Consider the following 242,456-nt stretch of genomic DNA (forward strand, 5'->3'; position numbering starts at 1 on the left):
TCAAACTAAGAAAATGGTTCTTTTAACTGCTCGCTTAAAGGTTCTTTATTGAATCCAAAATGGTGCTTCTACACTCTTAAAAATTAAGGTACCAAAACAAGATTTTTGTAGTGATCCCATAGAAGAAAGAACCTGCACTTCTTAAAAGGATGATATTTTCTTATAGCGTGAAGAACATTTTAATAATCTAAAGAACTTTTTTCCACTTTAAGGAATCTTTTGTGTGATGGAACAGTTCCACGGATGTTAAAGGCAGAACCCAAGAACTCAAAATGGTTCTTCTGTGGCATCACTGCGAAAACACCCTTTTGAAATCTTTATTTTTTCCATCTGCCTGGATAAAAATCATAAGTTTGGTTGCTTTGAAAAGTAGTAATCTTTTCCTTCACAAGCTGCATTATTTTATTCACTTTCACAGCACAAAGCAATGCACCAAAGTTTAAAACTTAAGAGTTTGTCCAAATCGAGAACCAGATTTATGATAGTACGCTCTTAAAAATAAAGGTTCTTTATTGGTATCGATAGTTCCATGAAGAACTTTTAACTCTCGTGGAACCTTTCCATTGCTTCTTTATAGTGGAAAACGGTTATACAAATTATTAAAATGCTCCTGACACAAAGAAAAAATGGTTCTTTTTGGAACTGATGACTAAAAGGTTTTTTGTGGAACCAAAAATGGCTCTTCTATGGCATCACTGCAAAAACCTGCTTTTGGAATTATTATTTTTGTTCACCTGTATAATAATTGTATAATAATAATAATCCACTTTTCCTCAACAATTCACATAACTTTATTAACTTTCACAGCACAAAGCTGAATAAAATCTTAAAACTTAGAGTTCATCCAAATCTAGAACCCTAAGCATGACAGCACTCTTAAAAATGAAGGTTCTTTATTGACATCTATGGATCCATGAAGTACCTTGAAACCTTTCCATTCCACAAAAGGTTCTTTATAGTGGAAAAGGGTTCTTTAGATTAAAATGCTCTGCACGCTAAGACAAAATGGTTCTTTTAATAACTGATCACTGAAAGGTTCTTTGGGAAATCCAAAATGGTTCTTTTTATGGAAACCCTCCTTTGGAACCTTTATTCCTAAGAATGTAATCCCTTAGTCTTAAAAAACACTAATTAACCACAGACTTTCTATATTCATCTGGTGAGCCTTTTCTTGTCTAGTATTGGACATGCATTTTTGCAGATATACAAGTTTAAAGAAACATTTAAACGATTAATGAGACAATTTAGTTCCGTAATAGCATCTAATGTCAAAAGGATCGGCTGGTAATTCGTCTCGGCAGTGGAAGTTGAAATAATCCAATGCAAATCGTTTTTTGTACACAATCCCTTTGGCCTTAATTGTGGTGGCGGTTTGAACATGGTGTGTGACGAAAGTTGTCATCGCTTGCATCCGCGTCTCTCTGAGCAGAACAGAAACAGCAAGAAGTTCTAACAAGAAACAGTGTGCCAGGTGGCGAACTGGCTGTACCAACACAACGCACAATCTGTCCGCTTCTACATCCAAAGCACTAGCAGCTGCCATCAACAGCCCCACACTCACACTCTCTCGCACTCACACACACACACACACACCCCTAAAACATGTTTGCTTCCTCCACTGCTCTCATGTGACTGATAAAGCCACAGGTCGGCCTTCACCACTTTTTAAGGGTTTGTCATATTCAAGTTACATTTTAAAAAACTACATTTAAGTTATATTTTGTGTTTAGGCCTCACTAGTGAACAACAATGTGCTTTCACGCTGGAAAGATCTGCTAATCCAAAATTGAGTAGTTAGAGATTTTTATGCCCAAATTTGTTGAAAATATAATACGAAAACGGTAAATTAGAGATTACACATAAAATCCAAAATTGGCTTTTTTGCTTCCTTAATACACAATTATGCTCTTATTGTGATCGATTTATATGTTTTATTTGAAAAATGCAATTACTAAATGCAAAATGCTTTTTGTGTTGATTTGAAACACTTTTTGGGTTACATTGTTTGAAAAATGTAATTCAAAATTGTGATTATGACTTGCGTTTATGCATATAAAATCCACATGAACACATTTTGTCCCACAGTTTACCTTATTGTGAACTATTCATTGAGGGGGTGGGGGGGAATCAAACCATTTATCAAAATGTAGCAACTTGCTCCGCCTCAGAAACACCTTTTCCTATCAGGTGATGTCACCAAGCCCTCTTATTTTTAACTCCTCCCACAACCACATTTTCACAATTCAATTCATTCTCAGTGGTTAAGATAAAATCCTGCCCTACATTTTTTTTATTGAATGTAAAAGTATCATTTAACAAAAATAAAAATCACTTGTGGGTGCTATTTCATACTTTTAAAAATAATTTTTTTAATGTAATCCAAAATTGTGGTTGTGATTTTGTGCTTGTGCATATAAAATCCACAAAAGCAAACTTTCTTCCAATTCTCCTAATTTACCGTATTTTCTTTATTAACAAACTCTCCCGGTCTTATTATGAACAATTAATTGGGGGGCACAAATTGCTCATTAAAATGTAACAACTTGCCCCGCCTCAGAAACGACTATCTTTTCGGATGATGTCACCAAGCACTCTTAGTTTTAACTCCTCCCCCAACCACATTTTCATGATCCAATTCACTCCAAGTAAATACAATCAAATCCTGTCCTACATTTTCAGTTTTAGTGTAAATGTATCAGATTAGAAAACAAAATTGCTTGTGGGTGCTATTTTATATTTCATATAAAATCCACAAAAGCACATTTTGTCCAAGTCCCCAAAATTACTTTAATTACTACAGCCCTGGTCGTATTGGGAACAATTTATCAGAAAAAAAAAAAACAACTGTTCATCAAAATGTAACTTTCCATTTTGGATGATGTCAGCAAGCCCTCTTATTTTAAACTCCTCCCCCAACCGCATGTTCACGATCCTATTCATTCCAATTGGCTAAAATCCAGACTTGTTTTTTTATCACTGAAATTTCCAGTTACACTTTAAATGTCACATTACAAAATAAAACTGGTTGTGGGCCCGTTCCATGTTTTTTGGGGTACTCAAAAACATAATCCAAAATAGTGGCAACTTTGTGCACTTAAAATCCTCGTGAGCGCATTTAATCCACGACTACTGGATTCTGTTTCCTGCCAAGGGTGATACACTGCATGTTACCGAGGACAAAACATGTCACGTAGGACTGTGCTTTGAAATCATCCCGGCCTCGGCAATTTTTATTAAAACACAACCGAGAACAACGATTGCTAGTATGCGTTTTAATCACATTTGCAATTTTTCCACGTTTTCAATTAGAAAACTGAAAAGCCTGAAAATCTGTCGACATGTACAGATTAAACGACCGTAAAACGAGGGCGACTGGAGGTACGCATCCACCTCAGCGCTCATAAGCTTCCGCTGCAACCCAGCGGCTAAAAATAAAAACTTGGCAAAGTTGTGCACATCTCTTATTGGTCCTATAGTTTGATTTCACATTTAGCATGTGCGGCCCCCCCTCGCGTAAACACGGCATTCTTCTCTTCCCGCCATACAATGAGACTTGAGTGACTCTGGCAGCGAGCTCTGGATCGCTGCTCCTCAATCCACCAGTGTATGTTATCAGCAGGTAAACAAGCTTTCCAACAAAGCCATAATGGAACTGCAAGCGGCATAAAGAGGCTCATCTCAAAAAAGCTATACAGTCCATCAAAGCTGGTGTCATTCCTTCTGCACAGGCGCTGCGGCTGCAAACACGCGGGAAGCTAGCGTCCATTTTCCTTCGCCAGATATCTGCTGATACCGCCGGGAAGGTTCAGACCAGTTATCTGTAACTTGTTAAAGAGCAGGAGCGATTAGGACAGATGAAACATGAGATCTTTTTGCCAAGTTCTCTCTAATCTCTTTTTAGTTTGAAAATATTTATTTTCTTCATGGCTAAAAACATCTGCAATTCCCATATTTAAGTTTACACATTACATTCTTGGCCATAACATGTATATACACAAGCATATCACTATAAATGTACAGACTGTACTAAAATGAAACTCTCTTTGGCTGCCAATCAAAACGAGGAGCTTTTTTTCCAGAGTTTGATCAAATGAATCATCTGGTGTGGTGTGAATACATATTCTATTCTCTTCCATGGCACCAAATATCACGCTATATCCTACGGTCTGTCAATCTGGCTGACACACACACACACACACACACAAACACGCACAATGATCTTTGTCTGCGACATGAAAAGTATCTTAATATAAACTCTATTAATGCCGCATTTGAAATAGAACGTTTAACTTGCAAATGTATAAATATTTGCGGCACATATTGCAGCGTTTGACGAGCACGCTGTAATGATATGTTATTACAAGCTGAGGCATTACACCTTCTGTCATCATGTGGCCACAAGCCACGTTCACACAAGACGCAAAAGGTGAGAATCATGCGGCGTTTCTGTGACCAGCAGCGGTTCATCCTGTTGCGGTGAACATATAGCCTAACGACGCACTCGATGACTTTTAAATTCATTAGACTTTAAATTAGTCTATAAAGACGCTTATATGAATACACTAATGTGCAAAATAAACCACAGCAGGGTGATAAACGTCCAGAAGCGGAGCGAATTTGTCTTGTAACATCCTAAAGGAGTTTATTTTGCGACATCAAGTATTGATTTGAGTTCATGTCGCATTTTATAATCTTACATTTATAATATCTTCAAACTCCATTACACTGTACAAAATAATCGCCCAAGTAACGTTAAGAGGAATGCTGCCACAATATTACAGGCATTAATACCGAAATCCTTTGAGGTTATTTTTTAATACTATCCATAACTGAAACGCAATATTGCCAGTTGAGTAAAATACGAGGGAAATGAAAGCAGCACCGGTTTCAGTTACCCAGATGAGCTTGTTTTGAAGGAAGTGGCTGATCGCTAAATGTTGCGATATAGTGTCAAAATTACTTTTCTCAAATTATTCTTAATTTTATTTATTTATTTTTTAGCAAATAGACTAGTAACATTTCCATGAGCAGTCATGATTATTTATTTTATGTAATATAAAACAAAAGTGGTCTGGGTCATTTTTCCATGTTAGAACTTACTTTTAGAAGTTACTTTTTATTTTATTTATTTATTTTTTTAAATCGCAGGTTAATATACAAAAACAGCTATAGACCTTAGTTGGGTTAGACCCCATTTTCAATTTAGCATGGATGAAATCGAGGCTGTAAGGATAGACTTAGGCTGATGATAAGTTGGGGCAACTTTTTTGAGCAATGGTTCTTTGTGCACTTTCCCACTGAGAATGGGTAACAAATTTCTATCTGGATACTTTAGATCAGTCGTGGGCCCTGCGTCTCACATGGTCGCCCGTTGACGGCAACATTGCTCAAAAAGTTGCCCTGTGTATCATCACCCTTAGGCCTGCAGTCTTTACAATGGCATGCATTGTATAAAGGTCCTAGATGTCATAATTTTTGCAATTTGCAACTTTCAAAAGTATTTTATGGAGTTTTTGGCTATCCGTTACGAAAATTAACCATGGTTTTATTGTATTAAAAGTGTAGTAACCAGGGTTTTTTGGCGTATTACCATTTGTATAACCACGGTTTTATTACAAATACCATGGTTAAACAATGGTTAGTTTAGCAAAAACATGGTTAATTTGTGGTTATCATGGCATAACTAGCTATAGTAACTATGTTTTTGTTTTTGTGTGGTAAAAACACACAATTAATTTTACAAAATTAATTTTAGTCAGGGACTCAAAGTTAGTTTTTTCCAGAAATGTAACAATTGGTATGTTGTTAAAAAACAATATCCATTGAATGTACTGTACCTTCTGTCCCTCACAGCCTAATTTTTTTTTTTTTTTCTGTGCTTCTCTGACTAAGACCTATAAACCATTTGTATCAGTTTACTGGTTGGTCTAGTCAGCATGGCAAAACTAAATCAACCAATGACAGGAGTCTAGGGACGGGGCTATCTGTAGACTGACCAATGGCAGACGTGGAGAGTGTTCAGGAAACTTGTTTGATAACAGTTCTATGATTTATTTTAGTAATACAAAGCTAGTAGTACAGAAATCATACATCATTTTGAGTGAGATTTATTTGAAGTTTATAATAATTGTAATAAACATCTAAGGGGATTAGGTCCAAGTTTATTTAGATCTGAATTCCTGTGAGAGGTTGGATTAATCAGACCCTTGCATGGCAATAAAAGAAATCATTTAAAGATGAAAATAGGTGTTTGTATGGCTCTGATACATAATTTAAAAGAACTGAATATCACATACTGTATGATCAAACAAACACAGCTTCCTTTCTCAATAACCCATGACACTTGCTCTTTAATGTTTATCTCTTACTGGGAATGTACAATCCTCCATCTTGAGTGGAGGCACTCAAGGCGAATGAAACATGTCTGTTTAATGATCGTTTTGAATGTGCGCAGCAATAAAAGAATCTTTTGAGAGGCTGTATATTACAGAGCCAAAATCTGTTGCTCAATTTCCACACACAAAGAAGGAAATTTGATGGAATTATAGCTATTTCCAGGTCTCATCTCTTATGTAAAGAATAAATGTTGTTTAATTTCTTCGTTTTGATGTGTTGACACACTGAGCCCAGATCATTTTCCACTCAAACCTCTAAAAGCTCCATCTCTATTATCGACTAGCAATGGCGGGATATTAGTTGACAGCTGTTGTATGTAGTTTTGCGATAGGCGTTATTAAAGGCCTTAAACAGGGCAAGATTGCAGAAGTCAAACATCTCCTTAAATCTACTCTGACAGCAGAGTTGCCAATTGACATTTATAAAATGCTAAATATTAATGATGATAATGTGTTTATACTTGGTTCATTACTAAGACAGTCACACACATCAAATATAACCTAATCTGCTTTAAAGACAATCAAAACTGACCCTATTTAACACACATACTGGTATTGAAAAATCATGAAAGGCTAAAAACAATCTGTTTCACACAGACACTTTTCACCATTCAATCATTTCCTGATGGGTGCAGACTTAGTTATTTCATCTGTTGTAAAATTGCAAAGATGCATCAATTTACGCAATTGTAAAAAGTGGAAAAATGTCAATGCCGTGCAAATTCAAAACACCGCAAATACACATTTAGTTGAAAATTAAGTTATGACTGAATTTATGTCTCATAGACTATGATCTGTCCTGTGACAAATGTGTTTGACTCAGCTATGCTCAGATTTCAAGAAAACAGTGCGATACTGATATCAAATCAATCGTGCCATAGTTACTACGTTATTTTAGATGATAACTGCATGAAGCATCATATTATGTCTTTATAAATCATATAATAAGTCATTGCATCAGTGTAACAAAGTACTTGCCTTGGCTTAGAGGTTCATGTTGTGGTGCTCCATCATAAGTTTGAGTTCTTCTCATCTGATGTCCTGTTTCTGGATCTTTCATTTTAATTTCTCCATAATATATCTTAATATACTGGATTAAAAAAAAAAAAACATTAGCTCACAATATTAAAGGATTAAATGTTACATTGTAATAAATATTACAATATTATAATAAAGTGAGCAAAGGGGGTAAATTTCAAATAATTTATTTTAGAAGTTACCTTTGCTTTGATGGGGTGTTGTCATTTTGCCCCCCAGGTGCTGCATTTCTAACATTAAAAACTGCAATTCATTGAAAAAAATTGAAATAAGTTATTTTTACAGTCACATTTTTTTAAATCTAAACTTTTTTTTTTCCAAGCAAAACATCTTAAATATTGATTTAATTAAGAATAAATGCATAATAAATTTGACATGTCTCCCATATAACTTTCCATCCTATTTGCATTTTGTAAAATCCCTGTAATTTACAAAAGTCAGTCTTATACAAGAGGAAGTGACATCATTTTGGAGGGAAAACAAGAGCACTAACAAAAATATTTTTAGCAATGGATTGGATAAATTGTGTTTTGTAATAGTACTTCTAAAACAAAACTCACTTAGTTTTGATAGTGTTTGATGAAAATGATAGGAATCGGTTTTACAACCGATTGTCAAAACATGGTTTAGAAATATCAAAATTATATTTTAGTCTTAATGTAAACTAACAAAGTATTCTTTTTTCCCGTTGTGTATTAATAATAATAATAATAATAATAATAATAATCAGGTTATAATTAATAAAGTGCCTGAGCCAAAGCATATTTCAGAAAGACCAATGTATAATTTAACAGAAATAGTGCATTCTAGTTCCAAAAGGGTTTCGTTTTTGCAGAAATGCCATAAAAGAACCAGTTTTGGAACCTTTTTAGTGAATAGCCCTAAAATACCCATTAGTGAGAAGAACATTTTAATAACCGTTTTCCATTATAAAGAACCTTTTGTGGAATGGAAAGATTCCATGAATGTTAAAGATGCTTCATGGAACCAAAATTCCAATAAAGAACCTTTATTTTTAAGAGTGCAGTTTAAAAATGACTACCTCTGCTCACGATCTGTCCAAAAAAAAAAAAAAAAGTGCATGAAAATAAAATATTACAAGCCACGTGCATTGTCATCAGACAGTTCATTCAGCATATTATCAGCTTTTTGGTGAAGCAAACACCGTTTGGAACGATGTCACACCAGCGCCGAGCTCCGTGGTGTCTAGCACGGGTAAGTCCCGGCTCCACAGTAGGGGGCTGTAAACATTTACACTGAGAGGCTGTCCATTCCACATGGTTCTCCTTCACCAGCAACCTCAGCATCTCGCGTTTAGTCATTCAGGCCTGTCCCGAGATACTACGAATCACACCATCAATTTATGAAAACGCCATCCAAATGTGACAGCCGACTTATGCTAAACGAAGCAAATAAAGCAAAACATTGCCGAAACACCCCTAGGCCCACATGGTACCGAAGGCTCGGCGGAGAGCTGCTATGCTCCCCGCTGTGAACTGGGAAAGTGATGTTGGTGCGCCGTGCTCCTCCAAGAGGGTAATACCGTTCCCGGGCCCCGATCGAAGCCCTTTTGAAGTCTGTTGCGTGCGAGAGCGTGCCAACGTTAGCACACGACACTAGCTAATGCCCCCACAAAAGCCAACATTCGACAAGGACCGAGCTGAAAGAGAAAAACGTCTAAGTTGGGAATAATTCCCTCAACCGCCGTACCTCGGCACTGCTTTAATTTTAGACAGAACATGTTACGTAAGTGATAGACAATAGCAATAAAATGGATCCCATTAATTCCTGACATGTATGGGCTTGTTTGCTATTCATTAGTTTAGTTGACACAATAGAGGCGTAATTCTTTTAAAATCTTCCGTTCTGCTCGGTTGGAAGTGTTGCCAATGACTCAAGAGCATCAATAGGCAATGATTGCAAAACTTATGTAAACAAGTACTTACAATCATAGCGGTGCGCGCATTTGCATAGGAGGAGAGACTGAATGGGGGGGCATATTTTTGGGTCTAAAATCTTTGAATGAGAAAAACCCTTTTAAAGTATATTTTCCACTCAAAAAGCTCTTTAAAATGACACGCAACTGGAAGCGAACACAACTGGAAAGCGGATGTTAATGGGAAACATCTTCAAGCATCAAGGCCAAAGCTTTATTGTACTTGGATTCAACAACAACAAAAAAAAGCCTTTAAATGTATTGAAGATGCATCTGTTTCCCAAAGGTATGGCAAATAAAAAAAATAAATAATACAAAGAAAACTATTGCAATACATTCGCAATATTCTCACCACGACGCATGAAATAAAGTTCTCGGAACGGATGCTGTGGGTAATGCAATCCACCGTGAGGAGTTTGGGATCAAACCTTTATTGTTTTGAAAACTCTAAATTCTTTTACAATACAGTCATTTTTTGTTACTGCGTGATCTGATGAATAATATACAATGTCGTCGTTAAATTCAATAAAGACACACATTCACAAACATGAAATATTACTTTCTATATTTCAACATCCTACAACAGAGGGAAGATATGTGCTGCTTTTTCTTCTGACGCTTGTTTTCAACAGCACAAACCTCCCTTTTGAATCGACGAAAGCGTCGTCTTTTTTTTCCGAAAGTGCATCTGAAAGATTGCGAAGCCTTTGCGGCGGCCATCCAAATGTATGTCATAATAAACAGGCGGGTCGTACTGTGCTGCGAGTAACAATCAGCAGGTTTTTACTGATACCTCCGACTACAACGCATATCCAGACAAGTAAATTAAAGAAAATATTATCTATACGCATGCCATGACCATTCCTCTGTTAACATTTACAATAAATTTATATTTTCATAACCTTCTGAAATAAGTAAGCTGATCATGATAGTGCCCCCCCACCCCCCAACCCGACCATAATATTAATGATGAACTAATATGTAACATCCAAATACATTTTGTTCATTTTACAGACTTCTTGTGATGGCTTCAGAGCCATCGCACATGGAGGCAATGCCCCGATAAAGTTAGAATCATTTGGTCCACATTTACAAATCCTCTGTGTATAAAAAAATGAGATAAAATGGTTTGCAACAGAGGCACAAAAAAAAAAAAAAGGGAAAAAATGATTTTGTCTTCTGATGTCGACAAAACAACCAAGGATGAGCGAGTTTGCTTAAAAAAAGCAATAAAAACATACTGAGCTCATTACAATATGATCAATTTGTACACGATTACACTTTCTTGTTCCACGGCACGGCCTTTACTCTGTAGAACTTGGTGCCGAGAGGAACTTTGAACCGGTTTTGGGCCTGGAGACAGATAATAACAAAAGAAACACAATCAAAATATGTAATATAATATCACATAAAAATAATTAAATAAAATAGATAATTTAATATAAGTGCCTGCAGTAATGATTAGCAGCTAATTATGAAAAAAAACACTTTTCTGCTCAAATTAACTTTAAGATGCAAAACAGATTGTAATTCAATGTTATCTTCCTGATGAGCTTAATTAGAAAGTTTTGCAAGGGAACTGAGTATATATTTTAATATTTGCATCTCAAATATAACCAATGTTAACTAAATAAATAGATCAGACAATGTCAGGAAAAATGGGCTAGTGAGCGTGCAATAATACAGTCAAAATTATTTACGAAATTATAATTACACAAAAACACTCCATTTAGAGCATTCGCATAAATAACAGAATAATAACGGTTACCTTTTTGGCTTGGCAATATTCCTTCTCCATGACTTTTCCTAGAACCCACGGCCGTCTTGTTGCTCCTGTCGCTAAAAAAAATAAATAAATGTATTATTGATATACAATAAAATTAAATAAGTAAAAGCCAATAAAAACGTGCTTTATGTCAAATAAAACAACAAAACACTTTATGAGGAGTAAAACACATTCTCTGTACCATTTTTTTTTTTTTTTTACCTAGAACATTAAAAAAAAAACATTTCAATTTACAAATGCATTGATGCATTAATATATACAATTAATAAATAAGAATAATTAAAATAAGTAAACATGTACTTGGGAAAGATCAACGAAAAAAATATGCAAAACCACCTTGTTGGAACAAAATTGTTTCAAATATGCAAAACTAATATAAAAAAATATATATTTAATTAATCTGTCCCTTTATTAAGGATTCGTGTCATGTGTGTGACTGACCTGGTTTGAGGTCCAGTGCAGTGAGGGACTCTGAGTGCAGGAAATAAAGGGTGGGACCAACAGTGAAGAGAACGTAATTATCGTGCCTCTCGTCCAGGATTATGAGAACCAAGTCGCCCACCTGAAAGCTACAAAAGAAGGGGTTTTCAAATGAGGTGGAGGGCTGAAACGGCAGCTCAAATCATTAACGCTAATATCCAAGAATACTTACTCTCGAATGGCGATTTTCTCCGAGTGCCGTGACGAGACGGACGACATACTCTGAGACATCTGTAAAACAAATTGTTAGATGATTCTAGTGATATTTACACTAGTGAATGTTTATGTTGCTTGCGTACGCTCTCTGCAACCGTTATAAAATAAAACCGCATACATTGTAGTGCAACACATCAGTTTTGATTAAATGCAACATTGATGAATCTCAAAAATGCCATTTCAGTGCTTGTAGGACGGAGTTTGTACCTAAAACAAATGTATGTGTGCCATCTAGTGGTAAGGAGTAGAACAGTCTCTTAAATAGCATCCATTGGTAGTAAATTCATAAAACACACAATAGGGACAAAGAAGAATGAGTATCTACAATACATTGTAACATAAATAGATGATAAATAAGAAATGTGGGATTTAAACGTGTCTGTAGTCGTTTCACGTCTGTGGCTCGTTTGCGAATGAGCTGAAATTCAGTCCTAGCTTAATTACTCAGGCACATTTCAGAGCTGTTTTTCAGACTATATTCATCTTGTGAATCTGCCCCGAGCTGTCAGGACTCTAAAGTGTGGGTTACGTGTCTCATAAGATGCGTCTCGCGGCCAATAAGACGGCGATTGTAATTTTGCTAAAGAGATTAAACCTATTTGCAGAAATAGTCCCAGGGGAAATGTAATTAAATTATATCAAAGAGCCTCGTGTTTTAATTAACTGCTGATAATGTGCAAGTTGTTACTGTCGTAACAACAGCAATGTAATGTATATGAACTGTACAGTGAATATCTACAGTATTTTGCTTATAGATATAAAAAATATAATATAAAAAAAATATATTGCAAGTATTTCTTTCCAAAATGACATGAATGCCTTTAACATTCCTGTGTCAATCGCTGACCTGCATTAATTGAGTGTATTGTTCTATTTACCATCACTAATTACTGCTTTTAATTGACCGTTCAAGTGGTCAATTATCAACCGAGATCAAGCACAAATGACACTAATACAGATGATCAATTTAAACGATGTTAAATGACGTTCTCATACAATTAGCACATTTTGATGAAATATAAGAGCCAAAACTGTAACCACATGCATATTCATGTATAAATGAATTAAAATATATTTACCAATCTTTGACTAAGTCTTTTGTTCTCTTCCTCCTTCATATGTAAAGTCTGAAACACAATAACAAATAATTGCATATGAAAATATTTCTAAGAAATGCAACGATTGTCAATAAAATTATTAACTATGTGTGTGTGAAAGTGAATTACCCTTTCCAAAATCAGTATGCGCTGTTTCTCTTCAGACAGCATAGGGTTGTCACTGCACCAAAATACACAAAATAAATGTCACAAACTACACACTTCACTAACTCAGCAAAGCATTAAAAGGAACAATTTCCTAAAAGCCAATAATAATACAGAGCAGGGAACTTCATTAATGTGACAAGTCTCCTCACCTACAGTATGGGCTCGACTCACATCTTTCTTCTTCTACCTGATCTACTCTGCTTTCCTCTCTCAAATACATTCGTTCAGCTCCTTTAAAGAAACAAGGTCTACAAAATATCGTCTTACCTCTACACAAATTGATCTTCCTTACATACTTTTAAACGACAAGTATAAAAGATTTTTTTTCTAACAACTGCTGACATTCTGCAAGACATTATTATATAATTTATACAATTATAAATGTATATACGTGTGTGTGTGTGTGTGTGTGTGTGTGTGTGTGTTAATAATAAATTTGTAGACTTTGACTACAAGAATTATATATAAATTACTAATTCTATTAAAAACTACAAACTAGAAAAATTAACACCACCACTCTGTAATTATTATTTAAAAATATTTTAAAACAATAATTATATATCATTTTTCAAATAAGTTTGTCTTTAGATACACATCTATAAATCTAGAATAAATTTGTAGATGAGATTTTTGCCTACAAAAAGCATATAAATCACTAATTCGGTTAAAAAAATACATACTATATAACCTATTAACTCCACTGTTACTATTATTAAAATATTTTAATATTTAATAATTATATATATTTTTAAAATAAGTCTGTCTGTAGATATACATCTATAAATCTATAATAACTCTGTAGAATTTTGACTAAAAATATATTTAAGCATTAATTCTTTTCAAAAACTACAAACTATAAAACTTATGAAATTATTAAATCTAGCGCAATTATGTTCTGATCTAACAAAATGATGTTTTATTTCTCTCATAAGATATTTCAGAAAAAAAATTTAAATAAAAAAAAAATTTGAAAAATAAACAGACGTTTTTGACATGTAAATGTGTGTATTTTGGGAATTAAAAAAAAAAATCAACTTCTTTGTAACTATTCCAAAACTTTTTAACTAAGACAAACCTCATCCTTCCAAAACTTGTAAAATGTGAAATCAAGTGTATTCTTAAAGCTCATTTAGCTATAGTTGTGCAGTGTTTTTAGCACTGAAGCTGGCTGTGCAGGTTTATTATTTTACAGTAATGAATGCTGGTGAGTGAGAACATAGGCCAACAACAGGCTGTTGTACTGCTAGAATAAAATGAATAATTTCAAACCATCGTGTGGATAATGTCAAAGACATTCCCTCAGCGTGCTTTTGACTAAACTGAGCCAGTTCAGTTTTTCAGGGTTTATTCATTCTCTATTCATGCTCTAGTATGACTGTGTCGCATGTGAACTTCAGCCCAGATGCTTACTGCACTGTCATCATGCTGGCCTCCACGGCCGACTCCACCCTATCCTCATCCTTGAACGGAGCCACAGACGCCAATCTCTCTGGATCAGGGGTGGACGGCAAGAGGACTTCCACATAGGCGGGGCCACAGGCACCGTGAGCTTCCGTGACGGGATTGGGCGGAAAGAAGGACGATGAGACGAGGACGGTGCTTCGTAGACGGTTGAGTTCCTCCTCCATCTGCTTCTTCTCCTGAAGGATGGAGGCACGGTCCTCAGAGAGCGTTTCGATCAGGCCTTCAGGAAAACAACAAAACACAGAGGAGAAAGATCATCAGTGGTCCTTTTTTAACGTTTATTGATCGCACTGACAGTTTCTGTGCAGTTTGGTAACAAATGTTTGAAAAACAAATGAAAATGTATTAAAACTATAAGATAAAAACTGTTTTTATACCTTTATCCTTCTCTTGTTGCTGTGCCAAATTTCTGAGCTTCTCAGTGAGATCACTGATGATTTGCTCTTTCTTTAGTTTCTCCCGGGTTAGAACAGTGTTGAAGTTTGTCTAGAAGTAAACAGTACATCAAGCAATTTTAGGGTACATTTATAATACATTAAAGACATTTTAATAGGTTTTTAGATTTAAAAAAATGTTACAATATCTACAATTTTTGCGAGTTCAGAATTTTTATTTATTTTAAATTATAATATTTTTCATTAATTTTCATTGCAACCAAATGACTAGGTTCTTGAATTTTAATAACAGCTGAAAAATATACAGCAGCTATGCAAATTCAATTCAATTCATTTAAATTATGCAAGCCCATGACAGCTATATTAAATACACACTTACGCTGGAAAATAATGGCACACAATGCAAATTACTGTTTAATTTTAACTCCTCATCCAGTGTTGTATTACTATTAATGTCAGCCATTTAATTTAATGTCAGCTTGTTAGATATCTTACTTTGGTGACATTTAAATCAGCAACAACTTGCAACAACTACATTTAATTAAATTTGTAATATTAATAAGTATAAAAAGACATGTATTGAATGTAAGATGTAGTGACCCAATGGTTTTGCCAACTTTTGAATTGCAGTGGCAAAAAAACATCAGCTTGATTCACTTCTTGTAGTCCAGATTCTTTATATTGCTAACCTGCTGCTCAGCAATGAGCGAGGTCTTCAGGTTCTGCATCTCCTCGTTCTTTGAGCGCTCCAGGAGCTCTAGTTTGGCCAGGAGCGATGCCCTTTCCTCGGTCCACTGGCCACTGTCCAGTGACAATGCAGCACTGGTTTCCATACCAGTCTCTGTCTTTTCTACAGTAGGTCCCACTCTGAAACACAGAAGCAGGTGTTACACCGTACTAGAGATCAACCTGACTTTCCATTAATTACTTCTGAGCAGTCATTTAGCTGATGCTTCCTTCTAAAATGCAATGCTAATTCATAAGCTGAGCAAGTTGTTATATTCTGAAGAACTTCTTTGCATGTTGTGTAATGATTAATAAGACAGGAACATGTGTTAATGAAGTAAACAACAACAATTTAGTCTCTTTCTAGAGCTCTATAGGTGTTCATTGTTTGCTTCTTGCAGGTTTTGAACCTGCAACCTTTTATTACTAGCTTAGAATTTTAACCACTTGGCAAAACACAGTTTTTCTGAAGTGTTAAAACAGTCACCAGAATAAATAAATAAATATTCAAAAACCTCCAATTTACTGGGATTGGTGTAAGACTTGAACACAAATCTGTTTTCTGTTTTTAATTAATCCCTATTTTACAGGCACGTGTAACAGGGTTATCACATTTCTTGCTAATTTATACTTAAGAAATGTTTTAATGAAACTGTTCACAGTTTTTGTTGGTTCTTTTTGATGTGCTAATTATTCACAAGAGTGAATGAAATCAGAAAGAGTAAGTGAATGCATGTAGCTTGTGTGTGTTTTCTGTTTTTAATTAACAGTAAAGTTAGAGGTAGAAGCTTTCATTTTAATGGACTAGAGCAGCATTGTTTCGGTGTCATTTCATTTGTGTCCTCGGCAGATGCTTCCCTCACACAAAAGTGCAAAATTTATTAAGTTTTACATGACTAAATCATCAAGAAACTGGGGTTATCATCAAACAAACCAACAGAAATAACAAGACCACATTAAAAACGTTATTTTTTTTAAAGAAAATGCTAAGATGTTGTGGGTGTTTGCTATGGGATTGTGAATGTTCTGGGTGCTTGCCCAAGTCAAAAGAGCTCATCCAAAAATTCACCAGTTTGGTGTCAAAAAGATTTTATTTTTCAAAGAAATTCATATTTTTCAGTAAGGAAGGCATTAAATAGCAGTAAAGCAGTAACAGTAAAGACCGTTACAAAATAATTATTTCACATAAATGCTGGGTTTTTTTTTTTACTTTCTATTCATCAAAGAATCCAAAAAAAAAAAAAGGTATTACGGTTATCAACTGTTTTCAACATTGATAATAAGAAATATTTCTTGAGCATCAAATCAGCATATTAGAATGATTTCTGAACGATCATGTGATACTGAAGACTGCAGTAATGATGCTGAAAATTCTACTTTACCATAACAGTTATAAATATCGAAAATATCTTTATGTATGCATTTCTTTCTTTACTGTTAAATTATTCTTAATATGTCTGTTACTCCTCCTTCCCAGATTGTTTGTTTAAATATTTTCAAATAAAGATAACTGCATATTTTTTTCATCCACCAGCCAAAATTTGCAACTTTGGATGGAAATATAGCTACTGTCTGAGGCCTAAAAGGGGCAAGGGGGGTTGAACACCTAGGCTAATACTTAAAAGGAAAGTTTAAACCTTACACAGGTTTGGAATGACGCGAGTAAATAACTTTTTACCATGGAACACACATTTTTCAAAATATCTTCTGTGTTCCACAAAAGAGTTAGTCATATGCTTGGAACGACACAAAGGTTTTCATTTTCTGCTGAAATATCCCTTTAACGTTAAAGGTTACTGAAATCCATAAATAATGCAATTATATAAGTATAAGCAATTACTAGCAAACAAGCACCATTTCTAATTTAACAGCTATGTGCTTTAAATCTGAATCCTAGAATGATTTTTGTGGAATCGTCTGATTAGAAAACTTGCATTTACTTACAAGTCAGTGGATTGTCTGTCTTTGAGCTGATTTTCAAGGAGTTCAATTTGTCCTAACAGTCTTGTCTCAGTCTCCTCTTTTTGGAGTTGAAAGTCTCTTAAGGCCTCTTGTAATGCAGCTTTGACTGCCTCCTCTTTCTCCTCCTCTGTCCTCTGCAGGGCCTCCACCCTCTCCTGTTCCAGTCTTCCGGACAGTAGTGAGTTTTCTGACTGCAGGTCTCCGATAACAGTCATTAGCTCTCGCTCTTTCTCCTGGAAAGCTCTCTGCTCATCCTCCTTTTTCCTCTGTAAGGCATCAAACTGGTCCTGGTGATCATGCTGGATCTTCTGGACTCGCTCCTCACAGTCTTTCTCCGCATCCTGCGACTTCTGCTTGAGTGCTGAAAACTCTTGACGGAGCAGGGTGCTCTCCTCTTCGTGCCGATCCACGAGTTCAGAGATGCAGTGGTCTTTCTCTAACCTCATGAGCGCTCGGAGCTCGGCCAGGCCCACCTCGTACTCTTCGTTCTTCTGCTGAAGCTGCTGGTTCAACATGTCGATTTGCGCCTGCAAGGTGGTTGTTTGAGTAGTAAGCTCCGCTTTCAACACCTCCTCTTGGGTGCTTTTAGCCTCCTCGTACTGGAGTCTCATGTCCTCCATTTCGGCCTCTTTAAGAGCCATCTCCACTTCCAGTTTGCAGCGGGCGTCCGCAAGTTCTGTAATGCGAGCCTCCAAGTCTTTCAAGCGTCCCTCGCGTTCCTTGAGTTCAGCAGAATGGCAATCCACCAGATCTCTTAGCTTCACCAGGTTCTCCTGGACAAGTTTGTCAAGTGCACTTTCTTTGTCCAATCTGAGAGATTCCAGCTCTGCTTCATGTTGTTGTTTCAACCGTGCCTCCAGTTCCTGAAGGTGCACTTTCTCTGCCTTCTCCATCTCCTGACTGATTTTCTGTTGGCTGTGCTCGATCTCAAAGTGCAGGTTATCCAGCTGCCCAGCGAGTTCGTCCTTGGACAGCAATGTAGCTTTCAGTTCTTCACTTTGCTTCAAGATCTTCACCTCAAGGTCCTGCACAGTTTGCTTGTGAAGATCTTGAAGTTCTTGCATAGAACGTTCCCTCTCACTCTCCAGCTGGGATATTTCCTTCTCCTTGCGCTCCACGAGCCCCTCCAATTCTAGCATTGCTCTCTGGACGTCTCGAACAATCTTCCGATTGCCTTCAAGCTCTTTCGTGAGAGTTTGTATCTGCTTTTCATGATCGTCCTTCAAACTCTGGAGATTGGTTTGTTGCGTTTCTCTCAGCTCCTGCTCGTGACAGTATCTGACACTGTTGAGAGCGTTTCGGACCTCAACGGTCATTGTTTTCAGGGCGAATCCAAAGTCTTGTTGCTCCTTCAGAACAAGCCCTCGAAAGTGATAAAGGTCTTCTTTAACTTTTCTCAAATTGTTCTGGGACTCTTCCGCAGCAGAGCGGTACCTGTCCGCTGAGAGCTTGAGCGCTGCAATTTTTGAATTTTCCTTCTCAAGCGTAGTAGTGTCCTGTATACGCTTGCTATCGATTGCATTAATGACGGAGGAGTAAAGAGACTCCACCATCATCTCTGGGCTTGTGGGATCACTTATGGGATTAGGTGACATCAAGTTCTCCTCAATAACAAACTCATTAACTGCTGACATGAAATCCGACTCGGGACTTTCTGCCAACGAGTCTAAGTCCAAGGAGCCTTGCTGTAATACAGGATCCATATTGGGGTGTCCAATGGTTTCAAAGTCAAAAGTCTGGGCATCTATGCTGTCAGGTGATAGGTCCTCCAAGGGACCAGGAAGCGCCAGGGGTTGGCAGTTCGGTGCTTTTAAACTGAGAGTGGACAAAGTTTTGGTGGAGGTAGAGGTGATTTCAGTTGTGCTTTCAGATCTGGGTGTTAATGCGGTGGATCTTTGAGCACTCTGGCTACAGGAAAACTATAAGGCCAATGCAACAAGTTAAAATCGTGTGGGAAATGACATTGCTATAAAAGTCAAATTAGACTGTGTACAAGTTTCAATGTAATGGAAGACGTGACAGACCTTGCATACATCACTGCCATTTCAGGTTATGACATTTTAATTAAAAATAATGAGCTCAAAAAGAAACAAATCACATAGTGATTCACCCAAAAATGAAAATTATCCCATGATTTACTCACCCTCAAGCCATCCTAGGTGTATATGACTTTCTTCTTTCAGATGAATAAAATTGTAGTTATATTAAAAAACATCTTGGCTCTTCCAAGCTTTATCATGGCAGTGAATGGGTGATGAGATTTTGAAGTCCAATAAAGTGCACCCATCCATCATAAAAATGACTCCACACGGCTCTGGTGTTAATAAAGGCCATCTGAAGCGAAGCGATGCGTTTGTGTCTTTATAACTTTAAAACTTTATAAACCATATCTCTAGCTTGGAAGAGCACCGATTGTATTTGTCTGAAAGAAAGTCATATACACCTAGGACAGCTTGAGGGTGAGTAAATCATGGGGTAATTTTTTTAAATTCATTTCTGGGTGAACCATCCCTTTAAGATCAACAAAACGCATTTAGAAAACAGATAAGGGGATTTCTATTTCATGTCACCATGACAGATTTATAACATCCAATATTTCAATCACTTAGCAACAAGTACTACAAATTAAATAACTGAACACAAAGTACCTTTTGTTCATTTAGTAGGTCAGTGATCGTTTGTGACATCTCATCCACACTCTGTGCAGCCTGAACCAGCTGATGGAGAACCTCAACATGCTGGTTAAGAGGCTCAAAGTCACACAGTGTGGGGACCCTGATGAAGAAAACAGGCAACAGACCATCATCTAGGAGTATTTAGCCATGATATAAAGATTAATGGCTCAAAAAACTCAAGAAAGAAAAACAGTTCTGCATTGAGAAGTTACAGTAGAAATGTGCGTATTGTGTATGAGGCATTTACCTGAGGTAAGGCTGAACCTCGGAAGGACAACAGGACTTGAGATACTGCAGGTCATTCAGGGAAATATCTGGAAGCTCAAAGTCAAACTTTCGAGGCTTTCGGGTCTAAACACAAAAAAAAAATATATATATATATATTAATTAATGCTGAAACATCCTCAAATTTCATGTAGGAATCCTGAGAGATAAAAACACGTTCAAAGACTCACGCAAAATGAAGAGGGTGGCCATGAGTCCAGTCCTCGAAACAACCGGTTTCTGAGAAACGATTTCCCTGAGACAAACAAAAGCAGTGTTTTCAAAGCAATCGGACACTCAGGTGTCCATGTTCATTCCCAAACTAAAAGAAACCACATAAAATATGAGAATAAACTTACTAAAGAGCTTCCCAAAGGATTCCCTTTTTACTTTTTCTGCCTCATAGAGGTTTTTCCCATCTTTGACAAGGGCATTGGCCCACTGGAAGAAAAAATAAATAAAACATTAAAATATATTAAAACACAAATAAAACAGCCAGCCAAGATATTATTTGACAAACAATAATTAAATTTGCAGAAATGTTATAAAAACAAAATAAATATCATATGTGACCCCGGACCACAAAACCAGTCTTAAGTAGCATGGGTATATTTGTAGCAATAGCAATAGATACGTTGTATGGGTCAAAATGATCAATTTTTCTTTTATGCCAAAAATCATTAGGATATTAAGTAAAGATCATGTTCCATGAAGATAGTTTGTAAATTTCTTACAGTAAATACATCAAAACGTAATTTTTGATTAGTAATATGCATTGCTAAGAACTTAATTTGGACAACTTTAAAGGTGATTTTCTCAATATTTTGATTTTTTTTGCACCCTCAGATTCCAGATTTTCAAATATTGTCCTATCCTACCAAACCATACATCAATGGAAAGCTTATTTATTTAGCTTTCAGATGATGTATAAATCTCAATGTCAAAGAAATTGACCCTTATGACTGGTTTTGTGGTCCAGGGTCACATATTATTCACTCTCTCTCTGGTCAAATCACTTCTGGTCACATCTGCATCTCTATAGAATATGAATTAATGTAGCTGGTTCTTACTTGTCTGTAGTGTCCTATGAACATTTTGCGTCTGACCACCTCCACTACGGCAAGACAGTACATCTGTGGCACAGTGCTGAGCGCCTCCACCACCCGCACGCGCTCCAGCAGCTCCGTCAGCAGCCTCAGGAGAGCCTGCAGCTTCTCTCCATCCTGATCAGCGTGAAGCATCACGTAGCAGCACCATCTGATGGAGGAGACACCACAGTGCAGTTAGGAAACGCTTACAATTCACCTTGAATATGTATCATAGCCCTATGGATTCAAAATAGCCAAAATCAAAGCCCAAACTACTTTATGTTCAAGCCAAGTTTTAGTGTTGTCCACGAAGAAGAAAAACACTGCTCTTACTTGAGACGAACTTGAAGGTTGTTGGCTAGCTCCTGTTTGGCAGTGGTACATTTCTGCTTGATGTCTAGTAGCTTCCTGTGATTGGTCAGCATGATCATCAGCTGGTTGGCGTGACTCAGACACAGGTCAGGCAGCACCGAGGTGTCCTTCAGGTTTTCAGCCCTCTTCTGATTGGCAAGAAATCCCTAGTAGAAGGCAAAGGGGAACACAGCTTTGTGATATATTCAAACATTGGAAACGTGTGGAAGAAGTTTATTGTTTGGTTGATCTGCCTCAATGTAATACAGGTTTATAAAGAGGCTGTTATTGAAGGATGGGGTAGTGCCAATTATTAGATCTCACAGTAAACCCACAATCCACAAAACCTACATTTGAAGAGGTTAACCAATCACATATACATCTTAAAGTCACAGTAGCGAAAAACAAAGGTTGGAAAATGGCCATAAACTTCAGGGAAAAGATTTTAATACACTAATGAGTAGAATATGTCCCCTCTAGACTATAAAAATGAGAGTTGCTTACCTGAGCAAGTTCCTGCTGTTCATTGACCAACCGTTTACAGCTTGCTATCATTTGGTCAAGAGCATACAATCTGTCTTCAAGTCCTTTTATGGCCTTCATGTTCTGATTATCCAATTTGGTAATCGTCTCACGGCATTCAGTTAGAAAGGGTTGGATAATCCGAGGGTCGAGCTGGAAGCATAAAGAATGAAAGAAACAAATTAGAGTGATCATGGACAGTAAAACAGTTCATTGGGAGTGTCCTGTGAATGAGAAGATGATGTACACTATTGTATTTGTACACTATTGTATTTTCCATTTAAAAATATTACAAAATGGAATTATTTCTGTGATGCAAAGCTGAATTTTCAGCATCATTACTCCAGTCTTCAGTGTTAACGTTACATGATCCTTCAGAATTCATTCTAATACGCCGATTTGCTGCTCAAGAAAGATTTATTATTATTATTATTATTATATATGTTGAAAATACTTATTTGAGACATATTATAACTATAAATGTATTTCTAATGTGTTTACTGTTATTTTGATCAATTTAATGCACATTTACTTTTAAAAAATCCTATTGACCACAAACTTTTAAACATTAGCTTATGTGACGTCTACGTAACATGTAGCTGGATGTTTCAGGTACAGTATATGGTTATTTTTGATGGAAATGAAACAGATCATGGTTTATATATTAATACCCATTAGGTAATGCTTATATTTGGATAATACAGTGAATTAAATAGGTTAACTTTTTTTTTTTTTTTTACTTTCTATTAGGAACTTGATGGAAACAAAGCAAAGATAAGAAGATTATTCATAATGAATGATAAGTCTGACTTGAGCCCAAAAACAGTGTCACATTACATAATCATGCTTGAGCTGGGAAAAAAAAGTCTTAAAACACTAAATCTGATTGGATATTGTAAAATATGACATCACATCCTATATTTTTCTTATAGTATGTTATTATGCCATATTGCTTCTCACACAACTGAATTCTGCATCACATTACACTCTTAAGGTTTTTATCATCTTACTGATCTCAGACTCTGTATTTTAGCATTACTCTATGTTTCTTTGTCATAGAAGCAATTAATAGCTGCATAAATATATGTAATCTGATATAAACAGCACAGCAAAATCTCTACTGTGTGACACACTTCTACAGTCGCATCATCATAATGACCGTTACTGTCCAGCTCAAAACAATATAAAGGTCGCCACAGGTTTACAGAATGATTCATATTTTTAACCAAAACATTTCCTTCCCAAAGACTCGCCTATTACTCACCCTGTTGATTGAGTCAAAACACTTCCTCACTACTGACTCCACATCGTTAGGTCTGTCCTGAACGTTGATCCAATCCAAGAGCGTGACATTGAAATAGGGTGCGGCTCCCCTCTCCGGAGACTCCTCCTCTTCCTCTAGAGCTGCTTTTAGACTACAGCTGCTCTTCAGTCTGTCCTGAGGAGAGGAGGATGCCTGGGACGATGCTTCCCCTGAAGCAGAGACTGGCGAGGGCGACTTCCGATTCTTCTGGCTGTCAGCAGGACCGAGGATAGCGGACTGGGTGGATGTTTCTCCTACTTCATCCTCATTCTCATCTTCACCTGTGGTTCTCGGGTGAGGGGAGCTGGACTTCTCCAAGCTTTCTCTGTAGCTCTGCCGAGTCAAACACTCGAGCAGTGGAATCTTCGCCATGACTGAGACAGCAGTGCCAAGCCTGATGAATTAACATTAATATTAGTAATCTATTCATCTCTATTCACACAATACACCGCAGTTCAAAAGATTAGGGTCAGCTTATTCATTTATTATTCAGCAAAGACACATTAAATTGATCAAATGTGTCAGTAAAACATTTAAAATGTTAAAAAAGACTTTTTCAAATAAATGCTGTTCTTTTGAACTTCCCTGAATCTTGACAGAAAATGTATCACGGTTTCCACAAAAATATTGAGCAATATTTAAGCATTTTTAACACTGATAATGAGAAGAAAAGTTTCTTGAGCAGCAAATTGGCATATTAAATTGATTTCTGAAGGATCATGTGACTCTGAAGACTGGAGTAATGATGCTGAAAATTCAGCTTTGATCACAGGAATAAATTACATTTTAAAATAAATTTGAATAGAAAATAGTTATTTTAAATTGTAATAATATTTTATAATATTACTGTTTTTACTGTATTTTTGATCGAATAAATGCAGCCTTGGTGAGCACAAGAGACTTCTTTCATTTTTAAAAATCTTACCGACCTCAAACTATTGAATGGCAGTGTATCTGCTACAAACTCCATTTACAATTACTACAAATTTAAGACAACTTAAAAAGAAAAACATACATTTGATGTTTTAACAAAATAACTTTTTATTGAAAGAAAGAAAGTCATACTTTGTGAGTTTTAATTTGATGTCTTCAAAATCCTGTTGGTAATTTGTATAAGCAGTGTCGAATTTCATGAGGAGTTTTTGATAGGATAGGGTGCAGTCGTCCAGGTTGGCCATGATGGCCGCCCATCCCTGGTGCTGAAGGTGTTCATCATGGACCAGACGCTCACAGAACAAGCAAAGCTTCTTGGCAACTTCAAACATTTCCTAAAAAAGGGCACACCTCATGGGAGTCATTTGCATACAAATGTAAAAAACCCTTCCATCTAAGCCTCTGTCACTTACAAGAGGGCTTTGACTATATTTGCATTGATGCTCTCAAATATACATGACACTCAAACCTTACATAAAAATCATTGCTATAACACAGTGTGGATGAGCATAGATGTGTAAAACTGAGTAAATCTAAGAGGACAGAGGTTGGTCATTAGGTCAGAACAGAAGTTGGCCTGTACCACAGCCAGTTGAGTGCGGGAAGCGACGGTGTGAAAGACAGCAGGCATCATGAGTGACTCCTCCACCTTCAGCTCCATCTCATTCTCTATGGAGAAGGTCGTTTTGGGGATGGTTGGAGCTCGGTCAGACAGGATCATCTCTTTGTTGAATAGGAAGATCGGGTTGGTATCCTGAGGCAGCCAGAGACAAAAATCAATTGCCATTTAGTAATCATGTTACTCAAGATCCTCAATATTTCAGGGTCATTTTAAATGCACAGAAAGCTATTCAAATAACACAATTATTACACGCACTGCTTTTATGGTGCTTCTTTGCCATTTTCATGTCAAACATTTTAGCAGTGCTAAAGTACTTTGCAGCAATGATTACATATTTGGCTATATAATTCATATATAATAACTATTATTACCCTCTAAACAAATGTTGAAAAGCAAAAATGCTGTTTGGATGTTTTATTTTGCTTGTTACTCACCGTTCCGGCGCTGTAGCTGCACACGCGCCTCTCTGCCACCATACACTCCCCTCCATTGACCACCAGCACCTGGTGCTGGACTGCAATTTTATATTTGGCCTGAATGGCATGTTTAAGGTCCAAAACACTATAAAGGGCACAAAGCACAACACATTTTAGTAACCCAGTAAAACAAATCAGGACTCAATTTAGAACCAAATCTGCAGACAAACAGAATACAGTAACTACTGATGGAATTTGGACTTTTCAGGAATTGATAAGATTTATATAATATAATAATAATAATTTACATTTGCACCTTAACCATCATAGAATTATACAGGTATTTACACTGGAATAATGCAATGAATAAATTAGTACGTTGCATCTCTACATATCACCACCTGTGTTATATATTTCTCAATATAATGCGGTTTCTCATGAATATGTAAATATATGTATGTATGTAAACTCATGTAAATTCAGACCAATTTAAAGTCAAACTCATTGAGCTAATTTCAGGATGTTTGAAGACAAAAAATAAACATTACTGTAGTGTCAATAGTTATTTAGCCGACTTTGTTCATTTCTATCAATTAAAGGTTGCAAATGATTTCATTGGTTATTATTGCATTATGAAACTACAAAGTAACATTAACAAATACTAATAAACGCTAGACAAAAGTTATAGTTCCATGTCAGTTCATGATATCTCATACATTAACTATGTTAAACAATGTCAAGACGTTATGCACACAATACAGTATGTTCTGTAAAACAGCAGAACCTAATGTCTTCACATAATAAGGTGGAAACAAATTAGGCCTTAAACATTCACTTTTTCTTAAAAACAGTAAATTCTCTTACGTTTGGACAGCAAGTTCAGTGTCAAATGTCAATGTACTTCCATTGTTGACTTGAAACACATACAACTTCATGTTGAATTCTCCGCTGAGCCTGCCTCCAGCTTGATTTGTTCATCTAGTCAATTATGGCTATCTGATCGAAAATAAATGAAATGCACATAATTCAAGTTAACAACAAAACTTATTACTGATGATGAAGATTTCTGCTTTGATTAACATTTTAAGGCAAGACACATTTTTTACATATATTAATATGCTTTCCCCAGTTGATTATTTGAAGCATGTTAAAAATAATTTTGCACTACAAGTTTCTGTAATGTTATGTTTAAATATGCAAGTGATGCATTGTGTAATTATAAATACACTAATTTGCATACATTTCCAGAACAAAAATCTAATTATGCCAGGTTCAAATTTTTTACAGAGGGCATTTTTGATAGTTATCATCACTCCATAAATCAGAAATTACTGTCATCAGTCAGAAAAAATTAATTGTGTCATGCTTTTAGGAAATAAATCAGGTGAATAATATATTAAACCTCTCAGTAAAAACCTTCAGAATATAAATAGGAATAAAACAGTAAAGTTCAGTTATGTAAGTGGAGATTTCTGACTCACTACATGAGAAGAAAAAAACAGCCTTTAAGAATGTGTATTGTAATTTAAATCTAAAGACACAAATAGATAAAGTGTAACAAAATAAAACACCTAAATGTGTATTTTGGATGTTTTCTTTCCACTAATCTGAAAGAAGGTATGGAAGCAAAATAGCCCAAAATCACAAATCTGACCAGTGCATGAAAAAAACAAAAAACAATGGTTTTGCCTGTAGTTTCTTGCCTTACTTAACTTAAAATGATAATACATAGAACAAAATGGGGTTAATAAATGGTTACACTTTAAAAGGCCTTTAGAGACATCTATACAAGCACACATAACCTAGAAACCACAACAGCCCTACATGACTGTTTCAGTAGATAACAAGCTAGAAAACCCCCAGATAACCGGCTAATCACAGTGATGAGGGACTTCATTCTTGGCCTTGACAAAACAGAAACTTTTTCAGATTATGACAAGAGCATTGTATAAATCTCTGTGGTTGTTTGTACTCTATGATTGGTTAGTTCTGTAAAACCGCACACAGACCAGCATGGCCATGTGTCCCAACTCTGGGAATATTAAGGCTGAGTCATGTTGCTCCCTGAGGGTAAACACCATCAATACACGCTAAAAGACCCTTTGTACTCTAATTTCCCATAAACGGGTGTAAAACTTTGACAGGATGCATTGTAGCAACTGTTATGGATTCAAGGAATAAGGTGTGGATACCAGGAATAGCACATGGTTTCTGTGGCCCACAGGGGTAACCAATATTGTTTTAATCGAATATAACGTAGACCACAATTTATATTAGTCTGTTTGTCACAACTTATAATATGTGTAAAAATTGATTGACAGCTTTCCCCTTGGCTAAATAGTTGAAACTTGATCTTCTAGGTCAAAATATGATCTTAAACAGCTTGTTTTCTAAAACAATTCTGCAAAATAGGAGACTCCTGAAGGCTACAAGTCTTTGTTTAGTTGTTTGAAAGGCCCTGATCATTATTTAGGCAGGGTGACAGTACGTCCAAATTTCCCTCAAACCATCACCAGGACGCTAAACCCTCATCAGTATCAGATTACATGAGATCTAACCCATTAAACCACCACTTAATCCTCGTTCAACAACCTTAACCTGTTTTTGTTTACATTATCTAATTATAGTTTGTGGCAGAATTCCGTATTAGTGACCCAAACAGCCTCAAATTATCCGGTACTTGATTTGAAACTTCAACATCTGCAATATAAAAAACCTTCAAATGTATCAGATAGTCTTACCTGAGCTGTCTTCAGTCCATTCTCTGCATGCAAGCAGATTAATAGGTTGTTTTTGGCTGAGATGTGGAGGTTTCTGTCAGCTAGAGGTTGAAGCTGTCGGGCTAACAGGCTAAAGCTCATCACTCCAAACACGGGCCTTTGTTTTTAATTCCCATAAATCGCACAAAGTCATCCAGAACGAGCTGGTATAAATTCGCTAGTGTTTCATCTTTCAAGATATGTAGGTTAGGAGGAGCGGTAATAAGATCGGAGTTTTGTCATCGAGTTTTTTTCTCGCAGGGTTGTGCAAGGCTCCGCTAATGCTGCTGCTTCTCCTGCTGCTGTGTTTTGTTATTGTCGTCACTGCGCAGCGAGGTGCATTCTGGGAAGGGCAACGGCCAGCAGTAAAGCGCTGGTCTGGGATCAGTTTTTACAAGGCTGGCTTTGAATCGGAGTGCTGCTGGAGTTATGAGGGAGGTGATCTGAGATCAGACACTTCAGGGCAACTGTCTGCTGTAATGACAAGGTGTGGGAACAGTTTGAACAAATGTTGGGAAAAAACTGTTTTAGACTTTATTTGTTGTGTTGTTTACGTCTAAAGTACGATAAATACTTTTATCGAGTTTATTTGTGTCGTTTGATTGTAGTGTTTATTATTAAATTCTTTATTATTCTCCATAACCTACAATTGAGTCATTTTACAATAGTCATTTTTGCTATTGTGATATCCCAACTATATCCCAATTTTCAAATAAACTGTAATATAAGCATTACTTTTAGATACAATCTTAGATGTATTTCTTTGACTTTGACTGTGAATTTTTATTTTTATTTATTTTTAACATTTTAGTTAATTTTGAGTAAACTAAATTAAGACATAACCTACAGATTTAAATGTTATTTATTATTTTATTTGAATGTTGTTGTTGTTTGTTATTATTTAAATAGTTGATTTAGTATTTTACATAAATTACACTTTTATATTTTATTTTTTTAATAACGTGCGTTATGAAAAAATCAGCTGCCCCTCGTCTTACCCCAAGAGTAGGCCTAACTAAATTGATCATTTTCATTTATGCATTTGGCAGATGCTTTATCCAAAGTGATTTACATGGTTTCCACTGCTGTCAAGTATAGACTGGAATTATGTTGTACAAATGTTATTCTTTGGCTTAGTGTACAGTTATAGGTTTAGGTGTACATGAACTTATCCAGGGACACTATTGACATTGGTTGAACATTTACATAACACCTATATATAATACCAATATTAATGTGCATCGTCCAAATAAACAAACAATAATAAATAAATAAATAAATAGTTTACTTAGGTATAGTTAAACAAAAGTATATTTATTTATTTGAATTCTCTCGATTCCTTCATCATATTTCATAAACATCATAACGTGTTTCCATTTATTTTCCCTAAATAATACATGCTATCAACCTGTAAATGCTAAACTCATCTAGTTGCCAATTAGCTGTCAATTGATCTATTTTTAAATATATTTAAATCTTTACAACAGAAACACAACGAAATAGAAAAAAAAAGATTTTTTAAAAAATGTTAGGAATTTAGTAAGCATATGGGGTAAATAAATTAAAATGAAAAACAGAAACACATAGAATAACTTAGTTTTAAAAAATCACTTATTTCATTTTAGACTGACTGTTTAACTTGTCAGAAAGACATGAGGTTGAATATTATTAAATCTAGAAATATTTAATAAGCATTTGGTCTTTTTTGGCCTTTAGGTCTTTTACTCAAAGTTGAAACCCATGGGATTATATTATATTATATTCATGGCAAATCTGTCTGCCTTGTGCTTTAGGGGGCTTCTCGGTTAAAATAGGACGGAAGTCATTTTGAGAATGATGAGGACCCATGAACCATTGCTTTGTATTCTACACACCGAGAATGTGAACATTCACATTAATGTCAAAGCTGGAATATGTTTCCTGATATGCTTACTACTCCAATAGTCCAAACGCCTTTATGTCTTGTGATGCAATTGAATGTGTTATCAGCAACAGTGTCAGTACAAATGCCATCCGTACAGCACTGTAACACTGTTTGCGGTTAACAACTGTTACTTTTCTAGAGACTTTTGCACTTGAAATATTGGCAACAAATGCCTTGAAGGTGTGAGGGGTTGAAACTCAGTTATTTCAAGTCAAGTCACGTCAAGCTCTTCATCGGCAGGTGCACAGACAAACAGACTGAACAGACTGCGAAATTCCTACTTATATATCCTCAAGATACTGTTGGATAAAAAACAAGCAATTAACAAATATACAAATTGATGAATGAATGGTAGATACAAATGAAAATATGATTAATATGTAAAACAATATGCATGAATCTTTCTGTACATTTATAATAACAAGAAAAAAAAGAAAGGGGAAAATTATAATTATGTCAAAACAACACAGAAACTGACTATCATTGTACAAACAGACAAAAAAAAAAGATATTTTATATTACACAAAAGTATTAAATACATACTTGTTTGGACTGACATGATGGTGAGTAATATATATATAAAATTTTCATTTATTTGGTGAACTATCCATTAAACAGAAAGACAGATATATAGATGGATGGATGGACAGTTTGATAAATAGACAGAGACAAACAGACGAATAGATGGATAGACGGATGGATGGATGGATGGATGGATGGACAGATAAATAGACAAACAGACGGATGGATGGATGGATGGATGGACAGGTAGATAAATGGACAGACAGACAGACGGATGGATGGATGGATGGATGGACAGGTAGATAAATAGACAGAGACAAACAGACGAATAGACGGATGGACGGATGGATGGATGGACAGATAAATAGACAGACAGACAAACAGACGGATGGATGGATGGACAGGTAGATAAATAGACAGACAAACAGACAGATAGACGAATGGATGGATGGATGGAAAGGTAGATAAATGGACAGACAGACAGACAGACAGACAGATAGACGGATGGATGGATGGATGGATGGACAGGTAGATAAATAGACAGACAGACAGACGGATGGATGGATGGACAGGTAGATAAATAGACAGACAGACGGATGGATGGATGGATGGACGGATGGACAGGTAGATAAATGGACAGACAGACAGACACAGACGGATGGATGGATGGATGGATGGACAGTTAAATAAATAGACAGAGGCAAACAGACGGATAGATGGATGGATGGATGGATGGATGGATGGATGGATGGATGGATGGATGTATGGACAGGTAGGTAAATAGACAGAGACAAACAGATGGATATATGGATGGATGGATGGATGGATGGATAGACAGATAGATAGATAGATAGATAGATAGATAGATAGATAGATAGATAGATAGATAGATAGATAGATAGTGTCTAAAGTTACACATAGAGCTTCGAAGTATAAATAATGCATGAAAAATGTCAGCCATCAATTCCTTTAAATTCTTGTGCAGTACAAATATGAGAGTTTTTAGATTTAATATTTGCACAGAACCTCTATATTATGTTATCAAGATCTAAATGCTATTTGGAGGTTGATATTTCATTGCAAAATAAATATAGCGCACCGTAATAAACTGGCACACAGTGCAGAGCTGATTTCAGAAGCAATACTGTTGCATTAAGATGCTAGATTTGTTTTCACTAAAGTTTTTATATAGACAAATAATACAAGCCTGATAAATAATACCGAACACACATATATACCTTAAAAACAAAAGATAGAGGACATTTTCTAGTAATGTATCTGAAAACGAAAGTAATAAAAATCTGACGAGATGCTTGGAATTAGTCAGTCAGTTATTTCAAGACAAACATACTATAATTTTATCTATGAGGAGTAGAGAGCATCAATAACGTTCTGGGTCATGTGCATATCTTTGGTAGGCCTAGTGTTTCCTTATGACAGCTGGGTGATAAAAATGTCTTACTGTGATAAAAAAACAAAAAAAAAACATGTCTTACAGTTTCACATGTGACCAAGAGATGGAGACACACTACTCTGAATCGCACTGAACTGGGTTACTTGCTCTCAGTGAAGTTTGCCAATCAATCTCTGGACAGATGTCTCCACTGGATTGCACCATTCTAGCTTGACAAATCTCATGTCCCCTGTCTCAGTTGCATCTAAATTAATCCCAAATATATTTCACAAACGGTACATTTGAATACAGAATCGTTTGAAAATTACCATAATCTTCCCCTCTGGATTAACCCAGTAACTATTAATAAGGGCTACTGGCTATAACTTATTTCCTGGGTGACCCTTTAATGACAGTCAGCGGGGAGTTTAGGTCTTTTGATGAATTGCTTCATTTCAATATCTTCATTCTGGAGCTTATGAAGCTCAGAGATGATGTAAAAAAAAAAATGACTCTGAGATTTGAGTTTAAATAATGCTGAAAAATGCTGAGTGCTTTATTGCCTGAATCTCATAAGTGTTGCGTAACTTCTTGCATGATCAGTGCAATATCAGCATTTTTTTAGTGGATGTTAAAACGCTGAAAGCCATAAGTTTATCTAAGGAAAAGTGGGTCTCCTCTTAGATTCATCTGCACTGAATCTCCATTATCTTAATTAATAAAGTTCGGTGAATTTTATTCTCACTAGTTTCAAGTGGGAAATAATCTAATGCCGCAAGATTTCTCTCAAGATCAAAGTAAGTGTTCGTGATAAAATGGAATATGAATAAAGCCCACAGCATTTCTTTTATCTCAGACAACATAGCCTACATGCACATATACACACTGAGATGTTTGTAAATGTTGCAGATTAGACACAAAATAATAAAATGGTCTCAGATGTCGAAATAACAACAAATTCTGAAAAAATGTCATGTAATTTGAGTCCTAAATTTTAATGTTCATTAAAATGAACTATCCAGTCTATATGACATATGTATTTATTAAACCAATGTGTATAAACATATGAATCTTATGTTCTCTGTTATGTTGCAATGTACTCTCTGACTGAAGTATATTAATAAATAAGGCAATAGGAATTTTGAGGAACTTTATACCACAAACAGTGTGAGAAAACATTGCATCAGTTACAAAAAAAAACCTTAATCTTATTTTAAGATTAAGGTTCTTCTATTTTATCTTATCTTAATCGTATCTGTGTGAATTGTTATTCAGATGTGTTAATAAAAAATGCTATTGTGATTTTCTGCCTAACTTTAACTTTTAGGTATCGGTTTTGAGGTAAATATTTATTGCCATCATTTTTTGTCACATGTGTGCAGACTTCAGCTGTAGCATATAAGTCACAGAGCAAGTCATTTGTGGTATAAAAAGTGGAAGAAAATGTCAACATGAAGCAGATTACAGCACAAACCCTGTGGAAGTGAGATGCAGAGATTGTGTCAATTCTAATCACGTTACAAAATGATACCTAACAAGTGACTCAATGGGACCATTCAACAAAACAGTGTGAGAAGCGATCTTCCCAAAGCCCGGGAATAAATAATCGATACTGACAGTATTAGTTGGTTAAACTGCAACATCTTGGTTATTTACCCATTCAAATGTTTACTTAATGCTTCAAAAGTTTAAAAATCACTTTATCCTTGGGATTTTCCTGTTTAAAAACCATGAATATGGCATCATAGGCCTACACTACACCAGATGTTATTTGAACACATATGGCAGAACCATATATTGTGTCATTAACATAAAATGAAAATACCATGATAAATGAATAGCTATAATAATCATTCAGAACCATGGTATTTATCTGATAACATTACAGTACTTTAAAGCAAGGATGAATCTTGTCAGAAGAAATCCTAGAGATTGCCCTGATACTACATTTACAGTGGACAGACAATCACATCTTTATTTGAAGTAAACCCAACAATAACTCTGTCAAGCCTGAGATGTAATATGTATTATAGCTACTGTAAATTATGGTCTTTTGATATTGCCAAGGCTGTAACCCTCGATCAGAAACGGCAGTCACTGAATCTACTTGTTGTGTGTGTCAGTGAAGGACTGAACAATTATAAGCATTAAACTGTCAAGAAAAAGATCTGGTTACATAATACTGAAGCATCAATTGCTCTATACCAACACCACCTAAACATCCAATCGAATTTCACTCCCCCCATTTCAAGCACAGTTACGTGATGTGTGACGTCGCAATGGATGGTAGTGATGTCCGAATCGTTCTTATGAGCCGAATCTTTGAAATGATTTGGTTCAAATGACTCGCGAAGCGTTTGTAAATCACTGAACATGACTTTAATAGGACTGGAAGATAGGAACATAATATATTTAATAATTAAAGCTAATTAAAATAGGGAACAATAATTCTAATAATATTGTTATTCTAATAGGCTAACATTTGAAATGAAAGCTGTGAGAATCAAAACAACGGTGGGAATCTGATTTGGAAATAACAATAGACTTGAACAGGCTTGTTTTTATTTCTAAAAATAATGTGCTTAGATTTACTGTAGCCTATAATTAGAATCAAACTAGATATCACCGTTTATATAGACTAGCCTAAATGCAGTCACTACCGTTAATCGGTTAAATCTGGCGTCGAAATTCAGTCATTTCAAAGAATCCGCGCGAGGGCGAAAAAGTCCACGCAGATTTCGCTCATGTTCACGAAAAACAGAAATCTGCTTGGTTTAAAAGGGAATTCTGTGTGAGCTGTGCTTCATACATTGCTACACTCCTGAAAAAATACAATAGCCTAGACATTTTTGAGTGCGAAACATCTCTAACGTGACAGTAGCCTACCTTGAGGTGTATAATTAGCTATTTTATTATACAAATTAAATGTAAAATGCAGCGAAGGGGGTTCTGGAAACACTTCTGCGCGCTAACTAAAAAGAATCAGTCATTCGACTCTTCGAACAGGTTCACTAAGCGAACCGATTCGCTAAAAGATTCGGACTTTCCACATCTAGCTGATGGAGGTGGGGGCCGGGGAGGGACTTCTTGGACCAAAAGAGGATTCAAACGTGTTTATGACTTTAGAGTAGAACCGTCGCATTCAGTCAGTCAATGGACTCGGGCGCATTGCGATAACCGGCCTCATTGTGTTCGCTTCAGGCTGGGAAGCAAAACAGAGAGAGATTCGGTCCAGAAGATCGCCCAAAAACAAAGGTGTGTCCATCTGAAAGACATTCATTGTCAAAAAAAGGACAGGACACGCGCAAAAGAGCGAGCTCGTCGCTGGGAACAATGATGCTGATTGAAGTTTTGGTATTATGAGCAAGGCGCGCGGATTGTTGGAAACCCATTTGATGCGTCACTTATAGTTGTGATCGTTCTTCATCAGATTAGAGTGTGCAGTGCGGATTCCTCGCGCGCTCTCCAAATCATTCCAAACGCGGCGTTTCTATTATTCCCGTGAGCGGTTCCTAGATCCACAACAATGAATTACCAATCGAGCGTCCCGGTCTCGGTGTCGGTGTCCGGGATCTCTCAGCAGTCCCAGCCCGCCATGCCCACCCCGGGTACGGTACCGGCACCGGTGCCAGTTCCCCCGCCTCAGTTCGGATCCGGATCGTCCGGGAGCTCCGGGGCGGGTCAGTTTGGCTCGGGAACCGTATCGGGCCCTGCAGCGCAGTCCGGCCCGTCGGGCTCCCAGTTCGTTTTGTCCAACTCAGCAGCCATCAGAGCCGAGATCCATCGGTTCGAGTCCGTCCACCCGAACATTTATGCAATATACGACCTGATCGAGCGCATCGATGACCTGGCCCTCCAGAACCAGATCCGCGAGCATGTGATCTCTATTGAAGGTAAGCGCGAGGCCAGATTAAAAGATGCCACAATGAAACATTGTATTGTCTGTCAGTGTAAAGACAAAAGCAGATGGTGCATGAAAACTAGGCGACATAAATGAGTGCACATCTCTAATCATCCTAATCAAGGGCTACTGATAGACCACCAAGATGACTTGTGATCACTAAATATGCAATACAATGTTTCAGTGTAGCATGCTGTTCAATTTAGTTGTGATACCAGTTTCACAAAATAGGTTTGATTTTGCTTTTGCTTTGAAATGCATAAATAATACAGCTGATGTTTACACTTTCTTTAGTTGGATTGTTTGGGAACGAAGAGCCCAGATCTTACATAACCACGAGCTTCCAAAACGTATCATTGTAAATTAAATTGTATATCAAAGATTTGTGGCTCTTTGCATTAATATTGACATGCCAGTCAGATGTGATTTTCACAGTGGATCTTAATGCAGATTTGATTGTTTCATTAGAAGCTCCTCGGGAAAATGTTTTCCGAGGTTCCTCTCACCCACTATTTGTGCATCAGTTGTTCATTAGAGTAAAGTGAGTTTTTCAATCGATTATGTCTGGATCTCAAGTTCAACCATTTTTTACAACATATCTGACCTATTGGATACCATATTAATGGTTTTGAAGATAAAAGCTGATGGTGCATGCAAACAAGGCAACCTATCTATGACAAGCATCACAACTGAGTGTAATGAGAGGACTGGCTGTCATTTATATACAGTTTTACAAATTATTGATAGCCATGAACCACCATGAAGACTTCTGATCACTAAATATGCAATAAAAATCTTAACGTGCAATGCTTTCTGTAGTTTAATGATAAACTGGCTGTTAAAATGAGTTGGGAATTGGTTTCATGTAAATGTTCTTTATGTTGTCTGATTTGCTTTGAAATAGTCTTGGATTACAGACAGCGTTTAGTTGGATTATTTGAAGAGCTGAGATCTTACATAACCAAGAGCTTCCAGAACGACTGCTCAATTTGAGTATGTGTATGCGCATCAAAGATTTGTATTAATATTGACACGCCAGTCAGATGTGATTTTCACAGCAGCTCTTAATTCAGATGTGATTGTTTCATGACGAACATATTTGTCAGCACCAGTTGCTCCTCTACTATACAGTGAGCTTTTAGCTTTATGAACCTCATCATTATGTCAGATACATTGACTCTGACTCCCAATTTTTACTACAGACCCGACCTCTTGACTCTCGTATTAACGGTCAGGGCGAGAGTTCAGATTAGATGAGCTTTAGTCACAGGTTATTTAAATGCAAATCGAGCCCCTTGCTGTTATATAGTCACAGCACTTCTAGAATTGCAGGATATTACAGAATCCTCTCAGACAGTCTTATCATAGGTTTTGCAGCACATGTTAATGTATTTCTGAAGCAGCTACACAATACCTATACTAGTATTTCTCAGTTAAATGACCATGATTCAATGCTGAAATGCTATAAATGTGAAAAGAACATTTATGTTTAAAGTTTATTGTGCACTTGATTGATTTATTGTGTTATAAATAGTGGTTTCACGTAAGATGAGATGATTGTGAGTCAGTGAACTGGTGAGATTTTCTGTAACTCTGTGTTCATTTTACCGTTGAGAAATGGAGATGGAGAAATTTCTGGATGAGCGGACACCCTTTCGAGGGGGCGACTAGGTCGACAGGAGTGGTAGAGTTTGCCTTTTCGTTATGTGGGTGCGAGTGAGAGCCTGGGTTGTAAAAGCTGATGATATATTGATATGAAATAGTTGCACAGAGCAAATCGATGGATGCTTTTCTGAAATAATGTCGCTATGTATTACATATAGAGGAGCCAGGTTGGAGATTACATTTCAGTGAAGGGTTGACAATATTATGAGCTGTATTGTAGGCCAGCAGCATTCTAATTCAGCCTGGACCTCTGTGCATAATGTTTATTGCAGGACGTTAGTGTAGATCTTTATCTTGTACTATTGAGGGTGTAAATAATCTGTGTTAATAGTATTATCCAGCTAATCCTCTTTAATGGCGGTAGGGTTAAGGAGTGGCACTGGCTCTTGACCAGCAAACCGGAGATTTTTAAGTAAATATGATTGAGTCATTTGCACTTTAAAAATGGCCTTTTTTTCAACATCAAATCTTAGCCCTCCTGTCGTTTGGCCACGAGGATCTTCTTTTTGCTTAAAGTAATAGTTCATCCAAAAATGAAAATTCTGTCATTAATTACTCAGCCTCATGTTGTTCCAAACCCGTAAGACCTTCGTTCATCTTCAGAACACATATTAAGATTTCTTTGTTTTAGGTTATTTCACCGATGGCCTTGCCACATTTCTGGGCCTGGGAACATTTCAGTTCCGTTGCTGTCCCTGCAGGGTCAGAAATCTCTCGGATTTCTTCAAAAATATCTTTGTGTTGCAAAGATGAACAAAGGTCTTGGGGTTTGAAACAAGATAAAGTTTAATAACTAATGAATGAATTTTCATTTTTGGGTGAACTCTCTTTAAAATGCTAGTTAATATTATCACATTGGAGTTAAAACCTACTGACTTAGTTCACACAGGTTATAACTAGCCCAAAAAACTAGTTATTGTTTTATAGTTATTCCCTACACTGGTATAATTGGTTATAAATTTCTTGTTGCATTATTACCAAATATTGGGTTTATTCTTCATGTCAACTTGTTTCTTGAAATTAGCATAGATTTGTGTTTCTTTTTGGAACTGATTGGCCGTATAGGTCTCATCAGTTTTTGAGTGAACATTGCAAAAATGATCCACAAATAATGCTTTTTCACTCAAAAACTGACGTGCATAAGCTCAGATCAATGAGACCTATGATCAGTCAATTCCTGTCAATAACCTGTGCTGATTGAAAGAAAACAAGCTGACCAAAAGAATGAATCCAAGATTTAGTGATGATGTAGCATAATGAGGGATTTATAAGAAATTTTTAAAAGGTCGGTCATTTTTTGACCAGGAACATCAAATCAGGTAAAGGATTTTCAGAACTGCACAATAATTTTTAAGTAGGCCTATAATAAAATTGGCTGTACAAGTCATTTCATTGAGTTAAAGTAATGGAAAAACTTATGTTGCCATTTTCCAGAAACTTCTAGCTTGAATTTATATTGAAAATCATAGACTTCAGTTTTTTTGTGTTCTTTTGTTCCCAGACCTGAAATAACCTTGCCCTCTCAGACAAACACTAGTTACCCTTTTTTATCGCAAATGTCAGTAACGACCAGTGTCAATCACCTCTGTTCGATGCGGACTCATCCGGCCTGTAAAGAAATCCTCAGAAAGCCTGTAACACCTTTAAAGGCTTGCTGTTGCCATGGAAAACCATGATTGTGATGTAGCTATCAGTTGATGTTTCTCAGAATGTCTAGCCTGTACGTCAGCGATGGCTATTGATCTTCAGCTTGTTGACCAGTAGTCGTGGGGTAAGTGTTGAGAATAGCTCCTGCATGACGGTAACTGATTTGGATCAGTTTGAATCTGAAAGCAGATGGAATGTATTTATTAGTTTACATTAGCATTAGTTGTGTGACATCAGCTGTGCCCTTGACTACTGGATGCTTTATTGACCGTTATAAATCATATTATGGCAATCAACAGCTGATGACAGGAGAAATATTGAGTCGGTCCTTTTGCCATTAGTTCATTCATCCAGTGCAATGCAAATCCTCTCTTGTATGTAAGTGAATGGAATACTACTTTTACTATTTCAGCAGTATACTAGTATGCAAATTTCTTTGTATGCATTTACATACTACAGATTCCAAAAAGTGCATTATGCAACAAAACACACTGTATGGAATACTACTCAACTCTACTTTCCATTTCTAGCACAATGAATGAGCCAGAATTAGTATCATCTTCAATGCAATTCCGCTTTATTTGATTAGCTTTAATAAGTGTTAAAGTGTAAACATTTTATTTCCGAGATAAATTAAGCATGCACATAATTAGGTGATGTTTCTGAGTTTACACTTATTTAGAAACCTGCTTTATGTCGAAATGTATATGAAAATGAATAAATAAATAAAAAGTGGTTAAACAATTATTGCAATGCAGAAGGAAAAATAATTGCTGTGTAAATTGATTTGTTTCTTGCATAATGCATTTTGTTTCACATGCACACAACTTTTCATTCCAAACACAGTCATCCACTAGAATAGTGAGTGACAGTCCATTATCATTACTGGTTCAGGTCTATGCTAAATGGTTTAGAAACTAGTCAACAATCTGATGAAACTTTGACTAGAGGAACTACAACCCTGCCCTTAAGTCCAGTTCAGCTCGAAGTGCATTGTGTTTTGGGAATTAAAAATCCGCCTCCATCTGTCATGTCCTCTTGTATGTTTTATTTATGCTTTTTCAGTTATTAGAGAACACGGAAAGTTAATGTGATATAACAGGTTTTGTAAGAGAGCACAAATCTGTCTAATTTTGTATTTCTTTTTAGCAGTGATAAAGCTTATCAGCAATTCATCAAAGCAATTACACACTTGAGCACAAGAGGCCTCCAGGCAGAAAGCTATTTGTTTTCTTTGCTTCTCTTTCACCCCTGTCATGCCCCTTTTGGCTGTAATATTTACATGGTATTTACATAATCCTCCTCCATTTTATGCCAATACCCTGGAAAGTTAAAGCATGTCATACCACACACATTATAACAAACAGGATGAATTGCAATTATTGGCCATCTATGACACAGTGCTGAGCAACTGCTTGGTGACTATTTTTTTTTTAGCTTATAATTCTTTGGATGGTGCAATGTTGTTGTAATTGATTCATATCTGAGTGCTTTGGAATTTGTGAACATTTGGTGTATTTTGTCCAAAGTGCTTTCTAGCCATCAACGTCCTTTGGGACAGCTTCAGATAACAGCGAAAATATAATTGCTGTTGTTTTTATGCTGCCATCGCTGTTGTAACTGATGCCTTATCAGCAAATTTGTGACTTTAACTCTGCCGCAGCCATGCCGTGGCCATTCTTTCACTTTAATTCTTTTTGTCAGCGTTATCTGAACGACCTTCAGCAGATGTTCACTGGTGTTTACAGAATTTTGAATTCAATGTCGCCAGGGTCTAAATGAAACCACGGTGAAATGGAGCTCAAGTTAAAGGGGTAGTTCACCCAGAAATGAAAATTTTGTCATTTACTTGCCTTCAAGTTGTTCTAAACCTGTATGAGTTGACATAAAGAAATATTATTGGTATCCAAACAGTTGCTGGTAGCCATTGATTTCCACAGTAGGATAAAAACTGTGGAAGTCAATGGCTATCAGCAACTGTATGGTTAACAGCATTCTTCAAAATATCTTCTTTTGTGTTAACAGATGAAAGAAATTCATACAGGTTTGGAACAACATTAGAGTGAGTAAATCACAACAAAAAGTTTTTTTTTTGATTTGCTATCTCTTTAAAATTCAGACTGTGTGAATGTTGTATCATGAAAACAAAACGTATTTTCTGATAGATGTGGGGATATCAAGCGTTTTATTACTGACTGATTTCAATAACGTTTACTTGCTGATAAATATTTGAAGGCTACATGCCATTGTTTTAATCTATTTTATTAATATTTAACATGTAGCATATTGGTTTTGCTGTGGTGTTTATATTAATGAAATTCTACTGATATTGACTACTGAAATGTTGGTATCATGGCACAATATTAGTTCAGTAAGATATATTTCGTTTTCACAGGCTTTATGACTATTTGCTGCTAAAACTATTATGCAAATTTATATTATATCCCAACAGTTTGTAGTTCCACTCCATATGATTAAGACGTTTTTGTTTGTAATACTGAAGATTATTTGTGCTTTTATGTAAAAAATGGTTTCTTCCTCTCTAACTGAAGGCATGGTTTTTCAAAATAGGGTGGCAGAAAAGAAATTGGTGCCTGAGAAATTTGCATATGCTTTGTTTTGTCATAAGCAGCACAAATCTCTATGCGCAACATTCTTGTTCCTTAATGTCGTGCTGTCTGTTTTCCTAGAACCTTCTGAAATTCTTGGAGCGGAATCAAATTAAGATGTTTGACATTTACATACGCAGCTTGACATTTTATTATTGACACCCTGCTGATGGTCATTATGGAATAAATGAACGTATTGCCAAAAATATCATGTTGTGAGTCATGCAATGCAAGCTCATGCATTTAAGTTAAGCTGAAGCATGCACACTGCTAAGAAATCCATGTCCAAAAATACATGCACCGACTCCCTTGTGATGCATTGCATGCTACACATTGCATGTTGCACTGAAGCTATCGCTTCTTTGCATGTGCTGCATCACAAGGGAGTTTCCACAGGTATTTTGACTGCAGCAAGGCTTGTGACGCTCTTGCAGAAGAAGCTGTCGTATGAATATGCACCTGTGTGTCTGGACTGCAGATACTACTGCGATCATCCTACGTTATTGCAGCGCGCCTGTTGCTTAGAAACCGGAGCCTTATAGCTTTGTTGAAGATTAGAACAGAACAGGAGTTTAAAAAAACACCTCAGATATTCGCTCTGCTTCTCAGAGCTTGAGGAACAGTGTTTTATGAGTTCGCTCGCAACTGATTGTTCCCATTTTCGTAAGTGAAAGCATAATCAATAATTCTGAAAGACAGAAATGCCTGCAGACGGCTTATTCAGTTTCTTGTTTTTTTTTTTTTTTCAAATTTGTTATGTTGATGCTTGTGCTTAAGACGTTAAAGATGGATTATTTGCCTCCTGGAAAATAAAAGAGGTGCACTCTGGGACTAAAAGCAAGGTTTTGCTGCTGAAACATGTGGTTTCTCTGTAGAAGTGGAGTGTAAGGAAGGGTTGGTATTGTTTGGAGCGTTTGCTGTTAGATTAGTATTGATGCTTTGCCGGTGTAGACCAATTGTTCTTTAAAACTCAAGAGCAGCCTGCATGCATTGCTCTATAGTGGTCTTTAGAGTGGCATAAAACAGAATGGATAGACTAAGAGGAATTAGGTTTGTATTCAAAAACGTAAGCGATTATCAACCAAGGTCACTTTTGTATCATTTTTCTCAAGGAGTTTGACTTGAATGAGAATTTGCAGGAAGTGGTTTAGTCACAAGTATGACTTAAAGAATAAGGTGTAAATGAGCTTATTAAGGACAATTTAAAGTTCTCCATCCAATGTACAAATTCATCCATGAGAAATATACCTCTGCTCTGTATTACGGATATCTCTGTCATCGGTTTTTCATCTTTGGCTGTTGTTAAATGCGATTGATCACTATTCAGTCTGTGCATCTGTTTCAGCTTTTCACCAAAGAGATTGTTTTGGAACAGGACACAGTGGCGACATCAAATGAAAACCCAAAACAACAGAGTAATGCGTCAGAGTAATGAAGATGCCATCTTCGGACGTTTTTGTCGGAATCCAATGGATTTTTCAGATCCACGAGTGAAGGAAGATTCTCCACGTGCTTTAATCTCAAAAGCTCTTTGTCAGAAAGCCTCTGATGCTGCATCAAGTTCCGGAGTCTCGCAAACCCATCCCGAACTTAGTGCGCTCTGGAAGCTCCGAGGTCGTAAGTCCGAGAGGTCACGGGTCAAAAAGCTACTCATGAAGAGGCTCTTTTCATAGCAGGGAAACTCTGAAGCCACGGCCTATCTCTGGAACATAATGTAGTCCTTTGTTCCCACTACACAAAGGTGCTCTCTCCGCTTTTTTGCAGGCCTTTTTTTGCTTTTCCTAAGTGAACACACATGTTCTGGTCCACAGGAGCAGCCAGGGGACTCCGTTTTGGTTGTGGTCATCTGCGGAAGAAGCATTCTCTATAGTCCAACTACTGAGTATACTCTATATTTTTCTGAATATCACTATTGCACCCTTGAGCAAGACTGTTAACTCTATTTCTAACTTTTAGTCGCTCTATGAGGACTATCCTTGTAGGAAATATACTACACTGTCAGAAGAATGCATAAAAATTTTAACTTTAGGGGTGTAATAGCTTGTCACTGGGATGGTACTCAAAAATATGTCTTTCATACTTCTAATGAGTGCATATTAGTGCCTTAATATATTGAAATTAGGTATTACTGTAACTAAATGTGCTTAGATAAAGTTGTATGATAAATTACTACTTATATTTCATGTTCAATACAAGGGATAGTTCACCCAAAAAATGAAAATTTTGTCATTAATTACTCGCCCTCATGTCGTTCCAAACCCGTTAGACCTTTGTTCATCTTTGGAACACAAATTAAGATATTTTGGATGAAATCCGAGAGCCTCCATAGACAGCAACGCAACTGAAAGGTAGTAAGGACATAGTTAAACTAGTCCATGTGTCATCAGTGGTTCAGCCTTAATTTTATGAAGCTACGAGAATACTTTTTGTGTGCAAAGAAAACTGAAATATTCAACTTTATTCAACCCGGATGCGCTGCAACTTGTTTTCCACCAGAGGAATGCACACGATTACGTCGTGGTCGTAAACGCGTTGCATAGATTGACACACAAGAGAAGAAATTCTTGAATAAACTCGTTATTTTTGTTATTTTTTCTCCTTAAATACCTTCCTGGCCCTTGAATGTTTCAGTTATGTGGCTGTCTATGCAGGGTCAGAAAGCTTTTGATTTGATCAAAAATATCTTAAATTGTGTTCTGGAGATGAACAAAGGTCTTGCATGTTTGGAACGACATGACGGTGAGTAATGACAGAATTTTCATTTTTGGGTGAATTATCCCTTCAAAATGCTGAGCTTTTAAGCTCAATCAACAGCATTTGTGGTGTAGATTATACCTTCTGGAGATGAACATTGACTGAAAAATTGAGGTTACGGTAAGGCACTTATAATTGAAGTGAGGACTTTTTGGAGGACTTAAAAGCAGAAATGTGTACTGTTGTATAAAAGCATTTACATCAATTATTCTGTTCAAACTTGAGGATCATTTGAGCTGTAAAGCTGTTTAAATCAGTACTTTTACAGTTGTTTTAGGGTTTAAGGTGTGGCGTGTCATGGTGACTAAGTTGTAAACTCATCACAAAAAAAGATTAGTAAGCAATTTTCACACTAAAATCACGTTATCAAGTCTTGTGACTTTTTAACATTTACCGATCAGTCACATTCACTTGTAAACCAGAAGGGACAGTTGGAAATGAATTTTTGTGGTAATCAAAAATGCTGTCGATTCAGCTTGAACCTGGAATATACACCCTGAAACATGATGTTAGATTTGATTGCAACTGTTGTAGTTTTTTCAGGAATTCTGCAAAGCTGTTTTGAGCGTAGGATATGACGCTGATCCGCGATCTTCTCACCAAGTTACGGAGGTGATGGATCTGACTTTCTGTAAGTACAGCCGAATAGGCATCTGGACCAGAACGGTACGCCTCATCTCCGGCGCCAGCGTGGCTGCTGAGTAGCAGATGGTCTGTGACATGAGAGGAGGGTTTGGAGAGCAGGGACTGAAGCCTGCCAAAGACCCCGGTTCTTCTCGCTGTTATGACCGATGCGTTCAAACAAACACACACATCACAGTGGAGACCATCTTATTTGTATCTACACATGCTTACAGTGACAAAGGCTTTTCATTCCTTTGGGATAATCCAGGCGTACACCAACAGGACCCCCGGTTTGCCCCGCGGTGGGCGCCACCTGGTTGGATGCGGATCCCCGTGACGCGGGCTGAACCACAAGGGCACGACTGCCGTACAGTCCGGAAGGGATATTCACACAGTTCTGGCTCCTCTTCGCGGATACACCCCCGTCCCCCAGCGTTAGTACGGTCTTGGAGAAATGGAGCGCGCCATATGTGGGAGCAGGATGTAGAGTAGTTCCACAGCATGTGCTGTAGAGCATATATCGTCACTGCCTACAGCTCCCACACCGAACGGCTAATTGGAGTCACACGTCCTGTTTGGGGACTGCAGACCTGCACAAGTTAAATTGAATTTATTAATGGCAATTCTAGAACAAGGCCGTGTCACAGTTTTTCACTAATACGTCACTCAACTTTCAAGGACATCCTTTTTTGGCTCGGGAAGCAGCTCTTTACCTACTTGTCTCTGCTTGAGGCAGGAAGTGTGTGTTGAGTCGAGGTTGTGTTAGTAAACTCAGCTCAGCTTGTTTTCCTCATGGTTTGATGGATCTGTTTGGAGTACCGAGCGCTCGGCTGTCGCTTTTGGCTCTTGCCACACATACACACACACACGTTTTTCCCATGTGCACTTGGGTTTTGAAGCAAAGGCTCCTAGACCATTAGAAGCACTAGTGTAAAGTGATACTCTTGTGTACAGAAGAATCAACTGTTTAGGGTGATTCATTCATAACTACCTGTAATGACGCATAGTCCATAGGGTTTTCTGTTGAAAAGCGTTTTTGCAAAATCCCTTTTACAAGCTTCACTTTCCAGCAGGTTAACTGTTAAGTGAGCTGAGGTAATTGAACACACTCAGATCTCTCTCTTGTACATAGTGCTAGAGAGTCTGATTCATTTGAGTGAATCGGTTTATCCTAAACGGTTCTCTTTTTATATAGTGATTTGGTTGATTCCAAATGGTTCTGTCTATCATAGCGTTGGAAAGTTTCATTCACTTTAGTGAATCGGTTCATCCTAAATGGTTTTATCTCTCATATGGAGCATTGAAAAGTCTGATTCATTATAGTGAATCGTTTCATCCTGAACGGTTCTCTCTCATGTAAAGCATTGGGAAGTCTGATTCATTTTAGTGATTTGGTTCATCCTAAATGGTTCTCTCTCATATGAAGCATTGGAAAGACTAATTTATTATAGTGAATCAGTTCATTCTAAATAGTTCTCTCTCTCATATGAAGCATTGGAAAGTTTGATTCATTTTAGTGCATTTGTTCATTCTGAACTGTTCTCTCTCTCGTATGAAGTATTAGAAAATCTGATTCATTATAGCTTCAATGCAGTTAGCTACACTACATGCTACTAATAAAAAGTTGCTAACTAATTATGATTAGTTTGTAGCTTGATGAACTACAGTTTAGAAGTAGCTTCTTTGAAATTGATATGTTACTTATAGTAGCTTTCTGTTTCTGTTTAGTGTTTCATGTTAGTGTAGCCTATATTTCATTCATACCGACTGTGGGAGGTCACTGTTTACGTAAGGCCTGGTATTGTAAGTTTATCTTATGTGCACACTATCTCTGATTGGGTTATCATGTTAAACACAAGCCTGGTTCCTGCATTACTACATCTGTCAGTGTCCGAACCTTGAAAAGACCAAGGTTATACAGAGGTCGAGCGTTCGACACAAAAAGAAAGCTTGCATTTGAACTATTTTATAGGTTTGAGATCAAAAGAAGCGGGACCTTTAACTAATCCATTTAACCTCTTTGCAAATCTGGATGATTCTTTCATATAGTTAAAAGAAAATCCATTTAACCCACCTCAGCTAAAATACTTCCCCTCAAAATTCTGGGGCAGGATGAGTGAGAATAATCCATCTTTGCTTAATGCGATTTAGCGGCCGGTTTCGCCGGGTTGTAAAGATTGTAAAATCTAACAGCAACTTTCCAAGAGCTGTTTTGTGGGAGTCACATGGGGGTGGAGCGGAGGCCTCAGGAGTGGAGTGTTGGCTCAGTTAGTTTACAGCTTTTGCTGATGACTGTGGGTGTCCGCCTTCAGCACTAAACACAAATGTGCTTCAAAACCGATCGTTTTGTAAGATATTGCATTAAAGAGGATTCATGCGTTTATCACGCAACTGAGCCTACATGAATGGATCCTCTTCACAAACGCCAAAATCTGCCCCGGACAGCAATTCGCTATCAGATTTTTATAATCGTAAGCCTGGGTTTGGAAAGCCGCCATGGTGCAACAGGCCGCGTGTTATTGTGTAAGCCCCCCATATTGCACTAAGCTATCTTTTTTCAACCACTCGGCCTTCTTTGGTCAGAGGCCATGTTTGTGAAGTGATTTGGAGGTGCTTCTCCCCTTGATTCCCGCAGACGGCAGCAGGAGAATGGGTGTCCTTTGGCAGAACCAGCTGGAGCTGAAGGAACAACGCTTGGCACCTCACTGTGAATTCACTCATTGTCCTTCTTCTCTTTGTTTGTCTGTGATTGTGTGAATTTTAAGGCCACAGTTTTTTTTTTTTCTTCTCTTTTGTCTTGGTTTCAAAGAGGTGTTCAGTTCGGTTTTGTTTCTTTGGCTCCCCCCAGTAGTTTTCTGAATGTGACCTTGGGTAGTTGTGGGCTTTTTTGTTCAATTTTTGCAAATTTTATCATGGCAAACAGTATTTTTCTTACTCTTTAGATGGTTATTCAGGTTATTTACATACAGAAGTTTTAAAGGTACAGTTGCAAAAAACATCCTGTTTTATTGAATAATAGGGTTGCTGAGTGGGTGGAAAATGGTCACATAACCAATTACAATGGTTCTGTATGTAAGAAAGCTTGACAAACATTTGTAATGGTGGGATTTGCTTTTTACCTTTTACAGGCTTACATTTTATGTCTTTTTTTTTTTGTAACAATTTTTTTATTGTTTATTTAAAAAAATAATGCATTTTAATTCTTTATTAAAAAGTATACAATTTTATTAATTTGTCCATGTTTTTTAAAAAATAACTAAGTAAAACATTAAAAAGCTAAATTCAGTAGTTTTAATCAGTGTCAAATAAATAAATTTTATAAACTACATTATAATGTACTGTATGAAATATGTATCTTTGTCCCATTTTTTTAGATAAATAGAAATCCACACTTATCTAATGTTGAATGTTATGATACAGAATCATAACGTTCGTTGACATAATGCCTGATGACCTATCTAGTCCCAATTAATTGTGCATTCAGAGATGTTTTTGGTTAAATTGTTAATTATGCACTAGCATCCATGTGTTGCTCTTTACAACTGGTGCAGATATCTCAGTAATCCCATGATTCCACACATCTGCTCTTCCCTGTGAATATGGAAATCCTGACATTCCCATGCAATGTCACAGTTTACTGGGGTCTTTCTCTTGTCCCACAGCTGATGTGTATTTTTAGGTTTCCTACAATCCTTTTTTCCAGGAAAGCGGCTCTGCTTGGCACTTTGGGTGACCGCTCTGTTGGGAGTAGAAGATGCTGATCTGAGGTCATTCTGGGGCTAGTTTTTTCAGAATTGAGCTTTGGGAGGCTGGACTGAGATCAGGGGACCAAATCTGCTCTTGAGGGAATTGCTGTATGGTCTTGTTTACCTCTCTGTTTCCTGTGTTCCCCCAACTCTTAATGTTGGGTGAGTTCCAGTTGCCTGATAGAGGGGCCAGTGTGTGTATGTATATGCAAATCTACAGTATACGTTTAAAAATATATATATTTATATGAAGAATTCCCCTAGATAGTTTTTATTCAATTAAATTTCAATTAAGCTATGTATGTTTGTTTATTTATTTACATAAAATTAAATTATAATTATATTTGCAATAATTATATTTGATTTATTTTGGCTTAATACACATATTATATATTTTATATATAATTGAGAATATGTATTTAGGTGTCTGCATCAATTTGAATAAACAAAAGTGCTTTTATATACTTAAAAAGCATAAACAACCTTAATGTTTCAAATAACGTTTGTGAAAATAAAATGTCAAAATATGGGTGAAATGATGTTCCATCATCATTCAGTGTAACAGATCTATTTATGTAATAAAAATGAAACGGCATACTTATTCTGACGTAGTGATCGTACTAAGTTTTATTATATTTTACATGTTAAAAATGTGTAAAACCTAGTGGATTAAAGGATGGTGACAAATATTTTTTTAGTCTTTTAATGTCATTTAATGCCTTACAAGATTTTTTGGTATATTCACTATTGTTATACTGAATGACATTTTATACATTAATGACATTCTTTTCTAAGTCATGGTAAAAATGTATGATAGTCATTATTTTTGCTCAGAAAACAAAATTAAATTTAAATGGGACACATTCTAATGTACTGCAAAAAAAAAAAAGTATTATGTATATATATATATATATATATATATATATATATATATATATATATATATATATATATATTAAAGCTGTATTAAACATTATTTTGATCCTTGGAAAATAGAAATAATAATTATATATATATATATATATATATATATATATATATATATATATATATATATATATATATATATATATATATATATATATATATATACAATAATTATTTATTTATTATATAAATTAAAAATATTATAAAATATATATTTATATTATTATTTATTATGTTATTATTTCTGTGCTTTCTTCATTTTGTGACACTGCAAAGTGTTCCAAATGAACAAATGCTGTCAAGTGAAGAGAAGTCCCCTGTTGAGTGTGTAGGGAGCAAACAGTGAACACTGCAGTAGGGACCCTGTGAATCGAAACACAGCCTCTCCATCACTTTTATTCTCTTCAGTTTGTCAGGAAGCTCAGTCCCTGTGGTATCCACATCTGTAATGTTCCCTTTTGCTCCGAGTTCCCAGCTAAATCCTATTTAATGCTTGCTGAGAGAGGTGTCATTAAGAACATACTGCTGCTCAGAACATTGCTTCTCATTGTGGATCAGCAGTTTTCTTCATACAGACGCAAAAAGAGCATAGATAGAAGAAAAAAAAGAAAGAAAAAAAACTGGTCTTTTGTCAGCATTCAGTACACTGACAGGTGGACTAAAGATGTTTGGGTCAGGATGTGTCATTTTAATAAGTGCGTTGATGAATGTTGTCATTCTGTTGAAAATTAGTTTTAAAATGCATTACTGAAAGATTCGCTTACTAATCCAGAACAGCCTCATTATATAAAAAAAGCAGAGTTTTAATTAGTTTTTTTGTTCGTTCTTCGATGTTTCACATTGACAAAAAGCCAAGAGAAATAATGTTGTCTTGAAAACCTGTTACAAATTGGCTTTGAAAATATCATTATGAAAAAGCGAGAGGTTGTTGGTTGCTTTCGGTCTTTCTCTAGCACTGATCACCAGTGTGTCGAGTTTAGAAAATGCAGAATAACACGTTGCATAAGAATACCTGCTGGCAAAAAAACATCATCAGCAAACACAAAAAAACACGCTGAGAGGCAAACACAAATCAACAACTCCTAGACAAGGGGGGGATTTTTCAAACTCGCAAAATTGTATCCCGGAGGTTACGTGCGAATGAGCCAAGTGACATGTTTGCCGTCATAAATATGAATGAAGTTTCTGATGGTACCCTGTTTAAGGAAGCTGTTACTATGGAGACGTTGTTACAAGAAGGTCATTAGAGAGCTGCATTGCTGATGTGTGCGGCGTTTGGAGGCAGAGTGAGGCACACCGCTGTCATCCGTCTCCATTTTTCTGTCATTTATGGCTTTAGAGCACTTTATCAATCAACATTTGATCTAGTTGAGTGTGGACTAATTAGATGAGTTGGTTTTCTCAGCCGGCTGATATAAATCATTAGCCAGTCAGACGGATTTTTTTCCTCCGTAAGGAATGTTTGCAATTAGCAGTGTTTGCAGAAGCAGGCATTTCTAGTATTATTGCTCATGTTTTGTGTTCGGCCAAATATTAAAACTCATCCTGGGTTGTTTGTGCAACAGACATGAATGATGGTGCAAATGATGTGACTTATGTTGAATGAGCAACCCATGCCATATATAGAGACCATGATATCATAGAGACATAGGGACTCTTTTCACTTTGCTTGTTTTGTTTTGTTTTATTTTAATGAATCTTTATTTTATCTTTTTTAATCTTAATTTATTTTTTCTTTACCTTAGCAACCATTTAGTAATACTTTTGCAACCTCCAGAACCACCTATTTTGTTTTATAGCATTTTATTTCATACATTAGCAACATTTAGCTCTTGAACAACCAAACAGAGCAACCCACTTTATTTATTATTTATTTATTATATATTATTTTTTTTTTTTTTTTTTTGTTTTGTTTTAAGAATTTTGTTTTATTTAATATTTTTTCCCCCATACTTTAGCAACATTTAGCCACTTTATTTATATATTTATTAATTTTAATTAATAAAATAATTAATTAATTATTTTATTTTAAGGATTTAAAAAAAATAAAAATTCTATACCTTTGCAACATTTAGCTCTTATTTTTTAGCTTTTATTTTTTTATTGCATTTTATTGATTTTTTTGTATTGTTTTTTTTTTCATTTATCCTTTTTTCATCTTACTATATTTTTTTTCTTTTACTTTAGCAACCACCAAAACTACATTTTTTATTTTATTTTATTTTATTTTTATTTTTATTTTTTTTATTTTTTTACCCAATAGCACCCAAAAAACTTTAATGGCGGCAATAATTTTGAACACAAGCATCTTCAGAAATTATAATCTAGTTGCATAGAATATTTCAGTCTAAATAAAATAAATTCTGTTTGAGGGACTGTAAATATTGGCAGCTATTGAAATGACATTATAATGGACTTTATAATCACTATTGTATAATTTGTCTCTTATACTAGGCAGTTAAATATATTCCATTAATCGGTGCTTAATTAAAGATGTTAATCTGTGAATGTGAAAGAATACATTAAAAGAGTTCAGTGTGGTGCTGGGAAAAAAAGCGCTCGCCTTAAGCTAAAAACACAGACAATTATCCGTGGAAAGGCAGATTGTAAAGGGTCAAGAGTATCTCAGTGGGTCAAGTGTTCTGTTAAATATCCAGAGGCTCGCTGGTTTGGACTCTTTGTAGGGCACCATGGATTGTTGACTTAGTAGTGGAAGATTGGATGGTCTCATGTGCCTCAAAGTACATGAAGTTGATGCCACAAATCTCAAAAATTGATTTTATGGACTTTTTAAACTCTGACAAATGAAACAATGACATAAAATCAAAAATCATCATCAGGTATCCTTGCTAAAAGACAAAGACGACCCACAATCAGTAGATCGAATTCATTCAAAGCTATTAAACTCTAACCTTATCGTTGAGTGTGTTTCATATTCCCAAACATGCGGACTAGAATGTCCGTCTTGTCATCTTTCACAGAACAGAGGAACAAATAAAATGCAGCTTCTCTTGTCAGCATTCTGCGCCTCTCTCTCTCTCTTTTTCTGATGAGTCTTCCTGTGTCTGCGGTGATGTTTTTCACTAGTAGCAGTTGGAATGAATGGACGCTGCTTCAGCGATGCGGGAAGCTGGCAGGAGAAACACTACATTCAGCAACGCCAGCCTTGAGCTTTTGCAAATGCATTATGCACTTCCTTTCCTCATCCGCTCACTGTAAAAAAAAAAAAAAAAGCGCTTACCTGTTAGAAAAGGAAGAATGTGAAAATGGAGTGTATTGCCTTCACCTCTAAAGCTCCAGTTAATGACTGATGATTGCTAATAATGATTTGAACAGACATTTAGCAGAACAGACAGTATAACACTTCGAAACATATCACTATTTTCACCTGCTCGACGATAAAACTAGTGAAATCCAGGCTGAAACTCGAAAGTGGCCCTTTTTTGACTCCGTAACTAGTAAGCAACCATGGCAATGCATTTTATTTTATTTTTCTGTTCTTTTCTTTTTAGCATAATCTTTTATTTTATTGTGTATAAACAACCACCACTTAAAGGGATGGTTCACCCAAAAATGAAAATTCTGTCAGTAATTACTCACCCTCATGTCATTACAAATTTTCATTGTTGGGTGAACTATCCCTGTAATTTTTTTTCCAGAAAATGTAAAAATGTAATTGATATCAACTACAGATTTGCAGTTTTATTTTATTTTATTTTATTTTATTTTATTTTATTTTATTTATTTTTTATGTTATTTTATGTTATTTTTAGCATAATATTTTTTGTTGTTGTGTATAAACAACCACCACCCACTTTTCCCCCCCCAGAAAAGGTAAAAATGCAATTGATATCAACTACAGATTTGCAGTCTTTTGGTCATATTTTATTTGTATTTTTTTTATTTTTTTGTTGTATTTTTACTTTTTTATTTTTTAAAAGGATTTGGATTATTTTACTCTTTTTATTCTTTAATTATTTTTATTTATTTATTTATTTATTGCTATTATTATTATTTTTATTCAGCATAATCTTTTTATTTTATGTTGTGTAAGAAGAGTATTATTTTATTTTGTGTAAGAAGAGTATTACAGATGAAATATTCTTGAATCACAACATTTTTAAAGTAGTTGATTAAAATGGAACTGAAAACAAGGGAAATGGCAGAGTTCAGCCTAAGACTGCAGATTTGATGCATTCATAAGAGCTCCAGATGTTTGCTTTAATGGAGGTTATATAAAATAGTCACATTTTAAGAATTCATATTCTATTACTTAATGCATTAACATTTCTTCCATTGCATGTTTGTGGCTTTAACTTACATCTGCTCATGAGGCATAAAAAGCGAAACAATTATTGTTTTACCAGCCTCCAGGATTCCTTTGAGTCTTTTAATGCAACCATCAAATGAGTGGAATATCTGAAGTTGGGCTATTTTTGCACACTGGAAAATGTTCCATAACACTGTTGGGATCACACTTATCTTGTATAGCTGAAGGCCCAGAGCCCTCATTTGGGTGTCAGGGTGAAGCAGTGATATCTATAGCTTGTCCCACAGAGCACGGATGCTGCTCGTACCATCTTTATCACAATGCTGTGATGTGGAAATGGGCCCATCCGTTGTGAATGGGGGTGAGCGTGTTCGTGCTGGCACAATAGAGTGAGAGCGAGCGTGTGTTAGTGCGCGCGTGGGTGGATGTGGGCGGGTGGAAAAGAGAAGAATCGTCGGTGCTAACGTTGGCGTTGTCTCTTCAGACACTCCTCCGGAGAGCTTGTGTGGGAGAGAGTGTGTTTCACAGCAACAGAGGGTCAGATTGACCTCAGAAGAGCGTCCAGTGAGCTTACAGTACAGCCAGTGGACCGTCCCAAAGCTTTTCCTGTCATACGTCACCAAAGGGGTATATGTATGTATATATTATATTAATATGTCATAATATAAAAATATTATATAAAGTATATAAATGTTATATACACGAATCTCACAAAACCTGTCTAGGTCCTGTTTTGCCTCAAAATCAAAAGAAAGGAATAATTTATTATATATATATATATATATATATATATATATATATATATATATATATATATATATATATATATATATATATATAATTATTATATTTTAGAAAATAAAACTAGGACTATTTAAATTTTTCATATTTTTTATTAACATAAATCTAAAAACAAATCTCATAACATTAATGTAAGAAAAGGCATGATTCATTTCATGAGTCATTTTATCACTATAATATATTTTTATGAAAATAATGACAATAGATTCTAAAAATATTTATTTTCTTTGAATAAAGAAAAAATGCATTAAATATTTGCTTAAGGAAAATAAAGCCAGTTTTTAGGACTTTAAAATTTTCACATTTTTGTTATGTTAATGTAATGCACAAATCTTATTTTATTACTTTTAATAAAAAAAGAGAGATATTGTTTAAATTGTACATCGTGGCACTGTTTGTTGTCTTGTTTTTATGCTGATTTTAAAAATCATTGTGTCATTTTTGTGCTGTAATACATTAAAAAGACTGTTAAAATAATTAGGATTTAGAAAAATGTGCTTGTTAAATTTTTTTAACATAATGCACAAATCTCATATTACTTTAGTGTAAAAAGAGATATATCTAGGAATATATATCACTATATATAATATATTTAGAAAAATGAAAATAATGACAGTTTCTAAAAAATATTTTTTGGTTGATGGGAAAAATATGTGAAAAAATATATATACATGAAATTTGAAAATAACACTAATATTATATATTCATATAATTGTAATATAATAATGTATTAATATTAATATATACTAAAATACATTAATATTATATTAAAATTGTACATTATAAATTTAAATAAAATAATAACATTTATTTATAATATAAAATTATATTTTAGTATTATTGTTGTTGTTATATCTAATACAAATCATAATATAAATAAATCTTTTGAAAAGGTAAATATATATCTGTCAGCAATTTTATCTTTCTCCACTATGCTGGTATTTGGAGGTTGCCAAAAAAGGTCTTTAACATGTAGAAATGATAAAAGTGCGTTAGCAAACAACACATTTAGCTCTAAAGGTCAGAGAGATGGTAAAAATGTTAAAAAGTGAAAACATATTTGGCTGTTTATGTTGCAAGTAACCTTTCCTAACAATATAAATGTAGTGGCAAATGTTAGTACAAAAGGTTCAATGTGTTTCTTTTCATAATAAACTCTTATTTAGAGGTGTCCGTGTTTCGCACCTGGTCGTCTGTTTGTTCCTGCACTGCAATAATTCATTTTTGATGTATCATGTTTTATTGTCCTGCTCCCCTGTGCAACACCTCAGCTGAAAGGTCAAAGATCTGATTGAAAAGATGAAGGATAGACGGAGGAAGAGGAAGGACACCTCCGAGAGAGAAGGGAAGTGCAGATTTTTGGTTGTGTGTGGTGTTTAGTGTGCCATGTGGATGTTTCCATAAATTCCAGCACGTTATAATGTGAATCCGCTCGTGGCTCTGTGTTGGTGTGCCTTCCATTGAGAGCTGCAGCGGAGAGGTGGGCGGAAGAGGTGGCGTTACGTAACAGAGAAAAAGCACTGATGGGATAAACTTGAGTTGGAGAGAATGAGGAAGATCAGAATAGTGCCTTTCTCAAAGCGTGACACCTCATCCTTCACTGAAGACCGCTGTGTGGGAGCGTTTGTGTGTTTCTTGACCTCGTACGTGTTGGGTTTCTTGTGTAAATGTGTTGCGAGGCACGTGAGCCGCTCCGATCAAAAGCTGCGGTTCGTACTCCATGAGAAATATTTCTGACTCTCCTTAATGAGCTGTTTATCATATCCTGTCATGAAAGCAGACGAGGCGAGTCTAGTTAGTCAGTTTTCTCTGAGGTCATGATGTTTGAAACACATTTAGCTGAGGACGCCAGATGTTATGAACATGTTTATTGGCTAGCTACCTGAATACCCAAACACATCTGGTTTAATACCGCGTTTGAACTCTATCGCCCCCTTGAGGTTACTGAGATTTGCTCTCAACACAGGAATGCAAGAAATATAATAAATAAATATTTTTATGTTTATGTGAGGAAAAATATGGCAGATGGCATTATAACTTGTTTTTTCCCCAAATTAAATCATTTGGTTTATATTCTCATTGAAATAAAGTCAAAGAAATTATTATCTATTATTAAATATAAAACTGGAGAAAATGTTTATATAAAATGTGTAAAACTGTATAATGTTTATATAATATATCATTTAAAATATTATTATTATTATTATTATTAATAATAATAATAATAAAATCCTCATTGTAATAAACTATAGCTGTCATTAATATAATATAATATAATATAATTATATAATATAATATAATATATTATATTATATTATATAATATAATATATTATATTATATTATATTATATTATATTATATTATATTATATTATATTATATTATATACTGTATATAATATACAAATAATGGAGCATCTTTCAAAAACCTAAAAGAAAATTATTATTATTTATATAAAAGTGTATTAATATATATTTGGAATAATTTGAAAAAGTGTCTTATGCTCACCAAGACTGCATTTATTTAAGCAAAAATACAGTAAAAACAGTAATATTGTGAAATATTATTACAATTTAAAATAACTGTTTTCTGTGTGAATATATTGTAAAATGTAATTTATTCATGTGATGCAAAGCTGAATTTTTAGCATCATTACTCCAGTCTTCAGTGTCACATGATCCTTCAGAAATCATTCTGATATGATGAGTTGACTTATACTATATTTAAATGAGGTAGGGTTGGGTGTTAAATCTGTAATTTTCTATATTTGTATTAAAGCCATTTATGGTCCACATGTTTTCAGCCAGATGTCTTTTTCCATTCTTTGTTAGTATTGTAGTGTTTAGCTCAGTGACCTTTACTTCAGAGCACTGAGCCACTTATTAATGTTTTCCAGTGTCTTGTTTTGTTACAGAGACTTGTTTCGACAATCTGTTTTGACAGATGTTTTTTATGGTATGATTAACTCTGAAGAATTAAGTCCGAGGCTAGAAAGGTTGTTTTCTGGTGAAAAATGTGGATGAAACTGGAATAAACCACATTAGAGGTGGACGTCAGAGGTTGATCCAGCTATACAGCCTGCTGTGACTCAAACTCTGAAGGTGCATTGAGGTTTAAGATATCGAGGAAATTAGCTGGGCAATTATCATCAATTTACCACTCCATAATATATGAAAATCTACATTAATATGATCTGTCCAGTGCAGAACTCAAGGCTGGTTGGCTTTGTTGCATTTGCAGCAACGCGTGTCACTGTATGTCAGTGTTGTGCTTCCTGCTAATTGAAGTACAATGTGTTCAGATACACAGCTGTCTCTCTCTACGTGATTGATCGCTCAATTGTTTAGACAGCAGTACAGAAGATGATGTTCCTTGTGTTATATACTTTTTTCATGTCAAACTTCTAAAGACCAACGATATTAGACAGCAAATGAGATTGCTAGGAAATTGCTAGGAAAAATAAAATAAATAAAATAAAAATAAAATTTCAAATATCCAATACATTTGTTTTATTTTATTTCATTCATTTGCTGTCTCTTATTATTGCTCTTTAGAAGTCTGACAGATTATTTTAAAGAAAATGAATGCCATATTTTGACTAATGCTCTTTTTCCTTTTTCTATGTCCTGTGCTTCCATTGTTGAAATGACTCCTGACGACTGATTTCCAGGTAAGACATTACTCTTCAATAAACAGGCACACTGTTTACTTCCACTGGGGTTGTAAATACAGTATGAATCATTAACCACCATTTTTCAAAATTCTTTATATTGCTGGTTCAGGATGGCATCATTTAGCTGTGAGAGACTGTAATGATTGCATTTTAGCCAAAAAGATATGCAACGTGCACTTAGTACCACTCCATGCATTTTAAAGGTATAAAAAGGCATTTTGATTTATTGAAAGCTCTTGAGTGTAATTTTGTGACTAGTGTATATAGCTGCTACCACCTAACAGCCTTATTTAAATGCAGTTTCACCATCCAAATGGTGTGACAAATCAGATTTTAAACATACTCCAGAAATGTTTTCCTTTCTGAAATGGTTTTCTGTTTTTTTTTTTTTTTTTTTTTTTAAGTATGTTGTTACAGCTCTTTGCTATCTGTATATTTGCATACGATGAATCTCTTGTCTGAAGTGCAACTGAAGAATGGATCAAGTATATGGGACTTACTTTATATATGTTCATATTGGCTTTACTTATGGTAAATAGCATAGAAAATAGTCAACGCTCATATTAAATTGCAGTGCTCATCTTAAATCACAGAGCAGTTTAAACATTTAAACATGAAACAGAGCCAGCAGATGAATCATATTTAATTTATGAAGTGGATTATTTATGTTAGTGGTTCTCCGAATGGAAAATGGTTTGATGTTTGCTGCGGAGTGCTTCAGGTGTATGTACTGGGCAACATTCATTTGCAGATACATGGATATTTTCATTTTCATAATCATGAAAACATGCCCAGGTCACATTTCACCCCACTATCAAAAGACAAAAATAAGCCGTATTGCTTTCACATTTCGGCATTTGGCAGATGTTTTTTATCTGAAGCACCTTGCATTGCATTCAAGTTATACATTGAATCTCTTCATACATTCCCTGGGAATCAAACCTATATGACCTTGGAGTTGCTTTACTCTGTGCAGTTACATAAAGCATTCATGTAGCTCAAACAGTAAAGAAATATACATCTTATTTTGAACCTTTTTTTGGCTTTGTGATTGCATTATTTTCTCAACAAATAAGTGCATTTTCCCCCAAATTATGATTACTATAATGCATTCAGATGTTGTACATTTCTGGTTTTATTTTGTGTATTTCTCATTATTTTCAATGTCAGTTTTCTTCTTATGACAAGTTCATTCAAACAGTATTACAATAAAATTCCATGCATTTTTTAAATTAAAATCTCTATTAAAAACAAAACCAATACTTGCATGATTAAATACCTTTTATTTGCATTACAATAATGAGAATTTAGGGGTAAATGTTCTTAATGGTCAAAAAATAATTTTACATAATGCAAAATGCGAAAGAAAGAAGAAGATAATAATAATAATTACATTTTATATAATATAATAATTACATTTTATAATAATAATTCCCAAATACAAAATTTAATTTCTCATTTCTTTGATTTTGGGGAGTAATATGACCTGGACAAGATCCCGATTTTAATGCATTATATTAATTTTTGCATTCATTAATGCATTATATTAAATTTTGTAGCAAAAGTTTCTTAATTGTCATAAGATATATATCACAAAATAAGATTTTTTTTTCTTAATACAAAATATAATTTCTCATATATTTCTTCTGATTTTGGAGAGTAATATGACCTGGACAAGATCCTAATGAGTTCCGTGAGAATCCATTGTAGTATGCAAATATACAATGATACACTAAGCTGTGTGAACATGCAAGTGTCATATATAATAGCACTATTTAATGAAGCATCAGAATGAGTATACAATAAGTGAGATCTGAAGGCCAAAGGGGTCGTTTGTGTATGATTCTGATTGGTGTTTCTTGATTGCTCGAGCTTTGCTGGCCAGATGTTTTCATTTCTCCATTTCCCATTCTCCCCTCCCTCTTTCACAGCAATCAGTCGCATCCCTCTCTCCCCTATCTTTAGGAGTCAGGCATGTAATTATGTTGGCTTGTTAGTGTGTGTGTGTGTGTGTGTGTGTGTGTATGCTTCTGGAAGGAGGAGGGTGGCGCAGGGGGTGTCGTCGAACCTGCCACTTCGAGCTGGTGCATCAATTACCCGCTGGGTGTCTCTGTCACGCTCACGCACGCACACACACACACACACACACGCACATACGTGTACACAAACACAGTCATGGCTGTTTACAGACACTAGGACTGAGATATACACACATAGTGACTATAAATAACATTCTTTCACATGCAATTATGCGTTTTATGCATACAATGAAGGGGGATTACAATGCCTGAGATTTAGACGCTGTGATTTTCCACCTATATGGGTGTGTGAGGTCTCTCGCACCGAGTGTCACCTGCAGACTTTACAGCTGTGGGTTTGGTGTGTTTGTGAATTCTCTTGGGTGAGCGTGACGCAATCTGTGACAGATCAGGCTCATGTGTGTTCAACACCTGCTCAGATATGATCGTTTTCAGGAAGAATTGCACACAAGCCCATTAATGAGGCTGTTGTGATGAGATTCTTATTGTGGAAATGAAATAATGGAAGTGTGACATTGATGTTTGGTGAACTCGTGCTGCTTTTTGATGGGTGCAGATGCTTAAAGCTGTTTGTCTGAAAAAGTGTCTGCACAAAGTAGTTATGATTTAAAAACAATAAATTCTGACTAAAATGTAGAATCAAAATGTGAGTTTTATGGTGTTTAGTTCTTGTTTGTTAGCTTTGAGGTCATCTATATGCTGGCGATATACACATTTACTGTAAAATTCACAGTCCAGGAAAATAGACAAAATATTTATTACTTCTTGGTTAGTTTAATTTAATTTTATTTTTAATTAATGACATTTTTATTTATTTTTTAATTTTTTTGCAATGTTTGGCCAAAGCCGGGAAAATAGACCAAATTTTCACGACTACTTTGTTTTTTGATTTTAATTTTTTTTTTGCAATGTTTGGCCAAAGCCAGAAAAATAGACCAAATGTTCATGACTTCTTGTTTTTTTTGGTTTTATTTTCTTTTATTTTGTTATTTTATTTTACAATGTTTGGCCAAAGTCCAGGAAAATAGACAAAATATTCATGGCTTCTTGTTAATTTATTTTTGATTTGATTTTGGCCAAAAGTTTCGCTTTAATATGCAAATACAACAACACCATACAGTGTGTATGTATGTATGTATGTATATATATTATATTATATTAAAATGACACTGGATTTTAAATGAATGATCCTTTTAATATAAATTGGCACTTGAATCAGTTTTTATATGTGCTATTAAATGTCTAAAATTGTCATTTTTTGCAGTTAGAATACGTTTCTAGATCGCTGAACCGCTAGTTGTGTTACCGACGTTATTCCTGTGACTAAAGGTTGCCTTCAAAGTCCATATCAAATTGACTGGGTTTCCCGGCTTTACTGGAGTTATGCGGTCATGACATTGAAATTGATTAGATAGCCTAACATTAAATATTAAAAATATCAGAAAGTGATTCTGTCGCACTGGTTTCATACCAACATGTACAATGAAAGTTTATTAGATAAAGATAAACGTAAATGCTTTTACTGTTGTCCTTTAATAGATTTAAAAATTCCATTACAAATGATTTGTTGGCCAGCCTCTCCATCCAGAGTGCTGTCAGTTAATATGATTGATATTACAGGTATGAATATTTCATAGCGTTTATAATGGCACGCTGAATCTTCTAGAAGCCAGATTCTGCTGTGTCACTCAGAGCCAGACTGTCGGTTTCACCTGAAGATGTAAACTTTTCTGAAACGGCCTTTCATCTTCCTTTCAAGTACTTTCTGAAATGTTCAGGTCCTGTTTTCTATTCAGTTCAGGTAGAAAAAAATGTCTCTCTTTCTACTCATCAAAGTATTGTAATGGTTAAAAGTGTAATTTCAGTCGTAGGTGCTGTCTTTAATCCAGTTTTCTTTTCAGTTCTCTCTGTGTGCACATCATTTCACATAGTTAGCCATTTCGGCTCTAACGGCTCTGGTTTCTGACTTTCATCCCTTTTTCAGTGTTTGCATCTGTCTGCAGATTGAGCCATTTCGGCTTGTTAGTTTGTAGCAGGCTTATGTGTGAATAAATGAAGTTATCTACTATACCCAGGCAGAATCCATTTTTCATCTCTTTGTAAAGCGGCTCGTACTCTCTTCACTGCGGTTGTAAGGTGTTATGTAAGACTGAAGGGTGTAAATCACTTCTGACCTGCATATATTACCACAGCAGCCAATCATGCAAGTCACGTTTGCATATATTACCATAGACGCTGAAGAGAATATATCAAACTGTCTGTTACTTTATGGCTCTGCCTTAGGGCTTTGTGTGTGTGTTCTTGTCTTTCCTCATCTTTTATTTTCCCTGCCTCAGCTTTTTTTCCCCCCCTCAGCAGTTCGTGTTCTGTATCTTTTACATTAACAAAAAGGTGTTGCTTTGGCCTTTAAACATGGTTATCATGGTAATGTCATGTTTTTATGCTAATACTAGGTTTTTTGAACAATCTTTTAAAAAAAATGTGCTATGCAAATATACCATGTATCATGATATTGCTGTCTGATGCCATTTAAGTACTTTTATTATTATTATTTTTTATATATATATATATATATATATATAATTTTTTTTTTTTAGTTTGGATGTTCATTTTTCAGGATTTTCTGAAAGGTTAATTTTGAGTAACTTCACATAATGTCACATGTTCTATTAAAGCAATTTTAAATACTTTTTTTAAAAATATTTAATGTTTATTTTATTTCACTATTTTTACCATTGTAACACCACAATATCTCTCCCTTTTAATATTTAATTTAATTTAATTTAATTTAATTTTTTTAATTTAATTTAATTTTTTTTTATTTAATTACATTTTTTTTAATAAAATACAAATTATATTTGTCCACAAATCCTGCTGATAGGGCTTAAATTGAATCTAGAATATTCCTTTAATGTTTGAGCCTGCTAGATTTTCTTTTAGATTGCAGTCTAAAAAACACAATTTTTTTTTTATTTAATTATATATTTGAATTTAATACAATTAAGGCATTTTTAAAATCAGAATGCACAGTCCAACGTAAGTCCATGTTGTCTTATTTAACTCTGGCTTTTAATGTCAGCATAATACACCCTTTTCAACTCATTTTACTTGCATAACGTTGTCATAGTTCTGACCGAAACAGAATATTCAACAAGGACTGCATTATTTTGTCCAACATTAATTTAATTGATTGGATAAAATTGAAAAGTTGGCATTCCATACCAGAATCGAGCGAGAACTGAATGAGATTTTGATTCGGTGTTGATTTTAAAAGCGAGCCGTTGTAACCAGGAGTTCTCTGCAGCCTGTTTGACTGTAACTCTGGCAGAAGGAAGCCGTTGCCTGTGGTTTCTCCCAGCTCTTGGCAGGGCTGAGCCGTGTAGCATGGGTTGGCTGGAGCATCTCTTGAAGGTCCGCCAGACCTTGGAGCTGACGCAACTCTTTCCACGCTAGTTACATTCGACATTTCAGCACCTCTGATTTTCTCCACAGAATAGAGTGAAAAGACATGTTGTGGGACACGTGTATGCAGCCTACATGTGAGCATTACTGGAAAAAACGGCCTTGAAGAGCCAGTGAAAGCAAAATAGTTGTTTTATGGCTTTCAGTACATGTCTGTTAGCTTGAAGGATATATCTCTTGTCATGCTAGTGCACTCCTAAACATTTATTAATTAACACTTTTACTGAGCAGGGATGCATTGAACTAATCAGTTAGTAAAGACATTTATAATGTTATGAAAGATTTGTATTTCAAATAAATTGTTCTTATGAACTGTCCTTCATCAAAGAAAAAAAAATTCAATTTCGAATATTCGAATTTAAAATAAAAATCCACATTTTTAGGTGTGCGTCAGGCTGCTTTATCAGTGGCACACAAAATGCGATGACAATGTTGGTGTCGTTGAACCCACTAGATGTGGTGCTGCTATGTTGTTCATTCAAAATATTGTGGAAAAAGAGAACATCAATGCGGAGAAGATGTTGTTTGTCAAAACTGAAACCGAGCCATTCACACACAACGCGCATTTATCGCATTTTCTAGAGGGACATCTATCACTTTTGCACAAGAGAGACGCATGTTTAGAAAGTCATGTAAAATTAATGTAAGTTCAACTTTTGAAACGCATGTCTCGAGACTTTATGGTGGTTTTTCCCGATCCCGCTGCATCTCATGCATTTAAATGAAAAAGTACTCTTTGTGATCGGTTTTCTTTCCTTTGTATTAAACTATACATACATGATGCTGTTTTGTTTCTAATTGTTTAAGCAAATTAATTAATTATATATGGTTTATAAACATTAATTTAAACATTATGCACTTTTTTCAAAGATAGTCGTGTTATTTTATTGCTTTGAAGAAACGTGCATTGCTAATATTTTGCTCGATGCGCCCTCTTGTGGCCTCAGAAGAGAAGCCAAAAGCTTTTTTTCCCCCTAACTGAAATTATGCCTTTTAAATTTAAATGTAATTTGAATATTGATAATATTTAAGTACAAAATTCGACTTTAGTTTTTCAGCCATTTTGACAGCCCCACAAAGCAACACTGTTTTCAAAATTGATAATAAGAAATGTTTCTTGAGCAGCAAATCAGAATTATTTCTGAAGGATCATGTGACGCTGAAGACTGGAGTAATGATGCTGAAAATTCAGCTTTGCATCACAGAAATAAATGACATTTTTAAATATATTGAAATGGAAAACGGTTCTTTTAAATTATAAAAATGTTTCACTTTTTTTTCTTTTTTTTAAACGGTACTTTTGATTAAATAAATGCAGCCTCGGTAAACATTTGTTGGTAAATATTGGCATTGGTGCTATTTTTCAACTTGACTATTAGAAACATGTCAAGCTTTTCCTAAGCCAAAATCTTCCATCAAAAATGGGCTAAATGATCAGAATAAATAACAGAACAATCTGTTAAAAAAAACGAAGCATTAAAACATCATTTTCACAAGTAGCAAGTGAGCGGGTCATTTAAAGTCTCTAATTGCTGAAATGTCCCTCAAGATAGAAGCTAAAGTGTTTTCCAGCCGCTTCGCTGCTTGTAGCCTGCTAGCGGCGTCAATGGCAGATTGCAGCTTCAGTACATTTATTCGAGTCATATTCATCCCAAATATCCTTCTCTGCTGCCTTTTCATTCAGCTTTCACACGCTAGGAGCCAAAGCCTCATGAATGTGACCCAAGGGGTCTGTAGAGCCGTGACGTGGGTCGCCCCGCACGCCCACATCCTGCTCGGGCAGCCGGCTTGCAGATCTCCTACCTGTTTACAGGGAAAGGTTGGATTGAGCTGGCCGGATGCAAAGAGGGGGCTTGTCCTGCTTCCCCTCAACAAAATCCTCTTCACACTCTCCTCCGCCATCTGGAGAGGATGCCAGTCGCTGAATTTAGACGCGTGAACCGGGAGCTGTGCCAGTTCAAGGGGATGCACTCGGAGCCCGGCTTGTCAGTATGGAGGGTCAAGCTAATTGAGAGAGATATTGTCTGTTTTGGGCATTCAGAACATTTTACAGCTTAAAAGAGTGCTGGAAAAGAAACCGGCGTGTCAAGACTCACAAAACAGAATGTTTTTAGCAAGCGGAGCTTTAACAGCATGCATTATGAATGAAATCAATTGAGTGGTTTAATCTGCTCACTCTAATGTCCGCTAATTTGAATCAATGCTGTAATTTGTAAACTAAATATAACATAGCAGGAGAACTGACCAATGAGATTCCACAGTGGGCGGAGCCAAATCCTGTTGTTAGATTGGGAAGAATTGTCTATTTTTTATTTTAATCGTTTTTATCTGGTGGAAATTTAATATGCATATACACTATCCTTCAAATGTTTTGGGGTTTTGAAAGATATCTCTTACGTTCCACAAGGCTGCATTTATTTGATCAAAAATACAGTAAAACAGTAAAAATGTGAAATATTATTACAATTTAAAAGAACTGTTTCTATTTAAATATATTTTAAAATGTAATTTATTCCTGTAATGCAAAGTAGAATTTTCAGCATCATTACTCCAGTTTTCAGTATCTCTTGATCCTTCAGAAATCAATCTAATATGCCGATTTGCTGCTCAAGAAACATTTTTTATTATTATCAGTGTTGAAAACAGTTGTGCTACTTAATTTTTTTTTGTGGAAATGTTGATACAATTTTTATTTTATTTTTTTCAGGATTCTTTGATAAATAACATTAAATTGTACATTTTAATCTTTTGAATGCGTCCTTGTTGAATAAAAGTTTTAATTAATTAATTACTTTTTAAAATACCCCAAACTTTTGAATGGTAGTTTAGATGACCTTAAAGTTAATAAAAATGGTCTAAAAGCTACAAATCATGTAAAACATGTAGGGCTTCATCATTCTCACAGTTTTTAGCATAGAAAATTTAACTAGCTTCTGTGTAAGTGTTTACAAAAACATGTTGGAAAAGAAATCTGGGGTTTGGTGTGAATTGGCTGTATTTGTGTTTTGTTTGTGTCTGGTTAGCTGGTAAATCTGGCGCATTTCCACTGTCTTGTGTGCTCAGTGAGGTATTGTGGCAGATTTAATGGGAACGTGCCATGTACCTGCAGCCTCGCTGTCTAATGAGCGTCACGAAGCCCAAAACACTCCTGGGTTTGTGTGCATTTTAATGCGTGCATGTGCTTGTTAAGAAACGGCTAAAGGTGCAGTTGCAGATCTAGTGGAGCGAAGAGGGATTGTAATGTCAGTTATACGCATATGTTTGTGTGTGTGTGTGTGTGTGTGTTTGTGAGAATATGTTTGTCTGAAAATACCTGGAGGTGCTGTTTCAAACCTCCTGGAGTGTAGAGGGAATGTTATCTTGGAGTGTATGTGTGCGTTGGATCAGATGAAGTCCCTGTGGTGAGAAATGTGTGTGTGTGTGTGTGTGTGTGTGTGTTCCTGCATTTTATTGATATTTATTATCTGTGAGTGTGTTCAAATGCTCCCCACCGACCCCCTTCACCACTGGTTTGATCATCCTCAGACGTTCAACCATCATGAAAACACTCGTAACTCTATTCCAACCACATGCTGACATGTTGAGTCTCATGATGTACAATAATCTGTGTGTTGAACCCGTTTCATTAGGATTCACAGTGTGAGAGGTTTGCTGGGATTCTGGGTAGCTTATATTTGTCTTTCTCTACTATGTAGGTGTGTGTAAAGTCCTCGTGGGAGCTGATGAACGAACGCTTGAATGCTTAAAGGAGCAGTTCACCCAAAAATATAGTGTTTTTAAAGATTTTGAATTCAGACCAGGTACAGTTTTTGTCAGGCTAAATCATTACATGACATTTTAAAAAGTTATAATGGCTTTTTAAAATGCCTGTAAATGTACTACGCCAGAGGTAAATTATTCCTTTAAAGATAACTAACAGCCAGGGGTCTTCTTTCTTTCTTTCTTTCTTTCTTTCTTTCTTTCTTTCTTTCTTTCTTTCTTTCTCTCTTTCTTTCTTTCTTTCTTTCTTTCTCTCTTTCTTTCTCTCTTTCTCTCTTTCTTTCTCTTTCTTTCTTTCTTTCTTTCTTTCTTTCTTTCTTTCTTTCTTTCTCTCTTTCTTTCTTTCTTTCTTTCTTTCTTTCTTTCTTTCTTTCTCTCTTTCTTTCTTTCTTTCTCTCTTTCTTTCTTTCTTTCTTTCTTTCTTTCTTTCTTTCTTTCTTTCTTTCTTTCTTTCTTTCTTTCTCTCTTTCTTTCTTTCTTTCTTTCTTTCTTTCTTTCTTTCTCTCTCTCTTTCTTTCTTTCTTTCTTTCTTTCTTTCTCTCTCTCTTTCTTTCTTTCTTTCTCTCTCTCTTTCTTTCTTTCTTTCTTTCTTTCTCTCTCTTTCTGTCTTTCTCTCTTTCTTTCTTTCTTTCTTTCTCTCTCTCTCTCTCTCTCTCTCTTTCTTTCTTTCTTTCTTTCTTTCTTTCTTTCTTTCTTATGTTTTGGATCTGACACATGTGATTTTGTATAGTGTAATAAAATATATAAATAAAAAGTATTATTATTATTATTATTAATAGTAGTAGTAGTATTAAACTGCTATTATATTAGATGAAATATATAAATATAATGAAAATAAAATAATAAATGTGTATGTATATATTAAAATTAACTGAGACCCCCCATGATTGTAAAGCGCTTTGGGTGTATTTGGGTGTAATACACAATAAAGCGCTATATAAATGCCTCATTCATTCATTCATTAATTAATTAATTAAAAGCAATAAAATATTTTTTTATATTTATACATTTATTAAATATATTGTTATTATTAAATACTAAGATATACATATTTTTAAAAAGTGTGTATATATACTTTTAATATAATCTATATAGTTGTGTGTGTGTGTGATCATTCCTAATTCTGCTATTACATTTACATAAGGACTTTAATTTCCTTGGAGTGGATTGATTTTCAAATATCCAATACATATGATGTTCTTCATTAATTTCCCTCTTTCCGAAGCTGATCCAGAGGTTTTATCCGTGATTTCATTCATTGGATGCATCACAGCGAGCTGTCTGTAAACTGGAATCTCATTCAGCCTTTTTTCTGAGGACGTTTCTCTTTAGTGGACGGTTTGGACCCGTAAACGCTCCACCTACACAGTGTTTGGAGGTGTTTGTGCTACACGAGGCACTTTTGCAGTGCGGTTTCCACCTTTCTCTCTCTCTCTGGCTGTATGAATGGGTCTGTGGGCGTTTCTCCCTGTTGTGCGAGCGTTACCAGTGGAACGGGACAAGGACCAAATTAACAGAAGGGAGAGAACAGCCCTCGTACGCACAATGAGCATGTGTGATGTCCGTGTGTGTGTGTTTGTTTCTGTTGCTATTGTGTGTGAGGTTGAATACTACACCGTCTGTTTTATGTAACCAGCACGCAACTTGAATGAACGACAGGGTTCCGTCTTTCCTTGCTTTTATGCTTTAAGCAAGAAATTTGTATTTTTAGAGTAAGTATTGAGTGAAAATATTACACATGGTGTTAAAGCTGTCAGAAGTAAACTCAGTGTTAAAATACTTTCTCCTGGGAACAGCAGACTTCCTTTGCAGTGCACTAGGGAGTTGATTGATTGAGTCACAACCATAGAAACCGAGAGAGTGGGCAACATCCTAGCAACCAGTGAGAACACTCTCAACTGCCTTACAACCACTAAGAACATCCTAGAGAACATATAACAATGCGCTAGCAACAAACAGCCTAGTCTCACAATGACCTAACGATCACCTAAAACACAATAGCAACCACCACAGAACTGTAGAAACCATCAAGAACACAATTAGCAACACCTTAGAGACCACCTAGAATTGTAAAACGCCCCAGAACAACTTGCCAACAGCCTAGCAACACCCTAGAGACCACATTGAACACCCAACCACAGCCCAGTAATGCCAATGCAACCATCAAGAACACATTTGTAGCAGTCTGGCAACATCTTAGAGATTACATAGAATCGCATAATGCCCCAAAACACCCTACCAACAGCCTTGAAATGACATAGCAACCATTAAGAACACATTAGCAACAGCCTAGCAACACCCTAGAGACCACCTAGAATCACATAATGCCTCAGAACAACCTACCAACAGCCTAGCAACACCCTAGAAACCATATTGATTTGTATAACACTCCATAAACCCCAACCAACAGCCTAGCAAAGCCATAGCTACCATCAGGAACACCCTAGAGACAACCTAGAATCATGTAATGCCCCAGAACATCCTACTGATGGTCTAGCAACACTCTAGAGACCACATAAAACCCCAGAACACTCTACCAACAGCCTAGCAACACCCTAGAGACCACCTAGAATTAAATAACGCCACAGAACGCCCTACCAACAGCTTAGCAACACCCTAGAGACCACCTAGAATTGCATAACACCCCATAACACCCTGCCAATAGTCTAGCAACACCCTAGAGACAATATTGAATTGTATAACACCCCAGAACACCATACCAACAGCCTAGAAATACCATAGCAACCATTAAGAACACATTAGCAACAGCCTAGCAACACCCTAGAGACCATATTGAATTGTGTAACACCCAACCAACAGCCTAGCAAAGCCATAGCTACCATCAAGAACACATTAGCAACAGCCTAGCAACGCCACCTAGAATTGCATAACGCCCCAGAACACCCTACCGATAGTCTAGCAACACCATAGAGATTACATAGAATCACATAAAACCCCAGAACACCCTAACAACAGCCTAGCAAAACTCTAGAGACCATATTGAAATGTATAACACCCCAAAATACCCTGCCAGTAGTCTAGTAATGCCATAGCAACCATCAAGAACACATTTATAGCAGTCTAGCAACATCCTAGAAACCACCTAGAATCGCATAAAACCCCAGAACACCCTAGTAACGCCATAGCAACCATTAAGAACACATTAGCAACAGTCTAGCAACACCCTCTAGGGACCACCTTTAAACAGCAGTTGCTATTATTCTTGTGTAATCCAGTTGTTTTTGCCGTTCCGGCTGGTGACAGTAGAAATTGCACACTTCAGCTTTATGGAAATGAGTTGCATGTTAATAGAAATAGCCAATTAATGTCTAGATAGATTGTGCTGTTCTGTGTGTATTTTTGGCTTTGTGGTTCTGTTATTTATTTATAGATTTTTGTTTTCATACAGTCAGCCATAATGCTGTTTAGATGGAAATGAAGTGCAGGTCTTGAATAGGAGCTTCAGTTGTTGGATTCGCAAAATGCAAAGAGAAAAAAAAATCAATAGTGTTCTAATCTTGTCACATCTGAAGTCATTTCAGTATCTCCCTCCTGATGAGAGAGGAGCGTACACTCGTCCCTCGGAAAGAAAAGAGGAAAAGAAATTAGACAAATAAATAAATAAAGCTGCATTTTTTCCCACTTTCAACAGACAGGAGGACGTTGTGTTTCCAAGGCAACAGTCTGCCTGCTGCAGAACAAGAGAAGAGGGAGTGTGTGGGCAGGAGGCAGGCACATAGACGCATGCACGCATTCAAACTCTCTCTCTCTCTCTCTCTCTCTTGCATGCACACACTCACTTGCTGCAACCACGGCTCATGACAGAGTTCAAAGGCCAGTAGGATCCCAGTGACAAGTTGTTGCATGCTTGTTCTTCAAGAAAGAGCAGGAGTCTGGCTGCACACTGGGAAAAACTGCACCTCACCAGATGAATAAAGACCTCTGCCTCTGTAACTCGTGCCAAGCCTGTTCAATTAAAACCGAATGCTTGGATCCTCGGCCATCACTTACTTTAAATGAATGCTTCAGGTTCAATTGTTAAACTCAATTGGCAGCATTTGTGGCATAATGTCGATTTTCCACTGGAATAATTACCTTAGACTCGTATTTTAGTTACATTTTTTTACTTGCAGTGAAATTGAAAAGGGTCTAAAAGCAGAAATGTGGAGCTTGTATTTTTTATTTATTTATTGTCTTGTATATATGTGTGTGTGTGTGTGTGTGTGTGTGTGTGTATATATATATGTATGTATGTACTGTATGTTATATGTATAAATGTGTGTGTGTGTGTGTGTAAATAAAGAACTCTACATATGTGTGTATGCAAATATACAATTAAAAAATCCCAAGTAAAAAACGAATTTATTTTCTAATATATAAATGTAAATAAGTCGATATTTGTACATGTTGTTAATAATAATAATAATAATAATAATAAAATACACAATTAAAAGAAAAACATGCATTTAAAAAAAATCCCCCAAAAATGTATTTTATTTATTGAATTTATTACTTAAATGTTTATTTGAGCTGTATAACACAACTGTGTGTTATTGTTTATGCATGCAAATAATAATAATAATAATAATAATAAAATATATAATAAAAATATCTTAAATAAAAAATGTATTTATTTATTTTCTAATATATAAATGTATGTATATATAAATTTAAATAAGTTGATGTATGTACGTGTATGTACACTTACATGATGTGTGTACGTGTCAATAATAATTATAATAATAAAATACACAACTTAACTTTAAAAAAAATCATACATTTTAAAACATATTTAAAAAAATTTATTTGTATTTATTTGTTGAATTTCGTACTTAAATGTGTTATTTAAGTTGTATATTTGTTTAAAAATGGCCATTTTTGAAGTTGGACTGCTTGTCTAGGTGGATGCACTTTTTGTTAAGCATAACTGATGTGATTCCTGTGAATTTTCTCCAAGTAAAAGGCCCCTTTTTGGTATTCTGCCTCATATCCTGTGAAGTTACTAGGATTATCGGCTTTACCAGCATGGTCATGACAAGGTCAAGGTCAGTAAGCATCTGCTGTCACACTAGTCTTAATGTTTCAGACTCCCTTAAAAAGCATAGGCTACTTTTTAAAATTTACCATATTTTTCAGATTTATTTATCAGTATGCATACTTTTTTTTTTTTTAATAAAGTCAAAATTATTTTCTGTAATAATTGACTTCCCACTTTATATTAGGTGGCCTTAACTAGTATGTACTTACATTTAAATTAATCATTTGGTACAATGCACTTATTGTGTACATGCATGTTTTTACATTGTACTTATATTTTTAAAAATACCTATATTTAATTACATCTGTAATTAATTTCTGTAATTACATTTATAATTACACTGTTGACCCATACCTTACACTTTAACCCACCCTTAAACCTACCCATACCACCAAACCTGTCCCTAACCTCACCCGTATCCCACCTCAATAGCAGCAAAAGTGTTTTGCAATACAATATGAACACAATAAGTACATAGTACTTATTTTTTGATGTAAGTACATAGTAGTTGAGGCCACCTAATATAAAGTGTGACCATTAACTTTATGCCACAAATGCTATTAACAACTTGTATTGGGCCTGGAAAATTAATTTAAAGGGATAGTGCACCCCAAAATTATTATTATTGTTTTCAATTTATCCTTTTCATTTTAACATTTCTACTTTATTCCAAATTTTCTAGATTTGACATTTAAAGTTCTACACAAAGTACTACATTAATGGTACTTTTTTGTTCTTTTTGAAACATGCTGATCTCTTTAGGGCTACTTTTTTAATATTTATAATATTTTTCAGATATATTTAAGTATACTTCAATCATATGTGCTTTACTGCAACCAAGGTATTTTTTTTAACTGAAGGATAAATCAGAATTATCTTCTGTAGTAATATCTTTATGCAACAAATGGTGTTAATAGAACCTGAAAATTAATTTAAATGGGAAGTGTACCCAAATTGAAAATTGTCATCAACTTGCTACTGTTTTCTATACAATGAAAGTGAATGTCATGGACAACTGTGTACCGTTAGGCAAGATTATACTGAAATATAATTGAAATTCTGGAAAAGATACGATATTATTGTTTCAGAAGATTTGGGATGTATAGTATAAAAGATTTTACATTTTATGGTTATATTTATGGTACGTTTTCTTCTTTTTGAAACTTGGCAGACCCAGTCCCCATTTACTTCCATTGTATAGGAAGGAGCAGTTTGGACATTGCGCTCAGTGTCTTTCTCTGTGTTCTATGGAGTTAAATGAGGACAGAATTTGAATGTTTGGTTGAACTCTTCTTTTAAGGTTCAGCGTTTGGAGTGGGTGGACGCAGGCCGGTATTAGGACTCAAACTGTACAAGGTGTTCTGGATTCCTCCTCCACACATCAGTAGTGATTTAGGGTGATTGAGGAGCCGGGTTGTCAGAGGTGGATTAAGCCTAGTCTCGGATTATAAAAGATATTGGACAGCAAATCAAGACAGACTGTGAAAATAAGTTTACTACTCTTCTTAATCGCAGAAACAACCCTGAGATTTAGTTGCCACGAGCTTAGCCTGAGTGACAGACCGAGATGAACTACTTCACTTTGAATTTGGCTGCTTTGGTTTCAAATATCTTGAAAATACAGGTACGCTTCTCCCTGCTGTTTTAGAAAGTATAGAGGTTCGAATAGCCATCAGAGTAATGGATCTAATCCACTTCTGAACCAAAGTTGTCCCAGCTTCCCCTTTAACAAAACCCCAGCTGAGCCTTTCAAGCCACGTTTCCCAGTGTGTTTTGAGTCCGAGGGCCGGAGTGTAATCCAGCGAGCTTTGTCAGGGCATTCGAGCTGCTGTTGTCAACAAATGTTCGCTTTGTTTTACGAGCGACTCGTAAACTCCTCCCCATCTGTCAAGCCTGAGATGTCACGCAACAAATGGAGTTGGATAAAAGTGGAGATTTTTCTCTGGTGAGGACACATTGCATGGTCTTCGTGTTTTGTTACAATGTGAATGAGCAACAAAAGCGTCTTTGAGGCTTTTAAGGGAGACCCTGCACAATCGCTGTACTATTAGTCCAAGAGCTGCATGTGTTGGATGTTTGTTTCAAGTGCAAGGAACTGTGGGCGTAGATGAGTGTGATGACCAATCACTCTGTGGAAAAGAAGAGAAATTTTACAAGAAGTTAAAACTAGATTTTTATGTTTTCTGTAGAGATCTTTTCTGCACCAATGTAATGGGTGAAAAAATGGCACATATAATATTAATGTATTGTAAATAGTAACATAACACAATAATATCAGATATTATTTGATATCTTATTATAGATATACTATTTTTCATTTTTTATTTTCAGATATTCTAATATTTCTATACTATTTTATAGTTTTTGCTTAAAATTGTGTGTGCAATACTACTACTACTACTACTACTACTACTACTACTACTACTACTACTACTACTACTAATAATAATAATAATAATAATAATAATAATAATAATAATGATGATGATGATGATGATGATGATGATGACAATAATGCTACTACTACTAATGGTAAAAATAAAATATACCATTTAAAATCCACCCCAAAAAAAAAAAATATATATATATTTATTTATTGATTTGATATTTTCATATATATATATATATATATATATATATGTCTATGTATGTGTATATGTAAATAATAATACCAACAACAACAATAATAATAATACACATAAAATGTAAAATATTCCAAATGTAAAAAATATTTACTATATAAACAAATATGTGTGCATGTAAACAACAATAAATAAATAAATAATTCCAAAGTTTAAAATGTTTATTTATTGATAGATTTTGTGTAAATATTTAAGTATATGTAAATAATAATAATAATAAAATATAAGACATATCCCAAATTTAAAAAGTTTGTTTATTGTTTTATGTATTTTCTAATATATAAACGTAAATATTTATGTCTATTTATGCATGTATGTAAACAAAAACAATAAATAAATAAAAAAAATCCCAAAGTTTAAAAATATCTATTTATTTATTGATTTTATTTAATATTCCTAATTGCATGTTTTTAAAAGAAAAGGCTAATATCAATAAGTAACCGTTATTATACCAACCTGTTTGCTAAGTGGTTTACAGTGAATTGCAACCGGTTGCTAGGGTAATTTAAGCAGTAACTAGGTTGTTGCCTTCCAGCTCATGGCACTCTAGTCTCTAGATCCCTCCGTGAATGTAAATCTATGGGATTTTTTCCCCACTATGTCATCTGCTAGACAAACATCTCCTAGTCTGATTGCTTAGAAAAGTAATAGCACACCTCCCCTAAGAATTTTTTGCGATAGCATTCACACATGTAGTAAAAAAGTTGCACTGTAAAGTTTAATACTTAGTGTTAGTGGTTCATTCAAATGCCTAATCCGAAGAATAAGCAGTAATAGTGATGCTTGCCTTCATGAAATCGCTAGTTAAACTTTCTCAAACTTTCTGCATGTGGTGTTGAATGGCAGGAGCCTGTTAGGTTGGCAGGGCATCCTCCACACTGTTGTGCTTATGTAACGTAATGCCACATACAAACACACACACAAACAAACAAAAAAACACGCCCACAGGCTAAACATAAATCTTCTGATGTTGTAGTAATACACTCCGACAAGGTGTTTGTGGTTTGTGAGGAATAAGTGACCAAAGGAATAAAGAAGGTGCTTATTTATTTTGTTTGGATTAAAATGAATTATCTTTGAGATCTTATTTTGGGGATTCAACCATTGAGTCGTGAGCAAAGCAAACCTTACAGTTTGAAGACTGCCATATGTTACTGGCTGCAAACAACAGAATCAATATCTCAAAATAAAAGTTGTTTGAAGCTAGTATTGTGATGAGGATCACAGCATTTTCTGCGGCTTGTTCACACGATCAGTCAAATGCAATCTTCTTTTGTAAACCGTGTGACGTCTGCACAGAGATTCAAGAGAAAATCAACGAATTTAATGCCAGCACCACAGAATCAGATAAAATGCTTTCATTGCGAATACTGAAATGAGAGAGCAGCGTGAACTTGCCCCTCGGTGAGCGAAAACACGCCGTGCAGAAGCAGCTTTTAGTGGATTTGAGTCAAAATATGTCAAGTCATTGTGCAATCTAATATGTAAATGCATGTCATTATAAGCCAACACATCCTTTTACAGAAATCCGCTGTAAGTGAATTAATGTGCTGTCAATACAAACCCAATTTTAGCAGAAAATGGGATGCTTGCACATGCAAAAATTTTCTGGGTTGCTAAATGGTTGGTGTAAGGTGTTTCAATTGTAAAGAGTTACACTCTGTTTGGTTAGGCGTTTGTTTAAATCAAAGTATATGCAATATCACGGTGAAGAAAATACACATGCTTCATAAAACAGTAAGCAACAGAAGATGCATGTACACAAAAGAGCACATTCATCATATCCAGCTTTAGTGTACTTTAGACAGATCTAATTTTATTAAGGACTCAATTTTCAGCTGAAGTGTTTTTCCTTCTGGAGGCTTCAAACTGAATTCCTGCAAACTCATGATTACAGATTCTATGTTCCGGAGAATTCTTCACCTTGGCTAAATTGTATTTTTGAGATATGCTATATTATATAGTCATATTGTTTAAACCTTGACTCAGAGGTAGAGTGTGTTCCAGCTCTCGACAGTAACAACGGCCCCTGCAGGAACGGAGGCAGGCTTACCGTCTTTCCTCAGGGAAATATCTGTCATTCTAAGGCTTGTCTTAATTTGTAAAGGTTCCTGGGGAAATTTGTACAGCGCTGCTGGACTCTATCAGCTCCTGTGGTTCAGAATTTCAGGAAGAATCCATTATTACTATTTACTCGTAACAATACCCAGTCAATTCTGTGAAAGTGTAGTACGTTGTATTTTTCTGACCTTCAGATCCTCAGATTTGTACCATCATTTGCATAATTATTATGCCATTGTTACGCACCATTGCTCAATTATTATGTACCATTACTCAGAGGACTTAAAATTAAAGATGGAATATTAAAATTCTAGACCGCATGTTTGACTGTCAGGAAATGTTAGCTCTTCAGTTTTTTCATGAAGCTCATAAGAGCCCCATTAAATTGATTGCAGTTATTAGTGGTGTTTGCTAAGGAAAAAAAATTATTTTTATATTATTTTTATTTTATTTTATTTTTAATCGTATTTTCCAATTTATTTGTTGAATTCTCAATTATATACTATTATATTTCTTTTCTATTTTTACTTTATTTTTACTGTTTAACATTATTTTTATTTAAAAAATTTGTTTTCTACATTTGAATCTACAGTATGTATTTATTTATTTATTTGTGTATATTCAATTTTATTTATTTTAATTATATTTTATTTTTAATCTGTATTAGCCAGTATTGAATTTATTGTTATTATTATTATTATTATTATTATTATTATTATTATTATTATTATTATTATTATTAGTTGTTGTAATAGTAGTATTGTTGTGATTTAATATTAATATTATTTAAATTTATATTAAATTTGATTTTTATTTAATGTGTATTATATTCTATTATACATCTTTATTGGCTGTATTGGATATTTATTGGTTGATATTGAGTGTTTAATTCACTTGTAGCGTAGTTCGTACCATTCCGAGCACATTAGCAAGCGTGTACAACTACCCTGTCAACCCTATAAACACCCTAACATTGTGATAGTAAGTTTTGCATGGTTAGGCACCACTGTACAATCTAGTTACAAAGTGATTTTTTTTTTTATCTCCATTAATACCTTATTTACCAGTATGACTGTTTTCACACATTAATAGTGAGTGCTTTTGTACAATACAGTTGTGTCAATCCAGATTTGCTCAGTATGTAGTTTTGTGGCATAAATAGATGATCTCTTCTGTTGAGCGGCTGATGTGTTGTACGTAGGTAGAGCTTATGTTGGGATTTAGCCCAGCATCCCCCGCATTTACTGCCAAAGTGTGGCTCAAACACAGACTAAACTTACACATGCGACGCTCATTCCTTCATGTGCTCGTTTTATCTCACGAGGCTGTTTTCCTTCTCCAATCTCTCCATCTCGACCATCAAAGGGCAATTTGTTGTGCCGGTATGTTTCTCACGTATCACCTCGGCATCTTGAACAACTCGCAGCCCCTCCGGGTTCATTTTTACTCCAAACAAATGAGTTTTGACATTGTCGGCACAAGCTGTCTCGAAAAAGACAATGTCGCTGTTCAATGAATGTCAATAACACATTACCTTTTAAACTAGCTGGCTCTAATTAGCTCTTGTGGTTTTGAAAGGAAACGGGTCCAAAACAGACTTGTATTTAATCATTTTATGTACCTTATTGGATGTACCTGTGCTGAACAATGGCCATTGACTTCTTTCACCGCAGGTTTGGTGGTGTGGAGACTCCCGGTGCGTGTGATTATTTAAATTTAGCCGGTACGCTGTGGAGGTTGGTAATGAGGAATAGTGCTTGTGCCAGACTCGTGACTTTCCACCTTCAGAGAAGTGTGCGGGTAGTCCCTGCGCCTGGTGATTGAATTAATGAGGTCTGGCTTTACCTGCCTCTATTTATAGGCCGATAAGGTATGACAGTGTGAAAATGAGGTGGGGGGCTAATCTGATTGTAGCCAATTTCGGAGAAACGTGGTGGAGGCTGAGGTTGTAATGTGATACAGAAGTGAAGGTGACGAGGTGATTTAGCCTAATAATAGGGAGGGAAGATTATATAAAGGGATTTATAGGGATCATAATTACCTCGACAGGACTGTCATAACCTTCTGGAATCATATCCCTGCTGAAAAAACATCTTAGTCCAGCTTAAAGTGGTCTTAGCTGGTTTAAACTTGGTCAAGTATGGATTTACCTGGTTCAATTGGTTTCCCTGCCTGGTCAGACTGGTGTTTACCTGGTTTAGTTGGTCTCATAACCTGTTCAAGCTGGTGTTTACCTGGTATAGTTGATTTCTCAAACTGTTCAGTCTGCTGTTTACTTGGTTTAGTTGCTCTCCCAGAATAGTTAAGGCAGTGTTTACCTGATTTAGTTGGTTTCCTAGACTGTCCTAGCTGGTGTTTACCTGGTTTAGTTGGTTTCTCAGAATAGTCAAGGTGGTGTTTACCTGGTTTAGTTGGTCTCCCAAACTGTTCAGGCTGGTGTTAACCTGGTTTAGTTGGTTTCTCAGCCTGTTCAAGCTAATGTTTAGCCTAAGTTGGTCAACCAGCTGGTGACTTAGTCAGACCAAATTAATGCCCAACACCTCTCTAAAATGTGCAAAGTAGAACAGCCTAAGTAGCTTAGTGGCTACCTAAGACCAACAAACCATCAGTGTTTTAGATTCAAGAAAACCTATTCATTTATTAAAAAAAAAAAAAAAAACTTATTCTGTACTCACAAACAACTGGAAAGGTTGTGGAAAAGTCATGGCTTTGAGACACTGTCCCATGTAAGGAATATAGCAGATGTTGTAGTTATTTTCCTGTCTCTGTTCTCAATGACCTGTTTGTCAGGACTGGGCTGTAAGAAGTATTGAATGTGCATGTTTTCCAAGATTGAAACAGGAGTGTGTAGATGTAGGTTTGTGTTTGTATGCTATCTGACTGTGAGTGTATGTGTGTGGGCATGCTCTCCAGCTCTCAGAAACTAAAGGAAAATGGATGAATAATAAGCCAAGCTTGACAAACTAACATCCTTATTATTATTTTATTCAGCACTGATAGTCTCGTGGGCAGCGCATCAACATATAACGCTGTTGCGCTTCGCCCGTCCCAAGTTCGAATGCCGGCTTGTGGACCTTTCCCGATCCCGTCCCGCCTCTCACTCTCCCACTTCGCTTCCTGTCAACTAACTGTCCTATCATAATAAAGGCAAAAAATGCAAAAAATAAATATTTAAAAAAATTATAATAATAAAGTAAAATAATTATTTATTTAAAGTTACTTAGTTTTTCCGTCTAATATCAATGTTTTGTTTTATTTTACTTCTGCTTTATTTAAATTACAGAAAATTATTTTTAATAGTTTTAGTTAATAATACAGTGGCATGCACAACTCATGGTCAGGAAATAGATTTATAAGCATATATGATCATAACACTAATATGCCTGCATCTCACTCCAGGTATCATTAGAACTGGGCTGTTCAATAAAAACATTCTATCTTTATACGCAACTTAATTTACATAATCGAATTAGCTATGGCACCAATTTGACACCAGTTTCTCCGTTACGAAATTAGTATGCAAATAAGATCCTGTGAAAACAAGCTGCCAATTTAGACCTTTCTTATTCAATATATGTCAGTGACAGTATTGTTGAATAAATTATATGCAAAGTCATTTCATCATGATGATTGAAATCATTCAGCCCTGATTTCACTTCATGCGCACTCAATAACAGATTTACAATACACCAGTTATAGATGTGCAGAGAGTGTTACATATTGAAAGTCAAATTTCATTACGGAATTTATTTAATGGTTCAAAGACACAAATGCATATGTAAATGTTGCAATATTTTTAAAACCATTAATTTGACAGAAAAATGGAGAGAAGTTTGGAAACTTTTATACAGTGCAAAAAGTGAATTAAGAACAAATACATGCCATAATGTTTCTTGCTTGACCGTAAAATTTTATTGTATTGTGTTTTATTGTATTTTATTGTATATTGCATTTTTTTTTCTTTTTTTGCACAAGACGACACCTTTTTTAAAATGTAACATTTATTGTATTTTACATTTTTATAAAAGAATACATTTTAAATATAAAATAATGCAAAAATATTGCATTAAGCATTATGTAGTAAGTATTTTGCATTATTTTACTCTATTTCTGCACTTATTAAAAGAATACATTTTAAATATAAAACATAATGCAAAATTTAAGCATAATGCACTTTTGAAGTATTTTATTATACATTTGAACATAAAATATTTTTTAGATTAAAATAATGCACAACTTTGCGTTAAGTGTAAGGCAAAAGTTTTTTGCTTGCTTTTACTGTTCTTGCATTTATTAAAAGAATACATTTAAAAAAAAAAAGATGCATTAAAGCAAAAAGTATTTTGCATAATTTTACTGTATTTTTGCATTTATTGAAAGCATTTATAAATGCGAAATAATGCAGAATGTATTTTTTAATAATACTTATGGCATTAATTAAATCTTTTTTTCTCCATCATGTTAACAGTATCATGACAAATTATCTAGTTGTTTGTTTGTTTTTTCCCCTAGCAGTTAACAGTATCGCTTTTGGCATCATATAAATTAAGATGTACAGTAATGGCATCTTCTGAATTTTCCTGATTTTAACTTACAGGAACCACCTCAGATCCCTTTATTGAGTCAGTGCTTTATTCAGTTCTTCTGAATTACCTCTGACGGTGGAGTGTGGGAGGAGAACGTCTTCCACTGACATCTATAAGCTCCATGGCCTGCCATTATCTTCTGAGCGTCTGTGGCTTTGGACAACCGGCGCATTAACTGACAAACGCCACCCCTAGCTGCCATTATACCCCCTGATAACCAGAGTTTGATTACCCCCATTCAGACTCAAGCTGCAACATGCTATTAGCTTATGATGAAGACGGTTGTGGATCCCTGATGCCGTCTGGCTCTGGATACGTGACGCATCCTGGTCACAGACAGTGCAGAGTCGGCTGGCATGAACGGAAGCTCTATTAAATTAGCTGACGCTGTGAGCTAAATTGAGTTTTTGGTTTATTTCGCGTTCTGTTGATTGCATTAGCGTGGCATTAATTGGGAAAGTGCTAATTTTGAGTCTTCATGAAATTCTCTTCAGGGCAAAAACTGGCATAGAGGTGTGGAATTAGCATGGGGCGAATGTTGAAAATTAAGGTGAGGTGCAAAATGTTTTCAGCCTAAGTTGATTTTCAAGGTGGTTTGAAGTGGCATTGAGGGAAACCTTTTTGACACGAGCATATAGGCCTGGAAATATTACATAGCAGAGTATGTGCGCTTAAATAAGCCAGTAGTAATTCAGTTTTAGTGTAGACAAAGGCCAGACACATACTTTATGCAAGTATACAAAGGTAAACACTGTGACAGTCTGATAGTAGTTGAAAACTGACCGTGGAAGACAGTTATGCTAATGTCTGCTGGAATGTTTTTCTTTCTGTTCTGTCTTATTTTCATGCTTTCGTTTTTTTTCTTGTTGTTTGCTTTTTCATTTAACAACAACAACAATAATAAATGTTATTTATTTTATATATATATATTAATTGATATTGACCTATATTGGATGATAATAATAATAACAATAATAATAATATTTATTCTATATTATTATAATTGATATTGGCCCATACTGAATAATAGTTATATATTATTTATTAGTGCTATTTCCCACAGCTCAAGGTTGCTTTACATTAGTCATTTGTTAATTAGTTTATTTGTTCTTCCTCCTTTCTAGATTTTGTTCTTTCTTGCTTGATTCTTGAAGTCATTCATTCTTTTTTTGTTTTTTCCTGTTTTCTTGTATTTTTTTATCTTTATACTATAGTAAAGAAATAGTATAGAATTTTGATGGTAAATATCATTGCATCCTTATAATGTGTCCACATTGAGCATGTCACAATCACACCCAATCAAAAGACATTTGATATACAATACTGTTACATGGAGGATGATTTTGGACCAATGATATTTCACGGTGGGCGGGGCTTGCTGCAGCAATTACTATAAATGGCATAATGTTTGTCAAGATAACTGTTTACAATGAAAACTCAGATTTACTTTGGCCGTGGATCTTTTATCATTTGTCGTTTCTCCTATAGCTGTTCAGCTTCATTTGGACCTCTTTTCCCGATGATTTCTTATAGTCAGGAATATTGCGACTCCACCCCAACCCTCTATCTCTTTGTCTCTCTCTCTCTCTCTGTCTCTCTCTCTGTCTCTCTCTCTGTCTGTCTGTCTCTCTCTCTCTCTCTCTCTCTCTCTCTCTCTCTCTCTCTCTCAGAGGGTTAGCTCTGACAGCTGCACAGAGCTTGACTCATTGGTATGTCTCACGAAGCTCCGAAAGAGAGAATGAGTGGAGAATGCAGATGGGCGAAATAAAGCACAGCGCTGGCCGGAAGATGCCCTCATCATTAAAACAACACCTGCTTCCCTCTGCAGCATCAGCGCGTCAATTAAACCCATGCAAACCCATCAGACTAGCCACTTTCTCTCCATCCTCAACAGGTGGAGGGTGCGTTTACGTCTAGTTAGCCAAAGGAACGTTTTTCCAGGATTTTGTTGATAATAAGTAGAGAGTATTTTGCTGAGTGTGTTTTTTGTGCTGGTATTGGCTGGATTAGGTCTGTTGTGGACAGCTGTCTCCCAAAGCTTTTCATATTCTTCATATTCTGTCCAGTGGTTAGTTGGCAGCAGTGACGGGCTGATATTTGCCTCCTAAAATTGATTTCCATAAGCATTTTTTATTTTAGGGCATTTTTCTTCCTTTATTTTATGTATGCATTATCTTTAATGTCAACTTCTTAAATTTAATCAATAAATTCAAATAGAGTGAGACATCAATCTAAAGAAATTAGTATCAACAAAATCCATTTTTTCACAACAGAAATAAAATACTTTAAATATAAAACAGTTTTTTAATGAAATGACAGTTTATTTATAAAATATAAATTATATAGGTGTGTGTGTGTATATGTGTGTGTGTGTGTATATATATATATATATAATGTATGTGTATATATATATGTGTATATATATATGTGTGTGTATATATGTGTGTATATATATATATATATATATATATATATATATATATATATATATATATATATATATATATATATATATATATATATAAATTTGTTTTGAGTATATAATATACATAGATATCTATGTATATTATATATATAAAAATCTAAATATGTAATTATATATAATATTATTATATTATAATATAAATTATTTATTTATACAATCCTAGTAATTATATTTAAATTATAAATTATTGATCATCACATTTTATTACTTTTATACTTCATTTTTAATTGATTTAGTTTCTTGTTCCTTGTTAGTATTTGTTTCAATTTCTTTCTTTTTTTTTGTCTTAAAATAATAAAATATTAATAAATAAGAAACTAAAACTGCCATTTAGTGACAATCTTAATGAGTGAGTCGTTTGTTCAACCGATTCGTTCAAATGTTTGATTCACTCAGGATCGAAGCAAGTGATTGAATCATTGAATCACTGATTCATTCAGTATTGTTTGTTTTTTTGCATATTGAATGACTTGATATTGTCAGCTTCCACATCATTAACGCAATAATTATGCTATTATAGTAGATGACATCACACACCCTGTCTGCGTTTTCTTGCCACTCAGGTTTTGTTTTTCCTAAAGCAGGTTCATTAGCACAGTGTCACTCCATATCGATTGTGTCTTCCGGATGATTTTGATCTCACCAGGTTTTGTTTTATTAACTCTGGCCATCGACTGTATTTCTGTCTTGCTTCCATTAGCCACAGCGGGCTGAAGACGTGCCGTGAGTCACTGTGTGTTGGCTGTCACACCTGTCTTTCTCCCACCAGCCACTGTTGGCCAAATATAGTCTGGTCCTGTGGAGGAAAGCACTATGGGATAGCTCTGGCATGAAAGAGTACGTGTTCGGGAATGCCTATAGACGTGTTTTCTCGGTGTAAAGTCGTCCTGTTGACCTCGCTCGGCGTTTGGATTCTGTCCTTGTCCTCGTTTTGGCCCGTTTAAATAGCGTAGCAGATGTTTTTTGTTTACAAGTAGTCGAGGGAGTGTTGGGAACGGAGCCACTGAAGCTAGTCGGTCCCTGAACGTGGTTCGTCCCTGGACGAGAGGGTAATTTGATCTTTTGCATTAAAAACTTTGAGACTATAAAAGGACACAAAGTACTCAAGCGTTCCCAGGAATCCTCCTGTGAAGTGCTGCGAGGAAACGAGGAGAAACGCTTATCACAAACACACACGCGATCAAGCTTTCCTTCAAAGTGTGATTTTTGTCCAGTTTGCTGTACTGTAATAAGCAAAAGAGGCTCGTTTGGATGTTTCTACATTAATACATGTGTGATGCTGCAGTATGAGGAGGACACTGTGTTCTTACTTTTATTTATTTCTTTTTTTTTAGTTTGTCCTTTCTTCCTTTCATTACTTAGTCCTTTCTTTGTTTTGTTTGATCTTGCCTTTTTTCAATCTTTTGTTGTTTCTTCAATGTTTGTTCATGCTGGTTTGCTTTATCTCTTGCTTTATTCTCACTATTTTCTTTTGTTCTTCCTTCCATCAGTTTGTTTGTTTTTGTGTTCTTGCTTGTTTGGTTTATCTCTTTTTTTTTTTTTTTTTTTTTTTATTTTTTATTCTCAGTTTTTCCATTTGGTCTTCCTTCCTTTGTTTCTCCTTTCTTTTGCATTTCCTTTCTTCCCACCCTCGCTCCTTCTATCCTTCCTTCTATCTTTCCTTCCTTTCTTTCCTCAGTTTGTTTGATGCTGCTTGTTGGCTTTCTTTCTTGGTTATTTCTTTAACCTTTCATATTTCCTTTCTTCCTTCATTTATTCATCATTCCCTCTGTTCTTTATTGCTTTAATTTATTCATTGGTTTGTTTTTCTTTTCATCCTTTTGGTTGGTTGTTATATATATATGTATGGATGTGTGTGTATATGTGTGTGTGTGTATATGTATGTGTGTGTATATATATGTGTATATGTATGTGTGTGTGTATATATGTGTGTGTATATATACACACACACACACACACACACACACACACACACATCCATACATACATATACACACAAATATAAATATATATATACACACACACACATTACATATACATAACATTTACAAGCACAGAACGTGCATTTTTATTGTTGCTAAAACGTACAATTTACACGTATTTCAATGTTTAAAACATACAAATTGATATGTATTTTTAGCTAAAAAATGTAAAAAATATTTACTTATCTTTTATATCAAGATATTCGTATCAATGCATTTTTATCATTTTATCAATAAGCGATTTAGATTTTAGACCCCATTAACCTACCCCCAAAACTAAACCTACCCATTTTACAGCGAATATGCATTTTTGTCATTTTATTAATAAGCAATTTAGATTTTTAGACCCCTTAACCTACCCCCAAACCTTAACCTACCCATTTTGGAGTGCAAAGTGCATGTTGTCATTTTGGTTTTATCATGATTAACCATGAGTCCAGTTTGTTTGTTTGTTTGTTCTTTGCGTTCATTCAATCAATATTCTGTTCTTCCTTCCTTCCGCTCTCTCTTTTGATGAACTGTGTCTCTGGTTGGATGCTGCTTAAGATTTCAGTGTAATGAAGCTGTTTTTACGGTTCCTGGTCTGGTTCTGCTTGTTTGTGCACGTGTCAGTGACAGATGTAGAGGTGAAGAGGAAATGAATTGGTAGTCATGTTCTCAGTGAGAGATGTTTGGATCAGACGGAAGGATACAGCTGAGCGATGACACATTAGAAACGCAGCGGTGTGTAGTCATCAACAGCATCCTGCAGATTACACAGATCCAGCCTGGATGATGCTTTACAACCTCAGAACACTGACTAGAAAACCGGCCTCCAATTCTTGAAATATATCTACTTATGAATGTTTGAGAACCATAGACAAAGATCTGTGGTATTGAGATGGTGTTAGATTGTAATACTTCAGTGTATACTCTATTGTTCAAAAGTTTGGAGTTAAGAAGTCTCGGCTGCATTCTTTTATCAAAAATGGAAATATTATTACAATTTAAAATAACTGTTTTCTATTTGAATGTATTTTAAAATGTTATTTATTCCTGTGATGCAAAGCTGAATTTTCAGCATTGTTAAATCTGGTTTGTTTGTTGGGCAAAATGGCAGATTCTGCGTTATGATTGGTCCGATCGCCTGCCAATCAAACTCCCAGCAAAATAAGTGAATTATCTGTTGCCATTGTATGTGACCTGTTGATCTGTACTGAATGTCTGCACTAGTCTGACTAAGCAAAGTCCTGAGAATTGAGCTCCGTTCACTGATTTAAGGTCATGCCATTTGATGGAAAGCCTTGATTAGCCGACTTTGTAGGAGATTTAAGGCTTTATAGTGTTGCAAGGGTTAGGTAAAAGGAAGGTAAGCTGCTGATAAAGGGAAAGTCACTTTTTTTCTTTTCTGTTTTTTCCATTAATTCCATCTTTTTGTGCTGTGACAGTGATAAGGTGCAAATGTTTGAATGATGCTTAGGCCTTTGTGTTGTTGTGTGTTTTGTAGTTAACTTAGAGCTTTAAGTATTATGTATGAAATATCCCTCAACAAATATTAGCTGCTCTGCTAGCAGGACGAATATAAAACGATATCTATTTGTCCTCCTGGATGTACTGTGCTTTATTAGTGGTGTTTAAGTCATTACTAAAACTTGGGGTTAGTGTGTAACTTTGGTGTGAAATGTATCACACATCTTGTATGTTACAGGCACGAATAATGCCTCTAATTATTACTTTTCTAAAGAGTATGGAAAATAAATTGGAATTATGTACTGTAAGAGATACCAGATGCCTTCCATTTTTGTATTTCTTTCAGGAAAACTTTTGTAAGAATTATGCAATTTGTTTCAAGTGTCTCAAGAAACTTTTTAATCGTGGGTAAGAGAATAGTTCTTGAGCGCAGACAGATGCAGGGTTTACTTTTTAATGTCAGTCTGATTCATAATAACATTAGCAGTCTGTGATGTGCTTGGCTCCTTTGGGAAATGTGATTCATTGCAAGCTCATCTCTGTTGTTTTTCTTCCATGGATCAGTAAGGCCTGCAGAGGTCATCTGTAAACTCAGACATGATAACTAAACATTTGTCTAGCCCTGTCAGTTCCTCTTGCCATGTTTCTCTGAAAGATCTGCAAGTTACAGCACTGTTTTTACATAATCGACCTATTTTATTTTATTATATTAGTTACCTGAACTTATTTTTAAATGTATTTGTAGTCTTTTATTTAATTTAATTTTTAGCATTTTATTTTATTTTATTATACTATAGTAACTTATTTTATTTTATTTAAATTTATATATTAGTTAACTTATTTTTTAGTGTCTTATTTTATTTCATTTTATTTTTAATACCTTGTTTTATTCTTTTAGCATTTTATTTTTCTTATTTTTTTTCTTATTTACATTTATATTACTTTACAGCAAGTTTTTGTTTTATTTTATTTCAGCAAGTTTTTATTTTATTTCATTTTATTTTATTAGTTAACTGAACTTATTTTTAAATGTATTTGTAGTCTTTTATTTAATTTTTAGCATTTTATTTTATTATACTATAGTAAGTGTTTATTTTATTTTATTTAAATTTATATATTAGTTTTATATATTAGTTAACGTTTTTTAGTCTTTTATAATTTTATTTTATTTTTAATACCTTATTTTATTCTTTGAGCATTTTATTTGTATCTAATTTTATTTGTTTTTAATTTAAATTTATATTACTTTACAGCAAGTTTTTGTTTTATTTTATTTCAGCAAGTTTTTATTTTATTTCATTTTATTTTATTTTATTAGTTAACTGAACTTATTTTTAAATGTATTTGTAGTCTTTTATTTTATTTTATTTTTAGCATTTTATTTTATTATACTATAGTAAGTGTTTATTTTATTTTATTTACATTTATATATTAGTTTTATATATTAGTTAACGTTTTTTAGTCTTTTATAATTTTATTTTATTTTTAATACCTTATTTTATTCTTTGAGCATTTTATTTGTATCTAATTTTATTTGTTTTTAATTTAAATTTATATTACTTTACAGCAAGTTTTTGTTTTATTTTATTTCAGCAAGTTTTTATTTTTTATTTTTGTTTTATTTTATTTTATTAGTTACCTGATCTTATTTTTAAATTTGTAGACTTTTATTTTATTTTATTTTTAGCATTTTATTTTATTTTATTATACTATAGTAAGTGTTTTTATTTTATTTTATTTAAATTTATATATTTTTATATATTACTTTTATATATTAGTTAACTTATTTGTTTAGTCTTTTATTTTATTTTATTTTTTAGCATTTTATTTTTAGCTTATTTTGTTTTGTTTTTTGTTTTATTTAAATTTATATTATTTTACAGCAAGTTATTATTTAATTTTTAATTTTTATGTTTCTTCCAAATGAGTCTGTAGCATGTGCATTAACTGCTGCATCACAACCTTAAAATCGCTTTGCTTCATAAAATCTGGCCTTTCTTATTTCACGTTTCAGTACTTCACCCCGAGGGGTCGATTTGTGTGGCTTATTTCTGACTGCGCACCATTCACAGTGCTAAACATACACCACGGCTACACTATAATTACATGATGTGATTATGTTTACGCAACAGGACTTTTCGATTGTCGAAAGGACATTTGGATTCAAACATGAGTATGAAGCGACATTGCGTACATTTGATTTAAATGCAGAGTAATCACCTTCACTTTATATGTAAAAGCACCAAATGACCCAAAGTGTGGCTTGCAAACCCTTTATTCAGAAACGTCCAGGCCTGCTACGCAGCTAGCGGTAAAATTAGCGTTGCTGGTTGGATCCAGCTACATTGTGGCGTATGAAAGCTGTCTTGAGGCCTACAACGAGGTTCCCATTTTCATTGTGTGTTAATGTGTGGGAGGAAGAGGATTCAGGAGAACAGGCAGAATTACGCTGTTGCTGCTTCCCGATTACAGCGCTATTTTGGGGGCTTTTCTGTAGTCGCTGCTGTGGAAAGTAAAAGGAAAGAACATATCTGATTAAAATACTCTTTTTAGATTTTAAGAAGTGTTACGTAACATTAAAAATAAACATTTCTCATATTAATACCTAGTGATAAACTTATATATTAGCTTATTTATTAGTTTCTGAGGCCCATAACCAACGCCATGGAGTGCCATCAAAGTATAGCGACCTTTCTGACATTTCCAAAAAAACTGCGCACTTGTGATTTGAAGAGGGGGCTTTTGATTGGATGCAGGGCAGCGATTTCTGGCTGTGTTTGTTTGTGAGGGCTGTTATTGGAGCAGTGGAGCGGCCTACAGCATCTTAAGAGCATTGAGGAGCCCACGCTCGCCTGCTAATGCTCCTCAGCTCACCCTCTCCTCCCTGATCCTCTGGCTGGACTCCCAGAGTTCCCTTCTCTCTCTCTCTCTCTCTCTCTCTCTCTCTGAGTATCTCTCAACCCACTTAAAGGGAAAGTTCACGCACACGAAAAAGACACTTCTGTCATTTATTCACCCTCATATAGTTTCAAAACAAGATGACCAGTTTGACTAGCTAAGGAAGGTTATCACTTAATAATTTTTTTTTTTTTACATTTCTGTTACTAAATATTACTATTTATAATAATCAAATGAATTATTAATAATTAGTAATCAAATTATTAATTATATAAGTATGTGTATATCTGTATATTAGAGTGTAATTACTGTTATTGTATATTATATTATTAATAATTAATACTATTATATAATTATAATCATATATGTATATATTATTCATAATATTAATGAATATTAATCAGTGTTATTAATATTTATGATTTAAAAAATAAGTTGTTAATATTATTTATCTATTTTGTTTATTTTTATTGTACTAAATGTTACGTATATAAGTAATGTTACTTATTATATGATTAATATTAATATTTATTATTTTACATGTATGATACTAAATATTACTATTTATAATTAAATTCATTATTAATATTTAGTTGGTAATAAATATAATACTTAATATATCTATTTTGTTTTTATTATACTAAATATTACTTAAAATAACACAATTAATTTTATAAATATTATTGATTGTAATAAATATGAATTAATAGTAATAATAACTGTAATTGTTAATATAATAATATATTATAATTATAATGAATTGTATTATTAACGATAATAATCATTTAATCAATCAATCAGTAGATAATAATAATAATAATAATCTATGATACATGAAAATAAATACATGTACAATTATTTATTTATTTATTTAGTCCTTGTAACTTTTTGGGTCTTCTTTGGGTAATATATTATACAGCATATGGATTTTAGAAGGACAAAAGAGTGTTGTATTTTTATGGGTGAATTATTCCTCCTGTGATAGTGATCTGTCAGGGAAACAGCTTTGACCCTCTTTTGGGATTTGGTTGTTCGCTTGAGTTTGCCTGGTGGTCCTCCTTTGATTGTTACGGTTTGGTGTGACACGTTATACTTACTGAAAAATTACATTTAATAATCTGTGTTCATAAGGTCTCTTGTTGTTTTACACAAACGTGAGGTGAATCCAAAAGCTTGTTTTTGGAGAGTAAATGAGCGAGCGAGAGAGAACGGCGTCTGTAATATGTCTCTCTCTCTCTACCCCGCCTCCCACAGATACGCTCAAACCTATGATTTTCTCTGCAGTAGAGGAATTGTGACGTGTGCAAGTTGGTGGAGCAGCTGCGTTTTAAAAAGCTTGACACCCACGCGTTCTCGAGCGCTTCTCTACTACTGCGACATCACAGTCTGCCTTCTTCTGTCCGTCTCTCTCAGCGCACAGCATGTATTCATATTTGTACAGAGAGTGCAGATAATACGTGTCTCTGTGTGTGTATGCAGTAAATCTTTAGTAAATTAAATGTTTTTAATGAAGTCTCTCTCTTCTGCTCACCAAGGCTGCATTTATTTGATCAAATGAAAATGAAAACTCTGTCGTCATTTACTCACCCTCAAGTAGTTCCAAACCTGTATGATTGTCTTTGTTCTGCTGAACACAAAGGAAGATATTCTGAAGAATGTGGGAAACAGATCATTTCTGGGGCACCATTGACTTCCATAGTATTTATATTTTTTTCCTACTATGGAAGTCAATGGTGCCCCAAAACAGCCTGGTTACAAACTTTCTTCAGAATATCTTCCTTTGTGTTCGGAAGAAGAAAGAAATTCATACAGGTTTCTTACAGGAACTACTCGAGGGTGAGTAAATGATGACAGAATTTTCATTTTTGGGTGAACTATCCCTTTAATAAATATTAACTTAATTTTTACATTTAAATGTTTACATTGTAATTAAAAAAAAAAAAAAAAATTAATTGAACTTCTATTTATTTATTTTCGGTTTTGTATTTATTTTCTTTGAATTGTGCTTTTGTCGTTTTTATTCTTTTTTATTCTTTACTCTAATATTGCTATTTTTATTTTTATTTTAATTTCTAGTAATTATATTATGTGATTTTTTTTAATTCATTTTTCAAAATGTCTATTTTTATTGTTATTTTAATTTGTTACATTTTATGTGCTTTTTTTGTCTTTTTTTCCCCCAAAATATTATTATTTTTATTTTAATTTGTTTAATTTCTAGTAATTATATTATGTGCCTTTTGTCATTTTTATTCTTTTCTTCAGTATATTACTATTTTTATTTTAATTTCTAGTAATTAGCTATGTGATTTTGTCGTTTGCGACCTTTTTTTTTTAACACTGGTATTATTTTATTTATTTTCACTTTAGTAATTACATTCCTATTTTATCTTTATTTTTTATCTAATATTTCTGTTTTTTTTTTTTTTTTGTAATTTTAGTTCATAATAATAACCCTGGTATATTATCTCTTGCTATAGTACACTATTTCGAGGCAACACTTTACTTATTTGATTTTGTTAGTATTTGTGCAGGTTTGTCATTTATAGCCGTTGATTCTGACAGTTATCGTTGTGATTGGCCCGTGCAGCTGTCAGTCAGTGTCTCTGCTGAAGGGGCGGGTCGTTCATCTCTCCTGTCAATTATGAGTTTGTGTTCTTTTGAGGAGCTGAGAAACATTCTTTAACTATAACTTTGGGCCAGTTGGTCTGTGGTTTAACAGTGTGACGTCATCATTCTCATCCTGAGAGTTATCGTCACTCTTGTTACCTGTAAAGATTCGGCTGGCTCGGATTCATTCAGGGAGATCAATGGAGGTCCTTAAAATTCCACCACACGCTCTTTTCGCTCCCGTGGAAATGTCCAGCCATTTTGATGCATGTTGTCATGGTGATGGAGGCAGGGAGGAGCGGTTATGGCCTGAAGGAAGAGTTCTGCTGGGATGCTTTTCTGTGTGTGTGTGTGATTTAGATTAATGCCATTTCGTAAGAGCACAAAACTATAGTCAGACTTTGCTTACAAGTAGTACTGCGATATTACCATCAAAATATACCACTGCTATGATGACATCATGATAATACTGCCATATTATTCTTTGAAGTACCATTCAAGTGCCATGATATGAATGTAATAATCATGTACCATTCATATACCACGGTACTTGAACAGCACATTGAGGTACTTCAAAAATAACAAGATATTACCATAATTGAGGAATCCACTACAGTGTTTTTTCATGATGTATGTTATGTAAATACCATGGTACTTTTTGTATAAATGTAATGTTCTTTTGTGTTTTGTGTGGACAGGTGTTGAAATCGCATTTCTTTGCATTTTTACACAATACACAATTATTATTATTTTTTTTTGAAGTATACATTATAGAAAACACCACGGTATTACCATCTGATACTATCACTGATATCATTATCAAAATCAGATTACAGATTAGTGAGTACATTCAATTATGAATATATATTAGAATATTTCACCTTTTTGTACATTTGTGACTGATGTTTTGCAAACATTATAAAATGTTATTAAAATAATATTTATGACAACATGTAACAATTACATGTATCATATTGTAATAAAATAATATACTGAATATTATTATTATTGTTGTTATATTATATAATGTGCAACAAATCACTATTGTGTTCAAATAGGTACAAAACGTATACTAACTTATACTTAATACTAATATATTTTCATAACTGAATGTAGCTGATACATATCAGCAATACATTTATCCATCGTACTTCATTGTATTTTAAAATTCAATTATGAATAGAATATATTACAATATTTGTCATGACATTTGTAACTGTAATGATTTTTGCTAATTATGTAATATAATAATATTAAAAATATTTATGATAGCATGTAAACATTACAATTATCATATTATAATAAAATAATATATTATTATTGTTATTATATCATAATGTGCAAAAAATAAATAGTGCATTCAAATAGTTATAAAACGTAATACATTTTCCTATATATTCATAAATAAATGTAGCTGACACTAACACTGAACCATCGTACTATCATAGTATTTATTTATTTATTTTTTGTTAGTGTAAGTAACAGTTTTTAATAACTCTAAGTAGTTAACAAACATTATTAAATTTTTACCTGATGAGCAGTTATTCAGTTATGAATATATATCAAAATAAATAAAATTATGATTTTTATAGCTATTTATAAATTATACAAATATTTAATGACTAAACATATTGTGAGAGCATTTGCTTGCAGTGTCAATGTATTTGTCTGTTTTTATGCATTTTATTTTTTTATTTTAATTAGTTTATTTTCTCGTAATGTGATTGTTTTTTTATAATTTTTTTCAAAATATTACCATTTTAATTTTGTCATTTATATTATGTGCTTTTGTATTTTTTGTATTAGTTTTTTCACAATATTGCTATTTTATTTTAATTTGTTCAATTTATAGTAATTATATTATGTGCTTTTGTCATTTTTATTCTTTTTTATTCAAAATATTTCTATTTTTCGGTCTTCGATATCAGACACAATCAGGATACATTTGAGGAGGCATGTGTTATGTAATTCAAGCCCACTTTAAGTTGTAATTTCTGTGGCATTAACATCACCAAATGAATTGCAAGAATAATGACTATGTTCAAACAGGATTTCCAAACAGGGCTTGAGCCGGTGTGGATGTGAACAAGTGGCTTACTTACACTCGTCTGCATATTACGAACGTGTTTTAGCACTGAAAAGATGACACACTCAGCTTTAACATCATATAGAGATGCAAGTGAAACAGGGTTTAATGTGGCCTCTCAATAGCAATGAGGAGGAAGGTTATCGTGACATGACGTCGCTGTGTTTGTGTGTTTGTGTGTGTGTGTTTGTGTGTGTGTGTGTGTGTGTGTGTGTGTGTGTGTGTGCGTGAGTTCACTCCTCCGCTGAGTCATTCCATTCCATTAACATCGTTTCCAGCGCTTTAGTCACCCGTTCAACACCTAGTCATCAGCGCGGCCCAAATAGCAGGCTGACAGTAGTGGGGCTAAATCTGGTGTCTGAACCCAGGACACCTCAGAACGATGCGTCTTGTAAGTGAAGTGACTGGGAAAGCGGGCTTTTTCAGGAAGCTGCTGTCAGAGTTGAAGTGTGTAATTCTTGTGATGCTAAAATACTTGCTTTTAGATCAGAGGAAAACTAAGCTATTTGTAAGCGGACTTCCTGAGGCTTTATTTGTGCTCTGTTTGTTTGAGGTGTCTGGCGTGTCGTTAACTTCTGGCTCAGCCAATGAGGTGGGTTTGTGGGTGGGACTTCTGTTTGTCTGGACAATGGCAGACGGAGGGCAGAACGGGCAGGAGGTTTTTGTAAATGATAGTGTCTGTTTGGCTCTGCTGGCACATAAATTACATGCATTAACCCATTTACTTGTATATTATGACATTTTCCATATTATGAAAATTATAAGTGATACAGGATGTTCAACAAGCAAAAACTTTACGACTTTTTATCCAACAGGAATTGCATGAGTGCATGAACAGTGTTATTTTAGTATAATTTATATACTGTTGTAGCGTTTATGAATATTAATGTGAATTAGCTTTTATTTGTATTTTAGTTTAATTTTGAGTCATTTTATGTGCTTGTCATTTTTATTATTTATTTATTTATTTTTCTTTATTTTTATTAGTTGCCGAGGCAGCAGTTCTAAATTCCATCTATTATGTTTTCTAACTTTTAATTTAATTTTATTTCAGTGAGTTGCTAAGGTGACATTTCTAAGTTCCAACTAATATTTAATTATTTATTCATTTATTTATTTATTTTCAGTTTTATTTTAGTTTATTTTCAGATTTAGTTTTAGTAATTTTAGTATTTCAACATCTGCATTTATTTCAATTAGTTGCATAGGTATTTCTAAGATGTAAAAGTTCCATCTATATATTTATTTTATTTTTATTTTCAGCTTTAATTTAATTTTTATTTCAGTTTTACTTTTAGTAATATTGGTATTCCAACTTAAATTTATTTTAAGTAACATTTCCAAGTTCTATCTAATATAATATATAGATAAAAATAATATAATTTTATTTTATTATTTTTAAAACTATTTTTTATTAGTTTTAGTTAACAGTATAACACTGATAATGAAAAGGAGGAAATAATTTTGATTTGATGTAATCTTTTTTTTTTTTTAATGTGTCAAGTTTTTACATTTTATTTGACATTTTTACTTTTTTTTTTTTTTAAATCATTTAAAATAATACGCTGTGATAAATAATTAACTGTAAGACCAGGAACAAGTGTTAAGAAGGTAAATGAGCAGAGGTGGGTAGTAATGAGTTACATTTACTTCGTTACATTTACCTGAGTAAATTTTTTGGGTAACTAATACTTTTAGAGTATATTTAAAAATTGGTACTTTTACTCTTACTCAAGTACATTTTTAGTGAAAAAACGGTACTTTTACTTCGTTACTGTGGGCGACGCTCCTCTCGTTACTTTATCTTTTTTCTGGGCGATCACGAATGATTCATTATTTTGAGTCAATTCTGTTCGAAGGCTTGATCAAACCAGTTGGCAGACCAGTGAATCGGTTCGTGAATCAGTTTGAATGATTCGTTCAGTTCCCTGCCGCACGCGCTGAGTCGTCTGAAGCGGTTCTCACTCAGAGTTGTAACATCAGGAGCGTTGAAGACGTGGCTCTGGATCAACAGTCAGTTGAAAGCAAATCTGCAAAGGCTATGGTTTGCTAGCTATGAAGATCTTTATTAGATGAGCGCGTGTGCTGTCGGTTCCACAGGTATAGATTCGATTACAGTACACGATACCACTATGACATTACCAGTTTGCTGTACATGTACCTTACACATTAAATACGTTGTATAATTTATTCATTAAATAAGCCAAACCCGCGTTATTTCCAGGAGGAATGCCTTTGCCTAGATACAATTAATATTGATATTTTCACAATATTTACGCTTGCAGAAATAAAGGCTACATTTGTTTACATTTTGCAGAACAGACGGAAGATCATCCGACAATGTGCATTTGTTTCGTGATGTTCAGAAGCGGTCATGTGAGGAGTTTTCACTCTTCTCCGTGTCAGAGGTTATATACATGTATACATTTATAATACATAAAATATAATTTAATTTAACTCGGTGATGCAAATCTGAATTTTTATCAGCTGTTACTCCAGGTTTTCAGAGTCATATGATCCTTCAGAAATCATTCAAATATATTGATTTATTACCAGTGTTGTTAAAAAAAAAAAACAGCATATGCTGGTTAGGAAGCTGGGATGCTGGTTTATGCCGGTCCTTAGCTGGTCATGTGCTGGTCTTGAGCAGGTCGGACCAGCACGTGACCAGCTTAAACCAGCTCAAACCAGCATCCCATGCTTCAAAACATTGAGCATATGCTGTTTTTTTCAACAGGGAACAGTTTTGCTGCTTAATATTTTTTGGAACCTGTGACATTTTGTTTAGGATTCTTTTATGAATAGAAAACTAAAAAAGAACAGCATTGATAATAAATCAGGCTGATAAAAATTCTGATTTGCATCACTGAAATGAATTACATTAAAAAAAAAAACATTAAAAGTATTTTGAACGGCTGTGTGTGTGTATATATGTATGTGTATATAAAAATGTATCCAAATATCTATATATCTAAATAAAAATAGACTATATTCAGTATATGATCCAAAGTAAATAGTAACTAACTACTTAAGTAGTTTTTTTATCCGATACTTTTTTACTCTTATTCAAGTAACTATTCAGACTATTACTTTTACTTGAGTAAATATTTCTTCAAGTACTTTTACTTTTACTTAAGTACAGTTTTTGGGTACTCTACCCACCTCTGTAAATGAGCACAGTTTTTCTTTCACATTTACTGATGCATCATGGCAAACCAAACCACAACATATGCAGCTATAGTTAGAAAGCAAATCATTTATTATGCGTTTATTTGGAAATAAAATGCTGTCGTTCTTATGAAAGCATTGCAAACCCTACATATATCTCTGGCTCTTCACTTTATTTGAGCATAAAGGCGTTCACAACTCATTACGAACCCTCATTAAACTTCATTCGGCATTAATTGTCTATCTGCATCCCTGCGGATCCTGCACTCATTCTTTGATTCGTTCTTCACTCTTGTTCCTCGGGGAGCATCTTACCTTACGTAACATGACTGTACTGCACCACAGCGCTCCACACCTCCCGTGTGTTCCTCCACATGATCACGTTCTCACAGGGACCCCCGGCTTCTGACCTGGACTGCACTGCAGCCTGGAAAATTACATAACCTTGCATAAGATAATGAGCATTAGTGGTGCGCTCAGGAGCCTCATCTGCAAATGACTTTGTGAGTTCTCACACATTTCCCTTCCTAAATTGCACACAAGCTTATTTTGTAATTCCTTATAATTAGGGAACGATTTGTTGTTGCATGTCAAGCGGCAATGTCAATATTCGATATTTGTAGCGTATAATTGGGTGAAATGTGATTGCAGCTATCTGAAAGCACACATTATAGTGTTGATGCAGACCAAATCAAGATTTAATGATGCTAGACTTGATTTATGAACTGAACTAATAGGTCCTGCAGTCCGCTGTGAGAGAAGACAGACTGCCCCCTGCTGGTGTGTATGTATATGGACAACTTGCTGTTGGATTTATGATTAGAATTTTTGTGATATAGAATCTGTTTATGATTAGACTGGTCTCATGTGTTCCTTTTTCTAGGTCTACGGACTTATGCAGAAGCTTACAGGTTACAAGAAAAGTGTTTTCGCAAATTGTCACATTATTTTTGGACTAGTAGTTGCACACTGATATGCTAATTAGAGATGCTGACAGGCCTGGGTGATATAGTTTTAAAAAAATAAAATAAAATAAATTCATAATTTGATTAATTGATTAAATTGGTGTTTCTATTTCAACCAGAGTTTAATCTTTGTCTTTTGTATGCAGCAAAATGTCAATACAAAAAATTGCACCATTAGACTGCACCATTTTATTTTATTTTGTTGTTATTGTTGAAATAAGTTAGTATTTATTATTATTGAGCAAGGATGCATTAAATTGATCAAAAGTGGCAGTAAAAACACTTATGATGTTATAAAAGATTTCTATTTCAAATACATGCTGCTCTTTTGAACTGTTCTTCTTCAAAAAAATCCAGAAAAATAATGTGCCATGGTTTCCACAAAAAGTATTAAGCAGCACAACTGAATTAGAAATGTTTCTTAAGCAACAAATCAGCATATTAGAATGATTTCTGAAGGATCGTGTGACACTGAAGACTGGAGTAATGATGCTGAAAATTCAGCTTTGCATCACAGGAATAAATTACATTTTATAATCTATTCAAATAAAAAATGGTTATTTTAAATTGTAATAATATTTCCCAACATTACTGTTTTAAAATCAGCGAGTTTTTACGGAGCATCTTAGTTAAAAAGACAAGAGAGATTCTGCTTGCGTCACTTTCTCTCGGTAATAAAAGTGTTTAAAATAAAAGACAAGAGAGGCTTAATTGTCTGACCGTAATCAGTTTTTCTATTTTAATTAGACTGGCAGGCCAATTTCCAAAGGGTTCGCTGTAATAAAGGTGCGCCCTGAGGGTGGAAAAAACATTCGGAAACGCACTTTCTGATGGTCTGCATAATTAAATCGGTATAAATGAAAGCTATATCTAATGCTCTGTGTTCAAAACACCACCTCGCAAGGGCAAAATGTGGTTTTTCTCTCATCCATCAGTATTTGTATCCATTTAGCTTCGCAGACGCTACCGCCGATGGCGCGGTGGTTTTTAATGAAAACGTAATGAGATGTCGAGTCGATATGGTCTCTCATTTCTATGGGAGCTCGTCAATTAAATGCATTTCATTAGATAGGAATAGGTTGTGTGTAGATTCGGCCGAAAATGTTTTTGTGCGTTTCTGTAATGAGTCAACTTGTTAAACATTGGTTATAGTTCATGAAGTGGGCGGTTTTGATATCTAGATATGGTCCGTGGATTGATGTTTTTGACACACTTGAGATTTTGCATTTTGTAGCATTGCTTTTTAACTATGATGTTTGCTCAATCTGACTTTTAAGACAAGTGGAATGATTCATCACCAAAAGCCTTGTGGTTGGACTTGAAATATCAGTGGGGTGTCTTGCGTCAGAGCATTGCACAGATACCACGATAAGTTAAACTAGTTTTGATAGTGGTAAGCATGCTTTACTCTGAAACGGAGTCCAACACGATATTATTTCTGTGTGTGTGTGTGTGTGTGTGTGTGTTTGCATCGGTACGGAGGGACGGATAATGCACCAATGACTTCCTATTGGTTAAGGATTAGTCTAATCCTGCTTCAGGTAAGCCAGGGAGGCTGTGGTCGCCGCCGCCTCCTCCTCACGAGGGATTACAGAGGTTGGACATGTTCCTTGTACCTGTCTGCCACCTCCTCCCTCTCACATTTTTGATATTTGACAAAGCCAAGCACTTGAACGGAGCGTGACGTTAGTCCGTCTCTGTCAAAGCAGTACTAGGATATTGTCGTCTCACTTAAAGAACATCCATGATTTGGACACTGAACTTGGTTTTTAGTTTGGTTTTGGCCTGAAAATGTCCCTGGTTAAAGGATATTCCTGTAGTTTGGGAAAGTCGTCATAATGATGTGTTTTGGAGGGAAAAGACGGCCGAGACACCACCATCTGCAGTGGGGCGAAGAGGACTGTTTGATCTCAGCGGAGGTTACGGGGGTGACCAACCCTTATGCGGTAGACACAGGTAATGAATCCTTCTTCAAAGGAGAATAATCTGTTTCATGCGTACAGGTGTTAACTCCTGTCTGATCAACACAGGTACTGACTCATGGTCAATTTATTTGGCTTTTGTAGGGCTTGTTTTATTGCTATCATTTGGTAAATAGGCCTAAATACCTGAACTCTTGAATTAAATATGACAATTTAGGTAATCTGTGGTCTGATGTATTTCAATTTGGAGTGCATTGACAAGGAAAAATTGTAAATATAAAATATCCATTTCTTTGTGTTGTTTATTCAGAAAAATGGTACACTGTAGACATTTGTACTTGTTGCTTTGTTAGATAAATTTTAAGTGCTGTGGGGGCTGTAAAAGTGAAGGCATTTCAGGTATGATCAACATGTGATTTTATTTTTGTAGCGAATGAACAGTGAGTCATCAGGGACATATGTATGATGTTTTGACTGGTGCGTAGTGTTTTAAATACTTATAGCATGGGGTATCTTTTTAGTTGAGGTTTTAACAAGAGCATATCGGAGCTAAATTTAGAAATGGATATGTTTGGCTCAGTATGGCTTTAAAGTTAAACCGTAAGCAATTATGTTCTTAAATATGTGCATGTAATTGAATTTATTAGGTAAATTGGAAATCGATCCAAGATCTTAATCTGAGTGGGTGTAAACTCAAGATGCCAATGGTTCATGGTCAAGAAATTTACAGAAATGTTTTACTTTTAGAAACGACTGGAAAAAGGAAAGACTGGTCTAGGATCAGTGCTCAGTGGCTTCTGGTGTGTTCTCAGACTTATACTTGTCAGATGTCAGACATGAGTTTATAAAGGATCGCTGGATTAAGGCGGATTGTCTGGAAGAAAAAAGAAAAGAAAGAGTGACAGGAAAGAAATAAGGAAAGAGTGAAATGATGAAGCAAGGATAGCAAAATAAATAAGGAAAGCACTTAAAAAGGGAAAGAGATGGATGAAAAGAATGAAAAAAGGAAGGAAAGAGAAATAATAAGAAGAGGGTATAGGAAAGAAGAAAACGAAGAGAACGAAAGAACAAGAGAACAAAATAATGAAAGGAAAGATGCTGACAAAAAGACAGTAAGGAAGAAAAGAAATAAAGATGCAAAGAACGAAGGAAATAAAAGTGGGAAAGAATGATGAGTGAAAGAAATAAGGAAAAGGCAAAGAGTTGCTACCATTTGTTTGATTTAAGGTTGTGGCTAATATTGAAATGAATGAAATACAATATATCCCATTCTTAGACAGAATTGCTACCTTTGATTTTTGCATTTTTGTCCATCAGATGACAGATGTAAAGTTACCATAGTCCAACTGAAATATTTCCTCTCATGAATTCCTTTGCACCGCAGGAATCTTTGTTTAAATGTTGTCAAGTGAGTCTCTGGATCAGTCTAATCGTTTCCCCTCTGTGGCGGTGTAGTATTACTGGACAGGTGGGGTAGTTTTCATTGGAACCACTTGTGGGTGCTCTTTACAAGCACAAAATCTGCTCTCTTGTTTTCCTAATCCAGATGGTTTTTAGGCCAGTCAGATTCTCCATATTAGAAACAGATATTCATGTTGTACTGAATCCAAGTAAGCCATCTTAATAGCAAAGCTAAACTATTGGTTATGGGGTAGATGCTTTGAACTCTTCTGTTTGTATTTTCATAGTAGAGACAGCTTCTTCATGCACATTTAATGGCACTGGCTCTAGGGAAATCATTTTCATTGCACATGATCTTTCTTTCTTATGATGCTTATAGACTCGGCTTATTCCCCCCCTCCTAGAGTTTGCATAGTTGGTGGTAAAAGTTTTTGAATGAACTTCTTTTAGCATAGACAAAACTTGCATGAGAAAACTGGGGAATTGTTTGGCATTTCATCCTGCCCTCATGAAATGAGCTCCCCAGTTTTGTTTGCCAATTTCTGCCTTGTTCATTTGGATGAGGAAATGCAGTTGCGAGGGAGGGCAGATTAGGAAGGGAGGGAAGGAACAACGGAGCCAGAGAGAGAATAACCGAGGCAGGCTCTGGGAAAGGGAAGCTCTACAAAATGCCCTTTAATTTGGATGCCTTTTAGGATTGTGCTAATGTTGGTAACCGTGCTGAAGATACTCGCCGCCCCAAGCATCAGGCCCCCTCCGTTTTAATCTTCAGTCACAGCAGTAACTCCCACAGGGATTTCTCTACAGGTGCCTTGGCAATGGCTCCGCTTTAAGGAGACAAAGGATTCTGCTCCTTGTTTTGCTGTTATCCTTGGGACATGTGGGAACAGCTTGAAGTTCAAACAGACCCCTCTCGCTCATGCCAAGAACCGGAACATTAAGGAATTTGCCTACACTGCTGTTTACGGGGTTGCACAGTCCTGTTTTTGACAGTAGGAGAAGACCAAAGACTTCTTAATCTGTGGCTGCATTTATCGCTCCAGTGCGCACAGGTTTGTGTTTTTGTAGAGTGCTGATTTCCCCCCCATAATCCCTTGCAAGGTAAAACTTGCAGGGAGGTCATGCTGGGGCTTGTTTGAAGTTTTTTTTTTTTTTTTTTCCAACTCTGTCTCCGTCTCTCGCAAGTCAAAGGTGAGGGATTATGCATACTTTTGGAATGTGGCCTGGAGGTGAAAGACTCCGAGAGCGACTGTGTTAGACAGAGTGCTTAAGTTGCAGAGAACTAGCTTTTGGAGGTGCGTCCATGATGTGATTTTTTTTAAAGGTAGGATCACGTCTCTTCTCTAAGATCAAGTCGGTAAAACTCTATACGAAGTTGGTGCTTTCCAGAATGGGACTCCAGGAGGAGGTACAGACTCTGACACCTTCAGGAGGGGCTGAGAGGAGAGGAGAGGCTGGGTTGAGAGTTGTAAAGAACAACGTGGGAGAGGATGACGACGAAAGACGAGAGGTGGGTCAGAGGGAGGAACGTCGAGAAAGCCCGGGGCAGAGGAGGAGTGCAGTTGGAAAGCCCAACAGGTGGCTTTACCTGAGCAGCACAGGGAATGGGGGGTGGAGGAAAGGGGAAGTACTAGGAATGAGAACCGACCGGTTACCACCTTTCCTCCAGGACAGCTGTGCGCAACAAGCGTCTGCGGAAGACTTCGACTTGGCTGGGGAAGACAAAGCATGGATCGAAGAACTCTGTGCTGATGTTTGCCACATTCCCATTAAGGAAATAATTTGTAATGCTGTTTTTGTGGAAAATGCAACAAAACCTCATGTGGTGGTCTTGCGAAGGCCTGCACATGGGCTTCGGCTCCTGGGCAGCAGAAGAGCGCTGAGCATGTTCATCTTCCCGGACGACAACAGGAGACACCAAACCACAGCGACCGGCCACCAAGACAGCTCTACAAGACCTCGCAGTGATTGTATGTTGGCAGCTACCAACTCAAACAACGATCTTCTGCCTACCGCAACCCCAAATAAGCAAGGTTGCCCGGATGTGGTCCAGCGGTGTAGGACAAGACGTGCAGAGCTTCGTGCGATAGACGGAATAAAACCTGACATGCCGCCTTCTGTTAACCTGTTTCCTCGTCCACTAGAAGAACCACCAATACGTCGGACTTTGAAAAGCAAGAACAAACCACGGCCTGTTAGCATGACTGTTCTTGAGCTCAATAAAGAGCGTAGTGGATCCCAGGATGAGCTTGCAAGCCACGCTTCCACTGGCACCGGTAGTTTGCCTCGCCCAGGCTTCCGATGGAGATGGTTTGGTCGACAGGCAACTGCAAAGGAAGTGGTGGTGAAACAAACAAGGCTAAAGGAACCCAACAAGACGGAGGAACCGAAGACAACATTCGGATCACTCCGGAGGAGCTTGAGTCTAAGGATGAAGCGGAATCGGAATCAACCCGAGCAGGAGAACCGAAATGAACGGAGACGCACTTCAAGTATCGGAGAACAATCTATGCAAACTACTCGCCCGTTCTCCTACCTCACCGGCAGGACGTTAACGCCAGCTTGTGAGCAAGATGAGGATCAAGGGGCCACGCAGTACATACAGTACCAAACTCAGGGCAAGGTAGCAGTCTTGGAGGTCCCTCTCCGTCCTGCCAAACTAACAAAGCCCACCAAACAATTGCAACCAGAGACTAGTTTTTGGCAGCTAATTGCTAGTCGTTTTAAGAGGAAAGACCCGTTGTCCAGCAACAAATCTGAGCTGTGCACTGAAAGCCAAGCAGTTGGCAGCCACCCCCTTGCGAGAAATAAAAAGCCAGATTCTGTTGCTATAGAGACTCTAGCTGGCATTGGTTTGCGCAAAGGTCAAGGTAAGTTGTGTAAAATGCATAATTTCATTCCACATCCCAGTCTGATGCAGGAAAAGGTGCTGCTTTTTGTCTGAAGAGAACAGACTCTGAGTGCCAGGATGTAGCCTTGGAGAGCAGGGCAAATTGATTAAATATTAAAACGATATTGAAGGTCTGGCTTGGGCAGCACCAACAGGCATAATAAGAGGTTAAATGCATTATTCACTCCGAGTGCTTTGGCTCTGTTGGAGTGTGTGTGTGCTTGAGCTGTTAATTGGCTCCAAGAGGAGTTTTCTTCTAGTGTAAGTCTGCACTGCAATTGAATTAGGAAGCAAAAAAGCGTCCATCAAATCTTGTTTAATCATTAACGCTTTCAAGGTAATCAAATAGACTGCAGGAATGAGTCAGGGATGGATGATGTAGACGAATAAATAGAGGGAATAATTTAATGACTCTGTTCTACTATCAGAACCTTCTACTTTGGAATTTGTGATATGTAACAATCCTGTTTTCATGGGATTGTTTTTGCATTCACCGCTCTGAAGGTTAAATCGTGACCCGGCATGCAGACAACAAGCTCATGATATTTTAAACATGTTTTCTTACCTTGTCTGTTCAATCTTTTGCCTGCAGCTTGTGCGTTGTCTCAGAGGTAGTGAAGACAAATAGTGCAGTTTTAGAGCTTTACGCTGTGATTTTTAAAAAGGGATTAAGTTACGTTGAGTGAGACAAGATGTATACAGGCCTAGGCTCTTAACCTTAAGTCACCTCAGCTCCCTTGTAATCCTTATGAAAAATTGATTCGTTTTGCCTGTGGCATTTTCATCAGATGTAAATGTTTGTAATAAGTATGTGCGCAGCATTATATAAGCTTAACACAAATTATATGGGTTGTTTTTATTATGTTTTTGGCTTTTCAGTGAAGTCTGGCTTGCAAGCGCAGTGCGAAATAGCTGTCGAAGATGCCGGGTTGCAATATATAATTTGAATGAAACGTCTGCAAACACAAGATGACTGAAATGTCAGCGGAGAGCTTCTAGCGCATCTGCTATTGAAATAGAGCTGTCCTTATGTTTGAATTAGGAGGACATGTTTCAGGATTGAAGATGATGTTATTGGCAGTACACCTTGAGATGTTTTGAGCACTTATTATGTAGTGGAGACCCACATTTCAGCACAAGTCTCACCACAATGTAAAAAAATGTTGGAATGGAAACTGCATCTGTCTATCTATCTATCCATCTATCCATCTACAAAATATGTTTGATTGCACTCTTGCATTTGTAATACGTTTTGAGAGTGTTATTCAGATTTGTTGATTCATATATTTTATTGGGCTGATTTATTAACACATTCACATTAAAGATGGATGGAGTCAGTGATGCTGAGATTATCCATAAATATCCATAAATCTAAAAACACTTATCTGTTAATATCTCAAAAACATGTTTTAATCTTTCATGACACTTTTTAAAGATTTTGTTTAGGTTGTGCATCTCTATTTCATTCTCAGAATAAAAGAAGAGCTTTCAATCTAGTGCTGTCAAATGATTAATCGCGATTAATCGCATCCAGAATAAAAGTTTTTGTTTACAAAATGTGTGTATGTGTACTGTGTATATTATGTATATGTAAATACACACATGCAGTATATATTATTTGTAAATTAATTAATCGTTTGACAGCACTAATTCAATCCTTTAATTTGCATTTAATATTAATATGCAGAGACTAATTTTATAACAAACTAGATTGTGTCGTCTTTTTGCCACATAATAGTTTGCTTTCATTTAAATGATTTGATCAGTTCAGATGCACTATTAGATATGGTTATTTTTAAGTTTTTGTTGAGTTTTATTTATTTCATGTTATGCTTTACTTTATCGGACAGTATTTGGGCAAAACCAGTGACACTGCCACTTTAAAGTGATCCAGTGAGAAGTTGGCCATCATGTCGGCGCCGATAGCCTTGTGGGCAGCGTGCCGACATACAGCGCTGTTGCGCTACGAGCGTCCCGAGTTTGAATCCGGACTCAAAGACCTTTCCGGATCCCACCCCCCACTTATTCTCCTACTTCGCTTCCTGTCAGCTATGATCTGTCCTATCATAATAAAGGCAAAAATGCACAAAAAAAAAAAAAAAAAAAAATCTTAAAAAAAAAAATCTTAAAAAAGAAGTTGGCTGTCATCCAATCAATGGACTTGCGTTAATTGTAACAATCTACTCACATTACCTTCTCTTGAAAAGCTCCATTTAGCACAACAAGCTTCCGCAAATGACTTACAGGGCTTGTTTTTAGGCAGTACCATTAGTCATTCGTCAAACGGAGATAACAAATTAAGAGCCGTTTACACCCTTGGCATCTGCTCGAGTTTATTTTCACTGGTTACTAAGGAAACTCTCCTTCCCAAACTCCCCGAACTGACCTTTCTTTGCGAAAGTTGACTGACAGACGGAATGTAGGTGTGTTTGCTGAACTTGAGAGCTTTTTGGTCCAAAGCCTATGTCTGCGGATTGTGTGTACCTGTTGCTACATGCCCTGGTAGTTTGACAAGCAGGTCTTTCCTGGATCTTGACTGTTTTCTGTAGCTGTGAGTTCTTTGTATTTTAAGCCCGGAAGACTTTACCTTCCCTCACCTGCCTACAAAGTGCCAGACTCTCCTTATAGGTCTGCTCAGAAGGAATTCGGATGACTTTTCGGCCTTGGGGTTGTGACGGCTGGGTTTCAACAGCAAAATGGTGTGAGGTCACTTCAAAGGGTACGGAGCTAAAAAATTGGGAATCACGGAAAGCTCGAAAGAATCCATTACTGTGTGTTATAAAGGCACAGAGGATTTCCATTCTGATTTAACAGTGTGAAAGAACTAGAAACACATGATATGCATTCTGTCCATTAATTCAACCAAAATGCTCTGCATTTTTCAAAAGAGGCTTTAAAATGCCTATTGATTTCCATGCAACTCTGTATGTCTCCAACTGGGCCTGAAATTGCACTATTTCTAAACCTTCTCCCTTGTGATTTGCAACGGCCTTGCCCTCTTTTAAAGCTCTGAGTAATTTTTTTCTTCAGCTTGATGATGATGATAAAGTTCGCCTCGGCTCCCATATGACACAACAAGGGCTTTGTTTGCAATTCAAATTGAAGCGCAACATCAGTTTGATGCTTTTTTACAGCAATAGGGTTTAATTTTAGTGACAAATTCACATCTGTCGCTCTCAAATACCGCAGTATTTACTTGATACCTGCCTCATTGAGTTTAGATCACATGTAGCCAATTTTTACTTGACATCTGAAGTCTAATTACTTTGATTTGTTTTGACTCGAAACATCTTTGGGAAAAAATGGTAATATGCCGTCCTGTGGGATTGCGAGGTGTGGTTGTCATGTTCGGATGTGTTTGCCTGTTGGCGTACGTCCACTTTTCCATGGATCTGTGTGTGAGAGTGTGGATGGAGGTTGAAAACGCCTGGATTCATCAGGGCATGTTGCTGAGCGCAGCAGGAAGAATCTCATCTGAGTCACTTCAGCAGTTTGTTGAGTGCAAAGGGAGGGTGAAACGTCAAGTTTAAATGAAGGACGGAAAGAAAACACCTCCTGACTTGCCGTGCGTTACGCTTAGCACACCATGTTCTCACCATAACACACAAACTGAATGAGACTCTTTTTGGTACCATGCATGGAAAAGTTGGCTCACAAATGGGTTCATTTCTTGGTGTGTTTTTCTCACTGTCCCTTGAATCCACAAAGGGTTTTTTCTTCTCTTCTCCGACGCTTTGAATAGTAATTTTGATTAGATTGGACAAGAGCAGCGGAGTGAAAAATGAACCGAACAATGCACTGCTACAAACCTCTGTGGTGCTTTAAACAAGGCTGCCCATGTGCCCGCTGTGATGATGTAATGGCTGTACAACAGATAGTGTGTGTGTGTGGGGCACGGAAATGGGCAGGATTTTACTGGGCCAATGAGGCTCGTGTTTTCGCGGTCATGTTGGTTCATGTAGCCAACATGACAAACATGATTATTAGTAACAATTAAGCCAGTGATCATCTGCATGAGGGAATTACATAATTTTAATTTACAGTAGGTACTGTTTTTGAAGTCTGTGTGTTATGAGGACCAGGAAGGACGCTTAAAAATAAACTGATTTCTTAAATTTATTTTTAAGTGGCAGTCCAATTATCAATGTATGCATTCAAAAATTAATAATTGAGAAATAAGTTGACTTATTTAAATAATAAATAACTAAATAATTTTTTAAAGGCAACATTAGCTATTTTATCCATCATATTTTTTATAACTGGTTATATCAGTTATAAAAAAAACTAATATAACTGGTTCCTTCAATTTACTTTTAAGGGACACTTAAAAGTAAAGAATAATCCTTCCTTTTTTTCAAATTGACAAAAAAATAGACCATTCATCTGTCATTTAAAAACAAGAATTGATTTAAATATAAATGTAGCATTTATTTGTCAGCTTGATAAGTCATTTATTTACATTACAAAAAAAACTTCTTAAGAAAAATAACAACATGAATCTGTTTTTTTCATGATTTTCTGATTATTGTTGATGATTTCGTCAATGATATTCCAAGTCGATGGTCATAAGGATTGTTATATGTGTAGAAGCAATGTATAGTGTTGGTTGAAATGAAAGACATCATCACTTACTAAAGTTTTCCGTCTGTTTCTTTCCAGATTCCTTCGTTAACAGTCAGGAATGGACATTGAGTCGATCAGTACCAGAGCTCAAAGTGGTGAGTGATCTTCCCACCCTTTGCCGTGTCATTTTATCTCTTAACATTATGCGGAACAGTAGATCCTGACATGAATTTATTCAGCAAGCAGTGAGATGTCAGTCAATCCCTGTAATGATATTTCTACTCGTGTCACTCTTGAGTTATTCTACTGATGTTCCCTCAGAATAGCCACCAGTCAGAAAATACAGAATTCAGTGATGCTTCAAACACAATATCACTGTCAAAATGTGACTGGAATAACTCAATTTATGCTATATTATTTTGTACACCGTATATGGATCATTTAATAGTACAAAATATAGATACAACTATGCAAATCATAGTTTTACTAGTATCAGTATCAGCTAATCCAACTCCTGAGTCATAATTATCCCATTTAAAGAACACCCTCATTCTATCTTCTTATTATGAGGCAACGCAATGAAACAATATGCTCATAAAGCTTTTACATCCAGTCTTCTCCTAATGAAGATTCTGTCCTCCTCTTTGTTCTTGTGGCCTGCGGCGGCCGCTTGGGTAACGAACTGCTCGTCTGGGCCTTTATTAAGGAGGAAGATTGTTACTGTCTGAACCTTGTTAACAGTACACACCACCCTCTGATGAACCCGAACGCTGCTCAGTATGAGCCTCCAGTGTTTAAATGATGATGGAGGAGGATGTTTGGGGTTTTGGGAAAAGAATGGAAAGCTTTCCATTTCCATGACGAAAGCAGTATTCTGTGCTTTTTGAAGGTCAACTTGTTCCTAGTGATGCACGACCACATTGTCAAGAGCTGGTGTTAGCATTTGTTTAATGCATTTAAATTTTGATTTAATTACTGCCATTATATTGTATAATATCAAAGAGGACAATGGAAGCAATCAAAATCAACAAAAGAGCAATGATATGCAAGTGCTGTAACAAGTCTCGGTTAGCTTAACACAGTACACAAGTTTTTTTTTTGTTTGTTTTTTTTAATTATATAATAAATAAAAAGAAAACGGATAGAATAGAAAAAGAATAGAGCAAGCTAGTGGTAGAGGCCTTTTTTGCTTTTGTTAATTGTATAATAAATAAAAAGAAAACAAATAGATGGAATACAAAAAGATTAGAGAAGCTAGTGTTATTGTTTTTTTTTTGTTTGTTTTTTTTGCACGTTTTCATTTATCTGGTCTGGTGCATTTATAATATATTTGTTAATATATTAACTTAAATATTAAAATAATTATTTGCTATTATTATAATAATAATTAGTAGTATTACATAAGTGTTATTTAATTTATATATCTTTTATATGTAATATTAATAATAATTAATAATTATTGTTATTATTATTTATTAGTTGTATGAATGTATGTATGTACATATATGGATTGTGTTGATTTAATTACTGTCATTATATTGTTATCAAATAATATCAAAGAGGCCTTTTTTAAACTGATATTTAATTTAATTGGTCTGGTGTATTTAGCCATAATTAAGGTAAACGTGTTAATATATTAACTAAAATATTAAGAAATATTATTTGCTATTATAATAATATTTAGTTGTATTAGTATTATATAAGTATTATTTAATTTATATATTTAATAATAATAATAATTATTATTATTATTATTATTATTAAAATGAAAAAGTGTAAATATAAGTTTAAAAAAATTGGATGCTTTGATATTGTACAATATAATGGCTGTAATTAAATCAAAATATAGGTGAATTAAACAAATGCTAACAACAGCAATTAAATTAAATGGAAAAAGTGTAATATATTTTTTGTTATTGACATTTTGAATTATTATTAATACCTTATCATTTATGGTGAATGGGGTTGGGTGGGTGGAAAGTCAAATGATCAAAAATAATAAATAGCATTCAACATTCAGAGTTCAGTGGTAATGGTGTAAACCTTTCAGGGGAAAGTATTGCCAGTTGCATTCTTCAAAAATCTCCATCTGTCTTTATTGGTGCTCCCCTCGTCGTTCCTTTTCAGTATTTGTTAGAGGAGAAAGACAGGTAAATCTGTCCTCGTTATGTTTATAAAGCTGTCTGTTCGCAGCTGTGGGGGAATTATGCACGCAGGAACAGCCGTCATACAGTGGACAGACAGGCAGAACAGTTGCGTCAGGTGTGAGGAAACTCCTGAAAGTTGCTTCCTCCACGCTTGACGTGTTGTTTGATGACGGAAAGGATCTCGACTCGTTAGAAGGAAATCCTGGATGCACAACGGATGTTCTCCATCTGTTGTTAGGGAATAGTTGATGAAAGTTATTATTGTCTATTAGGCAAATGTTTAGAGCACCTTTAAGTTTCATTAGTAATTTAATATCCTGAAATGAATCCCATTGGTTATCTTCCAGACAGTCATTTGTTTTCTCTTCGGTTTGCTTTATGCATCCAAACACTGTTGTTTGCTGCTCTGTTTTGGCCTGACTCATGTCTGTTTCTGCATGCAGGGCATCGTGGGAAACCTGTCCAGTGGGAAGTCGGCGTTAGTTCATCGGTATCTGACAGGAACATATGTCCAGGAGGAGTCGCCCGAGGGTGAGTGAGCCGCGGGGAGGGCCGACTACAGTGTGTTTGTCAGGGCCAGTCACCCAACAAGACCTCCTGCCGCGGAGCAGACTTTTCTGGCCATGAATTTGTACTGTCTCATATGCTCATCTATGCACTGCATTTATTTATTTATTTTTACATGAACAAATTATTTTGGCAGCTAGAAATGGCCTGTGAGGGTTTTGGGTTGACACTGAGGTTAAAAGTCAAACTTTAGAAACACGCAACAAGCTTCAGTCAAGATCTTCTTTTTATTTGCATTAATACACTACATTTCAAAAGTTTAGGTCAGTGAGATTTTTTTAAAGAAATTAATACTTTTTTTCAGCAAGGATGGATTAAATTGATCAAAAGCGACAGTAAAGACATTTATAATGTTTATAATGTCAAATAAATGCTGTTCTTTTGAACTTTCTTTTCATTAAAGAATCCTGAAAAATAAAATGTATAAAGGTGTCCACAAAAATATGATGCAGCACAACTTTTTTCAACATTGATAATAATTAGAAATGTGCTGCAAATCAACATATTAGAATGATTTCTGAAGGATCATGTGACACTGAAGACTGGAGTAATGATGTTGAAAATTCAGCTTTGCGTCACAGAAATAAATAGCATTTTCTAATATATTTAAAAAGAAATTAGTTCTTTGAAATTGTAATAATATTTCACAATATTGCATTTTTTTTCTGTATTTTTGATCAAATAAATTCAGCCTTGGTGAGCATATAAGGGACTTCACATTTAAAAATGTCACTGACCCCAGACTTTTAAACGGCAGCATATTTATTTAAAGAAATATTCTGGGTTCAATGTACGTAATTAAGACCTTGAGTTGTTCCTCAATTTGTAATAGCAAAGAAAAATTGTGATGTTGGTAATGCACTTACACAAGAAGCCTGTGGGGCAAGATTACCTTAGAATCGATGATAAAAACACTGTTTCGAAAGTATCCCCGTAAAGCAAACATGTCTTAACATGAGTCTAGTTTGATAAAATCACTTACCAGCCTTTCCTGAGTAAGTTGCATCCAATTTTATCATCATATCAAGCCAGTAAACAAAATTGTGAAAGGATTGTATTTTATGTATTTGTATTGATTTTATGTAAAAAAAAATTACATTTGCAATATTTTTTTAAATATTATACATGTCTTTACTGTCACTTTTGATCAATTTAATGCATCCTTGCAAATAAAAGTATTAATTTCTTTTTAAAAACTTTAAGACTTTTTGAATAGTAGTGTATTCTGGTACTACCATGTTTTTTTGGTAATATGCCAGTATATATGGAAGTACCTTGGTATTGCTACCTGAGACCACCACTTTATTATTAACCACTGAATTATTACTATATTCATTCACAGTAGACCAACCTCAAAGAATACCATGATAGTACTGTAGTACATGTCCACAAAGCCATGGTTTTAACACAATATCATATCCATAGACTATGCAAGTAATGAAGACATTTACTCAGACTCTTTCCTGTTTCGTCTGATATTGTATTGTTGTTATATACTCATATTTGGCAGAAAAGCAATTGCATTAAACGAGTGCTTAATGCAGCTGTGATTCCCAACTGCATGAAGCATTTGCAGACATTCCCAGGTTTATTAAATGACTCCTGATTGAAATTGACCTTAATTTGTAATCTGTCATTGGCTCCTGCACAGACGAAGCTTTGAGTTCCACGCCGATGCTCCGCCTCTACGATTGCTCCGCTGTTGCCATGGCAACAGAGGGTCAGGCAGCCTGGCCTGCCGCCGCCAAGCGTGTCATCAATCCTCGGCGTTTACTTTTGAGTGACAGCGGAGAGATTAAATGTTTCTGCCCTCTTGGCACCAGCTGCCCCTCTGAAATCTAAATTAGAGATTAGAATCAGAACGACGGATTCCTGAAGACCCAAACCAGGGATGAATTTCAAAAGCGTCGCGAAAAGTCTCATATACCTCTGCCAGCGACAGTAAGACTTGGTACCTTATTGTCATTTTCTTTTTAGCATTTGCAGCAAAAACTGAGAGCTGAAAAAAATCTATTTTGCACGGCTTTCTGCCAAATGTCAGAATGAGCAGGAAACTTTGCTGAAGGGATTTTTGTTCTGTCCTATCTTGACATGTTCAGACATGCCCTTACTGGCTCCAATGCAATTACTTTAAAAGCTTCAGTGAATGCGCTAGAAAAAAGCTGTTAAATTAAATTCTTTTCAGTTAAACAACCATTTTTTAACCATTTTGGTGCTTCTTAATGCAAGCATTATTGCACTTATTTTAGAGTTGTGAACTAATTGATTCCTCAAATCTTTTGGATCGTGGAACTACTAAAAGGGATTTTCGGACCAATTTCAGCCTGTTTTGCATGCAAGCATCACTTGCATTTTCTTTAGTAAATAAATTATTTTTGCAGTAGGAATGTGCGACATTGACGACATTTTTATTTTTATTTTTTGCTAACGATAATTTAAACATTATTTTGCTCAGTGTGTTTTTATGCTGGTACCTTGGCTGGTTTAGGCCTGTCATGGATAAAAAGATATGACACTAAAACCGCTGATTCGCAAACGGCTGATTCTTTTAGAAACAAAGCAAGTGGTTGTCTTTATGAATGAATCATTGAATTACTGACTCAAATGATTCCTTCAAGAACAAAACACCAAAGTATTGCTATAAAGGCTGGAATACACTACACGACTTTTAAAATCTGAACAGATTTTTAAAACACTAGGCATCATACACTTACCGACTATGTAAATAGTGACAAAGGAAAACTGGGCATCATACACTACGCGACTGAAGATCATACACTACCAGACTTTAAAGTTGTTCCGATCACAACGAATTCATGCAGAAACGTGCGCCTTGTTGCTAGGAGACGCATGACAAATGAAAACATATGTGTTCTAAAATCGGCTGAAAATATCAAATATGTTTGATATCCTCCGACTGGATGGAGTCGTACTCCATCCAGCGATTTTCATACACCACGCGATTTTCTGTGGAATCTGTCAGCTGTAATCTGGCTCCGACTTTCCTCAACTAGCGTCAACTTGTTCAGACTGTAAAATCGGGGGAAAATTGGGGCAAAAATTACGTATTGTATTCCAGGCTTTAGACAAACAAATGTTCTGATCCGGCTTTGTTTGGAGCTATTTTAATTGGCGAAACAAAAAAGCATTAACTGCTCTATTTTCTGAACTGTTGTATACAGTTAATATCACATTCGCAATCGCAATCATGCTCACACGCTAATATTTAGGAAAATGGTAGCCGTGCTTGTGTGATATTACTTAGTGATGGTTCACCCAAAAATTTTAATTACCCCAAGATTTACTCTTCCTCAAGCCATCCTCGGTCTATATGAGTTTCTTCTTTCAGACCAATGCAATCAGAATTATTTATTTAAAAAATTGTCCTGGGGTGTGTTTCCCAAAAGCAAATATGGTCACAAGTTCCATTGTTACCAATAGAGTTCAATGGAACTAACGAGTTGGCTAACGATGCTTTTGGGAAACACACCCCTGGTTGTTCCAAGCTTTATAATGGCAGTGAATGGGGTTTGAGGTATGAGTCCATGATTCATAAAAAAATGCTTCACACTGCTCCAGGGGGGTTAATAAAGGCCTTCTGAAGTGAATCGATGCGTTTATGTAAGAAAAATATCCATATTTATAATCTCATTACATAATCTCTATAGCTTCCCCTAGCTGTTGCACACACATTCATGAGATAGTGGCGTTCCTGCCAATGACATAGGGCGTAGGCATAAGCTCCTGTGAGAAGTGACCAACGCAGAGTGCAAAGAAAAACACCAGTCAAGAATTCGAAGTACAAAATGAGGATTTGTAAAGAAAAATGTTGGAGGATTTCGATATATGCGCCAAGAGGAAACTGGGGTTCCTTTTGTTTTATAAACAAATCTTTGTTCTCGTGAGACTACCATATTCTCACTGGAGCTTACACTACACCTATGTCTGACGTCATCTTCTGGAACGCCACTCTCTAGTGAATGTGGAGCACTTTTTATGATGAGTGAATGTTCTTTTTTGCGCTTCAAAATCTCAACCCCTATTCACTGCCATAATAAAGCTTGCGAGAGCCAGGATATTTTTTAATATAACTCCAATTGTATTTGTCTGAAAGAAGAAAGTCATATACACCTAGCATGGCTTGAGGGTAAGTAAATCATGGGGTAATTTTCATTTTTGGGTGAACTATCCCTTTTACTATTATCATATCTTATAACTATAAAAAACTAAAAACACATACAAGGATATTTTTGCTCTCAGAACTTGAAATATAGGGTCATTCGAGCTGCATTCTAATAGGCTTCATCATGCAGTGAATTCTTTTGGCCTCTCAAGACATTTTTTAGTTTGTTTTTTGCAAAGTGAGTGACGCTCGATAATGTCAGTTTGCATATTGTTAAAACAGCAGTTACAATATTGTAGGCAATAAATATCACAAACCCCTATTGTGCATATTTATTATGCTTGCAGGTGTATTCACATTGGCCCACATGAACATATTGTTCACTTTCTCCTGTTACTATGCTGAAATTCTAAAAAATTTAGTTTTTAAGCTCAAGGGGAAGCATTGACGAAATAAAAATAGCTATGGACACAGGTGAACTAATTAAAAGTGTAGTGTTCTTGGCATAATGGCTTTATGGATAATATCTCTCAGTCGATATGAGGTCACTGGTTGAAATCTCCATGTAGGGTCATGTTGTGTTTCGTTCTGCTATTATTAACGTCCCTCACTGCTCCATCGGGCTGTACTTCAGTGCCCTCGGTGAACCTCTTAATGCCAATTTACTCCAGAGGTCACTGAACTTGGAAGTAAGGATTTGCTATGAGGTACAAACTTCCACAGGTTTCAGTCATACACTGTGCAACAAGCATTCAATCATTATATTTATCCAATAGGAGGTGCTCAGAAGTGTCAAAGCTCCATCATGCATTTCCCAGAACAAAATAGAGTTAAAGTAAAGGGAGGTCATGCACTGAATGAACTGAACTGAATGCTGACTACTTTTTATAGTGAAATAGTATGCATTATGCTACATTGTCACATTTTCTCATCACGTTGCATGTCAAGAGTGTCCTGCTCTAATTGCTCTGCATTTTTAATTTGATTTGGTATAATACCTTTTATCTTTAATTTTTGGCAGTCAGATCAAATAATGAATCAAAACATGTTTCAAAATAGTCACTCCGGTCACTTCATGTTTATTTATCACACTGGAAATGGAAAGTCAAGTTAGGTTCATTGCATTTTGCACAAATTAGTCCCCTCATGAACAATGCTCACATAATCAAACTAGTTCAGTCTATTTTGTGTTTATTACTTTTAATAATGATTTAATCATTAAAAGGATATTTTCATAAAAAAATTTATTAAAAAATAATTGTGTGTGTGTGTGTGTGTGTGTGTGTGTGTGTGTGTATATGTATATGTATGTATATGTATATATATGTATACAGTCATGGCCAAAAATATCGGCACCCTTGGTAAATATGATCCAAGAAGGCTGTGAAAATTAATCTGCATTGTTAATCCTTTTGATCTTTAATTAAAAAAATTCACAAAAATTTAACCTTTCATTGGATAATAAGAATTTAAAATGGGGGGAAATATTATTATGAAATAAATGTTTTTCTCTAATACACATTGGCCACAATTAACGGCACCCTTTTATTCAATACTTTTTGAAACCTCCACTTGCAAGTTTAACTGCTCTAAATGTTCTCCTGTAATGCCTGATGAGGTTAGAGAACACCTGACAAGAGATCAGAGACCATTCCTTCATCCAGAATCACTCCAGACCCTTTAGATTCCCAGCTCCATGTTGGTGCTTCTTCTCTTCAGTTCACCACTCATTTTCTGTAGGGTTCAGGTCAGAGGACTGGAATGGCCAGCAGAAGCTTGGTTTTGTGCTCAGTGACTCATTTTTGGATTATTGTACAGTTGGAAGATCCAAACATGGCCCATTATAAGATTTCTAAGAGTCAGTCACTTATTGATTTTTTTTTTATCTGTTGGTATTTGATAGAATCCATGATGCCATGTGTCTAAACAAGATGTCCAGGACCTCCAGCAGAAATATAGGCCCACAACATCAAAAATACAGCAGTATATTTCATTGTACACATGGGGTACTTTTTATCCCTGTGTTCACCAAACCCATCTTGAGTGTTTGCTGCTAAAAAGCTCATTTTTTTTAGTTTCATCGGACCATAGAAGCCAGTCCCATTTGAAGTTCCTGTCGTGTCTGATAACTGAATATGCTGGAGTTTGTTTTTGGATGAGCGAGGAGAATTGTTCTTGAAACCCTCCCAAACAACATGTGGTGATGTAGGTGCTGTTTGACACTTTTTTTTTAAGGTTTTCTGACCCCGAGACTCAACTATTTTCTGCAATTCTCCAGCTGTGGTCCTTGGAGAGTCTTTAGCCACTCAAACTCTCCTTCTCACCGTGCATTAGGATGATATAGACACACGTCCTCTTCCAGGCAGTTTCGTAACATTTTATGTTGATTGGAAATTCTTAATTATTGCCCTGATGGTGGAAATGGGAATTTTCACTGCTCTAGCTCTTCTTAAAGCCACTTCACTAATTTGTGAAGCTCAATTATCTTTTGCTGCACATCAGAAATATATTCTTTGGTTTTTCTCATTGTGATGGATGATTAATTTGGAATTTGGGCTTTTTGTTTTGTTTTCCCTCCTATTTATATTTCTGTGAAAACATGAAGCCATGGCTGGATAATTGCATGTTCATAATCACCCAGGAGTGCTCAAAATTGTGAATATGAATGGGAATATACTTCAGAGATATTTTACTCATAAGAATTTCTAGGGGTGCCAATAATTGTGCCAATAATTTGAGAAAAACATTTATTTCATAATGATATTTCCCCCCATTTTAAATTCTTATTATCCAATGAAAGGTTAGATTTTTGTGAATTTAAATAAAAGAGCAAAAGAATTAACAATGCAGATTAATTTTCACACACACACACACACACACACACACACACACACACACAGAGTATGTATATATGGCACACAGTATATGTATATGTGTATATAGATCAAATGTATTTATAGTTTATAATTAATTTTATAATTTATTATACTTCTTACTGTAAAATCAAATTAGTGTTGAAGTAATAATTAAATTAAGAATTATTTATTTATTATTACAGTAATTTGTTTCAACATTATATAAGCCTATAATTTATGTACTTTTATTAAATACATTTTGTATTAAATATATTTTTAATTTTTTTATTTAATTAATTTTTCATATTTTCATTCAGTCAGTTAACATTGTTACATAATTCCTGTACCATGCCACTGTACCATTCTGTGCCTTTCAATGGCTCCTTATTTAAATTCCTGACACTTTTAGGTGAAGTTCAACCAAAGCGAGCCCTTTCCTCTCCAGGCTGTTCATATATTCTACACATTGCCTTGCCTTCTTCACCTGTCATAATCTGTAAAGATCTCACCCTTCCTCTTTTGTCCTCCTAGAAGATTACTGTAAGGCAAGTTTTATTCGACTCCACAAACTTTCCTACTATAAAAAAAGTGCAATTTAATTTGAGAGAATCTCAATGGCATCAAAGTTCCATCAGCTTTCAGCGCCAGCGGCTGCGAGGAAGGAAAAAAACACATCTGTTGAAAAGGGAATAAATGAAGGGTGAAAAATCAGTCTCAGACTCTCATCTCACTGCTGGTGTCAAAATAACTCAGATTTCGAATAAGGCTTGCCTAATTTCAATTGTTGGCTGATATTTCTTTTTTATCAGTGTTAACAGAGATTCCCATGTTTCCATGTGCTGTATAATGAAGCAGGAGCGATGGGTGGCTTTCTGCTGGGTTTAATCATTAGTCATGTTTAGACATGCAAACACATTCATCCCAAACACTCATTTACACGCTCACTAACTCATTCGCTCTTTCTCTCTCTTTCTCCATCCCTTGTCCAACACTTCACAACTGCCAGAAGGTATGCGTAAGCTGAAAATGGGAAATGTTTGTGCGATCAGATTGACGGGGCTAGAGGGGGTTCCTCAGGGGTGTATCTTCAGTCCCTTAATCTTGATGGCGTTGACGTCAGCGGCACACTGCCTGCTGGTAAATGAGCTTTAGAGACGACCGTGTTGTAGAAACGATATAATTAATGTTATTCTGTGTTCTTGCAGGAGGGAGGTTTAAAAAGGAGATTGTGGTGGATGGGCAGAGTTATCTCTTGCTGATCAGGGATGAAGGTGGCCCGCCAGAACTGCAGGTAAGCCACAAGTTAAATATGAAATCGGCAGTTATTATAGTTAACCAAAACTAAAATTAAAACCATAAAAAATGTTACTTGAAATAAAATAAACATTAACTGAAATAAATAAAAATATACTAATATGTATTACATATATAAAGCTAGATGCCAAGACAGCATTTCTCATTTTAATTTAGTATATCTTGATGCACTAAAATAACTAAAACGTGGAACACAAAAGGAGATGATATGCAGAATGTTCATGCTGCTCTATTCCATAGAAAATTGATTGTACAACAAAGTATATAGTGACCAGTGGCTATTGAGGTCCAAAAAAGGGTGAAAAGGCCATGTATGGTACATGTGTTCATCATGACTTGTATTATAGAGAAGGACCCATTTTACAATTAAAATATGATATACTGATAATAATTCATAATGTGCAATATAAAAATGGATGTTCATTATGAGATTTGCTAAAGATTACATTTAACAGTATTCTTAAATTTGTAGTGTTTTTATAGATTGAAGCAAAGTAAGGATTAGATGACAGCAAAGGTAAACTAATTGTAAAAGTAGGGGAAATGAACATACACTTTGGTCATTGTATGCTTGCACTGTATGGAAAAGAGCAGCATGAGCATTCTTAAAGTCGTTTCGGGTGAATTTTCTGGTCATGTAAGGACGTCTAACTGTAGCGTTTGTGGATAAAAACTGTTTACATATTTCCTTGTAAAGTACTAGTAATACCCCAAACACCTTAATTATCTTGTTCAATTTGCAGCTCCAGGGCTGCATGCTGACGCGGCGCTACAATAATTGATGATATCCGAGAAAGTGAGATTTTTCGCAAGTTGAGAAAAGCAGAGAACTGTCCAAATAGCTGCTAAAATATTCCACAAATGTGTCACCCAGTCTTCATTCCCCCAGCAGAGAGCGGGACGCGGGGCCATGTCGATATGAACCGCTGTACTTGCCCCATGGGGCCCATTTCAGGGTGGCCATATTTTCACATTTTGCTGCGGCTCAGTGTAATTATAGTCTGATGGTTCTCACGGCAGCTTTCAGCTGTGGATGAGTACTGACTTCCTGTGTTGTGGGAATGGGGATTTCGAGTGAAACTTTTCTGCCAGTGTAGCTCCTGGTGGAATTGCGGTGATAATTATTCTCTGTTAGTCTGTGTTCCGTTTAGCTGGTTTTATGGTAATGCGTAATTGATTAGAATGCAAATTACCACAAGAATTTGTAATGTGGCCCTTCAAATTTCAAGCAGACGTCAGTGAGTGTGTCTCAGGGCTCCGAAACAATTCGAGTTGCTGGTCGCGTTATTTATCCATGATTAGAATTATTCTCCTGCAGGAAATGGAAAACAAATAGAGGAATAACTCACACGTAAGGCTTCAGTAAACTACTAAAATCGCTTAAAATTACTGAAATGTACCTGCCTACACTACAAAATATAACTAGCATATAACATGGTTCATCTGCTCAGTAGCTGTTCAGATGATAGATAGAGGCTTATTATATTTAACGGAAACTAAATAAAAAAACAAAAACATTTTTGATATAATATAAACATTAAATTAAATTAAATATATAAAAATATATATTTTACTAGTTACCACGGCTTAATTTATCTTGATGTACTAAAATAACAAATAAATAAATAAAATACAAAAACAAAACCTTCAAAAAATGAAAAAACAAAAAAACCATAACAAAATTGCTCAAATTTGATCTAAAATGAACGTGGAAAATATAGAAATAAAAACTGATTAAAAATATTAACAAGTATAAAGTAATATTAAAAATATTAACAAGTAAAATATTAACTGCAATAGTGTCTTTCAGTGGTACAAAAATAATACATAAATACTAAAGTTGGTACTAAAATAATGCTGTGTGTATATATATATGTGCGTGTGTATATAAATATTTATGTGTGTATATATATATATGTATATGTGTGTATATGTATGTATGTATGTATATGTATATATATATATATATGTGTAATATACATTTTTCAATATAAGCCTATTGAATAAAAGTATTAATTTCTTTCAAAATAAAAAAGGCTACTAACCCCAGATTTTTAATAAATACACAAAATTGCTAAAACTGGAACCAAAATTACAATGAAAAAACTAAATGATAAAAACTGATTCAAAATATTAATATAATATAGTATATTGTTTAAAAAAGCAAAATCTGATAGCTAAATCAAAAGGAGTTATTTGAAGATGCTGAGATTGATACGGTTTTGTTGTTGCATTTCAGTTTGCTGCCTGGGTGGACGCGGTGGTGTTCGTCTTCAGCTTGGAGGATGAGATCAGCTTCCAAACAGTTTATAACTACTTCCTGCGTCTTTCCAGCTACAGGAACACGGCAGAGGTTCCCATGGTGCTGGTGGGGACGCAGGGTGAGTCATAACACCATCACTGACTCTATTATTCTTCTACAGTAGAACACAGGATGCACCAAATTTGATGTGCACTTGTTTTTATTAAATCCACCATGAAAGTCTCGCACTTAGTCATAGTCTAAAGGTGACGAAATGGTACGTTCGTCTTGCTTTCACAAAGCAGCAGGATATGAAGTCTCATCTGCAGTGAGCTGAAAGACTCTTTCTTACACATTTGCCCAGTACTTGTATGCAAATTGCACTTTGATGAGACACATAATTAACAATTATGAGCATGTAAATGCTGTACTGTCATTATGTGTGCCGAAGAGAGAGTTTAAAGGAATAGTACACCCAAAAATTAATATTCCATGTCTTATGCCATCATATGATTTCTAGATGCTATCAGCGCTGCCAACCCGAGAGTGATAGATGACGCCCGGGCTCGAAAACTGTCCAACGACCTGAAACGCTCCACATATTACGAAACCTGCTCCACCTATGGTCTTAACGTCGAGAGAGTCTTTCAAGATGGTGAGATGCCAGATGTGTTAACCAGTGTCTCTGAACACTACTTTAAGTGTTTATCCTCAGGTGTGAGTTTACCAACCTGGTTTGCAGTTCATTTTCTCTGTTCTTCATGACCTTTAGGGTTGACCTCTGTAAATGAAGTACATAGCTTGTCTTTTATATATAAATGTGGATCAGTATTGGACTGCAGTTCCTTGTTTCTCCTGATAATTTTTGGTAATATTTTATGTGAATCCTGTGTAAGCTGTAAAAATTCTAAAAGTATTTTTGTGAAGAGCTTGTAAGAATGTTTTTAGAACAACAAATCTAGCCCATCCAAGCCAGTAATTTTATCCATTTATTCAGGAATGCATTTTTTTATATATATATTTTTTTTTCCATTTCTAAATAGGACTTTTTTATGAATTACTTTCCATTTTATCATTATTATTATTGGTGTTGTTTTTGTTGTTGATATATTTACAATAATAATAAAATAATAAACAAATTAATTTTCATTTACACTGTAAACATAATGAAAACAATAACAAGAATACTATTATTATTATTATATTAACAACAAAAATAATTATTGTTGTTGTTGTTATTATTATTTAGACACAGACTAAAACTTTTAATAAGCGAAAATGAATTTCCAATAGCAATAATTATTATTATCAATGTTGTTGTTAATATAAAATAATAATAATTATTATTATTATTATTATTATTATTATTATTATTATTATTATTATTATTATTAGTTAGACACAGGTTAAAACTTTTAATAAGCAAAATTAATTTTCATTTACACTATAAACATAATGAATCAATAATAATAATAATTATTATTATTATTATTATTATTGTTATTATTGTTATTGTATTAACAACAAAAACAGTGATAATAATTATTATTGTTGTTATTTTTATTTAGACAAAAACTTTTAATAAACAAAAAAGAATTTCCAGTTACAATAACTATTATCATTGTTGTTGTTAATATAATACTAATAATACTATAATGTTCATAAAACATGTTATGCTTTGTTGTTGTAGTCTAATGATTATTTTTAGCAGATGTAAAGCAATAATTACATATCAGTTAAAACATTCATTGCACGCTGGTTATCAGACACTTAAAAATAGTTGACATCATAACATACTTTTTCATATAGCTAATTACATGGTGAGTGAGAGAGTTTCTCTGTCGGTCATTTATTTTGTGTGCCAAATATATTTATTTGTATAATAATTGTAATTACATAATGACTTTAAAAAGCTGAAGTGATTACCGTTATATATTTGTTAGAATATGCATGACTCAACATTGTAACTAATTGCAAAAGCTGATTAATCAGTCAATGTCTACTGATTAATCAGTGAAATAATCGGTGATTAATCGTTCTAATAATCGTAAGATTAATCGATTATCAAAATAATCTTTTGTTGCAGCCCTATTCTGGATCCTGCTTTTATCTCCTCATCTAACAAAGAGCTGTGTTTTTCCAGCGTGTTTTATGTCACTAGTGGTTAGTGCATTTATTACAAACAATCCTGAGAACCTGCTGGAATATCAGTGGCACTCTGAGTTCACTGATAGCGCTCTCTTCCGCCCACTGTCGTCATGTGGCATGATTGTATCGCAGAGTAAGCTACAGAAATCTGCCCACACATCTCTTTTGTGTCCCTCTAGCCGCCTGCTCGAGGTAGAGTGGTTTCACAGCACCTAGAAATACATATTACATAAGTATTTATCAAGCAGCCGCGCAGTAATCTGGTATCGCTGCTCTATATATCCGTGTGAGACTTCCTCCCGCGGTTGCAGGGGCAGCTTTATTGCTCCACAGTGTTGCAGTTTCCTCCGCGCTCTCCAATATCATAGTTGTCAGGATGGATTTCTCTCGTCCCTGCCTTTATTGCTGGGGTGTTGACGGTTGCTGTTTTCTCCTGCGTGTAATTGCCTCCTCGGGCTGCATTTGAAATAATTAAAAGACAGAGATGCACTTGTTGTCTGGAGACGGTGAGCTGTTCGACTTTTTGAAAACGCAGACGGACCAACATCATCTCGACTTTGCCGGTTCTTTCGCTTGTGTGCAGCTCGTTCTTTCTCTGTTACTTTGTTTTCATTTACACTATAAACATAATGAATCAATAATAAGAATGTTATTATTATTAATAATAATTATTATTGCTATTATTATTATTGTATTAACAACAAAAACAGTAATGATAATAATTATTATTGTTGTTATTTTTATTATTTAGAGACAAAAACATTTTAATAAACAAAAAAGAATTTCCAGTAACAATAACTATTATCATTGTTGTTGTTAATATAATAATAATAATAATAATAATAATACTATGATGTTCATAAAACATGTTATGCTTTGTTGTTGTAGTCTAATGATTATTTTTAGCAGATGTAAAGCAATAATTACATATCAGTTAAAACATTCATTGCACGCTGGTTATCAGACACTTAAAAATAGTTGACATCATCATAAAACGACAATAGTGATCAATCTCTGTGAAGTTGATCATGTATTTTGATGTATTAATCTTTAAAGGTATGACCATGAAGGGGGTATTTATTATTATATTATTAGTAATTGTCTCCTCGGGCTGCATTTGAAATAATTAAAAGACCGATGCGCTTGTTGTCTGGAGACGAGATCATCTCGACGTTGCCGGTTCTTTCGCTTGTGTGCAGCTCGTTCTTTCTCTGTTACTTTGTTTTTGCGAAAAGTAAAAGTGAATAATGTTGAGTCACTTGTTAAATGGCTGTAGGCACACACCAAGTCTCCAGGGTTTCCAGTTTCATGCAGTAAATCTGCTCAAAAACATTTCACAGCTGGGGAAGAAACCTTATGTGCGTCATTAGAACTGAAAAATCGTAACATATTGTACATAAGTTTTGAACATCTCCTACCAAAATAAGCACTCAATGTCATATAAATTTATCGCCTTTTATGAATTATATTTGCAAATAAATTACTTTGTAGTATTGTTGTAGTCACATTTACTGCAAATCAGGGGCTTTGAAAGATGTTATAGGTTATTAATAGACAGCTGAATTATTAAATGTTCCCATAAGCATAGTTGGTCATTTGCAGAACTAAAACAACAAAAACAGCTAGTATTTTACCCTATGATTCAAAAGTTTGATGAGATTTTTTTTTTTTAACTGTCTTATGCTTGATCAAAAATACAGTAGAATTGTGAAATATTATTACAATTTAAATGAACTGTTTTCTATTTGAATATATTAACATTGTAATATTCTGATTTGCTGCTTAACAAACATTTATTTTTTGTTTTATTTTTTCCTCTTTTTTTTTTTTTTTTTTTTTTAGAAAACGTGAAGAACAGCAGTTGTTTGAAACAAAAATTATAAATGTCTTTACTGTCCCTTTTAATCTATTTAATGCATTGATTTCATAGTTGTAATATTTATGATGTGTGATTGCAGTTGCTCAGAAAGTGGTGGCGCTGAGGAAAAAACAGCAGCTTTCGATTGGTCCGTGTAAATCTCTGCCCAACTCTCCCAGCCACTCGTCAGTTCCGTCCGCATCCATCCCCTCTGTACACATCAATCAGGTGAGTCTGGGGTGTTTGTTCTGATCTAGGATCAGCCTCATTTAGCCTAAACCTGTCCTGAAGCAACTAGCATGTAAACTGAATCACAATTGGCTAGTTGTTATTTAGAATGCACATATTTAAGTTCACATATTTTAAGTTCTGTGTCATATTTTAAGTTACCATGGTATATTTTCTACAAAAATAGTTCATTATTTTGACTTTAAAAAACTGTCATCACAAATAAATTAAATAAAATTACAGAAATATTTATTATAGATTTACAACAGTAACAATAATTGTAGTAGCTATTTAATGCATTAAAAGGTTTACCGTGGCTACTAACAAACACTCATAGTGTGCAACAAAGGCATATGTGGTATCAGGACACAATTTTATGACATATTACTGCACACTTACATGTACTTTCCTATTATCATATTCATACAAGTATGAACAAGTATGAGAATTGGGACGGAAGAATAGGCCTTTATGAACTATAATAAACTATATAAAATGTGCTGCCTGTCAAAATCCAGAAAATCATGCTGATAATTTTGTGTTCACTCTATCTATCCATCTATCCATCTATCCATCTATCCATCTATCTATCTGTCTGTCTGTCTGTCTCTCTATCTGTCTCTCTGTCTGTCTGTCTATCTATCCATCTATCCATCTATCCATCTATCCATCTATCCATCTATCCATCTATCCATCTATCTATCTGTGTGCCTGTCTGTCTATCATCTCTCCATCTATCTCTCCATCTATCTCTCTATCTCTCTATCTATCTGTGTGCCTGTCTGTCTGTCTGTCTGTCTGTCTGTCTGTCCATCTATCCATCTGTCTATCTATCTGTCTCTCTGTCTGTCTATCATCTATCTATCTGTCTATCTATCTATCTGTGTGCCTGTCTGTCTATCATCTATCTATCTATCTATCTATCTATCTATCTATCTATCTATCTATCTATCTATCTATCTATCTGTCTATCTGTCTATCTATCCCCATTCCCACTCTGTTTGTTTCAGGCTGCTAATGGAGGAGGCGCGTTCAGCGATTACTCCTCCTCCGTTCCCTCCACCCCCAGCATAAGCCAGAGGGAGATGCGCATCGAGACGGTGGCCGCCTCCAACACTCCCACGCCCATCCGCAAGCAGTCCAAACGACGCTCCAACATCTTCACAGTAAGTATGAGGCAGCTAATGCAGAGCACCACGCACTCCCACTACTGAGAGTGCTGGACTTCCCCTGACTGCAGATCTCCCAGCAGCCCCTGCTGCTTTCAGACGGCCAGTGAGCTAGAGAGAAGCTGTTTCTAGGTCTGCAGTGAGTGGATCTGCCCTTAGGTCTCATCACCCCCTTCCCCTCAAACCCAGGGCAGTGGAGGGCAAAGCCAGAGAGCGTAATGCCATCTCTGACCACAAGAGGGAGGTATGGAGCTAAGTGTAACTGAATCCCTCCTGCCTCTGCTACCACCACAGAAGCGCATGACCACATGCTTTTTATAGCTACATATTTCAGTAAACGCGGGGAGGCAAGCATTAAAATGACAAGAGATGTTTAGAACAAGGAAAGGCGCTTTGATTTACGCTATTTTTTCCGCCATTTTTATTTGCCTCGTCCTTTATATACACTGTAAATTGAAAAGCTTTACACCAAGGGAACTTAGCTTTTTATCTTCTCTGGATTTGAATACCTGCCCTCCCCGATACTGATGTTTTCCCTGTGCCCTTCCTAATTTCACTGTGTCAATCAGCAAAATTCCCTAGCAAGCCCCGCCCCCTTCTCTTCTTTAACAGACATTCACCTAGCGTGTCTTTCCGCTGGAGCCAGACAGAGAGAGAGGCAGAGCCACACACACTGTACTAGCAACACCACCATCTCCAATCTAACCAATCAAGATCCACCTTTGTCCATTCAGCCAATCACCCCCCCCCCCTCCCCAAATAACCAGTCGAATTTGTCCCCATTCCCCTCAAAGTCTCCTCCAATCAAAAGGATCCCGCAAGGTGATTGGCTGCAGCAGTGGCGGCTCTTGTGCTAGCGTCCCCTGTCCTTTTTCTCCCTCCCTCCCTGCTAGGTCGTGTCTAACCCCGTCCACGCGAGACACGACGCTCTGCCGGTGCGCGTTACGGAGCCGAAGCACGCCACCTACCCCGTCTGGGTGCCCGAGTGGCAGAGCGAGCGGGAGTTTCAACTCATGACCTTCTGAGGAGCCGGACTTACAGTGTGGGCGGGAACAGGGGTGAGGGCGGGGAGGGAGAGTGGGAGGAGCCAAACCAAGAGGGAGGGGCCACGCAGCCTCTCTACGACGTTCAGAAGACGGCCGGGAGATCTGGATCGGTTACTAATTTCCCCTTTCGACGACATCTCTAACCAGTCATCTCATTGGCAATTGGATTATAATAGCCACTCTGAGTTAAATTTTTAGAAATAGCATGCGAAAAATGAGGAAAGCCTTTGTTTTGTGTTTGCTAGCTGATCACCAGAGTTTTCGGCAGCTTTTTTCAAAGTCATATACATATAATTTATGTTCGATATTATTTAATTGTTCCAAGTCAAGAGTGGCCTTATAATCATAGTCTTTTGGGTCATAGTGAAAGAGTAAATTTGTTACCACTAGTAGAGTAAAGGATAGCATTTGGACAGTCGCCTACAAAGAAAGAAAGAAAAAAATTATATATGTATTCAAATACATAAATACCAGTGCCAATAAATTAAGGTAAGACTGAATAAAAAAAGATTTTTTTGTTTGCAGTCAGTAACAACTAATTTTGTTCCACACTAAATAAAATATTTACATTTTAAAGAAAGCCATAATTAAATATTTTGTTAAAAATGTTATAAAAAATAATAATTACTTTTTAAAAAATGTAAAGACTAAAGCTCATGTAATTATTGAATCATATAAAAAGAACAGTTTGCCGATTTAGTAATATTTCCTGTCACCTCATAATTCATAACATTCTCTCATGAATATCATTTCATAAGTGTGTGTCTTTGCCACTAGATGTCAGCAGAGGACAGGAAACCAAGCACAGTGCTTCCATGATACCTAAAATGACCATTCAGATATTTTTATCATTGGTCTAATGTGGCGTCTGTTTATTTTCCATTCTGTGAGAGAACAGGAAGAGGGAAGGGGTTTATTTTATTTTATTATTTCACAACACATCATCACTATTTTGCCCTGTAAAAAGCCAATAATCATACTACATCCGCCATCATCTCCAATGTAGATGTCTACGCATTTTTGCGATCCATTGCCCCCCTTACAACCTTTCTGTCCACGCTCCCCGTGACCAAAGTGTTGAACTGTTTTTGTCGATATTTCCAGATTTGTTCTTCTGTTTCCAACCTTTCTTCAACTAAAAGGGCTTTCCAGCTTCTCCTCAATTAGACGAGCCCTTGGTGGTGGTGGTACGACCGCAATGCATTATGGGAGGGGGTCCTCAGTGAGGAGGAGCAAACAAGCGCTGCTTTATTCCCCCTAATAGCCCGCATTGCATCGTGGGTATCACCATGGCTTTCTTGGACACTTGCCCCTTGGCAGCCATGGTTGAGTTTAAAGGACATTTGGTTGGACAGAAAAAGACAGATTTCGAACTTGCGTTACATGAACACACTGAACTGAATCATAATCAGTCATTTTATTGCTAAATGTTCACCAACCCGGACAATAGCCATCAACAACGCCCAAAATTGCTTCGTAACTCAAACGGACAGAACTTTTGCGGTAATTCCGAACACTTTGCCAAGATATTCTGTTTTTTTTTTTTTTTTCTATTTATTTTCCTATTTATTGTCTTTCCTTTTGAGTTCTGTGTCTGATGGGTTAGTTTAGCTAGTCAAACTTCACACCGAACGCCACGAACCGCCCCCCGCGTCTCCGTTTCATCTTTATTAACAAGACCGCGGCTTTGTGAACCACGTCATACTGGAATGTGATGCTAGTCGAGGTCCCGATGCTGCACGGTCGGCATAGCGCCGGATCCCTCAAAGATAAAAAGATGTGAATCCGGATTCCGGATGACATAGCTTTTCTTGTTCGATATGCTGACCACCATTCAACTGTGAAACTAACATGATGTCACATGACGCCCTGAGACGTCACATTGCGTTGTGATGCGTTTATAAAGCCGCTCGTTTAGTTGATGCAGGTGCCGCGGCGGCGCGCGGAAGCGGTTTCCTCGCTCGGTGTGAAGTCTGAACGATATGAAGGCCTTCATAGACATAGAGAAGCGTGACAGAAATGCACCGACTTGTATGAATGTAGTATCTATTTGTGACCCAGAGCCATTATTTTGTTCTTTTGTTTGATTGTTTTTGCTTTTTCATTTTTTTATTTCATGACGATGTGCTAAGATGAACTGTTCCATGCGTTGCACACTGTTTCGTTTTTTTATATCATTCAATAATGGACAAATATAGACTGCCGTATATCTTGTATTGAATTTGATTTCCAATGGTATTCTATAGAAAGTATATTCTATACATATATGAGATATATGAAACAGCGCCTCTTTAGTCAAACTCTCTCTTGTGGGAACTGCAATGTGTGGCTCTGCCTGTTGACTATTTCCACGTAAACCTGTGACTTGATTTGTATGGTGTCTGTATATATCCAAACGAAAAAATAAACTGTTGAAAAATACACATTAGCCTAGTTTATTTGAGTCGATCATGAAACTTTATCTCTCTCTCCATTTGCGAATGAGCGCCATAATGTTGTCTGTCGGGTATGAGTGAGCATTCATGTTGCATTGTGGGTCATTTTGTATGAGAGGATTCATTGTTTAACATTTATTCTTTCCCTAATGCCATTTCCAGCCACTGAAAAGCGAAAGGACGTCTTGAAATCCAGAACTGAAATGATGTATAAACTATCTTTTCTTTCTCTTGATTTTGCTTTGTTTTGAAATGTTTGTGAATCTAACCCTAATTCTGAATCTTTTTTTTATTCTCGTCTGACATATGTTTGTCAGATGTTTTAACAGGTGGAAGCTGTCAGAATAAGATGCACCGTATTAACTCCCTCTTTTTTCCCTCTCTGCTAACCTTTTTTGTATATAAAGCTGCATTTATTGTTCTTGTATTGTTTGAATCTGATGCGTCTGTGGTTGGTAAAGCCACAGGGAGGCGCCAAAGATCACAAAAGAGCTCTTGGGGGGTTTAGTTCTGACTTCCTGTGTTTCGTTATTGGTCGAACTTGATATTTTCCGTTGTCGTTTTGTTCTGTGTGTCTGTCCTGGTCTGTGTAAATATATATCTATATATACTGCACGTTCAATGTGCTGCTGTATGTTTGCACCGTTCTGCTTGCGCGTTTATTTGAGCCTCTTTCTTGCGATTTTATGTTGTCCCCCACCACACACACCAACACTCACTTCACACACACACACATACACACTAGAGTTAAGGCACAACTCACACACACACACCCTCCCCACCTCCACGTGTGTTCCCAATTTGCTTTTTGCACTGACATCTTGTCTTGTTTCTTTGCAGTCACGGAAAGCCAGTGATCAGACAAAGAGCATTGAGAGTAAAACTGACAGTATAGGGAGTGGAAGGGCCATACCCATCAAACAGGTACGTCACCGCATTCGTACGCATATTATATGAGGTAAGTACACTGTAATAGGGTAGAACTGTAGACCGGTTATGAGGATTAGTCAAATGTCAATATCCTAAGGGTTTTTGTGTGTATATATGAAATGTGTGTGTGTGTGTGTGTGTGTGTGTGTCAGCACTAAAAGTGCATGCAAACTTTTTAAACTTTTTTGAAATTATGAACTTGATTGTTTTAAGTTTTCTCAGTCAGTTTCTTTGTGCGACCAACAGATGTCAGTGTAACACAGTTTAACTTTTTTTGCTTTTTCTATCTAACCTGTTGTCCTAATGGTGGTAGTTGGTATGCAGATTGCCGAATTATATGTATATTATTAAAATGTTATTATATATTGTAATTATTTATGTGATATATAACAATAATTTGGTAACCAACAAAATACTCTTTGCTTTTTTGTGAATCAGTTTCAACACTGTAAGAAATTGGTACTCCATCTTTGGCCTACTCTTCTCATGATGTGTTTGAATGTCCATGAACTTATATTTTAGGAAATATTGTCTTTGAATCGTTAAATTTCTTATTTAGTGTTTATTTTGGTTTTATGTTGGATATATCATTTTTATATTTTGTTCTGTGTGTGTGTGTTTGTATATATGTATGTGTGTGTATATATATATATATATATATATATATATATATATATATATATATATATATATATATATATATATATATATATATATATATATATATATATATATATATATATATATATATATATATATATTCATGCATGCATTTTTAGATATATATACATACACACACACACACACACACACACTCACACACATATTGCCTTTACAAGGAAATTTGTGTTTGGTGCATTTGAGTGTCCATGATTTTTTAAATAATTTAATATAATTTATGAAACTGTGTGTCCTTTAAAATTCCCTGTAATTTATTTTTTGCTTTGTTTTTTTAAATAATGTATAGAAACTTTTGGCAATCTTTAACATTTATGAGAAAAAAATGTCTTTACATTCTACATTAGTCCGTTTTTTTTTTTTTATTGTATTGGTTTGAACAGAAATTGAATTCTGTTTAGCGAAATACTCTGACGTCTGACGTCAGAAAGAGCTAATGTGGTTTTGAAAGGATTCGTCTTGGTAATTAGCGGTAGTTCTTGACGGAGTAGCTGTCAAATATTTATTTTTCTTTAGTAGAGTTGTTCATTCATTTGTTCTTTTTTGAGCCTCTGATTCAATTTTCAAATTAACCCTAGCCTTAACCTTTAACCCCTGCCAGAGATTAGCATTGTCACATTGAACAGACATCATCCCTGTGACAAGTGTCACATGCAACCTCTGACTTTAAGCAAATCTGGTTTCACACAGTAGTTTACATACGTTTAAAAAAAGAGTAGTTTCTAAGTATATTTAGAAATAGTTTCCATGTAGTAGTTTGTAGTTTACAAATAGTAGTTTACAAAGGCAGTTTAGAAATCATTTACAAATAGCAGTTTGGAAGTCGTTTATAAAAAATAAATAAGATAGTTTAGAAATAGTTTATATCACTAATTTAGAAGTAGTTTTCATGTAGTAGTTTAGGAATAGTTTCCAAATAAAATTGTTTAGAATTACCTTCCAAATAGTTTTCAAATGATAATTTTTCAAGGTAGTTTAGTACTCGTTTACAAAACTAGTTTAGAAATAGTTTATAAATACTAATTTCATAGTAGTATAGAAATAGTTTACAAATAAAATAGTGATAGAAGTCATTTACAAAGGTAGTTTAGATAGAGTTTGCTGAAGTGTTTTAGAAATTCTTGCCAAGTAGTAGTTCAGAGAAGGTAGTTTAAACAAAATTGATTTACAAAAGTAGTTTAGAAATAATTTCCAAATATATAAACTAGTTTGCAAGTAGTTTACAAAGCTATTTTACATATAACAGTTTACAAATAGTAGTTTAAAGTAGTTTAGAAACAGTTTACAAAAATAGTTTGTTGTTAAATGAATTTTGTAAATTCAATGCAATTCTGTTGTGTTCTGAGAGAAAAAAATTACAAATAATTTTATTATAAATTGAAGATCTGAAAAGTAAATTAATCTCAATTGCAATCTTTTTTGCATTTTTTTTTTTACTGAAAAGTTCATGAGCAATCAGGCGTATATGGATCATAGCATTAAGATGATGGGGGTGACGCGTCCCTCTTACAGTTAACATATTACACGTCTATATCCTCTGTCAACCTCCTTTACTTTACCTCCTTTGTACATCAATTACACTCCCGCTTTAAAGATTATCCCTTTAAGAGCCGTCATTGTAATCTGTTTGTCTGTAGTGGAGAGTCACAGAGAGAGTAAAGGAGAGGGGGGACGCCGGCCATGCTGGGATACCTTTGAATGGAGCTGATTGCCCGGCCAGTCAAATGCACAGTCAGGAAGATCAAAGTGCCATGGGAGTATAATTACCTCCCACTGGGCAAATTACACACTGTGGACCCCCCCCACACCCTCCCAATCAGTAAAAATGGTAAATAAGGACAACAATAGCAGTGATAGCTCAGGGGTGACACAGGGAGACTGTCAACACAAGGCTTTTGTGTTTAATCCCAGTAAGTTCCTCTTTCTTTCCCCCTCCGCTGACCACAGAACGGAGGCCATCCTGAAGATAGACGTGTCTGTTTGAGCTGCAGGAACACTGTGTGTCTGTAGGTTTAGGAGATGACAGAGGACAGACAGGTGTGTGGGCATTAAATAAGGCAGTCGTGTATTTATGTTGGCTAAATGGAATGTAGGTCTTGGTAAAAGGAGTCTAATGTAATGTAAACTACCTTTTGCATTACTTTTGAAGACATTTTTTAATATGTATATTCTTATGACATACGTCACATTCTCCTTATGTTTTACTTTATTTTATTGTTTTATATTTTATGCTTTAATCATTTTATTTTATGTTTACCTTTAGATTTAAGTGCATTAACATAATGCCCTGTTGCTTTTAATATAATTGTATTTTATTTTATTTTGTAATTCCCATTATTCCCACTAAGGTGTTTCTCATTGAAATTTCTTATACCATTTTCTGTTATTTTATACTCAAAATTTACTGTAATGCAATCCATTTGCATAATCTTTATGATTTTATACTCAAAATTTATTGTAATGCTATTTATTTACATCAAGATTTAATATTTTTACACTCACAGTTTACTGTAATGCTTTTTATTTGCATCATATTTTCTTTTGTACGCAAAATTAACTGTAATTCCATTTATATATTTATTTAAATCAAATTTTCTATTTTTTATACTGGTTTTACTGTAATGCAATTTATTTACTTTTTTTTTAATTTATACTCAAAATTGACTGTAATGCCATTTATTTATTTAAATCTAATTTTCTATTTTTTTATATTGATTTTACTGTAATGCAATTTATTTACCTTTTTTTATTATTTTATACTCAAACTTAACTGTAATGCAATTTATTTACATATCTTAAGGCAATACAACAAACACTACCATGATTGCTAATTTTTTGTAAATATACATTTATTAAACTATAAATATATAGTTTTTTTATTTTCAATTTTAAAATTTAAAAAATTTAAACTGAAATTAAAAAAATTGCTTTACAGTAATCTCTTACAAAAATTTACTGCAATAAAGCTGCAGTACACTGATATTAGACAGTAACTAGACAGTAGACATTTGATTTTTATTTTTGATATTTAGATTTATGATACTTTAACGCAGATAATAATTATTAACAAGTCAAATAAATCATGGTATTTCATGTTAACCTGCTACTTTTTGTAAGGAATAGGTTGAATGTGTTTTAATGATTTCAGAAGTAATGCATAATATCTGAATTATTAAAGTACATCGAGGTCATTTGTCAAGTTCCACAAATCCACCCTGTACAAATTGCTTTACGTTCTTTTTATTGCTGCTAGACGTTCATATTTGTCTGCTTTAGCATTGATCTGTTTCAGCACTGTGGGGTGTGATTTCACCGATCATGTTTATGCATCCATGACTGTTCGAAACAGACGTGACTTCTGTGACGGTCATGTACAAACACAGAGGCCGTTGCCAGAAGAGGTCACCCGGCTGTCCTTTTCATGTATTTGAGTGGCAAACCAATAGCACTTCTGTAGGAACACAGGCATTATTGAACAAATAATGAAAGGCCAGTTCAGCTAACAGATGGCTGCTGCTTCACAAATGACACTTCTAGTATAATGTTCATGATATATTGTGAACATCAAATACAGGCAAGAATACGAGTTTGACCAAAGCACTCAACCACATCTTTATTTACAGTGTTTTTAAAGGATTATTATATCAGTCAGAGCTGGAGAAATTAATTAACATTTTTATTTTTATTTTTTATTTTATGCCTTTGTCAGATTGCTGTGCTACAGTAGCTACATGAATGCAATATATGTGTGTGTGTATGTATATATATATATATATATATATATATATATATATATATATATATATATATATATATATATATATATATATATTAGTGGTGGGCATAGATTAATTTTTTAATCTAGATTAATCTCACTGTAATCTTGGAATTAATCTAGATTAATCTAGATTAAAATGGCTCATTTGAATTCTGCCAAGTAGATAAGTAAACAACTAGCAGTCATCAAGAATTTAATATTGATAATAACATTGAAGACATTGTATGATTATTCCTTAAAGATAAGGTTTTAATAGTTTAGTAGTAGTAGCCTATTACGTTCTGCCCAATGTCTTCAAGTGAAACCGAACTTTTATTTTGACGGGTTGCCGTGAGGATAGTTTTTCTCAAATGAAATGCTCGAATGCTCATGAAGTGACTCTCAGAGCAGTTCTGGAGATGTTGTTCATGTATTTATGTCCTCATTTAGTGAGACGACAGGCGTTAATATCGCAGCAAGCGCCACGCGGTCTTCTGTATGAGTAGTGAACAAACCCGCATCGCCTGCGCCATACATTAACACAGAGACACACAGAAGTCATATTTAAATAGGCGTTTTGCGGCTTAATATTTACAAATAGGAGTGGAGTGTGCTCACTTGTGTGTGCGCTTACGCTTGTTTGTTTGTGTGTGCGAACCGGGCGGAACTCCGCTGTGCGCTGATACAGAGAGCGCGACCATGTAACGAGAGACAGAAATGACTTGCCGATTTCCATTGGGAAGCTTCTTAAAATAAATTTTCCTGAAGCAAACCCGGCGGCTTCATAGCTGCATCCATGTTAGCACGCATACACACAGGTTGGAAGACTCGTTCTCGCCCCCCTACAGTGCAATTCGGCTAGGTATACATCCGCGCTAAAATATCAAGGTGAAAGTCATCATAGCTTGCGTAGTATAGATCCAGCTCCCAACCCAACTTTGAGAATAGATTAACGGCGATATTTTTTTTATCGCCCGATAAGAGTCTCACGTTAACGCAGCACGTTAACGCCGATAACGGCCCACCACTAATATATATATATATATATAATATATAATATTTTATTTAATAAAAATGTTAATATTATGTCTTATATTAATATTTAATAAGTCGTCTTTTTACATATTTTATTTCTCATTTTATTAATTTTATTTGTAAGCATTTGGCAGATTACTGTTTCAGTTTTTTTTTTTTTATTACATATAACAAGTCAATTTTTACATATTGTTTTCACTCTATTTTATTTGTATGCATTTGGCAGACTACTGTTCAAGTTGGTTTTCAACACATTCTTTGCTATTTTATTTTATTTACTGTTTGAGCTTAAATGTAATGTAATATAAAATATGTAACAAGCATTTGATTGATGCATTTATTCAAATCAAATATGTTACAAAGTAATGTTTAAAGTCCTTTTGAGAGACACTAAGTGTCAACAGGTTTTCAGTATTATTTCTAGGGTGGTTGAGTAGATAGCGTTGTATTGAGGAGAGAGAATATCCATGGAGGGATCAGATCAAGAGGAGAGGATTAGGGCTTGATTGTCGGGTAAACACCATGATACCCGGTTGACCCCGGGTCAGCACCTGATGTTTAGCAAGTAGTGTATTCTTCACGTGGATTAGTCCCCTTCGGGGTCGGGGCTGGCCGGTTAACACATCAGAGCCCTCCTACTCTCTCACTCCCAACAGGAAGTGGTAAAGAGCACAGGAATCTTCCCTAATCCCCTAATTAAGCCAAAACAGGCCACCCAAACCCCCCTTTGCTCCCTGCCGCCCAACTCTGTGCACTTCCAGTCCTGGCCGGGGAGTGTTTGTCCTGGCTGGACTTTAGGGGATAAGTACTCAGTGAGTGTTTTTTTAAAAGAACAGCGGGAGATTGATGGTGAGGCCTTGAGCAGGGGACGGGACGGAGGCTGGAAGCTTTTGAAGAGCTGGGGATCACAGGCTCTAATCCTCGTGCTCGCAGAGGTCTAAGAGAGTTCGCCGGCGCAACGGGTGAAAGAATACACACTGAGTCCATGCACAAATTGGATTTAGCCTCTGCTCTCCCCCCACAGCACTGATGTGAGGCCCTCACAGACTTTCATGAGCACAGACTCGGAGCCGGAGCCCAATTCAACGTTATTCATCAGTGGAAAAGTTGTTCTGGACTGGAATTTTTTTCTTTGACTTACTTACCGCTAATGTCAGAGATCAGAGGGGGTGGGATAATATTGTCACAAAGTTTTATATACTTTATTTTCCCCACCTATTTGAAATGAAATTATTTAATGCTTGAATTGATTGCTCTGAATTTTATAACAACATAATATAATATAATATAATATAATATAATATATATAATAAGTATATAAAATATATGGATTATAAAAATATAATATTTATTATATAAATTATTTTGAATGTTAATAACTTGACAGCTCTATCAATGGCAGCTCATGGCATAAATTAAATTACTTTTTATTTTAAATATGTTTTCATATTTGTGTGTGTATATATATATATATATATATATATATATATATATATATATATATATATATATATATATATATATATATATATATATATACATACATACATACATACATACATACATACATGTATATATATATACATATATATATATATATATACATATATATATATATATATATATATATATATATACACATGTATCATACATACATACATACATACATACACGCGCAAATGCGCGCAAACATACATACATAGTTGAAGTCAAAAGTTTACATACACCTTGCAGAATCTGCAAAATGTTGATTATTTTACCAAAATAAGAGGGATCATACAAAATGCATGCTATTGTTTATTTAGTACTGACCTGAAAGAGATATTTCACATAAAAGAATTTTACATATAGTCCACAAGAGAAAATAATAGTTGAATATATAAAAATGACCCTGTTCAAAAGTTTACATGCGCTTTATTCTTAATACTGTGTTGTTACCTGAATCATCCACAGCTGTGATGCTTTTCTTTTGTTTTTTGTCTAGTGTTGTTCATGAGTCCCTTGTTTGTCCTGTACAGTAAAACTGCCTGCTGTTCTTCAGAAAAATCCTTCAGGTTCCACAAATTCTTTGGTTTTCCAGCATTTTTGTGTATTTGAACCCTTTCCAACAATGACTGCATGATTTTGAGATCCATCTTTTCACACTGAGGACAACTGAGGGACTCATATGCAACTATCACAGAAGGTTCAAACACTCACTGATGCTCCAGATGAAAAAATGATGCATTAAGAGCTGGGGGTGAAATCTTTTGAACAGAATTTTTCTTATTTTGCCTAAGTATCATATTTTTTCTTCTTCATTTAGTTCTGCCCTTCAGAAGCTACAGAAGACATTTACATGTTTCCCAAATAACAAAATAAGTTAAATTTTGCCCTGATCTTCAAATTCAAAAAGTTTTCACCCCCTGGCTCTTAATGCATTTGAACCTTCTGTGATAGTTGCATATGAGTCCCTCAGTTATCCTCAGTGTGAAAAGATGGATCTCAAAATCATGCATTCATTGTTGGAAAGGGTTCAAATTCACAAAAATGCTGGAAAACCAAAGAATTTGTGGAACCTGAAGGATTTTTCTGAAGAGCAGGCAGTTTTACTGTACAGGACAAACAAGGGACTCATGAACAACTATCACTAAACAAAAAAATCACAGCTGTGGATGATTCAGGTAACAACACAGTATTAAGAATAAAGCGCATGTAAACTTTTGAACAGGGTCATTTTTATAAATTCAATTATTTTCTCTTGTGGACTATACAGTGGGGCAAAAATGTATTTAGTCAGCCACCAATTGTGCAAGTTCTCCCACTTAAAAAGATGAGAGAGGCCTGTAATTTTCATCATAGGTATACCTCAACTATGAGAGACAAAATGAGGGGGAAAAAATCCAGAAAATCACATTGTAGGATTTTTAAAGAATTTATTTGCAAATTATGGTGGAAAATAAGTATTTGGTCAATAACAAAATTTAATCTCAGTACTTTGTTATATACCCTTTGTTGGCAATGACAGAGGTCAAACGTTTTCTGTAAGTCTTCACAAGGTTTTCACACACTGTTGCTGGTATTTTGGCCCATTCCTCCATGCAGATCTCCTCTAGAGCAGTAATGTTTTGGGGCTGTCGCTGGGCAACACGGACTTTCAACTCCCTCCAAAGATTTTCGATGGGGTTGAGATCTGGAGACTGGCTAGGCCACTCCAGGACCTTGAAATGCTTCTACGAAGCCACTCCTTCGTTGCCAGGCGGTGTGTTTGGGATCATTGTCATGCTGAAAGACCCAGCCACGTTTCATCTTCAATGCCCTTGCTGATGGAAGGAGGTTTTCACTCAAAATCTCACGATACATTAATTCTTTCGTTTACACGGATCAGTCGTCCTGGTCCCTTTGCAGAAAAACAACCCCAAAGCATGATGTTTCCACCCCATGCTTCACAGTAGGTATGGTGTTCTTTGGATGCAACTCAGCATTCTTTCTTCTCCAAACACGACAAGTTGAGTTTTACCAAAAGTTCTATTTTGGTTTCATCTGATTCTCCCAATCCTCTTCTGGATTATCCAAATGCTCTCTAGCAAACTTCAGACGGGCCGGACATGTACTGGCTTAAGCAGGGGACACGCCTGGCACTGCAGGATTTGAGTCCCTGGCGCAGTGTGTTACTGATGGTAGCCTTTGTTACTTTGGTCCCAGCTCTCTGCAGGTCATTCACTAGGTCCCCGTGTGGTTCTGGGATTTTTGCTCACAGTTCTTGTGATCATTTTGACCCCACGGGGTGAGATCTTGCGTGGAGCCCCAGATCGAAGGAGATTATCAGTGGTCTTGTATGTCTTCCATTTTCTAATAATTGCTCCCACAGTTGATTTCTTCACACCAAGCTGCTTACCTATTGCAGATTCAGTCTTCCCAGCCTGGTGCAGGTCTACAATTTTGTTTCTGGTGTCCTTTGACAGCTCTTTGGTCTTGGCCATGGTGGAGTTTGGAGTTGGACTGTTTGAGGTTGTGGACAGGTGTCTTTTATACTGATAACGAGTTCAAACAGATGCCATTAATACAGGTAACGAGTGGAGGACAGAGGAGCCTCTTAGGCTGCATTTACACTGCAGGTCTTGATGACCAATTCTGATTTTGTGACTATATCCGATTTTTTGAACGACGTGCTTACATTTCTTTTAAAAGTGACCCGTATCCAATGTGTGCGTTTTACACTGAACTTGGTGAAACAAGCCAAAAATAGCATATGACATCACAAATCAATTTGAATAGTACATTGAGTTTAATTTATTGACATGGAATTCATATAGAAATGTTTTTAATGCAATAGTTACATCTATACATCAAAATAATGATATATCCTAGTACAAATTCTTCAGGACAGTGATGTACGCAGCTCCGCTGAAAGCTTGCAAGTGGAATAATACTCAGGTGGTAGATATTGTTAAACTTCACATGGTCTGTGTTTTTTTTTTTAGTAATTAAAACCAAATGCGTTCATCAGTGATTGTATATCAAAGGCAGGGACATGTTTGTGTGCATTTTATTTTGTGGTTTCAATGGAACGAACGGGACAGAAGTGCTTATCTGAGCACGAGCCGCCATCACTGACAACATCAGCGGAAACGAGCACTCAGCGTGATTTCAAAAGCAACATATTACAGCGTCAGACCGCCTTTTTGTAACACAAACGAACGAAATTAATACTCTGCTACTCAGCTAGAGATGTTTCATTTTATAGTTATGTCTGTACCGCGAAATGTTTCAAAAAACTAACTTTTCAATGACGTAGGAGTCGCATTTACAGGGGAATATCCGATCTGACCGCTTACACGGCAGGCGCAAATGCACGTATCCGATTCAAATCTGATTTATTTCCACATATGAATGAGGCCTGAAACTGATCGGAGAATATAATAATAATCCATGTGATTTTTTTCCTGCTTACACGGTCGTGGGCCATATCCGATCTGTGCCACATGGGAGGAAAAAAATCGGAATTGGGTCACTTGAACCATGCAGTGTAAATGCGGCCTTAAAGAAGAAGTTACAGGTCTGTGAGAGCCAGAAATCTTGTTTGTTTGTAGGTGACCAAATACTTATTTTACCGAGGAATTTACCAATTAATTCTTTAAAAATCCTACAATGTGATTTTCTGGATTTTTTTTTCTCATTTTGTCTCTCATAGTTGAGGTATACCTATGATGAAAATTACAGGCCTCTCTCATCTTTGTAAGTGGGAGAACTTGCACAATTGGTGGCTGACTAAATACTTTTTTGCCCCACTGTATGTAAACATCTTTTATGTTAAATATTTTATTCAGGTCAGTACTAATAAACAATAGCATGCATTTTGTATGATCCCTCTTACTTGGTAAAATAATTCTGCAAGGTGTATGTAAACTTTTGACTTCAACTGTATACACACACACACACACACGTATTTTAATTTTATATATGTTTTCAAAACTAGGAATGAAAAGTTTTGTGGAGAGGTTACATGGGAAATTTTTATATATATATAATATAATTTTAATAACACATTTTATATAAGAAAATAATATTTTTTGGCAAGTTATGGCAAAAATATGCTGAAGGAAATGTGTTTTTCAAAACTAGGAGTGACTAAAGTGTGAGGTTTTTTTGGCAGGTTATTTGAAAATGGAATGTTTTTCTGGCTGCTATGCAGTTATTCTTTTTGTTGTATGATTTCTAATTTGTCATTTTGGATGAATCGTTTACTAAATCAATAAATGTAAAGCACTGTTCACACCAAGACTGACAAGATCACTGAAGAAAATTAGTGGCAAAAATTTACATGAACAAACATGAGCGAAACATACTAAAAACAAAACAAAGCATTGGTTTGACGGCAAATGTTCTATAGGGATGCATTGTTTTGTTTTAAAAGTGTGGAAATTGACTGTGAAAATCTACACTGTAAATAGGCTTTAAATGTATGCAAATGAGCGTGTGTGACTCAGGTGTGAATGAGTACATGAAGCTTCACAGTGCTACATGGGAAACTTCTGCTTTACTTTATGACAGTGTCTCGACATCTGATCCTTCTTTATACCAATCCTGAAAATGTTTCTGAGTTATTAAAATGACCCAGCTGGTTATTATTCAGTGTTGTGAATCTTTTCTGATTTGAAATCGCCTCATAACTGATTGTTTTTGTCTTGAACAGGGGATTTTATTAAAAAGAAGTGGGAAGTCACTTAATAAGGAGTGGAAGAAGAAATACGTCACTTTGTGTGACAACGGTCTGCTCACGTACCACCCCAGTTTACATGTGAGTATGCCGTCTCCTGCTGTTAGAGATCAGGTGTCTGATTCATTTTGCTGAATTGGTTCATTTTGATGATTCGGTTCAGATTTAGTAAACTGGTTCTAATAAATGATTCACTGATTTGTGTTTGGTGTAAATTCATGCATTCCGTGTCATACGTTTGCCTATTGACCAACCTTTTCACTCAGAAAATGCTAGTAAATTTCACAAATAATTGTTAAGAATTGGCAAATAATACATTGAATGAAACTTGAATGTTTAACCTCTTAACTGTCACCCGTCCACTCTGTGGGACGCCTAAGTTTACTTCGCTATTTTACAATTAAATCCTAATCTAATCATGACAAACTATATATCGTTGGAAAGGTCTAAGACTCTTTTTGTTAAAAAATTATGTAGGAAAAGTAATAGATTAATTTATGACAAGAGTGCACCTGAAAAATCTACATCATAACAGGAGTTCTGACCTTTGTCACAGAAAGTCTTCTTAGTCTTGTTCTCTATCACGCTTTAGAAATCATAAGAAATTATATATCAGTTGAAAACTTAAAATCTCAAAATTCATCCTTTGAAACGCATTTTAAAATCAGACATTGCATTACCGTGGAAATGGTACATCAAAATCATGTTACAAAATGTTTTCATTCGTGAATTATAAAAATTTTACTTTGGATAGTGCACTGTAATGTCTATGTTCAAAACTGTGAGTGACAGTTACGGGGTTAAAGCACAAAGACTGAAACTGTATTTTTCTTGTAAAATGTAATCCAATAATCTCTAACTTCAAAAATCATTTTTTACAGTCTACTGTTAGATGTTGATTCATTTTCAAAATATTAAAAAAATGTCTTAAGTTCACAAAAAAAAAAAAAAAAATCTAGACAATATTATAATATACTTAAATACTAGAATTTAAATACTTACAGATTAGAATAGAATTAAATACTTTAAAATACTTGAATACCCAAAACCTTAATTATTAGAGTTGGTAACTAAATCATTCTGGAATCAAATGACAGTTTTTATGACATTTGTTGGATCAGCTAGAAAAAAAAAAAATTATATATTATTTATTTATTTATTTATATATTATTTATTTATTTATTTATTTTTAATTATTGTAGATCTTTTAAAAGAAAATACTATTTCAGTTTTTCTATATATAATTAAGAATTATTATAGTTCATTAATAATAATTTATGGATTCCAGATCTCAGAATGTTCCTAAAATTACATCCTACTTTTTAGCTTTTCATTTTATATACTGCACAGATTGTTGATTTTATGAAGATGGTGATTTTTCTTTGTTTTCTTAATCTTTTAGAGATTAATTTTTTCTCTCTCTGTTTCTTATGGGGTTAGGCCTATTGTTTGTTTTGGATTTTGTAAAAACCATGAAAATAATCACATATCAGACCTCACATTCCAGTTAAAAACACCATGAAATCGATTATGACGTTGGCGTGGCAGAACGTTTGGGCGGGACATATGCATGTTTTAATGAAATTTCATTTGAATGACTCCCAGTTGAATTATAGTTCAGATTCAGCGTGAGCGACTCCTCTTTGCTATTTCTGAGTTATTTTCTAGGTTTCCAGTAACACAGAGGAGAGCCGGACAGGTCAGCTGCTCTCCGGTTGCTACAGCAGCGCGCGTTTCTTACGGCACTCGCCGCGGGAAATCCACAGTCCGTTCTGCGCGGAACATTCATCTCTGTCAGAACCCCCGCGTGTTCTTAATACCTCCGAAAATCCCCTCTCTCTGCTTCTCCGGCTTTCTCACACATCCCCTCTCCACCGCTCCCCTCATTTGCATACGTCGTATTCACGCCTATCTTTGTTCTCGCGTTTCTCCGACGCATTTAACACAGGTTAGTAATTAATAAGGGCCTCCTAATTAAGATCCACTGGAGAAGCGGCGTACCTTGACCGTGCGAGATGCGTTGCACGAGACACGTTTAGCGGCCTCCGCGGACTATGACCGAAATTAATATCTTGGCCAAACTCACGTCTCTCACATCAACCGCGTGTTTATTAGCGATATAATGCGCATCTCATGCCAGCGATGTGTGTAATAGGCGCGCGATGCCACGGGCGTCATAATCGTTAGAGACGTTTGGGTTTGGACACCTGTGGACCACTCGTTTAGCTCAACGAGAAAGACTGGGAGAGAGAGAGACGGAAAAGATGGTTTAATTTTGCGCCGCAGCCAGCCGAGCTATCCCACAATCCCCTTCTGTTAATTCTGTCTGCTACATCAATTAAATTGTTTGTAGAAACTAATTGAATATGGCTTAATCACACATCTTAATAGCTTTCTGCGCCTCAAACTGGCTGTTAATTCCAGCAATAAAATGGAATGAGAGCGCTCACTGGGTAATTAGTACTGAGGCTTTTGAAGAAATTAGTGCTTTATGGGGCGCAATAAAAGTGAAGAGGAGTTGGCGGGAGACTTCTGAGGCCGAAATCTCTGCTCGCCTCTTTTGTGCTGAGCAGGGTGATTTGCACCTTGGCTTAACCCATTTGCGTTTCGCAAACTCCCATGAAAATGGAATAGCCCGATTTAAATGGGAATGAGTCTGCTCGCGGTCATTAATGCTAATTTTGCTAATCTGCGGCAGCGTGGAAACAGGTGAAATACTAGATTGCGTGGGCCTGGTGATGCTTTGATTGTCCAAAGCTGCTGTGTTTGTTTTACAAGACCTGTAAAAAGTTTCTTTGGTAGGTTATAGATGCGCTGCATCTGTGCGTTGTTTATTCGCATAGACTTTAGTCAAAGTTGGTGGCCTGTTATTTTGAGGCAAATGAAAATGAGGCAGTGAATGATAAAAGTGCAGACAGTTATACACGGGAAAAGATGATTTAGAAACCGTTTTCTCTTAGAAAATGCTTTTCACAAATAATTACAAAAATGTGGCACATTAAGTAACATTGACAATGTTGAGGTAGAAATCTATTTTAGAAAATAGTAAAATAGAATTTTCTTGTAAAACGCAGTCGAATAATCTTCGAAAAATATTTTTTAAAGTCTATTAAGTTTATATTCATTTTCGAAATATTGAAAATATGTCTTAAGGGTAAAACAAAAGCTAGAAATATTACAACATACTTAAAATCTAGAACTTAAATACTTGCGCTTTAGAATAGACTTAAATACTAGAACCTACTTAAATACCCAAAACCTTAATTACTTAATTAGAGTTGGTAACTACTAAACAATACTGGACCAAATTATTTTTATGACAATTGTTGGTTCAGGTACACTGTAAAAAGGATTTTTCGATTATTTGAGTACTTTTTACAAGAATATATTTCATTTTTTTCTCTAATTTAATGCATTACTTGCAATTTCTTTGTGAAATTTACTAAACATTTCTTAGTGAAATTGTTTTTACACCAGTTGTTTTCAGTGTAACGCCCATTCATCCAAAAATGGTATACTAATTATTAACTAATCAACAAATTTGAAAACTTATTGAATGGATTCTGCCCTTTACAGCCTCATACTCGTTCAAAGAGTGTCAAACATGTGTTTACATTTTACATTTTGTCCGGCCTAGATCTAAAACTACACAATGTTTTATTTAATTTTTCAGGACTACATGCAGAACGTCCATGGTAAAGAAATCGATTTGCTGCGGACGACAGTGAAGGTGCCCGGGAAGAGGCCACCCAGAGCGGTGGCGACGGTCGCCCCTACAGCCAGCCCAAAAACCAACGGACTGACCAAAGACCGCAGCACTTTACAACTCGGCATCGGGGCCACAAGTGAGTATGAACCCCGTCAGTGGTGTTATGCCTTAAAATGTATGAAGTTTCTTTATTGTTTGAAGATATTCTGTGTACAGATTGTAGCAGCATTAAATTTGACATGAAATGGTGTTCAAAATAATGTCAATAATGTGACATTTGCAATAATAATCAACAACAAAAAATGCAGCAGAAGTGTTTCTATACGAGTCAGCTGGAGGAATTGGTGATGTCAGCCGAAATGGGAAGTCGTTTCAGAGGCGAAGTTATTATCTTACGTTTTCAAGAAAAATTGTGAATACAATAAGTAATGTGGAAAAAAAAAATTGTTCACACTGACAATGAATTGTCAAAAAAAGTTAATACTAGAAAAAACATTATTGTATATTTAAATACCAGTAAATACGTAAATACCAAAAAACTACTAGATATACTTTTTATTTTTATTATTTTTTTGGTAACACTTTACAATAAGGTGTCATTTGTTAACATTAGTTAATGTATTAACTAACATGAACAAACGATGAACAATGCATTTATTACACTATTTATTAATATTTGTTAATGTTAGTTAGTGAAAATACAGTTATTCATTGTTTATTCATGTTAGTTCACAGTGCATTAACTGATGTCAACAAACACAACTTGTGATTTTAATAATGCAGTAATAAATGCTGAAAATAATATTAACTAAGATTAATAAATGCTGTAGAAGTATTGTTCATTCTTAGTTCATGTTTACCAATGTTGTTAACTAATGTTAACTAATGAACCTTATTGTAAAGTGTTAACTTTTTTTTTTTTTTTTTTTATATTTACATGCATTCCTCATAAAAATTCTCATGGAAAATTGCAAAGACAATTTTTAATGTGCAATAATAAATTGTTCACAGTAACCAAATGAGTATTAAAAAGTACATTTTTAAAATGCGTTTGTTTCAAAATGTGTTACAGTATTTTTAAGTCAAAAACTTGGTTGTTTTTATTTAAACTAAAATTTCAGATAACACTTTACTTAAAGCCTTTATGTATAATGCATTATAAAAATAGTTTTAATGCATTAATTATGCCTTGTAATGCACATTATAATGCATTGAACACTCTCATGAATAATTGTAACCGCAATTAATACATTGTAACACTCATCAGTTCAGTGTTACACTATAATTATTTTAAATAATTAAAAATATCATGTATTACAACACACATTGATTAATTATAATGCTTTATAGCATTTAATAACCCTTTATAATGCATTATACATAAAGGCTTTAAGTAAAGTGTTACCAAGTTTCAAATTCACGTTAAATTGATTCCTCATTAAAAACATGTTGCAGTTCTGGGCAAAGACCTTATGAATATTAAAAAATCAGAAACTGTTTGAGTAAACTGTCATTGATATCCATTCAGAAAACGTGTGTTAGGTTGTTTGTACTGCTGATTTTCATTTTTGGCTGAATATGCTTTATTTTTGCCCTGCAAGAACCAGATTTACTCGGTGTTCACTTGAGAGGGAGTTTGGGAAGGTACAAATTGGATTTAGAGAGCTGAGATCAAGTGTAATTAATAAAAAACAGGAGTAACTTTCTCCAGGGGCTCTGCAAGCTGGCACGACCGCTGTGGAAACATAACCGGCCAGGACCTCAGCATCACTTAGCTGGGGCTAATTGCTTTTGCACCATTAAAGACAGGTCAGCAAGGGCTTCTGGGAATTGCAGTTTTCTGGATGGTGTCCAGTCTTGTGTTGGATAGGGATGATGGTTTATTAGTCACAGAGACATAAGGAGCATTTGTCAGTGTTGCTGGGCCGCATGAATCGGGTTGCTCAGAGAACCACAAAAGCTGATATTGCTTTCAGGTTGGCAACTAATTAACCTTCAGTCGACTGCAGAGGAGAGGGTGAACGTAAGGTTGAAAGGAGGAGAATTTTGGGGCATGCGGACCTGAAATAGTCACAACATCTGGACCTGTTTTATTCAAGCTACAGAAAATAGAGATTTCTGGGTAAAGAGCTCAAACGTGGCCTCAGGCAGCTGATACACATGAATAGGAGCATTAGTTAAGACTGGTTACATTTGTATTGAGGTTGTTGCACACATGGATGTAGTGTATCACAAAAAATCAACAGGAAAAAGAAATTTAATATTTTTGTTTGATAATTATTTTTCTCAAAATATATTTCTGACAAATTGTAAACAAAAATGTTTTTAAAACATTTAAATGTATCAAACTTTAAATATTTGTCTTCATAATCTTCCTATACATAAATCTAATTACTTACTGATATAATTACTCATTTTTACATTTTTTTTTCTTTTCATGTCTTTTAAATTTAATCAGTTATTATTCATTTTATTCCAAAATAATTGTAAATTTAGTTGTTCAAAGTACAATTTTAGTTAGTAACAAAAATGTGAAAATGACAAACTGTAAACAAAAAATGTAAAAAAAAAAAATAAAATAAAATGAAATGTTAAAACATTTAAATGTATCAAACTTTAAATATTTTCCTTCATAATCTTCCTGTAGATGAATCTAATTACTTACGGATGTAATGACTAATTTTTACATATTTTTTTCTTTAGATGTCTTTTAAATGTAAACAATATTATTATTCATTTTACTCCAAATTTGTTAAGTTTAGTTGATAAAAATAAAATTTTATTTAATAACAAAAATGTGAAAAATGGCAAACTGTAAACACATTTTTTTTTTATGTATAAAACTTTAAATTTCATTTTAAATTTCACTTTATCATATTAAAATATTATTGTTTTATGAATTCATCATGTTTTAGAAATTGTTATTAATTTAACATATTACACGCAGTGCATTTTCACAAGTTACACATTCTCACAAGTGCAACTTAATTCAGATCCACCTTTGAATTTAATTTGCCTTTGCAAATGTAAGTTTTAAAATTACACATACAAGTTGTGGATGTAATATTACATTTATGTTATGGACTATTCCAATAATCTAATATTAAAACTAAAAATTTGAAATGACATGTTACAGAATTCTCACAAAAAAACAACTAATATCAACTAATATTTTTGTCAGTAACTTAGATGATTATAATAACACTGTCAACTTTTCATGATCTAGTCAATTCTTGACATAAAATCAAGTGCCTTCTCCTTTCTCATTCTGTTTAGCTTAGAAATACATTTCAGAAGTAAAATTTCATCCCATCACTCAAGCCATTTTAGAACCAGTTTTGAACTAAGGTGTTTTGTTATGTTTTTGCATGTTTTATACCACATTTGCAGTTCTGAGATGGCTCTTTATTGGTGTTATTTTTCAGATACGCCATTTGACCCTCAGTTTAGTGCAAATTTACGCCGTAACGCTCAGGTCCCGATTTGACACGGGCCGCTTTCCCCGTTTCCCTTTTCCACTCTGCACCATATTAGAGGAAAATTGTGTTAATTTCCACTCGAGAGGGAAAAGGTTACGATTCGCAGTGGGCCTCCGCCGAGTGGAGGACGTACACTTGATTATGCAATCTGATTTTGATTTCATTAGGCATGCAATTGATGCGAGGGAACAAAGGGGTAATTTTTCATTCATGGCGGTCTAGCTGAGCCCTGTCTTTTTCTGTAGTCTGTAATTCATACACTTCCCCCTGATCTAAAGACCATTAGGAGCTCTGGGGGGTGTGTGGGATTGAGGAGATGAGGGGGGTGAGGATGAGAAAAAGAAAGAGTGAGGGAGTGAAGGAGCGCAAATGAATGAACGCATGTGTCCGCAAGTAAAAGAGTCTGTCTCGATGAGGCCCGGTTTAATCTTTCTGCTAAGTATTCACTGGAACCGTTTTAAATATGATCATTCTGCAAGCGTGCGTTCAGTTGTGTCACCGCTGACAGATATATAATATCAAAGCGCTAATGGGCCTGCCTATCAGCTTTAATCAATGACATCTGCTCTAGAGGTGTGTGTACGAGAGTGTGAGACAGAGAGATTCACGCCGAGGTGCTCGTGTTCATTTACGTGTAGTACACAGGATGCAGATGAAGGTGTGCAACCTGTCCTTGTGAACTAAGATGTACCTCGTGTAGTGATAGACTGATATATGTGCGATATTCTGTCATCTTGAGATGGTCGCAATTAGGGCTGATCGATTATGGCAAAAATCATAATCACGATTATTTTGGTCAATATTGTAATCACGATTATGGTCAAAACTTTATGTGTGCGATTTATTTAAAGGATAGTGATGCATATCAAATATACGTTTCCTGTAAATAAGGTTGCTATGGCATAAACGCTTTTATAAACATGAATAAATCTAATATACTTCAATAAATCAAGCAGGTCCCAATTTGCAAAAGTCACAACACACGATTTTACTGATTTGCACGTGAAATTGGGCTATTCCAGCGCACCGCTGGAAAGGGACGGACGGGACGGGACGCAATAATCGTTTTATCTCGATTATTGTATTTTCATAATCGTTGGAGGCCGAAATCGCAATCGAAAATGTTTTTCGATTAATTGCACAGCCCTAGTCGCCGATACATGTGAAATGCAATGAGAAAATTTGGCTGAACAGAGGAATTTTTCTTGCGATTTGTCAGTTTTTAAATATTTTAGAGATGATCGTATTGGCTGATAACTGTGCAGGCTTTCTCTCCATATGTCAGTTTTTTAAATCTAATGGCAGTTTTGTCAATGGGTAGTGCATGTTGTCTGTTTTCAAATAATTTTTAGAATTTTTCTTGAATTTTTAGTTTTGATAATCCAAAAAATTAGTTGATATTTGGTTATTTTAGAGGTGATCACAATGGTTGATATCTTGCATCTTTGTTGATAGATAATGCATGTTTTCTGTTTTCAATAAACCAATAAATCAGCTGATATTTTGTTATTTTAGAACTGATCACATTTGATGATAACTCTTCATTTGGGTGAACAGAACAGGTTTTTCTCGCTGATTTTAAATATACTGGCAACGGATAGTGAATATTTTCTGTTTTCACATTATTTTTATTTTATTTTTTTCTAGAATTTTAGAGAGAGGCTGATGAATCTAATATTTTGTCATTTCAAATTATCACTTGATTGATAAAAGTCCAATTGCCAATTTAAAGAAGCGTTCATTCTGCCATGCGTAGGCTAAATTTTAAATGTACTTTTTACAATTTAATAGTGCAAATAATCCGTTTTAAAATACTTTATGCAATGTTTTGGGTTTTTTGGTGAATTTCAGAAATTTTACTGTAATTTTCTTTGCGCAGTTTGTTGAGGTAAATGCAGATCACTAACTTATCTTACTTCTGTAATTACTAAAACACTGTTTAAAAAGTACTTGTATACAAAATTAAGCAAGTTTAAAATGCTTTGGCAGTTGAAACACTCCTGACCACTACAGTTTAGTAAGTACTGTGAGGATATACATCTTTTTTTTATGAGATATATATCGGTATTATAATGGCCGCTCTTCTATCTAGCCATCCACATCAGCATCAACCAAATTTTTCGACTCCAAACCTGAAGTCAATCCCAGATCCCTCTAAATGAACAATGTTGATGTGTTTGTGTGTATAAATGTCCTCATCCAGCACTTTTATGATTAAGTCTCCTTTAACGACACTTTACCACATACGTTAGTCTCATGACAGTCTCTTTCAATAATGGCACAATCATTTCGGATGTTCTTTTATATGTGAGAAGGAAATAAGATGTTTTGTACGTCGCAAGTCTTTGTAAAACACTTTCAAACGCTTATTATCCAATACACCGCTTGAAATCGAATGGACGCCATTTCTGCGTTCGATGAGCTCGAGTCATACGCTCTCAAAGTTGTGGCTGGAGATATCGGTTTATTGGTTGTTGCGACATTTCCGTCAGACCTGCTGTATTTCGAATGTCGAGATCATTGCAGTTTACGCGAACGGCCATAATGTAATCCGTACATCTTTCCAAGCGGCAGAAATCCACTCGTAGGCGGTTCATCCAGGCAGCTGTCAGTTTGTAAGGGCGTCTCTGTGCCGTTTTGCCTTGACCTGAAGAGCAGATGATCCAACGGCCCCCCCTCCACCCTGACCCCTCCCCCGCCCTCTCCTCCACATTAGCATGGATGCTTCATTATCTCCGCACTTGTATATAATGGCAGCGGCGGCTCAGAGGGTCAGGGCTCGCTCCACGGCTCATCAGCCATCTGACAGCGCTCGGCGAGAGAAACGAGGAGAGATGAGGAGAAATCATCGCCACCCCCTGCTAATCCATCGCCTCTACTTAACACCACAACCTCAGGCCTCCCTTCGCTAGGACCCTAATACTTAGCCTAATAGCATGTACGGATTGCAAGAAAAGAGCAATGGAGATTTGGGTGTTTTTTTCTATACCATCCGATAATGATTTGACTGTTTGTACATGCATGCAAAACAGAACCGTTAAAGCACATAATTATCAAGTTTAGTGAAACATTTGCTTTTAAAGGTGTACAGTGCAGTTTCTTTGACACTAGTAGCACCAAACAGAACTGCAAAAATAACTTGATCATGTTCTTTGAAGAAAAAAAATGTTAGTGATATGATATAAATATATATCTTAAAAATATAATGCATTATATTATAAATACATAAAATACATTTTTGGTAGACAGATAGCTACTTTATTTCCTGGTTTCACAGACGAGGCTTAAGGCTGGTCCCAGACTAAAATGCATGTTTGAGTTGTCCTAACTGAAAATAACTTGCATTGAAGAATCTTAAAATCTGTCAGTGTCATTGTTTTGTCTCAAGATGCACACCAGTAATGTTTTTTTTTTCTAAGGCATTTTAATAGAAGCTGTTTAAATCCCCTAATTTAACTAAGGCCTAGTCTGTAAAACTGGGCCTATATGTTTATATTTTTTTATATTTAATTACATTTTTAGGTAGATCCTATTAATGACATTTGATTTATAAGTACATAATATTATAATATATTATTAAATATATAATTAATATCATAAGTATATAAATTACATTTTGGTAGATAGATAGATGGATTGATGGATGTGTGGATGGATGGATGGATGGATGGATAGATTCTGATTATTAATGAAAAAACAAAAAAAACCTTATAAAATTCATACACTACATGGTTGAGTGCATAAGTACATAGTGTATAGTCGTCATTTGGGATGCAGTTATAGACTTTATATATTTAAATAGATATGTTTTTATAGATAGACTTTATATATTTATTATGACATATAATATTAATAGTAATATTATTGATTATATTGTAAATGCATAAATTACATAAATATTATATTTATGTGATTTCATATTATAAATACATAATATTATAATATAATGAAAATATATGATATAATGCATATTATAATATATATTGTAAATGTATAAATTCAAAAATGTTAATTATATAATTTATGTATTTATAATATATTAAAGATTAACAGTACAATAAATGTGTTTATTTAAATGTATGCGCTATAGTCAGTACCGTGATGCTTCAGTGTTGTGTGTGGTTGCCAGGTTGTTGCAAGTATACTAAACACCAATGCGCTAATGATTATTTCCAAACGGATTTTCCACACATTTCTACTTCCACTTCAGTCAGAACCACTCAAATAAACAGAGTTTTGAAAACGTCCCAGAGACTTTTGACTCTTTTGACTGTGTGTTTGTGAGAGTTTGCCCCTCATGGTCACCTCTAGCTCTGTGTGACTCTAGAGTGCGTGTGTGTGAAGTGGCAGGAGATCTCGTGTACAGTCTTTGCCCTGCGCTCTCCTCTGATTTTCTCCACATTGTAATTGCATTATCCCCTTTTTTATGCAGAATTGTTCTCTGGGGACTAATTGATGGAGACATGTTTAATTCATCAATCATTAGCATCAAATTTGACAATTAGTGATGATTGTTGAATTCTTGATGGAGATGAGGCATGGTTAGGGGCTTATTTTGTCTTTTTTTTTTTCGTACCAGCCAAGACAGAGAGAACAAAATAAAATCATAAATAACAAGAGTGTGACATTATGTCCTTAAGGAGTTGTTTTGGAGCAAGGGAATATTGGACTGTCGTTTCGTTTAGTCGATTTTGAGACATGTCTGCCTTAGATCGGAATTACTTTTCATCAAACATGTCAAAGATTTTCTGACTAAACGGCTAATAGACTTCAGATGACTGTGTATCCGGCTGTTTGCATGATAGAACTAGTTATAAAAATAATATATATATATACACACATACATACATACATACACATATATATATATATATATATATATATATATATATATATATATACATATATACATATACATATATATATATATATATATATATATATATATATATATATACATATACATATATATATATATATACATATATATATATATATATATATATATATATATACATATACATATAATTTAATATTATTATATTAGAATTATATTACTTTTTAACTAGTTCTAAACTATCTCTATCATGCAAACAAGGATATATATTTGTAAGTTGATATATAGTATATACAAATATTTTTAAAATTATACTATTATAATTTATATATTTAAATGTAAATTATATGCTAATAATTTATTAAGCGTTTTATATCTAGTGTTGGTGAATTATCAGTTATATCAGTTGCTGAATATACTTTATTTCTTTATAATATATTATGTATAAGTATATAAAATTGATAATACATTTAATAGAATTATAATATTATACTATATAGTAAATGTGCTTAATTAACATTTAAAACATTAACAATTTCAATTTTATTTTTATATTACATATCTATATATTAGTCTGCAGTGTCTTGTTCATCAGTTAGTGGGTTATAACACATTTAAGGACATTGCTGCAGGTTTTTATGAGCGTTAAAGGAACATCATTGATACTCCAATGGGTTTATGAACACATAGTTCATAAGCAATTTGCTCTGAAACAATAATTACCTCTTCTGCAGGATGCCAATATCGTACGGCATTGATCCGAGTAATAGCGGCGTCTTATTTAATTCATTGGTGAGGGATCTAGTCAGGGGCAATATTATGACAGAATTAATAAAATCTTCTCTTCAACAATACTGGTGTGATTACATGTCTCCGAACAGACAAATATAAGAATAACCCTCTATTCTTTCAATTACTCACGAATTACTACTGATTGTGTCAAGGCGCTTCTTTGCCAGGCGCCAAAGTAAACTGCGAAGAACAGACTCTTGTTAGCCTAATGCGTCCTAACCATTAGCGAGAGTAATAAGTGTATCAAATTCACATAATCATGTCTAATTAGTATCAGTAATTATCTTGTTGGGTGCGAGAATATTAATCTTGCGGTCCCCATAGGGGAAGGGCGTCTCTTGCAGGGAGAGAGCGATAGAGCTTCAACCTCACGCTGTGGAGTACTTGCTAAATTAGCATGCTCCAAATCAGCGCTGCCGAGGGAGGGGAACGAAGGAAACGTGTCGGAGAAAAAGGCAAAATTGCATAAAGAGAAAAACAACAGAGAAAAGTTTAGTCCCACTGTGAAATGCATTAGAGCCTAGTAAATAAAATATCAATGTTTTCTGTGTGCTTTACAAGTTTTTTGTTGACGTGCATGTGGGTAAAACTTTTAAATGGTTTAAATCGTTAACGCGTAAGAAATCGTTCCCATGCATAGACAAAATCATACATCTACTGTTTCTTTAAAGCCTCGGGAACAATCGAAGCATATAAACAGCACATTGCTGTTTTTTAAACATTTTAGTAAGAAAAGGCTAACGGCAATATGAAACCAATTTGAAAATGAGCCGAGCACAAACGATGTTGGATCTTAAAGAAGAAACAGGCAAGAAAAAAATCATTACATAGGTATCCATCCGAACCTGACCTTGAGCCTCCGATGTGGAGATTTAAATATTAGCCGTCGTCTCTATCAAGCAGCGCACCAGTTTTTCGGGAACAGGAGGAAAGGACCCCATGCGACACGGCTGGGCCGGTGAATCCGCTGATTGAAGCCAGGGAGAGCCGTCAGCACAGCCGCTGCCGCCGGGAGAGATGGATGTGTCAGGCGGAGAGTGGGGGAGAGCTAATTACCGTTCCGAGTGTATCTTGTTAATTAAGGGCTAATTAGTGGCAGAAACGCAGAGGGAGCAGGGTAGGGAGACGGGGTGAGGCGCTGACTGCTCATGTAGCACGGAGAGACGAGCGCAGCGATGAGATATGATGTATATAAGTAGAATCTTTACTGTAACTTCTTTAGTCCTGCATGTGGTTGATACTTTACGGTTCTCATCTTGTCTATAGGAAAACGGTGGTTCTCAGATTGGCTTCGGGTTTTAGTAATAACTAAAACGTAGTTTTACTATAGATTTTTTTTTTACACGTACTATGGTCATTTTGACTTGTGATATAAAGTATGATTTACATTTACAGTAACTGAAGTAGCCTAACTATGGTGTTTTTGGCAGAAACTGGTGGATTTCTGTTAGAGGGATTGTTCACCCAAAAATTACTATTCTGTAATTTTACATGCCTTCATTTTGTTCCAAACCTGTATGAGTTTCTTTCTTCTGCTGAGCACAAAAGAAGATATTTTGGTGACCAAACACTGACGGTACCCATTGGATTCAATAGCATGGAGAAAAAAAAATACTGTGGAAGTCAATGGCTACCCTCAATTGTGAACTATCCCTTTAAATCGATTAGCTAATTATAAACTACAATAATTCCTTGAAATACCTTGGTGGTGTCATGTAGATACCATGGTGAATGAATATGGTAGTCATTTAGTACTACAGTAAACATTTACAATTAGCAGACGCATTTATCTCAAAGTGAGTTACATTTGTATTCAAGGTATACATTTTATCAGTTCATGCATTCCCTGGGAATCGAACCCATGACCTTGGCGTTGCTAGCGCTGTGCTCTGTTTGAGCTACAGGAATACTTGTATACTTTAGAATATCATGGTACATGATTGTTTTGGCCTTATTGCCACATTTACTGATAAGAATGGATGAATTAAACTGTCAGAAAAAAAAAGTACAAAAGCAGTCATTGGGGCGGTACCCTTTTAGTAGGTGTTAATATTTACCATTTAGGTACTACTATACACTTTAGGTACTAATATGTATCAAAAGCTGTCACTTGGACTGTACCTTTTCAAAAACTAAAAGGTGCATATTAGTACCTTAAAGTTTCATATTAGTACCTTTTCAAAGGGTACTGCCCCAGTGACAGTTTTTGTGCCTTTTTTCTGTGTACTATACATACTTTTGGTGCTAATATGTACATTTAAGGTGCTACAATAAACACTTTAGGCACTAATATACACACAAAGGTCTGTGAAATGTGATTTGAATGTCTCTCTCCTCTCGTCTGGCAGGCACTCCTCACTCTAACAGCAGCAGTTCCCTGCAGTCCGGGGGCTCGGCAGCTGGCGTGGCTTTGGGCACTAGTAAAGAGGGGATGCATCAGCGCTCGTTCTCTGTGTCCAGCGCAGAACAGTGGAGTGAGGCCGTTATCAGCACCACAGCAGGTCAGAGGAAAAGCAAGAAACTGCTCTACCTCACTACAGATGCTTCCCTTTTTAGTTTCTTTCTCAAATCAGTCTTATTAACTTTTAATTTATGATATGTTTAAAATTCAACCAGGTTTTTTTCTTTACCGTTGTTTTTCGCATTGCTTTGATATTTACAATAGATTTTAGGTCACACTTCAGGGTCAGTGATGGTGGGATTATGCACCGGTTGTACCAAATTAGTACAATAACATGCAATGAATGCATCAATACCTGTGATTTTTAGTATATAATTTCTATATAATGCACCATGGTAACTGGCCAAAAGACTTTAGTTTTTAGTATTTAGTCATAGTAGTGTAAACTTCAACGGAAAGTGAACGGAAACTATAACTTTGCCCTAATAGCAAATTAAAATCCACGATGTTGTTTTATGACTTTCCAAAAAGAGTAAAAACCTATCAAGCGATTGATTACATTTGTCAGAAGAGAGAAAAATGTTAAATTTGCCATCACTTTTGAATTAGATTTCTGTAATTTATTGCAAAGATAATAAAACACCAAGTATAGTGTTATAAATGTACAGTACAGGTCAAACATTTGAAAGCAGTGCTTTTTAACATTGATAATAATAATGAATGTTTCTTGAGCAGCAAATCAGCATATTAGAATGATTTCTGAAGGATCATGTGACACTGAAGACTGAAGTAATGATGCTGAAAATTCAACTTGCATCACAGGAATAAATTACATTTTAAAATATATTGAAATAGAAAACACTTATTTTAAATTGAAATAATATTTCAAAATTTTTACTGTATTTTTGGTTAAATTCAGCCACGGTGAGAAGAAAAAATGTTCAAATACATTAAAAAGTTTTACAGACCCCCAAACTTTGGCTGGTAGTGTACATTACATCTTTAAAAAATTAAAATACAAAAACTGCTAGATTAACAATAGGAATAACTGGAAATGCATCATCACAATCTATAAAAAAAGTTAATTGTGAACAAAATCCGCCCCAGCAAGCTTGCATTCAACTACCTCCATTTTTGAGTGCAACGCCCACATCTCAAAATCCAATCAACAACCGATGCACAGAGCCAAGGCTCGCCCTACATTATTTTTGTTTTCCAATAATTAGACTCAGATGAACTTATATGGAATAAACATATACACAATAAGGAATAAAAGATCCATTTCATCGCAATTTTAAACCAGTCAGGATCATTCAGAAACTGCTCTTTGTTTGCGACAAGGTTTTTAATCTAGTAGTCTATTAGTTGTATTAACTGTAGAAACTATGGCACTTTTGTTTATTACTTGTATCAGTGGTTGTGCTGTTAACAAGCCAATCGCTAATCAGGATAATTTGGTAATTGCGGCTTTTTAATGGCAACTCTGGTCCCGCCACCAACTGCAAATAGTCTATCCATTTCGCCTATCCTCTCTCTCTCTCTCTCTCTCTCTCTCTCTCTCTCTCTCTCTCTCTCTCTGTCTCTCTCTGTCTCTCCATCCTGTCAGTGCACTTGAGTGAAGTCAAATAATATATTTGCCGGGCGTAACAACGCTGCACATTTTTCCCCCCGTCTTCACTACTTCTTTTTTTCCCCTCCCGCGTTGGAAAATGAATGCTTTACGGGGACAACATTCATCACTGGTTATTTCCCTCTCTTTGTCGGCTGGCAGTAAAAAAGCACTTAAATGCACATCAACAGAATAACAGTCATTTCCATGCATGTTTGCGCACTCGTCGTTCTCATTAGCGGCTGCTCTGTTTCTCCCCCCCCCAGCCCTCGCGTTATCGCCCTCTCCGTTTTTGTCTCTCGCCCTCTCTCTCTCTTTCTCTCCTCCCCCCCTCCTTCTGTTAGGGTCCCAGGGGCCCCGCTAGTTTAAAGAGCGCTCTTTACGAGCAAAATGGAGGCCCCGCCGCGTGGCCCCGTGGTGTCGCAGACAGAACACGATGCCGTGCGACACTCGCCCTTCTCTGCTCGTCTCCGCTTGTCGAACAATCAATTTCAGCCCCGCTCCGCCATCGGCCCCCCGTCTACACCCATCAGCTCCACATCCTAAAGCAGAATTACTCAAAGCGGCCGTAGCCACGGAATGAGCTGCATATGTATGTATGTGTGTGTGTGTGTGTGACAAAGCACTTCATTAGGCCCTGGTGTAAAATAGTTATTGTCACACACAAGCACACATACTCAGACTTTTAGCTGTATCAGGATTTGGTGGATGCATTTTCTCTATGACCTGTTACCCATCAGCCTCTCGGTTCTTGCGTTTACTGAGAGTATTATAGCTTTACAGGTCATAATGGAGATAATAGAGTTTTATATCGGAGATCTTGGGAAAGTGCACACCTAGAGAAAACCTCATTTGTTGGGTGGAAGATTGCAGGTTTTCTTTTCTTTTTTTGGCGTTGCTCATGTGATGTGCATCGGGGTATGGTTAGACATGCATGCTGAACTAGTTGTTCAAGAACTGACTAGTGAGTAGGACACACCAATATTTAACTACTTATTTTAATGTTAGATACCGATCAGCCAGTAATTATGTTCATACTATGGCAAATAAACAATAAATGGCCGATTCTATGATATTTTGTCTAAATAAAAATAAAACACAAAAAAATTAATTAAAATCTATTTAAATGCTACAAGTGAAGTTACATTTACCTAAATACATTATTAGTGTTCTTAAAAATAATTTTAAGTGTGCGTTCGATGAAGGAAATCTAAAAATAGAAAAATAAGCATGCACAATTAAATTGAAATTTAACATTTCTTGTTACCTTTTTTTTAGTGCTAGTGCTTTATAAAGGGTGAATTTAGAGATGTAAAGTACCTTTCAAAAGTGATTTTGCTCACCAAGGCTGCATTTATTTGATTAGAAATTCAGTAAATTGTCATTTATAATTAGTAAAATATTATTACAATTTAAAATAACTCTTTTCTATTTTAATATAGTTAATCATTTAATTTATTCCTGTGATGCAAAGTTGAATTTTCAGCATCATTACTCCAGTCTTCAGTGTCCCGTGATCCTTCAGAAGTCAATCTAAAAAGCTGACTTGCTGCTCGAGAAACATTTTTGTGTAAACTGATACATTTTTGTTTTCAGGATTCTTTGATGAATAGAAAGTTCAAAAGAACAGCATTTATTTGAGATTAGAAATCTTTTGTAACATTTTAAATGTCTCTTTTGATAAATTTCATGCATCCTTGCTGAACACAAGTATTAATTTCTTTCATAACAAAATCTTACTGACCTCAAACTTTTGAGCTGTATTGTACAAAAGAAGATACAAAAGAAGTTTTTATCCATACAATACATTATTACACCTCATTGACTTTCATTGTATGGAAGAAAATTATCTTTTGTGTCCCATTGAAAACAGAAAGTCATGCTGGAACGATGTGTATCTGTGACTTTGTATCATCAGGAATGTTTTACGCAAATTCACCTTTGATGCCTATTTAGGTGTTAAACAGATCTTAAGCAAGCCCCAGTCATGCTATTATCCTTGTCAAGGGTTGAAGGTCAACCAGCAGATCAGGACTGTTGAGATGAGCAGCAGTAGATTGATAATGTTCTCAAACAGTAACTATTTCCATATGATGTGAGTGTTGTTCTCTCTCTGAGCTACAGCCTCTGAATACTGATCCTTCTGATTAAATCTGCACTCTGCTCTTAGTTATATCTGTGCTGCACATACTAGAGAGTGTGTATGCGAGGTGTGTGTGTGTGTGTGCTTTGGAATTGTATTCTCAGCATGTATCAAACGTCTCTTAATTATCTTTTGTACTTCACTAGTGTTTTGTTTTGTACAGTTTTATAAAGGAACTGGGTTTTTACATTTCTGAAAATGCAGTTGCTAGGGTGTTCAAGGTGGTTACCAAGGTGCTGCTAGGGTGTTGCAGGTGGTTACCAGGGTGTTTCTATGGTGTTCTGGTGGTTGCTAGGTAGTTGTCATACTCTGTTGATTAGTTTATGCATTTCACATTTGTTCTGATTGGTTTCTAGCATTTTGCTATGCAGTTGCTTGGCTAGGGTATTCTGGGTGGTTACCGGGGTGTTGCTAGGTTGTTCTGGTGGTTGCTAGGTAGTTTTCTCACTCTGTTGCCATTTTATGCATAGAATCCGCATTTCCACATTTGTTCTAATTGGTTTCTGTCATGTTTCTATGCAGTTGCTAGAGTGTTCTGAGTGGTCGCTTGGTTGCTAGCATGTTGCTCTGCAGTTGGTAGGGTGTTCTGGGTGTTTGTTTGGGTGTTGCTAAGGTGTTCTAGGTAGTTGTCTACGCATTTGTTCTGGTTGGTTGCTAGCATGTGGCTATGCAGTTGCTAGGGTGTTCTGGTGGTTACTAGGTATTTTCCTTGTTCGTCTGATCATTTGTATGCCTAAAATCATTATTTATGGATTTGTTCTTAGTAGTTAATATATTGCTATGTTGTTGCTAGGGTGTTCCGGGTGGTTGCTAGGTACATTTCTTATGTGTTGGTCATTGTATGCATAGAATCTTCATATTCTCATTCATTCTGATTTGTTGTTAGTATGTTGCTAAGCAGTTGCTAAGGAGTTACTAGGTGATTTTCTTTTTCTGTTGATCATTTTATGGATAGAATGCTTATTTACACATTAATTGCAGTTTTCTGGGGGTTTTTTCTTTGCTGATCATTTTATGTATTGAATCGTCATATTATTGGAATTATCACAATTAAGTGTGATGAACTGCTTTTAGGCTACATTCGGTAAGCCTGTAGATTAGCGTGCAGCAGCTGAGCTAGTCTAGCAGTGTGGCGCTAATCTGAAGTCTGCCGTAGTTAGGGGTGGAGAAGACGTCTCCCCTGCGGAGCTGGAGGAGGCAGCGAGCGCAGGGAGTTTGATTCCCACTCTCGGCTGTAATGAAGTTTGACATTTCGTTTGGAGAGAGCAGCGGCGTGTGCTGCCCATGCCTTGATTAGCGCTCTCTAATTGACAATAATAAGAAGGAAGTAGTGATTGTGTTCTGCACACTTTTCTCAGTATTAATTGCAGCCATTGGCATTGATTACGGACGGGGGTTGCTCACATGGCTGCCGTGTCAAGGGGTAGGAGTGGAGGGAGGGGGTGCGTCATCGTCTTCCTTGCAAAATTACCGTCCGCACCACTAGCTCTCGAATTAGCAACTGCGAGAAATCGAAGTTTCTCCTCACGTACGCTGGAAGAAAAAATTGAGAGCTATTAAGAAATGAGTTAATGTTCTTTGTTCACACCCTCCAATCTTCCCTGGCTCACCCGCAGCCCTCGTCTCCAGATCCACGGCGTAAAGTGCCGTTTCCCGCAGGGTCGCTAACGCTCGCTAATCGCAGGTTAGCTGACCACCTTATTTCCTGCTGCTGCCTGAAGAGCGGCTCCAGCTAAACTCAGATTAGGCTGTAAATGCATTCAGGTCCCTTGCACACTTCAACTTACCTCACCTCACCTCAGGCTTCTTAAGTTTTTAGAGAGACTTTTTTGGCTTGTTTTCCAGGTAAAATACATTTACATGTAGCAACACTGCAGAAGATTAAGACTTGTTTTCAAAGACTATGGGCCCTATCATACACCCAGCGCAATACAGTGCAAAGTACGGCGCAAGTGTTTTTGCTCATTTCAGCCTGACGCAGTTCTCATTTTCACGTCCTGCGCCGCGTTGTTTAAATAGCAAATGCATTTGCGCCCATGGGCACGAGGTGTGTTCAGGCGCATCGTTGGCGAGTTGCTATTTTGAAGAACTGAAAATAGACTGCGCCATAGACCAACTCAAACCTGGTCTAAAGTCAATGGCGCAATATTTCAAAAATGCGCCTCTGGGCGGGTCCACAACGCGCGTTCACTTTGCTTATTACACACAGGGACGCGCAGCAGCACACAAACATGCCAAATATTACAAATTAAAGGATTACAGTGTAAAAGAATATTATTGTGTAGGCTACATAAATGTAAAAATGTCATACTGGATAGTCATTGCGTGTATCAGAATTAGCCTATCTATTTGCTCGCGCATGAGCAGATCTGTTTGCTCTCTGGAGACACGTTCAGTCTGTGTGCCTTTAAATTCCGCCGTTTTAAATAGTGAATCCGCCATGGCGCGAGCGCAACTTGCTCTTAAAGGGAATGGGAGATGAGACTCTGATTGGTTTATTGCACGTTACGCCCAAAAAAACACCCATTACTCATTAAGAGAATAGGGACAACCCGTTTAGACCATGCGCCTGGGCACGCCGACCGTTTTCCCGTCGTTAAACTAGCAAAAGTGGATTCGGACACGCCATGCGCTTTAGACCATGCGCTTAGATCATTAAAATAGGACCCTGTGTCTTAATACAAGTTCACTTTTGCTTATTCGCTTGTTTAAGTAACCAGTTATAAAACCTCATAAATTTCATAGACTGTATCTTGAAGAAGTGTATTTTTTCTTAGCATGCTGGCATATTTATAGTGTGTATATGTGTATATATATATATATGTGTGTGTGTGTATATATATGTATGTGTGTGTATGTGTGTATATATATATATGTATATGTATATGTATACACTAAACTATATATAGTTTATAAACTATGTAAACTAATTAGTCGCACATTTTTCTGAAATTAATCGCTATATTAATCTCACCTAATATTAAAGTTTTTAAATATACTTTTATATTGCAATAATTTCACATGCAATCTTCGAATTAATGTAGAAACAACATAAATAGTTTATTTTTAATATTTATTTAGTGGCATGTTTTGTTTTTTTTTTGACTGAAGGCCAGTATCACTGAAACCAATACTGAGTTCTCTATAAAATTGCCCCTCCCTCCCCCATATTAGAGTATAATTGAGAGATATCAATTTTAACATTTATTAGACTTTTAAAAAATAACTTCTAATTTAAGTGAACTTAAAACAATCTTCACATAAACCCATTATAATAAATGTCTCATTTACCTGTGCCCTTCAGCAGAAATATGCAGAAATTTAAATTGAAGTTATCAAACACTAAATACTAAATTAAATATAGATGAATCCTTAAAGCTATAAAAGTTATTTTTTCCTCTTTTTTTTTCTTTGTCCTTTGATTAATACACTCTCAGAAATAAAGGTACAAAAGCTGTCACTGGGGCGGTAACTTTTCAAAAGGTACACTTTTGTACCTATTAGGTTCTAATATGTACACTTTAAGTACTAATATGTACCTTTAAGGTAGCAAAATGGTCCCTTTAGATACAAACATGTACCTTTTGAAAAGGTACTGCCCCAGTGACAGCTTTTTAGACAACCTTTATTTCTGAGAGTGTAGACATCACAGCAGCTGGTTATTAGGTTATTTTGGCTGCTATTTCTTTAAGAGCTGTCGCTGCTGACCGTGATGTGGATCTGACACGCATCGTATTTTCTCTCAACTCTTTTTACCATTTCTGACACACTTCAGGTCATAAAGTCTCTATTAATGAGCTGACGAGTTGAATCGGGTGTGTTAGATGAGGGAGACAGTGCTGGGCTGCTCCAGGACAGTTTTGAAAACCGTTTCAGAGACATGTTCTTAAATGTGACTCGTATAAAATATATTACATGCACGCAGTTTTAAGGTGGCTTTAATCCCCTTTTTGGTAACATCATGACTTAACTGAACACAACATTGCATGCGCATAGTTTATTTTGCGCTTTGATATGAAATGATACAGAGCAGGCTACAGCGTGCCGACACCTTTGTGCGTGCAATGGAAGTGTGAAGTGGAGCACGCGTCTGAAACGTCTCCAGTTTGATGTGGTCGTAAAGATGCTCTGCGACTGAATAAATGCACTTCTTGTCAAGAGAAAAAGTGACAGAAACAGCGGTTGTGAGTGGGGTGGCCAACCCTAGCTCCGCCCCTGCGTTAATTGAGTTAAATACTTTTAACGCGTTAAACTGAAAAATTAATCGCCTGCGTTAAAGCGTTAATTTTGACACCACTAATATATATACTGTATATATATATGTATGTGTGTGTGTGGTATGTTTTGTTATGTATATATATATATATATATATATATATATATATATATATATATATATATATATATATATATATATATATATATATATATATATATATATATATATATATATATATATATATATATATATATATATATATATATATATATATATATATATATATATATATGTATATGTATGTATATGTATGTGTAATATAAACTGTATTTATATATAATATTTTTGTGTGTGTATATTGTCTATTTCATAGACTGTATTTTAAAGAACATTCTTTAATAGTTTCACACAAAAAATATGTATGTTTAGGGAACTTCACTTCACATATTTTGGGAAAAACAAGATTGTCAGCTATTCAAAACTAGTCTGTTAGGCAAAAACTATAGCATTAGTCAGAATGATATAGTATAAATAATTATTTTACTGGTCTCAACAAACATTATTATGTACCATGTCTATTAAACAAATGTTCTTAAGTACTCTGATAAAGACAACACTTTTTAATAAAAAGGGAACAATATTATGGTACAATAAAATATATAGAAAAGGTGGAAACAAAATGTACAGATTGTCCAAGATAAATATCCCTGATACATGAGATACTAAAGGGCAGTCAAATCAAAAGGTCACAGTGGTTATATTTTGAAAATATACAGACAAGTAGCTAAAAGTGAATAAATAAATAATTAATTAAAATTAAAATTATCAAAGTACCATAATAAATCAGTTTAATTCAGTTCCATAGAATAAAGGCTTGTTCGCAAAGATAACGATATAGTTCTAAAACATTAAAGAATAGCCGAGTCCACACCACAGCTATAACGATAAAGGCACAGAGAAACGATATAGTTGGAATCACTTTCAGAACGATTTTTTCCAGCTGATGAACAATGAAATCATTGACACCCAATTAGAATCAATCCTGCTATAACAAACTTGAGAATTTTAAGAGGCAGACGCACGTGCGCTTAGAATAAACAGACGATATCGTCCACTGGTGTGGACGCTAATATCGTTATCTTTATAGCAGGGTTCCCACGGGTCCTTGAAATCCTTGAAAGCTTGTGAATCTGATTAAAAATTTTCAAGGCCCTGGAAAGTTTTTGAAAATAAACAAACATAGATACAGGTCCTTGAAAATTCCATATTATTCCCTCCGGTCCGCTAATGTGTTATTTCGTTAACACTTTGTGCATACTAGCTTGCTTGATTTATGTTGCACATTTATGCGTTACGTTAAGTGTTTCCCACGTGAGGTACTTTGTGTTGTTCGTTGCCATGACGTTCACACGCACACAAAACTACTAAGATGGTACCTCAACGTTTCGCAGAGACACCGTGAAACATTGCAAAAATAGGCTGAAACCGCTGAAACGTGATGACTGGAAAATGCAAGTTTCAAGATATTTGGCTCACAGAAGGGTCCAAAGGATGTAATGTTGAATTGCTTTGCTTGTTAAGATAATGTAAAGCCATGAGGCAAGAAAAACTTAAAAGCATATTCATATATCTTAAAACTTCTGGTTACATGAGCCTAAGCTCTTTTCAATAAAATCCATGCAAAAGTTAATATCAGATCATTTTAGAATACAGTATAGTATGTACCAAATATTACTCAATTTTATGCAAAACAGAAATACGACAAATATCAGATTTCTGTCATATGGCCAAAAATAAATGCAAAAAAAAAAAAAAAAATTGCTTTTTTGCATAGTTGTGTTTGACACATGAAAACTGTAACAATGTATCTTACAAGGTGACGCGATGTAACCTTTGCTCTTACTTGAAATGTGTCCCTACATTAAGTCCTTGAATTTGAGGGTATTGGACCTGGAAAGTCCTTGAAAGGTCCTTGAATTTGAAGTTAACCATGGTGTGGGAACCCTGTTATAGTTATCGTTGTTGGCGTGAACGGGGCTTAACTCAAAGCACCACATCATTTGTAACCATCTACCACTGTACCATGGTACATTTTCGTTTAGTGATGACTCCGTAAACAGAGGTTCAGATGGTTGATCTGACAAGGGCAGCCCTTCACTGTTAACCTCAACCTACACACACAATGCCACTGCTGTCACTGAGAGTGTGTGTGTGTTTGTGTGCTTGTATGTGCGAAAGCTTTTGCATGTGTGTAGTGTGTGAACAGTATTCTCAGAAGCCCTCTACCCCCAGCTGTCTGCTGTAGCTAATGATTGGTCCCAGGGGGGCTGTTGGGAAGAGGAGTGTAGAAATTGAAACAGACGTTCGCGTCCCTGCCACAACGTGTGTGGCAGCTGGGAGCGCCGCTCCGCCATTCATACGCGGGAGGGAGAGCAGACTCTTAAAGTCATGAATATCAATGGTGAACACAGAGTCAGTGATGAAGCATCAACTGCCAACCTGCCGTGTTTCCAGCGAGCTCATATCACTATATCTGCTTTGTAGAGCCTAAACGGCACTCATGGTAAACACGGTGATCTTGGGAAAAGAAAGAGGCCTTAAGTGGGGGTTTTGTGCTACCACTTATGAGCACCACTGAGGGTTTTTTTGTTTTTTTTTTTATATTACTGACAGAAACAGACAGTCTAAATTTACAGATTATACTGAAGTGCATTTGTACTAATTTAATAATGTCCAATGATAGTAAATTTTTTCATTTATTTAGATACTATTAATAAATAATATTTAAATTTTAAAATACAAAAATATTGTTGGTAGTATCTTTGATTAATAAAAAGGTATTTAATATTTTTTTTAATTTGTGTCAAAGACAATCATTTTATATTTTTTAAATTTATTTTAATATATTTTTAAGTAAATGTAATAATACAATTTAATTATTAAATTAGAAATATAATACAATAATATACAGTTATCATGTGTAGTATCTTTAATAATGAAAATACATTTTAATATATATTTTTTAATTTGTGTGTGTATTTTGCACAAATATGTATCTATATGTACTCAAAATTCACTAATCATTTAAAATTATCTATTTAAAGTGAAAAGTGATTAAAATGGTGAAAAGTGCCTTGATAACTACACTTTCCCTTATGAATTAATATATTAATGTATAAATTTAAACCCATAATCTTGACATTTGATTAAAGAAATTAATTTACAAAAACATATATAAATTTACATGTATATTGTCCAGATACCACAGTAACATTATTAGGATGAATCTTTCTTGCACGTCTTTGATGGAGATAAAGCAAAAATATTGATTGAGAATTATCGTAATTGTGTAACGAGGCTAATTGTTAAACCCTCTAATTTGTCTCTTGCCATGTGTAATTAAGCTCAAATCCCACAGTGCATTTGAGTAATCCTCCGCTTCATCATTTATTCATTATCAAGCTGTTCTTATTAAACGCCTCAATCATAATTATTAACCGCATCTTATCAATAAAACAACAAATTGCATCGGTTTACCATATGAAACGGTCACCGCACGGAACTGTCGCAGAGAAACCGAAGTGTTAAAGGTAGCATTAGCTAGACGCTAAAGTCGTTGGTGCCTACGGCAGATCGGGTGGCTGTAGTTTATTGTCCTGTACCCCCTGCACCGCCTCCATCTCTCTCTCTTTAAAGAGCATGCTAGCCCAGCGATCCCTCAAGGTAAAACCCCCAAATTACGCCTAATGTTCTACACAGGCTAATGGTTGTTGGTGCCATTAGAATATGCGTTATTTAGCTCCGCGGGTTTCAGACACTCCCAGACCCGAGCGGTGTGGCACGCACACATACACACACACACATTTGCACACGCACACTCTTATACACCCCAGGCCTGTAGAGATGAATGGAGTTTGCAACACTACAATGAGCTTTTGATGCCAAGACAATGGAGGAGGCTGCCCGCATCTGACACACTGTGTGTGCGAGTGTGTTTCTGAGGGCCACTAACAATATGGGGTCCACTTTGCCGGGCCCCTCTGCCCCTGGGCTGGTCGGGGGGTTGTGGGTAATAGTGTCCCGAGGGCGCCCAAAAATGATGTGGAAGTGTCATGAGGCTCAGAAAGATGGCCATGGCTTCCATACTGACACCCCCTTTTCTTACCGCGTCACAGAAACACACTAGCGTGGAGCGGCAGGTTAATATTGCTCCTGAACCTTACGCCCAACCCAACCTCTTGGTTGCTCGTGTGGTATCTCCCATTACAGCGCCGGTCCTCGGGCAACAGCAAATCATCATTTGTTACTCACGTGCACATCCCCTTCTCGTCAAGCTAATAGAGGTGAAACGGAGGTGTGGTCCAGCTGTTGTTTTTCTCTGTGGTTGTGGATCTTCACTTGTACTGTAAAATGTGGTGGAAGTAGGTAACCAGGGTCCAAAATTAAGGTCGTCGAACTGTAACCCGTTTAGGAGATGTTTAATAACATAAGTTTATCAGTTGTGCTAGGAAGCAAAAAGTTTTTGGTTTTTATTTTATTGTTGTGAGTGTATATGAAGAGTTCATTTGCAAAAAACGATAAACGCCACGTTAAAAAAAATAAATAAAAAGAACTGACTGCCCTGCGTTATTCTCAACGTATAGCATGTTCTGAATCCTAAACACGTTTTGTCTGCTGTCAAGGCATCGCGAGTTCACGTTTTACAGCAGAAACCGACAAGCGCCCTTTTTGTTTGTGAACAGAACCCGATAAGTCCATTTTAGCGAATCAGCATGCAGTATTCAGGGCAGGTGACAAGGCTGCTAGTCACTTCGAAAAGACGCGCTAGCTGAGAGGAGTTTCGTCTGGTCATATTAATCAGATACGTGCATTATATGCTTCTGCAGTGAAGTTAAATGTGTTGCTTTTAAAATGATACTGAGTGCTCGTTGCCGCTGTTATCAATGCTGGCGACTCTTGCACAGACGAGGCTATCTATTAATCTATTGCTAACTGTTGTGGAGACTCTCTATTCGTTTTGGTGAAATCACAGAATAAAATCGTCATAAACCATCGCTGATGAACACATTTGGTTTTAATGAGAAAAAAAACTATGCGAGGGCGGATTAGAACCACAAGTCCCGCTAACTTAGCAATTACTTTTTGTTTACATCTGAAACATGAAATGTGGAGTTGTCTGCTTTTGCTGAAAAACAAAAAAAAAACATACTTTCAGTGAGCTTTAATTTTGTAAGTTACCTGTATTTTTGGGGTTATTATTACTTAATCAAAACAACCCAACTGCAGTTTGATTGATATTACTCTGGGATAACAATAAAAAAACTGTTAAATAAAGGTATTTTATATATATATATATATATATATATATATATATATATATATATATATATATATATATATATATATATATATATATATATATATATATATATATATATATAATATATAAAGCATATGTATTAATTTTATTATTGTTTCATGATTATTATAATTTTTTTTTAAATATGTGAAATATAATACATATTTTATATAAAGTTTTGGATACAATTTGACCAGTAAGAAAAAAAAAAAGGAGCAAAAATGTTTGTGAAGTTTGACTGTAAGGATTTCAGGTTTTGTCATCTTTGGTTGAACTTCATGTCTGTTTTCTTTCCTCCAGCCAATGGGATGTCAGATCCTCTCAGCTCCGCCCCTGGCATGAGCAGCGCCACCAGTCCCAAACTTGAGCCTCCACCATCACCTCATGCCAACCGCAAGAAACACAGACGGAAAAAAAGCACAGGCATCACCAAACCGGATGGCCTTTCTGCAGGGAATGAAGGTAAAGGGATGCAAAACTGTACAAGTTTGTGTTATTTGTACCAAAAATTACCATCTCCTATATCATCTATATCTCACTGTCCCTTTGGTAACAACAACACAAACACCAGTAGTTTATTGGATATCAGTAACAGTTTTAACATTTGTAGACTTGTTTTAGATACAAAATGCTCTCATAAAAAAGTCCAATTGACCTGTGGCTAATAAAATAATTAAATCTTCATTGTTGATCCATTGTTTTGTGCCACGTACAACAGAGATGATGTGTCATGAAGACGGTACCACTTGGGTTTTATTGCCCGTCCCAATGACAAATACAGTCTCCTAATTGGTTGTTATTGAGGAAACAAAAGCGCTTCCCTCAGGCTGTTTTGGTGCCAATAGGCAAAATCCATCAACTAGATGGACACCGTCCATCAATGATGATGACACGGACGCTTCCTAATAAAATTGTTGGGGTTTTTTTTGGATAACTATTTAATAAATCCACATATAGCCTATGTGCATCTTTGAAGTCAAACAAAAAGACCACAATCAAGCACTTAAATGGTAAATAAATGTCTGTAGGTGGTATAAAGACAGATTCTGTCAACATTTAGGGTTTGAAGAAGGATTTTTGTTTAATTTTCATCCGTTTCAGCTATTTAAATGCGACCAGGATCAAGTTTAATTGTGTTTTTACATGAGCTAAAATCGCCTCAAATGATCCAGCGCCACTATTGTGACTGCTTTATTAGATTTAAATGTGTATGGATGACATTACAAGCTCAAGGGATCGCAAACGTGGTCATTTCCCATCGCAGCACGAGTTAAAGACGTTCTTAGCGCTCGTTCTGTCTCATTACGCAGACAGTTCCTCAAGAGTACGTGGTCTAACCTCTGATTTTCTTAAGCTTGGTTTGGTCATCTGGCAGAATAACAGCGGCTGAATGTGTGCGCGGACGCAATTTCCATCATGAAAGTCGTCGTTTTTGCCTCTGTACAGCCTGAAAGGTTCTATTAGTGCGCGCTTGTCTGTTCTAGTGAGTGCATGCAGAATACAGACATATTGCTTAAGTATGAGAATCACTCACATGGAGCAAGTTGTATCTGCTGAAGGCAGAGGAGTGGGAGAGACGGGAGGGGTGGAGGGTGGCGCTTGGATCCTTGAATAAATTGCTATCAGTTTATCTCATTTACGGGGCAATCAAAAGCAGCGAATGCTGGCAGAAATCGAATTTTAGCTGTTGTGAAGCATCATAAATCAAATGTGCTGTCGCTCTCGAAGAAGGTGAGGCAACTTTTTTGTGCTTTGCTTTATGAGCGAACGTCTCTGGGAAGTGTCCAGGAGATTTTTACAGCGCTGATTCACAAATAGTCTCGGGCAGCTGATGGCTTTACGTGAACGTCCACAATTAAGACATGCTTAGATAACTAAATGAAGTCTGATTCATTTTAGTGAATCAGTTCATTTCAGCGCTGATTCTTTTGAGTCAGTCCGTTTGATTCAAGCAGGCCTTGACCATTTAAACTGTTTCCACCCTGAGTTTGAGTTGAATCCAACAGCAAACAGGAATTTAATTCCTCTACATGCAGAGTGTCTCCATTTGAACAGCTTCAGTGGAGCATCTCCTTCATTCCCGCTGGATGTACGGCGGTGTAATGAACATCTCAGGTGTTTAAAAGACGGTCCAGGTTTCCCGGTGAGTCGACTGACAGGAGCTTTAATGCCTTTCTTTGCGACCATACCTTTATCTTCACTCCTGTACAGGAAAGAGATCTGCTCTGCCATTCAAGAGCTTGATTAATCTGGGCTTTCTGTAGTCTTCTGTGGGAAACATGCAGTTTCTACAAAACTATTTATTTTTTATATGTGACCCTGGACCACAAAACCAGTCTTAAGTCGCTGGGGTATATTTGTAGCAATAGCCAAAAATACATTGTATGGGTCAAAATTATCGATTTTTATTTTATGCCAAAAATCATTAGGATATTAAGTAAAGATCATGTTCCATGAAGATATTTTGTAAATTTCCTACCGTAAATGTATCAAAACTTAATTTTTGATTAGTAATATGAATTGCTAAGAACTTTATTTGGACAACTTTAAAGGCGATTTTCTCAATATTTAGATTTTTTTGCACCCTCAGATTCCAGATTTTCAAATAGTTGTATCTCGGCCAAATATTTTCAGATCCTAACAAACCATACATCAATGGAAAGTTTATTTTTTCATAAAAATTGACACTTAAGACTGGTTTTGTTGTCCAGGGTCACATATGTGGTTAACAAATAAAGCTGCATTCTCTTTGCGCACTTGCTTTTCTTCTTTTATAGTAAAGAAAACAAAATATAACATTAAATTAGACTGAATGTATAGTTTTAAAAATTTGGATCAAAAATTTGGATCACAAATTAAGTACTTTTTGGATAATTCATCAAGTTTTTAAAAACAAGCATTAGCTTAACATATTTAAACATATTAAAATTTAATAATAAAATAATTAAATTTAAATATAATAATAATAATAATAATAATAATAATAGGTATTATTACTAGTAGGAGTTGTGATGCTTATTACATTTTTATAATAATAAATATATAACTACTACTACAGTAATAGTACCAGCTATTGCCACTATTACATTTGAATTTAATTATTAAATTATTAATGTTTAAATATTTAAAGCTAATATTTAAAAACTAAACATTTTCTCATTATTATTATTATTATTATTATTAATAATATTAACAATTATTATTTTTATTTTATTTGTTTTATATATATTTTAAAATTATTATTACATTTTATGTTTTTAAATATCTAATCTAATCTAGTCATTATTATTGTTATTTTTGGTATTTTCATATTTAAACTTGTACAATTTTAAATACTTTTCAAATATTAATTATAAAATATAATTTATTATAATATTATTATTATTATTATTATTATTTGTTTTATATATATTTAAAATTATTATTACATTTTGTATGTATTTAAATATGAAATATTTAATCTTGTTATATTGATATACAAAAATATTGTTTTTATTATGTTTTTATTCTTGTAGTCTAATGATCATTTAGTTATTATTGTGGCAGAAAATAAAACAATTTAATATTGGTTTTGCATATCGATAGTCAGACATTTGAACTTGTAAATAATCAGTATGTAAAATAAGGATTATGGAACGATCTTCCAATCATTTAATCAGTTTCCTGATTCACTTTTGCTCTAAATACAAAGTATTTAGTCCTATCTTTTTTTTTTTTTCTTCTTTTTTTACTTTTAAACAGTTTTGTACTGATATAATGATGTCCAGGTGGCATTACTTGTTTTGATCCTCCAGGCTGATAAATACACTTGCCCAGCTTCCAGACAGCCTGCAGCAAATGAAGCTTCATGTGTTTTTGGACTGAATGTGTTGGTTCCTTGAAGCCCTGTGTCTCTGTTAGACCTTGTAAAGAAGATAAATGCGACTGCATGTACTGTATATATTTGTACATTCACATGCATCGGATCATTGTTGGGGTGTGTTTATGTCTGCATTTACCTTCAGTTCATTGTCTGAAGTGCCGTGTGTGTAAGGGGTGTTATTGTTTACACTGTATGTGCGTCTGATGGAGACGGTGAGTGCGTTCTTGCCTCCTCAGTGTTTGGCCCGTATCCCCCCAGGCCCGTGTCAGTAATGGGCGCGTGCTGATTGCTCTAATACAGGTTAGGAATATTGCCTTTAATGATGTGTAAAATGAGCAAACGCTGCCGCTGACATTTACAGATGGCACAGGCAGGTCTGGTTCTTCCCAGCTGCCCGTTAATTCTTAGACACCAGCTAGCATCTCTATAGGCTCAGACCTGTTTAGTGTACTAGCACACATGTGTTGGATTCAAGATTGTCACCCATTGGAGTTTGTAAAGCAACGCACACGCACACACACCTTGACTTAAACCCCTCGCGGCTTTGCGTGGCTCTGATGTGATGGATTTGTGGTCGCGTGGCCGCGTGCTCTGACAGAATAGCAATCGGGTCACACTGGCAGGTCCAGATGTGATACTGGAGCAGGCGTCTGACCCAGAGGGCGTTTGGACTAGAAGCATCTGCCTCCATTAGATGGGATGCACTTGAGCAAATGTTGGGAATTCGTTTTCCTTTTCTTCATTCTTGCTTTCTGTGCTAATTTGCTTTGTTTTTTTTTTTTTGTTTTTTTGGCTTTTCAGGTTGCTAGAACAGATCTCAAATTAAAGACCAAAATTGACCCTAGTTAGTGTTTCAATAAATGTTATTGGTCTTATTGTGCATGATTTATCAGTACATTATTATTCAAAAGGGAAAAAATGCTTTATTCCTGATGGGTGCAATCAAGTCCCTGAAATTAATAGTGTTTTTAAGCAAGGATGCATTACATTGATGACATTAAAAACATTTTTATTTATGAAAAGATTGCTGTTTTCAACATTGATAATAAGAAGAAGAGTTTATTGAGCAAAATGATTTCTGAAGGATCATGTGACACTGAAGACTGGAGTAACGATGCTGAAAATTCAGCTTTGCATCACATGAATAAATTACGTTTTAACATATATTTAAATAGAAAACAGTTATTTTAAATTATAAAAATATTTCACAATATTACTGTTTTTACTGTGTTTTTAATCAAATAAATGAGTGAGGATACAAGACTTTAAAAAATCTTACCAACCCTTAACCTTTGAAATGGTAGTGTATATTGTGTGCCTGAGTGTAAATAGAAACATGAATGAAAGATCGCAAGAGCCAGGAGGAGAGGAGTAGAGAAAGACTGTGGTTTTAGATGTTGTTATCTTTCTTTTATTGTAGCATATTAATTAAGGTAAGTTGTTTCTGCCCTCTTTGCCTCCAGTCCCTCAGATTGGATTTTAACTGGATGTAGTCAGGCAGAACCTGCTCTGCTCCGTCTCATTACTGCTAATTTCTAAGCACCAGTGGCTGATTGGGAGCTTGTGTTATTGCACATTTTATATCAACAGAACTCAGAGTCTTTGGGTAATTTTTGTAGATACAATGCTATCGTTTTTCCTTTAAAGCAGTGCATTTTCACTGATTTTCTGAGACCTTCACTTATTTTAGAATAAGAGAAAAGCCATCGGTTCTATAAAATAATGCATATGAAAGTATGGACCAACAAATGTTAAACAATTTAAAACTCCTATTTTTGAGCTTCATCTTTGTTTAGATTCTAGGTCTTATTATTCTGGACAATTACTCAACCTCAGTGCATCCTGGGATGCTTTTAAATAGTTTTGATGCAGTTGTTGACATGTTTTTCCTCCAAATTAAAAAATGTATTAAAATTTAAATAAATAAAAATAAAAAATATTTAAATAAAATCAATCAATTTGAAGTATTTTATACTTTTTATTTTATTTTGGCTTTTATACTTTTAATTGCTTTAAGTGAAAAACTGTAACCTGTATATAAACCCTGTATATATAATATTATATTTGAAGCCTAACATTAAAAAATTGGTATTGTTGATCCTGACATGCAACAATTTGCATTTTCTCTTTTTTTTTAATGGTCAAGTGATATTCTTTTTATTACAATGAACTGCTGTTAATTTGGATGTGAATTATGAATTTTGACCACTGTATATAGAGAGCAGAGAGGGATATGATATTCAAGTGCATTCAAATTCTAAGTGGGCAGCTCACTAGATTTAGCAATAAACTTTTACAATCCTTTTTATTCAAAGAAATATTACTGAAATAACAATTACTGTTATTTGTGCGCTGCCTAACAACTAAAGCACAAAATGAATGTCGATTATCCTCTATTCTCTGTGGTTTCAAGCTGCTGAGATCAGAAACAGTTTTTTAATAATTCCATATTGAAATTACCTGTTGTAATGGCTAATTTATCAGATGGCCAGCCAACAGAATAATTGTCTGTGTTGAGATGCAGAGGTGTGTAATCGTTGGACAGTGCAATGCTAGATAATTGTGTTGCTTTTCATAATAGCAGGAGAGAAACTGTATCACCACAGCCAAAATATTATCCAAATGTATTCCCTTCTGTGATACTAAAATCTGAAAAATGCACATTGAACAAAGATGTTTGCATGATCTACTAATTACTAAAATCAAAAGATTTTTTAATATTCTTACTGCTTTAATTTGTATTAAAAATGAAATATGCCCCCGCCCCCATTATGACCACATTTAGGAACAATACTACTAAAGTAGTTCTACAGAGCTTTGTGCAACATATTTATACATGAATTGTGCCTCCCGTCGTACATTTGTGGTTGATTTCCAGCAAAAAGAAGCATGAAATGTAAACAAAACAGAGAGATCAACTGGGGCGACAGACCTTCACCCTTTAGTCCTTGATTTAGACACAAAGCTGCTGGCTCTGTATTGATCTCTGACCTGGAGTCAAGTCCCGTGAATAAATCGGATAATTGAGGAGGGTGTCAAACTAATTGGATTGTTGCCGTCCGCTTGAGGCCATGCAGTGAACGGGAGTCTTTGACAATCATATGCATGTGTTCGAGTCATCATATGGAGATTATTGATCGGAGATGAGAGCAGACGGAGATCTATATACTTCACGTTCAAGATAAACCGCTGCCTTAAAACCATGCTCAACGTTTCATCTAAATTTACAGTTATGTGTGAAGTTTTTATTTAGAGATAGGTGGTGTGACTGCAGAAATCTCATCTGGTAGATGTTCATTTTTTTTTAATGAATAATATTATCTTTTGGTTTTATATTCATTAAGTTCCAAATAAACATGATAAAGTAGCTTTCATTCGTAAAATCCAAAAAGTAGGCATTAAATGCATTAAATAATAATATTTAAAAAAAGAAATTGTAGTTTATATTCTTTTTTTATTATAGAATTTATATATTCTTTCATAATTTCTTGATAATTCATGATAAATTCTTTAAAATTAAGACCTCAATAATGTGTATAGTATAATTATATATTATATTATATTATAGCCAACCCTGCAAAAAAAAATGCGTGTGTATGTGTATATATATATAGAGAGAGAGAGAGAGAGAGAGTTTGGTTCCTAAACGCAATTTTAAAAAATTAAAAATGCATTTCTGCCAAAATCAGTATTGTATCTGGTTGGTATTGAAAAGTCCATTTTTTATTTTACACAAAATGCGATATCGCCGTGTTATTCTGTCATGTTTTCTCCCAAACGCAAGTCTCCCTTCTCTGCAGAATGCGATAAATCCGCTCAACCAATCACAGCGCACCATTCAACGCACTGTAGACAGTAATGGCGGTGCTTTGAATACACCTGGCATCCGAGTTTTCCTCGTCTACTTTGTACTTTGTGATCAAAAAACAAAAAAAATTAGGGTTAAAAATTAGCACGATAAATCGCATGTGATTGTCAAGCGCATCTCGTCTGTAAAGCCGGTTCTGTGATCTCCATCACGTGCTTTCAGATGGAGCGGCATTTAATACACAGAGCCGTAGATCACCGACAAGCTATGCAGCAATGAATCGCATTCGATTATGAACGCGATATTGTGTAGCTTGTCAGGTAAGTGTTTTTATTAATGCCATTAATGCCATTTTTGTTAGATACAGCGTATAGCACTAGTCAGCTAAATGAATATAACATGGCAAAGATGAATGCACTTTTGGAAGTTGAATGTAAGGGAAATGTCGTTTTGGAATTTCTGTAGTCTAATGTGATATTGTTGTTCATGTTCTTGTTCATGATGAAATTTTCTTTTATTGTTGTAATTCAAAGCATTAACCAAGATAACCTGTTGAATTAATTTTGGGGGTGATGATTGATTGAATGTAGGCTACTTTTGTCCAGTGCCTGTATATAAAATTAGTATTGACCAAGTTCAGAGGACATGTGGATAAACTTACTTTGTTGTGTATTTTCAACAGTTCAACAGTCAATATGAAAATAACTTTTATATTGATTCAATGGACTTATTGCATTTTGAAAAAAAAAAAAAAAACGTCATGGATTTATTACATTTTGGGGAAATCAGTTTTTATAATAAATCTTTGAAAATCAAAATCTGGATTTGAATTGTTAATGTTATTATGACCTAAAGATGCAATGTGAAAGTTTGAAACCGAAAATAGTGGTTTTCATCTTGCCACTTTCTTGGTAAAGAAAACACATTTTTACTCAAATTAATCAAAATGGATTTATAGCATTTTGGAACCAAACTCTGCATATATTATATTATATCCTTGCTAACTGTGTTAAATATATATGTAGAAGTGAGATTTACAAAAGGAAAAAAAAAACTGGTTGGCATGCGACTTTGATAATTCATGATAATTTCTCTAAAAGTGAGACTTCAGTAATGTCCTAATGATCATTTACAGTGGGCGTCAGTAAATGGTGTTATGTTGTGCGTTTTAATTCTAATAAACAGCCTTTTTTCTGTAGAACAACTGCAGTGATTGAGTCTGTGAACTTATTTTCGCCTCATGCAGCTTCATTGGCAATAATACTCACGTGTGTAATCATCGTCCCGTACATATCAAAGTAATCATGGTTTTGAAATGAATATTGAGCAAATTGCAGAAATGATGGTCTGTTTTTCACCTCTCGCCCCTCATTTGAGCTCGGTAGAAACGTTGCAGCACCTCGCGTGTGTTTTTGCGATGTGGAAATTACTGTGACCAGAATGATTAACCCACATTATATTCTATTTAGGCAGCTGCAATAATAATGAGTCTTCACTGGTAATGAGATAAGTACTCTAATGGATGTATTTACCTTTTTAATCACTTGGATTTTACGATGCTGATGAACAACAGCAACTGACACTAATCGCAGATACCCATAATGCACCTTGGATATTGGCCATTTAAATGTTTGTATTTTCAGCCTGTAGTGAAGATGATCGCGAACTTGGAAATAATGGCATTTATGTTTTGTTTCTTTAATTAATTATTTAATATAATGTTTTTAAATAAAAATATTTAAAAATAGTTTTAAATAAAATTATTATATATATATATATATATATATATATACACACACACACACACACACACACACACACAAACAAAATGTAAAAAAAAAAAAAAGATTAATTGCATTAAACAATACACATTTATTAATAAGCATCAAATATGTTCTGATAATTAGTGTGATCAAATGCAATTGTGTCATGTTGCATAGTATTTTTGCATTCATTGTGGACACACAAATCATTTCCGCTGAAAAGTTTGCTAGCTAAAATTTTTAAAACTGTATCCAAACTCATCTCCCGTTTGGTGTGTTTCAGAGCAAGAGGAGTCCTTTGAGTTCATCATTGTGTCCCTGACGGGTCAGATGTGGCATTTTGAGGCGTCCACGTATGAGGAAAGAGAACTCTGGGTTCAGGCCATTGAGAGCCAGATATTTGCCAGTCTACAGTCCTGTGAGAGCAGCAAGAACAAGGTAAGATGTGTTCATTTAGGTACTGTGGAAATAGGTTAGTATGCCTTATGTACCCTTCTGCTCTTTTCAAACTGTGATATCTGAATTGTTATGCCACATAGTCTCGATTAGGAAGCCAGAGTGATGCAGTGACCATCCAGTCCATCAGGAATGTGAGGGGAAACAGCTTCTGTGCAGACTGTGACGCCCCCAGTGAGTAAAACATTGTGACGGCACCCATTTCTGAACAAGAAGCGAGTCTAATTTTATTAGACATTTTATCCTATGTTTGTCTTTTCCTTTGTTGTATAGTGGCATGAGGTATAATGTGATAAAGTACTTTAAAATAATAAAAAAATAATAATAATGAAAAATAAAATTTTAAAAATTTAATTAAAAAACCCATTTGTTCAGACGTTTTTGTTCTGTTAAACATTAAAATAATAAAAAATAAATAATAAAAAATAATAAAATTTAAAATAATTTTGATAATTCAGAAAAAAAAACAAAAAAACATTTTTTCTGTTTTTGTTAAAAATAATAAAAAATAATAGAAAAATAACAATAAAAAATGTAATTAAATTTCATTTTAATTCTTTTTTGGGTAGTTTCACCCACATTGAAATAATAAAAATAATGTAAACAATTTAATACAAATATTATTTTCCAGTAATTTTTTGTAGGGTAGTTTCACCCATATTAATATAATAAAACATAACAAAAAAATAACACAAAAATTAAATTAAAAAAATGATTTTCCAGACATTTTTGAGGTAGATTCACACAATTTAAAATAATAAAAATAATTGTTAAAATATGTAGAAATAAAATAAATATATTGGATAGTTTCAGATTGGCATAGTCATTGTCGAAAATGACCCATCAGACCACACTTATAGCATATCAGAGTTTGAATTGCATAAAATGTAATTTTGGTAAGGAAAACTGACTTATAATTGTCTGACCCTCAGATCCGGACTGGGCCAGTCTGAACCTCGGCGCTCTGATCTGTATCGAGTGCTCCGGGATGCACAGGAACCTGGGAACCCATCTGTCCCGCGTACGGTCTCTGGACCTGGATGACTGGCCTGTGGAGCTCAGCATGGTGATGACGGCCATCGGGAACGCCATGGCCAACAGCGTATGGGAGGGCTGTGTGGAGGCATACACCAAACCCGGGTTGGACAGCACCAGGTGGGTCACCTGTCCAAAGCATTAGCTGGTAGCCTTAAAAACAAGATTGTTTTAAAAGTAAAAAAATCATGACAAGATTCTTTTCCCCCAGGCCCTGTGAATTGAAGTAATGTTTATAATAGATTTGTTAACTAATCAAATTAATTTTTGTGCCAAGTTTCCATCCAGTTTGCTAGCAAAGTTCCTTTCTATTTTGCAGAAGTTTAAAACCAAAATAGCATTTCTGTTTAAAAATGGTGTTTTAAAATGAAAACGATCCTCGTCTACACTGGCGTTTCCGCTGCGTTTCAGAAATGATCTCCCAACCGAAAACGCACGTCACGTGACCATTCATGCAGGTACAACCATAGATATGTATAGGTCGATTCTCTATTATTTAGATGGCGATACGTGCTTGGAGCGGTCGAATGGGGAATCATACCCATAGATATGTAAAGGTTTACATATCTATGGGTACAACAATGTGCATGATGTTATTGTTTACACGGTCGTCAAGGATACGTAGAGCGAATGTGGGCAGCTACGCCGTCTTTTTCGAAAGTCTCTGTTTTGGTCCGTTTACACTGAAACGCAACCCCGGAGTTTTCAAACTAAAAGCGTTTTCAAAAGTCTCAGTTTTTCGAGGGTCGAAAACGCCGGAGTAGTGTAAACAATAGACGTAACCGTAGCAAAAGATATGCGTTTTAAAATGAAAACGCACTAGTGTAAACGGGGCCTTAATTAAATATATATTCTACATGTTTCAGAGTGAAACGTGGCACCATGTTGTTTTACACATGAGCAACTCGTGTTCTGCTGTTTTCAGTGTCTCAGAACAGCTTGGTTCACAGTAAATGCTGCTCCTCCACGTCGATATCTGTTCTGAGTTTGGGTCACTTAATAGTAACTTTTTTTTGTTATTATTACTCTATTGTTAAATTGCCTAAATTGTGCAGCTCTAAAACAAGCACAGCAAACCTGGAAATTTAAAATTGCATAAAAAATTGTTTAACAATTCAAAAATTAAATAAAAAGAAGGTTTAAAGGCTTCCTGTGTATTTCTGCCAGAATAAAAGCTTGATGGTTTAACATTTGAAAATGAATTAAGACATCCATAAATATTACTATTAGTGCGAAATTATTTGTATTATTATTATTACTGTTTTTTTTTACAGTGAAGAATTAAAATCTTAATCTCTTGTTTTTATTTAATAGTAAAAAAAATTTATCCTTTAAAAAAAAATGCATGAAAAATTTTTATATAAAAACTTGATGCTTTAACATTCAAAAATTAAGTCATCCATACATATTACTATTAGTGTGAATTTTTATTATTATTATCATTACTCATTTTTTACAGTGAAGAATTAAAATGGTAATCTCTTGTTTTGTTTAATTTTTTATTTAATAGTTTAATAGTAATAATTTTTGGCTAAATTTTGCAGCTCTAAAACAAGCACAGCAAACCAGGATCTTTATTAAAAATTGTTTAGCAGTTTACAAATTATACAAAATAGAAGCTTTAAAGGCTTCCTGCATATTTCTGCCAGAATAAAATCTTGAGGGTTTAACATTCAAAAATGAATTAAGATATTAATATTAATATTAGCTTGAAAATATTTTTTATAATTATTTTTTATTATTGATTAAAATATTATCTTATTTTGTTTATTTTGTTTATTTAATAGCAATAATAATTATGATAATAACCATTATAATATAATATAATATAATAACAGAAAACCCGGAGCTTTGCATTAAAAATTGGCATTTTTATCAGAACAAATGCAATTTGATATTTTTCTTCCTAACATTTTGTAACCCTAGTTTATTCCTTACAAAACATTTTCAAATTTTAAAATAATCTTGAAACAATCTTAAAAGTTGAATGGAAACATAATTATTTACCTAAATCATTGCCTGAATACAAGCTTGTGGTCAATTTGAATAATGTTTGGACCTCTTAATGAGGCTCTATAAATGTATTAAAAACTCAAAGAATGCTTTGTTTTGCATAGTTAGACATCAAACATGGCAGCTATAAATATTTCAGAAAGTGAGGTGTAGTATTTGAAGATTGTACTCTGTTCAGGATGTGGAAGCATCTCATCCAGTGTCAGTTCCATGATCGATGACTGGATTGTGTCAGAGTCTTCCCCCAATCATTGCTCCATTAGTGCCGTTTGAAGAAGATGAGATGTTTCAGGAGATAATAGGGTCCATAGACCATTGTCTGGAGCTGCTCACCTGCTCTGCTTCCAGGCGATGTCTCGAGGTGTTTCCCGCTTTGAGCCTGACACACTCTCTCACGTTCCCAATCTGTCTAATGACCTGGAGAAAAGAGTGTTTTTGGTGGCAATTAAGGACACTATTACAGTCCCAAACCACTCCCCTTGGGGCTGAACCGAGAGCTCTCACTGGCTCTGACAGCTATCCATCACTCAGAGGGGTGTATCAGTCACTCCTGAGGGTACGAGTTCCGTCAGACATGGCCTGCGCTTTAGTCTAATGCATCATAATGCAGGATTAATACTTTAATGCTGCTGAACTCTGACTTATGCCTTTATCTGTTAGATCAGGCTGAGACGTGCTGTCGGATGGCCAATATATAGCGTGTAATTTGTTATGCATATTTGTGTTACAAACATGAATGATGCTTAAAAGTATGTGGCTTGATGAAGAGAGCTGTGCTGCTACTTTTCTCAGCATCTGAACTTATCATTTTCACCTAGTGCATGATTAAACAGGACAAACAAGTCCTACAGATTTAAACTGAAGGATGCCAAATCTAGAGACTTCAATATTATTGATGCTAATATTATGAATTTATTTAAAATTTTAATTCATTTAGTTTTTACATTTTTTTTATTTTTAACTTTTGTTAAAACTAAAAGCAGTTTGAGAAAACCACGTTTAAAGGTGCTATATAAAATAAAGCTGTATGTATGTATTTAACTGGCATTTTAAAAGAGTCAAAATAATTTTATAATAATATTCAGGGTTATTACCATTAACTAAAACTATTTTTAAGCTGAAATTAAGCTTAAGAAATTAAGATGAAATAAAAAAAGAATAAATATTAGATGAGAAATTTAAATAAATGAAAATTAGAAATGTTGCCTTGGCAAATACCTGTAATAAGTTTAAGTAGAAGTAGTAAAATTACTAACTGGAAATTAATTTAAAAAGAAAGCACATAAAATTGCTAAAAATAAAAATCTAAATAAATGAAAACTGAAAATATAAAAAATCTAATTCAGTATATTAATACAAAATATAATAGTATTTAAATAATACTAAAATAACTGATAACATTTTTAAAGTGTTATATATGTTATATATTGTCATAATAATTATACAATATTTTATTGTACTAAAAATTCAATTGTTTTATATAGTTGGAATTGGAAAAATTATTTGCTTTTATGATATTATTATTATTATTATTATTATTATTATTATTATTATCTACTTCCAACTGGCCAATCATAATGATGCCAGTAATTTTAGAATATGGTAATCTGCAGATACTAATGCAGATATTGTGCATCTTCGATTAAAAGTGTGTTTAATATCGCTTGATATAATGTGGGTACATTTGCCGAGGGATTTCAGGGAAATCAGCCTTCTGAATTCTGTTTGTCTCTGCCTGTGTATTCATTTACCTTTGTTTACCTGCTGTAATATCTGTTTACAAGACCTGCTGCTTCATAGTATGCAAGTCAGCGTCATGATTTCCCTCAGTGGAGAGCGTGAACAAAGATGTAACAACTGGCCTACAAAAGAGTGCGTGCAGCAGATAGCGTGTAAAGGAAGATGGCCCTTTCCATCTCCTGACCACCCGGGGTGCTTCAGCTCTCTGTCTCTGTTCTTTTCTCTCTCTCGGCGGCGAGTGATGGCTCACAGTTATCTATTGAGTGCTTGGCGGGCTGCAGCCGAGTGCTTTTGACTTGATGAAAGATTATTGATGCTGATATCCCCCTCACACTTCAGTCGTCAGGACGGGCTCACTGCCGGAGGAGGGAATGTTTTTCATTGTCAGGAGAATCTGATGGTTCACGGCATCCTCCATTTCTTCTGTTCTCTCGCTCACTCGCTCACTCATTCTCTCACCCGCTCGGACAAAAACTGAAAATCTCATTACCGTCATAACTGATTTTCCTCAGCCAAAGAGTAATGGGTGAAACATGGTGTGTATTCAGAGTGCACATTTATTCAATATGTAGTCATCGGGGTGCATTTGTTTATTTTTTAATTACTGGTGTATGACAATAATTATGGTGTATATGTGTGTGTGTGTGTGTGTGTGTGTGTGTGTGTCTATATAATATAGACATAATATTATATAATATTATGTGTTATTTTAGCATTATCTATATATTGTAGTTTTTAATTCATATTTTGAATTAGCTTTCATTTTAATTTTAATAATTTTACTAAAATGTATTATTTTTGGGGAATTTTATGTGTTTGGTTTTAATTGTTTTATATTTCAGTTTTAATTTGTTTTTTTTAAGAGTTTTTTCCCAGTTTTAGTTTTTCTAGTTTGTAATTTTTGTGTTTCTACTTAAACTTATTTGGCGTTATTTTCCAAGGCAATATTTCTAATTTTCATTTAGTTTTTAAATTAAATTACATTTTATTTATAGTTATTATAGTTAACTAAAACTAAAAGAAAATAATTTTCACATTATTTAAAAATTAATTAAACCTTCATTACATAAAATAAACACTAACTGAAGCAACAAAATATTTAAAAATTGTATATTTATTTATTTATTTAAATTGATATTTAATTATTTTATTTCTGTTAATTGCCAAGGCAGCATTTCTAATTTTCATTTAATCAGATGCACTAAAATAACTAAAACCGAATAAAAAATTAATGGAAACTTTTTATTTTATTTTATTTTAGCTTAATATGAATTAAGATAAAATGTAATAAATAATATGAAATTTTAAAGCTTCAGTTTTGCTAAAGATGGTCAGTGAAAATTTATTTTAGCTTAATATGAATTAAGATAAAATGTAATAGTTTTAGTTAACATTAATAACCCTAATATTATATATATTTTAATATATATAATATAATATTAGGTTATTAATGTTAACTAAAACTATTAATATAATTAATATTATATTATCAATATGATCAATAAATTACCTAATATTATCATACAATTATTAAAACCCATTTTAAGTGCCAGTTGACATAAAATAATTAATTACTCGCATAGTCTATATTAGAACTAATATGGTAATAATCATTTATAATATAAAAATTAAATGTGTGTGTGTTTGTAGTATATATTAATTTTTACAAGCTTTAATTTAATACATATTAAATTTTAATGCTTCGGTTTTGCATAAGATGGTCAGTGAAAACAACGCAGATTTCACAGTTTGTGTGTTTGTTTTTGGTGCATGTTGGTTATTCACTCATTGGTATGAATGGGTCATTTGGACGGTCAATTATATATTATATGTATCATCAAAATGTGGCTTGACATCAGTGAGATGAGTAATCGGGCTCGTTTTACCGTCATGCAGTCAGGCAGGATTGATTTAAAACTCATCACGGAGGTGAAAACTAACATCCGAGTGAGGGTGACAAGTCTTGATGTTCTCCCAGCTCATTTACAGCCCTGATGACTAATTTAAACCCCATAACACAAGCCATGCGCTGCTGTAATGGCCTCTAGATTACTCGCATACACACTTTACCATGAGCTAAACACAAATACTCATATGTGACAGAGTCTTACTCTGTGGGGTCATAATGAAAGCTAAATTGGTACCGCTATCTTAACACTGTATTTAGATAACTGAAGCTCTCGGTAAAGCTAGACATTTTTTAAATTTAATGAAACCGTTTTTTATTTTTACTCAATCTGTCCAAGCACTAAAGTTCTAAATCTTAGAAATGTTTTACATTTTATTTTTTCCCCCTTTTTTAATAATTGTATTTATTCGGTTTAAGTGCTCATGAAAGTTTAAAGTCATAGAAAGTTTTTTAAATTTATTTTTTAATGTAATTTGTTCTTTATTTTTATTTATTCTTCTTAAACAATCATGAAAGTTTAATATCATTATGATATATTGCGTAATTTTTTTTCTGTTTAAGAAAACCTGAAATTTAAAAGTATAGAGATTTATTTGTGTATTTATTTTGCATTTTTATATATTTATTCTAAGTGTAGAATCATAGAATTTATTTAAGCATTTGTTTAACTTTTTTATTAATGCTGTTTAAACTCAAGTTACAATTTGTTGGTTTTTATTTTACTTATTAATATTGTAATTAGTCTTATTAATGCAATATATTAGGATAGAGCATGAATTTGGCAAATATTTGCTTTCAAAATTACTGTCAGCTTGCTTCAGTTTATTGATTCACCCTATATTTGACCAAAAATGTCAAAAATTATTATATTTTCTCCCACCGTGATGTTAAACAGCCAAATTTCTGTTATTGTACCTTTGAAAAATCCAGCTTTGACTTGGAAACCCAATGTGTGGCTGCTGATGTGTTTCCAGCTGTTGAAATTCTAAATATTGTTTTAATTATTGAGCAGCATCAATCGATCATGAAGCTCTGTAGGTACTCTATTAAGCAGATTGATAGATTTATGATAGATTTACACAGTTTTGTCATGAATTCTGCTGTGGCCATCAATCTTGCTGGGGTAGAGAGGACAGAGGCGCTGAAGAGGTCGGCTCATCCGAGGCTCTTTAGGGCTTAAATTAGAAATTGGCAGTTGCGTGTGTTTTCGTGTCGACTCTAATTGCCTGGCACCCGTGTGCCACAAGACTGAGAGAATTCCTTCAGTTGTTGGTGAGACAGGATGCTGACGATTTACACACGTCTGGCTTTGATTTGAATCACTTACGTCACCTACGTCATATATAACTCAGTTGAAACTATGTATAATGTTGAGTTTTAACATTTACGCTAATTAAGCACTAAGATATGTTTATATCTGTGTCTGTATCAGGGTTATTAATTAAAACTTATATATATATATATATATATATATATATATATATATATATATATATATATATAATTTATTTATTTATTTATTTTTAATTAAATAAACATAAAAAATATTTATTCATTTAAATGTATTTTTAATCATTTTATTTTAGTTAATTGCTAAGGCAACATTTCTCATTTTCTTTTAGTTTTATCAGATGTGAAATAACTAAAGCTGAATTAAAAATTAATAGAAACTATATAAAAAATTCATGAAAATGACTAAAATTAATAAAACTTTAAAATGAAAACGAATAATTAAAATAAGAACTACTTTAAAATATTAATAAAAAAATGCTATAATATCTCTATAATATAACGCTATAATATGTCTCTCTTTATTTTTTCTCCTTTTCATTGCTCTTTTGTGGCTGGACTGAAAGCGATAGCGATTGTGCGTCTCAAACACACACACACACACACACACACACACACACACACACGATGCCCTTCGGCCAGAGCAGGTAATAGCTCTGATGATCCTCCAGTTTGTTTCAGAAATAATTTGCCGTTGCGTCTTCGCCACAGGGCAGTGGCACTAATACAAATGAATCACTTCACTAACCTCTTTCCCCCTCTTACACGCCGTCAGTCCTTCCTCTCTTTCCCACCTGTTCTCTTTCATCTTGCATTGCACCTATGTTGCAGTGTTTCTTGCGTGTGAACAGAGCTTCATGTGGGTTCAAATGTTGTTTTGTTAACATTAATGGAAAGTTTTGTTAGTTTTAGCCAATCAGGTGAGAGCTAGTGTTTGATTGACAGCTCAGTTATAAAGTAATATATGCTAACAGTTGATTAGACACTAGAATGATGTTTAATGGCATATCGTGTTTGATAAGGACTAATAAAAAAAATCTTTCTTCTCAGTATTTACAAAAACTGTACAATTAGACCGAGCAATAGTGCAATTTGCAGTATTTCTCCTCGTCAATGAACACTAAGGTTGAGGGTTCACTAAAGGTTTGAGTAGCGTTTCAGGAATCGAGCGTGATTATAAATACATCAGCACATACAGACGGTTGACTTAAATACTGGAATGATAAATGTTTGACATCATGAATTGCTTTTGCTGTCGCACATTTTCTTTTTCCCTTCTAGCAATGGAAATATGTTTTGCTCTCATGTGGTACATTTTTCAAAGTATTGTTTGTGCTCTCGTAGCTCGCTGCAGAAAATGTGTTCAAGATAAGAAATGTGTTTTTATTTGTCAATTTTTACAATGGTCAGATGATTGGCTGCGTTTTTTTTTTTTCATATTTGTGGCAAATGGTCATTCAAATAAGTGTTTTTATTTCATAAAATGATAATATTTATAATTATTTTTATATATAAAATTTGATAGTAAGTCAGTAATAAAAATCATCCACAAAGAAATGTAATTATGTATAAGGAAGGTTTCCATTGTAAACCTAAAATGGATGTTTGGGACTATTTTAGCTTCTCAACACATACCCAACAGATTGATATATGATTATTATATATTTTTTTTTATATTACAAATATTATCATGATTAAAAAAAAGGATGCATTTTGGAAAACAGGGCATCCTAAACAGCAAGTGAGTGATTTAAATGTTACTGTTGTCAGTCCAGTACAGACATTTGTTTGCATTTATTTGCTCAAAAATACAGTAAATATTGGGAAATATTTTAATATATATTGAAATTAGTGCTGTCGAATGATTAATCGCATCCAAAATAAAGTTTTTGTTTACATAATACTGTATATGTGTGTGTACACATGCATGTATATATTTAAGAAAAATGTTATGTTTATATATTAAATATATAAAATAAAATATGATAATATAAATATATACATGTAAATATTTTCAAAATATATACTGAATGTGTGAGTATTTATAAATACATAATAAATAAACACAGAACACATACATATATTATGTAAAAAAACTAAAACTTTTATTTTGGATGCAATTAATCGCGATTAATCTTTTGACAGCACTAATTAAAATGTAATTTATTCCTGTGATGCAAAGCAGAATTTTCAGCATCATTTCTCCAGTCTTCAGTGTCACATGATCCTTCAGAAATCATTCTAATATGATGATGTGCTGCTCAAGAAACATTTCTTATTATTATCATGGTTGAAAACAGTGGTACTGCTTCATATTTTTTGTAGAAACCATCATACATTTGTTTTTCCAGAATTCTTTTAAGTTCAAAAGAACAGCATTTATAAACATTATAAATGTCTTTACTGTCACTTTTGATCCATTTAATGCATTCTTGATAAATAAAAGTATGGATTTCTTAATTTTAAAAAAACACAGTTTGGGATATGTTTAATTAAAACATTTTTGCACATATTTTATGTTTGAAGCAGAGAATCAGCTGGACTTGTGTGGTAGAAACAGTAAAGCTCTGTTTGTGTGTGTTAAGTGTCCAGTGAACTACACACTGACACTGTCTCATTGCAAACACTCCCCCCCTCTCTCTCTTTCTTTCTCTCTTCCTCCCTCTCTCTGCTTTACAAACACTCGTTCCCTGCTGGGAGGGTGGTTGGGATCTGTTTGATGTGTCTTTTGAGAGTTTCAGGGGGTTGTTTTGTGTTTGTGTGTGCCGGCGAGGCCCTTCAGAAGTTCCCCTTCCTCTGAGCCCCACTTACCTCCATGAACCCATTCACTTTCTGGCCCTGCACTCCGATTGGTGGTTTGGTGAAGAAAGCATTCACCTACCTCCACGCCCTCGTCATTTGTGTCTCAGATGGTCCACTTTCACTTGCATGTCCAATTGCTTTCGGGGCTTCCTGGAGGGACGCCTCCCCTCGAGTGTGCGCTACATAGGGACCCTCTCATAAATCCCTGTGTGCTGTTTAGTGTGGGTTGAGTAATTGCCCTGTTGTTTCTTCCTCCGTATTGGAGTGCATTCATGGGTTCCTGATTCTCTGGGCCAGGCTACAGGAATCATTTTCCCGTTTCCTTGATCATTAGGGTCACTTAATACCTCACTCCAGCTGACCTCAAAGACATGATATATATATTTGCATGTTTTTCCTTTTCTAGTCTAAATGAAAAATAAAAGCAAATTCACTCATTTGTAAGTATTTTAAAGTGAAAATTATTATCTAACAGGAAATCTTTAGTGAGACGTGATTTTATTCCGTCAGTATTTGTTGTGAAAAGTGGGCTGTAATATATCGACTTCGGTTATGTCAGCATTAAGTAACTTTTTGTTTTCTGTTAATTATATATTTATTTAGTTTTTTATGCATTTAAGCATCTCATATTTGTATATTTTTTAATTATATAAGATATATTTTAGACATAATTGAAGTATTATATTTATATTAATTGTGTAAATATTTCATAAATATTTTTAAAACAAGTGAAAAAAAGTGTAATTATATTAAATTGATAACATTATTTTTCTTTGATTTTGTCAGCAGAAAATAACTTGGTTTAGTTTATAATTAATTCAGTTGGTTTTCATTTGTTCATATATTTATTTATATTATATATATTTTTAAACATTTAGAATTGTGTATTTATATTAAATTGATCATATTTTTATTATGTCAGCAGAAAATAACTTTTTTTCTTTTTGTTTATTATTTAAGTTATTTTTAATTTGTTTAAATATTTTTTATATTATATTTCAAAAACATTTAGAATACGTGTATTGATATTAAGTCGATAATATTATTTTTCTTTATGTCAGCAGAAAATAACTTGTTTTCCTTTTTGTTTGTTTTAGTTTTTTTCAGTATACATATTATTTTCATTTTACTGTTTTACATGAATGAATACATTTATGTAATTTAAACATTTGTTCGCAATTGAAATATTATTGATATTACAAATATACATTTTACAAGGTATTATATTTTAATATTTGTTATTATATTTCAAAAACATTTATAATTAAGTGCATTTATATTTATTTAATTATTAATATTTACATTTTATTAATTTTAATAACATTTTAATTAAAGATGACCTTTTTTCTTAAGAATAATGTGCACTTATCAATCATGCACAATAAAACATTAAGAAAGTAAATGGGGTCAGCACTAATTTCATGTTGACTTTGATGATTTATTATGGAGTGACATTATTAAGTGTTAATGTTATTGTTGTTCCCTTTGAAGCAGTTAACAGCATTTAAAGTCAAGTTGGATATAAAGAGTACTTGGTCTCCTTTTCAGGCTTATAGTCTCTCTCACACTCGAGTCCCCCGATGTCCCCCAAGCAACCCTGATATTCACTGCAAATATGTGTGTACCAGAGTGTGTGTGTGTGTGTGTTTCCTGAATGTGGTTTTCTCCCCCTGCAGAGAGAATCTTCCCTCCATCTCATCACTCTTTCCTGGCCTCCTCGTCCCTCCCTCGCTTTTGACACGCTAAAGCTGCACATTTTATTTTTCTTCCTCCTGCCGAGAGGAAGTGTCTTTTCATGGCTTCTCGGCTTTCTCCCATAAAGCCCTCCACACAGTGCCCTGTGTTTGGATTGGGTCTCCATTTCAAACAAAAGTCTGAGGCGGGATTACCAGCCCCTCTCTTCCTCTCTTTCACACTTCTCCTTTCAAGTGGCAGTGGCCGGGGGATTTGAGAAGCCTGTTGCTGCTTCTGAAATCTTCTTCTTTCCTTTTCAAGGACAGGTGACCATAAACTGACTGAGAGAACATTTAAAAGCTTCATAAAGCGCTGTCAATAGAAACTATTCAGATCAGTTGCGTATAGATGCTTACATACATGCAAAATCTTCCCCGAGTGTCCTGATATCTTATAAATTGCATCTCAAATTAATAGAAAAACTTTAGCAATTTACATTAATCTGAGGCTCACATATCAAAGCAGTTATTTTATTTCATTTTGAATTTGGTCAAATAAATAAAATAAAATAAATAAAGCTCAAAAAACAAAGGAGTACCCCATTAATTTTATTTTATTTTAGTTCAAATGTGGACAGATGTCATAAAGCTCTAAAAAAAAAATAACATAAAAGTACCTTATTTTATTTTTTTTGGAATGTTGACACATTGTGTACTAAAATAAAAAATAAGGTACTATTTGTTTTTATTTTATTTTATTTTACATTCAAAGTGAATGTGGACAGATGTCATAGAGCTCCTAAAAATAACTTTATTTTATTGTATCATTTTATTTTTTATTTTGTTATTTTATTTATTTTGAATATCACGGAAATCAATCATGTCTACAAAGGACTTTGAATAGTGCACAAATCGTGGCCCACTTTTATGGTTCATCAAAACATCTCCTTTTTTTTCCCCCTTAAGAAAAGAAAGTCACACAAACAAAATTTTCACTGCATTAAATGTCACTGTTAGTGACCCTGTAAATGAATCTGTCCTTCAACTTGTCAAAAGTGATTCTCCCTCGTTAAACTAGTGTAAACTCACCCTCCTCCACTTTAAACCGCTCTCCTCCTGGAGTTTAAGAGTCGCCCACCCTCTTAAACCCCTGCGATGGCATGGCGGGTTTCCTGTAAAGAATTCAGATGAAGAGAGAACAACAGGGTGGGTCTCCTCAGAAGAAAAACAAGCTTTGAAAGATTGACTGCTGGAGTAGGAGGGGAGGGAGGATAATTACACACACACACACACACACTCAGTCTCTCTCTGAAGAACGATTCACTGTGCCCAGAGTCCATTCAATTGCTCTCTGCCTTGTTCACAAAGACCTGTCAGGATTTTCAGGGAAACAGCATTAAAGATGTGGCTTACTTAATTAGCTCATGCCATTGTTGCAGAAGTGACTTAAACAACACTTGCTCGTACACATGCGATTGTCTTTTGGGGAATGTAATGGTGGCACGGGATAACAGATTATCAGTTTGAAGATACCACAACATTTGTTCTGCTTCATAAAGCCGGTGTTGTTCAGCGTTAGAGTGCACTTCTGAAACGCATGCAAACGCTGAGATGTAACCGCTGACTGGAGTCATTTCATTAGATGTTAAGTGGTTCCTTTTAGCGTTTTAGGTCAAGTTTGTTTGGGTGCTTTTCTTATAATTTTTTTAAAGGCATATTATACCTCCCGTAAGACACTGATTACAGACCGTTGAAATTATTTGCAGATTTAGATTTGTGCGTTTTTTGATGGAAATGTGAGTGGAGCTTGTTGACATGATGATTGGCAAGGCAAGGCAAGGCAAGGCAATTTTATTTATATAGCACATTTCATAAACAGTGGTAATTCAAAGTGCTTTACATAAAAGGAAGTGAAATAGTCATTAAAAATAATAAGGAATTAAAAATAATAATAATAATCACAACAATAAAAACAAAGTGATTTAAAAATTGATTTAAAAAGAATTTAAAACATTTAAGAATAAAAAATGATTATACATAGTGCAATCAGTTCGGATGTAGCACAGTGCTCATTCAACAAATGCACAGCTAAACAGATGAGTTTTGAGTCTGGATTTAAATGTGGCTAATGTTTTTGCACATCTGATCTCTTCTGGAAGCTGGTTCCAACTGCGGGCGGCATAATAGCTAAAAGCAGACTCCCCTTGTTTTGTGTAAACCCTTGGTATTTCTAACTGACTTGATCCTAATGATCTGAGTGGTATGTTAGGTTTATATTCAGTGAGCATATCTCCAATGTATTTAGGTCCTAGGCCATTTAGAGATTTATAAACTAGTAAAAGTACTTTAAAATCAATCCTATATGTAACTGAAAGCCAGTGTAAGGACCTGAGGACTGGTGTGATATGCTCAAATTTTCTGGTTCTAGTCAGAATCCTGGCAGCAGCGTTCTGGATGAGCTGCAGCTATCTAATGGTCTTCTTTGGATGGCCGGTGAGGAGACCATTACAATAATCCACCCTGCTGGTGATAAAGGCATGAACCAGTTTCTCCAAGTCTTGACTGAACACAAAACATCTAATTCTTGCAATGCTTTTGAGATGATAGTATGCTAATTTAGTTACTGCTTTGACATGACTACTAAAACTAAGGTCTGTCTCCAGAAACACATCCAAGATTTTTTACTTTGTTTTTAGTTGATTGACCACTAGAGTCAAGGTATGCATTCACCTTGAGAACTTCATCTTTGTTTCCAAATACAGTGACTTCAGTTTTCTCCTTGTTTAACTGAAGAAAGTTCTGGCACATCCAACAGTTTATTTCATCAATGCATTGGCAGAGGGTGTCAATGGGGCTATAGTCATTTGGAGATAAGGCTAGGTAAATCTGGGTATCATCAGCATAGCTGTGATAGGCAATTTGGTTCTTTCTCATTATTTGACTTAGTGGGAGCATATACAGACTAAACAAGAGTGGTGCAAGAATTGAGCCTTGTGGGACTCCACATGTCATGGACGTCCACTTAGACTTATGCTCTCCTATATTCACATAATAACCTCTCCCTTCTATGTATGACCTGAACCATTTGAGTACCATCCCAGAAAGCCCAACCCAGTTTTCCAGTCTCTCTAGAAGTATGTTATGATCAACAGTGTCAAACGCAGCACTAAGATCTAGTAGTACCAGCACTGATATTTTGCCCGAATCAGAATTGAAGCGAATATCATTTATTATCTTAATAAGCGCGGTCTCTGTGCTGTGATGTGCTCGGAAACCAGATTGAAAATTGTCCAGGTATCCATTTGAGTTTAAGTAGTTGTTCAGCTGATTTAAAAACTACCTTTTCAATAGTCTTACCTATGAAAGGAAGATTCGATATTGGTCTATAGTTGTTCAACATTGTGTTATCAAGATTGTGCTTTTTCAGAAGGGGCTTAACAACTGCAGTTTTCAGGGAGTTTGGAAAAGTCCCAGAAAGAAGTGAAGTGTTCACTTGGGTGTCGAACTTAAGCTTTTCCTCCTCTGTCCTTCATATTTCTTTTGCTTTTTGGGATGAAATGCTAGCGAGTGTGGTTGAGACATATGAGTTTGTCCCCCATCAGAGGAAGTGTGTTGTTTGAGGATAATAAAGGGGCGTGGCTTTGTTTACACTCCCATCATACCGCCAATCACTGCTGTAAGTGTCGATATATTTAAATGTAAGTTTTAGGGTGTTTTCACACCTGGCGCGTTTCCCCCCTTAGCTCGGTTCGTTTGGGCATATCGCGGCAATCGAGTTCGGATCCGCACCAAAACAATCGGTCTGAGATCGCCTGAACGAGGTGGTCTCGGCTCGATTGAAAACAAACTCTGGAGTGGAAAAGTAATCCGAACCAACGAACCAGGCTATATCCCAGTGTATAATGGGTAATTACGTAAGTAGACGATGTCTGTGGGTGAGCACGTCTTCGCCATTCAAAATCAAAGCGCGCCTTTTCATTTTATAATGCCGTCTTATTGCTCTTTGTAGTTGGTGCATTTTATCAATGTTTTCCCAACGAATCCTGGACTCCTGCTCAAAATTATAAATTAATAAATGAATATAACGACAGCTACAAAAAAACAAAAATAAGCCCCGAAGCTGTTGTAGTTCCATCCTGACGGAGGACAGCTATGAGCGGAATTCCTGAAAATAAACCGTTGAACTTTGACCAATGAGAGGACAGTTTGCTCGCACGTGACTTGTATTAACAATTTTGGTCTGTTTAGAAACTTTTCCATGTGAAAGCGAACCGCACCAAGAATAAAAAGCAATATTGTAATTATTTTAATCCCTGTTTCGGAACAAAGCAATCGATCTACAGGTGTGAAAGCACCCTTAGTCTTTGGCTTTACATAAATAAAATAGTTTTCTTGATACTCAGCACTTGTTTTGCTGCGTTTTGTGTTGATTCTCATGCGGAACTGCCATAAAACATTGTCTTTGCAGCATTAAGGTAGATATAGATGATTAAATTCTGAAAGAAAAAAAAACATCAGTATCTAAATTAGCAATGACCAACATTACGGCACTAATTTTAATCTTAAATTTCTTAATGTCTATAGTTTACAGAAACCTGACGTGAATAGCTGAAATTGACTGAAATTGTCTACCAAACAAAGTTGCAGAGTAATTCAATTTTTTTGTAAGATTTTTATATATATATATACACAGTGGGTACGGAAAGTATTCAGACCCCCTTAAATTTTTCACTCTTTTTTGTATTGCAGCCATTTGCTAAAATCATTTAAGTTCTTTTTTTTTTTTTCTCATTAATGTACACACAGCACCCCATATTGACAGAAAAACATTTTTGCAGATTTATTAAAAAAGAAAAACTGAAATATCACATGGTCCTAAGTATTCAGACCCTTTGCTCAGTATTTAGTAGAAGCACCCTTTTGATCTAATACAGCCATGAGTCTTTTTGGGAAAGATGCAACAAGTTTTTCACACCTGGATTTGGGGATCCTCTGCCATTCCTCCTTGCTCCTCTCCAGTTCTGTCAGGTTGGATGGTAAACGTTGGTGGACAGCCATTTTTAGGTCTCTCCAGAGATGCTCAATTGGGTTTAAGTCAGGGCTCTGGCTGGGCCATTCAAGAACAGTCACGGAGTTGTTGTGAAGCCACTCCTTCGTTATTTTAGCTGTGTGCTTAGGGTCATTGTCTTGTTGGAAGGTAAACCTTCGGCCCAGTCTGAGGTCCTGAGCACTCTGGAGAAGGTTTTCGTCCAGGATATCCCTGTACTTGGCCACATTCATCTTTTCCTTGATTGCAACCAGTCGTCCTGTCCCTGCAGCTGAAAACACCCCACAGCATGATGCTGCCACCACCATGCTTCACTGTTGGGACTGTATTGGACAGGTGATGAGCAGTGCCTGGTTTCTCCACACATACCGCTTGGAATTAAGGCCAAAAGTTCTATCTTGGTCTCATCAGACCAGAGAATCTTATTCAGGTGTTTTTAGCAAACTCCATGCGGGCTTTCATGTGTCTTGCACTGAGGAGAGGCTTCCGTCGGGCACTCTGCCATAAAGCCCCGACTGGTGGAGGCTGCAGTGATGGTTGACTTTCTACAACTTTCTCCCATCTCCGACTGCATCTCTGGAGCTCAGCCACAGTGATCTTTGGGTTCTTCTTTACCTCTCTCACCAAGGCTCTTCTCCCCGATAGCTCAGTTTGGCCGGACGGCCAGCTCTAGGAAGGGTTCTTGTCGTCCCAAACGCCTTCCATTTAAGGATTATGGAGGCCACTGTGCTCTTAGGAACCTTAAGTGCAGCAGAAATTTTTTGTAACCTTGGCCAGATCTGTGCCTTGCCACAATTCTGTCTCTGAGCTCTTCAGGCAGTTCCTTTGACCTCATGATTCTCATTTGCTCTGACATGCACTGTGAGCTGTAAGGTCTTATATAGACAGGTGTGTGGCTTTCCTAATCAAGTCCAATCAATATAATCAAACACAGCTGGACTCAAATGAAGGTGTAGAACCATCTCAAGGATGATCAGAAGAAATGCACAGCACCTGAGTTAAATATATGTGTCACAGCAAAGGGTCTGAATACTTAGGACCATAAATCTGCAAAAATGTCAACAATTCTGTGTTTTTCTGTCAATATGGGGTGCTGTGTGTACATTGAGGAAAAAAAAAGAACTTAAATGATTTTAGCAAATGGCTGCAATATAACAAAGAGTGAAAAATTTAAGGGGGTCTTAATACTTTCCGTACCCACTATATATATGCATACATACATTTTTAATGCATTTAATGGAAGTATAACTAAAATATTGAAATATATTTAAAACATTTGATTGAATTTCTAGCACGTATATATTTATTATTATATTATAATTTATGTAATATTTTATGCAATAATGTAAGTTTGCATATATGTGCTTTTAATGCAAATATAAAAATATAAATTGTATTTGGCTAAATATTATGCTTACTAAATTATAAAATATTAAATAATATTAAAATATTAAATATTTAGTTATTTAATTAATTAATTTCCAGCCGTGTGTATATTCTTTTTTTCAGTTACTCAATTAATTACAATTTAGTCACTCGACTTTGTAATGATGAAAATTTAAATGTATGAAGAATATTAGTACAGTGATGATCACTATACAGTATATAGACTTGCAAGCGTTTGTTTCATTAAGAATAATTCAGTACTATCCATTCTCATCTACACTGTAGCTGTCATTATTTCTGTCATTTCTCTCTATCATCTTGTCGGTTTGTTGTCATCAACATTAGCGCTGTGGTTCTGGTTCCGTGTCTTTGTGGAGTCTGGTCCCGGGGGGAAGCCATCACCCGACATCTCTCCAGACTCTCTTTACCTCTATCAGCTCTCTCTCACTCAGTCTCTTCTGTGTGTCACTCACCCCGACGAGGCAAACAACAGCTCCTTTCTGCTCCCCTTATCACCCGCCGCACGGGGTCAGCGGGTCAGACCGCCACTGAGCATGCTCAGATCTGCTCGTATCGATTTTAATTTAGCGCCGTGAATGCCAGCAGAAGAGAGGAGAGGGGGCGGCCGGGTGATAGAGAGGGACAGATAGAAGTCTGGTGCGCGCTGAAGAGTTGGACTCCATTCTCTCGTCCGAGTGTGTCTCTTTCAGCCCTTTTCTTTGGGTCTTCGATCTGGCGGGCTGCCGGCGGCCCCCTAGAGGGTTGAGGGGCCAGTGTTGAGAGGGCCTCCTTTGTGGGGATTCACCGGGCAGGACTGACAACACTGACAGCGGCGATAAAAAAACACGGCTTCCCCCCACGCACACACTCCTGTATTGTCCACGATAGACATGCTGTTCACAATGTGTAACCTTTCGATAGCCAGACAGACTTTAACCCTCTAGATTCTGATGGAGAGCGGTCTAAGGGAAGTTAAGGCTGAGGATGTGTGATTTGTACGTTTAACCTGCTTCCCTTGTGACCGCTATCATAATCATAACTGAATTACTCTGGACTTCCTCAAAGTCAAAGATATGATTATGTCAGAAATTCAGACTCTGCTGGGATTGTCGTATATATTCATAAGTCGCAAAGTTTATCTGATGTATTAAAGTCACATTTAACCAGTGATTGTCAAAGTAGGAGAAAGACTGGAGGTGATATTAGGGCTGGGCGAATTTATACACTATAATATTATAGGCATTAAATACACTGCATTATTTAAAGCTTTTATATTATAAATAATATATAGCTTAAAATTGTCAGCCTTATACACATATATCATTGAAAATTGTTAAATATCCTATAAATATTTAATTTGATATATTTATTGTATTTATTTATAAATTGTAGAAAATTATTTGTAACATGATATCTATTGTAAATGGTAAAATTTGAAAAATACATATGTGATGAATATAATATAATATAGCATAACATTATACAATATAATATAATATAAAATTAATATTTACACATACTGTGTGTGTGTGTGTATATATATAATTATTATATATATATATATATATATATATTTATAATTTTAAAATCATTAAAATTTTAATGCATTATTATTATAAAGAATTTAATGCAAATATAAAATAATATATCTAGCTTAAAATTGTCAGCCATATACACATATATCATTAAAAATGGTTAAATATCCTATACATATTTAATTTTATGTATTTATTCTATTCATTTATTTATAAATTGTGGAAAACATGCCTTAATTATGTGCAACGTGATATTTATTGTTTAGTTCATAAAAATTGTTTGAAAAATTTCTGAAAGTAGAAACATATACTCTATATGCAATTCATATAAAATAATATACTAAATATAAATATACTGTATAGATAGATTATTTAAATTTATATACTTACACACAGTTGTACTAAAATATTCTAAAATGTGTATTTTATAAATTAATTTATTTGATTTAGAGTTTTGGTTTGATTGACTACACTGGAATGGTAGACCACTGATAAACAAAACCAAGTGTTAATAAAAAGTTGAGCTCTGTCTGTGTCCTAATTCTCAGGGAAGAGAAGGAGCGCTGGATCCGGGGGAAGTACGAGCAGAAGTTGTTCCTGGTGGGGCTTCCTCAGTCAGACGTGCCGCTGGGACAGCAGCTCCTGCGGGCCGTGGTGGAGGACGACCTGAGGCTGGTGGTTCTCCTGCTGGCCCACGGCACCAAAGAAGAGGTCAACGAGACGTACGGGGACGGAGATGGACGCACCGCCCTGCACCTGTCCTGCGCCATGGCTAACGTGGTCATCACGCAGCTGCTCATCTGGGTAAGAACTCGCTTTTTGGAAGCTCTTTTCGTTCGCAAGTGTCCCTCCATCATTCATTTCATCCTCTGTTTCAGTACGGCGTGGACGTGAAGAGTCGCGACGCCCGCGGCCAGACGCCCCTGTCCTACGCCCAGCGAGCAGGAAGTCAGGAGTGCGTCGACATCCTCATCCAACACGGCTGCCCCGGCGATGGCGGCGGACTGTCAACACCCACAGCCACCCAACACAATCCCAACATCAACAACAACGCTCAATGCGAGCTGAACCGTAGTGTTAGCATCATGTGATCGTGGCCCGCAGTGTCTCTAGTGTCTCTTCTCAAAGATGTTGATGTTCCCATAGATGCTGCTCTCGTTAAATGGCATCATTTCCCTCAGCAGTACAGTACGTCTTTATTAGGAAACTGTGCGTAGTGCCACGTGTGTCACGTAAACCCATTACCCTCATGACGACTTCCTGTGACCAATGTTAGCGTACAGCGAGAATTAGCAGTGTTAACATTATCAGTGCGTGTTATTTTTAAGCTCAAGAAAATGACATTTTTAAGGATCCTTTCTTGTGTGTGTATAGAACAAAAAAATGAAATGATGGGCAACAGGTTCTAAACAAAATAAGTTTTGTTTTTTAGGTGCATCGGTTTAGAAATAATCTGACGACAGCAATGGATCCTCCGCTTTGCGCCCACGCGTTTTTGTCCATCAGAACATTAAATTATGTTGTTATTTACTGTCCCTCATGTCATTACAAAATTTCTTTCCTCTGCTGAATACACACACACACACACACACACACACACACAAAAGATGTTTAGAAGAATGTTGGTAACCAAAGAGTTTTGGTTCCCATTGACTTCCATTGTATTTTTTGTCTATATAATGGAAGTCAGTGGGAACCGAAACTTTTCGATTACCAACATTCTTCAAAATACATTCTTTTATGTTCCACAGAACAAATAAAGTCATATAGGTTTAGAATGACACGAGGTGGAGTAAATAATGATAGAAATTGCATTTTTGTGTGAACTATCCCATTAAATCAGTGATTTCGATGAAACCTGTTAAGAACATGTCTGCGTATTTCACCCTAAAATCAAAAGCTTTAATTTTAAGGTTTAATTGAGTGTAAAATATTTTGATTTATTTTTTATTTTAATCACTACAAAATACTGTATTACAATATTGACAGAAATAAACAGTCAAATATGAATTTAAAATATATCCAGATGCAATTCAATAATGAATATTTTGGTGGGAAAAAATCTTGATGGTCCTTCTTTTTTTTTTTTTAAAGCTAAATATATTTTCTCATTTTTAATAAAAAATTTTGGGTGACTTGGACATGTTCTCACAAAGATTCATAAATGCTTCATTAAATTCAACTTAATCATGTGATTTATTTCTTTTCTTTTTTTTTAGATTAATGCTAAAAATCAAACATTTAAGTGCATTTTTCACTCAAACTTCACGCTTTTAATAGTTGTACCACCGTTGTGCCCTTGAACGAAGCTCAAAAACACTAAGGCTGCTGGGTAACGCATTACCGTTTGTAGCATCAGTGCAATATAACAAAACCCAAATCATCACACTCATTGCTATTTTACATTTAGCCTCTACGTGATTGTCTTGGAAAGGCCTGATTACCTGACGAATACTGTGTTATTACGGATGCCTTGTGCGAATCATTTCCGGACCGTTCTGAAGCGGTCTTCTAACTGTTTGACACTGACGTCCCTCTCCTGCCTAATGACAGATCCATTCAGTAGCGGCGGACGGTACCAACACACTAGATTACAAAATAAGATGCTCTCGTCCTTTGTTACCAGTCTAATGACCTCCACACTTGTGACAGTGTGGCTGTTTTTGTATCCATTAGAATCCAGGCGTGTGTTTCTAACTGAATGGGACTGATGGGATGGTGATGTGGATTATGTACAGATGTGTGTATAAAATAGCTTTTCCTGCTCCCTCTTGCAGCTAGCTGTGTGTCGTGTGGGCAATTTCTGGATGAGATGGCCGTTATGTACCCATCTGAAACCTATCAGCCTTAACCCTCGTTTGTTAGTGTGTACGCCATCAACTTTTACTTGAAATATGAAATCATGATTAGAACTTATTCATATTTGGCACATGTGAGTTAAAGGGAAAGCGAGAGGAAGATGTCCTTACCTGACAGTATTTTACGTTTACATGTTTTTTAGGTGTTTTACCTTCTAGCAGGTACGTTTTCTTTCTTATTCGAGTCAGATTTGTACATGCAACCCTCATCTAACTAAGTTTTAGGAGAATTGCCATTGATTTGAAATGCAACGGCTTTTAACATCTGCGGTTAGTATTTTAAACCCGTTTTAATTCTGGAGGCTCATTCCCAATGACATGCATGGAAAGTTACCCTCTTGATCTTCATAAAGTGAACATGTATCATTTTTTTTTAAAAATATACATTAAATTTGGGCTCCTGCGTATTACATGAGGTTGCTAAGATGAGCTTTTGGGAATATGGCAGTTGAAAATGATATTAAACACTCGCCTTCTCATCCCTGCGACTGCCGGCTTATTGAACGCTGGGATGCACCCATAAAGCTCCTCGAGTAGCCGTATAGCAGAGAGAAGCACCGTTTTGTTTTAAAGGTTTTTTTTTTGGTACCTGGTTTTGGGTCTCAATGTGTCCACATTGTCTGGCCGTTAAGGTACTTTGTGTATTATATGTACATTTGACATATTTATAAAAGCAAGATGTAAATAATTCCTTTTGTTGTTGCTTTTATTGAGCTGTTTGATAACTTTTTGTTGTTTCTTTTAATTTGCCATTGTTTTTAAATGCTCCTTCTGAACGTGACGGAGCGCTTTCATGAGAGTTAGCTGTTGTGTGATTGGATGCTTGGCTGGCTATTGACATAATAAACACTCCAATAAAATGATTTATACCATGAATGCTGAGAAAGTTTGTCATTCATTCCTTGATCATGAGATTATGAAAATGTGTGCTTAAGACTGTCAGAATATATTTTTAAGCTTTATTGTGTGTTTTCTCAACTCTAAACACATGATCATGGAAAACCAGGATATATCTTTTTTTTTTTTTTTTTCTTCATGAAAAGTTGGAGTCTTTTAGTTCATATAGGTCATCAATATCTAGTGTAGTCCTAAAAACCGACTAATTAGCTTTTAAATGGTATGTTTTGTATATATTGTTTACGTATTTTGTTCGATCACAGAAGTACACTAGCATTCCTTACAGGAAACCAGACCAAAATATGAATTACTTGTATGGAGCGTTGCAGTGATGACGTAGTTTTGTAGGCCAACCCAGGTTGCCTCAAAAAAAAAAAAAAAATTTCCAACAAAATTTTATGATTCTTACACATCTTGTTCATCATGATAATTTTCACAAATGAAACCAAATTGTATGAATTTTGAAGCCTAAATGCAATTGCCAAATACAAATCTAAAGTTAGGCTTTAAACAAGTCAACATCACAACTAAATTTCTTTAAAATGTAAAAAAGTTTGAGTTAGAATAAACAAAAGTGGATTCCAGTAAGAAAATAGTTCTAATTAGAATATCATAATTTGAATCCATTCCAATGAGTTTCTTATTGGACTTGAGATTACTGTGAGCTTTTTTTTAATTTTTTTTTTATGTACATTGTCTTAATAAACAAGAAAATGAACAGAATAAGAACAAAACCTTTTGTAACAGAAAGTCTTATAGGAATCTTAATGGTTCCAAAATATGATAGAAATCCTAATTAGAATCCTGTACACTTTTTTTTTTTTTTTAACAAGGGATATACAATGAAGCTGTAAAAATAGACTAGTGAGTAGATGAGTTTAGCTTTTTTCCACTTGTGTTTGAGTGGGGTATTACATATGTAATATCATAAATAAAAGCCTGTGTTAACTACAGACCTTATTTGAGGCATTAACCAAAAACCCATTCAAAAAAAAAAAATCAGTTCAGTGCCACCTGCATGGTTGTGACGTAAACAAAATGAATCCATCTGTATTTTTCCTGGATGCGTATTTGTGCTTAATACTCGTTTTGTTTCCATATTAGCATATAGATGCTCAGCTCAAAGCTTCCAGACATGGACTAAAAGCCTGAAAAAGTCCATTTTGCTTTCCTAGGCTGTTTAATTGCCATTTTATGTTTTCTTTCCTCGCATTCTCTCAATCTTGCGTTTATCACTTGTTCTTTCTTTCCCGTCCTTGTTTGGATTCTCGGCGTCTCTCTCTCGCTCGCTCTTCTCAGTGCGTTAATTTGCCTGAGAATGCATTAGCTGTAATGAGAGCTGAAGGCCGAGGGAATCCTCCAGGGTTCCATTAATCATGGCCCCTCAGACAGCCAACCTTGATTACAAGTGGCAAGAAATTCATTAGAGCCGCGCCTCTGACAACTTTTATCTCCGCCACTAGCTCTGACTCATTAGGCAGCCAAATTAAGGCTATGATGGCACTGATGAAATTCATCGCTTGTTTATCCTGTGTGATTTGATGCATCTGCCCATACATCAGCGGCGTGGGCGTCCACCAGACACTCCCCAGGATTCAGGCCTCGCGTTTCCCATCCCTCCTCTTCCAAGACTCGGCCGCTTCCGCCGAGGAACGGGAATAGCCGCTACCTTGCGCTTCCTAACGATCCGTTAATGAAACAAATGCTCGGATATCAATTAAACAATTAATCTGATTGTCATAATGAGAGTGTTCCGCTCTTGACAAGCTGTGCTGGTATTCCCATCACCGCATCCTCGGAACAGCACCTTGTGGAATATCTCTGTAGGCTATTTGGTTTGCGATTCATATTTTTTTTTTTTTTTAGTGGCGGTGCTATAATAATTAAAGCTAGTATAATTGGCATAATGAGAATGCTAATTAGCAGAGTCTCTAAATGAGGGGATATGTAAATGCAACAGCTCATAGGCATTTACCACTAGCGGTTACTGGAGGCTGAAGCAATTAACTTACACACTCATGTCAGAGCGACATGCTGACAATACGAGTCAAGAAAGTTCAGAGATTCCTCATTAGTTTATAAGATTGTTTTCTGCGCGCATAATTTATGGAATTGTTTTGGGGAATTGTGTTTTGCGCTTTAAGTGAGCTCGTTTCATCAAATCAAAAACAGTTCGGTCTAAATGTGAAGACATGAGCTCTGCAACAGGTTTTTCAGAAGGTCAGGGTGCAGTTTTATGGAGGGTGTGGATTCACGGCTCGGTGTTGCTTTCCTTCTCCCTATTAGCACTTATGAGAGAAAACAGTTGCTGGTGTGTCATACATCATGGTACGTTACACTTGGCATCCTGTTGCTGTTTCTAGCCATGAAGCAGCTTCCAGTTATGGCCTAATTCCTGTAGCTCAAACAGCAGAGCATATGCCAGAGTCATGAGATAAATGCGTGTGACAAATGCATAAATGTAATCCTGTCATGTACACACAGCGGCAGAATATGGTTGTTGTCAGTCCTGTTTCTACATGACGCTCCAGAGAACAGCATAAAGAATGGTGATTTTAGAAAATAAGAATTACTGGATGATAATGTCTCCGGTTACTAATAATACTTCGGTCAGATGTAGTCAAGAATGGTTGCGCCCCTGATGAGAGGACAACCTGCTGCCATGGTTACCACTGTGTCAATCGTCAAGCAGTTTGCAGGTGTGACTCCTGGATTCCGTTCACACACAGAACAGTGATTTAGATTTAAATGCTGTTATCATTCTTAAAACTGTCCAGTGTTTATGTGGCCTATGTCTAGATTCCTGCTTCGAAAACCAGCCTAAACTCATTTGCTGCTCTTTGCCAGTCTCCCCTATGGTTTAAAATGGTTTCAATGTTTTTTGTTTTTGCTGCTGGTGGGGCTGTGGGACCAGCTTAAACTGGGTAAAAGTAGTTCATGTTAATATCAAAGACATTCTGTTCCATCAATTTTTGTCTCTATTTGCATATTTACATTAGTAAAATGCAGCTTAATTATGGCAAAAACATTTGCATTATCACCTATCACTATATTTCATGCATCATACGTCATAAATCTTATTTCATGACATGCGTGCATGACGCACAATGGCAAAAAAGTAACATTTGAATAGATAAATAACATTTGATTAATTATTGTTAATTATTTAGTTAAACACTACATTCTATAAATTTAACACTTTGTTTAACTACATTTTAGTATATGCATTTACAGTGGAACATTGATGTGGCATATAATGTGGCTGAAATTCACTGAATTACACTGAAACATATTAAATGTACTATGAATGTGTTTTATCATTCATGCTGTTTAGTTTTTATATTATACTCCTGTACATATATTTTACATTACATTTCTGTACCTCAAACAGTATGGTGCTAGCAACGCCAAGGTCATGGGTTCGATTCCCTGGAAACATATGAGCTGATAAAATGCTTATCTTGAACGCAGTGTAAGCCGCTTTGGATAAACACATCTGCTAAATGCATAAATGTAAATAGTTTACCTTCATGCAAAGTGGTTTTTCAGCATCACTGTATATGTTGATGTAGTCTGTGAACAGACTGTAGTGACTGAATGAGACTCAACCCTGGAACAGAGAGAGAGAGAGACCCAGCGTGGTCTTTTGCTCTCTCTCCTGTAATGATTGATGTTGAAGTTCATTACAGTGTGTTGGATATGACCAGTGTAATAGAGCTCCATCACTCTCATCTGAGACAGCACGGCCTCCCAAAGAGAGACAAATGAGTCCCATGCTCATTAACAAAAAAACCTCCCTCTCTCTCTCTTTCTCTCTCTCTCTCTCACACACACACTGTCTCTTTCTCTCTCTCTCTCTTTAGATGATCTGCACTGGTCATCGTAGACTCAAATGATGGTTGTCTGCTGCTTTGGGTCAATGTCAGTCTTTCTCAATTATGTTTGTAAAAGTGTGCTTTCATATTCATTGTCTCTTTCAAATTTCTTTTCTAATTATACAAGTAGGCCATACTTTTCAGGGAATAAGTGAACGGTGAGACTTTTAAGTCACAGATATGCACGTTACATGCATTGAATGCATTTTTGAAAGATATTGTAGCATGAAGGTTGTCATGCAAACTGTGAATCTTTCTTATGCATTTTCTTCATGTGACTATATAGTCTCATTTAACATGATAAATAATGTTTTTCACCGAATCAAATGCATTTTGTGTCAAGGCTAAACAGTTAGTTAATGTTTCATGTCAAAGTCGAATATCTGCATAAGTTTATGTTGAATGAAAATATAGACTGCAGATAATGCAGATAAGGCCAATAATGCTCATTTAAAGAGAAGAGATGTAGAAGGCTCAAGCTTCGCAATGCTTCCACTTTCTGAAAAATAAAATAAAATAAATCTATGTTCAGTTTTAACAAAAGGATAAACATTTTACCCCATGGTCTCTTGACGCTGATGACAGATGTGCTCTATTACCTGCTCGAAATGCATCAAATAAAGTAAATCTGCTGGATGTAAAGAAGAGCTAAGACGCCTTTAAAGGATCCACAACTATTTCAACCAGAAGGAAAGAAAATAGAGATCTAAGTTGTGACCTGTGCATTAAAACAATAAATGTCCTGGAAAGAGATATTGCAAGATTAACATTTCCTGATATTATTTCTAATGTCTTGATATTTAAAGGTTCAACAGTGGACAGTGTACATACTTTAGCATCATTCTTATAAATATATCAATTGTATATAATAATTCAATTGCTTATTATGTCCTTATATGTTTACTAAACTATGGTCAGTTTATTATTAAATATTATTAATTGGAGTTTTTAATGACATAATTACATTTATTTTAAGAAGTAAATAAATAAATAAACAAATAAAAGTGATCAAATAGTTGCCAATAAATAATTGCCAGCAGTCACTTAAGGATAATGTTTGGTATAAAATATCTATCAATGAGTCAATGACTTGATCAGTAATTAATTAATTCGTTTGCAAAGAAGACAAAAACTAAAACAGTATTTAAGAAGAACCAACATGCATGCAATGAATACATTTATGCAACAATATTGCACATTTATTGTGACGTCGATGGGAATATATCACTCTGTAATTGTGTTCTTGAGCTTATTTATTTCCATCCCGATTTTTTTTTTCTTTCTTTTTTCTTTTTTCACAAAGAACTTGGGGGAGATTCCGCCTCTAAGGGACAGAAATGCTTTAAGAGCACATGCAAAAAATGGTCGAAACAACGAGAACGGCCCGTTAAAAGCATACGGGAAAATTAGACAACAAATGGCAACATGCAAAAACTCACTATGACAGCAACTTATAAATACTTATTTTTTTTAAAAATGTCTCTTTACAGTCTCGTATAGTGCACATTTGTGTCGCATGGACACATTTAATATTTACAAATGTACAAAATAATAAATTAAAAATAAAGACATTTTAGGGGAGAGAAGGAAAAGAATAAACCTGAACGTAATGTCGATACTGAACAGATATAAAAGTCGGTAACGCCTTATAATAACTTTCAAAAATATAAAATGTTTAACAGGTCATGTGTTAATATACGTTCTACTATGATAAACTTTGATTCATATAGGCTATTCAGAATTGAATGTATATGTAAACCGATGACCCGTTAAGCATTGAATAGGCCTCGTGTTTTTAATTGATGAAAGTCGACAAAGTGTTACCTAAAAGTCACTGAATATCCTTCTAGATACTGGAATGGTCTCCTTTTAGGTGTGCTTCATGCATCTGTAGTGTGTGACCCCTGACCTGGGGGAATGTGTGTCATGTAAATGTTCGTTTGAGGAGTTCAGGGTCATTTTCATTGAGGAGTTCATGGCCTGCTGCCCGGTTCGATCTGTTGATGTTGACTCCGCACCGCGAACCTGTTGACATGCACGGGAATGGGCACCACGATTTTGGGGTTCCTGACGGGCTCCCCGGATCTGTTGTTGACGTTGCCGGCTTTGATCCGTTTCCATTTGGCCCTGCGGTTCTGGAACCAGATTTTGACCTGGACCTCGCTGAGTTTGAGCGCGTGCGCGATCTGAGAGCGCTCGGTGAGGGACAGATACTTCTTACAGTGAAACTCCTTCTCGAGTTCCAGCAGCTGTTCGCTAGTGAAAGCAGTCCGCCTCCTCCGGCTCTTTCCCGCCGAGCCGCCCGGCGGTAACGCGTCCTGTGAGCCGCCTTTGAGTTTGCTTTTCTGGGACGCTGAAGCGCAGGTGTTGCCGTCGGAGAAGCTTTCGTTCTCGCTGTCGGCTGAACTGTCCTCCCTGTCACTGCACGCGGCCTCCGCTGATTTCAGGTCCAGTTTCTCATCATCTGAACTGTAGAGTTTGGTTTCGCCTGAAGAGAATGAAAATTAAGACATTAATCATTACAAATATTCCACACAGATTTGTGCAAAAGACAAATGTAGGATTTATGTGAAACATTTCGACCGTCTAAAATGGAAGTTTAACATTATAATTGGTGACGAACTGCAGTGAAAAGTCCTTTTTGGCAACCTCGAATTAATTGGGCTATATCAAAAAAATCGAATTGAAATAGAATAGAAATGAATCGTCAAATTCTCTAACAAAATAAAAAATGTTAAAGTGCGCTAGAACATTAATTATTTATCGTTTGCTTACTGCTTGATTCTATAGACATTATTTCATAAATATCCTAAAACATAGGCTAATAAAATCCGACAAGAGCTGAAGCGATTTTCTTTTTTCTTTTTCTTTTTAAAGTAGGCTACATTAACCTGCAAGTTCATAAAAAAATGGTGTTTAAACTCGAAAGCTCTAGTAGAAATGACAGTATCAGGTTGGATGGTGAAAATATATTTTTATAATTTATAGTTACGAAATAATAAAACACTGTGCTGAAACTATAGAATAATTGCTTTTGTTTATATCGTTTGCTTATTCAGTCTGCTCTATTTTCAACTTTAAAACATCTAATTCTGCAGAAATTATTTAGAAATATCTCAAAATATTATTCTAAAAACCCAAATCGTTTTGTAGCATTGTTTCGAAACTCTCCAGTGGCAAGAGTGAAGGCCTGTGCCACCTGAATACAAATCAAATGACAATGGAAGTTTTCAAGCTCAGATGCGTTCATTTGTCTTTCGATAATTTTATGAACTCCCTAAGAACAATAACAGATGATAAAATGCACTGTTATTCCAGCACACAAAGCGACTATTTTAAACAACGTCGGTGAATTTTCATTCAAAGGCCATTGCCTTTTTTTTTCATTTTTCATTTTTTTTTTTTTACAATTCTTAACTTTCAAGTGTCGTAACATTTCTTACTGAATGTAGGCTGCAATCTTAAAGTTCACGCATAAAGTTTTTTATGGAGTTCCACATGAATTTTTGCAGCACTTTATGTTCACCAAAAGCGCATCATTCTTATCAAGAACCATTTTTATAAAATTTTCGTTTTACATTGAAAGTTGTTTTATTTAGCATATTAGTTTACGGGTTTATATCTAACACAACAGTAGCAGTTTCCTAAAGAACTAGAGAATAAAAGTTTGTTGTGGAACTTTCGGCATCTGCCTGTAAAACCCTTTGGGTTCTAAACAGAACGTTCATTTTGAATAAAGGCCGTTCGAACTTTTTTGCGCTCGTAATTAAACCACCTGTCAAAGTGAGAGTTCGTGTCCGGCGCTCACCTGCAACCGCCTGAAAAGTTTCCGTGAAATTGAGGAGTTCAGAGCCCTTGAGGTCGTCATGCGGGCTCTCCTGCCGGTTCATCCCCGTCCCGTCCGCGCCTAACCGGGGTCCCGGCATCTCCTGCGGGGGATAGAAACTATCTGGAGGGTCCGAGAAACTAGGCAGGGTGGTGGTGAGCGCCACCATGGAGGGCATCCCCTGCCCCAGCCCCGCGCAAAAAGTGTTGGTCAGGCGCCCCGCGAACGATGCCAGCGGTGCCAAGGGAGGGATGCCCGACGGTAATGACGAATGAGACAGGGCTTGTGGAATCATAAGCGGTCGGTACGGCATAAACATCGGGTAGCCCGTGTAGAGCAGGTGGCCCGGCCGGGGCTGTGGAGTGCCAATCAAAGAATCAATGGAAAACGCCGCGCCCGGACCGCTCGGTCTCTGCATGGTGAAGGGAGCGCGGTCTAGTCGTATAAATCCCGTGCAGTGGCCTTCTGAGACAAATCACCCAAATGTGGTCCACGGTTATCCTGATGGTGCTGTAGGGTCCTCGCCGTCCAACTGACTGAGACCTGATGCGTTTTTTGTCTGGAGCTCTCAGTGTCTCAGCCTCTGTTTGTCACATACTGAGACATAAACACACACACGCACAGCCCTCTCTCTCACTCTCTCGCTCTCTCTCTCTCTCTTTCTCTCGGTTATCATCAATACAAGAGGATAGAAGGGGGAGTTGCCCTGGAGACTCATCCATCTTCCTCAAATTACGCTTCATTTCCTTATTCAGTCTCTGACTTTTTAGGCCGCCTAGAGAGAGGGGGGGTAGTTTCCCAGTGGGTCAAGTCCCCTCCTCTGGAAAGCGAATGTGAGGGGACTGCGCTGACCACACCAACCCAATCAACTATTATTAATTTTGATTGATGATAAGTAATTACTTTGTATTCAAGGGAAGATATATAACAACGGTTCTTTTGTTGATTCTTTCAGAGGCCGATGGCATCGGAGTCGTGAGGGCGGAGAGGCAGATGTTTCGGCCCTCTTGTGAGAGAGAGTCTTTTCTATTCTGTTGGGAGAAAGAGTGAATCTGGCCGACAATTATCCCCAAGAGAGAGATTTTACTGATGAAATGACGTTTGAATGTAGAGATCTGTGTGAACTCTTACTGATAAAAATTGGGGGGAATTACAAAATATGACTATAAATATCTATATCTGTTTATAGATGGGTTTTCTAGATGATAAAAATAAGAAATTTCTAAATTTAGTTGAAGTAACATATCAAGTGCTTAGAAAAGCAATTTTTATATACATAGGCTAGCTATTAGTTTCAACCTTTTTTCTAAAAAAAAAAAAAAAAAAAGTGTTTATACAACTTTCTACATTTTTGGCAAAATGTCATTTTTTATATTTTTTTATTTTTATTTTTTTACATATGAATTTTTAGTCATGAATAGGGTGCGAATTATGGGAGGGCCTGACCCTCCTAATTACACTTTGAACCTCCCTAAAGTCAGTCAAAACAAACGGTGGGGGGGAGGTTAAAATGTGAAATGTAAAATAGCCTATATACATTTGTGTGGAAATGTGAATTGTATACATTTCAAAAGCGTTTTCAAATAACGTTTCAGAAGTTAGGTAAGTTCACTAAAAATGTATACGCCGCCTACGCTCGCGAAAAGAATCGCGATCGCTTTAGTCTGAGGGGGTAACCATAGCAACAGCAGGCAGCGCGAGCGCTTTCCGTTCACTTGCGACCCAGGCGGAACTTCGACAAAACAAGTAGGCCAACTGTCTTTATGTTTCACTTTGTTCAATATTTAGGCTATATATTGAAAGTATATAGCAAAAAAAGTTTTGTTTAGATGGCTTATGTCACGTTAGGGTGTTAGGGCCGCGAAAAGACCGATTAAATCCGTGAGACGTTGTCAACAGATTACATCTAACGTTAGTAAATTACTGACAGAAATTCCCTGAAAGTCACTGAATAATTCGCACACTGGCCTTCATCTGACCTCAACAAAACCTGCCTTTTTATTTAAAAATGTATTTTTGAAAAATTGAATGACCTTGACGGGCAGTCAGGAGTTTGTTTTTTGTTTTTTTCCGAGTAATTCATCCTTTTAAAGAGTAATTTTTCTTTTTTTCAAACTCTGGACCGTTAGACAAGATATCAAAATGACTGCAGTTCATAAATTGAAAACGTGTTAATCATAACAGATGTTCAAGTCATTGTATGAAATCCATTTTAATGTATTTTTAAAGATCAAAGAACTTCAGGTATTCAGAGGAAAGATCCTTGGTGGAAAATCACACAGATCATTTGACAAGATGTTAAGTACACAGAAAATTAAGAAGGACAAGACTTTAAGAGAAAAAGTAACCATACTTTTCTTTAATAGTTGAGAATATCATTTCGATTTTAGAAGAAAAATAATAAAAGAAAAAACAAAGAAAAGGGGTCTAAAATTGTACCCTCCGAGCGGATTCTCTTTCCCCGCTAAGCATTAATTTAATCGGAGATCATTTTACCGTTTAAATGCCAATTCACTTCTGATGATGATTAGGCGCTATTGAGTCCTGCGGGGCGCGAGCTCTCCAACTGGCCGTCTGATTGCGCGAGGACATAAACACATCACCTCCGACTCTGATTAGCGATGGAGGACCCACAGATGCTAATTATTCTTATAATTGCAAATGACTCCATTCAGGAGCAGTGCTCTTTGATCTATTGAATCCAGACAGCGTTCTCTCTCTCTCTCTCTCTCTCTCTCACGCTACTGAATGGGATACAATCAGAGCCCCCCTCCTCCTGGTCATCGTATATGAGACTTTTATCAAAGATCTGCTCGTAGACAATTGCTTTGCACCTTTGTTCTTCGCTACATGCACTACACATGAAGACAGAAATCACAAACCAATGCTTTATCTTTGACGCGCAATTAATGACTTTGTATCCGAATATGCAGCTTAATAGAGGAAAACATTTTTTATTGCTAAAATGTGCTATGATTGCAGTGTGTGAGGATGATACAGGTAAAGCAGGACACCAGGTCAGAATATGCATAAAGTTGACATTTAAATCATATTTTTATTTTGAAAAAGCAGTAAATTATTAAAAGTGCACTTCACCTGCATCCAACCTGATAATAATAATAATAACAAGCAGCATCATTTATGGATATGTTAATGCAATTAAACCAAAATTATTATTATTATTCATAATTTGTTCTGGTAAATCCTTTTACTCAAATGTCCATTGCATTGTTGGTGTTTTTTAATGGGTCAAGATGACAGGATCATTAAACACATGAGGCTCTCACATTGGCCCCGGATCATTCTGCGCTCCGTCTTTACTTCTGGTTACTATTCAAGTGCATGCTTCTTCATAACATAATCATAATCACATAATATGTCCACATATCTCCGAGTGGCTAGAGGATGTCTCTCGTCTCTCAGACTTGATAATGGCCTGTAACAAAAATGGACGTGATGCATACTTGTGGAGCTTAACCGTTTGAAAATAATGTAATCAGTAGTTTTCATAATAATCCATCATGTTCATGATCTAAATTGTCTTCTACGCCTAAATCAGCGTTCATTGACAGAGACAAACCCCTTTTGCAATGGATACCTTCTTCTCCAATCTTGACCTTAAAAATGTTGAATATGAATGTCAAATCACTGAATTGTAGTGTTTCAGCAAGCTTTTCTTTTGTCCTCTATTAATATAAAATATGACGTAAAAAAGGACAAGGGATATTGTAAGGAAAACCTCAGTGTAGACAAGCAAATCAATCAAACCAAGCACTTAAAAATGGACAATTTGATAAAATACAATAGAATAATCGAACCTTGCCTTTCTGAAAAATGCTTTTTATATAATTTATAGATTACTGGAACATATTTGAACATATTTACTGGAAAATACTTAAATGCATTTGTAGCTGGCCCACTAGTCAGTATGATTTGAGTGTGTACAGTGCATATATATTGATCCTTAAGTAAATTCGCTAAAAGTAATTAGTTACATCAGTAAAAATACAGTTAAAAAATTATTTTACATGAAAATGAAAACATTAAAGCATTCAGAATGTTACTTTTAAATATTTTCCTAAATGAATCCTATCAGTGATTTGAGAACTTTCAATAGGAATTCATATTCCACTTGAGCTCCATGGCGCCCCAGTGTGGTGGTTAATGTAATAATGAATGTGTGTTGTACTGGATTTATGAGCTTTATATACAGACCTTCTGCATCCTCCTCCTGTTTTATTCTTCATAAACATCCTTTTATCCTCTTTCCTAATGCATTATGATAGATATCAGTAATAATAAAACACATTTTTACATTAAAAATCTCACTCACAGATTTGCATTATAAGCATTACCTCCATTTAATGATTCCCTATAAAATTTCCACCTGATTGTATCGTCTTCAGTAAAGACAGGACATTGTTCCAACACAAATCATTCAGAATCACACAGAATAAAACAAAACTCAATGACGTTATAGTACTAAACTCAATCACTGCATGCTTGTACTGTGTGTTATACAGGGTCTGTGGTCTCTGTCAGTGCATATAGTCTCTGAATGCCAGCATTAGGTAATTTTTAAGAAAGGTTGGTAGACCCAGTTTAGGGACCACGTTGTGCAAGCGACCTTCCAGAAACGATCGGAGTCTGTGACGAGCCAGATGTTGTAGAGATCGAGGAGTTTGCGTCAGTGCAAACAGGGATTCGTAGAATTCCCGGTGTTTCTGTGCAAAAAAAAAAAAAAAACTTTATTTTAATAAAACTTGTTTTTTAGCGTTTACTTAAATATTTATTACATTATATTTAAGAAAGAAGGTCATCTGACCTGAAACACCTCCGGTGGTACAGCTTCTACCCAGGCTTCAGTCATTTTCAGGCGGTCGTATGCGTTGAGGAGCACTTCTATTGTCCTTGGAGATGTGCAGCAATATTTCAACACCTGAGCAGATATATTACAGAATAAAGCTGTCATATTACAAGAAACAAACAAACAAACAAACAGGGAAATGAAACTATCAAATAAGATTCAAGTCTTTTTTTTAATTTAGTTTATGGTGGTTTTATATTGTAAAAAATTCAATTAAAAATAATTTTTTAAATAGATTTTATTTATTTTAAAATGTATTCTATTGCAAAGTTGATTGCATCATTACTCCAGTCTTCAGTGTCACATGATCCTTCAGAAATCATTCTAATATGTTGATTTGCTGCTCAAGAAACATTTCTTCTTATTATCGATGTTGAAAACAGTTGTGGTGGTTCCTATTTTTACTGAAACAGATGCATTTTTTCAGGATTCTCTGATGAATAAAAAGTTTAAAAGAGCAGCATATGTCTTTTGTAACATTATGTCTCTTTAGTCACTTTTAATCAATTTAATGCATCCTTATTGCTAAATAAAAATATCATTAAAGTGAAATCGAATAAGTTTATCTCTGAAAACAGATCCAAATTCAGTGTTCTTCAGAAACCGATTACATTGTGAATCAGATCTTGCTTTGCTATTGATAATTAAAAATGATAAAGAAACGCTATCCTCAGTCTTTCGCAATAACAAACAGTGGAGGGAAGCTGGACATAGATGAGCAGCTTTTTGTCAGTTTCCACCTGGTGCAACAGCCCCACCTGTGTTGTGGAGGTCAAAGGTGGAAAGTTGTATTTTTGGGAGAACATTGCATGGAATAATTAACTACTTGGGCTGATGAACAGATTGGGCCCCCCTCTGGGGGATTGTGGGGAATTTCTGCAATTACTGCTAATTAATCTCCTATTAACATTTGCCTCGTTAAGACTCAGGCAATTTATTTGGCACAAGTGGGACTCGTTGGATGCGTGATATCAAGTGTTTTTAACTGTGTGCTTTTGAAAGACAGAACTAAATCCATCTGAAAGTGATTATTTCTGTATTTGTGACAAATAAAGGATCATATGCTGCTTGCAGTGAACTTTAATGATGGTTTTGAGTTAATTTATTTCTATATATTAATTCAATAAGATAAATATCTGTGCTAAAGAAAACTGTAATTTACAGATTGCAGATGGATGCCTTCTTGAGATGTGGGTTCGTTCCTTACAAATGGCAGAACGGTTAGTTTTCAATTCAACTTGTTCTTAAAAGATATATTTCAGCCAAAAATTATTTCTCTCACCATTTACTCACTCTCATGTAATTCCATGACTTTCTTTCTTTTGTGGAACATAAAAGTAGATATTTTGGAAATCAATATAGGGTGCAAACAACATTGATTCATTGTATAGACACAAAAATAATATTTTTTAAACATTTTTATACACTTATTTATACATTTCAAATATATTATTTTGTGTTCCACAGAAGAAAGTAAGTGATACATGGTTTGGAAATGACATGAAAGTGAGTAAATGATGACCATTTTAATTTCTGGGTGAACTTTAATGTTTTTGCTGTTACCAGCAGTGTTCATACACAAATCTGTTTCATTATTTAAGTTGTCTATACACTGACATCTACATCCAGTTTACCAGTCATCACTGGACTCTTTCTCTAGGTTTAATGCTGCATTCTATTCATTTCGGAAAATAGGAATTTACTTCCAACTTGGAAAAAAACTTCAAACATGGAGTATGATGTCACACAAACATGGCGGCACCCTGTGAGGTAATAATAGATTTAATTAAATTTTCTTTTTGAATCATAAATTATTCAAAATTGATAGTAAAAGTTTTTTTTTTTTTTTTACCAAAATAGGAAAAATAATCCTCTGTTGATAATTGTAAACCTGCAAAACATATGCTAGCAATGCACAGCATCATCATAATTAGCAATTTGGTTGCTATAGGCAACTTATTTATTGACAAATAAAGAGTTGCCATTTTGTTTTGATTTGTTTCGTTTTGTTTTGTTTGTCAGGACACTTTATTGTCAGAAGTCAAAAATAGCATTTGTAAGATCGTTTTTTTTTTTTTTGTTAGACAGTCGTCTCTTATGCTCACCAAGGTTGCATTTGTTTGATTAAAAAAATGGTACAATAAAATTGTGAAATATTATTACAATTTAAAACAACTGGTTTCTATTTGAATATATTTTAAAATGTAATTTATTCCTGTGATGCAAAGCTGAATTTCCAGCGTCATCACTCCAGTTTTCAGAGTCAAATGATCCTTCAGAAATCATTTCTAATTTGCTGCTCAAGAAACATTTCATATTTTCAGTGTTGAAAACAGTTGTGCTGCATTATATTTTTGTGGAAACCTTGATGCAATTTTCAGGGTTCTTTGATGAATAGAAAGTTAAAAAATAATTGATTTTGCTTAAATAAATAAATAGTTAAGTTAAGTAAGTAAAAAGGAATAAAAATCTTACTGAACCCAACATTTTAAATAGTAGTGTATATTGAAAGATCAGAATTTAAATGGAATTTGAAAATAATTTGGAACCAGTCCTGAACAGTCCTGATTAGATAATTAAACGATTAGTCAAAATAAGAATGAAACAAAGAATATTAAGGATAAAATATATAGATAAATATATGAAAAATGTAAAAATTAGTAACACTTCAGTATAGGGACCACTATTAACTAGTAGCATGCCTATTATTAACATACTGGCTATTTATTAGTACTTAAAAGCACAAATTCTGCATGACCATTTTCTACATCCCTAATCCCAATTTAACAACTACCTTACTAACTATTAATAAGCAGCAAATTATGAGTTTATTGAGGCAAAAGTCATAGTTAAAGGTTTGTTATTGGCGAGAATTGGACCTTAAAATAAAGTGTGACCAAAAATGTCAGTATATCCAGCAAGAATGTGACTATTAGATAAGGATTTTATTCCCATTAAGACTATTTCAGAATTTTTATGGAACATTAGAATTCCTTGACTAGGTATAAGGATATAATGAGACTTTGAATGGAAAGCGCTCTCGTCCAATCCTGACCTTGGGCAGAGCTCCAGGCCACACCCTGATGGATCCGTAATTGAGAAGAGCCTGTACAATCCTCTCGGGCTCATGGTCCGTCTTGTAGGCCACCGCCTTCAGGATGTTATGCATTGGTGCGTCGCCGCCATAATCCATTTCGTTGACCAAGGCTTTATACTTCAGCAGCAGATCCACCACATCAGGGTTGGCGTTCTTACATGCCATGTGCAGTGGAGTCTGCTTGTCCGCGTCACTGATATGTACGTCCCCCCCAGCAGACACCAGCATGTGGCAAACACGGCTGTAGCGCTCCAGAGACGTGGAGTTCTGTGGCTGGGAGCAGGCGGCGTTCAGTGGGGTGTTTCCTTCATCATTTTGTAGGTTAAGCGCAGCTCCGTGTCGTAAGTAGAGCTCCATGTGATCAGGAAGGCCATGGCGGGCTGCCACATGAAGGGGTGTGTCGTTATCATCCAAGCTCTGACCGTTGATCAAAGCACCAAATGCTAGTAGATGTTTGGTACATCTGGAAAAACGTCAAAAAATTCAGCCTGGCTGTATTACATTCTGCATAAGCGATAGAAATTTTGTAGGATATTACTTGGTCATCAAAGTCAAGTACACTACTGATCAAAAGTCTGGAATAATTTTTTTGTTTTTTGAAAAGTCTTTTATGCTCAAAAAGGCTACACTTATTTGATTTTAAAATACAGTAAAAACAGTAATATTGTTATCTATTTGAATATATTTTAAAATGTAATTTACATCCGTGATGCAAAGCTGAATTTTCAGCATCATTACTCCAGTCTTCAGTGTCACATGATCCTTCAGAAATCAGTGTAATATACTGATTAAGCACTCAAGAAACATTTCTTATTATTTTCAAAGTTGAAAACCGTTGTGGTGCTTCATATTTTTGAAGAAAACAATAATACACTAATTCAAAGGTTTGGGGTAAGATAAAAAAACAAGGATGCATTAAATTGATCAAAAGTAAAATTATTTATGTCACAAAGTTTCGATTTGAAATGAACAATGTTATTTTTACTTTATTTTTAAACAAAATAAACTTTCTATTTATCTAAGAATCCTGAAAAAAATGTATCATGGTTTTTCACAAAAATATTATGCAGCAGAACTGTTTTCAGTTTTTATTTGTTACATGTTAGAATGATTTCTGAACGATCATGTGACACTGAAGATTGGAGTAATGATGCTGAAAATTCAGCTTTGCATCACAGGAATATATCATATTGTAAAATATATATTCAAATAGAAAACAGCTATTTAAAACTGTAATAATATTTCACAATATTATGTTTTCACTGTTTAATCAAATAAATGCAGCCTTGTTGAGCACAAGAGCCTTTAAAAAAAAAAAAAAAACATTTAAAAAATCTTTATTATTCCAAACTTTTGTCCAGTAGTGTACCTTCATTTCAAGTGTCAATCTGACAGCCATTTGAAATCACAGAATTTCCTGCAATTACTGTACTGAACAAGCACTTACTCAAGTGAATCGAGTTCAGTGCACACGTGCAGGGGCATCTGGCCATCTTCATTGGTTGCGTTGGGATTGGCTCCGTACTGCAGCAACAGCTTGACACACTCGGGATGGCACTCCTCACAGGCCTCATGCAGGGCAGTGGTTCCCCCAGGTGCCAGGTCCACTCGAGCGCCCCGCATTAGGAGATGCCGCAGACATTCGGTGAAACCCCGGCCAGCGGTGATGTGCAGTGGCGTGGTCAGCTCTTGTTCGTACGTCAGTGACCACAGTCCTGAAAAAAGAACAGTTATGAGAGTATCTGAAGATTCAGATATATCATTACTACAGTTAGTCTGAAGCTTTATTTCATTTTCAATCAGGAAATCATGAACAGGCCTGGACAGTTTGAAGATTTAAGGTATTTTAGCTTAGTTTGCATGGATGGCATCCAATCTGCTTTTTTGGTGCATTTTTTACTTCAATTTAATGTGCCCTTTTATTTATTTACCTTTATTTAAATGAAATAATTTTTTCAAGCCAGATCCAAACCATATATGGTTGTTTTTCATGGATGCAGTGTGACTGTAATGTCATACTCAAAGTGCAGTAGCATTTGTCTCCTATGCAGTACTCATTTTTGTGATCAGTATCAGTAAGTTTCATGGGAACAAACATAAACACAAACTCATAAAAAGACCCCAAGACAACCTCAAAGACACAGTCGGGGTGGCTGCAATAAGAAGAGAGCAATTTATGTGTAACCGAAAAACATAAGGCAACAAATAACTATGACAGCAGGTGAGTCTAACGTGGAAATACTGGAAATGAAGATGTGCCAGTGTGAAAAAGTTTGAGTGCTTATGTACGTGCACAGAAATGTATACATTGTTGTGATACTCAGACACAACTAAATGTGCATGACACAAAAGATCCTTGAGAACAGAAATTAATTAAATTTAAAATCGTTAACCAATTTTAATCTTGTTTTACGCCATTTTGTTCTATATTCTGTGCTAGTAATTAATTTTAGTCAGGTTTGAGATTTCACCCTGGTTTAATATTTTTATTTTCATATACTTATAAGATTGTCTTATCATTCTATCTACCTCAAAAGCAGTGTGGGGAAGGTTACTTTGGAAATGTAATAGGTTACAGATTACAAGTTACCCTACTTAAAATGTCTATCTATCTATTTATCTATTTATATAGTTTATGTATTCTATATTTTAAGTTTCTTTTGTATATTTTTTGTTTATTTTATTTTAATTAACTCAAATGTTTTTATGGTAATAATCGTTTATATAATAAAAAAAAAAAAGAATAAGTAATAATTTTTTATATAATACATCCCTATAAAGCCACACATGCCATTTTAGTTAATGCAACAAAAATGATTAATGTAGTCACAACACAACTACATTATACAAAATTCATTTTTATGTATTTTAATGAATGAAAACACAATGAAATTCAGTTGTGATAAAACAGCAATTTTAGCTCATTTTAATTAAGTAAACTGAACAAGCAGCAAAAATATTTTGCATAGCAAGCTATCTTAACATAATTTCATATTATTTGTGTCCCTGTAACATACTTAGCCCTCTGTAGTTGAACCTGAAGTTCTTCCACTCCTCTATGTTGCTGGTGTCATATATGGCATCTAAGAGATAAGCATATTCTGGGTCATCAACGATACTAATAACAGTGAGGTCATCTCCGACCAGAAGAGCATTCCAGAACTGTAGGATAAGTCCTGACGCCTGAGCCGTTGCGATAACATCGTTGCGATATTTCTTTTGTTTGCGAAACTTAATCTTCGGCCCCATGTGTGATGTAAAGCGAGGAGCAGGTGTGACTGCAGCCTCTTCTTTGATCGCCTGGGTTAGTCTTAAGACTGGGCACAATGTTGTAGATGATTGCCCTGAATATATTTGCTTAGACTGTTGCCTGTTTTTAGACCGTGGCTATTTTAAGGCCGCCTGGCATGACCTTTAGAAAGGTCCAGAAACCTGATGCTGTCTGGCCAACTTGATCCGAGAGGTAATCAGTTCAAGTAATCACGACAATCAAAACGGATCTCTAGGAGACAATTGCACAGTCAAACTCAACTCAAACAACTTGAGTCCTTACCTTTGACTTTTCCATTTGCTCTCCAGCGCATGACTCCTCCTTGAGGCTGGATGACCAGGTCTGAAGGAAAGCCCTTTGAGAAGATCTCTTTCACACCTTTTACATTTCCAGTGTACAGGGCATTTTGGACAACAGGGTCCTGGCACACCATCGGAGGGTTTCCCATGGTCTGCCTCGAAGACATCCCTCTGTCCCAGGCTTCTTTCCTCAGCAGGTAGCCACTGAGAACCGGGGCAGCCAGTCTCATCTGGTGCCTTTCCTGCTCTAAAGAGCGCAGAGAGCTTGGATTATACATGAGACTCCTTCTAGACATGAAGCTGATTGTGCCTTCACACTAGCTTTTCAGAAGTCTTTTGGTCGAGACACTAAAAGGCCTGAGATCTTTTAAGTGGCCTTCTGCTTCTGCTCTCTGGGCTTGTTTTGATATCCGAGTAGGAACTTGGCCACGTGCAAACGGGACTATTTTTACAGAGTCACATGGGTGGGATATAACTTCTACAGTGACTTGCTGTTTATATCAAAACAGACGTTTACCAGCGGGTCAGCTCTGCGGAAAACCTTGCTAGTATTTAATAACAGCATTTATGGATACTTTTCAGATCGATATAATGTATTAGGTGCTTCACATACTCATAATTATATTATGTATTCATGAATTATGAAGTTAGTGATGTTAAAAACATTTGAACTCATTCGATTTTTGCAATGCTTTTCAACCTATCTGTCAGAGTTGAGCAATATTCAGAATTTAATAATTGTCACTCTTTTCATTGGACCATCAAATCAGCATGTTAAAATTATTTCTGAAGGATCATGTGACACTGAAGACTGAAATAATGATGCTGCTTTATCATCGCAGAAATAAATTAAATTTTAAAATATATTAACATAGAAGGGGTAATTTTAAATCGTAATATTTCAAAATATTACTGTTTTGACTTTTTGATAGATAAAAATCTATCTATCTAGCCTTTAAACCTTCAAGGCATTTTAAATCGTTTTCAAAACTTTTAAATAAGGCTTTGTTGCTTTTCTAGTTAATGTTTCTTTATTTGTTATGAGTTAAATTATTTCTTTTTTAATATTAATAATTCAAATTGCAATTCTTCATCCTGTTTGCTACCTCAGTTCAATTCAAAATCAGGAACTTTAAATTTGAAATTAAAATGCATTCTCGACTCTCGTCTATTTATCTTTGTATGTTTCCTCAATATAAAAAATGCATCATAATGCAATAATTACGAATATAATTTCTTAAATTACGATCAGCCATCTCTTTTTTTTCCCCCCAGAAATTTCGAGATTCCAGTTTCTTCTAAAGACACTGACTGTCTTATCCATATGTTAATGACCCTGCCAATAGGAATATAAATGACATTTATTCCATTTTGCCATGCAGTAATAGCTGTCACATTGACTGAAGGCATCAAAAAGTTGCGACTTTGCGAACACACATTACAGGCGAGGCAGAGAATGGGAAGATTGTTTTGCTGCTGGAGTACATCCTTTTAAATGATACACATAATGAGTTTATAATATGCATCTGGGCTACCTCCTCACTACTTTGATGTCTTCCAAATGGCCCGGGTATCATCAGCAAAACATGTAGGCACTTTCCCGCCCCATTGCCTCCCAAATGTATTTTAAATATCATTCCTTGTAACGCAATTATTTAAAACGTTGAACTAAACACTTACTAATGGGGAAAAAAGACAGTGACTTCCATGAATTCATTTCTCAAATGGTGGACATTCAATTTTTGTGGAGGCAGGGACTTTCTCAAGCAAGAAAAAGAAAGAAGTGCATTGAATCAGCACTCCCTCGACTCGTTCGTCTTACTCCCTGCGGACAACACACACACGCAACACGCATATACATATGCACGTACGCAGACACACACTCGTTTGTCTTGCTCCCCGTGGATAGAAGATGTCTGTCATTTTGTCCTGCCGTGAGCTTAACAGTGAGGCCATCTGTAGGGTTAGGATGGTCCGGTCAGACAGCTGAGGACCGGACTTCCAGAACAGGCTAATGATTGTAACCTTCATCAGTGCAATTAGACAATTAGTTCCTGCTGATTATCTCCCACTTAATACTGCCGTCACCGCTGCGCCTCATGTTAAAATCATAAGAACACATTGCTGAAACATCTACTTGGCGTGCGACGCTAGACGGTACTAATGAATTTACTAATTAAAGGAACAAAGAGCAGACCAGGAATTAGAAATGCAAGCTAATTGGTTGAAACTAATTGATAACAATGAATATTTTTCGAGGAATAACCAACATGATTATGAGCTGTTTGAATGCGGTCTAAATGGTGCTGCGAGCTTTGAATGCGAAAATCCAGAATGGTGGGATGGGATGAAAACTGCTCTGATGAAGCAAAGATGGATTGAAGAACATCACGAAGCCTTCAAGAGCATTAGTTTGTGGTTTGGTCAGTAAAGCGAACATCTATTGAACTTCATGCAAGGAGTATCCGGCCACTTACCTACAGAAGATGATGTTGCAGACAATCATAATGATCCTGTTTTGAGACCTGGATGAACTTTTACTGACTTCCAAGGAAGTCCCGAGTCTTTCAGTGGAGAAGGTGGTCCTAGTGGTGCAAATACAGTTAGTCCTTCACACTCATAAATATCCATGAACTGTTGGTTGCTGATGGTTCCTCACTGTTTAAGACTCATGTCAGCATGAAACAATGGCTAATAGTCATGACAAAAAGACTTTTTTGAAAGAAGTCTCTTATGCTCACCAAGGCTGCATTTATTTGTTTAAAAGTACAGTAAAAAAACAGCAATATTGTAAAATATTATTGCAAATTAAAATGACTCTTTTCTATTCTAATATATTATCAAATGTAATTTATTTCTGTGATGGAAAAGCTGAATTACTCCAGTCACATGATCCTTCGGAAATCATTCTAATATGCTTCTAATTATTATTATTAATTTTTTTGTGGAAACTGATACATTTTTCAACATTAATTGAATGAGAAAGTTCAAAAGAACAGTGTTTATTTGAAATGGAAATCTTTAGTAACATTATAAATATCTGTAATTTCACTTATGATTATTTTAATGCATCCTTGCTTAACAAAAGTATTATTTGTTTAAAAAAAAGTTACTGACCCCAAACTTTTGAACAGTAGTGTATTAGGATGGCAATATGAGCAAATATCGGTCATGTTTAGTGAGAATATACTAATATATCTTTAAAATAACTTACAAAGTCATTATTCTGAATTGTTCCATCATGTATATCGTCCTAAAAGAAGTGCTGTAGGCTGATATACAAGTTGTAATAATTCTGAGTTGCTCTAACAATACAACAGCAACTTTAATGTGGTGCCAGACAGCATCTTCCATTGCTATCCTCAAGATTGGGCTCTGTTCAGTTCCGAAACATTAACTTTGGGGGATTAATTGAATTTCTGAGGCTAAGACTCATCAATATGCCTCAGTAGAGAATGTTATATAAAATTAATTTATGCAGCGAGTTTGCCAAAATCGTGAGTCAACGTTGGCGCCGCCATCAAAAGTTAGCTGGCATTATGAGACATAATTCTTCACGAGACTGGCGTTTATGATAGCCGCATTGTCCCGTTGCTCAAAAAAAGCTGGCAATTCTGTTTTATAGCTGGTTGGTCCTAACATTTTGAGTAGATTATTGAAATTTAGTAATGAGGTGAAATTTGTAATGAGGTTAGGGTGACGCGCTTGCATTTTCTTTCTGCAAAATTGCTTTCTGTCGTTCTTTCGAGCACCCAGAACCCGCAATGCACGGTGTATGTTGCTCTGTTGATTGTGTACGATCGGGCACCCTCTTCATTATGGCAATTGAGAGGTTCATATTTCAACCTAATAGCTCTCGATAACTTTAACAATTGATCACAACCTCATTTTATTGCGAGCCGAGTTAATACACGCTTCCCTGCCAAGTAGAACATTTTCTAATGATGTACTTGTGCACCAAAACAATGCGGGGCCCAGCGCCTGCATTAGTTACTAATGTCCCCATCCGTAATGTGCTTATACCACCCAAAAGAGAGAGAGGGAGAGAGGGAGAGAGAGATTGTGTGTGCAGAAATGAAATGAGCGCATGGGGATCTATGAGGGAACCGTAAGATCAAGGGGAACATGGTGATGATGACGATAACGCTTAAGACATTGTCATTAATGACACCATCACCCTCGCTGTAATATGTCCATAGACATGCCATCATTAGCATATATAAGATCATCAGTAAGGCTTATCGTAGGAGCCAGAGAGGGAGGGCTGGGAATACGAAACACCATGTCGGGGCCCAGTGTTCCTCAGACTTCCCTGATTAATGAAGGACAAAGCGTGATTTGTTTTCACCAAAGCTTCCCCCTGTGAAATACTTCATTGGTCAGCTACTAGACTGTAAAATGGACAAGTTATTATTTCAGCACTTTAAATATGAAAATAAAATTGTATTTAAAGCTACTTATTCTGGTTTACCTAACGCATGCGTCTCTCACAAGGCGTGCTACCCCAAGCTTTGTGTCTTTCACCATAAATATCGTTTCATGTCCATAAATAAGATTCACAGACACAGGGCGTCATGTTGGAAAATCCAATTACTCCACCAAAATTGAAAATTTGTCAGCATTTATGTAAAAGTTATTAATTGCAATTTGCTAGACACCTTAGGCATGTGTGATTGGTTTGAAGCAACAGTAGCTTGCATATTTCCCATACATTTAGTTAAAAATAAACAACAATAATAAAATATAATAAAACACTGCAATTTGGCGCTTACAGATTATTAGAACAAACAACCAAAAAAGCCATATATTTTAAAATATATATATAATACAGACATTATAATAATATATTATAATAATACTGTATGTACATTATAATATATATATTTTTTTTCATAAAGATATAATCAGAATGCCTTTTTTAGCAGAATATACATGGAAATGAAATGTCTATTTATGATTTTTCTCTACACATAATGTAACTGTTTTCCAGTGCAGGCAATATATTTTTGCTTCTAAGAATCATATGTTTCTAAAAAGCATTTATTTTTCAGTCACCGTGATATGCTTAGGTTTCTTTTGTTTGAAACATCTAATTGTTTTTTTTGTGCTGTATAGGTTTTTTCATTAGATTCAACATATTTGTACTAATTTGCTCATACAAATAGTTAATCCAGTGTGGAAAACATACTCACATGGTATATGAAAGTGCTGCTCCACTCCATCCTAATCTGTGATTACTTCACTCACTACCTCCTGAAAAAGTCAATGAGATTCTGTGAATATTACTGAAGTATTACTGCTCCAATTTCAATAGTGTTAAAATGACTCCATCTAGTGGCAAAAACACAACATTACAGAGTGATTTCTGCACATCACTTGGTGTAAATGCAGGGTCACAGACCTAGAGGGCCCTGATCTGCATGATATTACACACTGCAAACTGCATTCTATAAACTCAAACTCTTTATTAAATTAGAGACATTTAGTAGAACAAAAATGCAGATTTAGTGAGAAACTCAGACTTTCCTTGGTCACTAAATCACATTTAATCCAATTATACCCTCATTACACATTTGAAATCAGGAATCTTATGCATCAACTAACATTTATGTAAATTCATGACTTCATTCATTATATATTACATATTCATGGAATTCAGTAACTCCATGGTAGCGGCACTGGTGGACATTTTTAAAATGGTCATATTTTAGTAACAAAACTCAGAATGGCATTCCCATGTTTGTGGACATATACCATAGAAGACATTACCAGTACATTCATTGTACATATGGTATGGTCAATCAATCTCATTCTCTCTTCCTTGCAGTGTTCTTCTGTACTCTTTTTCTAATTCAGGATAATGAACAGTTGCACTGAATTTTTTGTGTGCATTTATTAATATTGAAGAGTGATTGCAAACATGGCCCATTTTACATATGACTTTTTTGAACTGAAATGCTCCTCCGGCTCTTGGACAGCTCACGGGTGATCACTTGGAGCTGGTGTATTTGGTGACGGCCTTGGTGCCCTCTGACACAGCGTGTTTGGCGAGTTCTCCGGGCAGCAGCAGCCGGACGGCGGTCTGCACCTCTCTGCTCGTGATGGTCGACCGCTTGTTATAGTGAGCGAGCCGTGAGGCCTCTGTAGCGATGCGCTCAAACACATCATTAACAAACGAGTTCATGATGCTCATCGCCCTGCTGGAGATACCAGTGTCGGGATGAACCTATAGAGGAACACGTGTATATACATACACAAATTTGATTAAAGTCACACATTCAGTATGTTTTAAGGTCATAGTAATCATCATTTGAAGTGGATTTAAAAAAAAAAAAATAATAAAATAGAAAATCAAAAGCAAAGTTGTCCTAAGACAAGAATGCATTTTGGTTTTAGGACAGCTTGATGAAAGGTTTGGATCCACTTCAAATGTGGACTACTGTAGTTCATGGAACTAATAACTATAGGACGTTTTCCAAACAATGAATCAAATTTCAAAGAATCAGGTGAAAACGATTCAGTGATTCTTTTACGTCATGACTTAAATCACAATCACATATGGGGATTTTGATAGGTGCGCGTTTTTTAAACATTCTAAGCTCGTGCGTCGCGTTGCATGAGAAAAATGTTCTAATAAAGCCGCGGTTTAGGTCTTTTGGTTATATTTTATTAGTAAAGGTTCGTATTGATTTGCAGGCAGCCATAATTCACTTCATAAAGCCATTTAGAACCTAGATATAAATTTACATTAAAAGTATAATTTTTAGGATGAAAGTGTTACTTCAAGTTTTGATTATAAAAATAAAAAAAAGGAGGTTTTCGCTCCGGTACTGACAAAATTGCTATACACTGGTCCCAGAACCGGCACAAATGGTTCTTAGTTCAGTGAGTCAAAAAGATGACTCGAAAACCACTTGGACCAATTAGACTGAGCGATTCTTTCAGACCGGTTCCTTGAATCAGTTCGATCGATACATTGAAAAGATTCGACTCAAAATAATGATTCAAGAATCGAACGCAGTCGCAACGCACGCGGCGTCAAACGCATGTCATCCACTTGAAATGTACACTCGGAATCAGTTTAGTAACTGTTCTTTGATCATTTTTATTATTTATTTAAAGTTTCTCACCTGCTTCAAAACTTTGTAGATATACACTGCATAAGTTTCCCTCCTCTTTGCTTTCCGTTTAGACGTCTTTTTTTCCCCAGGTACTTTACCTTTCTTCTTTGCGCCTTCGTTGGACATACTGGATTATTATATATATATATTTTTTAATATTAATAACACTGAGTAATATTTCGTTCTCTCAATTACGTGTTTGCCGCTTGGCAGGTTTTCAGCAGGCCTTCATCAGCCATTTATGACGTGTACGGAAGTTTACACTAATTGGAAAGCGTCTGGGCTCAATCTGGCGCGGCGGACGGAAGTCAGATCAGCCTTCAGGAGATCCAGTAAGTGTTTCAGTCTGTTTATTTGGCTTTTTAAGTGTATAGGCCGTCTCATTTGTCATATTTTAATTTGTAAAGTTATTTATTTATTAACTAAAGGACAAGAAACACGCAGATAACGTTTTGCTTGCTCCCCCCCCCGTTTATGGAATATTAATGATCCCCTACTACATACTGTGTATGAATGCGCGTGATTTATGAACTTACATTTACAATTTGATGAATAATATCAACTGTGATTTGACTAATTCTAGGCTTAGATGGCACAGTTAGACACTGTTACAAAACATATGAAAATGTATTTTTAATTTTCAAGATGACGTGTTACTGATGCTGATGAATTAAACGTGAAACTGTGACGTCATGTTTTTAAATTGTTACAATGTTGTTAAATTTATTGAGGCATATTTTATGGTGTTTTGCATATTATTTCAAAGAAGCAGTCCTCGGCATAGTTTGATATCCAGTGTTGTTTTGTTGCATTGCAGGTTGCTTTATGCTGATAGTTTTGCAATATAATTCATGCCTTTTGTATGATTTGATTTCACTTATTTTCACCCAAAGGCAGCAGTCAGAACTCATGACATTTGTTATTGTTATTCATTGATATGTTCTGTAGATTCAGCCATACTTGCACCCGATCTACAGTAAAATGCACTTTTGAAATCCAAAAAACACCTGGCCAGAGATGACACAGGGTTCAGGTGGTGAGAGGATGTAAATTGCTCGTGACGCCTACAGTTAATTAGCTTCCGCCATAATATGCCAATTATGTTAAAGAGCTGCACCTGCAGATACCCATTACAGAACAGCAAATTATGAGAGAGGCTATCTGTGCTACATTCAATTTTTAGCTCGGTGCTTTTCAGGAGAGCGTACTTAATAAATAATTGAGTTTTGTTGTAGTGTGTATTATGCACGTGTTGTCAATCAAGTGCCACTGTCAAAACATTATAGCTTCATGTAGGCTAGATTTAGAGTGTGTAACCTACTGAATAGTGGTTGACCAGTATGAATTTTCCAGAGCAAGCTGTACGAATGACGATATAATACTGATGTTATAGAGACAATCCTGCTTAACAATTGAGATGCATAAATATATGCTGAAAATAATTGTGTACTCACAAATGAATACTTTTCTGAACTTTATTCATGTAGTTCACTAAAGTATTTGCAATCAGAAATTGATTGACTAGGCATATTGGAAGTTTATGTAACTGACACAAGGGAGCGCTGCTGCTTCTCTTAAGCCTGCTGTATAATACGGTTTTGCTGTCTGAGACAAATTTTAGGAAATGTCGTAGATTTTTTGTTATAGGTCAGACTCATCAGTCTTGCATCTTTTAATGTGACATGCTCACTGGTGGCTAATTAATTGTTATTGCGTTGAATTTTAGAATTTATTACAGCTTCAGAAATTTTGCTCCTCTTACTGCGACTGTCTAATGAGGAACCAGTAAGATTGTAACAATTGATCACATTTGCGTGTGTGAAAGATACAACTGTTGATCTTAGGTTAAACTTAAAGGAGTAGTCCACCCAAAAATAAAAATGTACTCATCCTCAAGATGAAGTTTGTTTCTTCATTGGAACAGATTTAAAGAAATTTGATCCTCTGCACTGAATGGATGCTGTGAGAATGAGAGTCCAAACGGCTGATAAAAACATCACAATAAACCACAAGGAGACTATTTTAACTTTAAAGCAATTGCTTCCATCTAAAATATGAGTCGTCTATCCTACAATATTGTTTTCTCCAAGAAAGAGTCTTGTCTGAATCAGGAGAGAAGTATGCACAGAACAAGCACTGTTTAACAAGCACAAAAACGATCCAAAAACATTATAAACAAATACATATGTTGGTGGATTTTGATGTGAGAGGACAAACAGGGCATGGACTTTTTCACTGGCTAAAACATTATTGTGGATTATGGAATCTTATTTTGGCCAAAGCAACAGTTTAAGGTTAAAATAATGATGGATTTGTTTGTTTTTATACACTCAGCTACTTGCTTTACAAAACATTAATTGATGGACTGGAGTTGTGTGGATCACTGTGATGTTTTTATCAGCTGTTTGGACTCTCATTCTGACGGCACCCATTCACTGCAGAGGATCCATTGGTGAGCAAGTGATATAATGCTAAATTTATCCAAATCTTTTCAGATGAAGAAACCAATTAATTTACATCTTGGATGGCCTGAGGGTGAGTAGTTTCAGCAAATTTTCACTATTCCGTTAAAGGGGGAACTCACTGTTTGCAAGATGGGCTTTTAATAATGTTGCCTGTCTATGCAGAAGAATATTTTTTTAATCATTGCTACACTGTTAAAAACAAAAAAACACTGTTGTAAATAAAACACTCATAATTGGAGTGTTTTACAAAAAAACAAGCCTTTCTACTTCAATTTGTCACTTAATTCATTTGTGACTTTCTCTTTAAATATTCATGTACTAGCAATTTCTGAGTAAAAATTGTGGTGTTCCCTTTACCCAAAAACTTCAACACCCATAATGCACTTGATTTTGTTGCCACCCCTCTATCGATCCTGCTATCTGTGGGTGGAAATGCAAAAATGTGGAAAATCGATCTGTAGTTTTAACAAAAGCTCCTGGCCTGAGCTTTTAACAAGTTTGGTGGAATAGTGCATAATGACTTGTTTTGCACCATCCAGCGGAGTGGATTACAAATAAACGGGGATATGTTGATGTAGGTAATAGTGTTCATTTACATACACCACCGATGTTGGAGAAATACAAAGCACTCTGCGAACATTTAAATGTCTTGTTTAGTGTTCCCTAATGTTCATGATCATAGATCCTCCTCTGTAGACAAGAACCCCTCTGGTTTCATTGCCTGTGTAGCAATACATCAGCAGGAGATTTGAAACACATTCAATAACCCATCAATACAGATCACAGAACTGTGTGCACTGACTCTTGGTCCTGTTGATTATGACCCACTTTAACCAAAGATGGTGCATCTGAAAGCTTTCCCAAAGGAGTTACATCTCAATAGAGACCATGTTGAGAGGTAAAAATTTAACAGCCATTTATTATCTTGTTTGGTATACCTTCATCCATGAGTGATCAGTATGAGAGTTGTGTATATCATTATGAAGTGACTCATATGTTTGGACTGCCGTTCGCTGTGAAAGGTCATCGTGCGCAGTCAGCAAACAGTCTGATAAAATTGCAGTGTGAATTGCTGAATTAAGTCAGAGCTTCATAAGCTAAAAAGAAAAAAAAACCCTGCCCTATTGAGTAAACAACTGTATTTAGAATATTTAGCTATCATTTTTAAAATGCTTATCTGCTTTGTAGGTGTGCATGTCTCGTTTAGTAATTGCTCCAGTGTGCGTTTATTTGCACAGTTCACTTTAATTATAATAGCATTACAAAAATAGAGTTGCTAAATAAATAATTTTTTCAGCTTTCCAGTTTGTGACCAGTGATTTGTGTGCTGCAGGGTATTCTATCTTGTGTTCAATTTCACGTTTTTGTTACTGGACAAGACCTTTTGATATTTTCAATTTCACAGTCCCTCCGATCTGACAAGTTCATTGTACGACAAGACTGATGTGTACCCTCAGGTTTAAAGTTTCTCTCCACTCTCAAGAAAGGAGGTATATTCTTTTTTTTAATGCCTTTTATCTGTTTACAGCAGCCGTTCTTTTACATGAGCCTCAAAATTTGCAAGAAAGTGTGTGACAACTTGTTACTAGGCCACCTCATCATTCTTAGTGTTAATGCATTCTGTTATTCTGTTCTCAAGTAAGATTAGAAAGTTCTGAATCAGTTCATTTAGAAAAATAGGATTTAGTATTGTTTAGCTTCCTCTTGCTCAAACAGTAGAGTATGGTGCCAGCTACGCCCAAGTCATGGTTTTTATTCCCGGGAAATGAATGAATTGAGAAAATCTTTTGCTTGATTGCAATCTAAGTCACATTGGACAAACCCATCTGCCAAATGCATAAGTGTAAATGTAGCTCTTTTCTATATAATGATAAGAAAGGACAAAAAAATCCCATAAAGCAACCCGTTTGGCATGTGCTATACAATGTGGTAATTCTTGCTTCTGTGTACCATGAAATTAAATAATTGGTATGGCATAAGTGAAAACATAAATAATGCCATGAAATATTCTATTAATGTAATTGCATATTTCAGAGCTTTGAGTAACATGCCACATTTTTAACCTTTATAGCCGTGATCAGTTCTACACTGACTCAACAAACAGGTAAAAATCCTCCTTATGCTCCTCATTCTAGAGTCTAATACATTTGAGGCATATTTTAATAGACTCTCATGGTTTGATCCATGTGAAAAGATTTTTAATGAAGGGAGGTGAGATTTAGTTTTAGATCTGTCATCAGTGATAAGCTCAAACATTTTGTAAATTAATTTTTTTTAGCATTTTAGCCTACCCATTTGTTTCTCGCCCTGAAAATAGCAGTGGTAGCTGGCATGGCATTACAGTAAATTATAAACAAACAAACAAAAACACTGATCCAATATCCTGAATGAAGTAAATGAGGTGTTTTGGGTGTCCTCTACGGTCATCATACCGCCATGATCTGCCATTAGTCGCCGCACAGATTTAGATTGCATTAGATTGGCCGCAGATGTCTGATGATTTATTTCCTGGGTCAAGCAGTGTGGCCAGTGTCATTATGCTCACCGTCGCTTCTCGGTAAACAGTCTCAAGAGGCTGCCGCAAAACTGCAAAGCTTCATGATCCTCCAGTGTTTACAGCATGTCTCGGCACGCATTAGAGGAGCGACCCTGATGCTATTCTGCCTGTTACAGGCAGTTCAGTGGTTCGAAATGAGATGGCGATACATAGAATCTGTCTCAGTTTTAAGATGCTTGCACTTTCGTATTAGCTGCGGCATCTGTCTTAAGGCATCGCACTTGAGTGTGCACGTCTTACTCCAGCGTTTAAGCTGACTTCAGCGATATTCTCAGCTGAATGAGATTTTGAGTGTGTTCCCACAGCCTGTAAAACAATGGGCAGTTCATCCTTTTTATCTGGTAAATGACACGTGTCTGGTGAATGTGCTTTTATATGTGTGGATGTCCACGTGCTCTCTGCTGTGTCGCTTTTTTCTCCAGTCATTGCTTATCTAGATGGAAGAATGTATTTATTGATTTGATTTGATTCATATTCTCAGATAGCTGAGCAATAATTTGTCTTTTTGCTCCTGCATACAGAATATATTTCATGTAGCATAATGTGTTAGCATAAAACTGTCATTTACACTTCTTCATATTGTTTCAATCCCATATTGTTTTTTTTTTCCTTCTTCCATTGAACATAAAAGATGATGTTAGACAGAATGTTCAAAATTTCCATATAATGAAACTGAATGAATACAATATATATTGGTTTTCACATTTTGTTTGTGTATTTATCAAGATTGGATTTTTAATTGTGATTAAATTGACAGTTATTGGCCTTAACTTGAACATAATTATAATTCGTTGGTAGCAGACTGAATTTTAAAGGGGTCATGAACTAAGAAATCAAAATCTTTTGACAAATAAGAGGTCCTTGTGGGATAAAAACATTCTGTAAGTTTCAGAACTCAAAACCTTCTTGTTTGTATAAGAACAATTTATATTGAAGCAGATCCGCCAAAACGATCTGTTGTGGAATGTGCCACTTCATGACGTAATAGTGTGGCTAAACATCACCTCCGCAGAAGAAGATCAATGCGTGCTTGTACATCACTTCCTGTTTAGCCACACCCACTGATTCGTGCACGTAGTAGGTAAATGACAAGAGCAGCAAACGCAGGTCTACACAGAAACCAAACGATAAACTTTATTTGATGCACATTATTTTTATTGAAGTGCCAGACCACATCAGTGAGAAGTTGGTCTTTTGTTCAGTTCATTTTAGTGCGGCTTCGTTTAAAAACAAGTCACTGTTCATTGCAGGATTTTCAGAAAGATTGGAACTAAAAGACGATGCTGTGCCGGCTGTATTGGATCCATTGTCGCAGTCGCGCTTGTGTGGTGTGCAAGTAACTGTTTTTATTATGTGATCACTATTGCTTTGTCTGTGTAACAGACCGTTTGGTATGAGTAATTATGCATTTTTAACCTGAATCACTGCAGCATCCATCTGTGAAGGACGTAGGTTGTCAAACATACACAACTGTTAGCCAATCATAGCAGTGGGTGTTTACTTCCGAGTCTTACTTCTACAATCTGCCACGCCTATTCAAACAGAGCGTTCTGATGAGGGGGGTTAAAAACAGGACAGAAAATAACCTATCACTTCTAAATTTTTATTTTTCTAAAAATCTTGACAACATTATAAGTGGACCTCAGAGAACAGAAATAATACAAAAAAAGAGGCAGTTCACAACCCCTTTAACATTGTTCAACCCTGAAAAGTGTAAAAATCATAAATAGATTTGTGTGAGGAATAGACTGAAATTTAACTTCTCCAAGGTATCGGTCTCATCTAATTTCCTATTCAAACATAACCTCAGTAGCTGGGTTTCCATCCAAATGTAAAGCAAATCTTTATTTTTAAAGCATTTTCATTTTGGGGTGAATTATCTCTTTAATTGTTGTTCAAAAGCAGGAAAAGAGGAGTCATAGCGGGTTGGCTAGAGTGTGAGTACTCCAGTTGATGTAAACCGGTTTATGAATGACAGTAAGCCTGTTCCTCATGGCCTCTTACGACCAGAGGTCGACTCCCTGAAGGAGAAATCTCATGGTTTGTGCCAAGCTCTCAGCATTGACATGCTGTTGTGCTTTTCTTGACAGATGTCAAGTGCTCATGTGGTTGTGTTGAATAAGCTTTGAAAATATTGATCATATGTCAAACAAATCAATAATTATGTGGTCCATATGTTCCCTCAAATACATATTACATAGTAGAAATGTGCTCCATTTGTAATTGATTGAGAATGCTTTTCATATTAAATTCCTGAATTTGAACAGGATGCAGAATTGCAATTTGAATAGAATTGTAGTGAGTAGAATTAAAAAAGAAATTTGTATATAAGAGCAAAAAGTGCAATTTTTAACCAAGGAGGGAAAGTCTGTCAAGAAATGAGTTAGGCTCTATACATGTCTTCTATAGTTTGAGTCTGAAAAACTCAAAAATAATCAACTATACACACACACACACACACACACACACACACAAAATAATTATAATGTAGATTTTAAGCCAATTCACATTTACGCTCATGATTTGGAAGGGGACCTTCTTCGATTCTGAATTCCGTTTTGTGGCATATTCTACTGCCATTGTTAGACTGTCTTCTGCATCTTCCCAAGTTAATTTAATTGTCTTCTGGGGTTCTAGGTATTAGCTATTAGGGCTGAATGATTAATT

At 35.4% G+C, this 242,456-nt stretch overlaps 5 protein-coding genes across 8 annotated transcripts; 1 reads left to right on the forward strand and 4 right to left on the reverse strand.

The window, feature by feature from the left end:
• Nucleotides 1–9,422: 9,422 nt before the first annotated feature.
• rb1cc1 (RB1-inducible coiled-coil 1) lies at nucleotides 9,423–28,909 on the reverse strand. Its single transcript, XM_058765550.1, has 23 exons — nucleotides 28,579–28,909; nucleotides 26,702–26,833; nucleotides 25,856–25,982; nucleotides 25,383–25,553; nucleotides 24,932–25,134; nucleotides 23,828–24,260; nucleotides 22,546–22,716; nucleotides 22,024–22,208; nucleotides 21,673–21,859; nucleotides 20,962–21,043; nucleotides 20,794–20,858; nucleotides 20,586–20,689; nucleotides 20,312–20,438; nucleotides 17,646–19,582; nucleotides 15,665–15,842; nucleotides 14,958–15,066; nucleotides 14,527–14,800; nucleotides 13,078–13,129; nucleotides 12,931–12,978; nucleotides 11,808–11,866; nucleotides 11,597–11,724; nucleotides 11,138–11,208; nucleotides 9,423–10,722 (listed from the first exon to the last, which is right to left on the reverse strand). Exons 2-23 carry the CDS (start codon nucleotides 26,770–26,772, stop codon nucleotides 10,645–10,647), a joined length of 4,860 nt encoding a protein of 1,619 aa, XP_058621533.1. The 5' UTR covers nucleotides 26,773–26,833; nucleotides 28,579–28,909; the 3' UTR covers nucleotides 9,423–10,644.
• Nucleotides 28,910–35,367: 6,458 nt separating this feature from the next.
• Nucleotides 35,368–206,803, forward strand: agap3 (ArfGAP with GTPase domain, ankyrin repeat and PH domain 3). 3 transcript variants are annotated; one of them, XM_058765033.1, is made up of 18 exons: nucleotides 35,368–36,328; nucleotides 111,155–111,213; nucleotides 113,649–113,736; nucleotides 121,956–122,041; nucleotides 124,304–124,445; nucleotides 124,827–124,961; nucleotides 128,413–128,540; nucleotides 129,551–129,706; nucleotides 134,031–134,114; nucleotides 145,766–145,870; nucleotides 149,463–149,634; nucleotides 160,955–161,107; nucleotides 174,638–174,799; nucleotides 184,054–184,208; nucleotides 184,310–184,400; nucleotides 185,159–185,381; nucleotides 205,205–205,460; nucleotides 205,535–206,803. In XM_058765033.1, exons 1-18 carry the CDS (start codon nucleotides 35,962–35,964, stop codon nucleotides 205,745–205,747), a joined length of 2,775 nt encoding a protein of 924 aa, XP_058621016.1. In that variant the 5' UTR covers nucleotides 35,368–35,961; the 3' UTR covers nucleotides 205,748–206,803. The 3 variants fall into 3 exon arrangements, with proteins under 3 accessions (XP_058621016.1, XP_058621017.1, XP_058621015.1); XM_058765034.1 differs by lacking the exon at nucleotides 35,368–36,328 and adding an exon at nucleotides 101,680–102,238; XM_058765032.1 differs by lacking the exon at nucleotides 35,368–36,328 and adding an exon at nucleotides 104,695–106,475.
• A 6,705-nt stretch (nucleotides 206,804–213,508) lies between these two features.
• On the reverse strand, nucleotides 213,509–216,684 carry gbx1 (gastrulation brain homeobox 1). The gene is made up of 2 exons (XM_058765750.1): nucleotides 216,095–216,684; nucleotides 213,509–214,774 (listed from the first exon to the last, which is right to left on the reverse strand). Exons 1-2 carry the CDS (start codon nucleotides 216,528–216,530, stop codon nucleotides 214,260–214,262), a joined length of 951 nt encoding a protein of 316 aa, XP_058621733.1. The 5' UTR covers nucleotides 216,531–216,684; the 3' UTR covers nucleotides 213,509–214,259.
• Nucleotides 216,685–220,454: 3,770 nt separating this feature from the next.
• Nucleotides 220,455–228,543, reverse strand: asb10 (ankyrin repeat and SOCS box containing 10). Of its 2 annotated transcripts, none has more exons than XM_058766126.1 (5): nucleotides 227,630–228,543; nucleotides 225,524–225,791; nucleotides 224,035–224,539; nucleotides 220,938–221,051; nucleotides 220,455–220,836 (listed from the first exon to the last, which is right to left on the reverse strand). In XM_058766126.1, the coding sequence occupies exons 1-5, from the start codon at nucleotides 227,940–227,942 to the stop codon at nucleotides 220,651–220,653; spliced, it is 1,386 nt and encodes a 461-aa protein (XP_058622109.1). In that variant the 5' UTR covers nucleotides 227,943–228,543; the 3' UTR covers nucleotides 220,455–220,650. The 2 variants fall into 2 exon arrangements, with proteins under 2 accessions (XP_058622109.1, XP_058622110.1); XM_058766127.1 differs by lacking the exon at nucleotides 227,630–228,543 and adding an exon at nucleotides 227,094–227,543.
• Nucleotides 228,544–233,154: 4,611 nt separating this feature from the next.
• On the reverse strand, nucleotides 233,155–234,973 carry zgc:92591 (uncharacterized protein LOC436997 homolog). Its single transcript, XM_058766129.1, has 2 exons — nucleotides 234,777–234,973; nucleotides 233,155–233,872 (listed from the first exon to the last, which is right to left on the reverse strand). Exons 1-2 carry the CDS (start codon nucleotides 234,891–234,893, stop codon nucleotides 233,636–233,638), a joined length of 354 nt encoding a protein of 117 aa, XP_058622112.1. The 5' UTR covers nucleotides 234,894–234,973; the 3' UTR covers nucleotides 233,155–233,635.
• Nucleotides 234,974–242,456: the final 7,483 nt, after the last annotated feature.

This window comes from Onychostoma macrolepis, chromosome 24, assembly GCF_012432095.1.
Source record: "Onychostoma macrolepis isolate SWU-2019 chromosome 24, ASM1243209v1, whole genome shotgun sequence".
Classification (NCBI taxonomy): domain Eukaryota; kingdom Metazoa; phylum Chordata; class Actinopteri; order Cypriniformes; family Cyprinidae; genus Onychostoma; species Onychostoma macrolepis.

Coding starts and splice junctions, on each gene's coding strand:
- rb1cc1 (XM_058765550.1), bottom strand. CDS start 26,772: ATGAAGTTGTATGTGTTTCAAGTCAACAATGGAAGTACATTGACATTT. Junction 25,554..25,855: donor GCAGCTACAGCGCCGGAACG/GTGAGTAACAAG, acceptor TGGCTGCCTCAG/GATACCAACCCGATCTTCCT. Junction 15,843..17,645: donor GACAGACAATCCACTGACTT/GTAAGTAAATGC, acceptor TCTGTGTTTCAG/AGTGGGACCTACTGTAGAAA.
- zgc:92591 (XM_058766129.1), bottom strand. CDS start 234,893: ATGTCCAACGAAGGCGCAAAGAAGAAAGGTAAAGTACCTGGGGAAAAA. Junction 233,873..234,776: donor TCTACAAAGTTTTGAAGCAG/GTGAGAAACTTT, acceptor GTTCCTCTATAG/GTTCATCCCGACACTGGTAT.
- asb10 (XM_058766126.1), bottom strand. CDS start 227,942: ATGTCTAGAAGGAGTCTCATGTATAATCCAAGCTCTCTGCGCTCTTTA. Junction 221,052..224,034: donor GGCCTGGAGCTCTGCCCAAG/GTCAGGATTGGA, acceptor ATATCTGCTCAG/GTGTTGAAATATTGCTGCAC. Junction 220,837..220,937: donor TACCACCGGAGGTGTTTCAG/GTCAGATGACCT, acceptor TTTTTTGCACAG/AAACACCGGGAATTCTACGA.
- agap3 (XM_058765032.1), top strand. CDS start 104,996: ATGGGACTCCAGGAGGAGGTACAGACTCTGACACCTTCAGGAGGGGCT. Junction 106,476..111,154: donor TGGTTTGCGCAAAGGTCAAG/GTAAGTTGTGTA, acceptor GTTTCTTTCCAG/ATTCCTTCGTTAACAGTCAG. Junction 174,800..184,053: donor CCTTTCTGCAGGGAATGAAG/GTAAAGGGATGC, acceptor GGTGTGTTTCAG/AGCAAGAGGAGTCCTTTGAG.
- gbx1 (XM_058765750.1), bottom strand. CDS start 216,530: ATGCAGAGACCGAGCGGTCCGGGCGCGGCGTTTTCCATTGATTCTTTG. Junction 214,775..216,094: donor AACTTTTCAGGCGGTTGCAG/GTGAGCGCCGGA, acceptor CATTCTCTTCAG/GCGAAACCAAACTCTACAGT.